We start from the raw sequence: 245,217 nt of genomic DNA, 5'->3' as shown, positions 1-245,217 counted from the left end.
AAACTAGTTACTAGCACCTTGTGCAACTTAAGGTGATCGTGCACAAAAATATTGTCTTTTGAGACTACAAGAGAAAAACGGTGTGTATAATAATAAAATCTACAACAAAACAAGACAGACGATAATCAAATTATAAGCTTATGATAAAAGTTTATTTTATTTATATAACTTTTAAAGTTGTACACTGACTCTGTGTATATGTGTACCAATAATATTTCAATAGTTACTGTAGGTGAAGCCAGATCAATTATTATATCCACTGCAAGTCCTTCTCCCACCAATGAATGTATAACACTTACGTCATATAATACTCAAGCAAAAAAAAAATGAAAAACATGGATGTATATATTTTCATATTTCAAATGACAAGCAACAATAAAATACTAAAGTCTACAAATTGCATTAAATAATATGAGTTTAACCATCGAAAAACTCCTGCAGATCCTACCTCACACTCCTGCAGTCCTGCATAATCATAACCCAGATAGATACGAAATTAAAATAAATAAAATATCTATGGACTATCAGACTATAGAAATAGAATAAAACGCTATACCTCCTTGAACCACACGTCCACACCTGTTAAAACTTAAAATCCTTGTAAGAATTTATTGAAATTTAATTTATGGAGTTTATTAAGAAATCTATTAAATTTGCGTATCCAATAATCGGTAGGTATATTCCTATCTATAAATGACTAATGACTATATATTGGTTTTAACTATTTTTTTACTATATTATTAAATTATGTTATTTTACACCAGTAATTCTCAACCGGGTTGACATGGACCCAGCTTAGGAATGACACGAAAAATCAACGAGAAAAGGAAAACAATTTAAAAGTAAATACATTTTTGCGAAAAAAATCATATTATTATATTAATATTAATAACAACGTTTTGAACGTTTTTTTATGTGTAGGTTCTGTATTTTTTTTTTAATATAGAATAATTTTAAAATGACGCAGTGTTTGATTTTAGTGGTTAAAGGTAACATGAATCAAAAAAGGTTGAAAACTACTGTTTTACACACATTACACATTTAAGTTTTTTTTTTCTTGACTCTTACTTTATTACTTAAAATATTATTAATATTGTATCAAATTCTAAACCAATAAACATTCATAATTTTATGCATGATCTTATACAACGAATATAAGTATGTAAGTAATAATAATTATGTTGTATTTATATATTATTAGTATAATACAGGCGCGGTTCCAAGGGGGTCAAGGGGTCATGCCCCCCCCCCCCTTAGACTCTGGTATACACTGTATGTATATCATATGTATGCATTGTTTTTCCGATAGCATGTTTAGCGAAATTTTATTCAAGATACCCCCCCCCCCTCCGTAAATGTGTTCTGGATCCGCGCCTGGTAACATATATGTTACTTAATTAAGTAGGAAGTAACTTTTTTTTCACACGTGAAATTACGCACATACCTAATATATTAATTGCTAATAAATTTAAACTAATGATAGATTGATATGTATGATTACTTGTCATATTATTAAACTCTCGGGTCTGGAGTATTTAAAGTAACCAAATCATAAGAAAATCACAACAAGCTGTAGGTAAAACTTTTAAAACCCTCCAATATAAATAAGGTTTCCTTATTTAGTTTAGTGGTTAATGGTAATAACACTTTATTTGGTCATGGTCACTTGAGTAACATATTAATTATTAACATACTAAAGACTAAAGTTGTCTTTTGTCTATAATCTATACATTCTGTTGTGTAGACCATAATATTTATAATATCCCTGTGATTTCATTGGCTGTGGTTACCTTTTTAATATACCTACCATGTATCCATATTACCAGGTGTTATCTTCGACATGCGGTAACGGGTAACGATGATAAATTATGGTTATCAATTACACCACTGTTTACTAATATAAGGTTTCCATAATTTCCAATATCTCAATAAACAGAAAAAAGTGTTTCGGACAACCAATTATCTCGAAATTTAACTTCAATAATATACCTATGTTAACATTTTGTCTATAACTAAACATTTCTAGTAGAAAAATAATCAAATAAATAAATAATGTTAAAAAACACACATTTGTTGAGTTAACTATCATTTAATTACAGATTCAAGTCTCCTGAATAACTCTTATAAGCTAAAGAGACAACTCAAACAATTAAAAATTATTTATTAAACTCAATTTTGACAATCTAAAAGTATATTCATGAGATTCAATTCAATATTACTGCTCTAACGTAACTAATGAACGATACTAATGTACAAAATAACTACCTACATAGTTAACGTACATTCGTATATATATTGTACACTTTACCTGTACCTACTTACTCAAAATTAAAATTCAAACGAGTAATTTTTGAATTATTTAACTATGTATTAAGGTTAATAGGTTCATGAAAATGGGTTTGAAGGCTATAACGTTTTTAAGGCTTTAGTAATTAATATTAATCAGTAATTTATAAACATTTATGATTTGTAAAATAGTCTAAGTATAATAAATACTAGATCCAATATTATATCTATATTATAAATATATTTTTTAAAACCATTTTTAAAGACTTTAACCTTAGTATAAAAAATTATGACTGAAAAACAGCTCATTCCAATTTTGATATAGGTAGATCATCATTTTCATAGAAATTACATACGAGTACTATGATATGTTATGATATAATGTGCAGTAAAAATAGGGTTTCTCCTTTGAAATGTATTAGTTTATATCACCACACTCTTTAAGTAGTACAACAAATACCAAAAATTTTAAATTATAATCTTTAAGTACATAAAAAAAAATAATAAAAATCATAATTTGAATAAATACATTAAAAGAAAAATTAGAAGTAAAATCACATATAGGTAATAGGAACCTATTTATTATTATTATTATTTGTGGACTAATATTTGTATTAGTACCATTTACAAACCTATAGGTACCCTATGGGTGGGTTTATCAGTATATCGTTATTAAAATAACTCAAAATAGTCGGAACCACGGTCTTAGAAGATCTTCTAACACAAATTCGGAGTACACGCAGTGCACACGACCAACTAGTAACTATACTACCAAAGTACCATAATAAAAATAACCAAGAAATAACTGGGATTAGTATCGTATACTACTCGTATATAACAGAGGTGTTTGGGGGTATATTACACTGTCCACTATTATACTACTTGTTATATGTATATTGTATATAGTATATAAATTATTGTGTAAAAATAAAATATTAATCTTATCCACCCAGAATAACTTTATTATTATACTCATACTTGCTAGCTGTTTTATCTTATAAGATTTCAATTTTATCATGGCTATAATATTTACGTTATGATTATTAACTACTAGATAATCCATTTCCTAATAAAATACCTACATATAAATGAATTGATTGGTCAATTGTTTTTATTAAATCAATTTTTTTTTTAATACATAAACTTAACTCTATTTTAATTTATAAATAGTAATATTATACATACTAATATACTATGAACTACATACCTCCTTAAAACAATCCTAGTTATTTCACTGCAGTGGGGTATGATCATATTCATATCAAATACTGCTTTACTGTATGTTATACGCACGATGGAAATAACACAGCCTTCTTTGTAAAGTGACGTCAGCAATGTAGCATTCAAATCAAAAAATGATTTGTTTACGTCAGCGCGTCATGTGTATCGGAGCTGCTTGATCATGCCTAGTTATGATTTTACAAAGGTATATTTTTATAATGAACATTGTTATGGATAGATTAAGTTAGATAGCTTTTATTCGTAAACTCTTTCTGCAGCCGTGACTAACACTATTTGACTTTAATACACTCGCGTACTGGAATAACGTTAAAACAAAATAGCTTTTGGCGTCCATACCAGATACCACAACATTGGTATAAATACACTATAAAATAATCGACTATGACTGCGGTACATGGAGTTTCAAAAATACCAGTTAAAATTAAAATTAGTTCTTAAAAAATATATACCTAGGTACATATTATAATACACTAAATTGGGTTCACGCTAATAAATTAATTCACACAATTACAGTTAATAGATAGGTATATCACCTGCAGAGACCCGGGCTAGATCGCAGTGCCGAACTGACGAATGTCATTATAAAGGCACCTGTTCCAAGGTCCAGGTCCTACCATTTTTAGAATCCATCGAACCCTAAAAAAGGAGTAACTGTAATATTTAGATCCTCAATCCTATCTAAGAAAAAAAATTGCATGGTTCTAAAATACAAAATGGTGGTTTTAAGAAACACTACAACTAGGTACCTACATCGTATACTGATCGTGATTGTTCAATACCTAATTGACTTTCGTAATGGCGCTAAGTAAGTAGTGGGATACACGCTAACGGCTATAACACAAACGTATAATCGTTATGGATTTTCGTGTAGGTATATTAATTGTACACCGGACACATCTAAACATTACCAAATGTGTGCATCTATTATCTCAGTTCTCGACGATTTGTTATGCCATTATAATCAACCAACAGGATATGATTTAGACATCTATTTAACCCCGAAATTCTCTTAAAATATAAATTTTTTCCTGCTTGATCCGAAATCCCATAGCAAAGTATATAATAAGTAGGTAGGTAACATTGTAAATTTTTAACATTCGTAAATGAATGATAGTAGTACATTAACACGTTAGTACGGTACTTACAAGTTAAAAATTGAATATATAGGTATTCAATCATTATTTCTACATGGCAATAACACACATGCGGTTAACCGGGGTTTATTTTTATAATATATACAGATAAACAGCGGTATTAACGTTGGAGAAGGGGAGGGGGACAAAATGTTGCCATGCTCTTTCTCATCGAATATGTCTGTATGTTGAATATGTAAGTCCAATACAAGATTAAAAACTCTTAAATTCTTTATTTTTAATTCTACAATTTGACTGACTGAAAGCGGAAGGCTATGTACCTATGAACTGCACGTTATAGTTCTTCACTTGAATTTCAAATGTTTTGGATGGCGATCGGTTTTCAGATTTGAATTTATAATTAAATGCGTTTAATTAACTATTCGTTCTCCAAACCACATAATTGTTCAAAACTGACTCGAGTGTGGTTTAAAAAATAGCATCATAGACCATAGTCAATAATCAATATGAACTTTATATTTCTTTTTTTTGTATTCTATATTTTTTTTAATTTTATTTATTTATTTAAAACGAGCTATTGTCAGTGCTTCAATCTTAAAATTTTTGTCCGCAGGCTTGACCAAGACCAAGATTAAATCTGCATCCAATCAATGTGATACTTGGGAATTTATTAATTGGAGTTTGAAGAATTTCTTATCAGTCAGAAACGGTATAGACTATAGGTATTGACCTATTGGCGGTATTGTAGCTTAAATATTAAAATAATTCCTAATTATTTACTTTTAAGCGTAGACATAACAGTCCTGCACGATAATTCCTTTTTATCTTTTAATAAGCTAAGTGCAATAGGAACATATTTGTTATTTTTAAAACCAATTACTACCTATAAACATCTACCTACCGAAAAAATGTCTTACAATAGTCAAAAGTACCATCTGCCAAAATAGTCTCAACATTACACTTTAATTTTAAATTACTTTTGCAAGAAAATATTATTACATTGCTTGATTTATCATTAATTAATACTACTAAATTTTCCCTTTTCTTATTTATCACTTCATCTATATTAAAATAATAGACGTGTACGTTATCCATGTATTTTGATAACTAACTTTAGTAATCGTTAAAATTTAACACAATTGGTATTTTCCCCTAAAAATGAATAGATAGGTAGTTTGACATTAAAACAGATATTTTAATATAGGTACCTATATCTAATTTTGTAACCTTTTTTTTATTTTATTTACATTATATATAGGTAGTAGGTATTATTACACAATTTAAAAATACTTAACAATTAATAAAGGTACCTACCTGCAGGCTACCTACAACCCACATCAATACATTATATTAAATAATTTATGATAAAATTCTAAACTCTATGAATAAAAAACATTTTTATTAATTTATCAATACTAATCATGTCTCTGTTTATAAAGTACCTAAAAAATTCTTATTCAAAGTACATATCAAAATATTTTTTAACCTCAGGATAAATTATTATATTTACCTAGTCTTTCAAACAATGATACCTAATTCATCAACATTTCTTTTTACTAAGTTATGATTTTGTCTATTTAATATTCAAATACTAAACCTGGTTTATGATTTGTATCATGATCATTTGGCGTTCTTAATAGCACATATTCTTCACTTATGTGGCTATGTACCTAACGTAGGTACCTATAGTTTTGTATTACAATTTTAGGTACTTACCTACCTAGTTAACAAAACTCCAGTACCTACATTTATCCCATTTTTAGACGATATTGTCTAAATTTAAAATTATTTAATAAAAGTACAGTTTTTCCTCATTCACTAAAAAATTTCAAAAGCAACATTTTGAAAATTAAAGTAAATATGTAACGTCTTACCATAAACTAAATTTTAAAAGATATAATGCTGGTCGCTTTAATTTGCGTTCCATTTCAAATGTTTTGTATAAAACTACTACCATATAATCGATAAATTTGTCTATTGCAAACGAAACTCGAACATAGGTAACGCGGAAATTATGTTTCTCTCGTAATGAATTTTTTAGTACATAATTTAAAATATCAGAAATATTAGTAGGACAAATAGACATCATTTGACATTTCTATCAGTAGGTATATAAATCCATGAACAATTTTTGATCTGATAGTAATTGCGGAAAATCAAAGAAACATAAATAAATAAAATGCCACTCCACCTATATATCAATACCTCTACCTATAATTGGTTTTATATAGCAATAGCACTATCATAATATACAACAAACTAATAAAAGATAAATATAAATTTACCCAAACAGAGTATGACTGAGTCATTTTTTAAAATTAAAACCGCCTTTTTTAGATAGATATTTCATAATATACCTAATATTATACTCAGATAAAACCAAATACCTTACTCAAAAACTCACCCAAGTCTAAAACACAGATGGCGTGGACTGGCGACTTCACTAACAATAAAAAAATTGTATACCCACCTACTCTTGTTTTCAATACATTGGATAGTTGGATGGATGGATAATGGATTCTATTCAATTTAAGCATTTTTAGCTTTCTGTGCATAAACAAATCTATTTCTCACATACCTACTTACTTTAATTGTAAAAATTAATATTAATAGGTTGTTCATTCCTTCTCCGATAAACATTGTGTGATGTGTATTCTATATTATTATGTCACAATAGATACCTACTGTTATTAACTAATATAGGTAACTTATAAGATAAAAGTCAATGCCAACGCACTATGAACGAGTAGGTACATTGTAAAAAAAGCTAGAATTTAAACTAAATATTTTGAAAAAGTCATTGTGTAAATAATAATATACATTATATAAAGACAAGAAGTTTCAAGTCTCTATGATTAGATAATATATTTATTAAAAATGGACGAATTAATAGTAACAAAATAATTTAAATCATTATTGTTAATGAAGTATCCAATTTTATCGAAATTTAAATTTCTAATACTTATCCAAAAAAAAAAAAGTACAAATGTATTTTTGATAATTTTAGTAGCTATATAAAATCAATCTTCAATTGTCAGCTCTTAGTCAAAAAAAAAAATTATATTTATTGTTATTTCCCAACCCAAAATGGAGTTAACTGGTGGTTAAGTTGCAACAGGAGAGGTACCTAAGTACCTTATACGTAGGTAGGTACTGTTAGTCTATAGTCTATACACTCAGTTTTTAAACCAGCAAATCTTATAAAATTAAACCTCCCTTACTATTTTTTATAGTACAATTTTACTTTGTTTTTTTTAATTTGATGTCTTATTCTTAACTATTTTTATACAATATTATACATATGAATATATTTTGATTTTAAAACATGAACAATCAACATATTTACTTATATATTAAATATATTTGTAATGTTCTGCTCTCATACTCTAAAACTAGAAAAGTGCAAAAACATTAAAAATGAGTTAAAAACAATACAATTATACAATTCTATTTGTGTTTTACGAATTAGCCATTAAGTCTGAAATATTATCAAAATTAATATATGTAATATTTAAACAGTTAGATATTAACAGCAATATAGTTGTTAATTAATTAATCTAACATTAATCCTTTTTAATCATTGTAGATGTAGATTTTGAACAAGGGTATCGAGATGCTAAATAGTAAATATATTTTGAGATAAACTCTTTAAAAACACTTTAATCAATTTTTTTTCAGAACAGTTTCTTTAAGATTGTCTAATCTTAAACAATAGTTTATAAAAATGATTTAAGTAATAATCACCAGTGACTAACCCCAATTGTATAGTTATATTATAACTTATCTTTTTATTCATAATTTTAATTAATTAAGTAAAAACACTAGAAAACAATGATTAATTCCATTTTATAAATATAATAAACAATACAATTTTATACATACAAAATATATGTGTATGTAAAAAGGTAAGCTAAAACTTTTATATTAAATATACATGCTTAATGTTAAATAAAATAATTTTCAAATATTTGCAAATTATTTATTTGATATATGTTCTTAAATTTATGACATTCACCAATCAATTGATTACAAAGTACTTATAATATTATAAGATCTACAATCTGGTTTACAATGTTTAATTGGGATCTACAATGCAATAAATACAATCACCAAAAATAATTTATGGTTTAAATAACAATAAACAACACTGTTTCACCAATGAATAACTAGAGTAACTTAAATATGATTGATGATTAAATGATGTATACCATTATACATTTATACAAGTCAAAAGACTACACACTAAAGGATGGATTAATTATAAATACATACAAAAAATAAATAAATAATGTATTGAGATCAAACATATCTACCATGGTATAAATATTAAATTGTAAAAAAATATATATTATATTATACTATTTTATGAATATTACCGAGTAAAAGATTACAGATAAACCTAATTATATGATAAAAATATCTAATTATTTCTTCCCATTAATTTAGTGGCAATGGGCTGAAACATATACAGTCTAAAATTTTAAAATATTGCTTAAATAATCTTTAGACATACTTAAAAATACAACTTATGTAAGTATGTAATATTATAGTAATATACTAGTATAGACTAAAATATTATAAACAAATGGAGAAACTGGAAGTAATAATTAAATAAGTAAAAATATAACTTAAATTAGAATCATACATTTCTGATTATTCACAAATTTTTAGGAGTTTAAGATTCTTATTATTTCATTATACCTATAGTAGCAAGCTCAGTGAATTATGATGAAAATTAATATGTGTACATTATAATTAAACTTATATTATTAACTTACTTTTCAAAGCTCTTTAAATATCTTTAAATAATCTAAATAAATTGTGTATATTGATTTAAACTCGCTAAAATGGAATTACCCCTTTAATTGAACAAATAATATTTAACCATTACTTAATAAATAACTAATTTTAAAGCACCGTTTTAGAATAATATAGATCTAATTTCTAACTAAAAATTATGATAATAAAACAAAATAATATGTATAAAAAAAAGTCTGTTTAACAAATTAAAATATTATTATTCATAAACTTAAAAAAAAAAATGTACAAAAAACAACAAAACAATATAAAAAAAAAAACAATAGTTCAATACATTCTTTGCTTAACTAAAATTTAAAAATTAAAAATTATTATTTCAAACGAATATAATGAAGATCAAAATTATAATAACAAATTAACTTTTACTACATAATAACCAAAGTATTAAAAAATTTGATGAATATATTTTAATAAATACAGTAAATGCCACTTATTGGACTTGATTTGGGACCAAAACAACATTAGATTCCATAAACCAAATAAATCAATAAAGTAAAAGGTATAAAATTAAAAGATATATTTGTTTAATAAATATAATTATGCAATAAAAAAAATTACAAGCAAAATAGAGAAATGTACTTATACATTTGTATTAAAATTTATTAATTAGCATTAAATTATATTCACTAAATTGTATATAATTATTAATGTATTAAATAATCATAGACAAATCAATAAAATTGTTCAAAAATGTAACTAGTTATTAATTATTTATTTGATTAATTGACCCTTTAAACCAGTATAATTATGTCCTAAAGACACATTTGACTCTAAGTCTTAGTATACTCCGTATGCCGAGAGAGCAATAGTCGAAGGTGACCAAAATATGTCTTAATCATCACCCCCATGATTAGTTATATCGCCAGGTGGGAAAAATTAGACCTAAAAATATTAATTAGATGTGCGGCAGGGAGTAACACTCCATGTGCAACAGTAAAAAGTTAGTATACATGCAAGCATACTGACCAGCCTGTTTAAGTCCAAAAGAAAAATAACTAATAAGCCAATAAATAACAAGTCCAATAAGCAACTACTGTAAAATAATTTATTGCCAATTAGCTTGGAAACAAAACACGTGAAATTAAAACATACAATTGTATAGGGTTTCAAAAAAATTAACCAAATATACATCCAATATATATATATAGATGCAACTGTTTTAATGTTTTAATTATGTTTTAAATATTTGATGATAAATATTTGCACAATTCTTTACTGTACATCCTATAAATAAATCAATCAAATACATACATAATTATGATACAAAGTCAATCAGCAAAAATACATAAATTAACAAAAAATTTTAAATTTAATAATACTTGTATGTTTCTGAAAAATTCACTTAACTTTTAAGTAATACCTATTGTTCTTGTTAATTTTGATATAAGACACTATAGTACCACACATAAAATAAATTACCCAAATTTAGTGAAATATTGAGTTAGTTAGTATAAGCTAATAATACATTTGTCAATATAAATATATTGTAAGTATGTGTCTACATACATGGCAGTTTTAACTAAAATAGTATTCCTTTAGTTAAAATACTCCCATAAATAGTTTAAGATCATCTTTTTCGACGACAATGCCTTTTATGTTCACTACTCCAATGAATTAGTTGACATTTAGGACTACAATATGCTGTATTCCAACAACAATGGTAAATAGCTTCACTTTCACAATTCACACACTAAAAATATAATTTTTATAAATATAAATTAGTAATCTTGATGTAGAGAGTACTGCAATCTCATTAGTCATTATATCATAAGTCATGGTTTATTCAATAGAAATAATTGAATCAAGAACCAACGAATATTGCATGATGATGTCAAATCTAATATATTTTTATTTTTTAATTAGACTGTTACTGAATGCATTGAACAATGTTATATTTACATAAATTAAAAATTGTACGTATATTAAAAATAAAGACTGAAATCTATTAAATATATTAAATAATAATCATCATGTTTTAATGTCAAAATTTTAAAAACACGACCATTTGTAACGTACAATAAATTATTATACATAAATTTTAAAAACAAACTGGAAATAAACGGCAAAATTTATTTTTCTATATATTCATTCTATTAAGTAGGTAATTTATTAATTTATAAATAATTATAGAAGGTTGATTGAATGATTGATTTTAAAAATGTTTCAACTTTAAAATAAAAATAGAATTACCCATTGTTTTTTTTTCACTTCAGACAGTGCAATATTGTGATTTTCATTCAATAAAGCAATCTCCTCTTTATGTTGTTCAATTAATTGTTCAATAGCTTTACGTTTTTCACTTTCCATTTCAGCTCGAATCTAAAATGAAAAATTTCATTCTAGAATTTAATAAAATACTTGGGTAGTAGATAGTATTATTTTTAGTACCTTTTTTTGGTAGGTAGTATTTTTATAGTAGGTAGCATACAACAAAAGTATCTATCTATAATAAATAATACATGAAATATATTTAATTACAGAACTAACCTTGTTTATATAGCTTTTAGGTGGTTTTTTACTAATTGGTTTTGTTTGCACTTTAACTGATCGTACTAAATCTTGACATGAAGAACTAACCGTTTCATCTTCAACGACATCAGGGTCTTTTAACCTTTCAGTTGTAGATGTTATATTTTCATCTACTTCATTTTCTTTAGCTGGAGATTTTGTTTTCAATGGCGATGCACTTTTAGATGTTTTAATTCCTTCTGATGCACTAATATTTTCTTTTGGGCTTTTAACTTTAGTTTTCAAATGTTTTATTGGAATATTATCTGCATTAATGGGTTCACTAACTTTTCTAGGTCTACCTCTAGGTCTTTTTTCTACAGTGTTTTCAGGACTGTTTTTTTTAATTAATAAAGGTTTCTTTACAATTTTTTTTGGTGGACTTGTTTTTTTTTCTAGAGATAATGGTCTACCTCGTTTTCTTTTTACAGGTTTTATTTCATCTTTTGATTCTGATTCCTCAGTATCTGTCTCAACTTTTACCTCGACTTTTATTGATGCTTTCTGTTCTTTAACTTTTCTCCTTTCATAACGTTTAAGAATGGGTGACGCTTCTACTTTAAGTGGTTCTTCTTCATCCTCTGAAGACGAACTAGACGAAGAGGATGATGATTGTGTAGCAAGACCAAATATAACTTTGTCCAGTTGAAGTTGATGGCGACGCAATTCTTCACATGCTTTGTTCCATTGAGAAGTACGTCCTTGAGACTAAAAAATTAAATGCTTATTTAATACAGTTAAAAATATGCAATCCACATTAGTCATAAATATAAATACATTTTTTTAGTTTATAGATTAGTAAATCATGTGGGTAATATTATTAAAAATTATAAATTTTAGATATTAACCTGCAATGTATGAATGTTTACTGATATAGGTCGTATTTGAGATTTGTCAATAACTCCGAGCTGATGTTCACTACCAAAAAACCGTACTTCATACATATCACCTTCAATTTTTAACACCTAAAATATTATTTTAAAATAAAATAACTAAAAAATGAAGTCTTAATTTTACTATAAATACTTTTGCTGGCCAGTATGGAAAATCTTCTTGTTTTGCATACACTAGTTCATGTGGGGGTTTGCAAGGTTTACAAAACCAAAATTTTGAATTTTTTTGTATAGAATATTTGTAACAATAACGGCACCTCATTATTTCATCCAAATCTCTATTACAATCTCTTAACATTAAACGGCCATAATCAGCTAAACTGCTATGAACTATAATATAAATAAATTATAAATTATACATAAAAAGAAAACTAAATTTTTTATATTAATGATTATACAGTTTAAATTAAATTTTTGATGTTCCTAGTTGTATGAAGGAAAAAATAGAATTTAAATTGTAATAATTTACCGCCATGAAAAATAATAATATTGTGAACAAAGGTTAATATATCCGCTCGAAACTCTTCAACATTTTTATACTCATCATCATCAGCTTTATCTTCAATCATTTGAAGATCTATAACTCTAAAATTTAATGGAAAAAATTAAAACTATTCATTTTCATTGGAGAGAGTAGAATATAAATTTACTTGAAAATAAGAAGATCTATCCTCCAAGGATCTTTATCCTTTAATGCAGATTTCATGTTAAAATGTAAATCACTACCTTTTAGTTGACTCTGAAACTGAAGTCTGTCTGAAACATATGTTGATGGAGCTGTGGTAGCAATTTTGCGTTCTGACCATGGTAAAGGTATCTAATTAAAAAAATATATGTATTTATTACTAATATCAAATTCCAAATAATTAGTTTAAATTTAGTGAGAATAATTACTTTTTCTCTTAATCTGCCAGTAGTATGATAAAGAAGCCTATTAAGCTGACTTTTTTTAATCTTTTTACAAGCTTCTTTAGTTGAAGCACAATTCTAAAAGAATACAGTTGATTAATATAATTTTAAATTATAATTATTGGACTAATAAATAAAATTTACTTTGCATATAATACAAATAAACTTGTGCTTAACATCATTTTCTGGCAAGTCCTTTTTTTCAATACATGAAAGATGAAAAACTCGATAACAAGATGTACAACTTATAACATCTCCAGCACTGTGACATTGAAAACAGTACCAATCATGACTGTCTTTTTCAGCCTAAAGAAAAACATTACAAATTAGTCAAATATGTTAATATATTCAAACAGAATAAGTCGCAAACTTTTTCTTCTGGAAGTTTGTATCCTTCAGTTTCAACTCCCGCTTTTGAACCTTTGTTACCAACTCTTTTAGTCAATATTAAAAGACCATCGCGTACGCAATAATTTAATTGTCTTCCAACTTCCTCTGTTGAACATAAAATAATTAAATTTGAAAATGTATTTTTAATAAAATTTATGTTATACCTGGTGACATATTGTGGACCTTAGTCATATATTTTGTGATGCGATCAATATCAGGTACCTGCCTTTGAAAACGTATCACTTTCACCGCATCCCACAGCTGTTGAACAGCCAATGGGCATGATATACGGCGGCGGCTCATGGCCATAAATAATCTATCACCCATGTCAATTAGTACACCAGTTATTGACAAAGAAAAAAATGTGTATACTTTTTATTCATTTTAAAATGATGCAAGTTAAGCAACACTTGTTAAATTTGTAATTATTGTTCTAATTACACAATGATTGTTCCTTAATACATATCCAATAAAACCCAATCTGAAAATAAAAATTCATTAATACATAGAGTAAATCAAGTATCAACTTTCCAATAAAATACATTTTTTTTATATTAAAAAGTAAAATAATTTTAGAAGAAATAGGTAATAACCTATTGCTAGTATTCTTTAAAAATGCATTTACAAATACTCCTTAAATTCTCTTAAAAGTGAAAAAAAATATGCAAAAATAATCACTTAAGATCAAAATATGTTTTTACTTACAATTTATTTTTTAAACTTGTAATTTGTAAAATATATAAGATGAAAACCCAATAATAATAATAATAATAAGGCATGGTCAAGTATGCTGTTTATTAGGTGTCTTGTGAATCACTATTATACATAGAAGTGTTAAATTTGAATCCAATAATAAGTATCATTCTATACGAAAAACTATTCTGAACGAAGATGATTTGTCAGCTTAGGATATAAATAAATTATATCATATTTAAATAAGATGAAAAAAGGTAGTTTATGTTTTAAATTCCTATGACTAGTAATTATTAAAAATTAAAAAAATCTAAAATAATTTGATAGGCAACTGTTACTTTACAAGTGAATTTTAGATTTGGTAAAAATTTAAACCAAGGATAACATTTTTTTAATTGGCCAATGCTCAATTTCTTTTATAATTACCTTTTGAAAGCCAAACTTATGGAAAATCTTGTATTACATTTTCAACTCTTAGTTACTTACTTAACTTAGTTACTTGTTAAGATAGAACTCAACAATAAAATATGTAACTAAATATTCAAAATGAAACATATATATCATATATTAAATACATTAGTATATAACTAAATTTGATTTTATAATTAAATAATATCTATAATATCTATAGTCATATTAATGCAATGACTGAAGTGGAGATGAAATAACTAAGAATAAAATATAAAATAAATGTATTTTAAATAATTGAATAATTATTAAAAAATAGCATGTAGATGTAGGTATAAATATAAATATTATATTGAGCTTGATGATATTAATGGTGATAACCATTCTACAAAAATGTGTAGTAACAAGCAAATTTTGTTTTTGTAAAAGATAGGTGTTTAGTTGTTCAAGATTATTTATGTCAATTTGAATTCAATATTAGGTACATTGATACTAACTTTATAGCATCTTTTTCTTTAACCTAATCTATAACTTGTATTATGAAATACCCAACATGTAGCTTGATTCAAAGATTCTTTGATTTTATTATGATTAATTCTTAAAAATATAAATGTTATAAATACTAGGATCAGGTTTAAATAAATCTTATAAGAACTTTTAATTTTATAATTCAATGAGATGGAGAAAAGGCAACCTCACTCACTTACACAACCAAATGTAGAGACATGGAATAAATAATAAATCAAATATGTTTGACAAAATGGTAAGCTTTGAAACCTTGGTAGAACAAGATCTAGTTGATCAAAATATAGATTATAGGTATATTTTGTTTGTTTGATACCGATACGTTTGAGTTTCTAAACGATTTCAGAAAAAATACAAATAACGACTTGAAAATAACTTTTGGTACCTATCGAACGCAACTGTCATGTGTGTAATTCGAAACTTGAGTTACGCTTGGAGATACACATAAATGTCATCATATGAGCTCTCACGAAAAAGATCGTATCATAAATTAACTACGATTTGGTACTTTTATCAAATAATATATCGTCAATGGGCAAGTGGGTATTGAAAAGATAGAAAAACCAGAAGTGAGTATATTACGTTTTTGGTTTCGTTGAGTCGACTGGCGTTGGCACCCATTGACCGTTGTCCAGTGATCGTCCGCTCACACGAAAATGGCGGCAAACACATTGCGGTGGTTGCGACGTTGGCGATCGGACGTCACAGGCGGGAAAGCATCGAACTCTAATAAAAACATCAATGGAAACGTTCGAATCACAAACCTCACGGATATAAAATATTATAGCGCAAAAACGAAAACAGTGATTAATATTGTTGTTTACAAACACAAAACGAAAATGAAAGGGATATGGAAGGGGCACGTCGAGTTTAGTTTTTGCCGTTTTTGGGTGGGATTCCGCTCTTCTCTTCCATCAAACAATCTACCCACCCGTCAAACAAATTGTCGAAGCACAAGCGCATCAGTGTGACCAATCGCTTTTCGTCGAAGCAGAACGTATTTTACGTATTTGCTATTTACTACTATATTTATATAGCTATTATATTTTACTACATTCTCAAATACCACAGCCAAGCCCTTAAAATAGTACCATCCTCTAAAACTAAATTCAGAATATTATTGAAATTTGTTAAATCTCAAAATTGTTTAAATTATTTTTCTGTTAAAAAATGATTTTCTTTTTATAGGTAACTAAGATTTTAAAATAGAACAAGACTTTTAGGTTTTTTAACCTATTTAAAAAAAAATTACTGAAAAATCAATTTAATTTCTTATGATCAAATTTTAAGTTATATTATTAATGAAATAAAAATGTACACCTACCTATTTAAAACGAAATAGGTATACAATTTATTCATAAATACTAATTATAGAGTATTGATATAAAATTTTTACTTAATGTCATGTTATTGATGACTATTAGACATTTACCAAAATATATTATTTTTATAAATTTTCAAGGCTAATAAAATTAATCTGAAAACTTAAAAATTTCAATACTTACAAATTCTAAGTCTTTATAGTGTTTTTGGTATTTGTTAGCATTGTCATGTACTTTTCATGTTCTAAAAATGTATTCATTAAATATAGTCTATATATATAAAACACATTTCGAATTTCGTATAAAATTGTATGCTGTTACTTAATAAAAAAATAACATTATTTAAAACAGAATTTAATTGGTTGAGTTCATTATTTTAACACAATAATAAATTTCTGAGATAACTAATAAATACACTGAACTAATTAATGAATAAGTTACCAATTTACTCATTATAGAATCAATATATCTAATTTAAAGTTTTTATTTAAAAATACAGCATAAGTAATTTTTAATTGAATCATGAACATTTAAATAATATAATGTAAGTTATGTATCAAATGTATTAACCTAATTACTTATTTTTTAAATTAATACTTCTGTTCAACAATAAATTTCAATTAATCATATAATCATAAAAAAATTGTTTATATTACTTACAAATAAAACTTAATAACAAAATTTCATGCAATTATATCATAAATACATCAATATTTAATTTAAGTGAATAATATGCCTAAATATAATTACTTATAACATATTAGTTATCAATATTAAATACATATTATACATAATGAAGTTTCTATATTTACTACAAATGTATAAAAATATGCATAATTTAATTTTGTTACAGTATTGTAGTATGTTACTTAAGTTTCTAAAACAGGTTTTCTTAATTTTTTCTTCTTAAGTTCAAATAGAATTTGTCTCCTAAATCTAGCCATATTTTTTTGTGAAAAATTTAATGGAGCATCTCTTGATAGATACTCGGCAAACATACAAACAAATACTCCACAATCCCAACTATTCAATTGTAGTGGGCAGTTCTTCACATTCATTAATAACCAACCACTAGGATGAAATTCTTCTCCTTTTTTATCGACATGTTCCATCATCAAATATTTCAATATTAATTTTAAGCATTTAAAATTACGTCCTTTCAGGCTATCATAGTATTGAATAGATTTATGTAATAAATCAACATAAACTAAACACCAGTGATCATCAATATGAACAGGGATGAATAATTTTCTTTTTGAGAATATATCAATTTTTTTTGTCCATCGACAAACGTGAGAGTATCCCTTGTCAGACAGAGCTAAGTAAAAGAATGTGTTAAATGCATACACTGTGTTGGGGGAACGTTCTGTGATTAGATCCATATATTTGTTTATAATTTCATCGTTAAAAAAAAGATGACGGTTTTCCGCTTCAATCCTTTCAAAATCAGAATCCATAGCTTTGTTTTCTACCTAAAATTATAAAAATAGTTAATCCAAAATATAAGTTGTTTCATACATCTTTAAACTAAAAGTATTATTAATACATAATTATTTTTCAAACAAAAGTTTTTCAATACAGCCTAAGAATGTACAAATTAAGGTAGACTACACTTTAGAAAAAAAAACATAATTTTTTAATAAAAATCAAGGGAAATCAGATATTTGTAATAGTTATTGATGTTAGGTAAAAAATAATATATTTGTCTAAAAAATATATCACTAGGACTTAACAAACATTATTAAAATATTATTGAAAAATAAACATCAGTCAGTTATCATGTTTCCATAGTAAATACATTCATTAATTTATTATAAGCAATATAATTTTTTTTTATTATTTAAATAATAAACCTAACTGAAAACTGAATAATATTAAGTACTTTCATATAGGTATTTATATTCTGTAGGTACATAGAAAAAAGAGAATATCCTAAATCCAGAACACTGCACATATTTTTGAATTTGGTTAGTGGAACATAAGACTAAACTACTAGGTAGACTATCAACTATTCTAACTTTTAATTATCTTAAATAATATATTAGTAAATACCTAACATATTTTTTTAAATTTTTTATAAGAAACCCTATTATTTATATTATTTTTGGATTAATAAAAAATATTAATAATTTTTATGCAAAACTTGTATTATAAATACCTATAAATTACAAAAATGAGAGCTAATCGAAGTTATTGTTATCATAAATTAATATAATAAATAAACCTTTGTATTATTAAAAATATTGTAAAAAAGGAATTATACTTCCATACAATAACAAAAAAATACATTTTTATAGATGTAGTTACACTATATAAATTTAATTAAAATAATAATTAATAAATTATTTATTTTATAATTATTGAAGTCAAATTGAAAAATTTCGGTTGTATAATATTGTTTAAAACTAATAAGTATATGAATTAAAATAATATATAATATATAAAGGTATATTTATTACAGATTAATATCTTTTTTAATTTAATTCTAAATACCTCTAATTTATGCAATTTGGGATTTAAAATACAAGTTATCATATCAAAATCATAAAATATCATCATAGCACAGTAATCTAGTTTCATGTTCTACAAACTGAATTAAAATATAGATGTATAAAAGGTATTCAGTCAGTGTTCCCTGTTTTTATAAATACATAGTATATGTATAATAAAATACATAAAAATACCATTTTTACCAAATTTTATTCAGACATATAGTAGATTTACTTTTAACTAGTCTAAATGAACATGAGGTTTATATATTTTTCTCTGAAATAAATTGAGAAAATAGGTATTCAAATAAAATGTACCAATAACAGAAGTCCAAAAATCAAATAACAAATGTTACATTGTTATGTTAGATGTATAATTATATACAATATTTGAAATGTATAATAGATAATAAAAAGCATTTGGCAATCATTACTAAACATTTAAAACTAAAAATCATTGTTATATTAATATTGAAAAACCACATTAAATAATAACTGTTAAGAACAATATTTATATGCAAAACTATTACAATAAGTCACGTGAGAAAAATAATAACATAAGTTGCCGCGAATTGTAAATACTAAAATCAAACAATACAATGCTATCGAAGTTATAAGTTCATGTAAGTAGTGGTGACGATCGCTAAATGTAGAAATGACAGAGACAATACCAAATTTATATGAGTGATGCCATGATGGTAGTCAATAAGATATAGATAATGTATTATCTATATGGATATAAGCACATAAAATTATTACTAGTTTAGTGCATCAAATTCACTGTGTACCTCATATCTTAGATTTTATGTGTATGCAATACCATTTTAACTATCATCAGAGCCACTGTATGTAAGCATTATACAAATACCAAAATGAAAATGTTTGAAAAATATTTTTTGCAGGGTAATTTACTACTAAAATATAATCTAAAATAATGACATTTACCTTTTAGGTCAATAAATTGTAATGTAAAGGTATTCTTCCCGAAATGAAATTAGCAATCTACAAAATGTATTTAAATTTATCTTACATAAAATAAATATAAGTCACAAAAACTTTAATTATTTTTTTTTATAAAAACATAACGTCGAGCAAACGGCATTTCAGTACTCAACTCCTGTCTAGGCAATAGTTTATTGTTGCTGTAGCCTGTAGCGTGTAGTGGCTACTGGCTAGTGAGGTTACTAAACACATGACCACAGACTAATTCTATACTAACAGTGGCCAATGATAAACACTTCGAAAAATGATAAGTGTCCAAAATCGTATAAGTACCAACCTGATGACGTGCCATGTGCATGTGTAACCATTAAACCATCTTAATTTTATTATTACAGATTTTTAGCCAGAGGTTAACGAATTGATTTTATTTATAAAATGATCTTTTTTTTTTTGAAATATTAATAATGAAAAAATATTTAAAACAAACTCTAATATGTTATCAGAAATTGTATTTAATAATATTAACAGGATTATTAATACAATTGGTAATCAATAGATACATTTAAGATTTAACCAAAAAATAAATAAATTAACATTTATGTGTAGTTCAACATACCTACATTTATAAATTTTCAATAATTATACAAACTTTTTAGTACCTAGATCTACTTTTTCATGATGACTACGATGTTTTGTGTCCATAGTATACGATCTAAGGTAGCCCCAACTCTTAAGTTACCTAGGTAAAATCACCAAGTAAATAAAAAAGAAGAAAAGATAAATCTATTTTGTGATATAATTCATATTATTATAATTTATAAGATACATGATTTATATTATTTTCTATTAATACAATTTGTATTAAAATTATACAATAATTTCGTGATTTTATTTGAAAACCAAAGCCGATTAAAAGATTAAATATTTTGGATTTATTTGTTTTTGACAATTTCTTTGACATAATTTCAATTTCAATTTTTTTTTATACTCAATAGATTAAATGTCACTTATTTTTGCTTTTTAACTATTGTTTGAAATGTATAGTAAATCCTATGATTATTGTAATTGATTAATTAGTCATCATTAATCTCTTATAAAATTTATTTTTATACATTTTACCAAATTACCTTATAAATGATTAATGAACTTTATTGAATATTTATGTATAATTTGCAAAATGAATTAACCAAATTGGCCATAACCAAACTTTTATCAGAAAACATTGGAAATTATGCTATCTATTATAACAAAATATGTTGAAGTTAAACTTTGACTAAAAGTAGATTAAGTTATTTCATAAGAAACAATAATTATTTTTTTTAATTTTAGTCATACATCTATTAAAACATACTAGGGAAGAAAAGCCTTAAGGAAAAAAATATTAACTAAACAATTTTAAGTAGAAAAATTAGGTATAGTTAAAACAAACATATTTTAGTATAATTAAAATACATATTTTATTAATATTATTAGTTATTCTAACTGAAATTTTTGATCAAATCGATTAACTTTTCAGTTACATTTACTATAAATTTAATAAAAGTATTTGGTTGATTCAACTATACAATATACCTAAACATTTTAGTTAGATTACAATTTAGTTAAATTGATTATACATATAATGTGTATAGTTAAAACAACTATAAACAAATAGTTCTTAATTCTTACAACTAGAAAAATTTAATATTCAACATTTTTTTTTTATGGAAAATATATATTTATAATAATTTAAAGTCATATTGATAATCAAAAAAAAAAAAATGATAAATCATATTTTTACACATTATTAGTTTTGTATTAATATATATCACAGATTATTTAAAATAGTTATTAATTATTTTAATCAAAAATTTCCAAGTTGAAACACTATTTGGAATTATTTTTGTGAATGTTGCTACTGAAAACCAATTATTAAAATATAGCACAATGGTCAACTTTGGAAAAGTGAACTTGGTAAGAAGTTATAAGCTCCAAGACTAATTATAGTTTATATGACTTAAATCAAAATATACATTAATAATTTTATAATAAATCTAAAACAAAATCTTTTATTTCATATAATTTTTACTTTTTAAAAGTTTATGTTGTACATAAAATATAATCTAATATTGTATAATAGAATCAGTTTGGTTAAAAAAAACTCATGACGGCATTATAGTTTCAATTACATCTTTAACCATGAATCGTATCCTAGGTGATATTTTAGATCTCATTTCATCAGATACCAAATATATTAAATGTTCAAATATATCTTCCAAACTTATCTGCAATTGTTGAAAAACAAAGTAATTATATATTCATTATAACTAATTATTTAAAATATTTTAATAGCATATAAAAAATAAGAATACTTTTTCATTTAACTCTTTGCCAGCAACTTTTAAAAGATTGCAGAGATACTCAAGAGACCTTTCTTTGGTTTCACATATTATCAACATTTTTATACAATAGTGAATAACATATGGAGATAATAATAACTGTTTGTAAATTTCACCAATAAATCTAAAAACAAAAATATAAAAAACAATTAATAATTTTGTTAAAAACATAAATAATCATTCCATTTTCTAATAATTATGTAGTAAAATTCATGGAAACCCAGTTAAATAAGTAAAAAAAAAAAAACATAAATCTTATACTACTAAGTATAAAAGGAAACAATCATTCAGAAAAATCTATCTACCAAAAGAAATAAATACTCAAAATTGTTTAACTTAGTTAAAATATAAAGTTTTATATATATAGTTGGGTAAAAAATGCAATTTATTGGAGGTTTATTCTTTAAAACTATTATTAGGTACAGTATTTAATCATAAATAATTATATTAGGTAGAGTATAGGTACACTTGGTAAAATAATTGTTTGACATTTAAGTTCTAAGACTTTGTTATTTTTACATAGTTAAGCATACTATATTGCATTTATAAAACAGTATGTTCTAGTACGGGAAAATTATTATATGTTAGTCTTGTGAGATTTCATCTTCATACCTATTTTTATCAAATCTTTATGACAGGATTTTAAATTTTACAAACAAATTACAATTTTAAAATGCTTATAATTGGCTTAAACATTGTAGTATCAAAAAAATATTGTGCAAAACTATTATTACTTTTAAATTTGAGTCAGTTACTTATGATATTAAAAATGACAGATTAAAAGTAGGTAATTAGTCTAAACATAAAATTGGTTAAGTTGTCTGTTTTTAAAATGGTAGCAACACATGGGAGTACACAAAATGTCTTTTTGTGAGCATTTAATTTAAGTAATGTACCTGATACAACCAATTGTTTGAATTTTAAGTCTTCTTTGATGTTGTTCATGTTCTATAGATGTAACTATTGTCTCTGTGTTTTCTAGACAATGTTTTTCAAAATAATTCTGACAAACTGTGATTATACATTTTTTAAATGTCATCTGGTTTGTTAAACCATTTTCATTCTGGCAACTTATGGTTATGTCAAGAACCCTGCATAGAGAGGCATATAAAGATCCAAATGAAGGTTCGTCAAAAGCCTGAAACAAAATTTGATTTAGTAATATTTTTATCAAAGGCTTTTATAAAAATATAACTATTTTATTTACTTTAAGAGCAACAATATTAGCAATGCTTTCAAGACATTCTACATTTTCTATAGGCAATTTTTGAAATTCTTCAACTAACTGATCAAATGTTGTCCATGTAAGTTTGTTTAATATAGATAACACACTTTTATACAACTTAAAATAATTAATAACAAATTAATTAAGTGTTCTAAAAATAAAATAATGTTTGCAACATACTGATAAGTAATTAGTTTCTTTCCAAACTTGAGTTTCATTGTTTGGCTATAATAAATATTATAAAAATATTACAAAAAAAAAAAAAAAACATTTAATAAACAATTATTTGTTTAAGCTGATCATTACTTGTATATCTGAATTATTTTCATAGAATGTAATTGGATTTAATTGAACAGTATACTGCCAAGAATGCTTTATAATATTTGTTTGTATCTAAAATTGTATAAATAATATTATTTTTAATGTATTTCAAGAAGTACAAATTAATTATTAAGACATTAAAAAGCTTTAATTTCATAATATAAGTATTAAGTATCACATACTTCATTGATACTCAGATTTTCCAAGCTTACGTCTTCTGAATCAACCTTAAAAAAAATAGTGACAAAATTATAAACATCAACAAATTAAATAAAAAGGTAATCAGAACCAATAATATATTGATACCTAACCTTAATACAAACAATGAAGAAATACTAAAGTTCAATATGGACCTATATAGCTATGTATATTTATGGCTTTATTCTTGGACCACAATTTTATTTAACTCGGGACTGAAAAAAATTATAAGTAAATCTCATAAAGACCAAAGAATGAAAGTAATTGGTGAAAAACTGTTTAAATGTATTCTGATAACATAATTATTTTAGGGAATACATAAAGAAGTTGTTCACTCACTTTCTAAAGTAATAAAAGCAAAAACATGGGGTTATATACCAACAAATAAAGATTAAATCTATATACTAAAAAGAAATGTATTTAGACCAGTTGAACCTGTAATTGGGAAGTATGAGTTTTGATTTGTAAGTAATAAAAAGAATAACAAATGGGAATAAATATTACTTTACCATAAGCAAGTTATGTAGTTCAAAATAATTATTAAGAAAATCAAAAAGTTTATTATAATTATTTTTATATACAATCTATCTTGATAGTAACCTATGCATGTGAGATTTGGTCCAGGACAAAAGAAGATAATAGAAAACTTGCAATATGGAAAAAGACAATCTGAAGAAATATATATGGATCAGGGTACAATGACAACCTAGAAATAGATGAAAAAGAGACAATGAATAACTATAAGACTATACCTATAGGTGTGAAAACCCATTATACATGTAAAAGATGTAAAATAACGAGAATATGGGTTGAGAACTGATGGAGATATATTGAGGAATAACCTAACAGAAAAACTAAAAAAAATGTTCATTTAGAAGACCAAAAACAAAATGGAAAGTCACAGTAAAAAAGTATATGAAACTAGTAAATGGAAGTGCAACATTAGATAAAAAATAGAGAGGTTTACTAGTAATAGTCCAAGTTCTTAATGGGCCGTTGAGCTGATAACAATATAAGAAAATATTACCTCATTTATTCTAAAATTATTCAACACATTCTTTTTATGTCTATTGTTAACCACCATTTTTGTAATGAAAGTTTAATTAAAATGCAAACAATAAATTTAATTAAATATAAAAAAAATGTTCAATGTTTCAATAAACAAAAAATAAAAATGTAATTATTTCACTCATCACATTCCAAAATTAACTACCTAGTGCCTAATGACTAATGTAAAATGTTAGGTAAATAGGTAAACTGTAAATATATTATTTAATATAAATAAAATTATATAAAAATTAATAAAAATTAAAATGTAATAATGTATGATAGGTACCTGTCCTATATAAATTGTAAAAATATTCTTATCAGTAGAAGATAAAACAAAATCAATTTTTGCTTTTAAAACGTCCAACAATGATTACACGGTACTGTGGATAGGCCACCAAATGTACAAACTATAAAAAGTCGTGTATGTTCGTTTTTTATAGTGATAGCAGTACCCCCCATCAACCCTCTTTATAAACCTCAAACCTCCCACTACTTACTAGGTTTTATTTTTTTTTTTCGTTAACAACTTTTTGACTAGAAGATTTAATACAATCAATAAATGTGTACTCATTTTCCAGTTAAAATTAATTATAATCTAATTAGACATTGGTAGATACTTTTAACTATTGAAGAAGTAATTTTTGAACATATTATGTATGAAAGACAAAAAAAAACTAGTTTAAAAACTTAGATTCTTATTATTTCTTCATAATTCCAAAATAAATTAAAGATATAAATAAATGGAAAATAATAATATATTTTTAACAGACTAAGCTTATAAATAATTTCTAACATTGTTAAAATCTAATAACGTACAAACCATAAAATGTAACTTTATATTTATTAACTTACAAGTTACATTTATATTTAAATGTATTCAAACTTAATAACCTATAATGTTGAAGCCTTAATCTAATGATAATAATTAAAAAACATAATACCTACAAATAATATACCTACAGAATCTATACATGGTTAAAACGCTTAATGTTACTTTCTCTTTTAAAAATACTTCATCTGCTTTCTTACATCATAGTATTTCTATTACCAAACTAACTCAAGTCAAATTAAAAATAAAAGAAATAATTTTTTTTAATAGATGTATACTTGTGTTCTAGCTCTTTAAGTTTAATCTAGTTCTTAAAATTTTAAATTCTTAACTACCGTCTGCCATTAATTTCAACGATTAAGCCGAAAGGTAACTTTGAATTAGGTTCTATCTTTGGACTTTAAGTAGTTATTTTCTCAATATTAGGTATACTCGTATTTATACATATATTCATGTGTTTCCGAAAATTTGATTATTGAAAATTACGTACAAATAGTCAATGTTATTTTATATTAAGAATAAATTCTAAATTTTAAAAAGTTTACGTATTCTTGACAATCGAGTAGCTGCCAGTAATCATTTAAGCTTTTAAAAGTACATAACTCGTATCGGTTAAAAAAGTTAAGAACTAGTTAAACGTTAGTGGCTAGTACTTTGTACATTTAACGTTGTACAGTTTATCGAAAGAATAAGTTTATTTTTCACTGGTATTTAATTCTTCATTGAGAATTGGCTATTTCCCATTTAACATCAGACAGTTTGCATTAAGAACATTCTTATGCAGACTGCATATTTGACACTAAATATCTATCAGTGGAGTTGAATTTTTTTTTAGCTCGGCAGAGTGACATTCGTTTCTTGATCGTTAACTTTTTACTGACTGGTGATAGACAGAATTCTAGTTACATTCTATCGATATAAATATATGTTATATATTGTGTGTGTGTGTATACTATATATATATATATATTATACAAGCATATGTATTTATACTTGTAAATAGGAGACAAGATAGTAATTTAATAGAACTCATTGACCTATAGCTGGGTAATGCATGAGTATCTATTGATAAATATTTGTCATGTTTGCCAACGACTGGGGATATAATTTTTTTTTTTTTTTTTTAGTATATAGATCTGTATTTTTTAATTTAAATATTATATTTCCTGACCACTTGGCTAATAGTTACGGAATCTTGAACGAAAAATTAAATTTTATAAAAGTCAGAACTTTATGCTTTAAATTATACTTATTCAACTCACAGCATTTAAATTTAAAATGGTTAATAAATAAAATAAAAAATAAAAATATGTGTATTTAATTTCTTTGTAGAATATTTTATTAGATTAATATTTCTTATACAGTTCTACCAGTTACAATTGTTGAGTATAAAAGTCAAAATACAAGTTTTGCATTTGACTAATATTTTTATGAATTGAATAGGTACTTAATTTTAATTTTCGGACTATTTTCCGACAAGAAGAATGTTCTTAGATTTTGTCCGGCACTAAAAATATGTGCCAATTTTTTTTTTTTTGTAATTGGGAAATTTGTTCATTTTTACTTAAACTTTTTTACCAAGTACTGTGTCTAATATACAACTGAAATAAATAAAGTCATTATAATTATCATAATTTAGAAATTTAAGTAGGTATAATTGAAAATTATCTCATATTACATACCTATAGGAACATTATATTACGTGCATAAATAATAATACCTAATTGGTAATTTTAGTAAATTAAGGCAGGTTAATCTTCACCTTGAAGATTCTGCAAATGGGTCTTAAATATTTATTTACCTTGGACATATTTTTAACAAAATAGATATTGAAGAAAAAAATATTGTATATTATAAATAAAAAATAATTGGTACCCAACAATTAATTTTCCATTACACATTTACACTATACTATAGACTATATAGAGTATAGTGATACCTCCTACTATAGTGACTAGTCGCTAACGATCTAAATATTCTAAATAATAAAAGTAGGCGATGTAGCTACTTGCTATAGGAATGATAGGAAATGAATCACCTTATTGTATAGTATTATAATTATACTATTACATACCTACTATATGCAATATACATTATATTTATAGTCACAAGTCACAGTAAACATAAATGCAATATATTTACATAAACGAATTCCGTTTGTATTACGAACTGACGAATAGTATATTTTTTTTAATTTGTTGGCTACAATTGTAGATATTATTATTGCTATACCTATTAAGTCTAGTAGGTACGTGCGATATCGTCAAATATTATAAATGTATAACATTAAATATATTATAGAATTGTAGAGTTATGTGTTATGAAAGATTATACAGTATACTTATAAATTACTATTTTTAATGTTAATATAGGTACCTATACGTACCTACTACCGAATTACTTACACGATTGTAATTTGTGACTGATGATCATTGTCAGTCTGTTTCACTAGGCGATTTCAATAGGTTATTGGATAGGTATTTTTCAATATTGGGGGCCAACAGGCAACAGCCAAATTAGAAAATGTATATTTAAATCTTTACCAGTCGTAAATGAGACATTTCAAATAAGTTTTTTAGTGCATAGTGCACAGTATTTAATTACTTACCGTTCTTATATTTCCATGTACACAAGTCAAGCGTGAACAAATATTTTCAAAACTAAACTTAAATCTTTGATAAGCAAACAATATTTAGATCTTTTTAAATTATCTGTTTGTTGAAAATGTAGTAACAAGTAACGACCATGTTTATAAACAAAAATGAAATTATAAATGGTACGTTAGCCATTTGGAATAGGTACTAGGTAGAAATCTACTAAGGTACCATATGTTTAATATAGGATCCACCATAAATAAATACTTATTTAGAAATTTAATAATAATCTATAATTTATTTAATTACTTAAGTACCTATGTTGTTTATGTTCAATGATTTATTTTTATAATAAGTTATGTTTTCTATTTTACGTATACAAGAAGTATAAAAAACATTGTTGACTATAAATTGTTTTTAACAATTGTATTACACTGTATTAAAAGACAGTTAATTTTAAAATAAAAATATTTATTTTTCATAATATCTAATTTCAAGCGGTTATAATAGGTACATTTTTGTTGACAAATTATGCTTTTATTATTATTATCATTGTTTAAGTATTTTACTCTTTTAGTCTTTTGAATGACAACATAAGTAGGTATTATGTTTACTTACATTGGCCATTGGTAAGTACTTCCCATAAAGCCCAAAAATCCATTTTTATACATGGATACACTTAAAATTGTTTCCTTTTAAATAAGAAATTAAAAAATTATAAGTACTATCATTGAAAATTAATAAACTATAGAAACTTTTGTTTTTTAAGAAAAATATTAATATTTTGTAAAATATTGTATCTATGTCTTGATTTAAATAGATAACTCATTACATACATTTGTATAGTTTATATTAAATAATTATAAAAATGTTTAAAAATATAAAAAGAATATAAAACCATGTAAATATTATGTCTATGGAAATAACACAAGTTATATGGCAATATGGCATAATAAATAATAATTTACTTAGCTCACAGTTTTTTTATTCATAGATATATTTTAATAATATTAACTATACATTTTTCAACTGAAATTAATCATTTAAAAATTATAATATGTGTTATTTAAGTTAGGTGTTACTATATATTTTATTGATTAGGCATGACACATACATTTTAAACATTCAGGATTTGTGTGGCAAGCCAACTAGGTCAATAATTTTAGATTTAAAGCTTAAATCATGCGGCATGTACTAAATCACCATAACCTGCAACATCTAATAACTCTTTATCTCATATTATATTTAATACCTATTTAAATCCACAAGATTATAATATACACATTTTATGAAGTATTATGAAAATTATTTAGTAGGTATCTAGAATATATGTGTTATGTTACTTGTATTGACTATACTGATAATTATAAATTACTCTTATAAAATGGTGTAGTATTAAACATGGTGTCTATACCTCTATAGAGTATAGGAGGTGAAACTCATCCGTAAACACAGAAATTAAATTTTAAATAATGATTTTAGAAAGCACCTGATACTAAAGAGTGATAAAAAAGATTTTAGTGATAATAATACAATTGTTAATACTATTGTTTTACTAATTATATATTTATTTAAAACAATAAAATAATATACTTAAAAATAAACTTTTCAAGCATTTGTTTGATTTAAAAAAAAATTATGGTCCTAATAATAGTATTGTGCCCCCCCCACCCTCATAATTTGGATATACCTTGAGCTCAGCTTAAATACACCATTGTATTTATAAACTTACAATCATTGGTATGATTGCTGAGTAATGGATCATGAGTAAAGGCTTTGTCATGACAATTCATTCTTATGTAGGGTTTTTCTTTCAAACATATTTTTTAAAGAAATAACCCATATAGTATCTTGAACATATAACAAATCATAAATAGAAATTGTAAATAACAAATTAGTGTTTTATTTATGTAGAATCAGTCTTGTCGTTAACAATTAAACACACCTATAGACAGATACTAATATGGCACTTAAAGTTACAATTATTTCAATTAGTCAAAAATATCTATGATAGCATAATTAAACATAAATTAGTAAACAATTGTGTTATGAGAAAATAAACAAAATCTTAACATAAAAAAAAAATATTAAATAGTAAACATAAGAAAAATTAGATTAACAGAGTTAACATTTTGTTAAAAACATCTAACTTAAACTAAAAAATAATATAAATACATACATATATGAATTTAAATTGTACATACTTAATAACATAAGTTACAAAATACGAAAAGTTTCTATACCCTTAGTTTATATAATAATTACTTGAATTTCTAGAAAAAAAATTTAATATACTAATAATTTAAATTTAAATTTATTAATTGGCAAAAGCTTGCATACAAAGTTATATAATTGTTACATTATTATCATAATAAATTATATTAATATATCATATTATAAGTTCAATAAGAACTACAAATAATAAGTCATGATAAGGTGATGTGGATTTTTTGGGAAAATTGTATTAAACATTAGTTGTATATATATATATAATTTATCACGAGGCTTGTCTAGAATTTAAGACACTTATTATAGTTTTTGAACTGTTCAATATGTTTTAAAATAAATAGATATTATAAAGTAATTCATGGAAAACAGTTTATTAATGTAATATTATATTAAATTTCTATTAAGAGAAGATACTAGCTTAACAGTCTAATATAAATTTTGGTTATATACCTAACAACATAATAAAATATTAAATTATTTTATTTTATTTTAATGACAGTGCGTAAAAAAAAAAACATTTTAACAAAAATCATAACAAAACAATTTTTATAATAATACAAGAAACCCTTCAATATAAAAATAGTTATATACAGGTATAAATGATAATCGTTAATAAACCTTTAAACCCAATTTGTTATTATACAACATTGGAGTACAAAAATAGGCATTACATATTATAAATAAAAAACTTATCTTTGTGACATAAAGCTTTCTTCCATTTTTGTGACTACACCATTTATGACACCAATACAATGTTTAAATTGACACATAAATTCATCAACTTCATTTGGGCATTGGCTTTCTTCGATTTTAGATTTCTATAATAAAATTGTTAAAAATATTAATATTTTGATAGGTACTATAAAAAATATAAAAAGTTATTTATATTATATATACAATTCAAAACAATAAAATTATGAATAGTTCAAACTAATAAACAATACTTTACTTATAATAGAATAAGTCATAATATAGTTACCGTTTTTTTATGTTTTTTTGATGATCGGCGTTTTTGTGGTTCATCATTTTGTTTATTTGATAAAGCTGTGTTTTTGTTTTTGGTTGAATATAAATTATGCCCAACATGTTTTATAGGTGTAGAAGAGTGTAGTTTTACCATTTCACAGGGGGAGCAAAGTTCATTGTTATCAACTAATATATTAATACCACTAACTAATGTATTTTCTTTAGATACTCTGGTTGAAGACATACCACAACCAGATGAATCACTACGGCATTCGTGTTTACTGGGATATTTATTATTCATCACTGGTGCAATTTCTAATGAACTCAACGACAAATCATTAGACGATATAGAATATGAATGTGGTGATGGAAATTCTACATCTTGATCAGTATCCATTTCAGATACATCAGTGCTTGCCAATGATTCTTGCCACAACTTTACCTATAACACATATTTGAAAACAATTTAACAAATAATTTCATAAAGAAAAAATGTTTTAAAAAAGTATATTAATTAGTACCAATAATAGTTGTGGAATAAGTTAAGATAATGCCACACCCCCATGTGTTGTTTTATCTTACTTACATACAACACAAAAAGTTATAGTTAGGTATATAAAATATGATAACTTTAAAATACTTGTATTAGTCATAACTGACTTAAAAATTAAAATACCAATAAAAGCCTATGAGGTGCTCTAGATAATATTATTACTTTTAAATTTGAAAATAGGTAAATTTACTCTATTATTAAAGCTAACAGAATAAAATTTATTCTGCTGAGCAAAAATGTGTTATTTTATATGCAAGTAAGAGGGAGACAACACAGCATGCAGTTGTGGCGTCCTCTTAAGAAGTGACATGAATTAATGAATAGTAGTAATAGGAATAAGTAATAACTAATGATTTCATTATAATTTAATTTTAACAATAATTGTAATAACATTTTAGGGCAGTTAAATTGATGAGAAATGTCGCAGATCACAGGAATATTATTTAACAGTGGTGCAACCAGGGGAGAGGTTAAGGGGTTGTAACCTCTCCGTAATTTCTCCGAGGCCACAGTACTCCATGTCGGTACACCTGACGATATATATTGTATTAATGTAATCCCCCCCCAAAGGTTAGGTTCTAGTTGTACCACTGCTAGTAAATGTGTAAACTAGAGAAGTTTAAGAAGAATTTAAAGAAATGAAAGAAGGGTAGGATGTGATCAAATTGGAAATAAGTAAAGGTTAAGTTATTTATGTTATGTAATCAATGGAGAATCAGGATAGTTGCAACATTTTTCATATCAATTTCTATAGATTATCTTAGTGGAGGTAGAAATAGGTCTACTAATACTAAGAGATAGTTTTTTTAATATAGGTACTTAATACTTCGACTTTGCTGAAATCAGATTGTTACAAGATAGTTATTGATATTTGGTGGGCAATGGGTATTTAGCATATGTTATAAAAACAATTATAGTTTACTATAGCTGTCCCCGTGCACTTTTTTGCTCATAAAAATTACGATTCTTCTAATAAATATCCCCGGGAAAAATAAGCCTAAAAAATTTAAAAAACAAAATCGGGAACTCATTTTGTTATAGGTATAGTAGTAGGTATCGAGTGGATCTAGTGATGACAAAGTAATACTTGTTACTTTTGACCCCCCCCCCCCCAAAAAAGGAAGTATCAAATAGCTTAAAAACCGCTCAAAAATTAATAAGAATATTATGTGAACGATTAAATACGAAAAAAAATTGAATAAGTAGAAACATTTTTGAAAAAAATATCTTTCAATAAAATAAAAAATATATTTTACTTATACAAAAATAAATTATGAAGTTTTTTTTTAGTATTACTTTGTAATTAAAACGATACAGAGTACAGATATCAATTTTGAATTCCCATATTTCCTTTTTTTTCAATTATTTTGAAAACTACTGGGCTTTTTACTTTTGACCAGTAATTACTAACTGTATTTCTAAAACTCACTTTAACATTTAAAATGTATATTTCTGGATTTTATACGCACACACAACATACATAATGAAACTATAAACTACAAATCGCTCAACTCGGAATATAAAATACCTATAGGATTGAAAATAAACCTCAAAAATTTAAATTCTAATTTACCTAATATAAATTATAAAACAAATATACAATTACAATATATTATATTTTAAAATGTATAAATAAAAACTTTCAAAGAAATAATTTATAATTGTATTAATTGGCAAATAGAAATTTATGAAATGTTGACAGACTACAATATGGTTCACTATACTAAAAAGGCGCTTGTTTAAAATGATTAATTTAAAAATAAACTTTTTTATTGATATTTACAAAACAGTACGAAAATTTTAAAACCAATTTGGAAAGACTTCAAATGACTTACAATTTTCATAGGAACAAATTACGAAATCTGAACTCAAATAATTGATAAATGTTGGTTTAGTTGTTTTAATAACACGGATGTCGGATATCTACTAATACTAAATTCACAAAGTACAATGCATAAAGTAAAGAAGTTTGTAAAGAAGTTTATATAGTACGTATGTATTTATTATTGTCTTGGTAGTTACTTGTCCTGAAAAATGAAATAATAGTTTACAGGATATACGCATGTGGCAGTTTTAAACAAAAATAAACTGATTTCATATGAGATTTTTATTCATGCGAGAATTAAAGGGGATGTAAAGACTTCATCCGTTTCCGGTTATTTACAGCCCGTAACCAGATGGCCTCAAAAACACGTACAATTTCAAGCACGTGTTATTCCTATTGTATAAAAAAGGTACGCAAGCAGGATTGATAGCCAACGTAACAATCTTAGCCGAGTGTATGCCTATTGTTAAATACAATATAAACTATCGAAATAAATTAATTGTTATTTTTATGTACATTAAATTTGCGAAACATAATTTAATACATAATAAAATGTATAATGGTTAATGATTGTTATACTAAACACTAATACAATGATAATTTGAAAACAACACTTAATTTTTTAATCAAGTATATCAAGGTTAGAAAATTTAAAATATCATTTAAATATTAAATGTTCATATTATATTAAAGGCTATATTGCTATAAACACAAATTTAAGATTTGTATTAGCTTAGGCACTATATTTTAATTTTCAAAAGTTATTTAAGTAAATATATATTTAATAATAAAGTAAAGTTTATACAGATGTAACACTTAATACTAAAAATGTTTTTATTGTACATATTTCAGAATATTTTTTTAGAAGTTGTGGCATTTCGAAAGCTGTGTTCAATGTATAAAAATAAACTCATTCTATGTTAAAGTCAGTAGACAGGGAGACCGCTGGGATACTGCCAAAAGGACACATAGCCAAATGTATTATGTTACAAGTATTTATATGAGATTAAAATGTGTAGGTATTAGGTAACTCCAATTAACTATATTAATTGATAATTCAATATTATAGATAATTATGCATATAGTACTTAAACAATAGACTTAGAACATATTCCAATAAGACATAGGTAGTATTTTGAACATATATTTTTGAATTTATATAAATATATATATTTTTTAAACATTTGTCAGTCCAATCTGTGTTTGATTCACATTGTACTAGAATAGTAGAATATATAATGATACTTATTAAATATTGTAAACTGAAGCATAATTAGGTATAACATATTTAACGAAAAAAATAGAATTGAAATTTTAATATTAAACTTTTAAAGGTTAATTATTTTAAATACTTTGAAATATACCTTAAGAGTTCTGTTAAAATATGTTTATGCAAAAAGTTAAAAAATATTATGTATAAGCATTATAAAATAGTAATTATTATTTATGAATATGTTTAAACATATAAACATTGCACGTTTATGCTTTTACGTGTATTAAACCAACAATAATAAATAATATTATAGCATATTAAAACCTGGGTACAAAACAAAATTTATCAAACTGCTTATACAAAAATTAAAATGAAAACATAAAAACATTGATATTATTTAGAATAATTATCAATATGAAAATATAAAAAAAAAATTAAGATTATAACAATATTTAATTAAACAAAATCTAATTTACAAGACTAAAAGTTACCAATATTTTTAAGTAATAAAAATTTAAAAATCTACTAGTTGGCAAAATTATTGAATTTTTATGGAGGTTTTTTAAAAAAAATCTATCTTTCAAGTTTCATGTCAATTAGAAGTTTTAACTGGTCGGTAGTTAGTACTTTAAACTTAGGAGAGGTATATTTCAATTTTTTCTATAGTTACAATGAATGAAGAATTATAAGCATGCATTATAGTTTGAATAAAGCTTTCCTCAGAATTGATTTCAGATACAATTAGTCATCAATTTAAATTTAAAATCAAATCATAAATATATAGATCTCCCACTTTTTCAGACCAAACTTATAATAGCTCTATTATTTACTAAATTTTCAATGACCATAACTAGAATTACCCATTATCAATATTTTAGATGAACTCCAATTGGATGGAACCTATTACCTATACATCTTAATATTATAATTTTTAACTTTTATCTTATTTATTCCAGGTAAGTATTTTAAATTTATAAACCAGTTAAAGTAAAACAACTATTCATTTTCTCCTAATTTAAAGCTATTAGTTATCTGACATAAATAACTCACCTTTTGGATAGCAGATCTTGAATCTCTTGGTGTCTTGTAGGCGTTAATATTGGAATAATTTATTAAATCACCTCCTGATTTCACTTTTCGAACTTTAAGACCATTTTCTTTCTCTAGATTTAAATTTTCTTTTCTTATAGCTGATAATGTATTAGATGATTTTAGTTTATAACCACAGCCCCATACTTCTTTAGGTGGTGGTATATTATAACCCGGGGATAATGGCTCTATTAATTCGTTTTCAGTAAATTTTAACACATCTCTACTAGGTTTAGCCAATTTTAAAATAATATTTGTTGCAGAGTTATACTTATTTTCCATTACTTTATAATTGTATTGAAGTTGTTCTATAAGTCTATTTTTCTCCAATAATTGAATTTCCAGTTTTTTCAAATTGCTTTTTAAATTTATAATTTCTTCACCTTCATTTTTAATCATTTCATCAACATATTTATTTACTTGCTGTTTTCTTGATGAAGGTTGTAAACTATATCTAGTAGCTTTACTTTTAGCTTCATTATCTTTGATATCCTTAATGTATTGTTTTACTTTACTTTCAACATGTGCATATTTTTTCTTATTTTTACCTAATGAGTTCAGACAACTATTAGAATTATGAATACCTGATTCTGTTCTGGAAGTCATGGCACTGGTTAATGTTTCTGTAGAATAAATAGCTGAATCTTCTCGTATAAGTGGTTTGAAAGACTTTATTTTCGTTAAATCAGCTAATGAATATGATTTTACTGGACCTTTATAAATACATTTATTTGTTTTTTGTTTGATAATAGGTACTCGAGTAGTTTCTGACTCTGATTCTGATGATGTAAATTCTACTGAACTGGTAGTAGATGTACTAAAACTTGTCAATAATGAAGGCAATGTGACATCTTCAATTAACACCGTAGGAGAGTCGAATTCCAAATCCATCATGGAACTATATTAAAAAAATAAAAGAACAAATAAATTATGAATAAAAGTATAAGACAATAAATCATAATAGGTATAAGAATATAATTGAATATTTTTATCAGCATTAAAAATAATCTGTGTATATTAATAATAAATAAATAATTTTATTTGAACAATATGAATTTTTACCCTGGGATATTTTCCAAGTTAAAACGTAACCTATCTCTATCTATTTGAATGCAGTTAAGATTTTAAAATATACTTAGATTAAACAACAATATTTTAACTGAAAATCAATGTATAGGTATCTAACCCCTATAAAATTATAAATGTATAAATAATGTTAAAATGTACAACCTGCCTACTTGATTAAAATAATCAACAAACAGGACTATAAGAAATTAAACTAAATTTTTAAATGTTATTACATAGCTTATTCACAAAATCCATAAAACAATATTATTAACCAAAAATTATAGCTTTTGAGCCCAATCTGGTTCATTTAATAGTAGGAACTAGTAAGCTACTAAAGCTATAGATATATCCAGAATATATCTATCTAATAATGATATGGATATTAAGCATCAAACATCACTGACATTATTAAATATAAAAATAATATGACAGGTAATCTATCTTGATATTACTTATATAAACAGACTATTTCTTGTCGATGCTTATAATACATTTTTTATGTATACGTTATTTAGAACATAATTGATCATAAAAAAAATAAATACATATTGCAGGGTAGTGTCATTTAGTTCATTGCCTAATTGCTATTTAACAAAATACCTCAACAATTTATATTAATAAACTGTACAACCAAGTAGTTATTTTCATTATTAGGTACTAAATTGAAAAATAGCATGTTTATTGTGTGACGTCTTATTTAACTGTGTATTCTTCTATTATTAACAGTAGCCAAAACTCAGAACTAAATTTGTTCAAGACCCTGAAACAATTTTATCCTATTGTAGTAATAGTAAAAATAAAACTTTGATAGTAAACAACATGATCATCTAGATACTTAATAAAAATGTTAATATGTTTTTATTTCATACTTCATATTTACATAATTTATAAAATGATATATATTATAACTGAGTCGATGTTCTCTTTCAAAACATGTTGTATCAAATTCATCAATTATTTGATTGAAATTAATGTAATGACTTGTAAACTATGTAAATCATGGTGGATAAGGTAATAGATAAGTAATTGATATATTGATATCATGGTCAGAAATTTTTTACCAAGTAGGTAATACTATTGAAGCAGGATTTGTAAAACAAATGTATACTTTTGAAAATAGAAATTATACGAACACACATTTTTATAATTTTTTGGTGATACAAGTGCTACATTTGCACCACCTAATTTATACCTGTATTAAGTATATCTATGTAATATGGATTCACATTTTTCTAGATCTTGGAAATTATAATATTAAATAAAAGTGAATATCTAGTAGGCGTTAGGTACACTATGTCACTATCTAATTCTTTAGACTAGCCTATTTTTAACAATTTTTGCCTATTTTTTTTTTACTTTTTTTAATGAACATATATTTTTAACTTAACAAGTATTACTAAGTAAAATATTTTTTAAAATATTTCAAGACATAATAATCTTAAAATAATTTTCAAATGAGAAGTTAATACTTTTTTAAAGTTAATTTAGAGTGGAATAGTGGTGCCTTGCAAAATATTGGTCCCTTACTCTGATTCATTAATCATAAAAAAATTTATAATTTTATAATTATAATTAATTAACTACAAGTTTGAAATTCTATTATTTATATGTACCAAAGTATTCAAAAAATATTCTTTTTGAGAATATTAAATTAAAAATTTGTTTTCATACAAAAAAAAAAAAAAATTAAAAATTAATAGGTGAAGCGCCTTCAATGTCTTTCACCGTGCTTTTTTCATAGTAAAACTATACATATTATTTATTGGGCTCCCTTATACAGATCTTAAAAAAACTTATTTCAATAAACAACTTAAAAGAAAAAAAAATAGGTAGGTAATTATAACATTTTCAAAAAAATTAAAACTTCCAAATAATGATTAAAAGTGTATTATATTATACTGAAAGTACACTGTACAGTGTAGGCAAAGATAACAGCTGTATAACAATATCGTTTAGAAAAAGGGTCAAAGCACAAAATTACATTTTGTTATAATAACAAACAATCAAATATCATATATTATTATAATAATAAATAAATATATATAACCTAACGTCGATGTCATTTAGTATGACGTAGTACCTACTACCTATTGCATATTTCCTAGGTAGGAAAAAGTACTTATCTTGTCACACTAGTCATTACCCACCATCTAGACCAAGACGTAACTACCTACCCGGCACCCACTACCCAATAATGATCGCGGACTTTGTCCAGAATCCCGATTAGAGGTACCTGTATTTTATTTCACTGAATGCTTCGTAAGCTGATGATGGAGAACGACGTGAATTCGGATCAAGATACCTGGTCCGAAATAATATAATATGACGCTGTAACGGAAACCAAATACGGAGGGCAATAAAACGGAAACCGAACGAAAATAGCTATAAAAAAAAAAAATAAAATACAACTAAGGAAAAAACTGTGTACGGCCAAGGAAACGAGTAAACGACGCGATTAAAAATTCGTACACTGTACTATACCAACGCAATATAATAATAATAATAATAATAATTTAATCTTGAGATCGCGAGAACCGCGCTCGACACCGCAAACCCGTGCAAACCTAGCGAGTAGGGAGTGACGACTGACGTCTGAAAACTCTGACGTGCCCGAGCCCGAATGTCTGACGTGCGTGGTCGTTCTAAATAACTATAATACTACAGACTGTAGTGTATTACAACTATCGTCGACGATTGCCAATAAACAGCCGTCCCTGATCACGTCGGCCTCTCCGTGAGTAGCGAGATTGCGCGCGCGCACTAAATGCAAAGACGATATCGCCTTTGTCACGACGTTCCGGGAAGGGGAAACGTTCAAACGCCGCAAAACCGTAGATAAAGCGATATCGTAAGTCGTATTATCTTCGTGCAGTTTGTTGTTTGCAAAACTCGGCCCTTTGTAGTTTGTACTCATTTGAGTCATTAGTCATTACGGCACGATTGCACGAGTGCGACTCGTAGAAAACGTTTCAAGTTTTAATTGTATTGGCCCTATTGCCCTTATTTGGCTTTAAGTCATATTGTCGTAACGACTAGCTATTTTAAATTATGAAATAAAAATATATATTACTATCCACTTGGTTAAGGATATCGCCATATCGGTTTCTATTTTAAGTAACAGATTATTATTTACTCTAATATTCGAGTAGATTGTAGGTATCGTACGAAAAAGACAATCAATACATCGAAATATGTGTAAGCGGTGCAACTATACATACAATAATATTATATAATATTATTATAAACGATACCTATACGGTTATTGTACTCATACATAATATTACTTGTATAAGTTGCATAGCTCATAAAAACGACTATCAAGTACTGATGATGAGTCATTACTCATTAATATTAGTCTGGATCACGATAAGGGATTTATTTTAGTGCCTATACAATATCATATATAGGACATAGGTATATATTATTTGTACACTTATACCTATCTACAGTAATAATATTCTTTACTCTATGAATAATAATATACTATTGTGCTAGATATTGCTTTTGGCATAGGTACTACAAAGAATATATGAATTCATGTCTTAATCGTTGACCGAACTTTGGAGTTTAGAGTGGTCTGTAAAACTACCCAACAATATAATACGTAGGATTTATCATTTATAATGGTTTACTGTTTACTGAATACCTACGTCATGGCGTGTAGTATAAATGTATAATTACCTATAGTATATCGTATAGGACATAGGTATGCTAGAATATGTATGTAGTATGTATAATATGTACTATTTAGGTATCAAAGTCTATAATAATGGTGATATTATAGGTACTACATTTAATATGACAAGAAAATAAATAATAAAATCATGTTATAGCTGCTAACAGCATGTTTTGTCGAATGTAAAAGAAAGAATTTTGATTTTATTTTATTTAACTATATAGGCTTATTAGTGTAGTTTTTTTTTTGTACAACACAGTTCCTGGTCTTGTGAATAATAATTCGTAAGAGAAAACAAAATATTATTTCGTTTTTATTATTATAATTATTTTTGTGTTATTTCGGAAATAACTTACTCCGCGTTCTCCCTACCGTAGTACCGTTCTACGTTCTATGACTACCGTCTGCAGATGCGCAATAGAAGAATTAATATATAATAATAATAATACTGTACACAAATAGGCCAACATGTTGCAGCTGCTGCACCCGCTGTGTTATTACTTCTCCAGTTCTCTACCAGAGATTATAATCGAACACAAAGTCACAAAAAGATCCAAAATTCCAATTCCAAATTTATTCAATGTATTGCATTATTATATGAATAACTGTAACTTGTAAGTCGAATTTTTAAATTGGAGGTAGTACATTTTTTCAAGAAAACCACTATAGTGGCATAACTTCAAGATTTGGGCCTAAGAGCAAAATTCTCAATACCTACTTCCTTTTCAATCAGACATTATATAGTGTGGTATGAGGAGAGGTGCATTTGCCTTACTTAAATAATTATATTATACATTTTTAAAAAACAATATTATTACATATTTTATTAATTTAATGTTGTATAATAATTTTGAAATATTAAAAAAAAAGATTGGTAAGTAAGTAACGCTCTGTTGTATGGTAAGAGTGTAAGACACTGATGTATAATGTATTACATTTGAATCTAATGATAGGTACCGCACTACCGCTATCATTGTATACGAAAAACCGGAAAAACGATTCTGAACGGAGATGATTTGACAGCTTAGAATATAATATACAAAATATATTATATTTAAATATTTTAAATAAGTTGAAGAAAAGGTGGTTTATGTTTCATGATTCTACGACTAGTAATTATTATCAATAACAAAAATCTAAAATTATTTGTTAGTAAATCGTTACCTATTTTACTAGTGAATTTTGGATTTTATAAAAATTTAAGCCAAGGATACAATTTTTTTATTAGCTAACGTTCAAGTTCTTTTATATAATTATTGTAAGCCAAACTTATGGAAAATCTAGTATTACATTTTCAACTCTTAGCTATTATACAATTTTTTTTATAAATTCATGATTTTGGCGAATTTTTGTAGATATTTGAACTTCAAATATTAATGAAAAAAAAATGTGCCTATGTATTCTTATAATTTTTGTATCACTATAAGACTAACTTATGAGGAACTTCGTATTAAATTTTTGAGTATTTCGACTCAGCCAAAATTTTTTTATCAATATTTATAAAAAAAAAAAAACTAAACAAAAACGAATCTTTCAAATACTTATATAAATAGACCTTAGCAAAATACTTTGAAAATGAAAACACGTAAAGAAAATACCAATCTAAATAACTGGTGAAATTTTTAATAGTATCTAGAACTTATACTTTTTGAATAATAACAAATATTTAAGATCGTTTGAGGATAAATAGGGGATAAATCGTTACGCAATTTCGTAAAAATTTAAAATTCAAACGCTTATAAGCAGGGGCGAATTTAGCACTTCCTCCAGGGGGGGGGGCGAAATTTGAACTTAAATCATAGGTACTTATAAAAATATATGTCTATAAACTACAGTGTACAAATCTATAAATAAATTGGCAGTTCAAAATTTGTCGATCGTTTGTTTGCTTAAAATTGTAATAATTGATTTCTACTCACTTTCATAATCCATATCAATTATTGTAAACAAAATCAACAATATAACAAATAAAATAACTTGACATACATATAAATATAAAAGATATAATAATAGTTTTATAATAAAGAATAATTTTAAGATAAATATACAATAATAACACAAGAATACAAATTACAATATTTAAATAACAAAATCCAATTTTCTGTTTGTCTTAGAAAATCTTTCTATTACTTTTATAGTGTCGATAGGTATATTTCTATAGTAACAACAAAAACTTTTATTCAATTTTAACAATTTCTTAACATCGATGTCACAGTCACACAGTCTGTCATAGAGTCTATCTTAATCCGTTATCGATGTTTTATTAATTGATAACAGGTTTTCGACAACTATTATCAATTTCCATTTTCCGCCCAAGAAGAATTAATATGCATTTTATTTTTAATTTTTGATTTATTGTTTAATATATAATTATTAATTATAATATAGTAAGAAAGCACCTATACATGAATCACATTCAACAATGTCTGGGGGGGGGGGGGCGATTGCCCCTATCACCCCCCTAAAATACGCCCATGCTTATAAGTCCATAACAAATAAAACTATTTTCCTGTAATGACGCTTCAAGTTTTTTCTATAGATATTTAAAGGAAAACTAAGTGTTGAATTATTTAACCGTAGATATGAATACAAAAAATTTTATGAATTTTCAACTATAAAATTACATGTAAATTTTTGCATTTTCGACGTATTTCGTAAAAATTTGAAATTTAAACGCTTTAAAAAAAAACTATGAATAACGATTTTGAATTTTTTTTTAACTACAATAAGAACAACTTATAAGAAACCTTGTACAGTGAAGTCTCGATAATTCGAATTTTAAGGGAGGCAAAAATTAATTCGACTTATGTATTTTTCGAGTTACAAATATCGCATTGAGCGCATAAGAATTCCATAGGGACGAAAACAAATTCGAGTTATGGAGGTTTTCAAGTTATCGAAACTCGACTGTATTACATTTTCAAGTTTCTTTTTTGGGCACCAAAAAAATACATAGAAAAATTGAAAATTTCAGCTGTCTATAAGTAAATCAAAAAGCCTAAATATTTTGAAAATTTAACTGTATAAAAATAACACTATGATATAAACATTTGGTGAAAATTTCAAGTATTTACAGTGATTTGAATTTGAGTTACAACTATACGAGTATATAAAAATATAAAATCAATTTTGTTAAAAATTTTTTTAATGCAGCAAGGATATTCACTTCGGAATATCGGAAACTATCAAACTGAAGTTTGAAATTGAAGCATTATTATTTATTATAAATTATGCTGTAGATATAGACACACACACAAAAAACACATCATTGTAAAATTAATAGGTACATTCATCACTTCGTTCAGAATTTAAGACAATGGTTTAATAATTTATTAAAAATTATTAAAAGAAAACAAAGTGTTACTTCTACCTAACCCTCCTTGGAGAACGGACAAGAGTGCACTTGTATCCTCTGATCACTCATAGTCGTCACATCACTGCAAATTACTATAGGTAACCTATCTTACTAAAATTGTCTAAAAAAAAAAACGATATTCGAAATTCTAAAATATTCGAGATTTTAACACTAAAAAAAAAAAAAATCAAAAATTATAAAAACTTGTGTTATTATTAATTTAACTAAATATTTTGATAAAAATTGAGACGGTATATAGGATAAAATGATATTTTTTTAACAGCACAATTAATTATGATACAAGTTTCTATTTTTTACAATTTATACTGTTTGAATCTACACATAATATTTATTTTTTAATATCTATATATTCAGCGTGTGGTTAACTGAACTCGTTACGTTATGATCAAGGTGTACGCCTTGGTTATGAATGTTATGATGATAATATTATTCTTATGGTAGGTATCATGTACATTCATACATGTGAGATGTGACGGCACTAGAGAGGAGGCACTCCGTGCGAATGCCAGGAGCCCAATGACTACCTTTTGTTTGTCGTAATTGTATGGCATGCAAAGAAAAAAAATATAAAATTGCCCATGGCCCCAAAATACGTAGTACCGTCACTATACGTGACACGTCTATTTTGCCCAATGTGTATTTATAAATACACCCAGAGGTGTTCCCAATAATTGTTTTGAGATTTACTAAATCATCAAATACCAAAATACAAACATTTAATACAATAAAAATATTTTTCTTATGAGTTATAAGAGTAAAGCCGGTAAAGAGCGTGTCAATAATATGGAAAAAAAATTTAAATCAGATATTTTACCTAAACCTCGTCAATCTTTACAAATACATATAAAAAAGTAAAAAGTATGACTCTTTCAGTCATAAATAATTGACGTAAATATGGGAAAATAACTTAATTGAATTAATTTTGTTTTTTACTTTGTATATGATTTAAGTATATGCAGTATACTTATGATATTGACATTTTGTAGAAATATCTTGAGAGTTAAAATCGCAAATCGATTGAGACTTGAAAGCATAGTAGCATACTCAGTATATCCAATACCCATATTATTGAAAAAAATCTTGGGAGTATACGGTGTATAATATGTAGTATACGAGTATACCCTATGGCCTATGGGAACAACACCCCTGAATACACTTTGATTTTTCGGTTTCACAATTCACTATTATTTAATTGAATAAATATAAATTAATTTCTATTTGTTTTATATTATAACCTCAAAGATTGTCCAATACATGATTATTGCAATAACGTATAATAAGTAGATTATACTTTATTTCTTATTGTTTTTAGTTTTAATTTTTAATTTAACAATTTAAAAAATTGTTTTTATGAATAAAGATTATTCATATGATATAGTGTGTTATATATTAAAGCCCAATTGCCATTAAAATGGTAATGTAAGTAATGCCATAATAATGAAGTCATTATAATTCAAGTTTAGATAGTCTGAAAATTTCAAAATTTGAATATGTTTCATGCAAAAAAAACATGAAATATATTTTTTTTATCAGATTATTATTCGGGAATGAAAGGGTTAAAATGTAAAATTAATTTTTTTTCTTCTAAATCGAAAGTGTCAAATACTTTATTGTAATTAACATTAGATTATCTTTTCTCTTGCCATTATACAACAGTGTATACCATAGATTTAAAAAAATAACAATAATAATTTATTAGATATTCTGTAAATTAATATAGGTCATTAAGGTAAGTACTGAATATGGATAAGAGAATGAATAAATAAAAACTAAAAATATTAGGGGGACTTAAATACAACAAGTAGGGGTTAAGCCAGACTAGCTCCTCTAAACTTTGTTTAAAAATTCTGTGATAAGGTAAATAACTCAAATGGTTTATCATATTTTATCTAGAAATTTACATTTTAAATAAGTTCATGAACTAGGGATTTGTTTCATTATATTATAATTAGTTCAATTAAAAAGAGTATTTGAATTTTAATGGTTTATTGTATGTCTTAAACATTTTAAATTTTTATTCACTTCATATGACATACAGTTTATACAACATATTTTTTATAAAAACTGTATGCAATAATGTAATAAGAATATAACATTATTCTTTACACATAACAAGTAACTTAATTTGGTGAAAAGGTGAGTAACTATAAACTAATTGTTTCAATGTATAATAATAAGTTATTGGAAGAATAACAAATTCACTTAATTTTATAATAAATTATTTACTAATTGTGAATTAAATATTATATCTAATTTACAGTTTTTATTTAAAAAATACAAACCAAGTTATCTTGTTATATTATATTAAAGTTACCTTATCTTATTATCTTATTACTTTAGATAATAAATTAAAATTTATTATACAATCCTACTAAAATTATATAAATAAAACTTAATAACTAAGCCTTAGATTAGGATAAATTATAAGTATAAAAACATTAAATATACAAAAAAAAAAAAAAAATATATTTATTAGGTATTAAAATTAAAACTAAAAAATGCATAATGATGTTTTAATATGAATAATACATGCCAAATATACAGAACATATTATGTTTACTTAGTATTTGTACTATTAGTAGTATAACTTGAGTTTAAGCATGTGATACTGTCACACGTCAAATCACATAATATTTGTTTATGGAATCTCCTCATGTCTTTAAGTGTAAAAAGTAATCGAGCATTTCTTGATAGATGTTCCGCAATAACACAAATAAACAATCCACAATCCAAAATGCCAACATCGGAATTAAATATTTTTATAGGAGATTCGGTAAACTGTGTTTTAAGAAACTCTCCTTTCCTCATAACATGTTCTAACTTCAAATACTTGACTATCAATCTTATGTGTTTGGGATCATATTTTCCTGATTTATCATAATATTTCAAGACATTTTTTGTCATATCAATCAACACTAAACACCAGCAATTTTCTTCTTTGATATAAATAGGAATCATCAATTTTTGTTTTGAGAATATATCAATATTTTTTGTCCAACGATGAACGCGTGAATATCCTTTCTCAGATAGGGCAGTGAAAAAAAATGTATCAAATACATACACATTATTACCGGAACGTATTGTGATTAAATTCATATATTTGTTAATATATTTATCATCTAGACATGCACAGTCATCAAAATCCGAGGGAGAAGCTGATTGAGAAATTGTTGATGTAGCCATACCTCTTTCTTCAACCTAAAATTATAAAAAATAGTTAAATTAACTTTTTTCATATTAATTTAAACTAATTACATAATCAAAACTTAAAAAATTGATTAATACCGGTTTCAATAGAAATCAGAAATGTTAGCAACTTAATTGACAAATACAAATTAATGTATAGTTAGCTATAAAAAAACTTTACAAAAACTATCATTTTGATGAAACCATGAATAATTGAATACCTAAAAATTAAACAGTTAAATGAAGTTGTAGTATTCATATTATACATTATATATACTTTTTAAATAAGCAATGTTAAAATGAATTTGGTGTATGAAAAATTTAGTTAATAAATCATACAGATTAAATGTTTAAATTTGGCCACTTCCTTTCACTAAATTTACCTACTGCTTTTGAGAATGTCAAACTCACATTTTTTGTTTCTAATTTGTATCTAGCAAATTTACAGTAAACAATTAATATTCAGCTTTAATAGAAAAGTTTAAAAATTAGAGTGAAATGATTTATTCTGAAACTTAATTGTAAGAACATTTTCAATGTTTAGATATTATATAATGTTTATAATGATGAGTTATTTATTTACTCGCTAATAGTAAATACTTATATATATATATAGTGGAACTGTATTACTGTAAATAAAACCAAACACAGATAATGATCTTACCATTAAATTTCATAACAGGATAGTAGTTTGGCTTACTTTCATTTTTAAAATAACAAAGCTAAAAGTGAACTGCAACAACTTAAAATTATTTTGAGTTGTCATTTACAAAAAAAATTAATATCTAATAAAGTATATCTACAGCAACTTGTATAATGATATATAGAATAATATAACATTATTTTATGTTTAAATAGAGGGCTAATAGCTTAGCAGATAACCTAAAAAGTAAAAGTTAACATATTTTGTATTATGTATTATTTATATTGCTATTAAAAGCTTCTAAAAATATTGTGACCATGTATTTTTGATATATTAAATTTTTGGTAAAAGAATAATTTATAAAGAACCTTGTATTAATTTTTCAACCTTTAAAAACAAAAACAATGCATTCATCTTTCTGTTCAGAATTAAAAGGTAATTATATTTTTGCTCTTTATCTAATTGGTGTATTAACATGAGGTATTTATTTAGATTCGTGTGTTCAGAGAGTTCTTTATTTTTGTCACTTTGCTACATCACTACATAACACACACACGCATATATTTATATAGAGTATATTTTATTGTGAATGGTAAGGTGCATGATATTAATATACTTTACCTCGAGAACCTACCAATGATCAGGAGAAAGGTAATAGCATAAATATAATATTTATACCTGATAGGCGATTATATTATCCAGCACTTTTAAGTGTAGAAAAGAGTCTGATTATTTATACTTAGTCTTATAGCATAGTATATGCCATATATTAATGGTTTACTTATTTTATTTCTTTATTTTTATTTTTATGCTATTACAGTTAATTGTGAACAATTAAAAAAAATATTTAGAATAAACAGTATTAAGCATTTGTACTACATCCCTTTTTGTTTTCTTCAACTTTTACTCACAACTATATGGGATTGGTCACCCTTGTCCATTGTCTCCATAAAATTCTGTTCCTCACCCCAACATTATTAAAATTAGCTTTTTTATATACTTATTATATACTCTTTTTTCAACTTTAATTTCCATAGCCACTCTCACTATCTCCTCTCCTCAGGATATAACTGAACCATCAAAACCTATAATTCCTCATTTTTGCTATAATCACCTCTTGTTCTGTTTTGTTACATATCGCATAATATTTTAATCCAAACAATCTCTGTATATAAAAATAGTTTCCAGTTTCCTTTGGTCATCGCATCACACGTTAAAATCTGGACCAATTTCACTAATTCCTTTTTTGTTGTGTTCGTAATTGTCAGGAGAAAGTTTTTATGTAATAAAATTTAAGGAAAATCCAACGTAAAAAGTACATTATCTGAATGTAAAAAACAAAAACAATGACATCACTGTCCAGTAAGAAAATAAATTATATTTTTGTTTATTGTAAGGTCGCTATTGGTTATGATTGAATATATTATTATGTAATATAATATAAATCGGTCTTCAAAAAAATGTCTATGTTAATCTCAAAATCACAGCAATATACTAACACATACGCGCATACACATTACTAACATAACAAATTATACCAAGTTATTGTTTTACCAACTATATAAAAACCACGAGATGGTACATAATTGTATCTTATCCACCGTAGTAAAAAATAAATTGATATAAATTTGAAACTTAAGAGTTAAAAATTATAAACTTACGCACACATCTCGTGGAGTCTGCAATCCACCACAGGAATATACTGCTCGCATAATCATAAGTTTCATGAGCAACACTAAGCAGAATGGCTATAATAGAACGGCGTTCGTGAAGAAGGGTATAAGTCAAATTTAACAAATTTTCAAGAGACAAATTAATTCTCGTTTTTGGAAGTATAATAATGGATGTATTTTTAATAAATCAAACTATTTTTATTATAATTTAAATTTGTATAGTTAATTTTATTAATTATAGATGGCTTATTCTATATTGCACTGAATATATTGAAACATAGTGACTTTGCCCTTTTCACAATTGACTTATTCTCCTTTTTCACGAACGCCATCCAATATAACATGACTAACTCACTAACTGATAAACATAGAGCCTAAACAATGATAGATCGAGGCTTGCAATATAACGGTACATTCGTACCACAAATTTAGTGTGTAATAAGAAAGCATTTTACAAAATTTGCATTTTAATGTGATGCTTGTACAAGTTTTTTGAGAATCAAAATAGTCAATGAAAATGTCTAAGTTTTGAACACCGTTAAATCGAATATCAAATAACAAATTAATCAAAAATCAAATTATATTATATAATTGGCATTTTTAACAGGCAAAAAAAGTGCATGGAGTCAGCTAATTGCTTTATAAAATCTATTTTTAGTTACATTGTCATCTTACCATTACAAAAATTACACCTTACTCCTATCTTTACTTCGTCCACATATCATATTTCTCAAAACTACCATTATTTAGTACGATTGATACAAGGTGCTTGAATCTATTCAAATCACACACATAATTTCTCATCTTGTCTTGTCTCATTAATTTACCAATTACTTTCTCTAAAATCATGAACAATTGTCTCAATTTTACTCAAATCTCAGTTCCTTCCATTCAAATGCTGTTTTTCTCTTTTCCAACATCTCGTTTACTTTTTTTGGCTGTCTTCTACTAAACATTACTTCATGCCTTCCCAAGGCATCTCAACATATTGTACATATTTCATAATTGCATCCTTAATTACAACAGGCAAGATGCATGAAACCCACCTATATTCTAAGTTAACTACCATTTATATCTGCATAACTAATTAATAATTATATTTAATATAATTAATTTATATGATATTACCATTATATGTCAAATGTCCATATATAGGAGCGAAATTATCACATAATAGGTATCAAATGAAAAATGGTAAAATATAATTATACAATATAACCTATCTAACATAGGCATTTGCAAGTATTTTATAGTCTCTAAAATTATCAAAATAAAAATGTTTAAAGCAATCATTTTTGCAAGGAAAAAAATATAATCTAATATATTATAATTTACCTTATAAATAAATAAACCAAAACATATAGGTAAGTACTTGGAATTTCTATCGATATAAAATTGTTAATCTACGTTAAATTAATTATTGAAATTAGTACATTAAGCAATAAAATATATTTGAAACACGTCAATCTTACTTAATAAAAGTTAAAACAATATCACAGTTATTGTCAATTAACATCGTGTCTGTTTACCTTAATTTTAAGAATTAAAATTAATATTGAATCACGGATAAGCTCAGTAAATACTAAATACATATTATCTCTATATAGATAATATCGAGGATAATATAGTGGAGCCGTGGAGGCCGGTGGGCAAAAACATCGATATATACAAATAAATCGATGTATTATCATCAATATATCGATTGCTTATGATCGATGTTTATTTTCGATATATCGTTTGAAACATCGATTTTTAAGTTCGATGTTGATAATAACATTTTGAATTTTCCCGTTAAAAGTTATTTTTATATTAATGATGTTAATGTTTTATTCATATTTGAATATTTCGTATTTTTGTACGTTTTGTGCACTTGTGCTGTACTGCAATCGTATTTGGTGTTGGTGAAAAATGTCAAAAAGAAGGTTGGTTTGGAAGTATTTTGAAAAAAATAAAGATGGAACTTCGACATGTACAATAATACAATATGCTTAAAAAATATCAAGACATCAGGTAATATTACAAATTTAAACAGTTAATTAAATAGAATGCATAAGTCAATTATAACTCGACAAAAAAATAACAGTTCTTGACAAGAAATTAATGATCTAGTTGCGAAGTTTATTGATGTTAATACTCAGGTAGAGTTGCCAGATTTTAAAATCACCTAACTGAGACATATTATTAAATAACTTTTTTTTTTTAGTTTAGTTAGTATAATTATATATGAATAATAAATATTCGTTAGGTTACAGCCAAAAATAGTTATAACCATACAAACACGAATGTAATGTCGTACACTCACGATCACGAACAAGACACTGACTGCAGGTCCTTCTACTTCTAACATTTTTAAAACGGAAAATTCCAATACATTTCTATCTCCCTATAATTATTTCTAACGTCAAAAAACAATTAAACAATCATTTGATTTCATATCATCAAATACTGAGGGAAGAATATTAAGGATAGCAAAATCATAAATTTAATTATGTATTGTATATTATGTATTATGTATTATATATTTAAAGATAATTAACTTGTTTGTATAGTTGAAGGTAAAGGTTTTAAATTAGTAATCAAAACATTAGACCCTCTTTATAATATTCCAAGTAAAAGAAGTATCTCAAGAAAAATCAACATAAAATATGAAAAATTATCAGTTATTTTTAAAGAAACCCTTGCAACTTCTACTAATTTCTCATTAACTACTGACATCAGTAACATCTACACTAATATTCAAACACAAAGTTATTTAGGCATCGCTGCTCAATTTGCTAATTCTACAACCTTTACATTGAAATCTGATATACTTGGTGTCAATGACCTAAGAGAAAGACATACATCAAAATATTTAGCAGAAAAATTTAAATAAGTTTGCTTGAATAGGGAATTTTAATGGATTAGGTCACAGTTGTAATTAAAGACGGAGCATCTAACATTACATAATTTGTAAAATTAGCATTTCGAAAAAATCAGCAGATTCCTTGTTTTCTCATACATTAAATTTAATAGTAGGAAGATTACTATTCAATGTAGTTGAATTGACAAATTTAACATTAAATATTAAATCTATTATCTATATGTTACCTGGTTTAAACATAGTGTTGTAGGTAGTGATGTTTTGAGGAAATTGTCAGGTGGGGATGGCAAATTAATCCAAGAAATTCCAACCCGTTGGAATAGTACATTTTACATACAACAATTTTTATCTTCACATCTATATGTAAATGAAATATTGAATAAAAATAGTACAGCAACAGAAATTTCATCCGTATTATGTGTACTTGATATTACAGAAGTGATAAAAGTTCTTAACCCTTTAGAAGCAGTCACAAGAGAGTTATGTGGTGATTTTTATGTCACTAGTAGTGTAATAATTCCAATGGTTCATATATTACAAAATAAAATAATAACAAATAAAACAACAATAATAAGTTCAAAACTAAAAGTTGGCTTAATAGAACAATGCCAAAACCGTTTTGGTAACATAGAAAGTGTTACAAGTGTAGGAATAGCAATTATCTTAGATTCAAGATTTAAGAAAATATACTTTCAATTATCTGTAGCATTATCCAAAGCTCTAAGAACAGTATCTGATAAATTGAAAAAGCCAGCAGACTAAGATATTCCAGTACCATCACCAAATTTAATAGGTATCTACTATATTTTAAATAATTTTTAAAGCTTATGTTGGTTATATTTATAATTTATTCATCTAATTCATTGTATACTTTTAAATTTACTTTTTTTAGACCATTTAAGTCTTTTAACTAAAAATACTTGTGAACAGTATTACAATTCACAGTAAATTAACCTGTTAAGTGTTAACAAGAAAACTAGATAATCTAACTTAACCAGTAACCACTAACCACCAGATAAATAAATTTTTTATATAGGTTTGTTCCAACACGGAATTTGGGATTAGTTTCTAACTAATCCATGATTGATTTATAGCACATGCGCTAATGTGGACTGATTATAGATTTTGACTCCCAGTCTGGCCAGAGTCTGCGGATCGTTTTGACTGTCAATAACCAATCATAAAACTGGTCTAATAACGTGTTGGAATAACTATCCGATAGTTAGAGTTTGGCGAGTTTGAGTTTCGGGTGATTTGGAACGGAAAAATTTTACTGCGCATGCTTCCGATAGTTCTATGATAGTTTGACCGAGTGTTGGAATAAACCTATTTATATCTATGCTTACAGATTATGGGTTGCATGTTATAGACACCAAGTTATGCTTAACACCAATATGGTTTTGGAAGCATTCCATAAAACACTGAAGTATGTTAATTCTAAGGGGGAAAAAAAATCAACAATTTGATGTATTACTCTGGCTTTGCTAAAATCAGTAAGAGACAAGAATTTGTAAAGCTGTGCTATGATGGAAAAGTTACACATTACGTTAACGCCATTAACAATTATCATTGTTCTGTTGCACAAATTCGTAATTACGATATATTAACAAAATGTCAACAAGTACTTGAACTGTGAAATCAGAATTATTTGAAGAGGAATATTGAGAAATGTGAACCATGTGCATGTAAGGTGATTTGTGTTGCATGTAAAACATGTGTACATTTATTCTCATGTACATGTTATGATTATACAATTAAAAATAATATGTGTAAACATACCCGTTCCGCAAAAATAATTTCACCTGATGACCATGAGGACCAAATATACGTCCAAACTTGTACCAATAACCCAATGAAAAATGATGCAATTTGCACGAAAATGTCAAGTATACAACACATTACTGCTTCATCTACAGAAAGTATGGCAAACAAAATAATAATGTTGAAAAGCAGTTATGATTTTTTTAACAGAGATTATAAAAGAAAAAATTTTATTATTATTATAATTTTTATAAGTTACACTTACCTAAATATATTTTAGATTCTAAACGAAGAGATGAATGTATTGATTTTTTTCAATTATTTGTATACGAATAATTATAAGACAACAATACCTATGTATATTATACTGAATAATGTATTCGCTAACAATTATTTTATTTTTAGCGTTTAGGATTAAGTTTACAATTATGAATTAAAAAATTAAGATTTACCACAGAAATATAAAAAATCACAGTTTTAGTTTTTATCGTTTTTAAATTCTAATAAACCCGAAAACTTTAATAAGGGGACCAAACAAAGTACCAAACTCCGCTTCTGATAACGCCTCGAAATGAGTCACATGATTACATGGCACAGGTGGCGCTGCGTATGCTAAGTTTGCTACTTTAACTTGCGTAGATGGGATTGTTCACGATTTTTGTAAAATAAATGCATTATTTCGAACTATGGCCATATATAGCTCGTAAAATTACAAAAAACGTGAATAATCCCTATATAGGTACGCTAATTAAAGTAGCTACCTTAGTATACACAGCGCCACTTGTGCCATTTAATCATGTGACTCATTTCGAGGCGTTATCAGAAGCGGAGTTAGGTACCAGGGCCGTCTTAAGTTTTGCAGTGGCCCATGGGCACCCGGAGCTTGAGGGGCCCTTTTAGTAGGCCTACGCAAATTGAATAAAATCATCAAAAGTTATTTAATATGATTACTTTATTAATTAAAAACTATTTTATAGAATTTAGAATTATTTTTTTATAAATGGTCGTATTAAATATTAATACGTTACAGCTTACAATTTAAAATTGTAATTTCGATTATTCGGGGCCCACTTTTGGCTGGAGGCCCTGGGCACGTGCCCCACGTGCCTATAGGGTAAAGACGGAACTGTTTGGTACTTTGTTTGGTCTCCTTATTAAAGTTTTAATAAAAGTTCCTTAAATTTAATCTATTCTGTGGTACTAGTTTGGTGGTTTAGTCTAATCTTCATAATAATAAATTGATGTCTGATGATGGTAGGTTTCATAGACCTTATAAAAAAATTACAATTATTATAATTTTTTAATGTAAGGTCTATGTGTAGTTTTATGACGATTATAAATTATGATAATTGATAAGATATTTGCTCTTGTGCTAGCCTGCTGTCTATAAGGGTAATCGGTCAAAAAGTCCGGTGACAAAAAGTCCATTTTGAAAAAAAATGAACAAAAAATCCGAGCACATTTTTACTGTCAAAAAGTCCGAAAGTACAATTAAAATATTTTATTAGATTTTCATTTATAATTATATTATATTATATATAGGTTTCATACTACACAAAACAAAGAATTTTACGTCAAAATTTATAAAAGGGAAAAATGGGAATTTGAAGCTTATTATTTCATTAAAATACGGGGAATTTTACATAATTTTAAATAATAAAAAAAAAATTATATAAATTATAAATATATATAATTTAAAATTTAATTATGGTAAGTCTAATATTGCAAATTTTTATTGTAAATTTTTAGTTATATTCATATAGTCTGTGGTACAACCGTGGTAATGCGTAAATAATTAGTGATATACTGCTGTTCTAAGAAAAAACGCCATAAATCAAAAAAAAAAAAAGCATCAGTATAATACATTTATACATCAGTATTATTGTATATTAATATAAAGCGCTGATTTGTATGTATTTATGTATTTATTTTGGTTGATCGTATGATATTGATATATAGGTAATATATATCATATTTTCATGACATACTGATTTAAAACATTACTTTTTTAATTCATATTTTTGCATGTTTCGGCATTTTTATATTTTAAGATTTTAATTGCATATTTCAATGTTTTTTGTTGTTTTTTTTTTTTAGACATTTTATAAATGTGTACTTTTGTCTATTATAATTTATAATATAAGAAAAAAATATGATATATTTATAGTTTCGATTAATAACAAAATTAATTATTAAGTATACTTGTAGGAATAAACGGGTTTTCCGTATAAGACTTATAGATCAATAAAATACGTAGGTAAACTAAAATAAGAAAATATCGGTCAAGATTATATAATTGAGCATTGACCTTATTTCACTACTGTTCAAAAAATATAGATAATATTTACTATCTACACTCAACAGTAATTTATATTAATTAATTATTATAAATGTATATAGGTATTGCCATGGCTAAATAACTATAGTTTTATAAGTTATTTAGCCATGGGTATAGCAATACCACCAGTAGCGGTGCTACACTGCTACTAGATTAGATTATATTGATTACAATATTTGTCATGGCAGTTATAGTTTTGAGATGTAACAATTATACCACCTACCTATATTAAATATGAAGCTATAATTGCTCCAAATTGTCCGACATCTCTCAACCACTTTTTTATTATAAGTTTTAAAAAGATTTAAAATTCAATACCTACATAGTACATACAAAAAAATATTATACCTAGCTATACCTTGCTACCTATATAATTATTTTTCAGAAATATTTAATTAAATTATAATATCTTACTGGTGTAATTTTTAACTTGTCGCCGTAAAAAAAATTAATAAATCCTAAGATCCTTTGAAAAAAAAACTAACAATAATTATAGCATAATAATATTGTATTATTTGTATGAAAAAGTCACTTACCTTTCATATATTTTATGATTTGTTTAAATTATTCCGTATGAAATGTTTCTTTTTATTGCGGTTTTCTTTGATAAAAATAAATTACAATATAAAACATTAACACGTATGAAAATATGTTTAAAAAACATTAAATACTGCGTATCGTGAATCTAGGAAAAAAAGGCATATAAGTAGATTTTGTAAAAAGCAATATACAGTAGTAGTGTAGGTAGTTAAATTTTTTCCTAATACCATAGGACATAGGTACATTTCAAATAATGTATTTCAAATAATTTAGAATACATTTTAAAATATACTTATAAGTCTATTATCAGTACAAATAACAATAAATCACAGTTATACATCCAAGCTTACTGTATCTAAAAAGGTAATATTACCTTTTGGTTATCCCGACTAATATGAATTTGATATATTACCTATATGGCTATTGGCTATATAACATATTATGTAGCTACATAGGTAATAGGCAATAGCATTGATTGTAGAATTATTATCCTATAATCAATGGTAGTATAGTTTTTTAAAAAAATTCATAAATCTTTATGAGAGAGAATAGGGGAAAGGGCTACAAAATAACTACGTACCTATATTTTACGTATTTCTCAGATAAAGTAAAATATTGTTAGTAGTTAGTATGGTATTTGGTATTTAATTTAATATCGAGTTACTTAAAGCATTGATTAAATATACAATGTATAATGTATTAATGCATATTTAATCAATGCTTAAAGTATTTGAAAAAAAAAACAAACAAAAATTGTCAATTGCTTTTTTTTCCTATTACCGTGTGGCGTGTGTAGTGTATCAAAATATGGAATAAAAATAATAATTTATATTTTATAAAATAGTAAAATAGTAAGTACCAACTTTATACTTCGTAAATCGTTGGTATATATAGTGAACAAAATTATTTGAGAATAAATTAAAAACTAATATTTGTTGTCTTCGTCTTACACACGTACGACATAGCAAACGTAAATACAGAATATTAATATTATTTTTAAAGATATATTTGTTCTGAATACGATGGTGTAATTGTAGTTTAAATAAGATTTTTAGTTTTTTAATTATAATATTTTAATCGTAATAAAATCAAATATGTCCATATCTAATGAAAAAAACCTAAAGTTCTCAAACCGATAACTTTCATTTAATTATTAACAATTATTGGTTACCGCTATCAAAAAAATTAAAACGCTACATCACAGGTAGAGTTCTTCTCATTGCGATTTAAAATTTTGGTAATTTTGATATAAATGTCGAGGGAGTAAAGTTGTCCCGCGCAAAACACTTAAACTATGTTACACGTGTATAAGACAGAGACAACACATGCGGACATCACGTCCTCTTAAATCTTAATTATACTCCAAGACGCAAAGATAATTCTTTTATTATCTATGCCAAGACGATACAGCCACGCAGTCTGGTGGAGAATTAGTGTGCTCTAAAATGTGATTACGCATTTCTGTATTTTTTTTATTGTTAATTTTGATAGTATTATCTATGGTTCTACCTGTAACCGTGGTTATCACTTGATTATCACTTATAATTACAATAAATAATAATATTCGTCTACCTATATAAAAGTTATGGAGTTTTTGACCTCTTGAGTCATGATTTTTTGTTATTACTTTCTTCAGTATTCTCAAAAGTTGGTTTATATTTCATAGTTTTACAAGGTTTTTAAAATCTTGATTCTTGACTAACGGGTTTTATCTAGTTTTTTCAACCTTCACTATGTACTTGTTTGTTTGTTAACAATTTTAACAACTATTATTAGTTAACATTATTTATTAATGTATAACATTATTAGTAATCATTATAAGATTTAAAAGTGTATATACGATTTAATATAAAATGTTTACCGATTATATATTTACACCTAAGCTATACAAAGTATATACAGGAATTCGAAGAAATGATGTAAGCATAAATTTGAATTTTCATTAAAATACATCTATTTACATAAGTTACTTATTTCAATTGAATATACTCTCATACCCCTTATTTTCAAAATCACATGCAATTTTTAATGGTAAAATCAATAAAAAAAAATTTGACCTAAGTATTTTCACTGTACAAATTATATTTGATAATTTATTGAGTTATATTAACATAATTAGCAGATATTATATTATTATAAACCGCTTTGTCATTAAAACTATTTAATTTATAATTATATTTAGTTAATAAATATTGTTGTAGTTATTTATTTTGAAATTTTATCAAAAATGTTTATATTAAGGTTTTAAATATGGAATACGTCATTAATAAATTTCTTTAAGGATTAATGAAAATAAATACTTAACAACAATGTTTTATAGTATATATATTATATTAATGTTTTATTTATTTCTTATATGAGTACTCATATAATGTTTAGTGTCACACTATACCTAAGTATAATGCATAATTATTAATTAGTTTATTATACAAGGTTCTCTATAAAGTATAAAAAACTTTTTAATGATCAGAAAATTTCTATGAATAATTTTTTTGTTTATTTTATGTATGGTTAGTTATTTATTAAAAATAAATTAATATCATTTAGATGAATGAATTAATAATTATTTTGTTATTGAAACATAATATATTTTACATTAATATGTTTAATATCTGTTAAAAGGTATACCTATGATCCAATATTTTGTATTAAATGCAAATTGTAATACATTTTTTTCAACTTGTTAATAGGGATAAGTATGTTAATAAATATTTAAGATATTTATTTATGTAGTTATTAGATAAACAAACATATAATTTTATATTGTGATTTGTGACCATACCTACCATATATTTAGGTAAATTCAATTTAATTATAAGAAATGTAGGTACCTCATATTAAATGATATTTTATTGTATTTTCTTTTATCATGGCAAATATAATTTTTTTCCTTGCTATTAAAATTTTCATTTTTTTTTTCAATTAATTTTTTAAAACTATAAAAATTAGTAAAAAAAATTAAAAGTACTATTTTGGCTTTACTAGTTATACTATGTTACATAATGTTCAGTCATTCAGTGTTCTGTGATTCTACATAATCTAATTTCTTAATCATCATAAATTAAATATAAGTAAAATAATGTGTTCTAAACTTACCGCCATTTTGTTATTAAAGTGAATACACAATAAAAAAATTTAACAATTAAGTTTTCAAACTAACACTCGTATGGTACTGAAATACTAGTGACCGAGGATAAAATTATCACAGTTAAAGTTATACAATACAGTATACATTTACTCTATTTACAGTATATTGTATATCACATATGTTTCTATTAATTTAAATATGGTATTTTTTTCTGTTCTATCAAATAATAAAATTCTACTAATACATTATAACTTATAAGTTATAACCATTGATTAATTATACTATTATACTTATTATTGTATTTTTTTATTAATCAATATTATGACCTTTGAAGTTACAAAAACCTATTATAGATTAGATAATGTGTCTTGTATAAATAAATACTAAGATAAAAACAAACCATTATGCATTATTTTAACATTTTTCCTTCTATATAATATTCTGTTATATACTTATACCTATATAACAAAGGTTATAAAGTTATTCGTACTATTTCATTTGGAAATTATGAGTCATGATTATTAAAATATATTTTTTTAGGTATTTATAATATGTCTTCATGTATAATAAAAACAGTTACCATTTCTTAATGCTATTATATAGGTAGCTTTTTTAGACTAATGAATTTTATTCTTTAGCTGTTTTATATTACTATTTTATTCTATATGTACTTGAGGATATTAATTGATAGTTGAAAAACATTAATCTATTTGGCAAAATTATAAAACTGGGAAATTGCTTGCTGTACAATATTGATATGTATACTGTGTACTTATCACTAATGGATGTATTAAATTTTGTTAGATTCAAACCGAAATTCAAACTATGTACTCACAATATTTTTTGATTGGGATATGAAAGCCTTAATAAGAGCCCTTTGAGGAACCTTATATTACATTTTTAAGTTTTTACATACAAATTAATAATTTTATTATACATAAGAAGAAAAAAAAAAGTTATTATTTTTTGAAAATTAAATGAAGTATAGAGAATGATAATATATTTAGCTCGATATTTAGTTTTCCCTTCTTAATTTGAAAAAATAATAGGAATTTTAACCCTCAAAAGTACTATATAAATTCAATTTCCTATAAAGAAGTAAAAACAGTAGGTACATCATTGCTCTACTCAGAATTTAAAAGTATTAAAATGAGTATAATAACTATATTGATTTTTAACATAGTTTATTATTATTATTATTCAGCAACTATGTGGCTATTAGATGTGAGATTTTTTGTTTACAGTAGGTACTGGCACCATAAGCTTTTTTGAAACACATGTTATCACCGAATCTCAACAAATTCAAGCCTAATCATATTTTAAACATTCCAAGCAATAATTTTTTGTGTTTTCCTTAATGATACTTTGTTGGCAATTATACTCTACATTTTGATTTCAATAATATCCACACTTACTTCCTATTACTATAATAAATTTCATAAAAATTCCTTAAAACATGTAAATCTTCTCATATCTAAACTCTTCTTGCATAATACCCAACAACCCTGTTGATTATCTCAAACCTAAGTGGCCATGTGATCTATTAAATAATCTATAACAATTTAATCCTCTTAAGTTAATAAATTAGAATTATTGTCAACTTATTTACTTATTCTATTATATATTGTGTACACAGATTGTAAATATATTTTATAAGTAAATAAATGAAAAAATTATTAGATCGACAGTTAAAGTTGTACATTTTTAAAGCTAAAAATTCAGTTAGTACATTCATTTTTAATCGAATTTGGCATACTTTAAAAACGTACATTTGACTTACTCATGGTTTCATTAATATAGATTTGGTCGATTTGGATGCCAAATTCAATGGAAATTATTAGTTCATTGAACGAATTTCTATTGATTGTTTCTGGCATTACTTTTTTAGAGTATTTTCATAGTTGCTTTGATACTGTAAGAAGGTATAAGTATAAATATTATTAGTTTCATGTTGAATTGTTAGGTAATAATACTTGTATTAGCATTTCTTTCAAGAGTCGTGCTCCTAATGGTTTTAGAATTTTGATTGTAAATGGTAGAAAATTACTTGATTTTTATAACAGAAAAAGTAGAGTTAGCTGGTGTTGATAAAATACGAGTTATACAGTTAAGTGATTAACTTGGTAGTAGTGAAATAGTTATTTTCCGGAATTTATAAATAAACTTGCTATTAGGTTACTTTTATAGAAATTTCCTTGAATGTACATATAAACCATCTGCAAATAATACATTTTAATGTTTATCATAATATAGTGTTTAATCAATCCTTATAAAATTATTTTCAAAACATTGATATTTAAATGTAGTATTTAGTGAATCATCGAGTCTGTACAATTGTTCATTGTATGTCTCTAAATTTATTTTTGGTTTTTTCTTATAAACATTTTTATTTTTAAAAAGAAAATAAAGCTTAAAAGTGGTCAACTTATTTGTATTTTTAAATTTTTTTCTATACATTTTATTAAATATATATTATTTATAATTATTAATTTTAAATGTGTTAATTATAAATTTTCCCATTGTCAGATTTGATCCCAAACCTCTGGGGCATTTAACCAACCTATGTTTTAATTAGTCGGAAACAATACACTCCATTTCACCCCTTGGCATATAGAAATATATCCTTAACCTAAGGTTAACTCTGGTATCATAATCCTAATCTGTCTAGGAAATGTAGGTATAATATCATTCTCCTATCTCTGACTAGGCTACCCTTTGCTTGCCTTCCATTCATTCAACTTTCACTGATTGAATCTCCTCTATACACTTCTGCAAACAACCCTAGGGTTGGTGACATTACCCACTTCATTTTCAACTGCTCTAAAATTTTACTGCAGTATAATGAACTTTTATCATTATATCCTATTTATTGAAACTAATTTTATAGCAAAGTTATTAATAATAAACAAAATAAATATTAAATTCTAAACTTTTGTTACAGGACTATGTTCAATTATGGCAAGAAAAAATAGCAGACAAAATATTAATGACTGTATGTATAAAATATGTGTATAATTTTATTTTTGTTTAACATCATCACAATTAGTGTTTTTTAAATTTGTAATAATTAATTGCTTGATATGTGTGACTTAAATTGTAATGAATTATAGTTATTTAATGTTAAAATTTAAGACATACTATACTATACTAAGCTAGACATTTGTCCCAGTTTTTGACTAGAACAGTACTGATTTTAACAGTATTTCCCAGTGTCTGAGTTTATAGAAACTGATTGTTGGCCTGTGAAATGAATTTTAATTTAACTTGTAATTAATTTTACAAATAAAATAAAGAAATAATTAACTTATGTGGTAGACGACCAATGTGAGGTAGACCGCGTTAGGTTAACCTAACCTAACCACGTATGGAAGGTAGAAACAGGCAGTAGACCACATACAACAAGAATACCAAAATTCATTGAAGTAAAAAGTATCTAACGTAAATAAATATAAAATTTATACTATTTAAACTACCTACTAAATTGATTAACTACAATGTTTATAAAATATTAATAATAATTAATAAATAATAATGTATTAATATATTTGAATTAGTTAATAAATATTTAAATAAAAAAAGGATATACACTTATTTCCATATAAGTAGAGCTCGAATTTATATGCTTTAAAATACTATACTATAATTATTTCTTTCTTTTTCAGACTTATATTGTTACACAAGTAGCCACTTATCTTTCTCCTGCATTATTATATATGTATGGTAAATGGCTGTTAAGTCCAGAATTTGTAAATAAACTATTTTTTCGAGGATCAATATTAGGTATAACTTTGATGACAACATTAATTTTAAGAAGTTATGGAAGAGCTATAAATCCAAAGTATCAAGCATTTTATAATGATCTTCTTAGTGCTAAATTGGATTATTCAACTGATAATAAGGTATAACTAGTATATTTGTTAAATATCATTTTATTTCAACTATTACTATTTTCTATCAACTTTTTTTTTTTCATTAGAAAAAATTGCACAGCTACGATTTTGATTTTTCAGCATGGCCTATAGACTTTTCATGGACTCCTGCTGAAGAGTATGTATTTAATTATTTTACTGAATTAAATATTTAAGATGTAATTGATGAATTATAATTTATTTATTTTTAGAAAAAGTTACAAATCAAATTTAATAAGCAATAATTTTAAGATGTCATTAAAACTTCTAAGTAGCCCTAGCCGTCTTATTGGTTTTATAGCATTGCATACTTTTGGGATATCATTAATTTATCCTGGTTCTACTTCACTTTTATTCTATTTAAGTAAAGTAATTTTATAATAATGGTATTGTTATATTATCTATTTAAATTTATTCTTTATAACCTTATTATTACAGTGGATCAGAACTTACAGAAAGGAAGACGTGCTTTAATTACTTCATTTGGAGGTGTACGATATAAATTAAAAACTATTGATGGAAATTTTGTTGACTCAATGTTTATAGACAAAAGGTTTATTATAATTAATATTTCTATAATATGAACGAACTCATTAACTATTATAAATTAAGATACTGTAGGATTGTAATTAGATAATCATGTACATTTGTTCTAGACATTCAAATATAAATTCTTTGAATCCAAAATTAATTATTTGTACTGAAGGAAATGCTGGGTTCTATGAAGCGGGAATTATGAGCTCAGCTATTGAAACTCATCATTCTGTTTTGGGATGGAATCATCCTGGATTTGGATACAGTACTGTAAATACATATTTATTTATTATTTATTAACAGAAGTGGAACTTATACTAGAGTTTAAAATATAATAAAATATACAGTTTAAATAATTAATACAGATAACTAGAGCTTGGAAGTTGTAGGAGCTGAAAAAAGCAAAATATGCACATAAAAATTGTAAAATATGCATGGAAAAATGTTAAATATGCAAACAAAATTAAGCAAGTTGATCAAGTTTGTGACAGAACAGACGAATGAGTGATGCAATAGTTGGAATATTCCTGCGCACTGATAGTCAACCCGTTCGACCCGGGCTTCCCCTTAGTTCCCAATTACAGTGTGTTTTCTGCAAGTAATTTTATTAGAAGTAACATCAATTTTTTTAAGAAAATATTAAACAAGTATAAAAATCTCATGGAAATTGAGAAGTATGCACTTTTTTTTTTATAAATTGACAAATATGCAAAAAAATGCATTTTTTTATTTTTGTATTTAAACTCATCAATGTATAGAATGGATTTCTAGCTTGGTCTGCTATAAATTGAGAGCATACAGAAAAATATGTACTCCTACAACTTCCGAGCCCTACAGATAACACACATAAATTTAAATAAGATAATAATTGGAGTAATAATGATAGTGTTTATATTGTAGGAGTAGTAATACCTAATTATGATTTTATTAGTTATGATAAATGGTACACTTATTGGCTGACCGCATTATGTGGTCGAACGGGTTATTTCTTCCATAATTAGTAATGTATGCTGTAACTAAGAAAGGAACATGGTGTCTAGTAGTGCTAAAAGGAACTTTAAAATTGACCAACAAGGGTTAGCTCACCAAACCCAGATTTATATAGGATCTTAATTAGGCAGTAATATTTAATAATTATTTGTCTATGTTAATAGTTTTTTTTATTTACTAATAGGGTGTACCATATATAGAACAAGAACAAAATGCTGCTGAAACTGTAATAGAATTCGCTATAAAGCATTTAAAATTTAGTCCGAAAAGTATTATATTATACGGTTGGAGTATAGGTGGTTTTGCTTCCACCTATTTAGCTAAAAAGTTTCCTGACGTACATGCTGTGGTAAATATTAATAGTATAAGTGCTTAAAAATATTTAATTTATTAATTAATATTTAGATACTGGATGCTACATTTGATGATCTGGCACCATTAGCAATTCCACGAATGCCTGGCTTTGCTGAGAAACTAGTAGATTTTACTGTAAAAGAATTTACAAACTTGAATGTGGCTGAAAATTTAGTTCAATATCCAGGGCCAGTTCTATTAATTCGACGATCCAGTGATGAAATCATTGCACTTGAGTAATGCATACAACTATTAATTTATACTTATATCTTAATTCTATTTTTATTTTTTTTTGAAGTCCTCAAAATGTAGCTACAAATCGAGCAAATTACCTTCTAGAACTTTTATTAGAAAGAAGATTTCCAAAACTCTTTTCTAATGAATCTCGGTCAGCTCTTTGGGTTTGGCTATCCACATCTGGTGAACAACAAAGTATGTAATAACAATTATCAAGTAGCATAGTTTAATACATTGTAAAATGTCTCATTTAAATATTTTATAAAACCAAAAGGAGAATTTTTTAATAAATTGAATATTCCAAATAACTATAAGTCCAAGACATAAAAACTAGCCATTGGATACCTCAACTCATATTATTTACCTCATCTGTTAGTCATGGGTTCTCAACTTATACCGTTTATTATACATTTTACTGCTGTTCCCAGTATCACACATAATGTATATCACAGAAATTCTAGTAGATCCAGTTTTTTATATGCATCCCTTTCGCAGTATGTTTTTAATAAAAATTGGTTTATTAAACATTTTATATTTTCAATAATGAAATTTTAATTCAAAAAAATTTAGCAATTAATTAAATTACACTGGATTCCTGAGGTGAAACGACAGTTAGGTTCTCGATGGTCAAGGGTCAGTCTCCATGGCGAGGACTGTTTATAAAATAATTTTTCGCCGAGTTATTTTAAGTTAGAACTGTTTTAATAGAAATTTAAAATACCAAAATGTTTATACTTTTTACAGAGCAAGTTCATTTACAATATGATGTTGATTTAAACAATCAATCAAAACTATTTCCATCATCCAATAAAAATTATCCATTAAATCTTGGTGATGGTTGGAAAGATCAAGAAAAAATAAAAATGTTACTATACTTAGTGAGTTATTATTTTCATGACTTTTTTTAAGAAATTCTAAAATATATATCCTGTGTTAATTAATTTATACATTTTTATTTTTAGGCTGATTATTACATGAAAGACTATAATTCCACACATTGCACTCCATTACCAACACGTTATTTGGGATTTATAATATAAATATGATACATGTATATGTTTTTTAAAGTATCTTATTTTAATTTAATAAGTTGGTTTAATATTTCAGTCATAATTTTTTAATATTAAAATAAAGTCTTATTAGTAATTTATTGTAAAATAAGGTTTTATTTCTGTATGTCTATTATTATGAAATGTTATTGGTGAGTTTAAATAATACAATTTTAATCGGTTCTTTGGTTGTATTTATTTTTAAGGGTGCTATCACAAGTATTTTCTCTTTTATCAATTCCCCCCCCCCCCCCCTATGAACCTGAGAGTATGGGACCTGTGCATTTGTCAGATATACTACACATAATTTTAAAAATAGTCCATTTAAAATTAGATTGCAGCTGATCACACGATCTTCCCAGGTGAAACACCTATAGCTTTTACTTCTAAGTTAAGTTCTTGTAATAATAATAATATCAATGTATTATTTTTCATGATTAACTAATAATATGTTTATTAAACAAGTAGATGAGATAAAATATAAAGATTAGTATAATGTACTATTATAGTTTACAATTTTATTTCATGTCTTCTTAACTTAAATTATTGGCCCTTTAGTATTTCAGTACAAATAATCATAAAATTATGGTTAAATATAAATTTAAAAATTAATGTCATTGTTTTTGTAATAATATTTAAGTTAAATAAAATTGTATATTAAATAATAATGATGATATAAGACTAGAATAATTTCTATCGGTTTATTAATTAAAAGTAATTAGATTATGTGAATTAATATATTATATAATAGATTAACAGACATTTATCCCATACAGCTACTACATGTTGACGGAGGAGCTGGAGCAGATGTACTAGGACCAAATCCACCAAAACGACGTTGAGGTCTCACCGTTCTATGAAAATATAAATTGTGCATATATTTTAGTAAACTATAGAAATGTTAATATTTTTTTTTTTAAATATTAATACATTGATATAAATAGAAATTTATTTTAAAGTTTTTTAATAAAAATCTAATTAAAACAAAACTTTTCTTACCCATTTGAAGATCCAGGTCGCCTATAAGTAACTGTATATTGATTACCCCATCTAGTTGAGTTAGGCCTTACTAAACTTTGAACACTGAAAAAAGGATTATTATTAGTGGTTTTTATAAATACTAAAATAAAAAAATCTATAAATTATAAAGGATGGATATGGATGACTAACAGGGCCGGATTATGGTCATAATTTAAGAGGGGGCTATTACTTTTATTGAGGCCTTTTCACCTAAAACAATTTCCTTTTTTTTTCTGATTTATTACTGTGGCCCTTTTCAACTTGCGGCCCGGGGCTATAGTCCCCCCCCCCCTTTGATCCAGCCCTAATAACTAATAACAGATAGGAAAAAAGGTCACAAACGAGTTTAATAAGATGTTTATGATAATGCAGAACCAACTAAGAAATAGTTGGAGACATTTGAGAGGGTATCAAAATTTAAATACCAAGGAGTAGACATTAACCAACGAAGCCACGAAGAAATTAGCAGTAGATAATGGCAGGAATTAAATACTATTGTGCACTTGGACCATTATTTAAGCCAAAGTTACTATCTAAAAATATGATTGTCAGATTGTATTAAATGCTTATTAGGCTTATTAGTTATTAGACATATATTTCTATACGCTTATGAGGTGTGTGTGTTAACACAGTTGAACTAAAAACTATTATTGTTAAGTTTTTAAAAGGAAAATCCTACGTAGAATCTAGGGGCCTAAAAGAGACGAAGAGAAGAATACATATGAACATAAAATAAATGCAGAGCTGAAAGCATTGAGCCAAACATAGAGGGAATTCTTAAAAGCAAATGGATAGCTGGTCTAGTTATGTATGGAGAGTGGAAGGCCAAACAATACATGAGGTCATAATATGGAAATGGACAGGAAACGACCGAGAGAACGTTCAAAACCGAGTTAGGGAAAACTTTAAACTCTTAGGAATAAGTGATGGAGAACAACTGGCCATGGACAGTGGATAGGGAGGTGGAAGTGGTAACGGATCTACAGGTCTGGAATAAGCCTAAATAAAAAAAAAATGTTAAGCTATTAAAACTTTATGTACTATAAGGTACAAAGAGTTTTTAATATCTCAATAGATGAATTACTTACAAAAATGAAACAAAGTTAATAACACCCCAAAATGTGTCAACAATTTTTTTCTTCATGGGAACAGTTTCTTGTAAATGTCCACCTAAAATGTAAAGAGAATTATTCAATAACTTATACTTCTATAAATATAAAATATGAATTAAGTGAAATAGGTATTCTAATTTAGGTACTCATAGAATAATAATTAGGTATAATAAACAATTTTAAAGTACCTTTATTGAAAATGGTTATACCATAAATGATAACTAAATAAAACTTTACAACTTCATTCATTTCATAATATTCAAGGTCTATTATTGACTATTCCACTGACCAATTTACAAAATATAACCTTTGTCATAATATTTACTTGTAGTCCATACTAGTATATTAGTAATTAGTATAGATTGTAAATTAATTTAAATAAAAATTAAGAATTATTTAAAAATATATATATTACAAGGTTTCAATTCCAAAATATATAACTCATCGATGTAATAAGATCAATTTCTAATTTACAAATATAATGAACATTTTATAAATATATATTAAATTGAAGGTGCTAAACTGTACATTAGACTGTGAGTAGACATAATTAGTAATACACATAAAATACACAATATAATTGTTGTGCTTGTTTAATTTTATAATAAGTTCATAAAAATGTTAGTAGGCATTATTCAAAACGTTAATATTTATACGTTAAATCAGTGTCCATAAATATTAAAAGAGTTTATGTGGGCGACGACGAGTTAGTCATCAAAAACAACTCACTTTGGGATATGTAAACCATTTTACTTTGATTTTAATTGTTTTCTTTCACTACAAAAACGAAGTTGTTCCTTGCCAAATTGTTTCAATTTAGTACTTGTATAAAATCAAAATTTCCATAACAACTAATAAAAGTAACAATTATCAGGAACACGAACACGTATAAAAAATAATTATCGCCTATTGTTAATTGTATATAGTATATTAATGTAGGTATTATATTAAAATTATTATGATTTTGATGATAATGCTTAATGTTTTTGTTATGGTCTTTAGTTATTTACTCTTTTAAAAATTCATTTACTTTTCCCTCGTTATCAATGCCACGTAAATAATGTTTATCATCAGTCGACGATAGATGACCTTGAATGAGCTAAACATCTGATCGACTTCGGTTGGATGCATTGTGTTTGTTATCACCGTTTAATATATTATTAATTATTAAATTTAACATATTATAGATATTATTTTTGTTATATATATAGGTATATTTAATTTATAGACTTGTAGTTTGCACTATGTTCTGGTGTACTAGTTAATTGCACCGAGCTAGTAAAAAACGATGAACGACCGTCCAGAGGAAACCATGAAAGCTTATTTCATTGTTTTTCTGTCATTTTTTATCTTAAACGTTTTCAGTTTCACGAGTGCAATCTAAGCACACGATATTTTCGTAAATTTTAATCCACTTCGAGGTACACAAGAAAACACCACCGAACCGATTATAATATTATTCTGCTAGTTCTACTCGTAGAATAAATATTTATACATGTTAACGTCTACTGCTAATTCGAATTAATATATGGTGAGTTATAAGGATAGACTAATAATAGATTACAAATACTTGCTTTTTGTCTTGTTCAGTTCAAATTGATCAGAAAATCATTTAACTATTCCTGTTATTAAAATTTTTACTATCATTGTTGTTTATTAAATAATCATCAATTAAATGAATACATAATTGTACCTATATGGTTATTGTTTGGTATGATGAATTGATTTGTTTTTATAATTAAGAGACATGTTTGAAAAACATGGAGTGTATGGTATTTGTTGTGCATTGGAAGTATTACCACGGACTAAGATCTTAGTCCGTGATATTACTAATAATAATAGGTACATATTTTATCATAGTTGTTATTATTATTTTTATATAAGCCTCATAAATAAATAAATCAGTTGTATTTTACATTTAATTTAAATGTGTTGCGAATTATTATTGATAAAATGTAGTAGTGGATTGATAAACTTGTTAAATGTTATATTTTTATTTTTCAGAACAAACGATTAATTGGTGACAATGCGTTAATGTATTATGGCATTAGATGACAGTAAGTAAACTGGATTGGCAATTGTATGTTTTTCTAAAATGTATGTATTTGTTATTATTTTTTTATAAATTTCAAGTCAAATTATAAGTTTAAATGTGACTTTAAATTGGAAATATTGTTCTAGAAGTTGGTTAACAGCTATAATGTATGTTTTTCAATAATTATTTTTAACTTGTTAGTTGAATTTGTACATTAATTTTGGGGTTTAATTGTATTTCAGTTAAATTATAATTAACATAGAATGTTCAGTTGGAAAAATGATTGCTATGGAGGTAATGGAACTGTTCACATCATTGGAGTCCAACATTCCACAAGAAGTAGAAGATGTAAAACACAAATTTCATGATCAATTTAATATTGGTGAACAATTTAAATTTATTTAAAACAGTTAAAGTATAAATTATAAATTATTAATAATTCTATAAACAGTTAAAGAACCATGGCTGTTAAATGGAATGTACGATTATTTTATGTCAACGGGATCACAGAGAGCTGTGGAAGTATTAGTGGCTGTTAGGGAACCACACGACAAGTATCTCTTTGATAGGTAAATATTTTCATAATTTATACATTTTGAAAAAAAAAATGATTTAAAATATATTTGGAATAATGTATTTAGGCTTGTTGATGGCTTACGAAGTACAAATCGTCTTCAAGCACTTACATTACTTGGTCATGTAGTAAAAAGACAACCAACATGGTTGATTAAAATTACCAACCATCATTTACTCAAGGAATTAATAAAACTTTTAAAGGTATGAACTATGAATTATACATTTAATATATTTTATTTGTTAATTAAATGTTTTTTTCAGTCCGAAAATGAAATTATTACTATTACTAGTGCTTTACTTGCTCTTAATGTTCTTTTGACTGTTATTCCTGCACTAATTTCTTCATTTTTACCTGATATTTTTGAAGGATTTAGGTATGTATCTTTATTTTATTTACTTACTTTTGTAAATAATAAAATATATATTTTTTAATTTTAGTCGTTTGGCGGCTTGGAATACTTCACAAAAAAACAAAGTTTCAGAAATACATTTATTCCATCTTCAGATATCGTTATATGTATTATTTGTTCAGCTATATAGTATGTATCCATGTTCATTTGTGTTATATTTAAAGCAACAATATAGTACATCTGATAACCATTTAGTTTTTACTCATACGATTAAAGTAAGATTTATTTATATTTTATGTTAGTTATTAAAATATTTATATAACTGTCATTCATTTTTTTTGAAATTTAGCCCATGGTAGAAACAATGCGTATGCATCCAAGTTTAATTGTGAGCAGCAAAGATGTAGAAACATCAGTTCAAAGGTATAAATATTTTACAATGTTATTAATAATGTAAATACTTGATAATTTTATATCATTATGGAATTCTTCTGTCTACTTAAATCACATTTCAATTGCAAATTATAATTAATAATAAAAAAAATAGTTAATTTTTGATTTTTGATTTTAGTTTTTTTTAAATATAATTATTTTACAGGTGGAAAAAAATGGAGCAACACGATGTTGTTATGGAATGTACAAAATATACTCTATTGGAAAATGGGGATAGAAATTATCAAAATCCTTCAACGTGGACAAATGCGGGGTCAAATTTTTCATCAGCTCTTGGTAATCCATAGATTAAATTATAATATTTAATAATCCAATGTATTTTTTAATTGTTGTTTAATTTATACTTTATTAAAATAATACATTATCAAATCATTGATAAATAAGAACTAGAAATAGAATTTGAAGTTAACAAAATGTTGATTTATTAAAAAATGTGTGATCAAAAAATGTAATCAATTTTTATAATAAACTAGTTAATTATTATATTTAGTTGGTTAATATATGAACCACAATAAAAGAAATTGGGAATAATTAAATAATTTGCTAATCAAGGATATTTTTGAATATTTATAAAATTAAAATCCATATATTATAATAATTCCTGCTTGTAATGAATATGCTAATAAAATTATTTTTAAATTTTCAACTTATGTAAAATCTGTTTAGAAGTTTTAAAATCAAGTATTGGAGCCACTGGAGATATTGTTAGTGTTAATAGTATCAGAGATAAAGAATTATGGAGTCCAATGTTATATTGTGGAGAATTTCATAAAGATACTGTTAAATCCATGCCCACTACTCCAAACATACAGGTAAAATTGATGTATATTAACTAATAAGTATCGATAGCAAATGTATAACTTTTGTTATAATAATTCAGAATTATTATAAACCATTGATTTTCAACCATAATGAACATTCACCTCCAGAAGCAGCTGTAGAAGCCACACCAGAAACAACTCCAATCAGGGTAAATATTAAAAATTATTTGTTATTGTATTAAGTTAAAATTATTGTATTTATATACCATATGCAATATGCATAGAAATGGTATTTTTATCATTATTACATTAACTGCAAAAATAGTTGACTACAAAATAATATATTACAATGTTATTAAATTTTTTAATTCAATTATAAATAAAACTAGAAAGTTGTAGAATTGTATTTATTTTTTCATGTCCTTAATTTATTGTTTACCTAACTAGAAATGTATTTTATTCAATGACAAGTTTAAAAACAAAAATTAAAAATGCATATTTTGTCAATATTTGATTGAATGTGCATGTTTCTCAATTCTCATACTATTTATATAATAAGTTTGTGTTTTCTTCTAACACTCATGATTTTATTATTTTATTTTCAATTTTTTTTACTGTTATTTATTTTTTTCATTGTTATAGACTAGTAATTTAACAATGATATAGAGTATATTTATTTTTTACACATTAATATTATAATAAATAATATTATCTCTTTTGTTTAAAATGCATACATGACAAAAATCTTGTATTATTAATTGTACTTTAATCGTTAAGTATTATTTGTTCTATACAGTAGAGTATTTTCCGTTATTGGTTGATAGTTTTATATAAAGCTTTATACATATTAAAAATTTGTTAATGCTCTATTAAATATTTAAATAAAAATTTAATATGCCAAAAATTTCATAAACTTAAATAATTACATATTATTATGACTTTAATGACAAACAATTTTGTAATCTACTATAACAAAAAATAAAATGTCAGAATATTTAAAGTATTTTATAATTTTTAAATATAAATTCATGATAGTTTAGTAATATCTTTTTATTAGCACAACACTTGAAAACTCAGAAAACTCATAAATTAATTTTAAGTTGTTTAGAAGTGTATATTTTGGAGATTTATGTTTGTGATAATCATGGTATACAAAATATTGTTGTAAATTTAAATGTTTATGATTAATAATATAAATTTTTGGTTCTCAAAACTACAAAGTTGTCACTCTCTGGTTTTGACTTTAAACTTTTAGCTGTCAAAATAAATTCTAATGTATAAAGAATTTGTATAAATACCAAATCCATTCAATTAATTTTTTTTTTTTATTTGGTTATTACTTTTAATTATTATTATAAAGAAATTTCTTATGAACATAATATAATTATTTTGTCTTAGTATCACCTATCCAGGAACAGCCTGGGATAAAAATTCTAGCCGGAAAAATGTATTAGACATCTTAATATATTTCTTTTTTGTATAAAGAAATTAAAACTATCTAATTATTTAAAAAAAATAATGTAATATAGCTGTCAGGCCAATGAAAAATTCCAATATATCAGACCAAGGGGAACCTCTTGGTGTCCATGTGGGGCAGGCTGTCTCTGCCCCTATTTAACCTTGAATTATTCTAAACTAAATTATTTTACTTACCTCTACTAATTTATGAAAGTCATTTACATAGCAGAGTTCTAGAAAATTTTTGTCGAGTGTAAGGGTTAAGAATGTCAATTAATTTTCTTTTAATTAATGTGGAGTAATTAACAAAATAATGTTTAATCACACATATAGACAAGTTATAGAGAAAGAACTGGACACTAATGTTGTTTGATTTTTAATTATTTTGGTTTTGGATTTGGCTATAAATGTTAGTCTATGTAAAAATACATCTTATATTCTATATGGTGGTTGTATATCTTCAAACAATTTTTTTCTTCTATCGCTTCATTTATGTTAAGAAGTATATATATTGTAACTTATTTCAATCAATTTTGAAAGGATGATATATATCAACAATCAAGGTTGCCATCTATAAACTCTACTGTAGTCAGAGCATTGAATTCATTTGGCATAGACAATTTATCTAGACGTAATTCATCAACACCAAATTCTCAGCCTAGTTCACCGTTGAAAAAAGAAGGTTTTATTTTTCCTTCCGAAGATATCCAATCACAGTCACTTGCTCGTAGAGTGGACAGAATGATAATGGAACGTAATCAGGTAGAATTAGGTCAAACTATCGAGAAAAGTGATTAAATATATATATATATATATTTATTTATTATATAAAGTCTTTTAAATTCTTTTTTAAACATTTTGATACATTTTTAAATTTTATTTTAGATAACAGATTCAATTAAAGATGAACACAATGTACGTTCTGAATCAAAACCTATTGCAGCTCAAACTCAACTACCAAATAATCCTGAAATAATACAAGTACTATACTAAATACTATATAAATATTATTAAATATTTGTTTATAATAACAAGTGATTAATATTTATAAGACTGGAGACGAAGATATCATTGAATGTGATCAACAAAGCAATGGATCACCATGTCAAACTTATGAGGGAGGATTACATATGCCTGATTCTGCTTCAATAAAAGAATTTGTAATGAGTGTTCGAACAAGAAGACGTTATTATAGTCAATGTACTCCAGAGAAAACTATAAATGTTTCTGGTATAATTAACAAAATACTAATATTTTCCTGATATTTTTAATAGATCTATATTACTTGATTTTACTTATTAAATAAAAAATAAAATTTTTATTTTAGGACAAAGTACTGATAGCAGTCCTAAAAAAGGACCCGAATTTTCATTACTTAGTGTTCGAAGAGCATATTCATGTCCTGAGATTAAAAAAACCAATGGGAGTAGTATTTCTTCTGGCACCTCGCCATTACAAGAAGAAACTGAAGAGGATCATCATGGAGGTGGTATAAATATTAGTAATGGCCATGTTACTTCACTACCAGTAAGCTCATAACTAATATCAATCATTTAAATTATTTATTATAATCAAACATTTTTTTACAGAAAAAGAAATCAAAAAATGATATTAATATAACTAAAGTTCACACGGTTTCCACTCAAACAGAACACATTTTACCTTATGAACATTTGTTTTGTAGCATATTTCCTGCATATAATAATGATCCACACAATAGTGAGTTTTAAAATTACTTTAATACATTTTGTTATATTATCTTATTAATTTGTTTAAGGTGCTAAAAATCAACAAAATATTTTTAATAACCAAGAAGATGAATCATTAAGTTTAATTGAAAAATATGTGCGCACATCGGCAATAGTTCTTAATCATCGCCATACAGCACAATCTAGTAATGATGTCAAATTATTACAAGACCAAATCGCTTTATTAACATTACAATTACAATTTGAACGTAACCGTAGAGAAGTTCATGCTGAACGAAATCGTAGACTTTTAGGTAAATCGAGAAGTAGTCGAGCCATTGATGAACACAATTCTGCTCTGGTGAGTCAAATACTAAATATTTGCAGAAAATATAAGAATTAATTAAAATGAAAACACGTCATAGTATTTTTTTTTTTTTTACAGAAAGATCAAGTCTTAACATTACAGGTTGAAATTGAAGATGCAGCTTCAGGGTTTGAAAAGTTAAGGCAAGATTCATTAAAACAAGTTAAAGACCTTAAAGAGAGAGTAACACATTTTCAAACTGAAGTTGGAACATTTTTATTTTTATTATTTATTATAGCACTTTAAATTAATCACTTGTTATAATTTAGTGTTTAAAATATCAAGAGGAAACTAAAGAAGCCAAAAAAAACTGTTTATTGTTAGAACAGCTTTATAATGGGGAGAGATTAAAGACTGCTGAGGTTACCAAAGTAAGCGTATTAAAAAAAACAATTTTTCATAGAAGATTTACTTTATTATTTTCAATTTAGCAATTGTCTGAGACTAAAGCAGAGCTGTTCAATACTTTAAGTGAATTAACTATTGTTCAAGCAACAGCAAACATTAGTAAAGAACTAAAAAGTACAGTGATAAATTTGCAACGCGAACTAGTCATGAGTGGTGAGATGCAATCCCAACAGCGTGATGTTGTTTCTCATTTAAATGCTCTTAGATGTGATGCCAGCAATGCTATGTTGAGTCAAGAATCTTACAAACATAATATAAACGGTATGTGTTATAAAGTATTTATTAATTATTAATGGGGCGAGGCTTGGATTTGTTAGCACTAAAACATATTTAAATAAGAACCTTATATGACTTAAAATCTTTAATATGTTCCATAATATGCTTTAAAATCATAACTTTTATGTTTGGATAAAATAATTGTCATTGGCACAACAAAAAGCTATAGACAACATAATATTATATTATGTACTATTTATTATATATATTAGGTATTTATGTTTAAAAGACCATTTATATTATCATCACCATTCACCAAGTGATTTTAATAAGTTTAATATGTTAATTCTTATACTGCAGTAATGTAACTTTTCAGGAAGTATGTCATGATCCTAGTAAAATATTTTTTGAAATCACAAAAATATGCTAAGAACTTTATACAATGCATATTGACTATAGTATTTATAATATTGTTAAAAAATGCATTAATATATTTTTTTTTTATAGTTCAAGTATAAGCTAGTATCAACTTTTAGTTTATGTAACTATAATCATTTATTTTATGTTTTTGACAATACCTACATTGAATTACATTTTTATAATGTACCTGAATTATGTTTTAAATTTGTATTTGCTATAAATTCATACACACTAGATATTTAAGGTTTAATTAATGATATTATTGATTTCTGGAAGAAAAAAAATGGATTAAAATCATTTTTGGATGTTGCATATGTTTAAAATAGTAGTGTAGACCCTAGGGATCCGTAAAACTTAAGTGCTCTTTTTCAAAATGTCCAAGAAAATAACTTTAAATCATTTAACTAAAGATTCATAATGACTAGCAGGGAAAACATTTTTACAGATTACATCTGTTAAATCAAAGTAGGGATTCTAATTGTCAAGTTGTAATAACTTATTGTTGAAAGCTAAATAAAAATACCCTATGAGAGTTTCCAAATAAAAGTGGACAAAAAAAAGGGATTATGGATAAAAAATATTTAAGAAACACTGGGCTAGACTATTCCTAATCCATTTTGAATTAAACACTTTTCAGGTATTGTAGACCCCCCCCTTTTTTATATATCTTATAAACATTTTAAAGGTTCATGCTCAATTAACTTAGAATTCATGAAAAAAATTCATTCTTCTTTACATGACCAATTATTTTAAAAACAAACCTATTATCTGTGCCATGAGACTTGCCAATAACAATTTAATTTAATTTATAATTCTTTGTTTAATTTAGCTTTTAATTTGTTTATACTTAAAATTGTATTATATATTTGTATTTTCTCTTATTGTTATTATTTTTACAGATATGTACTATAACTATAATATTATATATATTGCTATGTATTATAACATATTATATGCTATAATATATAGCATATTTATATACTACAACCTATTTTCTTTAATAAATAAATATTAATAAATATTTTGTTGTTATTTTATTAGAGCTTCAAAATATGTTAAGCCATAAATCTGCACTGTTAGAAGAATCAAATGCTCGTATTGCTGATTTAGAGTTGAAATTAAATACTAAAAATGCATGTATTCAAAATAATAAATATAATATAGAATTAATTAAAGAACAATTCAACAAACAATTATCTGAAGTAAAAGAAGAATGTAGAATTTTGAAAGAAATACAATGCCAGTATAAAGAAAATAAAGAAGAAGAAGAATCTAAGAAAAAATTTATTGAAGAGCTTCCTAAATTCAGTTCTGACTTAGTTATGGTGGACTCAAACACTTCAGTAAGTGATCAAGATGCAAACTTTAGGCTTAGTATGATGTTGGCGGATATTGATGACAGCCGTGATGACATCACCGTTATACCTACAACTCCAAAGTAATTACAGAATATTATTAGTGTTAATAGTTAATAAAAATGTATTATCGTGATATAAATCGGTTGTATAATATCATTAGCAGTTCCTGACATTTTTCATCTTAAATAAAGTTAAAGTTTTATAAATGAATTGATACATTGTTGTATTTCCTTTTTTTATTCTCTCAATGTTTGGTGTATGATAACAATTTGTATTGTATTAAATATGTTAAAATATTGGTAATATTAAATACTCAATTGTGAATCATACTATTTAAATAATTGTGATTTTTAAATGTTGTATTAATCATTTCAATTAGCAAAAATTGTTAGATATTCATTACTTCATTAGTAATTAATTATTACAAACTTTTATACAGGTTTATAATAAAAGGTTTCTTATTAATAGTTAGTTAAGATTTTATAATTTATTTCTTATATATTATTATACTGAAAATTGAAATAATTAATCTAAGTACAATTTTTAATAGTTTTTAAAAATAATTTTAGTGTACTTATTAAAATTATCAGAAAATTTGATGTAGGCCGTAGGGTATAGCTCTATTGCTCTAATTTTTTTTAATCTTTTCAGGTAAACATTATGATCTCAATGGTACTGGATACTTAACATCATTTATAAAAAGGATTTAACCATACTGTGTACAAGATTATTCAATCAAACAAAGCTAACATTTTTGTTGAATAATTATTTACATAAATTATACATATATTTTTCAACATTAATTGTTTAAAATGTTTTTATTTTATGTTTGTGGTATTAGTAAAGTTATTTCATATATTGTTTTTACTATACATACACACATAAATGCATGGTATTCAATTTGTGAATTTGTATTATATAACTATTATATATTATATGTGTCTGATTGATTATTGAATTATCGTGTCTAACCAATGAATTTAACTATGTCGTTGTAGGTTTTTTTTACATAAATTGTTCATTTTTATATTGATTTTTATTTCTATTAATATGAAAAATTATTTAAAATGAATAATCAATATACACTTATTGAAAATGTAATACTGTACATATCTTTGATAAGTTTGAATTTAAATGTAAATGAAGAGTTTATATTTTTTGGTCTATGTATAATATGTTTATGTGTTAAATGGCTAATAATGTCATTAGATGTAAAAATAACTGTGTTCATGTGTAGCACTGTTAATTAAAAATTTACGTCTTGTAACCGTTTTAAACATTTATTTTCGCAAGAAAAATTTTACTATCTTTTAATACATAGAAAAATGTCAATTAGACATTTTATTCAACAATTATTTTTTACAGTTCATAAATACATAATTGTTAATGTTGTTTTCAATAAATGCTATTTTTTTATGTAATATACTTCACAAGCTATCATTAAATCTTTATCTAAACTTCTTCCTTTATGGCTTTGTGTGATCTATAATAAGTAATATTCTCATATTATTCGGATAAAAATATTCTTTAATTTTATGTTAAATTTTAATTAATTAATTCAATGACAAATCATTACATACAAAAACTGATTCTGATTCTTTTATATTTATAATTTATTTATTTGCCAATTAGTAAAGTATTTTTGAATTAGTAGCATGGTATATTGAACGTTGAACTAATGTATGCAAAGACATTGCATATACATATAACATATTATATGGGTATTTTATATAAGGGTTTATCAGAAGTCCATACGAAAAGTTACAAATTTTATTTAAAACATTTTAAATGTTTTATTGAACTGGCGACAATATCTTGTTAGTTGTTTATAAACATACTGTACGTTACATAGCATTACAATTTCAGAACTTAGAATTTTAATAAGTAAACTTTTTTTTACAATATTTTTAAATTGAAAACCGGGGGACGGTACTTATCAACTGATGTTATTTCACCCCAAGGTCCACATCGTTGATTTACATAAACATTAAATTGAATACAATTGTGAACCTTGAATAAGAAAAAATGCAATACAATGCCTTGTTATAATTATGGATAAAACCTTTTGGAGGCATATAATCTCTCTGAAATCGGGGCAAACGGGCTACATCGAGTAAAACTTAACTAAGTTTTTTTATACTTTCTTTCTTGCTGCTTCTATCCATACGGCACACGACTGCTTCCTGGATAGTGGGCGTCATCCTGGCCCATTTCCTTGCAGAGGATAAAACGGGAGGAGGGGTGATTTTGCAAGACTTCGTCTGTTGTCCCTCCTCACCACAAGTCACAACTTGCTTTGGTCTCGATTCTTACACTTGCTTCGGAGGTGGCCGAAACCGTGATATCTGTAGCACCATTAGATAGGTGCTTTTAATCACACTCGTCATCTGACTAGTTCTACTAGCAGTCTGCTGGTTTTCAGTAAGATGGTGACTATTTTTTCGGGCACTCAGACTACCGCCGGATGAAGACACCATTCTTAATACATTTATCGACTCGTCGGCAGAGTTAGCGACCGTACATACCACTTCAATTAACTCTTCCGTAATAGCCTTCGAATCCACGTCTAGGATTTCTTGAGTCGGGCTGTTCGGACTGGTCTTAAGCATCGCGTCGTCTCCCAGTGCCCCTGATATGGTCTAGAGTTTTCGCCGCTTCCGCTTTGCGTTCGCCTTTGCTTAGTAGCTGGATCATGACTTCTCCTTTTCCCAACGTCCTTAACGATTTGATGTTCAGACCCAAGACTTGGAAGTCGATGCGTAAGTCTCCTCTAGGCACGCTGTCGACTTGCCGCTGGTTTTCAACCGTTTTATTTTTTATTTTCACCTTTTTCATCTTAGTTTCAGGTATCTAATCCTTAATTGCTCTTTTTTTTAGTTTCTCCTTCTGTATGATTTGGGATTTGGTTTTAGTTGTAGATGTGTTTTAATAAGCGCTTTTTCTAGTCACAAATCCCTCATCTGGATTTCTGTTCGCCCAAAAGTAGGACCAAAAGGGGTTCTCCTCCACGATTGAAAGACATCTCAGCGTGTCTCACTGCCAATCTGACATAGATGATGTACTTCTTCAGTCTTTTTTATGGTGAGCTAATTTAATTTATTAATTCCACCGTTTGCTTCCTTAGCCATGCTCTTTAACATATCATTGTTAAATTTGGCGGTTTATGTTTCTAGTTCCTTTTGCAAAATCGTGTATTTTGGAAATGTTTTAAGCATTGCGTTTACTTGTACCAAGTATTCAGCCCAATTATGAAATAGGATGCATGCCACATCTTAATTGTCTGCACCTTCGGTTCTCGTTTGCAGTACTAAATTTTTGTTTTGGGTGTCCAATTTAGGCACGACTTTCACATCAGTAGCTCTAAAAGAGACAGAGACTTGATTGGATACCTCTTCTATTCCTCTGCGGTGACTTAATGATAATCCCCAAGAAGCCCGCTTGCGCAGTCACTGCTGCCACTTCCTAGGCTTCCGAATTCCTTGAAAGAATGTGACTAAAATCCTCTTTCATTTTGGTTCAAAATTGGGTTTACAGTATTGTTCTGTAGACCAGGTTTACCATCCCCAAACCAACCAAGACCAGGGAAAGTGGAAACCTCTTAGCATAGGCCCAGTTAAGAGTCTATGATTCTCTCCCACGTACCTACGGTTAGTACTATCGGTCCGGTTGGGGAAGTTAAAAACTAAACTTAGATCGTTGATAAGTTAACAATATCTGGGTTCTTTATTTTATCTGTTTATTTAAAACAAGAAAAATATCATTCAATTTACAAACTAAAATTACATTATTAATTTAGGATATATTTAGTAATAGATTAAGAAAAACTACTATTTTAATAATAATTTATAATTTATTTAATTTATGTTTATTAGTATGTTAAAAGTGAAGTAGTAAACCGACATCTTGGTGGTAAAGATAGGTCAAATAGGGTGATTCAAAATACATTTTCACTATTTCGATGGTAAGATGCCTGAAACGCCTACATTATATTTACCTACCTATCATAATTATGATAATTGTTGTTTGTAAGAGCCAAGAGGTATGCTGAAAAATGTTATGTAAATGATCTTAATTTGATTTTTTAGGTTATTTTATGTACATCGTTTACATGGTTATTAGTTAATTACTTATTATAACATGCGTTAAATTCTTTGTATTCGATTATTAATATACCACTTATAACTATATTGGTATTTTTTGGCTACTATAGGTACCTAACTTTCACAATTGGCGCTAAATCGCTATAATATGAAGAATCTTGGGAATTGGGAGTTCAAAAATAATTAAATTATTTCACCCCATCTAGGGCTAAGTATAAAATGTACTTAAAACAAAAAAACAAAAAAGAACAATTTTCCTTTACCAATCATCACTATATTATCGATTATACAATTAAAATTTTCACCACGTAATTTTAAAGTGGAGTTTTGCGACCTATCGTTTAATAATACTACTTTTAACAGTACCTACTTTAATTATAGTACTTTTAACTTAAAAGGTTTGATGCAAGCGAAATTTAATAAATTGCTTTAATTGCTATTTTAAACGTTTAGCATGGGGTTAAATCGTATTATTATTTTTTTTCATACATTATACACTACCTATTTATAATAATATAATGTAGATTTTACATTATGATGTTTTATGGAGATTGGATGCGTTGATGTTTGGACGGGATCATATTATTATTATAGACAGTGGAAGTTTTCTGCATTACGCAGTTTGTTAGTAGTTAGTACGACAAATTGATATATAATTCAAACGTGTCGTAGCAGAGAATTCCCAGGAGGGCATGTTTTATGATAATTGATAGCAATTAACAATGATCTTGGCAAAAATAAAACATACATTTTAGTACCTACCTACAATATTTATATTTTTTAAAATTAATTTATATTCATTGATGAATGTAGCTATGTATTATCATACGATATATTATTATGTCTTACCTACCTTTCATTATTATATTTCATACCAACTACCAAGTACTAATAATAAATCAATATTGTCGTGGAGGAAGAAAATTTCCTGCGCGCTTAATAATATTCTATTTCGCTAAGTACCAATTATTATTATTATAAGTGCATGTGTACATACTGTGTAGATGGTACTCGCTAGATGTATTCAAAACTCGTAAATCGCCAATCGGCCAATCGGCAATCACCGACCACAATATACAGTTGACACTTTAGAACGTTTCGGACATCACAATATAAAAACTTATTTTCAACGTATTACTTATTTATACAATTTATTGTGTTTAAAAAAAATTATTTAAATTATAAAATCTAAGAATATAGGTAACTAGAACTGAAGTATTCAAAACAGATGATTGATTTGATTTGAAAGAAAATCTTCTCATAATATAAATCTCAATTATTCATATTGTTTTACAGTAAAAAAAAAAATGAACGCACGCATTACTCAGGTAGGTACCTACCAACATAAAATATTAATATATACATACTACATATAATTTATAATATTATGATCTTATAATAACTTAAAGTCCGTTTCTTTTTGAACTTATAATTGTATTAACTTTCCATTTTCCTGTTCGTATATAATTATTTAGATATATATTTTACTATATTAGGTATTTATTAGGTACCTACTATTATACCTATGTATTTATATCGCGCATGACAGTATTAGAAACTATAAATGTTAGGTAACTGTAATTGATGCGGTGAACCTGTGCCGTCACAATGTTTAATAGCGTAGGTATATATGTGATATTAGACTGAGATGGACAAAACTCCATTTTCAAAAATGAAAAAATGTGTTTTAAAACAACGCATTTTAAAATAGCAATGAAACATTCTATGGTCGCTGGTTCTTAAATCATTGTAAATATTTATAAATATTATTTTATATAGGTAGGTATTAGGTATACGTAACTGTAAATTGTAATCTGTATTATAACTTACTGATTGAGTTGATAAGAACACATTTTTTTTTATGTAAAACAAGACAAAAAAAAATTTACATTTTTCCAATTGGTTTTTAAAACATTCAGTTATGTAATAAATCAAATTTAAAAAGATTAATATGCGCATATAGTTGTTGTATCAGAAAAAATTAACTTTGACTTTATTATATAATTTAAGAGCTTAAAGGAGTATATTATAATTAATTAAATTATTTATACTTTTAACTTAAAAGGTATATTGTAATTTGATTTGTAAGCTTGTTCCACATTTTAGTGTTGCATTATTTTATCTTTATTTATAAAACTGAATTGTAAACTAATTGTTTGTTGTTTGTAGTTATTTAATTTTGTTATAATTATCAGAAAAAACGTAACACATCAGTAGTTATTATTTATTGAATAGTATCTATAAATTGGACTAATAAGATCATTCTCTAATAGATATAACATTTTTAAACTGCATTTTCAATGAATACCTATCTAATCAAACAAAAACTATAAAAATGTTATTATTGTAAAAATGTAAAACTTAAGATCTAACTTAAGTATCTATTTAACAAAAATTTTACTTTACCTATATACGGTCGTTTCTAGACTGTTTTAGTAACCATTATTAAAAAAAAAAAAAGATAGATTATTTATTTATACGTAATATAAGTATGTCTATTTTGCATATTTGTATAATTAAACGACCATTCCGTCAAAATCTTTGTCAGTATTTTTGTTTTTTTAAAAGAAATAAAATCTGTCAATTTGGTGTTTATTATACACAGTTAAATATAAGAACGTATATTGTTTTATGATATAAAAACGACTCGTTGCAATTTTAGTATAAAATGTATTATTATGTGTTCTGAGTAAATGTCAAAATATGTACCTAATACACTAGGTATATATATTATAATACATAAATAAATATAATATACATGCGATCAGATGGTATGAATACCTCTACGTATTATAAATTGTGTAATACGTTGTAATTATTATCATCATCATCGCAACGGTTACCGAATAAAAAGAAGGCCGTACCCGTATTGACCTTAGGTGTACGGAAACGGAGGAAAGTGTTTTTGTAGACGGAGAAATCTGCGCGTATGTTTGTATATATATAAATAGGTACTACCTGCACCTACCTATATATAATGTAATAGCAATATACACATTTATATACTGTACATATCATACTTGCATGCATTACACAAGCAGTGGCGGTTGTGGCGTAGGTACTTATAACAGCTGTCGGCGTATAACTATATACCTATATAATAATAATAATAATAATATTATACAGGAAGTTTTCAACATGACCGTTTTATAAGCCACCTGTGAATGCAGTTTTGTCGATAGTACTATCATAGTTATTGTTGTTATAATGATAACTGATAAGTTATTAGTTATCGTAGAAACAACTATAAAATATGTAACTAACTGTATAATAATATATTATTGATATAGGTAATTAAATATTTTTCAGTAATTTTTGTTTCATCCTATATGGTTAACGTTCGGCTATATTTGACATTTTTATAATCCGCTGCAGCTGACTCATTCTTATAACATGCCAACATGGTACTGCCGAATGATACTTTTAAAAAATTATGTGAGACACTCATTATTAATAAACTATTAAAATTTTTGAAATATTTGTTTTACATATGTAGATAATATTGAGTCACTTAAAAATACAATTTTACAAGAAAATTTAAATACGATTTTACACAAAACAAATTTGGGGAAAACGGGTATTTTTACATAAAACCATTCTCGACAAAATGAATAAATGTAAAAATTAGAAATTTTCACCAAATATTTATAGTAGCATTTTATAAACAGGTTAAAATTAGAAATTTATTTTGGTTCTTTGTGTAATATTTATATGCCTATATTTGAAACTTAACTTTTTTAGTATTTTTTTTTTTATTCAATATGATAACATTTTTATTTTTAAGTAAAAAAATAAAAAATATACTACAAGATTTTAAATATTACTAACTTAATAAACTTATAGTTGCAATTTAAAAATATCATAAAATATATATTCAAAATTTTTTATGAGTATTTAAAGTTAAAATAAATTATTATTTTCTTTCAAATTCACTTGTAGTGTTATGAAAATATGTACCTAAATTATTATTTTGATGTAAATATAATTGTATGCTAAAATGCAATGTTTTTGGCAAAAATTAATTCAACGATTCAATCTACTATTATTACTAATAGTAAAATAAATGACTATAATATAAATGTAATTACTAAAATAAATAGTCTAAATATATCATAAAAGTATATAAGTTGATTATAGATCATCTTCCATCATAATCATTTTTCGTAGACAATAATTTATTATTGAATTCAAATTTAACACATAGATACGTTATACCTAATGAATGACTCCTCAGTTTTATTAGTATTATTAATTATTAATTAATAATAATATTGTTATCTAATAAACATGACATTTATAAACTATTATAAAGTAAGTTATTTAATTGTTTTTAAATGAAACATTAATGAAAAAAGAATGGTAATACTAATTTATTTTTGTATAGAATTTATTGAATACTGATGTTGAAAGTTTAAAGTCAGAAATGATGATTCCACAAAATCTTAAAAAAACAATCTACCAATAATCAAATGTTGATACCTTTGGAAATGGTTGGAATTGTATAATCCAACACGTCCTTTCCAAACTTATATAAACTGCTGAACATAGCTTATACAATTCCTATTAATAGTGCTACTCGTGAAAGAGCATCCTCTGCAGCTATGCGGTGAGTAAAAAATTGGTTCTGTTTACAATCTCACAAAACTGTTTTTCAAATTTAGCTTTATTAAGCATAGAAAGAGATTTAACCAATACCAATAATACCATAGACAGTGATACTGTCTTGAAAATTTTTTTAACTAATAATAAAAATAGACGAATACATCATAATTTGTAAATTATAACTCATGTGATCATGTCATATTTTATGTACAACAAACAAGTACCTACATATTTGTTTAAGAATATGTTACGTTTGTTTTTATTTGATGTAAAAATTATTTTTTGGTGGGTGGTGACAAGAGTATGGTATAAGGGGCGATGCCAAAAAAAAATTAGGTATTGTCGTCAGGGAAATGGTTAGCTAATGTTTAAAAATGTTAATTAATCTTTGTTTATAATTTATTTTAGCATTGTTATAACGAACAAGTTATTGTAGTTTAAAAGTTATAATGTTTAAATCTATAGTTATAATAGTATTACCTAATATGGTATAAATGGTTTTTCAGTATTGTTTAATTCTTAATAAAAAACCCTAGTCATAGCGAGCTTTTGTAGAATCAAATATAATAAATTCTGAGTTGTGTGTCAGCCTTTATTTTTAGTATATTTCTGAAATAGGATTTATGTACCCTATTATCACATGTAGTTATTTGTAAATTATATTGTTCTATTCTATTTTACACTATAACTGAATCAGTAATAAAGATAAATTTTATTACATTTAATATGTAAAAATATTATCGAACTGTCATTACGCGTGGCGTTAACTATTAATTAATTGAATTTGAATTTAATTATTTTTATAAACATACGCTTAGTACAATAGTACATACAAGCACATTTATTGGTAAAGCATACAGAATGGTTAAATTTAACCTCTTAATAGTAAAATTATATTATGTTATGCTTTATGTTCCCAATGATAATTATTTTAATAAATATTTGATTAAAATAAAAAATTGCAGGTCTTACATCTACTTCACAAACATGTGGACTATTTTAGATGTTTAGTTTGCCAAGCGACAATCAGCTTATATAGAAAATCAGATAATTAAGTTGAAAGAGTTCTATAAATGAACATGGATTTATTATATCTCTTATCTTTGATAGATGCTAAACAATTCTAATGATTTAAAAAAAAAAAAAACGTCAACGATTAACGATCAAATTGTAAAAGCGTAACTACAACCTACATAACTACATAATATGCACTCGCATATTTCAAATTATTTTCATAAAATACCTTAATATTTCTACTATAGTTCGGAGCAGCAAAGAGGACATGCTGTAGGGTTTTCTCAACTGCGCTCTTTAAATACCACATGTTTCACTTGAAGACTAAATATTTACTGAAGTTAAGCTTATAATGTTTATTAGTATGTAAATTATTGTATTGTTTAGATTAAAAAAAAGAAATTGTTCATTTATTTATTAAGAATATAATATTATATGCACGTTTGACAAAATATATTAAAATATAAATCCATATCCTACAAAATAAGACAGTCTATGAAATCAGTTTGATTAAAAATTTCCATTTTCAAACCATCATGATCGTGCAAAACATTTAGAGTTATACTAATTTAATAGATAGCATTAGAATATAATATACAATCAATACTTCACTTACTCATAATTTATTAACCCATACTATCATAAGTAGGTATGTGAGTTAAGGTTTATAGTTTAATTGTGTTTTGTTAATATAATGTGCAATACTGTAATATTAAATTGTTAGTTCAGAATGAAAATATTAATTTTATAAGTAATTATTTATATAATTCCAAATGTTAAATTGGATTTGCATAAAAGTGCCTGTTTCCCTTAACTTTTTAATTAACCCTGGATCAAAATTAAAGTGCATTATTTGATTCACGAATAAAAATACTTATAGACATATAAATCATACAATAACATTCCCATGCATATTAATTGGTAATATTTTTAAGATCTGATGACTGTGATGAAAAACTATGGACAGAATTTTCATCTAGGTACTTCAGAATGCATTACAATATATTGTTGTAAATCAAATGACGGAAAACTGAATTTAGAACAATATTCTTCCCACCAAAATATTTTGTTTTACTTTTTATTAATTGAAAAAATTATCTAACAAGAAACTATATGTAAAATAGTGAAGCTAACTTAATGTAAAGAGCTAAATGAAAAGTTTACTAGTGAACAAAAATAAATGAAAAATTGAATTACTGTTGAATTTCAAATTAACAGTTCGTATAAATTGTATATTGTAAATGTATACCTACCACATTATTTATTTTAATTAACATTGAATTATTTGATATTAGGTTAAATCATTATTTTAAACCTATTTAATTATTATTAATATTGAATAATATGACGTGTATAGTTTATTGTTTTACCGTTTTGTATGTATACATTGGTTAGCAACACAAGCGGCAGGCGTGAAACTGCAATACAATAATAATAATTTATCATCTATATAGTTATACATTATAATGTATAGTATTTAAACAAGTTAATTTTAACTTAGTTTTATTATTAAAATGAAAGTTAGTCTAAAACGTAGCACTAACTTCAACTTTCGGGTATTTTTATGTTTTATTTACATTATTATCACACCAACTCCAATGTAGTTACTACATCAAATAATGTAAGTACTTATTTAATTTTTTGTTAATTATTTTCTTAACTGTGGACTGTGGTCTGTCACATTTGTATAGATTTTGATTGATAAATATATTGAATTTATAGATTTAAGCGTTTAGTTACATTGACACTGTAGTATAGGTCATTTGGTCTTCAGTTGTTTATTTATCCATACGTAGCAATCGTAATCGTAAACAATAATAGTATCTATATGTATTGTAATTTGTAACCTTAACGTTGCGTATTATGCATTATTATTTATTATGACCATGCGATACACCAATTCGTTCCTTAATATTTTTAATATAGGAAGTTTATCAACGATTATTTTGGGTAGATGCCTGTCTTATAAAACTCAAGGATAAACTTTCTAAAAGTATCTATTCATATACTCCAGTCTTTAATGCATTTAAATAGTTCTGTTTGTTTCAAGGACAACTGAATGGCTTAGAAGTTAGAACGGCTAAATATTTTTACACACATTTATGCGATATGAAAAAATGAATATTTTTCTTAACTCAATATTCTAAGACTTAGGTACAGGTAATATGAATATTGGATGTCTAGTCTAAAAAATTCAATGTATCTTATAAAAGTATAATCATTTCTATATGTTATTTATAGTCTTTAATATCTATGTGTGATCGTATTTTTAGATTAGTAGCTATATTATGTATATGTGTGTATCTATGTTAGTTTCATAATAACATGAGGTTTTATTATTTTAATACGTTAGTGTTCAGTGTAAAGTTAATGGGTAGTAATGCTTTAGGGGGTTCCTTACGGTTTTATATAGATTCAGCATTCAACATAAAAATATCTAACGTCCTAACATAACATTTTAAAGAGGTATTTTTTAAAAATTTTCACTAAATTTAAAGCCTTATAGATAAGTATTTTCAATTTTTGTCCATTATTATATTTTATATGCTTACCCTTATCATATTTAATGTTACTAAAATCAAATATCGTACCTTTGAATCTATATAATTGATTTTTTACTTGCTACATATTGATATAAATAAATATTATCTATTTTAAATTATATATTTTGATATAATATGTAAGTTGTAAAATTTTTCCTCTCCTGTTTAGTGGCTTTTGGTATTATCATTGGACATATATTATAATGTTTCTATTATTTCAATAATATTAAGATCATATGAAGTATAATTCCTTAATATTGAAATCTATGTCTTACAAATATTTAATATAATTTAAAAACTTTTTTAATTAAAAAAACCTCTTGTGTGTACATTATATGCATTACATTGTACAATGATAATAAATTATAATATGGGTATATCTGTGCGTGACTTTGTGTACCTAATAAAAATATAAACATTTAATTAATTCTCGTACTGGTATAATTATTATAATTTTAATAGACACAAATTATAATATTTCATTGATTATTTGTTATCTTACGAATAGAAATTTCAAACTACTTATCTAAAAACCTTTTAAACTTTGTTGCATGTGCAGTTACTATAGTTAGTATAGTATTTCAGCAGGTAAGGTACGGTGTTGTGTATTATGTGAATTTTGAATAGTTTCATATTTATCAATGTCAAAAGGAAATTATTTAAGCACCAACGAAAATTATAACATTATAAACCACCTAGAAACTGGTGAAAAACAATCAAATGAAGCTGATATTAATGTATAAATGAATATACAGTTGTAGGTATCGACCATATAATTTGTACTGAAATCATCAACATGACATTTTACATTATAAATCTTTAATTTTTAAAGTTTCTTAGAGTAGTTCTTCATAAATACGACAAAATAACAGTGAAGAAACGTATGTAATTCCTTTCAACATATCGACCATTTTTGGGTAACATATAATTACTATACTAGATTCAATGTTGATATTTGAATGCAATGTGACTAATCAACTATTGAGAGCTTTAAGTTTAAAAACACTTGTCAATCGCTATAATGCAGTGATTCATTGTTTTTATTTTAATTTATTATTATTTTTTTTTATTAATCAATGTATTTAACACATAGTTAAATGATAAAAATGTAATTACTGTATCACACTGGTATTTAAAAAAATTGCATAACTCTAAATGATTATAAATATATGATGTATAGTATTATAGATGATTGTCTATTGTTACTCATATAAGGTGGATATTTTATGATGTAAAACATAAGTTAATTTTTTTTTTTTTAATCTTTAGGTTTTTGTTATTATTTGGAGCTTGATGACCATTAATTTTATGAGTGCTGTTAAGTGATGATAAAGATTATTCTTTAGATGTGTAAATAGTAAGTAACGTGGAATTTTATACTAATACTAATAATAATAATAATTGAAACATACGCATTAGTTATGCCACCTACTGAATGATTGCACATACTTTATTTTTTAATAAACAAAATGATACACTAAGTATGTTCTTATGTTCATCTCCTTTTTCATCTTCAATAATGCAGTCATTCAAAATCTGATTTTTGAAATTTTAAAATATTGTTAAAGAATATTGTATGTATGCGGTGAATTACACTGTAGGGGGTAATAATGATGATATGTTGTCTTTTGTTTCTACCATAAGAACATATTTTATTAAATTTACATCTATTTTGTTTTATTGTAGTACAGTATTAAATTAAAATGTACGTATACTATTATAATATTCTTAAGTTTATTTTGATATTTAACAGTTAAATTATACTATAAAAATAAAATTTTTATCTAAGCTAGGAGAGAAAAACGACTTGTTTGCAGGAATGCCACTATATCAATAACACGTATACACTATACAGTTATATCTACATTACTACATTATACTTATGGTTTTTAAATTTGTTTGTAATTTGGTAAATCATCTTTAGTGAAATTAGGCTGTAAAAATATAGAAGACTTAAATTTGAATTGTTTTAAATAAAATTTATTTTATCGATTTACGGGACTGTAGAATCCCTCTATTTCTCAGAGATAGTTTTATGATTTATCATCGACTTCACCTTTTCCTCCCTCTATCATAAGCGTAATTTTAGTTTTAAATTTGAAGAACTGCAAATTTACCCGTGTTGGATTTTTTTTACTTAAAGTATACCTCCCATACACCCTTATTTAAATTATCCAAAAAAAAAAAAAAAAGCCATACAAATTTTAAAATGTAATTATAACGATTATTATATAATTAAAAAGAATCTGTAATTATGATAATAATATAACGTTATTATATAACGTCCAGTTGCCGGTCTGTTACGGAATACCTTTTATGGCTTTTCTAAACAACTAACTTTGTGTAATGTATGCGGACACATTTTGTATGAATATTATATAAATGGTAAGCAATTATTAGGGCTGTGGATAAAAACACCCTAAAAATCTTGCAATGCGTAGATAGTATAAAACACATTTTGAATTTCAAATCCGGAAAAATATACTAAAATATAATCACATATATATTTTAATAATTTCTTCAACAATATAAAATTAATTAACTAAAAATGACATAAAATATGAGGGAGTTAAATTCTAAACACATTTAAGCACTCCCCTTCATATGCCATTTATGCACACATAGATACACATTTTGTACTTGCATATAATATGTATTAATATATTGATTTTTATACTCATATTATAAATAATTAATATTTTTAAGATCTAAATAAAAAAATTCACATAAAAATAAATTAATTTAGCCTATTATGAAATTAACGAAAACAAAATAATTGCTTGGTATAATAATTTGATATAACTTATCTATTATATTATAACATAAATGAACTTAAGTTCATGGATTTAATCCGAACCTAACCGATAATTTATAATTATTATTCTGTATCATTATTATTCATTATGTTATCGTTTCATTTCTAATGTCCAGATTGTAAATACTGCATCTTTGGTGTTAAGACGAGCGATATTTCATACTATCTCCCTTCCTTATAATGTTTATAACAAAACTATCTTAAGAAGGACACGGTAAAAGGGTTACGTCATTATTCTGAGCTACCATCAACAATTGGTTATCCCGTCACATGTACCACAGTATACGTATTCTAGTCTTGTAAGACACACGTGTAATCCGTACGATCTTTCTTACTTGTTTCACTCTTTAATGGTACGTAAGTAATAATTTTAATTAATATTTAAAATGTCGAAATTGTAATTTAATAATATTGTGCAGGTTGTTTTTTATATTTTAAAATAATAAACATTAAGAAGCTATTCAATATTGTAATTATCTATGTCCTATTGCTTATAAAAGTCTTACAATAATTTTAACATCTAGTTTTGAGAAGTAAATAGTATAGTGTTTTTACTTTGAATAAATTAAATTCGTTTTTGGTACTTGGAAAATCTGTGAATAATTTAAAAAAAAACCAAACTTTTAATATTTTTCCAGTAATTTAAGTATAAATTTAATCAGTAATTATTATTTCGCAGATAAATTTACTTTATGTGTCAATAGATAATATACAATTATTTTATCCTAAAAGTATATAACAATTAATTTTGATGATTATTGTAAAAAAAACACGGATGGTGAGTACAAGTTTTTGTAGACAATAGGAATGTATAGGTACTGTATATATAAATTTATATAATCGTATATATTGTCTACTTACTAGATGTCACTATCCCGATTCAGATCTCTCCTACTCGTATTCTAAACCCTATAGTCACCCTAAACGGCCTAAACTGAAGTGAATATATATTGAACGATTAATGTCATGTGTCAAATTGGAGTATATATATATAATAAGATTGATAAATATTCCGAACGTTTACCATATCAATTGAGTATTCGTGTATTATGTTTACATGCATTCTGCAATAGGACTTCATTTAAATTTTAACCTTATGTTATGATATTCTACTAAATACATACATAAGACTATAATATTATATTATACATAATATAGCATATTATAGTGTGATCACATCGTTTAATATTTAATATATTATATAGGTACTATAATAATACTATAATATCAATATCGTGCATTATAATTATAATCAGATGACAGATACCGGAAATTATCATCTTTAAAAGTCGGAATTGTGTTCAATAACCTGATCGAGTTCGATAATATTAGGTCACTTGCTCTCTGGATATTTTGTACACAATTATGTAACGAACGTGGTTGTTATGAGCACCCAACTGGTTTCTTACGCGTTGACCACTTTCACTCAGAAATCATTCCGTATACCAGGATATATAATAATAATATAAAAAATATCATCGCATGTGTATATAATATACTCATAATATTAAAACTCGAAATAAAATATTAGTTTTTCTCAGTTCTCATTTTATTTGTATAACTATATAGATATAATATGTATAAATACATTTTTGTTATTTTAGTTTAATAGTTTTAAGTACATTAACATTCATCATCGCATTTGATTTAATAATGATACGAATAAATGTTGTATAAATGTATTATTATTCAATATTTAATAACTATTTGTGAATAGGTATATTATAATTTATAATCGTAAATAAAATTTTAAAATATTTTTTAATGTTTTGTACAATATATACAATATAATAATATATAATAAATTTTTTTTTTTAATTATAAATACACTGCAGTTACACTGATACTTAATGATTTATAACAAGTAACTACTAATATAACACTCAATTAAATCAAAATCGATCCATAGAAAATATGAATTTTATACTTACAAGTAGTTATTTGAAAATGTATATTTTAGTTTTGTTTATAAATATTTAAGTTTTACACGGTGTTGTGAAATTGTCCATCTATCGAAGACGATTTTATTTGCCAAAATTTTTATTCTAAGTATCAATTTAATATTGATAGGTGGTTCTGAGTGAGTATATTCGATTAATTGTATTTATTTTTCTTATTCGTGGATCATATTCAACTCGAATAAAATGAAAATGTAAAATAACTAAGTATCTAGATTTATATAGCAATGAATTTAGAATTCTTTCATAAAAGTCCTCGAAATGTATATATATTAAGAACTCCAATACAAGGCAAAAAAATATGGCATATAACATAGAACACTTATGTGAAATACATAACAAAATAATAATAATAATAATAATGTTTTTACATTCAAACTGACTTCGAGTTCGATTAACGAAATATGTATACAATGCTTTGTGACGTCATACACGTATTGTACATGTGACATGCATAAATATTATAAATATCAATGTAAAAATCGACAACCTATCCAACGAATATTATTTTTCACTTGGTAAAATCATAAAACCATGAGTTTTTGTTCTCGTTGCGCCTTAAAACGTAATAATCAATAAAATTAAGTATACAAAAATATTCATAAGTTAATTTAAAATCAATTTTTTGTTTACTTCACTGTCTAATTTACACGATATCAATTTTTAGTGATGAAAAATGTTTTCGGTACGTGTTCAAAATCGTTTTCATACAATTTTTTTTTAGAATTCACCTCGGTATCTGGACCATTGGCTCATAATTTTTATATTATAAGCGCTTACTACATAATAATTATTAAATGCTCAACTAATTAAAGATATTTAAATTATGTACTATTTTACTTTGCATTCAGTTAACGTCGTATGTAATGTTATTTATTATTATAATAATATTTGTTTATGTTTTAAGTACCAGTAAAAAAATTGTAAACCATCTCCATATAATACATGTGCAATAGGTATTTAAGATAGGTTGGTATCTTTATTATTGTTAAATTTATAACGTGGAAGGGAAAAGGCGATGTAAATTATTAATGCAACGGGTAATTTGGGATCCAGGAATCTGGAGGGAGTGGTCCTATGGGCTGTGGTAATGTGGTTTGAATGGTAACACATCACAGAACACGGAGAATGTAGTTTTTGGAAAACTTATATGATGTTCAATATAGATATTTAGTATGTATCTATTATACTATTGCTTAGTGTAAATTTTATAATTTGTTTAGAAAATGTTTACCTAAAAATAAATAATAAGTAAATAAAGATATTTATTTTTGTTAAAATTAATTCTATATTATGGTCTTGTCGGTCTTGGTAATAATAAACATTTTAGGAATTTAATATTTTAATATCTATAATTGAATATAAAAATTAATTATTTTCTTTATATAGGTATACATATTTATATTATAATATTTATATAGATCCTAATATCTTATTATTTATAATTAGCTAACAAAAAGTGAAACTGGTACAATTTAGTTGTATATAGGTAATTAGTTTGATTGCATTAGTACCTACTTAATGGACATAATAAGAGAGGATGAACAAACGGTTTTGTTTTTATTATTTGTTGTTGATCTTTAATTGTGCATTTGTATTTTATAAGCTCTGAGTAGATAAAATTGTATAGAGATAAACTTTTGATTATAATATATACAAATTTAGGCAACATAATAAATGTTTGTAATAATCGTAACATAATAAATTATCTAATACGGTAATATTTTATTATTTAAAAAATAATAGCATTTGGAATTCGATTTGGAAAATCGTAAATTATTTGATTAGTATAACGTTATAAAATATACACCATAGGTATTGTTTGTATTACGTACTTAACATTTTTATTCAGCTGCAATTTATTATTTTCCTGCAATTCAATATTATTTTTATTTCATAGTATAATTTTATCATTTAAATCTATTTAAAAAATGCCTATTTAATTCCAACGAAGCTTTTGAATAATTAAAAGATTTTTATTTTTTCCACAACGAAGCTGGGTTATTCAACTAGTTAGTAGGTACTTAGTATATATATAAATTAAAATCATTATAAGTATTAATAGTATTATTGTGTAAGTACTATGTATTTGCAGTTAGGCTAATTTATAACGAATTTATTTTTAAAAAAATAGGCTTAAGTTAACAAATATGAGTATGAGAATTTTTTATGTGGGTTGTTTTTGATTATACAGCCTTGGATATGTTTAAGAAATTTCAATTGAATTAATCTTAGTGATTACCTGTGCATAATGCGCACCTCCGGTGGAGTTTGCGTAACTATACTAACTATAGAAATCATTATGCTCACTTCATTTCTCAATTATTCGACTTGAAATGTCAAAGAAAATTTCAAGAATATTATAAATGTAATAGAATATTATGAAAATGTATAAAGGGAAACATATTAAAACCAAAAATTGTCCATTAAGAGTTTTGGACTCTATACAGAATACATGACATAGTATAATTTCATTGATAATTTGTAGGTACATAATTAAGATAACGGATAAAAACATAAATAAAACTTAAATTGGTTTAAAAAGTTAAATATAGTTATTCAATATCTATATAAAGGATTATAATGTAAAATAAAAATAAAATGTCTACTTCCTCATTAATACTTGCTATCTAATTCTTAAATAATATTAATTGATAAACAATTAGTGAACTAATAGAAAATGTTACGTACCCACCTAGGTAACATTAACGAAACTAAGACTTTGAATTAAGCATAATATAGCGACAATAATTTTAAATTAATAATAATAATAAAGACGAAAATATTAAGAATTAGGAAAATCACCAAAAGTATATTGTAATAATACTAAAATAGTATTATAATTTGTAATATTGTGTTTATTTGTTCGTATTAAAATAACTTAACCTAACCTTTACAAAAATGTATACCTTTATAATTCATTTTATTTCAGGTGATGAGATGATAGTATAGAATATTGTTTAAAAATGGAATCACCGGGAATGGCTCTTAGTGATAAGTATGGGGGTGATAATCCACCAGCCATTATGGTCAGAGGTGCATACAAGAGATACAACCCTTACAGTGTCGTTCTCAGAGGCCTCAACATGACTGTACCCGAAGGAACTATGTGAGCAAACTATTACTAAATATTATAAATTCTATTGGACAATAGTAGTTGATATTGTACCTATATAGTATAGATATTCAAATATTCAGCAGTTAAATACAAATTGAATCAAACTATGACAATTTGCACAATACATAAGTACATAACAATTCTACTTATATTAAATCTGAATTAATTTGAAAAATTCATAAATGCTATTTTACAAAATTATCTTGACTCTTACTTTTATAGTAATAATTAGTAGTTAAGACAGAATGGAACTAAATGATTTGGGAAAAATTATCTTTACCTATCGTAACATACAAGTACCTATGTTAATCATCAATGTGCATGTTGTATCGAACACATCTTTATCTATTATATCATAGCTGGAGAAAGGCGATTACTATTTAACGATACATCAGGGTCATTGATGTAATGGCACAGTACAAATTATGTTGTACATCATTATGTAAACTTTCTATATCAGTTGTATTTGATATACTATACAATAAACACTAAAAGATAGGTAAAGTTGGCACAAAGGGATTATTATTTTTAAAAAGTCGTAAATAATCATATATTATTCAATGATATAAATCAATGAACATGTTGAATAATACATAATCATAATTCATAGTTCTTTTTAAATGTAATAATTAAATTATAATGAATTATGAAAATATTGGGTAATATATGATTTCTGGTTTGTATGTAGACAATATTATAGGCCTACTTAATTTATTATAGGCTGGCTAGAAAAGCTGCCGCAATTTCGTATGCAAGACCAATCTCTAGTAAAATATTTAAAAAATAAATATAATTACAATTTAGAAAGTAAAAGATATCTAACTGTTTATGGAGAGCTATTAGACTTAAATCATTATACAATATACCTACAAAGTACAAACAATCAAGTTATAGGTAGTGTTTTATTAAATTTTGTATATAACTTTTACCTATAATGGCTTAAAAATATAATATATTAATTAGTATTATAAAGTACCTATTATACTCGTATAATTTATTGGATTATTTGGGTTTATAGATATGGCCTTCTCGGTCCTAGTGGTTGTGGTAAAACTACCTTACTCAGCTGCATGGTCGGACGGTGTCAGCTTGATGCTGGGGATATACAGGTCAAAGCTAGGACGAAGTCTAACATCGGATACATGCCTCAAGTAATTGTTGTTAAAATATTTTAGGCATAGATACATTGATAAATATAAATAAACCTTTATTTAAGTATTATGTACATTTTTTTTCAGGAACTCGCTCTGTACCAAGAATTTAGTATTAAAGAAACAATGACCTATTATGGCCGTTTATTTGGTATGAGTCATAAACAAATAGAAACCAGAACGTATGAACTGTTAAAATTTTTAGAACTTCCAAATGAAAATAATATTGTTAGTCGACTGAGGTAAATTTAAACGTATATTATTTATATATAATGCTATCACAACAAATTAAAATCGCTTATAATTTTAAATATTTAAAATTTACTATTAACGTGATACTATTTTAAAAATTCATCAAAAACAAAAATATAAACATGCATTTAAGCAGAAACGTATTTATGACTTAAGCACTTTAGTAATATTATTTTATAGTGGTGGTCAAGAAAGAAGAGTGTCTTTTGCTGTTGCATTGCTCCACGACCCTCAACTTCTGATTTTAGACGAACCTACCGTAGGGGTAGATCCCGTGTTAAGTGCTAGGTAAGTACATATATATAATTTCACTAAAAACGAATTATGTTTGGATTGTCTTATTTATATATATGTTAATAAATTACTGTATTTGTGTAGCATTTGGCAACATCTTCTAGACATGACTGCCAATGGAAATAAAACAGTTGTAATTACCACACATTATATTGAAGAAGCCCGGCAAGCACATACGGTTAGTGATTATTTATTTAATAATAAACATTTATATGAGTACTACAATCAATAGTATATTATACCATATTATATTATGAAATAATACTAGATGGTTATAAATTATAATTAATATCAAATGTTCAATTATTCAGTATTTTTATACCTATTACAATATAACTACATAATGAAGTATATTATTTTAATCATTTTTAAAAAGCTTTTTTGAAGAAACCGGTGTTATATTGTAAACAAATATAAACAAGTATTTATAGGTATTAATTTTTTTTAAATATTTTGATATATTTCTGGGTAAATTGAGTTCCATTCAATTCAATAATTATTTTTAATGAATTGATATATTATTATTACAATTTTTGGTTAGAGTTTAAATAAAGGACTTTATGGTAGCTCATTTATGTCATGTATATATTTAAGATTTACATAATAGTCAAATTTCACAGTTAAATCAATTATTTTACTTATTTTTTTTTTAATATACTATATGTCTATATTAGAATAGATATAACATGCAAACAAGTTATTGTTATGTTATTATACAATTAAGAGATAAATAATACGAACATTTAAATATGAATTTATAAGTAGCACATATAATAGGTATAAATATATTATATAGTATATACATACGAACATTGTATGATGTAATTAAATAAGATGCAAATATTTTAATGATAACCAAAATTGGATAAAAGTGTCTAATTAGATTGAAATACAATTTGATTCACTTACCGTAGTATTTTACTGTTGTGCGGATGAAATGATTGTAGCTGTAGGAAGTTAAATGTGGAGAAATGTAAAAATGAGCTTGATTGATGCGGGAGAGAAGGTCAGATGCGTCTATTGAATTATTGGGAAGGCTATAAATAAATTGAGAGTTAATATTACGACAGAATAAAAAAGAATAAATATTTAGTTAATAACTAATGTCAGAGCAACTATGTTAAGGTCGTGGTAATTTAAATCCAAAAAACTTCGGAGAAAAAATTATGCAGACCACGTTCAAGACGAAATTGATATTTAGCGAGATTGGAGTGAGTACCAAATGGCAACAATATAAACAAGAATAGATTGATCAAGAGCAGGTACAAAGATAAAAGTTAGTTACTTGAAGTGAAAAACATTGAATTGAATTCGATAAGAACCATAAGGCCACAACTTGTAGAGCTCTACTATAGTCATAATATCAATATGATGGCTAATAATGTATATAATGATACAAGTAATTAATGTTGAAAATCATTAAACACATAAGGATAATAAGGGTCTAAAGGGTAAAGGGATTCTGGATCTAGAAAAGAATAATAACACTACACTTGCTAAGGTTAAGATAACGAAGTTATAAATCTAACAACTGGGTATTATAAATTCACATTGAACAAAATAAATAGGTATTTATTTATATTTTTACATATTTACAATTTTTGTATAATGACGTATAATACTTTACAATAAGCAAATTGTATGATATATATTATATATATTTATTAAAATAACATGAAATCATACAAGTAGAGAAAATATTCATTGATATTACTCCATAGACAATTACATAGAAGCATTAATGATGATTTTTTTTATAATAACTATTTCCTAAAAATATTTTTTGTTTATGCTTATACATTTTTTAATTTGATAGTTAAGGTAGTTTGCATAATGTTTAATTTATTCTATTATATATTTACAGATTGGATTAATGCGAGATGGTACACTATTGGCTGAAGAATCTCCAAGCCAACTTCTTTTAAAACATAATTGCTCAACTTTAGAACAAGCTTTCCTGGAACTTAGCAAACGCCAAACTAGAAGAAGTGTTATGGATAAAGAAGATGAAAATTGTGTATGTCAGAATTATGTTTAGCTATGCTTGTTTATTTTATTTAAAACAATATTTATAATAATTATTATTTTCCACAGTATTAGTTGTATCTAAATCCTTAGGAAAGTTTTATTATACTTATATCTACTTCTGATTAAAACCATTTAAAATATTTTTTTAAATAAATAACTTTTAAAAATTCTAAAAACGTTGATAAAACTTATTTTAAGTAAAATTAATTTTTTTCAGAAGATTTTTTTATACTAATTACTTTATTTAAAATCATTGAATATTTTTAAATTAAAATGTATTGCAATTTTTCGGTAATTATTAAGTATAATATAATTATAGTTTTAGTTTATCTTTAAAAGTAAACTAATGTAATTGTATAGCTTACCTATTGTAAAATCCAATGAAAATAGTTCTAGATGAGATAAATATTTTTTTTCCAAATTAACTATAATTAAATTAACTCTAAAAAATTGTTAATAATTAATAAATATTTTTTTCAGAATATTGAAACATATCCCGTGCCAAATAAAAAACCACTGGCACCACTGAAACCAGACAATATTTGTTCAAAATCAAGAATTGTAGCACAGTTATTGAAAAACTTTTACTGGATGAAAAGAAATATACCGTAAGTACTAAATATTGAAATAAGTATATTTGCAGGTTATTATCTTTAGACACTCGCCACAAAATATAAATCATAGTTCAATAATTGACATTTTTACAATAAATAATAAAAAAAAATCTTTTTTTTAACCATTCATATTCATAAAGTAATATTTATACTAAAATACAGGCCATAACGTTCGGAATTTAAACTATACAATCTATTATTGCATTTAAAAGTCATTCAAAAATAATCAAAACATAATAATAGTAATGACATCGTATGTTAATTTTATAATTTTTTTTGTGTAGGATTATGTGTTTCCTAATGATCTTGCCTGTTGTACAATGCTACTTATTTTGCACTTGTATTGGTCGTGATCCTCAAGGGTTAAAATTAGGAGTGGTCAACGAAGAGCTTAAAAATGGTATGTCAAGTTGCAGTAGTTATCCATCGAGTGGATGTAATTTCAGTGTACCGCTAAGTTGTCGGTACTTACAAAACTTAAAGGACAAGAGTTACAAATTGGTTAGTATTAAAATATTATAGTTATTAGTAAACTTTTTCCAATGTCCATAAAACTAAATCACAACATCTAAAATTAAAAAACAGATAGAGTATGATTCTCTGGACGAAGCGAAGTTCGCTGTCAAGAAGAATAAGGTTTGGGGAGTGTTATATTTCGAAGAAGGTTATTCAGAATCTCTCGGCGAACGTATCAAAATGCCTGAAAATGCAACAGATAGGACTTTAAGCATTAGTGATGTCAATATATGGCAAGACATGTCCAGTAAGTACATATATTATTTAAAAAATATAATTTTTATTTCACGCAATTCGTTATTTGTTTTAATGTTGAAAATCTTTCTCCATCATTGTTACAGATCAATACGTGAGTAACCTATTACGAAGAGATATGCTTTCGAGGTATGTGATGTTTCTAGAAAGTGTATTTAGGGACTGTGGTTGGCCCGTTGCGTTAGCCGATATACCGATCAAGGTAATAATTTGGAAATAATTGTCCATCATTATAGTATAATAATATGTTTCTTTGTCGTACTTGTTTAGTTGGAAGACGCGATTTACGGAGACAACAACCCGAGTTTTGGACATTTCACAGCTCCAGCTATAATATCACTGTTGGTTTATTTTTATATTAAAAAATAATTAATTAAACAGCAACGTGCACTGAAAAATTTATTCTTACGATATAAACATAACGATAAAGATAGTAATATGCTTATATACACTAATATGTTATGCTATGTGTTATGTTCATCCCAATAATTAATAACGGTATGTATAATACAATTTTAAAGATGAAAAATATTTGATCCACAGATTTGAGTTTTATCTCCCGATGGTGTTCACGGTGGGAGCGATACTTATGGAAAAAATGGGAGGATTGTTGGAGAGGAGTCTCGTTGCCGGTATTAATTATTTAAAATACAATAATTATATTATATTTGAATTTTAAACGGTACGAACACCGGCTTGTGCATCTAATACGACTTATCGAATCTTTATTTTTGTCAAGGCGTCACGGTGACGGAAGTAATATTGTCTCACATCGTGGTTCAGTACATCGTTTTAAGCGTTCAAACGGCGTTGATGATGTTGGTGTTATTTGTATTCTTCGATAATCCCATGGTGGGCAGTCTGGTTTGGTCTCTGTCCTTACTGTTCTTGACAGGGACTAGTGGAATGTGTTATGGTGAGTGAATACTATATAGCTGTATAATAGGTATAAAAAAACAGCAGAGCACCAGCACGGACGGAATTTAGAAACTTATTTACGTATAGCCACATTCTATACGTTATAGTCTCGACGATTCGTGATTATAATAGGATATACTATATACTATATAGTTATAGTTATATATATTTTTTTTAAATAAAGGATTTATGGTCTCGGTGTTCTGCAACACGGACACATCTGCCACGTTCATGGGCTTGGGCAGTTTCTTCCCTCTAGCTATGCTCAGTGGGATGATTTGGCCATTGGAAGGTATGCATTGGATACTGAGATCGATCGGATGGATTTTGCCGATCACGTTGTCGACGGAATCGTTTAGGGCTCTGTCCGCCAGGGATTGGTCGATAACGCACCCAACGGTCTACAAAGGATTTTTGTCCGCATCTGGATGGATCGGTGTGTTTATGTTGGTTACCATAATTGTGGTGAAGAAAAACAACGGTTTGCGAAATGTTTCCAAATAATATTTATAAATAAAATGTAAATAAATGTATTATAAGCCATGTACAAGTTGAGATTACGTCCGTTATATTATATTGTGTCAAAATGATACATATTGTGTTTTATACTAAAAATTATTTTTATAAATTTTTTGGTTATTTGATAATAATTATAATAAATTTTAGCCTTTATGTATTATATATATATATTATATATCATAGAACTACCAATTACTATAATTTATAAGTTTTGAACAAATTATACTTTATTGATGAATAATTGCTATTATTTTAACTTGATTTGTGTACCATATAATGTCTAAAATTCCTACATCCATGGCTGCATGATAAAAAACAAACCTCGCGTGTGACAGCAAAGAAAACATTATTTATAAAATTATTATGTTGGAGTATTTTGGGAATAAAATTAATACGATCACACGACATCTAAGAAGGAAAATAGGAAAATACGTTTGCTGAGTAATCTGTTTTTTAGATATTTTATGAGTGTCGTTAAAATAGTGTAAGTGTATTAAAATAAATATTTTATAATATTTATACATATGTATATAATATATGATTACCCGGAGTAGTGGATAGACTTTTTAAGATACATAACTGTCATAATTTCTATTTATTGTCATACCAGGCGTATGACAAGAAAGTGATAGTATTAATATGTAATAATAAAATGCCAACAGTTTATTTATTGTATTTAAGAATTTTAAGGGCTTTCGTGGATCTATAAATTTTTTTGGCAACCTTTTATTTTTAAATGATTAGGTCGGATTTGTATTAAAAATATACCTATACAAAATTTGCTATGTAAAACAAGAAGAGCATTAAGAAGCACAGCTTTATTTGTTGCTGGTGTAAAAATTCCATTAACATTTTATTTTATGAAACTTAATTTAATAATATTGTTCATATTCTGAGTATTATGTAAAACGTTGTTATTGTATAAAGAACAAAAAACATTTGAGGAATTTTTCTTATTTGGATATGTTAAATATGGTTTTTCCATTCTCTATGATTACGTGGTACTAGATTTAACTTTATTCATATTATAACTTAGAAGTATAAAATTATCTTTATTCTTTGGTGTTAGCTGATAACTATTTTCTTTTATACTGATAATCGGGTTTGAACTGTTTAAACTGTTTAAAGTTATCAATATTTATGTAAATTTCATGAAACATTCACTTACCATATTGTCCTAGAACTTATTTTATAAATTCAATTAGGTATGGTACCAACGTTTTTGGGTTTAATGAATTTACGATTAATTTATGTATAAGTGTAGAATCTTTATTAAATTATTACTTTGCTGAGATTTTTGAGACTATTGAGATAATTACTAAATTGAGTCCAAAGTTATATGTTTTGTTTTAGTTAAATTAAAAAATCTAAATAATTTTAAAGTATATTTATTATAATATTATGTTTGAATTTATTATGCCACTAATGTTTTTTGATATTGATTTTTTTTTATGTTTAATCATTTAGTTGATTAACCATTTTAACATAAAATTATGAATATTTTATAGGTTATTTATGTTATTTTTATAATTTTTTTGTATCTTTATCTTTTATCACAAGTCATTCATTATAATGACCTTAATATAGTTAATGGGTTTAAAAATCAAATTAGACTGCTGTCACCATACTATTACATCATTTTATTTGACTTTTTTTTGCTTTTCAAACAAACTTGCTTGCGAGTGTCCAAGACCTATTTCCATTTTTATCCCTACCTTATAATATATTAAATATAATGTTCATTAATTATTTTTTTATTTTTATTAATTTTTTCATATACCCGTTGACAATATACCAATAAAAACAGGAAAATGTCTGAGGCAGACCTCTTCTCACTTTGAAATTGGGTTTAAATAACTTTTTAAAGTTAATTTAGCAATTAATATTATCGAAAAAGCCTTTAACGACTGTAAAAAATTGTATTTCAACGATAATCTCGTTTGTTATTAATGGAAAATTATTGTAATTTGAATTATAATAATACAATATTTATTATTGAAATAAATGATTGTATTTATAAAATAGTTTTATTAAAATGTTTGCAGTACTCCAGTATCTAATCTTTTATTTTTATTTTTTTTGTCTAAATATTATAATTAAATCATGTCCATAACGTAGTTACTATATAGTTATTACAAGTTCCACACCTCATTTGTTCATGCTCTAGTTTATTCTAAAATATAATTTGAACGATGAATTGGAGCTGTGTTCTATTTTACTCTGTAGTAGATTCAATATTAAAATGTTGTAAAGGACTTATAAACTAAGTGTGTGTAATGTAAATGTTTACATTAAACTAAACATAATGTTAGTTATTTAACACCACTTTAGTATAGGAATCGGAAAGTCAGTGTCACGAAAAAGTACTTAATAAAATATATTCACTAATGTTTGAAATCATTTATAAATACATTTTTATTTGAATATATAATCAGTATAAATATACAAAATAAATTTAAAACATGTTAGAAGGCGATTAAATATTATATTATTTCTAGTTAATTTTTCAAACGTCCTGCCCTAGCATCTGTTATGACTCCCCATAGTTCTATGATGAAATCGTCTGTAAATCCTAATTCATCTAAATCAGAGTTATCGATAGCCTCCGCAAAGTCCATACTGTTCAGCTTATCTTCTCCTTTCTCCCAAATTTGTGTGGCTATAGGTAAGAAAACAACGAGAACAATAAATAAATTCGTGTTTACTATAATAATATATATTATTATATTATACGATTAAAAATTACCAAGTTCGAAATCGCTGATTCCCAACAAGTTTTCCAGCAGTTGATTGATTTTATCAATACCCTTTTTGGACTCGTCAGTCTATATATACATAAAAAAATCTTATTTTATTAATAATCGAGTTTTGGTCTAAATAGACACGTGCGAAATATACCTCTTTTTGAATTTGAGCCGCACCGTTGGCTTTGAACCTTAACGTTTCTTTCCCATTTCCATACGAAGCACTCTTCCCTCGTTTGGAACTCCTCGGTTCGATATTCGCTGTTTACGTAAAAAATAAATAAGTAATAAATGTATAAATTATATATTTAATTTTGATAATCTTATTAAAACGAATCCTTAAAAGTTACGTACAAAATCCCGCTTTAATTGGCTCTATTAATCGCAACGTGAATACAGTTCCTTTTGGAATGTCTTTTAACATCTTGGCCACTTCGTAGTGTCTTCTGCCTACCATTGTTTCATTGTCTATTTTTTCAATATGATCACCTACCTGTAAAATAATATTTATTATGTTGGCATTCTTATACCAATAAAATTATATTTATAACTCCGTTTAAAGTAGTACCTGAATAATTATTAATATAATAATATATTTTTATCACAGTTATAATTTAGATTTAAGATTAAAATAAAAATGACAGTAATTTTTTTTTTTAATAATAAGTTTAAGAAGAATAGTAATTAAATTTAACCTATTTTAAATTATAGTACGTCCATCGTTAGAAAAGGACACCTCATATGCATTCACATGAAATACATAGTAAAAAAAATGTATATTTACACTATTTAAAATTTTAAAATATTTTTATCTAAAAAAAACTCACACTTATGTAGGAAATTTTATCAATGATACTATTTTCTTTAATACGTTTTATAAAACAATATCCTGATCCATTATCTGTGATTGTCAGACCAAGTGCCTCGTTTGTCTTAGCAATTTCGATTTCTTTTGGTCGTCCTTATGAACAAAAAAGCAATATAAATAGTAAATATTATATTAAATATCGTTAAAATTTTATATTTAATTATATAATATATAGGTATAACCATCAAATTCTAGTCAGTATAACGTGGTCAGTTTTTAAATTACCTTTACGATGTACAAAAATAAAATCATCCAGGCCAATTTGACTACCCAGAAGTTTTGTCATGTCCATTTTGTGAGTATTTAAAGTGCAAAACAGAATCTATAACAGAAGTTTAAATACCTTAAAATGTTGTGTTATACTAATACCTTTACGTTATTTGTATTAAATATTAAATAATAATTAATCAGTACAGTTTTTTTTTTTAAATCTTAATGAATTGATAACCATTGTTGTTGAATATTAGGTATATAACTCCAACCAATTACTAACTTCTGTGATATATATTAATACCTAATTATTAATTTAGTTGGTATATATAAAATATATTTTATAAAGCTTAACCTACAACTGATAATAATGCTTATTTTATTTCTTGAAATCTCGTATTTGATATGGTTTTTTTTACCATTATAAAACCATTATATAGGTACCTAATCTGTTATAATATTTATTCAAATTATGTGCTTATGAGTTATGCTTGTAGTTTCGAGCCATTTGCAATGGTTATAGTCAGTCACAGATGATTAAAAGTATTTCATTACACCACAGTGATAAATTGATCATTGACGGAAGAGTTCCGAAGAAAATACATAGTATTAGCAGTTAAATACTGTTCCGTTGGTTGAATCTTATAATAAAAATAATTGTCGATGACTTAACGCTACAACTGCTTATTAACAGTGTATACTACGTAATGAATAATGTTCGACCGCAAATCGACGGCCTCCAAAATAATGTTTACACTGCAGATTTTAATACTGTTATATAATGATGGATATCTATAATATAATATATAATAATAAACGGTCGATTATGATACTAAAATCTAATGGACCAGATTGAAACTGTAAAATATATTAATTTAATAACTATTATAAAGTTGTACAACTGTACAAGTACTTATTCATAAAAGTTATGACGATGTATAAACTACAATACATAAATAACTATCACCAGTGAACCCGGAAATTACTCAATGGTAAAATAATCGCGCAGTGTCGTTTACGTTTTAGTGACCGGACCAATATGTTATATAAATTAAATTACATACATTACACTCGCTGTCCGGTGCAGTTTGCTGTAGAGTACAAACTTATGTATTATTTCTTGTCTTCTTGACCAGTATATCTGATATTTTCATCATTTAATGCTACGCACATCTCGATATCCTGTTTGTGTTATAATTGTTCTACAAGAAACTACACGATATCTAATCGATATTTATATAATAGCGATGTACCGATAAAATATTTACCCAATACTTATGAATATTGTGATACCTTTATGGACTTAAGTATGCTACGTTTCGGCATATTATTATTGTTTTACTTAGATAGTTATGTATTTATTTATGTATACAGCAAAAATTGTATTTATTTAAATTTTTTCCTTGTATAAGTAGAATACCTATACTCGTAAACATGAAGGTTTTTTTTTGACGTGAAATATGTCATCAGTTACCTATTTAAAAATATTGTTTTGTTTCACCTTGAAAAAGTACTCTTTATATACTTTACAGTTTACTTTATATCTATATGTATTAATATTTCTAATTATTATAGCGTACTACTTGATATTAAAAAAAATTTTATTTTATTTTTTTTTAAACAATCAAAACATTTAAAATGAATTTAATTTTTTTACACTTAATTTTAGTATGAAAAAAATAAATACATTATTCTTACATATAAAATTAAACATTTATAAAAATGTTTGTAAACGATAAGATTATTTCATAATTAATAAATATGACTTAAGTCATATTATTCTTAATCAAAAGTTATTAACTGATAACTAATATACATTAATATTTATTTATTTAATGATAATAACGGGTAAAGCCCAATTTGCACTTAATACAAGGTATGTTTTGAATATTAATATATTTAAGTGAGTGATAGTACAATTATTATCATTATTAAATTTTTTTCTTCTGAAGAAATGCTAAAATATTTCCAACGATTTGTTTTTAAATTAGCATTCAATTCGTTTTTTCCATAACCTTGAAATCAATTACAGTGCCATAGGTATTAAAAATTATCATAAATATAAGATTTTATAGCGTAACTGATGTTTAGTAATTATTTAGTAATCTATAATATATTACCTTATATCCTCCTACTGAAATATGTCTATGTAAAGACAACATCATTTTTCATATGATATTGTTTGTATATACGAATGAACCATTTCGTCAAAAATATGTATTAACTATTAAGTAATAAAAAAAACATATTATAATCTATAGCGTACCTATTCTTGTCTACGATTTACACTTATATTTATAAGTGCATTATAATAATTACAAGCGCGTTAACCGTTAAGAATATTTACGTTTTTATAATTTGAAAATAAATTTAACGCATATAGTTTTTTTTATAGATTCAAAGAAACCGTATTTTATGTTGTTGATGTAAGTACTTATAATATTATATGCAAAACAATAATAATTATTTATATTACAAATGTTTACTGTGTGTTATTTGTTAAAAAATGAGAAGGAAAAGATAAGTTTTTCATGAGAAATATTTATAGCCTTGTAGATAATATAGACTATCGTGACGGTGTATAAGTTGATTGTATAATTTTATCTACAATAGTAATTTCATTAGTTATGAATATAATACCGAACGTTTTTTTTTTTTTATTACAAATGACTGTTATATTCTACAAAAGCATGCCCTACAGCATCGTTGAGATTTCCTTGAATCGTCTTTGAAGATGACGTGTACCTACCTACTTAGACATTCAGGATAATATTATAATTATAAAGTCTTGAAAAAAAATGATCTCAAATTTAAATAAATTGTATTTGTATTTAAAAAAAATATAAATATATAATATATATAGTTACGTAATTATAGAACTCAATATATTTATGATTTTTGTATACTATGTTATTTTTTAAGTCATTTTTAAACTGAAACTTGGATTTATTCCTTATTAGTGAGTTTATGAGCCATCTAAGTTTTAATAGTTTTAATATACAAATATAATATAATATGAGTAATGTGTATTGTGTATATTGTCTATGCGGGCGTTGAATATTATAATACTATTGAGCTTGTATGTAAATAGGCTTGGACTTGAACAATAATAATTATAATAATTCATAATTATTATTGTGGGATTATTTTTTATAGCTCATTATAGTAGATCTGCGTGTATTAATTAATTATTCGTGTCCATGGAAAAACGCTCAGATTTAATTTAAAAAATATTGTAATCAATTTCATATTTCTATATGCATGCCAATAAAAAATCTAAAAAAAATATTTAGAAGAATTTCTTTTAAATTTCACTTAACGTTGTTGATTTTGTAGATAATCGAAATTGACTTAAATTAGGCCATGCAAATTACCTTTGTAAATTAATAAGTATAGTAATATACATATTTTTTTAAATTTTACGAACATAGCACTATTGTACTGCCATACTTGTACTATATGATATAATAAACAGTTTTTCATACCCTTAATGAATACCCTTTTTCAAATTTATATTAATTTATCTACTTTAAATTGTGTTTGTTAATTCACATATCTATATTAGAAGCACCTATAGTATAAGTATGCTATTGAATTACTGTAAGTTGTTATGTCTAACTTATATGAATTTATAATGAAATTTCTGTACATAATATTCAATGTAATGTAACACAATTCATATATTATATCACACTTATATTGGATTCATCTGCTTGTAGGTTATGTTGGGCTAGGTCAGTTCTGCCTAATCTTCGAATTTTTTTTTCAAGTACATTTTACGATAGGTTTATATTTTTTCTTCAACGGTATCAAATTATAATGCTACACAACATATAATAATAATACAACTATAATATACTATACCAATTTAATTTGTAAGGTTGAACTAAATTTTGTTATTCATCATTTTCGGCCGATTTATAATAATAATGAATATCGTTTAACTATGTTTAACAAGATATTTTCATGAGATATTTGACTACACACACATACATAAAAAATTGTTAACTTACAAATGATATAAAAGAATATTTTAAAAAACTATATATTTCTCAAGATGTTTATGAGTGTTAACTTTTAAAAAAAATCAACCTGTTTATATATCTTTACAAATTTTGTAGAACGATGTTTTATTCTATATTGATTTGTTATGCACAGAATTATTGTTTGGTGCCTATTTGTTTATACTGTACAGTATAAGTACATTATTATTTATTAATTTATAATAGGTATCATGTACTAATAATTAGGTCACATTATAGGTATGTTTAGCTGTGTTGAATAAGAATGCATTTTAATTTCCATTGGGAATTGGCATCCTCTGATCCGTCCTGTTTCATGGTATAACGTCGAATTATTTTTGACATGAGAATTAATATACGTGGTAGCCGGTAATTAACTATTACTGGTTCTAACCAGACAAAAGTATCCGGCACATGTTGATAATGATCGGTCTAGTTCTAAAAATCACTAACCGTGCACCATGGTCTATAAAATTGTGTAGCTGTATTCAATATACGAATTCATTATACAAATTTATTTTTAATCTCATTTTTTTTTATGGGTAGCTTTATATATCCGATGTAGTCATAGTATATGCGATATGTTTTTACATTAAAGTATCTATAGTTGTGTATTTTTTGAAATTAAAACATTTTTTACTCCAATACAAATTAATATATATTATATGTAACCATAATTACAGATCAATATAATTATAAGACATGCTAAATAGTAAATAAAGATATTAAATTGTATCACGCCATGAATTTAAAACTCTCATAGACAGCTTTATAGAATAAAACAAGGTAGATCATCCGTAAAATTAATCTTATATACACAGTTTCGTAGGTAAATAATTAATATGAAAAAAAACTTTCGACAAAGGTGTAATTTATTACATTCATCTTTTAATTAAATTGTAATAGAAAAAATAATTATAATGATATCCCATGCATTAAATGTCGAAATAACCGTATAAAAAAAACTATAATGGATATAATTACACATATAGTATAATGATATAATAATATAATATTTATAATTGCGATTCATCATGCTCTCAGATTAATGTCTTAGTTGCTACGTTAGGACGTATATGGTATATGATGAGTACAGACACAATATATTATATCACAATATATATTATTTTTAATATGTGAGTATATATTTACATAATTTTTATCATTTTTTCTTAACACCTATTAGATAAATCGTATACTTAAATCATAATTGCTACTGTGTTTTATACTTAATAATTAATAATATTAATTCTATTAATTAATGTATTAAAATGATTTATTAATATATCGAATCCTTATGCAGAGCTTTTAAAAACTAACTTCTTTATCAAAGTGTTTTATCGATTGTAAATGTCAGTAGGTATATAGCATGGTATTATATTGTTTATATTATATATTTGAGTTTGCATACATTGTATAATTTAGGTACAGAGTGTACTCCGTTATGACGAGTGTCTAGTAGTAATATTTCCATAACTACATAAAATAAATTCCTTTTGAGAAACATTTCGTGCATACCAAGTGGCAAATGATAGATTTAACGAGCTACACTTATTCTGTTGGCTAATATAATAGTTGTGTTTATTTACTAAGCATTTGATTGTAGCTTTAACTTTTGAAGTATATTCTAATAGGTCCCAAACCCAATTACTCAATCTAGAAACGTATACTGTACTTATAATACTATTATTTTCTATGACATTTAATTTTTTTTTAAATATTTTTTAGGTGCAGATAGTACAATAATGAGTTTATAAAGAGTTTCAAACTACAATTTTTTTTTTGATATTTTGAAGAAGACATTTTTCTGAAAATATAAATGCACGAACATCAAACATATATTGTAATTTGTAAAAAATAGTTTAAATAAATATATAAAACTATTTACCAGAAATAAATAGCAAGCATCTACTGAGAAACCCCCATTTAATTGATCATTTTTCAATCTGTAAGTATATAATGTAATTTATTCTGCAAAGGTCTAAATTAAATAGATTCTAATTTGGATATAAAAAAACATCATAAACTACTAACTAGTGTAGTAGTTGCTTAACATTTTATTTAAACTTGAAACCTCGTAATCAAAATAATTAATAATAATGATGAGACATAATATTCATTAAACTGAATCTAATAAAATAATATTAATACATTATACTAAACAACATATTTTAGAGAAAGTTAAAAATTAAAATGTTTAGAAATTTTAATTAAAATTAAATTAGCACACTTTTTAGGGCATAATAATTAGGTATATTAGTTGTAATAGTATAAGGAAATGTATGGGCTTATTTATAAGCTCTTTTAATTTAAATATATTTTCTGTAATATAGTTTATACCTAACCGATTGTCATTATAATGTAATATTAATCATCTTACGAATAAATATAAAAAGGATTTTTAGTTTATTACTTTTATAGTTGAATAAACATTTTTGTTATAGTTTAGATTATAATAATATATAAAATATAGAAGTTTAACATAATATGTATAGTATTATTATGTTATTGACTGAACGGTTTAACTGCATTAATCATTTTACTTTAAATACCTGCCTTATTAAAAACTACTCTTTGGAATATAACAATATTCTTTCTTCACAGAAATGTGTTATTATGTTTTAACTCGAATAAAATGTTTGTTAACAAAGAAAACCTCCAAAACGTATATGCGTTAGCGTTTTATTATTACTAAATATTGTGTAATGTTTTCTTTTTATTTCTCCATTAAATATGATAAGAATAAAAAATATAATGCATAACATCTACTTTATTACCTAGTTATCTTTTTTTAGTCCTTTGTCTTTATGTTCATATCAAACGTAATTTCTCACACAATAATAATATTATACATTAATTGAAAAATAGTTTTAGTTTTTAAATGTTATCAAAAGTATATTCGAATCATAAAGTGAAGATTTTTTTAAATGATTTAAACTTTTCGAAAACCATATACATATAGATAAATTGGTTTTAAACTGTATCACAAATGTATTGGTACATATAACTAGAATAAATCAAACGTAGTTGCGTATTTAGACTTACAGACTTTAATTTTGGGGTAACACCATAAAATCATAGCTAAATAGAATTCCAACTTTCATAGCTCACACAAAATTTCTAATGCGCATCTCTGCGTATTATTCTTCGTAGTTATCTTAAATTTAAATCAGTGCATAAAGAAATAAAAATATTTTATAAAAAACTTAACAACAGTACACTAACAATTCTAGTAAATCCTCCAAAGTCCAATATAGTGCTGATCATACATTTTATAAAAGTTTAAAAACAATTTGTTGCATGAATTTTTAAATATTATTTAATATTTCGTCTTATATATCTATTTATTATATTTATAAATTATTACACTAGCTTATTCCCTAATACAATAATCATTAAAAAAACATTGAACATTAGACTGACCTCCACGTGAGGTATAAAAGATCAATAAGTTATTACACAAATCAATAAATCGGTTCTACGACGAAAAAATGTCCGCAAAAATCTAAAAAATAATTTATAAAGATCTTAGTTTTCATGTTTAATAATTGTTTTTTAAGCCATTATTATACTAGCTTTGTTATTTTTATATGAGTATGTAATTTCTTAGTAAAATTTCTAAATGTCCTATCAAAACCATCACACCTACAATTATTTTCCTATCATACAAATAATTAAAATGTATAGTTTTTACCCTGAAGGGGAAATTGAATAAGTAATCACATTTAATTTAAAAATAATAGTTAGGTATACTATCAATAATAAATAATAATATATGAATAATTAATATTTGTAAAAACACGCATTTATTATTATTATTATTATTTTAATGTATAGTACTATTGGTACTATTGGTGTATTGGTACTCTATTGGGAATAGACTTTAGGCTGTAAATGACAAATTATTTTAGTTTTTCAATTTTAATTTAATTGGTTGATTATTTAAAACCCAAGGTAGTGTAAGATCTGCAGAAACAGATATATTACAATACGTGTAGTTTACAAGCGTGATGTACGTCAGTTTACAGTGGTTTTATCTCTTGTTCAACGTACAGAAGAAAATTATTATTGCATCACTTGATTATCTCAAAGCACAACATAAAATCATTTCACTAAATGAGTATTATTAGGTATGTATTTAGATCCAGGGTAGTAAAATGAATTGTAGGGGTGGTAAATTTTTGACTGCTATAAACGTATTACAGATAATAGAAAAAACCAATAGATATCTATCAATGATCTATCTAAAAAAAATTATAATTATATCATAATATACTAATATTGATAATAATATTATATAATGGCAATAGAACCCTTGATTATAAGTTATGATGCAGAGTGATTTTTTTAATCTGAGGTAATTAAGACCCAAATGTGTCTCTGGACAGTTTTAAGTGTTTTTAAAAAACTCAACTATCAAATTGGTAGGTAGTGTATGGTTATCGATATATTGTATAATGTATATGAATTTGATATGTATAGGTATATATTGTATACCTACTGAATAATGAGTAAAACGATATATGTTAATTTGTTATTAAAATAATATTTTTATATTATTTAATTTAAACTAGATATTAATGATCTTATATAATATTATATAAAATAATATTTAGTTGATATATGTTTTAATAAAGTCAATTCATTGATTCGAAAATATAATCATATCTATATTACATACTTAAAGTAATTAAAAAATAAGTTTATAGTTGAAATTACAACATTAACAACCTGATTTTCAAACATTACATTCTACGATGTTAATTAAATATTAGTATAAAGTATTTATAAACAGTCATAATATATATGAGACTCATTTAAAGACAGAACCCATACAAATCAGTTAAGTAAATTAACTACGACTTATAAAAAGCCTTTGACAGAACAAATTTTAATTTATTCATTTTTAAACTCAATTATATATTTGGTCTTTTTCAATTATTGTCAAATTCTCGAACAACCGTTTTGTATGAACATTTTTTATTTTAAGTGTTATTAACGTTATGTGTCTGGTGGTTCCCAGGTGACATGCTTTTATTATTTTTAATTTTGATAAATAGTGTTTAATAAATCAGAATACAATAGATTTTATTATTAGCAAATCAATTTAAATTGTTTAAATAAAATCGTTGTCATTATTAAATTTTATTATGTATGTACTTAAGGCCGTATATGAGGGAGGTTTGGAAGATTCACCCCCCCCCCACCGCGCCACCGAAATATTTTATAGTTAATTTTTTTAATCTATATAAGTAACTTAATTATAATAATTTACATAATAATGAAAATACTATTTGATTTAACCCACACCCTCCCAAAAATTTGTTCCAAGCTACGGCCTTGTATGTACCTAAACATCATAATATTATTAACTTAAATCATACTGATTTTCAGTTAAAAACTAAATTTTAACTACAGCATTATTATATTAAAAATTCAAATGTATCTTTTGTATGTTTATTTTTTTTTACTGTGTGACCTTTTAAATTATAAAATATGTAGGTATGTTATATCGTTTTAAGTTGAATTCATATTTAAAAAATCAATGTTTTTTCTTTTTGGTTTAGATTTGAAAGGTCATTCCTACAACGGTAACGGTATTTACTAAAGTAGAGTAGTTTAAGAGTAATTTGTAGTTACTTATTTTTTATATTTATTTTTAAATATTCTTACTTAATAATTATTCTTTATTTATAAATATTTTACTACCTTTTTTCAAAATTGTCTTTGATTTATAATACTAAAAGTTTTTTTTTATTTTGCGTCGTATACAATACTAGTAGTATTATAGTAGGTATATATATATATATTATTGATAGGTATATCAGCAATATTTTAATTGAACTTTGAAATTCAATTCACTATTTAATTAGTTAGTAATTATACTGTATAGACTACATTTTATTAGCATTGCGTACTTTAGGTTTTATCCATTACAGTATGGAACTTTGATCAAGCTTCTTACTTTTTTACTTTTGTATATCTCATTAGTAATACCCACATTATTCATATTATTGTATTCAGATAAATAGAAAATTAATTAAAAATGTCCAAAAACACTTTCGTATTCTGTTGTTAGTTATGTTTTAATAATTAAGCACACCATATAAATATATAATATATATATGACTATAAGTCCGGTATACGAAAATTAAATTTTACAAACCTATTATGTCGAAAAGAATTAAAAAATATTGGACAACACATAAGATTCACAAACAGTGTAGTAAAAACAAGATAAACGCTATTTGTCTATTAAAAATTCACATTTCGTGTCCCATAATATCATTAACTAATTACTTATTTATGTAACGAACATATTCAAAGAATATTACATTTAATTAATTCAGATTCTAATAGGTATTGCTTATGTAAGCTACTTGTTTGCTTATTATGTATTTTAAGTTTTAAAATCTTTACTAAATTATTAAATTTATAAACATTTAAAGAAAAAGTAATATAAAAAATCCAATCAGATTTTATCATTAATTCATTATTATGATTAAGGTGAATTATTTAAAATACTTTAAGATAAAGTACTAAAAGTGATAATAAATTACATCTACATAGTCTAAAGTCTAAAAAAAAGTAATTGGGAGTCATAAAAAAGTAGAATATCTTAAACAAAATATCAGTTGTATAATTTACTTAGTTAGTTCATATAATCTTCCATACATTTATTATTTAATTAATTAACTGTGAAGTATAATTTTTGGGATTTTTTTTATATGACGTATTAACATTCCAAAATATGACACATCGATAAACGTCTAATGGACATTTTTAATTTTGTTATTGAACAATAATAAAATATTTGTCACTTAAAAATTGTTTTATTTTTATCCATGATTATTTATGCATTAGTAGCTTAATCTCGTAACAAGAATTGTCATACATATATCATTTATCATATTATAATCTATTTTATAGGCACCTATATTGTATAATATAATATTTATATTGACATATCAGTTATTAATTTTATTTCTTAATTCAAACTAAAATTATAAATAAATTATTTCTTTGTAGTAAATAAAATATTAAATTAAAGTTGATTACCAAATGCTTAATTTCAAACTTATGTTTATTAATTATTATAAGCACATCGGTATGTTTATAAGCGATAAATATAAAAAAAATATATTAACATTTACTATAAATGCTGTACAAATATAGTACCTACATAAGTGCGCTTAAAAACATATCTACAAATCTACTATATTATACTATATTCGTGTGGGTTAATGCCAAGATGAAGGATGATTAGTTATGACAACTCAAATGAAATGTTAAGAAAATTATGCGAAAAAAAATCACGTTATACCTACCTTGTAAGTAAGTAACTAAAAATATTTACGTTTAGTTTACATGAGTAATTTATGATAAACAAAATAATTCAAAACAGTTGTTCAGTCTCGTTTTAAAACTACAAAAATTCGTAAATATGAATGATTGATACTGCTATAAATTGTAATGTATTTTTTTATTGTACATAAAAAATATTTATTAAACATACCTACATCAATATAATCATAATTGTATACATTTTGACATTTTGTTCATATAGTAATATTTATACTGAAATACAATTTCTGTTTTTTTGTTCACATTTAAAAACGAATTTTCGCTTCATTAGTTAATTGTTATTGAGTGCTTTATGTTTCTAAGATTAAAACAAACAATTTATAGTTCGATGAATATTAAATGTATATTTAGAGCTACACATATAAATTAATTTTAATTACAGTCAATAAAATACTGTATTTATTAAAATGTTTTTCTTGATTTATTATGTCTTAATAAAGTCACTAGCTTTGTATTACGTAATTTTTAAACAATTATATTTATGCAGCAATAAATACTGCATAAACCAACATATATTCAATAAGAACACATTTTTTTACAACTTTCTACGCCTTGAAAATATCTACAAACTCGACCTAGAATTTAACAACACCTTATCTTGTTTGACAGTAACATCATTAACACGGGAAGAATGTATGTTTATAGTGAAGAGATCAAACAGCAGAGCAAAAAAATTACTGGTAGGTATAGCCACAGAAAGAAATGTGAAGATTTATATTGACTTTTACAAATAAGGTACGCAGTCACACAACTTTTAGAATATATTAGTATAAACTATCATTGTTAATTATTTTAAAACTCGATTTCTAGACAAGTATTATCAATTTTATTGGATACTTGTTTAGAAACGAAAAGGATAGTTTCTATGAAACCCGAACAATAGCTAAAATAAATAATAATAATAATAATAAGTAGAATCTGGACTTCAATACAAAGTGAATTACTTTTATTTGTTCTAAGTACATAATTCGTTTTTTTATAACAATTACTTCAAAAGTGAAACTTTTATTCTACATTTTTTATTTTTTATTTTTTCCATATTTTTCCATTGCAAAAATATATTTTATTATTTTATAAATTTTATATGCAAATACTAAAATATTTAAAATATTGCTCAAACTTTTGGTATAAATTAGAAAATTCAAACATTATGTAAAGATATATTGTTATCAAAATATATTTGCTAATAGATTTTAGATATTTTTTTATCTATACCAAATATCAATATCAGTTATTCTATATATCATATTATGAAAACGTCTTTATCTATCTCCAACCATTATTGGTTATGGTGTCTTCTCAAGACTTAAACAAATAATGAAAAACAACTAATTGGAAAGTCGAAGATGTATCTCAATCACATTTATTTACAGAATAACTGTCTACTGTTTTGTGTTTGGTTTTTTATTTATGTATTATTGTTGAGATAAAAAAAAGTGTTAAAAATACTGTAAATTAAACCGTTTAATTTTTTACGTAGTCACGTGCCTAAAAAACTTTTGGTCATATTTTAAATGTATTAGGAACCTATTGGTTAAAAAATAATTTTAAAACATTTTTTGATAGTTTCTGTCATTTAAATCTGGGCCTTAATTATAAGTTATAATACAGTTTATAATTTTAATGTTGATTTTTATTTATCGAGTTACATTAATTAAAATCATAACTCAAAGATACACAAGTAGATACAATGTCGTTCGATATTATAATACATTTTCAAGTTTTAAAATTGTAAAGAACTTAAGTGTCTTGTCAAATGTTATTGTTTATTTTTTAAATGTTTCAATTATAGAATATTAAAACTTAATGTTTCAAAAATCATAAAATTAATTAAAAACTGCCTTAATCTAATGTACAGGCATTACATATTCAATATTATTTAAAAAATAGTATTTAATATGTACTATTTGTACGACACTTACAAATATTATATTAAACTGAAGTACCTACCTACTATATACCAATATACCTACACGCTTATAACATATTACAATAATACGCCGTAACAGCTAATTTTGAAACAAAATTATGAAGACTACTTCGCTGTGCAGACGTAGGTACAAGTAAATTCATTCAGTGAGTCAGCCATTGTTTGTATACCTATATTATACTGCGCTGTTGATGACGCATAAAAGTGATAAAAGTGTGACGAAAAGCTATTTTAAATTCTTAAATCTCCCAACGTTTTCCAATCGGCGAAAATCGCGTTCACTGTATATTGTTTGTGTTTATACTGTGGTAGTGCATAGCTGGGGGATTACGCGTTATGGCCAATGATTCCGGTGTCCCTTTAACCGGAACGGTATTTGTTCTCTCCACCATCGCGTTGGAAGTATAGCGCATACAGCTGTCTTCCGGTCCGGAAACTCATAAACGCGAAATTTAAAAAAAAAAATTACATGTATGAACTACGTGTAAAGAGTTATATGCTGAATGTGCGCCAACGAGACGACAAAATCAAAAATAATAACAATGTATTCCTGACCGCGATGATTAAAAAATTACAATTTAATGATGATGCGCAATTATAATTAATTGACGGGGTGATTAGATAGGTTTGTATTGAGCTTACTTCGTCCGAAGGAAAGTCATAACAGTCGGCCACCCTCTGGTACAGTTCACGGACGTTTGAGAAGTTCGACACCAGTCCCGTGGGACTTCCATGGGCCTGTTGGCAGTGGAACACCAAGTTTTGTTTCACTTGATCGTCGTGTTCATTGTGCTTGTTCTGCACGGCGGCCTGATCGTCCTTGTTCTTTTGCACGGGTTTCCGGTTGAACAAAGGCATATTATATACAGAATACCTGAATATTATGATAATATTAAAACTTATAGAGGCGAGGCTGCAACTACACACACTCACGTCAAAAAAAAAAAAAAACAAAAACAAAAAACACACTCACGCGAATAGGCACTCTACATTCGCGTCTCAAGTCATAATAACTATGAATTTCGTATCGAACACGACGTATAATGTTTAACCGAAAATCATAATTACGACACAATTATTGATAATTTTTTCAAACGATATTATATTATATTACGACCGCGACGAAGGCGCAGTGACTGCGAACACGCGTACGCCGTACAGACGGTCTGCCGCGCGACTGCGACTGCAATAGCTAGGTATATTATTATTATTACTGCAGTCGGTTGTCCGTCGGGCGATCGCTACCTAGGTACCACCATACGCGTGGCAGGTGTTGAACAGAGTGGAACGTTCAGAACAATGTGTACATTGCATTTACCTAGGTTTAATAATCTATCTCCAGGTGCGTGCGCGTACTTATATTTTACCCGGTACCCATAACTATAATATACCTATTACCTTGTGTTATATACGTATAATATCTGTAATTTCGTGGCTTATACACGCAATATATAGGTAATATAATATAGGTTGCAATTATATAATACAGACAAATTAATTGAAAAAAAAAAAAAAATGAAAACAATTGTTTCAACACGAATACGCCGATACTACGTTATACATATAGATTCGAACGATTTTAAGTTTTTTTTAACCGTTTTAATTAAAAATACACGCATGTTTTATAATATTATAACGGTTTGCAACTTTTGAGGCTGAACGTCCATCCTAACAGACGCAGACTCCAACATGGTCATCACCACGAAGTCTTAAATTGTCTGTTATCGTAAGTATAATTTATTTTGTCTGATTGTATAATTATTATGAGTTACATAATTGTATAACGTTAAATTTGCTATATACCTACTTAAGTTTATATGATTAATGTTAAGAAAACTTTAAAAAAAACAACACGAAGAAGCCGTGTAACGGTAATATAGAAACCGCATTACTCCATCACACACGATATAATGCGACGTAAAGCGAGCATCGGAGAATGTCCTATATGAATAGAAATATAAGTACCTATATGATGTATAAAGGAACTAGGAAATAAAGTTTTCGCTTGTCATCCCTTTTAAGCTTATTTGCATAAGCATCGACTTTTGGTTTGTAATCAGTAATCGGTAACAGTAAAAATTACGTAACATATGTGTTTGTATGTATGTATAATACCTATTTATATATATTATAAAATAATATATATATACTTTAAATAGGTTCTAAAATAGGTATATATTGTAAACTTATTTTAAAAGTATTAAAAATTACATAATTTTTTAGTATAGCTGATATATAGAGAACATATATTATAGTCATTATTATACGTGATATTTTTTTATTTATAAATAATTTTTAACGATTTCATGATTAATATTTTGACGAGATTAGGTACGTTTTTATACAAACAGTGCACAGAAGCATACAATATATTTAATGTTTTGGAACATTGGCTGATTCACCCTACTATTTCATTCTATATACCTATATTATATACACTAAAATTACATACATTTTATACATTTATGATATGATACTATGTAGGCAACCTATGTAAAAAACAAGAGTGCAAACCTACGTCGTATACGTTATCTGTACCTACATATTGAACTCGCATGTTATTTTTATCTCTTATATCTGAATGTCCACATATATATTATTTATTACAAAGAAACAAAATATAGATGTATTCGCTGTGTTTACATTTTATATTAATATATTTATAATATATAAAATGATTCCAGGTTTAAATAATATTTAATTGTCATAGTAAAATGCAAATTAAAATAATGAAGAAGAATGAAAATAATAATATTAATAATAATAAATTTATCCAAAAATAATTAATAAATAATAAATTGTAAATAATTTTGCAATAGTCACTGACGACCGTTAGTTACTATTCCAGTGGAAGTTTCCAAAGAAAATTGTGAGAGAATTCAGCTTTCCATTAATAACATTTTGGTTTATACAATACTAATTATGAAAAAACTATAGTGATTACTCATTTGTATTTATTTAAGTAAAGATACCTCTACGTCTGCCAAAAAATTAAACAATATGTTGACTAAATATATAATATTACAATTGATCTTATTTGTCGTCATAGGTATTTGTAATATTATAAAATGGCATTTTACTTCGTTTCTATATTATATCACGTCTTTTAAAGATTTAATCATTACTAAATTTATTTTTTTTTTAACTTGGATTTTTTGTACACGGAGTTATAACGAAGTGTTTTTGGTGTGATAACGATAACCTTAACATAATAAAATAATAAAATAAAATAAACAGAATAAATTTCTACCACAGCAGATAACAAAATGGTCAATTAATACTTAAAAAGAGAACTAATTCCTTGTCTGCCAAAAAAAAATTAAAATAATATCACCCCAACCACACATTTTTTAATTGAATGTTATCTAAGATAAGAAAAACCTTGGCTTATAAAAATTTACACTTAATTCACAAAATATATTTATTTTATTTGTTCAATTTAATATCACTGAGTATAAACTCTTTATAATATGTATAACATAATAACATTTTTTTCTTCTTACATTATACTAAAATACACAATAAAAAATCAATACATTCATCACTTCCTTCAGAGTCTAAAATTAAAATCAGAAAAAATATATTATAAATTTGAACTGAAAAAATCAAAAATTAACTGAAAAAAAAAATTGTAAATTTCTTTTCTCCTTATATACTTAAATACTCAATAAAACATCAAAATCAGAAATAAAATATTATACATTTGAACAGCAAAAATAAATGAATAAATTATACAAAAAAAAAAAAATTTTAATTAAGTAATCATGCACGGTATTTATGGAGAATCTGACGGGCTTAATATAATATATGAAGAATTAAAAAATTTCAAAGACTTATTAAAAAACAAGACATGGACAATGAACATACAATTAAAACATAGTAATATAACTTCGTACATAATGAAATACACAATAAAAAATAAAAATCAGAAACAATGATAAAAAATTTGAACAAAAAAAATAAAAAAATAAATTATTAAACAAAAATTGTGAAAAAAAAAATCATGAAGTAACAATACTTAAACATAGAATTCTTGAAAAAGCCAACGGGCTTATAAATTATAATAACACATAAAAAAATTTCAAAATTTCAAAATTTCAAACACTTTTCTGAAAACGAAATATAAATTTACAGATATTATTAATATAAACTTTTCAATCAATATCCACTGTCAATTGTCAGTTACTATTCCAAAGGAAATTTCCAAAGAATGCTGTTTAGGAATTCAGCTTTCCATTAATTGCATTTTGTTGAATTTCAATTCTTCCGAAATCTTTTGCCAACAAAACACACTGAAAAATTATAATATAAAGACGTTTAGTTTATACTCAAATTTAACACTATATATTATGTATTTTACTTCTAATATATTGGTATTTTTCGGCATATGGAACGCTATGTTAGGGGCAATAGTTTTAACATTATTAAAAATGGTAAAACCTCCCCCAACATCATGGTCATTGCACATAGTCTTAATACTATAGCATTTACTACGAGAATACCCTGGTCCTACCCATGGCGGTGACATAAATACCACATCTGCTTTCAACGTTGGATAAATTAAAAATATATCACCAACTATAAATTCTATTTTTTCAGCAACACCATATATCTCAACATTGTGGCGTGCCATTCTAATTTTGTTCGGATCGCTGTCCACTGCTATTACTAAATAAATAATTTTCTATAGAAAATTATAAATTATTTTTTAGACATAGTAGTTTTTTCACATATTTCAGCTGGAAAAACCTAATGAATTTAAAATGCTTTTTAACGTATAGAAATGAATTTTTTTGTATTGTTTTTATTGTTGAAATTTCAATAAATACTTCAAATTTAAAACCATAATAACATAGATTACATACACATATATGCACTCGGGCCTGGCTCAAAATTCAAAATTTAAATGTAAATACGCAGGTATATGCATAACTATAAATTTAAACTTAATAATCAGTCGCTAATTAGAAAAATAAAAATATTCAATAATTTCATAAGAATCCATCGGTCATCATTATCAGTTAGCTAAAATAATTAGCACTTACAAAAAATTTAAACCTTTAATGTATAATTGTTGAAACAAAGATTTTATTGCTAGGCAACATTTTATGAATTAAATATGGTAGCTCAGCTCTATGCTTTTGAAATAAGATATTTCAAGTTAATAAACAAGTATATTAATCGAGATTAATATTTAGTAATAAAATAGGTTCTATATAAATATAATGAACCACAAAGAGATATTTGATTTCCCATCTTTTAATGGAGAACATCCATATATAGTATGATTAAATATAATATAAAATGAAGTCTTTATCATTTTTACATATTTAATATAATTAATTAACATGGTAATATTAGATAATTGTATTTTGTTTTATTTACAGGGTATTTTAATGGTTCCATGGAATTATAGTCCTTGTGTTTTAGTGGCAGCAAGTTGGTGTTTGACTCACTCTACACCGATTAGTACACAATAGTAATATGATATATATATTTAAAACTATCACTTTAATGTATACTTTTACTCTCTTTTTCCTTCTATTATATAATTATAATTGAATTACTTAGTTGAGTAGGTAAATAATTATATAATATAATACATTGAAATATTGGACCATAATACATTATGATTAAGAAATCAATTATTTTTCCATAATATGCACTATAAAGCTTTAGGAATATATCAATTCAAAATCCATACAAAGTGATTGCAGGATATACTAGCACAAGTCATCTACATGATTCGTCTAAACATCAAATAAGTTTAGGAATAGAAGCAGTGTTCCACCCAAATCCATTGGTTTTATTTGTGTTAATCAAAGTGAGTAACAATATCAATACTTATCATTTTGCATATATTAAAAAATATATTTCGTGTTATTTATGCCAATATCTATTTGCAACTCTTTAAGTATTCAAATGGTACGGATTTCCACAAAAATCTTTATTTTAAATTGACAAGATTTAATTGATATCGAAATAGCTCCATAAATTTTTAAGGTATGTGTTTCGGGGTGGACTGAGGCAAAATTTAGCTTTACCCCGAAAAACTATATTATGTATTATTATTGAAAATTATAAAATAATATTGATACATCGAACAATTTGTAATTTCATTTTTTAAGCTTATTTCGACAACAAAATATATTATGTTCGTATAATTGTTCAATATTGTTTTTTACTGAACATATTGTATATTATTGTAATGATATATTAGGTATAATATTAGGTATATCTATTGTTTTCAATTTTACAAATAATATTACAACACAGCTACACGATTGAACTGAAGTTGAATGAAGTGAAACGATATGATATATATATATATATATATATAGATATATTATATATTTTTTGTATTATGTACAGTTAATAATATTATACCCGTCCCTGAACGTTTACTGTAGTTCTACCCGAAACTGTGACCTAGCCCATATTGTGAGGAATGTCCATTTTTCAATTTTAATTCGTATTTTCCCGGGCAATGCAGGAGGGGCGAATAGAATGTAAAGTACCTGAAATATATAGGTAGATACTTACGTCACATAATATATAAACTTATAAACTATTTGACTAGAATCTACACATATTGATTAATAATTTATAATTGCACATTAATCGTATATGTTATGTTTATAGATATAATATTAGATATTAGTGTACTTATATAAGATTATTATTGTAGTTGTTGTATTGGTAGGTAATCCCCGAATTCCGTAATTCGATATTCATCGACTATAAACGGTTAAAATTCAACGCAACCGAGCCGATGAACGAAAATTGTGAGTCTTCGTATTGGCTTCAAACCAAACATTCAACGTATAAGGACAATTTTTTTTATGAGTATTTATTAATGAACCAGATCCCGTGTCCGTACGTGCTTTGTCATTATTCGAACTCAACGGCGTGTACGATTAATAAAGTTATAAAGGTTCGTACATTTGATACATTTTTATACATAATATTTAGGTAAATACGTATTGTAAATTACCTAAATGTTCGTTCTGTAACTTTAGGAGTATCATACCAACATATTCACAAATACATTGTACATGCTGTAGCTTAAAGCTACGGTACATAGGTAATACGAAATAAAAACGACTGTTGATTATCCAACTACTACACGCCTATACGGCTATACTTGGTATATGCACCAACCTTATACATAGAAATTTAGTATGGAAATATACGATAGTGTGTAAATAATAGTTCACTATATTATATATGTAAATAGTAAATATGACCATCATGTAGAGACTAAACTAAATAGTTATCTATACAGCCGATAGTGTGGTTGAAAAGGATATACCCTTTTTGAACAGACAATATAGGTATTATTATCAAAATTGTATGTTCGAGACGATAAAGACGTTTTTTTTTTTTTTGATTACTATTTACTAACATTGTAGGTACAGATAAAGTAGAATTGAAGACATTTTTGACATGTTTACGATTATTTTCCAAACATATGATAGGTAGAATTCATGGTTTAGTGAGATTATTCTGTTTGTTGACATTGTATTAAAGTTGCTTAAGATGTTAAGTAGGGTGTCGTCAGTAAATAAAGGATTTTTGAGTAGGTACTGAAGTGGCACGTCATTGATATAAAATATTTTGAAGTGTTATGGTGATGATAAACAAAGTTTTGAGGTAGCTACTACTTAGATATTCTAGAGAACTAAGTATATAAATCAGGAAAATATTTAACCGAAAAAAAATATTAGAATTGATTTTTATACGTAAAGTTTAATGTAAAGTTAATACAAAAAACTATTAACTTGAGGTAATATACCTGTACTTAACCACCCGAAGTAATATTGAATACCACTAAGGTTTAAAAAATCCAATGTTCGAATAACTATTCACAAATATTTTAAAGTTCTGTTGAATGATTGGCATCAGATCGAGTGTAATTGAAATATTTTTGTTTAGGGAAGAATGTAATGTAAAACATATTACACATTCAACCAAAGACATAACAATATATTATTATTAGGGTTCAGGACTTACAAGAGTTTGCATATTTTTAAATAATCATTCAAAACATACCTAAGTGGTATAGAAATTTGTTTCATAATATATAGCACTAGAAGTATAAAGCAACCATTTTAATTTTGTATATTTTGCATTGTCAGCTCTTTTTTCCATATAAATGCATATTTTGTTGTATAAATATTTTAAGTACATATTTCACATAATATGAATAAAGAATTCCTCCATTCACCACAACTGTAATAATAATGATTAAGTAAAACTAAGATAACTATACATTTTATTTTATTAATTTTTAAAAAAATATCGATTGTCCTGTACATTTTTATTTTGACAACAGTAATGACTGATAAGCAATAAGCAATTAAAAAAAGGGGGGTTAAGATTAATGGAATATATTAAGTAGATCACCTTGTGCCTAAAAAATATAAAGAATTGTTATTATTAATATTTTTTTTATTTAGAAAAATTGTATATCCGCAATGGTTGTGTGTAACTATCATTTTATGAGTTTTGCTGAGTTCGAACCAGAAGAGGGACGATCTGTGCTTTATCACAAAATCACTAACGAAGTTATTATATGGATAAAACAATATGTATTATAGTTAGCACTCTGTACTGTAATGTAAATACAGAAGTAGAAAACAATGAATGGTATTTGAATAATTAATATTCACTTAAACGTCACAGTTGAAGTCACTATTGTTGTATTTTTATTTTTTAGTAAAACAATATATAGTTTTATCCAAAATAATATATTTTTTATTTGAACTTTTATATTACTTTATACGTGTACTTACTCAATATTACTTAATATTTATATCATATTTGAACATATTTTAACATTTTTGAAGGTATATAGTTATTGAAATATTTTTAATTCGTCAGCCAATAAAATAAATAACAACAAATTTAAGTAACATTTATCAAATATTTGTTTTATAGTCTTCGCAATATGAAACTTTTTATTTAAGATACATGATATCAAAAATTAAAATTATATTTATCTATTACCATAGAGTATAGACGAATAATTATTTCGCAAAAAATCAAATGAAATCATATTATTCTGTTTTTTTAATGTTTTCTCTTTTTAAATTGTTATCTATTTTTAATGAATTTATTATTTTGAAAAAATAAAGCAGGTTTATAAGATATTAGCTGTCACCCGCGTACCTCAACATCGTGGATAGTTGTTTGCAAATTGTGGTGCTGTTTCTATATCTTATAGCTATTTTGATCATAAATGCTATAAAATTTACATACCTTATACCTACGTAAAATAAAATAATTTAAGGTATTTATAAATTCTCATAAATATACTTATAGATAATAAAGACAATTTTTTTCTCGCATTATTATCATTATTCTTACACCCGAAAAATATATTATATAATAATATTATAATGTCGTTAAATGAATAACAATAATTATTATTATTAAACAACAACATTGGGCATGGCATTCTGTGGGTTTTCGCATCATACAGCCAATCAGCGCGCTGAAGACTTACTATACCACATTTCTATTGGTTATTATTATTATTGGATGCGTTAACCCATCTTTACTACTCGAGTCTGAAGATTAAGTACATCAGTCGTAGTTAGAACGTAGTGATCTATACTTCAAACATCGCAAGACCGTTCAAAGCACCGAGTCGTTGTCACAACTCATATACTTCGATAACAATAATTGATTCATCGTCAATTCTATACACACGTTCTGAGGTGAGTCATTATTTTAGTATATTATAATATACAATACATATACGTTGAAATTCAAATTTTACAGGAGAGACACAAAACTTATTTTGTGTAACTTCTTATGTTTTTTTTTTCGAAATAAATGAGATAAAGTGAGACGTACTGTTGCTATAGGAACACGTAGATATGTTTCGTTATCAAACCAAATAGTGTGTTTAGTAAAAATCACATATTTCTGTAAAAACCTAAAAATGTCAAAATATTAGATAAATTCCCTAACGAAATTGGTACTAAAACCTCCAGCAAACTGTTAGATATAAGTATATAAGAGTAAAAAATGAATCGTTGATACGTTGAATGGTGTGGGATTGTATACGTGACAATAAATCGGGACTTGTTTTTTAGTATAGATTTATATAATTTTCATTTACCATAAAAATACTTACACAATAGTACAATACTACCTATTATTATCTAATTCTAATAATACATATTTAAAGATATAAGTCTTCAGAGTTTTAATTATGTGGTGTATAAAAAAAAAATAATAGCTGCCTACCTCGAAAAGATGTAGGTATAAATGGTCAATAGTACCTACCCTACGTTTCTACCTTTAAATAGCAGTTTATAATATGAGCTTAGATTACAATATAAAATATAAATATGTAATATGTATACTGTTCAAGAGACAAAGACAATAGCGCTTAAACTATATTTTTGTAATGATGTAGACATATAGTGTGTAAAAGTTTAAAATTTACTTTTTTGATAACGTACACAAATTCATCAATAAGAACATCAACAACCAATTTGATTTTGCTATTAAATAAGACTTTCTTACAATATTTTCTCTCTTTCTCTCTCTCTCTCTCTTTAAATATATATATATGTACTTCACATTTATGTCTACAATTCATAACTATACGAGTAATATTATTGCTGTCTGCCTATCATCGCACCTTGGCAGTTGGCACTTACTACAAAAACCAAATGTAGATAGGTAAGTATAACAATATTGTTACAATTTTGAATGTGTATACTTATAGGATGTATTCCACTATTTAGGTACCTATGCAAAATTTTGTTATTTTTTCTACATATTAGCCATTAATTTTGCAAATTTAAATAGGTACTTACTAAATAAGTAGTTGATGATGAGAATTAAAAATGTAGTTAGGTAGGTAGCAATAAATTTAAAAAATTAAGATGCAGGTCTTAAAGTAAGTAATGAAAGTCAAATAATAAAATAATATTGTTAAATAAATAAAATGATTTTTATATGATATCATTGAATTCTATTTTTAGATTAATTAATATAATATATATATAACTCATTGCTTATACTCGTATATTGACATATTGCGTCATTTTATAATTTTAATTTATTTTTCGGTTTTTTGGAGAGGAGACTTGCAGTAATCTTGTTTATTATTATTATTTTAATCTAATAAATATATATTATATAGGTACTATTTATCATAAATTATGTGCTATATAGGAAGATACTCGTAAAGATATACTTTTGGTGTACACTGGGATTGATCATCAATATACTCATGCCACAGTTACGTTCCCAAGTGGGGGAGGGGGGGGGTGTAAGATAAGGGTTATAGCCCTTCTGCCATTGAATATTTTGCCGACTCTTATAGAAAACAACTTGTTAGATATTAGAGCGATCTTTACTTTCGATACCTTAAAATACGTATGTACACATTTCTAAGCTATTTTTGTAGTCGGATCACCACAATTCATTGAAATGAATATTACTACCTATAACTCATATCCACCCCCTTTTGAAAATTTCTGGGCACACCACTGACTGATAATAATATTATATAAGTACACATTTCTCTCCAATAAATTACATTCTTTATAACGGGGATGGCGTAGAACAGCGAAAGAGGAAGGGTTGTAAACAGGTGGATGGATCAATAACAGCTGTTGTCGCACACACACAAGACATTTGTGCGAATAGTGTATTTACGCATAAAACCTGGACACATAGACACATAAAAACGCCCATGGAAAGAGTGATAGTGCGCATTTAACTTGTTGAAATCGAAAATCTACTCGGAATCGCCGGGTACAACTATTATAATATCATATTTTACCTATGTTGTGTACTAATAGTATTTGTATGTATTTTTTCGTCTAGTAATATAATTATTAATTAATAACACGTCACATTTTGAGAAATTTTTCATTAATAATGATGTTATATATTGTATTTTAATGTCATACACAGACTTAGCTGCAAATAGGTACTATACTAGGTATATTATGATTTCAAATTATGATCTTTGGGTGTATATTATATATTATTATTTTTAAGGTTTTGAATTTGAAGCAAGGCATAATTTTTTTTTCAGTTTATTTTAAAGCGTAGATCTTTAAACAGAAACTTTGAATGATTAAACATCGATTATAAGTACAGTTTCAATCTTGAAATTTTAATTTTGTATTTCTTTTTAATTTCTTAGTTCTAGAAATTATTTTTGTAGTTTTTCTTTTTAACATTTTTAGTGGTATTAAACGCGTTAAGGTTTTATAGTGCGTCAAATTCACAGCCATGATTTAATGTTATTTTTATTGTGAAAATAATTAGTAATATATAACAGGCCAGACTGTTCAAACATGAATCCAATGGAAAGCTCGGAGATCAGCAACCACTTGCCAACAGGTAGTTGCCAATATCTAGTATCTCAATTCAAAAACCTGTTCAGCAAATTCAATCGGTACATTTCTAAAGCCTACTATCACGATCGATGCGAACGGTAATTTAAAAATCGAAATACATATTATGTAAACTTTAAATACATATAAGTTATGATAAATATGTATAAGTATATAACAATGTTTATAATATGGCCAATATGGCCAATATGGGTATAATTAATACTGAAGAATATGTAATTAACATATTATCATAAGTCATAAGATATTATTATTCCTAAAATTATAGCTAAATAATGTTTTTACGTTTTCAGATCAGTGCACATGCGCTTATATTCAATGAACAAACGGGAATTCGTGATGGTTTTCATCGTCTTCTTGACGGCCATGGGACTAGTGTTACTCATCGGTTTGACGGGTTAGACGCCTTATTATATTTATGTACCTACCTATAACTAAATATTTATTATCATTAATAATAGTTAGAGTTTGGGTCTCAATAAAAACTTATAGGAAAATACACGTTTTATAATAAAAATGATTTAATAAGTAGGCATAATAACTGCACATTTATTTTATTTAAATTTAAATGTGCGTTTTACCTTTTCAAAAAAAAAAAAAAAAAATTTAATATTTTTACATAAATAATAATATAGTTTATCACAAAAATTGTACTTAAAACGCTTAGTTTCATTTTCATAAACTAACAAAATAATATTAAGTATAAATAAATAATATATAACTAAATGTTCTCGGTAAGACAAAATTCAAAATGTTAGGTAGGTATTTTTAGTAAACTAGGTAGATTTAGGATAGGGTTTCACGAATAAGTAGTTAAAATTGAAAACAATTTAAAATACTTTTAAGATAGTTATGCTATTATACATTTGTATTTAATATTCCATTTTGAATTCAATCTTACATACTCCCTACGATGTGTATACCATTCTAATCGACTACGTGCTGTACTATATACAGCCAACGAACCCTGCAAATTAATGATAATTATACTTACTTTGCTTCTTACCTATATTATTTAAAAATAAAATAAATATAAAAGATTTTTCTCAGCAGTCAAAAATTCGTTTTAGGACCTCCAATTACACTGACGAGTAAGATAAGCGGAGTAGAAGTATTGAAACACACGAACAGATCGTTGTCACACGGCCCATTTGTCATGAAAACTCCCAGTCTGTCGGTGTTCAACCAACGATTGTGGTTCATTGCAGTCGTACTGACGGACCACAAAGACGGTATCTACCAACTTATTATAATATCATAGCAAATAGGTACTTAAGGGCTAATATATATTAAACAATATTTAATAAACTTGGGTCCTACTGAGTGTTGACAAATTTTTTTTTACAAATTTTATTACCTACCTATATAATTATTATACAAGGATTGTATTATTACTTTTCTGCCCACAGTGTGCATAAATGATTAATTACTAAATAGTCATATGTCTGTAGACCGAAGGGCGAAGAGTAATGATAATCTTTTAAGTTTGCTCTTCATTCAATTTAAAGTCAACAAATTTCAAAATCTAACCGGATTTACTTTATTCACTTTGTATAATATTGAGTTCAATTAACAACTGTAGGTTAGATAATGGTTATATGTTTGATCATTTTTAAATGTATCTGCGTACTTATTTCAAACATCAAATTTATATAGGTGATACCTATTAAATCATACTTACGTTCTAGACTGGAGGTAATAAAAAAAATTAATTCTACCTACTTCTATAGGTAAATTAAAAACACTTTTTTAACTTCATTATATTCAATATTTTTCATAAATTTTAAATTATAACAAAGGTATTTAATCACTCCTATAGTCCTATTAATTTATGTTTTAATTTTAACAGACGAGACTTATGATAAAAGTTTCAAGATTAGCATGGCCATCAAGGGAATCACCCAACAGCATAAAACTACTGATTTAATAAAAGTATTTAAAAACAACAGGTGACAGAGAATATTAAAATAATATTTCTATATATACCAGTAAAACATGATATTAAATATTTTACAGGACAAGACATTTATTTTGTAAACAACAAATATGTAGTCAAGTGCCTATTGCTCATATTGGTTACATACACTATACTCATTATGTGTTTGAGGTAGATTTTTATAATTTAGAGACTTTTCATCAAAAATACAAAGTAAAAGAAGTAATGTTTTATGTGAGTGATATTTATTTGTATAAGCTTTTAAATTATAATATACTCGCCACAGATAGAATTTAAATCGGTTATAATTAATAATAATATTATTAAATGATGATAAATTGTTCTGCAGTATAAAACGTACAATCCAGACTACACCCATTTGGAAGTATGGTTCAGACTAATTTTTTTACTCCAAGCTTTTGCAGTGCTTGTAAGTATAGCTTTAATAATGACTTTATGAATATTTTCAATGAAATGTGTAACTTGCTTTTAGTGTACCTTTGCAAATTCATTAAGGAAATTTCCAGTGGTAGATTGGTCGTATGAACAAAAATGGACTGTTATCTTATTGCCACTGTTAATATTGTTTAATGGTATGTATAATTAAAAAGCATTCTAATGAAATCTGAGGAACACATTTAAATGTAAAATTTACATTAGTTATATGTTTTTACTTTTTAGATCCAATTTTTCCTTTGACGTTTCTCACAAGTAATCAACTAATTAGAATGTTAGATGATGTCTTCCAAATAACATTTATTTGTGCAATTTTATTTTTTTGGCTTTGCATTTATCATGGACTACGTCAAGTAAGACATTTTTTTTTACAAATTAGTAAATATATAATAATTGTTAAATTAATTTAATAGAACGAAAGAAACCCGATTTCATTTTATCTTCCAAAAGCAATTTTAGTTGGCCCATTTTGGATATGTGGTGTTATAATGGCAAATATCGCCGAATGAATGAATTCGATGATCCAGCATTCAATTTCGAAATTGATTCCAACGCGTACACTGTAAAAAATTAAAAATAATTATCGAAATTATGATTATGTATTAATTTATTTTATTTGTTATAGAATATCAAGACCTGTGTAGGCATTTTTGCAATTATTTATATAGTATATTTAGTATACTTGATTTTGAGAGCATATAGTGATTTGCGTTCAATGCCATATTTTGGTCAGTATTTAAATTTAACAGTTTGGAAATTATTGTACAGTCTAGATAATTTAACATAGTATTATTTTCATAGATGCTAGACTGAAATTTGTAACTATTTCAATGGTCATATCACTTGTAATATGTTCAACCATAACACAAATGCAATATGGATTTGGATTGATTGAAGACTTATTTGCTGCTGACCTGAATACGGAATATATGACGTCAGCATTGTTTATGACTTTTTATGGTACATGTAATTTCTATGTGTTTGCTCTGGTTGAAGTTTACTCTCCGATAAAAAAACCAGGATTTGGTAAATTTTATATTTTAATAATTTAATAATAAGTAGTAAATAAATGTATATACTAAAAACTAATTTATTTTGTATTTGACAATTTTTAGAGTTTTCGATTACAAATGATAAATCCTGCATAAACCGTCGATGAAATAATTACAAGTAATAAAATAAACTGATGATAATGTATAGAACTCGGATTTGAAAGGAAATATTTATAATTTTTTTGAAAATTCCAAACATATTTCATTTAATTTTAATTTTAATAGATATCTAAACATCATCTTAGATTCTTAGTAGAATGGTGAAGTTATTGATATTACAATAATCAATATGTAGATTATTTTCTGTCTGTCGTCGACTTTTAGGACAGAGAAAATGTTTTAATTTTTAACTTTGATAATTGAGTCTAATAGAAAAACGAATCCAGTTAGTACCTTGGGAGAAATGGTCGAAAAACTCCAAGCTTTTTTCTCAATATTCAATGTTCTAATAATACCTAAAATTTAATACAAGTGATAACATCTGAGCCGCTAGGGTGCGCTCACTGATGTGTACGATAGTTGTACTTGTGCAAAGTGCACCTACATTAAATTAAGTTGTTGCCCGTGTGTGCTGGCGTCGCCATCGGGTGTTCGTGTTATGTAGTAAGTTTATTTGATTTTTGATTTTTAATAAAGATTTTCCTGATAAGATTGCTTTCTGTTTAATTGATAGTTAACACGAGGTTAAATGTTTTTAATATTATATTTTTTGCTTCAAAAAATATTTATATTATTATTTTATATACTTATACGTGGTATCATATTTAAAATGGTTTGACTTTTTTTTGAACTATTTATAAGGATTTATATTCATATTCGTCGTCGATTCTATACACAATTTCGAAGTGAACCATGATTTTAATATATTATAATTTATAATATATACTGCATATACGTCGAAATTAATTTTACAGGAGAGACACAAATTAAACTTATTTTGTGTAACTTACAATGTTCTATTTTCGAAATAAATGAAATAAAGGTAGAAATACTGTTGTCTGTTACTATAATAGGAACACGTAGATATGTTTCGTTTTCACACCAAATAGTGTGTTTAATACAAATCACATATTTCTGTAAAAACCTAAAAATGTCAAAATATTGGATAATGTATATGTTCCCTAACAAAAGTGGTACTAAAATCTCCAGCAAACTGTTAGACATAACGTAAATTTAGCTTTGATACGTTGAACGGTGTGGATTTGTATGCGTGACAATAAATCGGGACTCGCTTTCATAGTATAGATTTATATAATATTTTCATTCACCATAAAAATACCTACACAATAGTACAATACTGCCTAATATTATCTTATTCTAATAATACATATTTAAAGTAATCAGTCTTCAGAATTTTAATTATGTAGCGTATAAAAAAAATAATAGCTGCCTACCTCAAGAGATGTAGGTATAAATGGTCAGTAGTACCTACCCTACGATTCTACCTTTAAATCTTCGGATCCCAAACGGCTCCCGTCAATTGTTTGCTTGTTTTCAAATGGCTCCCGTCAAAAAAGATCTAATAAACAGGTAAATACCTAAACGGCTCCCGTAGAAAAATAAATAAATAAAGGTTCTGTCATGTCAGTTCACCTAAATTTTTAAAAGAACTAGAGTTCATAAGGAGAAAAATTTTCATTTAGTGAAATAACATGGATTGTATAAAAAAAATATGCCTAAACAAATTGCCAAATGTATAATTTTTTTTTTATATTTCTACTGAAACATGCATTTTTTAAAATTTTTTACACTAAAATTTAATATTATTTTAATAAAAAATTCACAATATATGATTTTTCTGTATAAGTTTTATAGTTTACATAATTTGCTTAGTTTACACCAACAAAAGTTTAACCACGCCTCTTTTGAGATAATTTTAAGTCTGTATGAAATGAAAATGAACTTGTGTTGTAAAAAACCGGAGCCGTTTGGAAATTTACCTGTTCATAAAACATTTTTGACGAAAGCCGTTTTGAAATTGATCTTTGTGCAAAACAGGAGCCGTTTAGGAAAACGGTAGCCGAATGAACTACGACCCTTTGAATAACAATTTATAATATAAGCTTAGATTACAATATAAAATATAAATATGTAATGTATATACATACTACAATTATATACAAAATTACATATTTATATTTAGAGACATAGACAATGGCGCTTAAACTATAATATTTTTGTAATGATGTAAACATTATAGTATATCAAAGTTTAAAATTTACTTTTTTGATAACGTACACAAATTCATCAATAAGAACGTCAACAACCAATTTGATTTTGCTATTAAATAAGACTATACTTTCTTACAATATTTTCTCTCTTTCTCTCTCTCTAAATATATATTTATGTGTGTACATCATATTTATATCAATAATTCATTACTATACGAGTAATATTATTGCTGTCGGCCTATCATGGCAACTTTGCAGTGTGCACTTACTAAAAAAACCAAATGTAGATAGGTAAGGTAAGTATAACAATATTGTTACAATTTTGAATGTGTATATTTATAGGTTGTAGGTATACCACTGTTTAGGTATCTATGCAGAATTTTGTTATTTTTACTACTTATTGATCACTTATTTTGCAGATTTAAGTACCTACCTACTAAATAAGTACTGTAGTTGATGATGAGAATTAAAAATTTAGTTAGGTAGGAAGAAATAAATTAAAAAATTAAGATGGTTTTAAAGTAAGTAATGAAAGTCAAATAATAAAATAATATTGTTAAATAAATAAAATGATTTATTTTTATGATATCTTAGAATTCTATTATTACATTAATTCATATTTAACTCATTGCTTGTATATTGACATATTGTATCACTTAATAATTTAAATTTATTTTTCGGTTTTTTGGAGAGGGGAATTTCAGTAATCTTGTTTATTATATAGGTACTATTCATCATAAATTATAAATGCTATATAGGAAGATACTCGTAAAGATAAACTTTTGATGTACACCGGGATTGATCATCGATATAGGTACTCATGCCACAGTGGCGTGCCCAGGTAGTAGGGGTGTAAGTTAGGGGTTATAACCCCCCCTCCATCGACTATTATTGCCGACTTTTATAGAAAACAACTTGTTAGATATTAGAGCTGTCATTACTTTCGATAACTGAATAATGAATATAGACGTATGTACTTACACATTTCCAAGCTATTTTTGTCGTCGAATCACCACAATTCATTGAAATGTATATTACTACTAACAGCACATATCCCACCCCCATTGAACATTTTTGGGCACACCACTGGCTGATAATAATGTAATATAAGTACACATTTGTCCACAACAAATTACGTTCTCGATAACGGGGACGGCGCAGAACAGCGGAAAGAGGAAGGGTTGTAAACGGAGGGCTGGATCAATAACAGCTGTTGTCGCACACACACAAGACATTTGTGCGAATAGTGTATTTACGCATAAAACTCGGACGCATGTGCAATACGACGAACGTACTATAGAAGTAAACATATATAAATGCCCATGGAATCAAGATATACAACAGTGTAGATAAGTAAAATAGATCGAAAGAGTGATGGTGCGCGTTTAGCTTGTTGAAATCGGAAGTCTACTCGGAATCACCGGGTACAGCTATTATAATATTATATATTTTTACCTATGTTATGTACTAAGTATTTGTATGTATGTGTTCGTCTAGTAATATATAATTAATAACACATCACATTTGGAAAAATGTTTCTTTAATAATGACGTTATATGTTTTATTTTAATGACATACACACATTTAACTGCAAATAGGTACTATACTAGGTACCTATATATTAGGATTTCAATCTATAATCTTTGTCATTTGTGTGTATAATGTATATATAATATTATTATTTTTAAGGTTGTGAATTTGAAGCAAAACATACTTTTTTAATTTTATTATAAAACGTAGATCTCTGAACAGAAACTTTGAATGATTTAATATCGAATACAAGTGCAGTAAGTTTTAATCTATTGATACTTTTATTTTGTATTTCTTATTAACTTTTTAGTTCTAGAAAACTTTTTTTTAGTTTTCTTTATAACATTTTTTTTAAACGCATTAAGGTTTTGTTGTGCATCAAATTCACAGCCATGATCTAATGTTATTATTGTTGTTAATAATAATTAGTAATATATAACAGGCCAGACGGTTAAAACATGAATTCAATGGAAGGCTCTGAGACCAGCTACAACTTGCCGACTGGCAGTTGCTTGACAATGATCAGAAATCTAGTATCTCAATTCAACGACCTGTTCAGCGATTTTAATCGATATATCTCTCCAGCCTACCATCACGATCGATGCGAACGGTAATCCAAAAATCGTAATACATATGGTGTAAACTTAAGATACATATAAATTATGATAAATATATATAAAAGCATAATAATGTTTATAATATCGCCAATATGGGTATAATTAATATTAAAGTATAATTAACATATTACCATAAGTTATTATTATTGCTAATTTCCTATAACTAAATAATATTTTTACGTTTTCAGATCAGTGCACATGCGTTTGTATTCAATGAACAAACGGGAATTCGTGATGGTTTTCATCGTCCTGTTGACGGCCATGGGACTAGTGTTATTCATCGGTTTAACGGGTTAGACGCTTTATATTTATGTACCTACCTATAATTAAATATTTATTATTATTAATAATAGCCCGTGTTGGGACTCATATTGATAGAAAACATTAAAATATACGTTTTTTAATAATATATGATTTAATAATTAGGTAAAATACCTGCACACTTTTTAATATAAATTAAAATGTGCGTTTTCCCTTTCCAAAAAAAAAAAAAAAATTTAAATATTTTTACATAAATAATAATATAGTATAGGTATCATAAAAATGATACGCAAAACGTTTAGTTTCATTTTCATAAACTGACAAAATAATACTTAAGTAAAAATAAATAATATATAATTAAATGTTCTAGTAAGACGAAATTCAAAATGTTACGTATTTTTAGCAAGTTAGGATAGGGTTTCACGAGTAAATAATTGAAATTGAAAACAATTTAAAACACTTTTAAGATAGTAAGTTATGCAATTATAAATTTGTAATCAATATTAATCTTTGAATTCCATACAATTGAAGTATTGTTCCATACTATATGTATACCATTCTAATCGACTTCGTGCTGTACTATATACAGACAATGAATCTTGCAAATCAATGATAATTTATACTTACTTTGCTACTTAGGTACCTACCTATATTGTTTAAAAATTATACTTGAATTTTAACGTTAAACAAAAATTCGTTTTAGGACCTCCAATCACTGTTACGAGTAAGATAAGCGGAGTCGAAGTATTGAAGCACACGAACGGATCGTTGCCACAGGGGCCATTCGTCATGAAAACCCCCAGTCTGTCGGTGTACAACCAACGATTGTGGTTAATTGCAGTCGTACTGACAGACAACAAAGACGGTATCTACCTACTCATTATAATATATTAATATCATAGCATATATTATATAGATACCCAAGGGCTAATACATATTAAACAGTATTTAAAAAACTTGGGTCCTACTGAAGACTGAGTGTTGACATTTTATTTGCAAATTGTACTACCTACCTATACAATTATTATATAAGGATTGTTTTATTATTATCCTGCCCACAGTCTGCATAAACTATTAACTTCTATATATCTAGTCAAGATATGTCTGTAGACCCAAGAGTAATGAAAATCTTTTAAGTTTTTAAAATCTAACCAGTTTTACTTTGTGAACTTTGCATTATATCTATTTCAATTAACAACTGTAGGTAATTCCTTTGCTCACTTTTAAATGTATCTGCGTACTTATTTCAAACATCAACTTTTATATAGGTAATCATGGGCGCCCATAAGTAAAATTTTAGGGGGGGTCAAAATAAAAAATTTTTAAATGTAAAGATAATAATTATATTATGGTAATATTTATTGAGTTACAAGTTTTTAATATTTTTTATCCAGGGGGGGGGCAAGTGCCCCCCTTGCCCCTCCCAATGGGCGCCCATGTAGGTAATACCTATTAAATCATACTTACATTAAAGACTAAAGGTAATAAAAAAAATTAACTCTACCTACTCCTATAGGTAAATTAAAAACACTTTTTTAACTTCATTATATTCAATATTTTTCATAAATTTTAAATTATAACAAAGGTATTTAATCACTCCTATAGTCCTATTCATTTATGTTAATATTAATTTTAACAGACGAGACTTATGATAAAAGTTTCAAGATCAGCATGGCCATCAAGGGAATCACCCAACAGCATAAAACTACTGATATAGTAAAAGTATTTAAAAACAACAGGTGACAGAGAATATTAAAATAATATTTCTATATATACCAGTAAAACATGATATTAAATATTTTACAGGACAAGACATTTACTTTGTAAACAACAGATATGTAGTCAAGTGCCTATTGCTCATATTGGTTACATACATTATACTCATTATATGTTTGAGGTAGATTTTTATAATCTAGAGACTTTTCATCAAAAGTATCAAGTAAAAGAAGTAATGTTTTATGTGAGTGATATTTATTTGTATAAGCTTTTAAAATATAATATACTCGCAAAGATAAAATTTAAATTGGTAATAATTAATAATAATAATATTAAATGATGATAAATTGTTCTGCAGTATAAATCGTACAATCCAGGCTACACCCAGATGGAAATATGGTTCAGACTAATTTATTTACTCCAAGCTTTTGCAGTGCTTGTAAGTATAGTTTTAATAATAACTTAATGAATATGTTCTATAGAAAATGTTCCAATAAAATGTGTAACTTGCTTTTAGTGTTGCTTTGCGAATTCATTAAGGAAATTTCCAGTAGTAGATTGGTCGTATGAACAAAAATGGACTGTTATCTTATTGCCACTGTTAATATTGTTTAATGGTATATATAATTAAAAAGCATTCTAATGAAATCTGAGGAATACATCTAAATATAGAATTTACAGTAATAATATGTGTTTTTAGATCCAATTTTCCCTTTGACGCTTCTCACAAGTAATCAACTAATTGGAATGTTAGATGGTGTCTTCCAAATAACATTTATCTGTGCAATTTTATTTTTTTGGCTTTGCATTTATCATGGACTACGTCAAGTAAGCCATTTTTTTTACAAATTAGTAAATATATAATAATTGTTAAATTAATTTAATAGAATGAAAGAAAACCGATTTCATTTTATCTTCCAAAAGCAATTTTAGTTGGCCCATTTTGGATATGTGGTGTTATAATGGCCAAATATCGCCGAATGAATGAATTCGATGATCCAGCATTCAGTTACGAAATTGATTCTAACGCGTACACTGTAAAATATTAAAAATAATTATCGAAATTATGATTATGTATTAATTTATTTTATTTGGTTTAGAATATCAAGACCTGTGTAGGCATTTTTGCAATCATTTATATAGTATATTTAGTATGCTTGATTTTGAGAGCATACAGTGATTTGCGTTCAATGCCATACTTTGGTTAGTACCTATTTAACAGTTTAGAAATTATTGTACAGTCTAGGTAATTTAACATAGTATTATTTTCATAGATGCTAGACTGAAATTTGTAACTATTTCAATGGTCATATCACTTGTAATATGTTCAACCATAACACATATGCAATATGGACTTGGATTGATTGAAGACTCATTTGCTGCTGACTTGAACACGGAATATATGACGTCAGCATTGTTTATGACCTTTTATGGTATATGTAATTTCTATGTGTTTACTCTGGCTGCAGTTTACTCTCCAACAAAAAAACCAGGATTTGGTAAATGTTATATTTTAATAATTTAATAATAAGTAGTAAATAAAAATATATATACTTAAAACTAATTTATTTTTAATTTGACAATTTTTAGAGTCTTCGATAACAAAGGATAATCCTGCATTCTCAATGGTCAATGACTCTGAAGAAGATATACCATATGGTTCAGATGAAGAAAGCCACAAGCCACTAAATCCTCCTAATGATGACAGTGATTAATTGTTTTCTAGTAGTTTATTTGTATATAAACTTTATTTGATCTTAAAATAAACTTTTTCGTGTTCAATTAAATTAAAAAGGTAATTTTTCAAAATAATTATAATTTAAAATATTTGTTTAAAAAACTATGTTGTAATTTATTTATTCTAACAACTCCAAATTAAGCAGTTAGTCAAAATAAATATTAAACATATATATATATATGTATAATATATATATATTTATTTTATATCATATTAATTAACCATTTTTTTTTTAAATTTTCAATTAACTATTTAATGACTGATTAAAAAATAAGGATAACAAATACCAGTTTAGACTAGTTATTGAGTAAAGTATTTTTCCATGACTTCACCAAATACATTTATTAAGAACATTCATATAATATTATATAATTATATAAATGTTTTTAATATTATCACGCAATCTTTGATATAATGATATATATGTTATATTAAGAAGTTAAATCATTTATAGATTAAATTATATTTTTTATCTATATATAATTTAAATACTTCGATTGTAAAATATTTCAATTTATTTTTAATTATAATGAATAACATATTTTATTAATTAATTTTGTATCATTATAAATAAAAATTATTAAAAATATATAAAACTTAATTTGGAATTTGAACGTATTTATAGAAGCATTAATAAATAAATATATATACATACAATTTTTCACCAATCTAAATAAAATTTAAAAAAAAAGTAAATACAATTTTTTTTTTTTAATTAATAATATTTTGATTGGAAATTTCTTTCAGTGACTATGACTATAGTATCTCAGTTGACTTATAGCTCAGTCATAATAACAAATAAAACTCTCCAGTTTGTTCTTGTAAAATAATTAAATATTTGATATCCACTTTTTTGATCTAGCAAACCATTAGAATTTTTCATTTTTCTTCGGAGTCTTTAAATTTGAATTCATTTAATAGCCTTAAAATAAATATTTTAAGTAGCATAAATACATAATCTATTATTATTGCAAGCAAATCAGCACATCAGGTAAATTTTATATTAATAATAAGAAAAGTCATAGTTACATTAAAGTACTCTTGTAGGACCCGTTATTATAACCATCTTTGAACCCATCTTTGTACCCATTATCAAATCCCATTTGAAACATAACATCAGATTCAATTTTTGTAGACGTGGCTCCTTCTCTAAATGCTGTCTATAAAATCAGGTCTGTTAGTAAATAATTTTATATAAAATATTTTTATTAATGTAGGTACCTTTTCAATTGCAGAGATATTTTTTTTCCAATTTCTTTTCATTATTTCTTGTTCATCATCACTACTAACATCTGCATTATCATACTGGCAAGTAGACATGTCAAGAAGAATAAGAATATTAATTTTTAATTGTTTTAAAATTACCAGGCTAGGATTTCCGATTTAAATGTTTCAATAGTTTTGTTTAAGTAATCAGTAAAACTAAGTTTAAAACATATGTAATAAATAATAATAGATTATTGATACGAATTATTAATGGTGAACTATTGCATAATCCACTTGTAATTCTCTTAGATGACTTCACGAACAAACAAAAACTTTCAAACATACAAAATTCAAACGGTAAAACTCTGAAGACCTAAGTGTAAGTGTTACTTTAGACAATATTTTTTAACTTATGAAATATGAGATAACTTTATTATGTTTATGTGTAAGCATTTCTATCCACTTTGGATTTCATGATTATAATCTTAGATAACCGCGATAAAATTATAAATATTTGAATTGATAAGTAGATAATGATAATACTTATCATTTTGTTTTTCTTTTGTATTTATTTTGTATCGTCGAAGTATAATATTCAAGTAGCATTCAGTATTTAAAATATTATGATTTATGATTTATAAACTATAATATTATATTGTTATTATTAATCGTCTGACTAAAAAAAAGTTGTTTTTATTTAATCATTAACATTTTTTTTGTCTTAATTATTTCAATATATTATATTAATATTACGTGGCAATTATTTTAGAACTATGAATTTTAAATTTAAATGTCAGAAAAAATAATAACTACACTATGTTTGAAAAATATGAAGACGTGGCTTTTAAAAAGCTAAAATGCTTTCATCGTTTTATTATAAAAAATGTATGATCCATACATATTAATGACATGCATTCTATCGATTAACTGTTACTGCTTTTAGACATAAACCATGTCTTCCAAAATGAGTCACACTCATATTGTGGTATTATGTTCTATTGCAAATTTCATAAATGCAGCCGATCGTGTTATTATGCCAATTGCCTTAATTCCAATGACTAATTATTTCAAATGGACAATGCATTGGCAAGGATGGATATTATCAGCATTTGCTTTCGGCTATCTAAGTAGTCAAGTAACTAAATTATATATAATTAAAAAATAAACCTCATAAACCAAATGACAACTAAGTATTTACTATAAGCAATACTTTTTTTCTTTTAATTTATTCAGGTTATTGGAGCTTGTGCTGCTAAAAAATTTGGTGGTAAATTAATTTTATTACTGTCAGTTTTTTTATGGTCAATATCAACTGTCGCAACACCATGGGTATCTCACAACACATTTGCCTTGATTGTATGTAGAGTAATGTCAGGATTTGGTGAAGGATTAGGTAAATACATTTTAAATAAGCTTATTTGTGACTTGATACAAAATTCCTGAATTCATTTTTTAATCAAATTTAGGATTACCAACAATATTTCATATTTTTGCTAATAATATAGCAATAAATGAACGTTCTAGTGCATTTGGTTACTTAGTGGCCGCAGGTTCTGTTGGCCAGACAGTTGCAACTGTGGTAAGTTTATTGTTAAGTAGTTAATAATATTTACTTTTATAAATCAATGTATTAAATATAAGCTTTTTATGAATATTCAAATATTTTTATATTATTGGTTGTATTCAAATTGTTTGGATAATGTATAAATTATTCATTTTTAGCACATTATCTAATTAAAATTCCTTAATTGTATAATATTCAGGAGTGGATTGGTAAAAAAAGATATGGAATGTTAAATAATTTTAGAGCAAATAACAAAATAATTTAAATATATTTATAATGAGTAATGTGTACATTATACTTACAAAGCTATAGTAAATATTAATTCAATAAGGTGATAATAATAGGTATTTAACAAATCATTTTTTCTAATAAATTTGATAGGTAAATGGTTAACATAATATTTTATGTATATTAGGTTTAATTTTGTAGATTTTAAATTAAAATATTAATTTATTTTTTTATTTTAATACTAAACATATAATATTTATTTGACAAGTATTTAATTAATAATAATGAAAATAAGGAAATAATATAAACTAAAAATTTTAATTGATACATTTTGAAGACTAAATATTATGTTTAACAAATTAATGAAAATGTATATGTAAAACAAATAGCACTCTAATAAATTATAACTTATAATGTCTAAAATAATATAATATCTTATTGAATTGTATTATCAAAGAAAATAATTTACTATTGTTATTTTATAGTAAATTATAATTATAAGTATTTTATCTACTCACCAATAAATAATATATTAATTACTAGGGCACCTATTGTAAAAAATAAACGTTTTATAAATTTAATTAATTCCAAATGTATCTGTAGATTTTATTCTTTACTCGTCAGTCACTATATATTCTCTCTCTTTATATATATATATAATATTAATTGTTACTTATATTTATTAATAAAAATAACTTTTCTTATTTAGATATGCCCACATTTGATGTGGCAAACTAGTTTTTATTTATTTGGTTCAATTGGTATTGTTTGGTCACTTATATGGATGTCATTATATTCAGAAAAAGATTATGGAAAAAATGATGAGCTTCCATTAATTATTATTCCTCAAGTATGATATACACTTACCTACTATCTTATAATATACTCATAAATATACCCATATTATAGTGCAAAAATTAAGCAATGACCTATTTGATGTAATAAACTAGTTTTATCCCACATTAACTGGTCATCATCTTAATTTGGTCTCACTATAGATATCAATATTTGTTGTCTGTCTTTCACAGTTGCAACTTATAAAAAAGATTTTAATTAAATGTATTCAAAGTATAGATAAGATCAAATAGGTTATTTTTTATTTCCATAAATTTGATTTAGAAGTTTGAACATTTTTAAAAAATTAATTAGTTATTGATCTAATGAACTTTCAACACTGAATTCAAATCTGCTTTTATAATATATATAGCTTCTGTTCATATATAGTACTTATGAATGAAAAATGGGTAATTTTTTGCTATATTGCACTTGGAAGGGTAAGACAACAAATATGTGTACCCAATTTCCTTAACAATACTATTTAGTATTATTTATATTATAATATAATTAACATTTATAATACATTTTATTCTTATATTAAAATAATAAATCCTGTTATTTTTTATATAGTATTCTAGTATACATTGGAGGAAATTTTTTATATATTGGCCCTTATGGGCGATATATATAGCTCACTTTACAATGAATTGGTCCAACTATATAATAATGCATTGGCTACCAACTTATTTGTGTTATCTTGGTGCTAATTCACAAAGTATTAGTTTAACAGCAGTTCCATATATATTCAATTCAGTATTTGGTATTGGTAAGTTTTAATTGTTTTTAAAAAAATATACGATCAATGAAAATAGAATAAACTTTAATTTTAAAGATTTCAATGTTTATACTTAATGCATATTTTACAAATTAGTAATTAGACGGGTATAAAATACCAAAACAGTCTAAAATCTAAATTAGTACTTATCCTAATTTTAAATCTTAAATTCTAGATAATATTAAGTTATATGTATAATTTTCAAATATAGTGGCAGGAAATTATGCGGACAAACTAATTGACCGTAGATGGTCAGTATTAACTGTTCGACGACTTATGACTACTATAGGTCTAGTGGGACCAGCAATATTTCTACTTCTATTTTGTACAGTAAATAGTTTAGCAGCAGCCATAATGTAAAGCATACTTATTATTTATACATATTATATATTCAATTGTTTGCTTCAAAATTTAATTATTTTATGTGATAGATTTATTTCTATATCAATGGGACTATGTGCTTGTAATTCAGCTGGACATTTAAGTAATCATTCTGAAGTGGCTCCTAATCATGCTGGTATTACTTTTTCAGTATCCAATACACTGGTAAATATGATTAATAATATATATTAATAAATGCAGTAGCACCGATGTCAGTTTTAAATGGTATTGCATAAAATAAAATCTGGAATAGGAGATATCAATAAATGGAAAATTTTTTTCACTAAAATACAAGACAAATTTCATGTACTTATATTCAAATATCTATAACTTGTATATTTATATCCTATAGACTTATATTGTCCGGCTAGCACCACAAACTTAAATTAGGTATTAATTTGCAATACTTATACATACTGATCGTTGCTACTGTATAAACGATTTATTTTATGATTTAGAATTCTTTTTAAAAACTCATAGTAATTAGTTAATTTTTTAATGTTTATCATTAACTTTTGAATATAGTTGTTTTTAAATCCACGTAATAAAACAAATATTTTCACTTATATGTATTTCAAAATAAATTTATTTAACTGTTTTGAAAATATCTTAGGCTACCATACCAGGAATACTATCTGGTCCTCTAACAGCAGAACTTGTGACTGCATCTCATGGCCGTTGGTTTCCAGTTTTCATTTTAGCGGCTGCTTTAAATTTTACTGGCTCAATTATTTATTGTAGTCAAAGTTCAACATCTCAAGTATTGTAATTAACAAATTTGTAAAAAAAAAACTACATATACAGAGTAATTATTTTTGTTAATTCGTTTTAGAGTTACCACAATCAAATAAACTATATTTATTGTTTACATATTATTATTAATATTATTTAAGATTGTAAATGTTTATTTTTATTAATATAATGTTATGATTACATTACAAATATTAATTATTACTACACTTATTACTTTTGATACATGACATATAAACTGGAATGGTGACTTAATAGTCCATAAATGAATTTAACTTTGTTTTTGGTGCCTAATATGGGAATGAATGATATGGCTCTTCTCACTCAGCCCTCAGCTGTCAAAGTGTCTGTGAACAGTATTAAATATGAAGTGTTTTATAATATACATTGTTATTATAATATGTTTTTTCTATTATTATATTATCTGCTGATTTTTCTTTAAAAATCTTTGAATTTGAATTCATAACATAGGTATAATGTATTCGACCTTTGAGTAAAATATCATAAATCTGAAAAAAAAGCAAATGTCGCACAATCTGTACTGGTAACGATTACTGGTAGTGTGATAGTGTTTCATGAGACCATTGCACTTGTGTCCAGTGGTACTCTTCTAGAAAAACTTAAAATAATTAAAACTATATCAAAATAGGTCACAATTTGGCAATTGATACCTTGCAGCAATATCTGATTTATTAAGGGACAGTTAATGTTTAAATAAAGTTGTATGTTTCTATACTAATATAGTAATATATTATATTTCAATTTAATTTCTAAGTATTAATGTAGTAATCAGAAGAATTAATATTTTAACAAATATTTTTTTATGAAAATAAAATAGTATTACTGGTTTTTTAATTTTCAAAAATTTTCAAAAATTTATGGATGACAAAATAACAAAAGCTATAATTATTATTCAAATATATGAGGTATACAAACATAAGTAATTTTATTATTTTTTGATATTTATAAATAACAAAACCATCTAAACAAAGTATATTATTGTTGTATAATTGTTAATTAGGTGTATAGGGACAAAGCCCCTTTGGGTCTTTTTTATTAAGTTTAGGTGATTGGTGGTCGGCGCCGTGGAAGTAATACGCAAATGGTTCTCACGGCATCGTCAATCCCAAACAAAAAAAAAAAAGGTGATTGGTGGTCAACCTCTAGTAGGTATATTTGCCTCATGAAATAAAATAGTAAAATAGCTTTTGGTAACTATTCTACTATGTTGTTTTTAAATTGTTTATTTTGTCATGTGTGCTATAAGAACCATTGTAAGTTTTAACTTATTTTTAATTAAATACAGATTTAAAAATTGGAATAAACATTCAATCTCCTAGATATTTACTCTTTTAAGATCTCAAAAGGTAAGTGATAAGTTATTATATAATTACTGTTGTTGCTAAGGGAACAAACAAGTAATATACTAGTATTATAGTAGAACCTATCTATAAATCATTGTTTCTATATTGTAGACTTGTGTAAATGTTTGATTCATTTCACTAGAAAATAATGTTTGTCAATTTAAACTTTATAATATTAAGTACTAAACGTTAAGTTCATTTTTTAAAGTATTAATATGGTCTTTAAGGTAAATATAATATGAGAGAACAAAGAGAAGCTCCCAAAAACATAAATTTACAATAATGTCTATATAATATACCTACATATATGTAGATAAATATTTACACTTTGACTTATGAATAAATATGTAATTTAATCACTTTTTACTGTTGTTAAAATATCTATGACTAATTAACTACTTGTTAAATTTGATTTGCGTGTATTAAAATTCTTAGAAAAATATTTTTTGAAATATTCTATATATCTAATGTAGTAATATATATATAACAATTATTTATTTAACGATTTATATACCTTCCTCTGGTTGCTTACTTAAACATAAAATACAAAATGTCCTAACAATTTACATGGGTATACAGGGAATATTATTATTTTGATAGATGAGTGTATTTTTGAATAAACTAGGGACTAAAATTAAGGAATATTATAAATTGTAAACCCTATATAATCTATAACAGACTATATATGTAATTGATTTTTACAATTTATATTATACTAACATATCTAAATTTTTGTAGACTATATACATGATTTACCTTAATTTGTTTTTGAAAATTCTGATAAGGTTTGTATATTACTTTTAGCTATTAGTTCCATTAATTTTGAGTTTTACTAAAAAAAATAGATATATTTTCACTCGTGTTAATTATATGTATTCTGATTGATGGGTTTATTATTATACCCATATGAGAAATTATTTTAGTAGGCATATCTGTTGGTGTACTTATTATTATGAAATATTTTTTAGTTAAGTTTGAAGTTGTTAAATGTCGATCGTCGATCTGTCCATTTAGAATGGAACAAACCACAAGATATTCCAAAGCCCCTATTCAAATTGGTTATGAATGAAAACAATCAAAATTCTGTGGTTATATACAGGTAAAAATTATTATTTAATTAAAAAAATTTAGCATCTATTTGGTGATAGAAGAATAAATGTTTTTTTAGAGGATTTCATAATTATTTTTTTGTTAACAATTTGTCCGGTGGGCACCAATATACATTTAAGCTGCAGATGGAGTCACATAATGCTGATTCGAAAAATTCAGTATTTGAGATAGCTACAGTCAGTTGTACTACAAAAAGTAGGATATAATTTCATTTTGGTTTTATAATAATATGTAAATACACTGATGTTGATGTAGGCTATCTTTTCACAAACACAATAATTATTAAATCATCTATAAATTATAATTAAATCAAATATATAATATAAACAATTCATTACTTGTCACTTCGAGGAATAGGTATAAATTACAGGTATTATTTAAGGCCAGTTAAGTCTCTTAAAATTAAATTTGTGTTTTAGACATTAATTCCATGTAATTATATCATCTTATTTAGATGACTGTCCGAGTATCACCGCATTCCATCATAGTGCCTATCAAAATTTACCATTGCTCTTTCAAGAATTCTTGGATACAAGAGCTCGTGATATAAACATATTCAATGAGTTGGGCGAGTGTGGCTTGTCCAAAGCCTGTGCAGCTGGACATAACGATATGGTACTTACTATGTTGCAATACGGAGCAGATGTGAATTTACCGAATTTGTTTACCAGAATTACACCGTTAATGACTGCTGCTTACCATGGACACGGTGATATAATAAGAATATTAGCTCGCAATGACGCTGACTCCACTTTAAAAGATATGTTAGTATGATTTAATCATCAATGCCAATAAATTTTTTATTTATATTTTGTTAAATTATCCTATACTATATTTAATTATAATTAGAAATTCAAAAACAGCACTTCATTATGCAGTAGATGGATCTCATAATGATGCAGTTAAGATGCTTCTGGAAGGGAATTGGGGTGATGTAAATTCAGTAGATTCTAAAGGCTGGACTCCATTAATGAGAGCAGGTAAGTATACTTATTATAAAAATATTAATTGAAAATTTAAATTTATAAAAAATATTTTAAGCTGATTATCTATATCAGGGGTCACCAAATGGCGGCCTGCGGGCCGCAACCAGCCCGTGGATGAATTTTAACCGGCCCGCAGACAAGGAGAGAAAAAGTCAATAATTTAATATGTAACCTAACTTAATCAGCATACTATAATAAATATTATGTACTTCGAATTTTTATGGCCCTCAAACATTTTCTGAATTCTTAATGTGGCCCACGGAAAGTATTAATTGGTGACCCCTGATCTATATTAATTGTGACATTTTAAATAAAATAAATTTTTTTTTTTTTTTTAGTGTTGATGTTTGCCGATTTAGATGTGATCAAAACCCTTATTTCATATGGATCAGATTTAAGTATTAAAGATAAAAATGGTCAAAATATTTGGCAGTTGGCTCATTTATCAAATAATTGGAAAGCCTTAGAAATATTACCAGATTAAATTATTAGATTTTCTCATAATTTACTATAAGAATGAAAAAATATATTACTTTTACTAATAATTTTTTAACACCCAATGTATTAACAATTATTATTAGAGTATTATTAATGAATAAATATCAACGTAAATAATTCAAAGGGAAACTTACTATTAAATATACATTCATAGAGTATAATATTATAAATAAATTAAATAACCAAATTTTAAAATTAATTAATTTAATTATGTTACATACTATTTAAATACTTCAAAGTTATATTTTAATTAAAAGAATCTTAATATACATATTACAGAAATTGCTTAAAATATTGAAAGAAAATGTATTTATTTATGTATATATACATTCAGAATAATTTTACAATCAAATAAGGAAATATAAAATTAAATTAAATATGGAAAAAATCTTGAAGCATAGTTGCCCTTCTTTTCTCAGCAATATCCATCTGATTTTCTAAATCACCTCTGTCAGTAGTTTCTGCTCTTTCTATCTTCCATGATAAATTTTCAATTTCAGCTTCCAGTTTAGCTTGTTGATACTCAAACAGTTCTTTCTTTGGTCCATTATCCATATAATACGCATATGGGTAAGTATACTGAAGAGTATACCGACATTTGGCTAATAAAGTAGCAGAATCTAATAAATACTGCCAGTCAATCCATGTACCTTTACTTGTCATAACTTTACTATTTATTCTTTCTTTGATTTTATCAAGCGTTTGTTTTTCCAATTGCAAACTTTTAGAATGATTTTCCCAACGTTCATAATAATGGAGATATTTTTTCAATGCTTCGCGAGCTCTAGCAGATTCTGACCCATTCTGAGGGTTTTCCCTATACTTGGAACAATCATAATATTCAGTGCCGTGTGCTTTCCAATCTCCCATACACATCCAGCAAAAATCATATTTACAACTTAAACACTGCATATGATTGCAGCCACCATTTTTTTCAATAAAAATATTACATTTAGGGCAGTCTTTGGTGTTTGCTGCAATGTAATTTGATGTTTCACTATCATCTGCACATTTGGTAATCCATTTTTTAATAGTGGCACAATCTGTAGGGGCATGATAGTCATTTCCGCATTTAAAACAAAATGAAGTTTCACACTGAGTACATATAGCTTTTTTGGCAAGAGACTCTTTAGATTTTATGACTGCAGTGCAGTTAGCTCCTGGACAAAAACGTAATAATGGATGAGATTTAATATACTCACGGAATGCAAAATGTTGGTATTTTTTCCTTAAATTTGGTTTATTAACTGTTGATAAAACTATTTCTTCTGGTACTAGTAATTCACAGTTTAATGCCATACAAGAGAGTTCTGTACTTACGCCTTGTTTTATTTTATTTTCAAAATGACAACGCCAACAGTTATCGCAATAACAATGGCCACAAGCTAAACTAGTAACTCCTAATTCTTCAGCTACTGGCCCTACACAAACTGGACATACAAATTTATCTCTTTTAGTTTTAACCGATACTGGCTGTAATGTTTTCATTCTAGATGCGACAAAAAGCTTATCAGGATCTTCATTATACTTCCATAAAACTTCTTGAACAGCCCATTTGTTTTCATAAAGTAAAACTTTTGACATTGATGGTGTTACATGTATACTAGTACATAATTGTTCAACAAGTTCATTCAAGAATTTTTCAACCTCGTCAACTGAGAGACATTGAACAGGAAAATATTCAGCATCAGGATTGTGTGGTGGACTCATTACATCACGATCAGCATTGTAATAATCTTCATAGTCATCCTGATCTGAGTATTCCATGTCCTCATCGTCATATTCAGACATGGTTTCCTCTAAAAACGGTTGTATCAAATATTTATAGCACTTGATACCTATAAAACAATAAAAAACAAATCTGTAATACAATAGTACCGTATTAAATACTGATTTGATCAGCTATTATTTAATACCTAATTATCATTATGCATGATAATGTTCACTTTAATTTATGTTATTGTTATGAGATAGAATATTATGAGCTTAAAATAATTCATTAAATGTTGAAATGTTGTGTTCTTATTTTAAATAATTTAATTGAGAAATCCTTTCAAAATGCAATTAAATGGCTACAGTTTTTAAATTTCCTTTGAATAATATATATATATATATATATATATATATATATATATATATATATATATATATATAAATAAATACAATTCTGAAATATTAATTATCATAATACCTAAATAATATTTACTATAAATTATCATAATTTTCCATTTATTACTGAATAGTACAATATTATGGTAATAAATAATAATTTATAACACTTACAATGATTTTGGCATATATAATTAAGTAATTATATGGTGTTGGAATAATGATTAAGATAAGTAGGTAGTACGATAATCAAAATTGTAAATTCATAGTTTCAATTTGTACTTACCTGAAAGCTGACGGTGTTTTCTGATACACAACTTTTCATAATAGCAAATCAGTAATATAAATTATGACAAAATTAAAATACTTAAAAGCACTAAATAAAAACAAAGTTTGGGATACTATTGAGTTTCAACTTTCAACATTGAAATTCTATTGTATTACTTCTGTAGTGTAGTGTGTACAATATTACTAAACACAATAAGTGATAAGATGAACTTCAGGGTTTGAAAAAATAAAACATAACAAAAAATAACCCATGTATATATATAGGTCATTCACCAGCGCTAAAAGTGATAAGAATATAGTGTCAACTTTTTTTTATTTTCCATGATAATATCTGAAAATATGACCACGGTTTAAGATATAGATAGGTATATTATATTAAAATTAAACCTTGAATATTATGATCGACGTCCACCGACGGAGTATTCGGAGTAGTTATACGACAGTTAAACCTATAATAATCTTAAAGTATTATGATACGATTGAAGTATAATGAAACGACGTAAGAAAACAGGTATTACTTCGGAACAATAATTGCAGTTTAGCTACCAAGCGATTTTTTAAATTGTTTTTGAAACATGTATTCGAACGAGTTAAGAACGATGGTGTGCCAAAAAAAAATTGCGCAAATAATTATTTTGGAAGTTATATCCTTTCAAAGTTTTCGTTTTTAAGTTTTTACGCGATATGACGTGTATGTACAATGCTGTACTTTCATACCGCGCCCCGCGTCTTTAACGAATTTTTCAATATGATGAGTTGGTAATAACATTAGTATAACAACAATATTATAATGATTATATTAAATTAGGTTATCGGGTAGACAAGTATAAATGAAAGTTATAATTGCAGTTTAGCTACCACGCGATTTTTTGACCTTCCAAAGTTTGCAATTTTACGTATGCGCAGAATACTACTTAAATACCACGCAAAGGACCTCAAGCCTGGTAACCGAAGGAAACTACTATAATATACAGTGGTGTATTTAGGATTTTGCTGTACTGGGTACACATTTTTTTATATTATATTATATTATTATAAAAATGAAAACGTGTGGTAACGCTCTGCTATATGGTAAGTCAATGTAATGGATGTATTAAATTTGAATTCAATGTATATTTGTATACAAAAAACGATTCTGAACGGAGATGATTTGTCAGCCTAGAATATAATACATAAAATACATCACATTTTAAATTGGGTGGTGAATAAGGAGGTTTATGTTTTAATGATCCGAATATCTCAAAATTAAATCATGTAGGGAAAATGGCAATTTAAACAACTGCTGGTGTATGTTTCAAGTTTCTATGACTTATAATCTAAAATTATTTGATAATAAGTAAATCGTTATTTTACAAGTGAATTTTTGATTTCGTAAAAATTTAAATTACTGATCAAATTTTTTTAATTGGCCAACGTTAAAGTTCTTTTATAATTATTGTAAGCTAAACTTATGGACAATCTAGTATTACATTTTCAACTCTTAGATACTTTTTTTTGTGATGGTATCACGGCGATACAGGGGGGGAGCATTACACCCGAGGTGGGCCGTCCTTCCCCAAATCTCAGATACTTACACACATTTTTTTTATAAATTTTAATTACAAAATAATTCTCAAATATTCATGATTTAGACGAATTTTTGTTGATATCTAAACTTCAAATAACACTATAAAAAAAATGTGCCCATGTATTCTTATAATTTTTTAATCACTGGAAGACTAACTAACTATAAATACTGAGGAACTTTGTATTAAATTTTCAATGCAAGTTTCCTCACCACCTTAGCACATTATGAAAATCGATATTATATTATCAATTTAAATGTTGCATGAGGTATTGCATGTGGCGCGTTTTTTTTAATGTGGTTTCCCCGAGTAAAAACTTTAGGCCTAATCCACACAGAAGATAATGGTAAACTTCCGGGCAGCTATAGTATATTAAATTGTCACGATTTATCGTGTTATACATATTTTAGCCAAAATGATAATGTTTAAAATAAATTTTAGATTTAATGATATAATATTTTTTATATGACCGGAAATCTGCCATTACCCTCATTAGCAGTGCTGAATTCAAGACATATATCATATTAATGATGATCTAATAAACAATAATCGTCGTTGTTCAATCTGATTAAACATTATAAATTTATAAAAACGCACTCTATAATTAAAAAATTATAATATATTAACATTGTTACATAATTTAGTTCATATTGATATATTTTTGTCTGCTGAATTCAATACTGGTATAATATGTGTACACTGTACACAATATATAGCTAAAATAAATATAAAAAAAATAAATTAATATTATAATACTAGTTATTCTATTAAAACTGGTAGTATTTTAACTTAAATAAGATAATTGAAATGATTTCTAATATAACACAGATAAATTAAACTTACCTGTATATTATCAATTATATTTTAATAACTCTGTATAGAAAAGTAACATATTTTTCACGTATCATTATTAATAACCCATTGTACATCTAAAATCTTGCTTGTCTTTCTTGAATATCATTATGCCAGTGATAAAAAAAATCAAATAAAACAAATCAAATGATTCTATACATAGAATGATATGGATAATAATATAAAACGCAGATACTTATATAGTCATCTGATCGCAAAGTATTCTTGAAAAATTAAAACTATAAATTAGAATAAAAACATTTAAAATTGAAGATAACTTTTGTGAAACAGAACTACTTAAAAAAAGACTAATATAGTGTACTTAGAATGAAAACAATTAACAGATAAATTATTTAAATATAAATTATAAACCATGAAATTGTATTCAAATAACTTATTGACTGACGATAAAAATTATAAAAAAACAATAGGCGTAAATATTATAAAAATATACGTTATTCTTATTAGCCAGCACAGCATTATGATTTAACTAACCAATACCTTTTACTTTCTAGTCAACATACTCGTAATATTATAATATAACTATCATCCGATGAATACCTATAAAAACAAAAAAATATATAGTATTGTGTTATTATATGTAGTATGTACCTACCACGAATTTATTAAGATATACGATATACCTATCTTAATCCATGGTACCTACAGTACTACAGGTATTATGTTTATTGAACTTATTTATGGTAATATAAGTAATATAAGTATTATGTAAAAAAAAATGCAAAATTATGTTTTATAAATGTATATATTTTTATAATGATGTATAAAATGACACTATACCATTATCAAAAAAACAAATAACACACATTCACTTAAGATTAAGTGCAATTATTACTTTTAATAACTTTTATAATAAAGGTTAAAATGTTGAGTTATTATTTAAACGGTATATTTTATCATAGGATATTTAACCGGTATACTTTTATGATAAATTCATAGAGCTTATAATTGTATATTCATCTACAAAGGTACAAGGGGTGGGGTTCAAAGCCCCTACATAAAATAAAAATATTTGTAATACTGAATTATTTTGAAATTTAGTTTATGACTTTCTCTTCCGTTTTTTGTGTACGTGAATGAGTATAAACTTAGATAATGGATTGAAATCCAAACGTAGATGAGTTTAATTGTTTAATTTATAAATAAGATATAATTTAAGCAATAATAATTATTGAAATAACTAAATTAGTAAGTATAAATTATAGTATAAACGATAAATAATCAAAAATATATTTTGTAAAATATTTAATACCAAAATTTACCTTTATTTAAGATTCTAAGATTTAGACTATGCAAAAAAACCAAGAAAATATTGATTTAAGTGAGGTGCATACTGTATATAAAATATAAATAATATATTTTTTTTAAATATACTTCATGCAAACATATAAAGAGTTGTCCGGCGTACAGTATAGACAAAATAGGTACATTACTGCGTAGTGTATTAGACGCCGAGGGATAAGTCTGTAAAAAATGTTTAAATTTAAAATATAAATAATACAATGTATAAATATTTTACCTGACTCGCAGCTGTCTACAGACTATAATATGCTGTAGTAGTTTTAATGCAGACAGGAAGCGATCACGAAACGGGTTGCTTCCGACCTACACATCTTGACATGGGGGACAAGAAGCGAACGCTACAATATACCACAATACACTTTACAACTATATATTGTTGATGACAGACATCGAGATAGATAAGAAAACTGGAGCTCGTACTAGACACCAAAAAACGGTCAGCCGATTGAAATGTTATCCCCGCACCACATTACCGTACGGAAAAAAGATAAAAAATAATATAATACCTAAGGCTTATGTAGTACACTACGTTTAATTTTTATACTAATTACTAGTGATGGTAAAATGCTATTTTTTTTATCTATTTATTTATTTATTATGTAATTGTAAAATAGCAGTGATAAATAACAGCTAGTACGATAATAATAATGGTAATAGAATATGCTGGCTAAATAATATTTATTATTAATTTTGTTTAATAAATATAAAGATCAAATAAATTGTTTATTTCTAAACTAATGTTTTTATCGTTACAATTTCGTTAAAAAAACAAAAAAAAAACATTCAAATAACTAATATCAGTTTTTATATTCATAAATAATATTTATGTGTCTATCATCGATTATTATTTTTATTCATAATTTTTATTTTTGTCAACTCTTTTTGAATCTATCATATTGATCAAGTATAATTTTTTCTTTTTATATTCTATACAAATCATTACACCATTTTAGAATACAACAATGAATATAATTTTAAATTAAAGACTGTTGCTATTCTTCAGAACATGGATCCAAAATAGTTATATGTATCTTAATGTTACACAACAGCTAATTAAACGTACATCTTAAAAAAGGTATCGCGAGTCCACCTGATGGTAAGAAATTACTTTTATGTAAATCTTGTCAACACGATCAACTCAAACTAGTTACCTCACCCAAGTAAGACAATTTTATAAATATATGAGTTTATAGATATATAGACTTATTAAATTATTTTTAGTTCATGGTTGTGGAACGAGCTAAGTAATAATAATAAAAAAATTATAATAATTGCACGACGGTATTTCCATACTATATCGAAGCAGGAGATGCCCATTTAAACTGTATAAAATACAGACAAATTTGTTAAACGACACAACTAATTTTCTAGTACATCAATTCACTCCTAATAGTCTCCTAGTAAACTCCAAAACATCAGAAATATTGTGTATAATGAGCTTTTGTAAAAGTCATCAAAATCGTACGTTAAGAAATGAAGTTATAAATGAAAATGTGTGAACTTTTTAATGGAAATTTATATTAAATTCAGAATCATAAAAATCACAGCATTCGTTTCAAGCGCCGTCGTTTCCATAGATAATAATAATAATTTATTATTATAATTATTTGCATTGATGATAAAAATTAGTGATATCACAATAAAAACCCTTCGTAAACTACATGTAAAAATGGCTAAGTAAAAAAAAATATAAGAGTTAGAAATAGAATATTATTGATAGTTAATTTGATTTTTTATAAGATAAAAGCGCATAAATTTACATTTATTAATATTCAATAATAAATAATTCATTCTACACCACGAAAGTAAGTTATTAATAATAATCATTAACACATGTTTTTTTTTTTAATCTGGCCACAAAATCAAGTAACTACGAAACGATAAACAGCATATGTTAACATTATATTGGGTATAATATAAGTACCGGTCCGTTTACTGAAACTCATCAGTCTTGTTCGAACACTCAAGCCTTCAACATCTAAAAGAAAATAAACGAATAGTTACCACGACGATCAGACCAGTGACAAGTATCGGCGCCTGTAGCAATATTGATAGGTATATAAATAAATTTACAATATTATTTTTATATTAATATATGTTTTATTATTATATTAATTTACGATAGATAACCAGCTGCCACCACGCCGTTTCCACCGACGACGCATTGTGGGTTATCTATTTCACATAAGTCGAACTGACGGCATACACCAGGCGAGCACCTCTCAGGAGGGTAAGTAAATCGACTACGGTTCGATCCTGGTTAGACGTCCGTGGTTCGACGAACACCCTCGATGTGCCAAACTCGTCGAACGGTGCCTCAGTCGCAGTGAAATGGGCATCAAGCCGACTTTAGAATAGTAAGTAATAGTATAAGTATAGTATGTAATATCTCTGCAGTGAAGCCGATTTTAGAATAGTAAGTAATAGTATAAGTATAATAAGTAACATCTCTGTAGTGAAGCCAACTTTAGAATAGTAAGTAATAGTATAAGTATAGTAAATAATAGTATAAGTATAGTATATAATATCTCTGCAGTGAAACCGATTTTAGAATAGTAAGTAATAGTATAAGCATAGTAACTAATAGTATAAGTATAGAGAGTAATAGACCAACGACACAGACCTGATTCCGGAGACAAAATAAGTATAAGTGGAATATGGCTCCTGGCGACACCACTATAAAAAAAGCGCGCCTATGCTAATACCTCTAGGGTGGTGTGGAAATTTAGCAGTTCTAAATCATCTGTCATCAAAAAATACTGAATGAGGATTATAATGTGGATTGACAAAAAATAATACGAGTACACCACATTTGGTTATAATAATAATAATAAGTAATATATTTTCACTATATAACCAAAACACATAACTAAGTATTTCTAAGTAAATTGTCTTCAATCAATATTTACGTAAGTGCTATATGTTTGTTATTTAATAAGTTTTTGTAATTTTTTAATTCTTTATATATTATATATTATAAGCCCGTTGGCTTCTCCGTGAATACCATACATGATTAATTAATTACATTTTTTTTTTTGTATAATTTATTCATTTATTTTTTCTGTTCAAATTTATAATATTTTATTTCTGATTTTTATTTTTTATTGTGTATTTAAGTATCTTAAGGAGAAAAGAAATTTAAAATTTTTTATATCATTAATTTTTTTTATTTTTGCCGTTCAAATTTATAATATTTTATTTCTGATTTTAATTTTAGACTCTGAACGAAGTGATGAATGTATTGATTTTTTATTGTATATTTTAGTATATAAGGAGAAAAAAATGTTAACATATTAAATATATTATAACGAGTTTATATACTTAGTGATATTAAATTGAATAAATTATAATAAATATATTTTGTGAATTTAGTGTAAATTTGTTTTAGCCAAGGTTTACCTGGTCTTAGATAACATTCGTATCTAAATAATAACATATCGTTATTTAGCTAAATTATTAATCGAGTGTTATATTTTAGTTATTGTCACTTAATATTAATATAAAATCAAACGCCAATGATAAAAAGTTGTATTATTTACTATGTTAATTTGTTACAGAATTATAATTATATTAATTAATATATTTTATTGGTTACTTTTTACTCACATAACTTATAATTCAAAACATTTACCCCAAGTCCTGACTATTAATACATTGAGCAACGTGAAAAACAAGAATGCACACCAAGTGTGCAACTGTAGAAGTGTTACATAGTAATTCCAAATAGAAAGACATTAAATAAAAGTACCTGCGCGCTTACGGAAAATGTATATGCATGCTGTATTGCTGTGATCTGAGTAACACAACATAGGTATTGCATTAATTATATGCACTAGTCAATGAAATTTCGTGTAAGGCAAAAGCACCAGATTCATAGGTTCTAACCACTAATATGGTTAGACACTATAATTACATAGCCTATTATTAGCAGAGTATAGTTATAAAGTTTTAACGACTCTGTAGTGCATTATTATTATTAAAACAAAGTAAAATTTTAATATTAAACTAAAAATCATAAACGTCGTATTTACTAAGAGAATATTATAAACTTAAATTTAATCATTTAAAACAGTGTTTCCCAATTTTTTTTACTCTATGCCCATTAAGGTTTAAAAGTCTAAAAAACGAAACATATCTACGTATTTCTACAGTAGCAGTATCTTTATCTTATTTATGTTTAAAAGGGAACATAATAAGAAGGACTGGGATTTTAATGCCCTAAAAAATCTCAAAAAATGCATTATACAAATGCATTTAAATTATATTTACAATAACTTAAAAATTAGAAAAAAACTTAATATTTTATTTTTATGGCATTGTTGCTATAGTATTTGTTACTTGTTTAGTTCTGGACGAACTAACTGATTACTACTGAATTCAGTAATACTTATTGAGGTCTAGCTATATGATATAATTATTATCGACGATACCTTGTCATGCTATTAAATAATTTATTATTCGAACCTTTTTCGATTTATCGAAATCTCTTATTAATCACAAGAATTTTGGTTCATTTGTAAGAACAAATTGTGAAAAATGCTCTAAGAACTAAAAAAAAATGCACTAAAATCGTCAAAAAATGCATTTAATGTTAATTTTGTCAAAAATGCAAAAAAAAAAATACTTTAAATAATCAAAACACCAAAAAAAAAGATGCCTTTGCATCAAAATTCCAGCCCTAATAATAAGTTACACAAAATAAGTTTTGAATATCCTGTAAAACTTAAATTTCGATGTATATGTAAGGGCGTAGCCCGTTTCGCCCGAGTACTCGTTTCGTGCAAATTCCAAAAAAAAAATTTGAATTATGAATAAATAATTATATACATATTACATATGGGCTGCAGGACCCGTTTCGCCCAAAAATGACCCTCACCGTTTTTCCTGGGTACCCGTTTCACCAAAATTTTGTTTTTATATGATTCCCGTTTCGCTCAGAATAGCTTAGATCAATTTGAAATTAAGTTGGCAATAGTTCAGTCAAATATTATGTTTTACTATTTTAGGGAACGTTATAAAACCTATAGTAATAAAATTACGGGTAATTGATTTAAAAAAATTAAGTCAAAATAAATATCGTTTATAAATAATATGTAAAATCGATAGCAGATAACACATAAGAAATCCAGTCGTTATCGAATTGAAATCGATCAACATCTATAAAGGGAAATTTTGAGAAATTTAGTCCAAACAGATATATACATAAAGGCGTTGAAATACCAGACATCAAAAGATGCAAGTATAATTTAAAGGCTAGTACACGCAATCAGAAATAAATAACGAGATATCGCAGTAATTATTCGCTATGAATTCATTAAAAGCATGTGTTATTTATTTCTTTATTTGGTGTAAACGCCCAGGTGGGACAAAAATATATAATAATAACATTGTTATAATTAAAAAAATAAACTATAAAGTGTAGGTATTAATAAATATGTTTTAAACGATTGAAATCGATTATTATATATGTATACATTTTTATAATAAGGTAAATTTGATTTTTTAATGAATATTAAAATATTAAATAAATATTGTGGACTAAATTTTAAATTTGTTAAATGTACCACTTTTGTGAAAAAAAAATTTTGGAAAACAAAGAGTATCGCCTCTTCGTGGTGTTTTTTTGGATAACGCTAAATGCTACTCAAATATTATAATAATTACCAACTTAATTTTAAATCGATCTAAACTACTCTGGGCGAAACGGGATCATATAAAAACAAAATTTTGGTGAAACGGGTACCCAGGCGAAACGGTGAGGGTCATTTTTGGGCGAAACGGGTCCTGCCCATATGTAATATGTACCTATATATATTATATATATATAATATGTATGTGTATATAATTATTTATTCAAAATTCAAATTTGTTAGTGTGTTAGATATTTCTGTAAAAATTTGAAAATGTCAAAATATTGGACATGTTCTTTAACAAAAGTGGTACTAAAACCTCCAGTAAACTGTCAGGTATTATACGTATAACAGTAAAAAATTTGGAGACGATGCGTTGAATGGGTGTGGATTTGTATGCGTGACAAAAAATCGGGACTTGCTTTTATATAAAAGATATTATAAATTTTTTATAAATTAAAATAATTGTTTAAAGGGTACCTTAGTGAAGCAATCGTCCACGGCCCATCTCAGAATTATGTGTAAACAGAATAGACGTCCGACGATGAATCAATTATTATTGTCGACGTCTATGAGATGTGACAACGGTTCAGTGCTTTGACCGGTCCTGCGGGGTTTGAAGTAGAGATCACTGCGTTCTAACTACGACAGTACGACTGGCGTACTTAATCTTGAGACTCGAGTAGTTAAGATGGGTCAACGTATCCAATAATAATAATAATAACCAATAGAAATGCAGTATAATAAGTCTTCAGCGCGCTGATTGGCTGTATGATGCGAAAACCCACAGAATGCCATGCCCAATGTTGTTGTTTAATAATAATTATTATTGTTATTCATTTAACGACATTATAATATTATTATATAATATATTTTCCGGGTGTAAGAATAATGATAATAATGCGAGAAAAAAATTGTTTTTATCATCTATAAGCAGTGGCGTAACAAAAAAATTTGGGCCCCCCGCAAAAATGAAAAATAGGTCCCTAAGATATTGTTATACCAAATACGACCCTTTAACCAAATGCCCCAAACTACTAGGTAATTACTATCATTTAAAGCTTAGAACTTAACTTTAAAGTATCGTGTGATCATATCTAAATTAATTTTATTTTAACACCTTTTAATTGTCATTATATTTGATGTTTGAAATTTGAAATTTGTTTGATCATAATTGTGTCTATAAAAAAAAAAAATCATTATGCAACTACCTATTATGAAATTGAATTAGTCGTAAAACGTCATCACATTATTATTTCTACATTTTTAATTTCTATACGTTATATTGCCTGTCGCTTAGATCAGTCTTCTTCAAACATTTTTGGACTCGTGACCCACTTTTTTAGGCCTATATTTTCCGTGACCCACGTAAGCATCGTACAAAACCTAAAATTACTAAAATTTAATTTTTATTTAAAAAAAAAAAACTTATTGTGACTCAAAAAATGGATTTGCGACACACTTGGTTGAAGGCCACTGGCTTAGATCATATACTTGGTTAGGTTAGGTTCTAAGGCCTGTCGGCACGACTATAGATACTATAATCTATATTATTATATTAATGATAATAAATAATAATGATTTTGAGTTATGAATATTACATTTATTTCAAATTTTAATCCTTTTCATTCACCTACTGTTTAATTAGGTAGTTCGGTACATTGGTACGATTAATATTATAAAGTTACTACGATTTCCAAATCCGGCGTGTTTAAGAAATCCATCTACCAACGTTTGATAAATCTATTGTTTTGTTTTAAATTATTTCAAAAAATGTGCCGTTGTCTGTTGTCCAAGCGTCGGTTAGTGGATGCCGTCGGCCGCACATATGATTTTTTTTACAACCATCATCGTATCCAGCGATTCTACTCAAACAGGAACGTGTTAAAATTATATGAACGACAAATCTTACAAAACATGTTTCCTGAGAATTCTAGGTAAAAATCAAATGAAACATGTAATCATTTATATTGAATTTTGTCTTAGCAGAACTATTGTATTCTTATTGTTATATTCTAGCAATGAAATAATCGATTTATTGACAAAGAGAAACCAATGTGTTTATGCCGGATTTGACCCGACAGCGGACAGTTTACATATAGGAAATTTACTTGTCATTATAAACCTATTGCATTGGCAGCGAGCCAATCATAAAGTTATCGCATTGGTCAGTCATAAATTATTTTGTTTGTAAGTGGTCTTTTAAATTGTTCACAGTCGTATTTTAATTTGTAGATTGGTGGTGCTACAGCCCAAATAGGTGATCCAAGTGGTAAATCAAAAGATCGAGAAAAACAGTCTTCACAAATGTTATCACATAACGTTAAAGGCATTTCCCGTAGTTTACAATCCATATTTGACAACCATGCCAAATACTTTTGGAAACAAAAAGATCCTCTACCAGAACCAATGTGAGCATTTTGAGGTATTCTTATTGATTTGGCTTGATTATTCGATAATACAAAAATTTTAAATTAATAGTTTTATGTGTGCATAATTTAAGTGATATAATATATTAGATATTTTATTGAAAACAATCATGAAATAATAAAAATGTTTACATTTAAAATAATTTAATAACTAATAATTTGGTGTTTTTAGAATAGTTAATAACATGGAATGGTATGAAGGGATTGGTGTCATTGACTTCATGAACAATATTGGTCGACATTTCAGAATGGGTACAATGTTGTCCAGGGATAGTGTTAAGACTCGTTTATCTGGTAGTGGGATGAGTTTTACAGAGTTCACTTACCAGGCTTTTCAAGCTTATGATTGGCTACATTTGTTTAATGAACACAAATGTTTATTTCAAGTAAGTGTGACGATATAAACATTTTAAAATTGTATGAAATGTTTTTATTTAATTTTAGATAGGAGGAAATGATCAAATGGGTAACATTATGTCTGGTCAAGAACTAATTAGTCGACAGAAAAATGCCAAAGTTTATGGTATAGTATAATTTATTGTTTTTAATTAGTTATAAATTATATCCATTGTTGTGTTTTTTTTTTTTGATTTATTATCTAACCATTAAATAATCAATTTTTATACTGTTGTATTTAAGTGTTTTTTAAAATGTTTTTGTTTTCTTAAGTAAAAATAAAATATTAATATTAATATGTCGTCTAACATTTAATGATTTAATGCACGGTGAAAATATACATACAAGTTACCAATCTTCTAGCTCTGAACCAACCTAAAGCTAAACTATGTAATGCGTTAATATAAATATATTTTATTTGCAGGGCTTACAGTACCCCTAATAACTACTGACTCTGGGGACAAGTATGGTAAATCAGCTCATAATGCTGTATGGCTAAACTCAGATCGAACTTCACCTTTTGAACTATACCAGTTTATGATACGCACAGTAGATGCCGATGTAGAGAAACTGTTAAAAATGTTTACATTCCTTTCATTACCTGAAATAGCTGAACTGATGAGAAAACATAAAGTAAATAATAATAAAATATCAAAAACAATTATCACTTTTTAAAAATTGTATTACAGGCAACTCCCGATAAACGAATTCCTCATGAAACATTGGCACGTCAAGTTACCACATTAGTGCATGGAGGTAAAAATTATACTTTACGCATTATTAACTTTTGTTGATTGATGTCTGTGTGTTTTAGAAACGGGTCTTCAAGAAGCATTGGTAGCAACTTCAGCATTATATGATAAGAGCATTGAAACCCTTAGTACATTAAGTGTTAATGATGTCTTAAAAATATTTAATGGTGCAACCGTGGTTGAATTAATGCTTGAACCTGGCATAACTGTACTGAATATGGCAATGAAGGCAAAATGCTTTTTAACCGAGAGTAATATTCTAAATTAATAGAAAATAAATGATTATAATTTATTATGTTTTTTATTTTTCAGGGGATGCATATCGAATAATTGCAGCCGGTGGATTTTATATTAACCATCAGAGAATAACCAATATAGATGAAATTGTTACTTTGTCTATACACATTTTACCTAATAATATTTCTTTAGTAAGAGTTGGTTAGTAAAAATATTTATAAAATATGATCTTAAATTTGTCATGATTTATGTTTTAGAAATCAAGTGGTAAAACAGTAATATATAATACAAAATACAAAAAAAAAAATTTTTCTATGATTAAGATTTTAGTATATTATGTTCAAAATCTATAATTTCTCATCAAAAAAATTAAATTTTTAACTTATTTAGTATTTAACAATATCATGTTTTACCTTATTGATTTTTTACATTATCAAAAAAATTATTTCAGAATTAATGAATTAATGTTTAATCTATTTTACTAATTTTAGGTAAAAGAAACTATTGGATTGTGAAGTGGATAATGTAAAATAATAGAATAATATGATTACTGAAAAAAAAAACACAGAATTTATGTACTAGATAATAAAATACAATTTTGAAAAACATAAATAAATTGTTTATTTCAAAGTCCTTTCTCATAATATTAAGATCTTAAGTCTTGCGGTATAAATAAATATATTAATAAATAAAAAAATTATTATCAAGTTGTAAAAACATTTTAGTTACTTGGAAAATAACTTAAACCGCATATTAGACATAATCTGTATCCATACATTGGAACACAGTAGATACAGTCTTGTTCCAAGCAATAGTAAGTAAATAACAATATTTCACAATAATTACAATTTAAAACAATTTGTTTGGAAATAAATATAATTATAAACATTTTCGTATCCCACAGTAAATTGATAATGAAATCAGCTTTGCTTTTAGTTGATTTTTTTTTTAACTTAGTATTTTCTTTACATAATATGACATTAACACTGCAATTGGAAACACAAAGTATTCTAATATGTCATGTTTTAATGTCAAAAAGGTAAAAGATTTATTAATTTTAAATTTCAGCACGTGAATGTGTGAATGAAAAAAATTAAATCTTGTGGTATGTTTAATTCATAATGAGAAAAAAATTTCATATAAGGGTACACAATTGATAAGTAATATTATCATGTTTTACCAAGTATATGATTCTTTTTAAAATTATTAAAAGTTGAAAATAAAATCAACAGCTATTGATTTGAAAATATTAATTCATTAGATTTTAGAATGATAAATATTTTTCTTTAACTGGTAATGTTTTGGTCATTCAATAAGTGATTTATATAAACGAAAATTACATTTTCAATAACATAAATAATTTGGCTTTGGATGAAAAGTATGCTGCATTTGATTTATGACATTAGATGGCTGTTATTTCTTGTTGGTGTAAATCTTGTGGAGAGCCAACTTTATCTACACACTTCCATAAGCCATATGTCTTTCCAATGGTTGTTTGCCACAGACGTAGAGTTCCATCTTCAGAACCAGAAGCATATAACTCACCATCAGGTGAGAAACGGACACAGTGTACAGGTCCAAAATGACCTTTGAAAGATTCTGAAAATAAAAATAATTATACATATGTTTACATACTCAGTTAGCATTCAAAATTATCACCCTTACCAATTTCTTTTCCGGTGGTATAATCAAATTTATACATCTTAAGGTCTTCCCCCCCGCATACAAACATAGTCTTGTCCCTGTGCAATGATGCTGTGTTCACGAGTGTTGGTACAGTGACTTCATTGACTTTTGATAAACTATCAATGATCACAAATATTTAATAAGCTTAATAAAACTCAACTATATTTAAACTATAAATACTGGAATAATATTATTACCTTTCAGCATTCCAAAAACTGACGCAATTTCCATGGGCAATTGTCACAATAGATTCGTCTCTGGACACTTCCAAACTCGTTGGTATAGCACTGAATTCCATCTTGTGAATTTCCTAAATAAAATAACAAATAGATATTTTAACAAAAAAAACAAATAAATAAGTAAAGCACCTTAAAAGCTTTTTAACATACTTGTCCAGACAAGGGGTCCCAAATTCTAACTGTCTTGTCATCAGCACATGAAATTATTCTTCTATCATTTTGAAAGAACATGACGTGTTTTATACCAGATGTATGTCCGTTGAATGTAGTAACAGCCTCTGTATGAAACAATTAAATAATACAGTCAACTAAATAATTTGTGTTGCAATACAATATATCATATACAAAAATTTATAAAAATTATATATCTATGGGATGTTATTACTTATTTAAATATGTATAGTTGTTAGAAAATTAAATTTATTATAAAACCTTAAAAATGATTATAAAATCTAAGAAAATGCATTTAAAATTTAAAATATTAGACTTAATTGCATAAATTTATTACATTTACCTCCTTACTATGGTACTACAAAGCTTATATCCCACAGTACTATTATTTCTATTTCATTATATTTTATTATTATAATAATGGAATGTACTGAATTAGATTATGGTATTCTTTCCTATAAATTTTAATTGGCCTTTTATTTGTATTATAAAAATATAGATTATTTTAAAATTATTTTATTATTATTGTATTTAGGAACTATTATGAATATTCTCATTTATGTATGCTATAATCTTTAAGTGTTGAACTATAATTAACTATTTGTTAAATGTTGATAAAAAAAAAAATATATATATATATATATAAAGTATTGAGTAAAATTTTTATGCCCAAGTTAGTTAAAACAAATTTAATTTATTTCATTTTTAATAATGTGCCAAATTAACAATTTATCACAAATACAACAAAAATAAAATAGTTATTAAGGTGTAAAATAATCTTAATTGGATAATTAATTGTTATACGAAATAAAAAAGGAAGAGTCAGAATTGGTTATAGATAAACAACAATGAAGTTGTTCATTTAAACTATACTCAGTCAAGGAAGTTCGTAGATTAAAAACAACATGATGTCAGGTAAAGTGTGAAGAAACGTTGAAAGGAATTCAAGTCAGTACATAAGGTGAATTAATTTATCCATTTAATAATTTTGTCAAAAATTTAAGGTCTACGATCTGCTAATGTATCTAGGTTGAGATAATAATTATTATATTTCAAAATTATAAAAAAGGTTTAAATTAATTATAATTAATAAATAAAAAATAAAAATATTAATATAAAAAATAAATAATTGTTAAAGGAATCAGCTATTTATTTATATTATTTATTAAAGGGTGAAAATTCAATCTATTTCTATTTTCTAGTACCTAACATTGTCAAAATTTGTATAATTATAGACATTTACATTTTACACTATTTGAGAAATAGCGTTACACGGTAAAATAAATGGCTTTTATTGAATACAAGATTTTTCATAATTTTTTTGTATAACTTATAGTATATTATCATAATACAACTTAAAACTGTACCATTTTGTCCACACCCACATTTTAAAACTGAATACAAAAATGTCATACTCCAATAATATTTAAAAATGCAAGTCAATAGTTAAAAACCAAATATATAATAGAAAATATTATTCTGTACAGAATGGAGCATCAAAATTGTTAACAATAACTTTCAAATGTAACATGATATGACTGCCTAATCTATGTAAAAAAAAATTTTTTTTTTATAAACAAATGTGTATTGGAATAAAAAATAATTTATTTTTCAAAATGTAATAAATAAAAGCCTTAGGGGAAAAAAATACAACAATTACTTCCCTCCAACCCTGTCTAATTACTTATATTCTCATAATACTATTATACTATTATATTTAGGTTGGGGTGGGATATGAAAACAGTTCGCTGTTATAAAATAATCCAAGGCCAATAGGCCAGTGACAGATCGACCATGTAAAGTTTATTGGCTTGAGCTACTGTTACAAACATTAGAAGTGGAGGGCCTTGAATAAAAATCACGTTTACAGATAATAGTGTTGTTTAAATGCATGAGAAAACAGTTCCTGATAAGACTGGATAGTACTATATTGGAAAAAAAATAACAAAGGTATAATATTGTCACTAAAACTCATATGCCCATATATAATTAATTTCGCTCTAATAAATAATGTCCATTAAAACATATAACATTTCCTATATAGAATACTAACCAGCTGATTTGTTGAGATCAAATATTCTGAGCAATTTTTCATTGGAGCCAGTTGCAAGAAAAACACTGTCTCTTGAGAAATTTACACTTTTTACAATGTGTTTATGTTGAAAAGATTGTACTTCACCACCAGTTTTTGCATCCCAAATCTGAAAATGTAAAATACCTATATTAATTAATAAATAAACAAATTATATTAAACAATTTCTTTTTTTGAACAAAACAAATTTAATAACCAATGTGAGCATACTTAATTTTTATAGCATGTATTTAAAAGTTATTAGTTATAACTTATAACTTGGGAATAACTTACACAATTGTATAATTAAAATTGTTGGTTACTTTTAATAAATTATAATATATATTAGTAATATTATACTATTTTAAGAATATAGATATGAAATTAATGATTAAAAAATTATATATAAATGATAATAGATTGCAATAATTATTCATGGATATAAAAAAAAAAATAATATTTTTCAAGTAATTTTCATGAATGTAGTTTATATAGTACATAAGTTTAAAAGAGAATAATTTTGTACTTGAATTAGTTATGTTTGGTTACTGGACATATCACTGATTTTCAAACAAAATATGTAATTTAAATAATATTAAAATTTACTACCTAATAATATTTATAACTTATTTTTATATATTTTGTAGATAAATTTTTTTAAATTATATTTTAAAAATGTTGTTTTTAAGATTCATTTAGATTTAGGTTTTTAACATTTAATATTAATGTTTAAATGCTATATTATTTTAATTGTATGATTATTATATTAATATTAAGAAACTGAAAAACATTTATTAAATAAGTCTTCACGAGCTCCCACAAGAGTATACTCAGTGGGGCTCATTATTCTGTCGTTATAAATAAATAATCTAATGTGTTTTTATTGCAATAACTTAATCCGTCTTGTATAACATACTATACTTTAGATATTTGCATTTTAAGTTTATAACTGAAGATTATGCATCAAAGATATAGACAATAATGTATACATTTCTTTTGTAAACCCTAACTATAAAAATATAAAAGATAAATTGATATTATTTTCAATTCATTTGGAAATCAGATGTAAATAGTATACCAGAATATGATTATCAAATAAAAATTTCCATTTTTAATGCATTAAATTGAATAAAAAAATTACAAATTTATAAAAAAATAATTTGAATGAATACAAATTTCTACACTTTTTATCCATGTAATAAACTGAATAATTTGAAAGTCTAAAAACAGACAATATAATAATAATCTTACCCTAAGGAAAGCAATTATTTTTCTTTTCTTTGATTTCTGTATAGTTTTGTTAGGCCTAGTTATAATTTTAAAACTAGATAAACTGTTCTTTTAAAGTGTAAATTTAGATTTTTAAAATTGAATTTGATCAAAAAAGAAAAAAAATAGTTGATTTAGATCAGGTTTCAATCACATTTAATTCACAACTCTCAAAACCCTTCCATCATCCAAAAGATATGTGCAGTAAATATTGACTCTATAAAACAATGCCAATTAACTCATAAGTTATCTAAATTCCAAATTCTAAATATATCAAAGTAACCTTTTAATCAACGTCATTATATATTTATATATGTAATATATTCTAGTATATTGAATAATATGATTGTAATAAAATAAAATATGAATAATATTTTTTTTCTTTTGGTGGCCTTTAGTGCTAACTGCTTATATATAAATATAAATGTGTAAATTGAACTATCAGTAACAAAAGGTTGAACCACCCTGGTATAAAGATAATTTTTTCCTTACGGCATTTAAATATTATTTCAAAATATTTTTTTAGTTCATGTATGCATTTAGTGCAAATATAAACATTATATCAAGTAATCTATTTAAAAATTATTAAATAATTTATTCTTTCATTGTAAAAATTATGTAATTTCATAATAAAATAAAATCAAGGTTTAAAATTTATTTATTATAAACCTGAATTTATTATTAGTTGTTTACTGTTATATAAATTATTTAAGTCATAAAATAATAAAAGTATTGTATCTATGTTATTAAAATAAACAAAATTATATCCTGTTCTACAGACATTTATCCTTGATGAATATGAAATTCTTTGCATGAACAGACTACTAATATAAAATCATAATGATGTAAAGCAAAACTAATATTATTTATGCTTTAATTTTTAGATAATATATTATAATCACATCTAAGATTATTATTATAATTTTCATTTATAGGCATATATATTATATTATATTATATATTATATTTAATTTACTGTTGATTAGGTACCTATGTATAATTGTTAATTATAATTAAAATTTAATATATAAGTACTTATAATCAATGATAATACCTATAAAAAACTATTTATTACTACTTTTTTAAAAACAAAAACTTATTTAATTTAGTGGCTATTAAAGAATTTATTATAAATATTTTTTTTTCTAATCAAACAATAAAATTAATATTTAGCAATATAAATCAAAAAATGTAAGCATATTTTTTTAAATGCATTACCAACATATTTTTATGATGTATTAACACATAATGTTTGTGTATAAAACATTATAAAACAACAACATGGGTTAGATGATATATAAAATGTAAATATATAACAAAATAGGTACTTACAATAAATTTATTAATTATGATATTTAAGATTAGAAGATTAAAACATGGAAAACATGCAATTCAACATTTTTACATCGGGGAAACTTTATCCATAATACTAGTTTAGGTAGGAATTTAATAACAATTTATTTAAATATATGGTTAAAAATTGTAGTTTTTTATATTTTTAAATTATTTCAACTCAAATGTTTTTAATAAGTTTTAATGTAAGTAATAAAAAACACGACAAAATACTATATTTTAATCGATTTTAATATAGATAGTAAACGAAATACTGTAAAAACATTATTTTAACTAAATTATGACTTCATATCAAAAAATCCATATTTTATTCAAAAGTGTTAAAATAAAAATAACAATGAATTGGAATAAATATGATACTAACTAAACCACAAGTACAAAATTATTCAAGTTAAGAATTTTTATACTTTAAAATTAAATTTATATCCTCCCTCCCCCATTCACAAAAATAAAAACGAAACATAAAATCTAGATATCAGCATGAACTGAAATTCAATAAGAAAAATACATTAATAACTACAAAATATTTATTTCTGCTTAAAAAAATAAAATTAATACTGTCAATTAGTAAGCTATAAAGAACATAATCCTTTTTACTGAAGATCTGGAAATCAAGATATACAAAATTTTCAACCAGTACAGCACTGAATCAATAATATTAGGTAGGTAATTTAAATATTTCTTATTATTTATAATTATAATTATAAACTGATGTTCTCTGGAAATATATAACCAATGTTCAAATGATTATTTCACAAAAACCGAATTTTCAAATTAGATTTTGTTGTTTTTAATTAATAATTTAATTGTTAAAAATAATGCAAAATGTATGTAGTTTAGTATTAATCCGTTATTATTAGAGCTATAAGCTTGAAAATTTGCATGTTTTTTAAATTTTGTACACAAGTTAGGTAATGGTAGGTATAGGTTGTAGTCACGTTTCAAACTTCAATAAGATATATTTTAAGTACACCAACTATAGGAAAAAGAGAACTATATACATTTTCGGATGGTTTAAGTAAATTCCAAAATTTATTTAAAATTCTAGTATTTAGTTTTTAACTTCCTGTAATAAATATACAAAAAATATACTATATAATATATATAAGGTATTATGTATGTATGTATGTATGTATGTATGTATGTATGTGATACAAGAATGAAAATTGTAGTAACAATTCATATAAGCAATTAAGGTTTCATTAATCCTAGATTCTAATTTTTTTTTTAAATTTTAACACTTTAAAGAAATACATTTTTTTATTTTATAAATAGGTTGATAGGTTTTTTGTCAAAACTAATATCATAAATATAAAGTTAACAAATACTCTACTATCTATTAATTAAAAAATAAATAAATAATTGCAAAATTTATTTGAAAAAAAAAATTCAAAAATTTCACGTTAATTGAAAATGTACAGCTTTAGTTATTATTATTACTAGAACTACAATTTATATTATCTAATAAAAAATAGTAAAATACACAATAAAAATAAAATAAAATTTACATAAAATTTAGCAATATTTATAAAATTATCACTAGGTGTTTTATAATTTAGAAACAAATGGAATAGTCACTATTTTAGAAGCTAAATCAATTTTGTTAGTGTTACTTTTAAATAGATGATTGCATTTTCAATATATTTTTTAAATTTTTTTTTCCAAACTTAAAATCACTGATGAAATTAGAGCATAATATATCTTAGTATATTGACTAGTCTTCTTTCATATTACTTTTTTTTTTAATTAATCATAATATAAAATATGGCAACACTATAATAATGCTGGATAATGGAAAAACAAATTTTAATTGATTCCTAGTATACTGCTGGTTTTGATCAGTAACATACAACATTTTTATTTTATTTTTTAGAAAATTTAGAAAGTAAGGTCAAAAATTCTTAGTTTTTATAAAGATACATGTTTTTTTTTTTAAGTATTTAACAGTTAAACAGAAAAAGATGTTTTCTAAAAAAAATTAATAGGGTTCTTTTTCATTGAATTTTTTATTTGTTCAGCACAGACATAAATGCCTAGTAGTGGTTCTACTTTACACTTAATATTTTATAAAATTTTCTCGGAACATAGCCATAAAATAAAACAGTTTGCATATATGTTAGTAAAATAAACCAACAAAACCTAAAATTATTTTATGGGTACAGTATACACAGGTGACTTAATTTATAGTTATTTACAGTTATTGTTATACACAACTTTATCATTATATTTTGGAAATCTGCAAGTCAAAATGTTAAAAAAATGAAAATAACAATTTTTTTTCATTGATTTTAAAATTTTGTTGGAATACTTATACTAAGTTCATGTAGAAGAACGTCTGTAAAGAATCACTGGCCTAGTATTTTATAATATAAAAAGAGTAAAAACATGATCTTTAAGTGCTTTAAAAACCAGATTTAGGTACCTAACTATTTTAAGATGAAAGAATAAAGTAGGTACCTCGGTAGGTACTAATAAAATAATAGTAACTTGTGGTAATAATATAAAAAAATTTAAACTACTTATTGCAAATACAGCAATAACTAAAGAAAAATTATAAAATAAAGCGAAATAATCTCAAAATAATTGTATATTTAAAAAATATAATTGTTCAGTTTTTGAATCCATTAGGGATTAAATAAATTCTGCACTGGGAAAGTTAAATTAATCTACATCAGAGTACTCATTTTGAATATAAATAAACATAATATATTAGGTAGATAAATAAAGAAGTTTCATAAATCCAAAATATAAATACCTAATACTTATAATTTAAAAGCGATAGATTTTTTTTTTTTTAATTTATTTATTATCAAGTTTATTATGAAATAAAATTTTTATTATACTATGTAAATTTTAAAATAATGTCACTATTTTCAAGGTAAAAATAAGTTATATAAAATTATAATAATTTTTAGGAGATTTACTCAAAAGTTAGGACCATGCTTTGTAATAGAATATTGAAAATAAAGTTTTAAATATAAATACCTAATAAAAATTTTTTTTGTTCATACTCTTTTTGATGTATCATTAAAAATATTTAAAATATCTAATTTTTAATTTCATTATAACATTTATTATAATATATATTTTATCTATACTTAAGCCATATGCTGTCACCTACTTTTTATTTTATCGTTCCTCATTATCAGTTTAGAAAAATACTAAAATATTATAAAACTTGAAATAAAAAATTATAATTAAAATTATATTATATGAAAAATAGAAAACTGATTTATATTTTCAATTATTTTAAAACATTTTATAAACTCTTTGATAAGCTATGAAGTTTTTATAAGTTTTGTCATTACAGCCCATATAAATTTCAATATCAATGTTTTTTGCTTTATTTTATAGGATAAAATAATATAAAATCATAGGTTGATTACCTAGTAATTTCTATTTGAGTCTAGAATCTAAAAATAACAAATAATTAAGGTACAGACAAAAAAATTGTATTGTCAAATCTTTAAAATAAATTAAATCAACAATTTAATTGAGATAATTTGATGGATCAGTTTTCTGTCATTCGCAGTCCGGATTCCAGCCAACGGCCAACTGTTGTTATAAATCTTTACCTATAGGCTATATTTATTTATACTAATTCAAGAGATGTATTTTATAAGTTATTGATAAAAATAGTGATAATGATAAAGGATATCATTTGAAAATTATAATTGTGTTTATACATTTTTAATTCATTTTCTGAAGAACATCTATGTTTTTTTTAATTAACTCCTCTGACAATTCTAAAGAATATTAAATTAAAGTAGGTAATAAGTATTATAAATTATGATAAAAATTTTAAGTACTTAATCATATTAATGAAAAACTTTTTGAATTTTTGCTTTTCTATGTATTTTTATATTTTAATCCTGTCTATTGTTATTATCTAGTAGATAATGTTTTGTAGGGTAATAATTAACAACACTACATACTAAATTAGTTCTGGGCGATGAGTGATTAAACTGTATATTTAAGACACAGTTATTAATTATTATCTATAACTATCAACATATTAATATGTACTAATGTACTATCTGTGTGTACATAATTGTAGGGATTAGGTAAATAAGCTTTAGAAATACTTTTATAAGTCAACTTAAGTTAGTTTTCTTAAAAATTAATATAGGTACATTTTTATTCAATAATTAACTGAGAAGTTAAAATTAAAATAAAAAGAAACGGTAGATATTGAAAAAAATGTATTCTGTACAATGTATAGTCTATATTAACTTTTGGTCCAAGTAAACCATATCAAATATGTTATTTAATACTAAAATGATATTTATAGTATTTAAGTACAAATATAATTATTGTTAATATCTGAATAATTACTCATATTTTAATAAAAAATGAATTGATTTTTGTTTAGAACTATCATTATAATTTAAATGAATAGTGAAACAATGTCCATATACAAACATGTACAATAATCTAGGAAGCAAATAAACAATAACACACAAGGAAGTTAAACTCAAGGCTGAAACTAGTTATTTATTTCATTAAAAAAATAGTATTCATACCTTAGCTTCAAAATCTGCAGCACCACTTGCAGCTACTGTCGCTTCTTTGTTCAAGGCTACCCCCCAAACGGCACCTTTGTGGCCTTCAAATGTACCAATCCAATCACCAGTATCTCCTTGTCTCAACATGGGTTTTCCATCTGAATCAACAACATACAAATTAATAAGCAAATTATACATACACAGCGTCAAAGGGGAATTTATATACTACATACCTTTGCACGCAGATATTAAGAAATATCCATAGTCGGTGTTGTCGCTGAAATCCAAGTGTACGACAGGCCTGGTGTGCCCGCTGCAGGTTAATGGCGTTTGCTTAAAACTCGACATTTTTCACATAAAATATAAACAGTTAAATACAATAATAATTTCCGATGTGTATATGTGTATAGGACTTTCAATTAAATCGAAAGAACTTTATAAATTAAAAAAAAACTTTACTGGAGGATACATTAATGGCAACACGTTACACGAACGCTACGCTAAGTCGCAAACGAGTTACTGAAGTTGTAAATAAATGTAAAAAACAGGTTGATAAAAGATTGTAACGCGCAGTGTGACCAAATCGGTACAACGGAATTCCCCTATCGTCACCTTCAAAAACAGTATGACGTATAATATTATTGAAAACAAATAATTAATAATAAAGAAAAACATTTTAAATTAAAATTAATAAATTAATTGCAAAAAGTTATAACTATGTATTTACAATATTTTTTTTACAAATGAACCATAAGGTGTGAACGATATTATAATGGGTCAAGACATTAGACGATTGACAAATTAATTTTTTGTGAAATATATACATTTTATATTTGCTTTTTTTAGCGAGGCATTAGAATTATCTTCAAGATTTAGGAATTTTTTATGCTTGTACACATATCTATATAATATCTTTATTTCACAAATGCTATTTGTATAATTTTAACCAGATGTTTGTAATTTTTACTTTTATTTTTAACTTTAGACAACTCAACGATTAAATTCTACTTATATAATATTATGAATGCTTGAGAAAATACATATCATCAGCTATAATTATTTTGTCATAATAATTATATTAACACAGAAGCTATGTTATTTTACAATTAGGAAACTTTTAATATTTAAAACAAAAGCACCCATATCGACCACAACCCTTAATTCCACATTTATAATATTTATTATAATAATTTACATAACTTTATTTATAATATTATAATAGCCTATAGGTCAGAGAAAGGAAAATATTAAATAAGTTACCAAATAGAAGACACAGTAGTTGATATTGGTTTCACCAGCTATAAATCAAGAAAATATTTTCTTCTTAAATTATTAAGGTTTTTTTTTAGGTTGAATAATATTTATAGTTCAACAACAAAACTTATTAATTTTTTCAAACTTTATTTCATAAATAATTTAATAGTATGCATTTAAACATAATAAATAATAATATAATATATATTTGACTAGAGCAAAGGATTAATCTTATTTTGCATTTAATTACAAACAAAATATTGTATGTATACAGCAAATGTTACAAAAAAAAAATATCACAATAATGATTGAAGAAATAATAAAAATAGTATTATTTGATCATTTATGCTTTTAACTTTGTATCGGTATAAAAAAATAAGAGATAAGAAAGACCGATAATTATACAGTATTGAATAGACTATTTCACAACCTTTGTTTTAAAATTTTAAATGTATTAAACCTTTTTTTAAAAGCAATCATACGTGTTTGGCAGCATAATAAAATAAAGCGCAACAATTCAATGGCACATTACTAAATGGTATATCGTAAAACAACAGTGCTGGTATTTAAATGTGATTAAATTTAACATTTAAGGACATACACAAACAAATATACACATAGGTATAATAAAAAGTATGCATAAACTTTTGATATTTTCTTTTAATGTGTGTCAATTGGATTGGACACAAATGCAGGCTTTTGATTTTGTCCATTTGGCATTATTTGCCGTGATGTTTTAGACCTAAAAAACATTTGAGTAAACGTTACAATATTGTGCATAAAACTATTAATAATACCTACTAATAACATACCGAATTTGACCGGCTAAAAGAGGGTTTATGGCATACAGCCATTCATATACTTCTTTGTCTAATAGTGTTTGCATTAAATAGCCCCTATGCTTGGTGACAACACTAAATGTAAAATAAAATATTCATGTTAACATTTTTTTTTAACAAAAAAAATTATAATTTACTTATTTAATTTTTAACCTTAATGTCTTCTATATTAAACTTGAATAATTAAATATTCAGAACATGTATAAATAACATGTATGATGTATGTATTAGTAATAATTATTAGAGATTACCATTATAAATTTAGAATTTCAATATTATTATAAATTTGAAACTAGAATTTTTGTATTTCCTTTTTTTTTCCATTAATATAAAATACATATATTATGTACTGTCATTTTGTTATTAGACTTTACTAACTTAAGATAGTTGAAAATTTTTAAATAAAAAAAATTTTGTATTCATAGCACTATTTTTAATTTCAGATAAATAAATATTATATATTAAATTAACTAAAATGTAAATACATTACCTGAATGAATTTGGTACTTTGACCATAGCTAATTGATCTTCAGAATATTCAACTTGAGCTGTAGTTAAGTTGATCAATGCCCTTTCTACGGGATCTTTTTCATCTCTAAATATAAATACATACGGACGTCTCACAGTCTGAAAATTAATAAACATTAAAATTATGCAACAAAATCATAACAACAATTGATTATTTTTACTATAAAATATGTTTTTTTTATATTCAAATATATTCAATTATTAGAAAAAATATTTACCACCCATCGTTTTTTCCATCCATTAGTTTTATGTTCTAATATGTTCAAATAACCTTTCCTCGAAACTACTGGGCTAATTCTTATCTCTTCAACTTCTGGCACATAAAGCACGAGTTGTGGTTCAGATGTTGATGAATGAGAAGAAATCATAACATCTTGATTGAGGTAAATGGAGTCACTCATATTTATACCACGTTGAAAACTGCGGTCCGGGGAGAATAATCTAAAATCAAAAATTTAAAAAAAAATGTTTATAGTAATAAATAAAATACAATTTAATAAAAATAATATAGTTTTTATACTCATGATTTGAAATGGTAACACAGCTTGATGAATGACTGATATTTGAATCAGTTTTATCATCAGTTGGAGTAAGTACATTAATGTAAGATGGTAATAAATTTTCCTACAAAAAAGAGGAAAGTTTATTATATTTTAATATTACTTAATTCATTTAAAATAGAATAGTATTTAATTATATAAGTATACTTTAGATGGTATTCTTCCTTGAATAAGCTTGATACATTTAGTAGCCAAGAATCTTTCTCTCTCATTCATCTGCCAAGGCTCATAAACACTGGGGTCGATATTGCGCAATGCCACAGGGCTAGGTGGTCTCATTATATCTTTAGTGGAACTTGATGCTTTGGCTATTATGTTACAAACCTCCTATGATACATATGATTTATAATACAAAATATAAGCTAATATGGACAGGTATAGATGAAATACCTTTTCAGATTTGGTGATTGGTACTTTGTCAAGACCTAGCCGTTCTCTAAGAAGAATCATGTGTCGAGTGCGGCCAACTTCTTCAAGTCTGGTGAGTTTCTCTAGTTCCCATTGGTGATCAAATATTAAACTGTCACCACGTGGTTTCCAACCTTCAAGATTTTCTTCACCTCGGACATATGTAGAACTTGTATCCAAAACACGTCTTTGGCGTCTTTGGACACCTATACAAAATATTACAAACAACATCTACCATAAAAAATTTCTAAAATGGAAGAAACTTTAACTACAAAATCTACAAGCCAACAACTCTTGTGGTTTCTAGTGTTTCTACTGCATTTTTCTTTTGTCACGAAAACTACCTGGACTACCTGCTTCTGAAGCTCTTTTCAGCACAAGTTCGTAAATTCCAGATAACCGATTTGCTTCACTGTTTTTGTAATTGCCACTGAATAGATGTTTTAAAGATCTAGGTCCTGTACGTGCATCTCTACCATAGATAACCATGCTTAAGTCCTTGGTAATTATTGCTGGACATCCACAGTTTTCCAACTAAAATGTATTATCAATTAATTCATTTAAATTCAATTCTCAATTTATTTAATTATTAATTATTGCCTCTAAATAAGCTGATATAGTCATAAAAATATGTTCTCCTCCAGTAGATATTCTATTAAGAAGTATGGAATTGTGTAATGAACTATCCCATGCTGCTTCAAAACGAAACATACAACGATCTTCACCAGGTATTTCAAGGTATTCTCCAGGGAATAGACCAAGCGAGAGTACTGAATTGTCTGTATCATCATCTTCTGATTGAGGTATATTGCGAATACGACCCACAACTAGTTCCCGTATTTCTTTCCAACGTAATTCTGGAGCAGTTTCATGTACTATTGTAATACGTATGCGACGTTGTAAACCTTGATGTAGCATAAACAATCCACGGCATGGTAGATCTTCACTATGATCAACCACACACGGTACATAATCCCCATCAGGACCTAATACATATATTTTATTTTATTAAAACGATTCATTAATTATTTAAGTAACTTACCAAGTTCACATATTTCAAACCAAACCAATAAATCATACTTGGCATGTATGTGTGATGTGCACAATGAAGGCAATACTCCAAATTTTGGGGATCGTACTGGTAAACTAATTGGTATTGATGGAGGTAACATTCTTCTTGGAGGCTGTCGAACACTAGAATATGATAAAATAATATATTATAATTTTATTTCATATTCTCAATTCTAACTAAACATTTAATTAAACATACAAAGTACTATCTTGCTTAGCATCATTGTGAAGAGGGTGTTTTTGATAATGTCCAAAAACTTCAAACACAATTGGCTGTGTCTTTATATATTCTACAAATGATTTAGTAACAGGAACAGTAATCTATAATAAAAATAACATATTATTTTATGAAACATTTTATAAATTAAATACTTACATTTTGTACATGGTAAAACCCAACAGGAGTGCCTTTACCACAATTTTTCACAGGCTCGGTAGAAAATGCATCATCATGTCTATGCAAGAAACTAAAAATAAAAAAATATAAGTTATGATTAATTAAATAATTTTTAAAATATTGGATAGCTATTTAAACTTTAAATTACTTGAATTGACAAAAAATATCAGCATATTCGTCGGGAACACCGACAGCTTGTAATAAAGTAACTCTAAACGTAAAATCTTTACTAATCAACAAGTGACTTGGAAGTTCTTCATCTTTAATTTCAGAGGATACCGAACTATCTCCATGACCACTATCTCCATCAGCTTCAATTTCTAAAATGATTTCTCAACAATTATAATTTTAAGTAGACAATATAAAAATTATATTTAGTACCATCGCTTTTGTTGCTGCTACTTTTCCCCGTGACAATCCTTTCAATAATATCAGTATTTTTTTTTCCAGACAATCGACCTAACAGATCTTTGTCATTAAAAGAAATCTTTGCAAATTGTCTTACTCCACAAGAGTTATCAGAAGTCTCATCTTCTATAATTTTATATATTTTATAAATTATTATTTGAATGTAACTAAAAATTATTATATTATAATACTTAATATTATATACCTGAAACTGCTTGTATAGCAACACGTAGGTAACCTTTAACATCACCTTTTTCATTAACGATAGATACTTTATGTATTAAGGGCACAGGATACATAAGATTGCTCAAATAGATAAACGCTCTACCAATAAGTCTAAACCATGGAAATCTATCATAAAATGGATCTCCACCTGTAATTGCTTCTATATTAAAGTCAGGTGATGTAGGTGATATTTCAGCTTCGTTTTGATACATTTCTCGCATAAGTTCTAATCTTTGTCTATAAATAAACAAAATAAATAAATAAAAATGTTTAGTATTGTAGCAATATCTCAATAATTTTGATATCATAAAATATTTATAGAAAATTGACAATTTATGCAGGGATAATTAGCCGATAATTAGCCTAATATTTTCTCGAAAGAAGCATGTCTGACAAACCACTTAAACCTTATGCATAGGACTTATATAGGGAACACTAACCTTGAGGGTATCAAATAGGAGAAAGACTTGTTAGGGGTGCAGGCAGTCAGACATTGGAAAAAATCATCCTTGAACTCACAAGGTGATTTCTGGGGACTTTCAATATCCCCATTATATATTTGGCGCATAAGATCCAACCTTGTTCTAACACAAAGATAAGCGTTAGAATTACCCCACCTTATAACCTAATAAATATGAGTAACTCGCAAATACTCACTTCAATTTATCTAAAGTCCAATAATGAGTGGCACCGTTCTTTGTATCAAGTACTTCTATTGCAACATATGTACGAGGAAACGGTCTATCTATATCATCATCATCGGTCAAGAAGTCCAGAGGTAATGGAGAATATAGAGTATCTGTTAATAACGTAAATTGAAATTGAACCTGAAAAATAAAACAAATAAATTATACTAATTATATTATTAAATTTATCAAAATTTTATACCTTTTTCTTTAATTCGACTGATATAGCATTGGCTTCTTTCAAAAAGACAGCATTTCCCCATAAATCATCCCGTAATGATGTAAATTGATGATATTTCCATTTACGACAGGTTGTCAAAACTAATTGATATTCTTTGTCAGTCCAATTGCATTCAGCATCAAACAATGGATTAACTAAAATTGTAATTTAAAATAATTTATCATACTAAAACATTTATATTAAACTGTATTGTGTACCAAAAATATCTTCTTCTTGAACAAAATCATCTGGAGTATAAGAACTGTACATTGACATGGTCATACTTTGTTCTTCAACTTGTTTCTGAAGTGCATCTATTCTAGCCTCATAATTCTATAATTAGGAATATAAAAATGAAAATATTAGAATTTTTATTAACTATTTTTTTAATTTCATATTTTTATCACTTTGCGTTGTTCTTCAAATATTTGATCTGCCGTTTCTTTATCTTTCTTGAACTGTTCTTCAAGAGCATTTAGCTTAAGTTTCATATCTTGTTTCAGATCTATTCCTTGTTTTTCTAGTAATTCAATTTGTGCAAAGTTCCAATCAACATACTCACTATTAATTGGAGTTTCAGCAGGAGAACTTTTTTCTGGTTTAGATGCGACTAAAATATAATTGTATATAATATAATCCAGAAACACCTTAATTACAAATTAATATTTCAATTACTTTCTTTAATGTTTTCGGCTGTTACTTCTATCTTGTTCTTATGTTCTCTTCGTTCTCTAACTAAACATAATAAATTTTAAAAAAATTCTGCTACATGAATGATATATTTATCAGTTTACCTTGTTCTGGATGATTAAATCTGAAAACATGATTTTTTCCGAGAATTACTCTTGAACCTGTTTTCAATACAATAGGATCTGTGAGTTCTCGTCCATTTACATAACATAAGGCACCTTTTATCGGTATTAAAGTAACAACACCATTAGAATTTTCAAATCGACAATGTTCACGTTGTATATATGAACCACACAATCGAATATCTTGAGTGATTTTAGATTCTGCAGATCCAACACGTGTTACACCCTCTTTGATGTAATATATAAGACATTCAGACATAAATGGATCTTCGTTTAGGTTGACTAAATGTGGAGTCTTAATAAACAACAAGCAATATTAATTGATTACCAAATAAAAATTGAGCCAATTTTACTTTTTGTGGAGAAAATACTCCAACTGTATCACCATCTTCTTTAACCGCTACTCCCATTTCAGCAAATACAGCTTCCCTTTGAATTCGTATTTCTTCAGTACGTTTTAATTTTTCTTCCCATGTTTCATTAAGTTCTTTTATACAAAAAAAATAAAACAGTTAAATTATATACAATATTGAATAATGAAAATATTTTTATACCAGCAATCAATTTTTCACTAGCTTGAAGTTGGTCAACAGCCTCTTCAGCAATCATAGATGAAGGAATATTCGGTTTTTCATCACCGTCCTTCAGCATTTTGACTCCATCATCTCCTAAAAATAAATAAAAAATCATTATAAATGTACAATTAAATGTATGTTTAAAATGATGCAGATAATGGTAGCTAAGCGCAATTATTATTATTTTAGTTTTTTATTATAGAGAATTTAAGTATGAGTAATTATACAATGTATAATATATGTCAAAGCCAAGCGAGCTTTATAGAAATAGGTCACTGAAAGCATGAGAGGCGACCCCTACTTACGGTTTTCTTTAAGTTTCCCATAAACCATTTTACCACCTGATTTTCATAAAAATAAAAACCACTATCACCAAACTAATTAAGTTAAATACTTAATTTGGTACTTCTAATAACAAATATTAAAAAATATACCTTCTTGTACTACAATTCCTTCAGCTTTTAATAAGTCTCGAAGTCTTTGAATTTCTTCTTTGAGTTCACGGATAAGTTTAGCATTAGCATCTTCATTAACAATAGCTTTGCATACTATTTGTTTTGCTCGATCAGCATACCTACAATAAAATATAACATAGATCAATAAAAACTATTACAAATTAATATTATTAATAGCTTGCCGTAGAGTAGATAATGTTTCGTCATAATTAATATCTGCAGGACTAATAGCAGCAATCATTGCAGTCTTAGAGTTTCCCCCAAGATTCTCTCTTAAAAGCCAAGTTAGAACAGAATCACGATATGGAATAAAATCTCCTTTTTTCTTTTTTTTAGAAGCCTAGTTTAATGAAATAAAAATGTACAAATAATTTCGAGTAAACATGAACAAAAATACTTACTGACTATTAGCCATTTGAAAGTGAAAAATATGAAAAATCAAATATAATGATTAATTATAATTATAATTTTAGAAAAATTAAAATAATACAATCCTAATATTTTTAAATACATTTTAATGTACTACAAGTAGTTTGACTTAAAAAATAAATTACTTCTTTATATTGGTAAAATTATTGCAAAATAATAATATAATATACATAAATATGATGTTCATTAATGTACACAATGTATTGTAGTCATTAAAATATATTTAGTTACATATATATAAATCATTCGCATACATACCATTTCAGCTAATCCAGATATAACCTTTCCTAGAGTAGTTAAACTTTTGTTAATATTAGCACCTTCTTTAAGTCTAGTTCCTTTTGCACCAGTTGAATCTGCTCTTTCTGAACCAGCCAAATCAACCAATGATATTTTACTAACTTTTTCAGTAGTTAACTGAGTCATTTCATCTAATCGTTTTTGAGTAAAAAATATGGTAAAAACTGCATGGGAACGACTAGATGTTTCATTCATATTTGTTGCTGCAACTGTTCTGATAGAAATAAATAAAAAAAAAAAGAAATACATACAAAATTATTGTTAAGCATTAATAAAAGAAAAAAGACATAAATTAAATTATTTAATACTTTATACCTTTTAAAGATTTTAAACATGTCAAAATGTTTACCTGGCTTTGTTGCCTTCGTCTATGAGATCATGGATGTTTTGGTAAGTAGTAACAGCAAGTTTTGATAAATCTTCTACATAAGGTCCTAATAAAGGATGTTCACGAACTCGAAGATTACCTTTATTTTTAGGATTTAACAGATCGCGAACACGTTCACAGTATATTTCCATGTAACTAACCTGAAATTAAAATAAATATTTGAAGCTATAAATACAACTTTTTAAATTTAACATGTTTAACCTCAACAGAGTATTGTAATTCATCACTGGTAGTTGATCTAATCCTGTGAAATAAATCTTTGCAAATTAATGGTATTATGCCTTCTTGACCTTCTTCTTCTTGTCGTCCCATCATAGTATATGATTTTCCAGCTCCTGTTTGGCCATATGCAAATATGCAAACATTGTACCCTTAAATAATTCAAACAACTATAGATTAGCAAAAGATATAATAATAGTAAAAATAATAGTTAGAAGTAAAACAATATTAAATATACCTTCAAAAGCATGCTGTAACATTTCTTCACCGATGTCTCTATACACCATAGTCTGGGATGCAAAATTTGGATCTGAAGGCTAAAATAAAGGAATATTGAATTTTATTTAATCAATAATAGAAATAATTTTATGACTTACATTTTGAGACCAATAAGAATAGTCAAAATTAAAGCTTTTTGTTGCATCTTTAACATTAGGTGGGAGTTTCGGATTCGTTATAGCTGCAATAATAAAAACGTACAAATAAACATTAATTGGATCTTTGCTACACAATTAACTATTTAAATTATTATTATTATTATTATTATTTGAAATTCTTATTATTGAAGATAAACATTTTAAATATGATGGTTTTAGAAAGCTTATTTATAAATTTTTAAAAAGATATTGTAAGATACCTGAAATGAATCCTTTTTTTCAAAACTATGTCTTAAATTAATGGATCTCATAAGTTTACACAAATAATATACATATTGTATTTAAATGAATATCAAAAATAAAAGGTTGCATAGAAATACATATTTTATATTTTTAACTAAAATAACTTTTTATGTTATTTAATAATAATTAAATATACTACCGCAAAAATATTAGATCAATTTAAAATTCATTGCTTACTAATAAAATATTAATTTGATTTACGTAGATATCTATTTATTAATAGACACATATATATAATATATATAATGGTGTGTTTGCCCCTCCCTTCATTACAAAAATATATTTTACTTATATATTAAAAGTTTAAATTTGTAATTTACATTAGTTATGATTTTTACCTCACCCTCCCTCTAAAAAATGTTTTCTGTAAACGATGTATCTAGGTACCTATTTATTTATACTATTATAATATTTTTATTACTCGATAAATAAAAGCATGAAGTTCTTAGATTTTTTTTTTTTTAATGTTTAATTGATAACAATATTTATGATTGAAATTTAATATAAATTATTTATAGATATAACAAATCGCTTCTCAATACATACAGGGAGGAGCTAATTATTTTTTATCTTTAAATTTTGAAAGTTTTAAAACTTACATGTAGTGTATCCAGCCATTTCTATAATGCATTTACAATCCCTTGATGTCTCTCGATTGTTAAAAGGCCGTACTCGAACGGCTACTTTTACTGAAGACATGTTTGACGCCTTTTATAATCGTACCTATAAAATGTGATATTATTTAAATAATATTTTTCCTACCCTATAAGGCTATAAAATAGATAGGTGTACATTGTATAAAAAATAAAAATTTTTTTTAATTAAAACAAGTTTGACTAGGTAGGTACATGAATAATAAATTACCTTTAATTTAAATATCACAACATAGGTAGTGAAAATTTCCGACCTACAAACACGAACTCATCAGCATCCACCAGTAAACTACTTGTGTATATCCCTTAAGTTGCGCCTGTGCATGGCCGAAGAAAGCAAGGGTGAAAATCAATAATAGGGATGTCGGGCGGAGGTTGAAGGGTGACGTCATTTCTAGGCTTCCGCCCACTCAGTATGTAGCTGCAGGACTAGGGCAATGGATTAATGTCAAAACTCTATAATAAAAACATAGACGTAAAAATATATTAAAAAATATTGAGTATTTTAAGTGCATTAAAAAGTAACTTTGATACACAAATTATTTTTGTTTTGATAACATTATTAGGTATTGGAGAATATTTATTTTATAAAACCTTTTGCTAAATATCAAGGACAGAGGTGTAAAAATAAAGTCGGGGAGGCAATCGTATTAAAGGGAGGTCGATACCAGTCTGTGTGGCGCCTAGGAAATGGCTTGCTGCTTGTTCGTAAGACCTACCCACCGCATAAAATGTTATCATGAAACAGACATGCATATGCACCGGAGACTGTTAAATTTGATAAATATTTAAGTTTAAGTAGTTGTTGTATACCTAAGAGTACATCCGATATTGTATGTAATATTATTAATTAATGATTTATGAATTATAATATTAATTCATGTACCGGGTGATTCTTTTACCAAATAATAATTTTCATTTTAAAAATCTATAAAGTTTTTAAAGATATTTCTTTTATATAATTTCCAGTTAAAATAAAACAACATTAAAAAACTTCTATATTTTCTAATATTATTCATCTTCTTACTATTTTGAACGACAACATACATGTTTAATTTCATTTTTAAATACTATAGCGTTCTACCAAAAAATCAAAATTCGAAGAGTATAGTTTTTGAGTTATAACAGTATACATACTATATAAATCAGAGTATTAGATAGATATAAACATTTCGTTGGGTATTCCCGTAACACTTCAATCCATTCACCAAGACATCAGAGCTTTATATATACTTATAACTTAAAAAATACTCGACAAAATTGTAATTTTTATGTAAAGAAATATTTTAAAAAATATTCTGCTCCCGAAAATGAAATTAAAAAACGTACGTTGTTATTCAAAATAGTAAGAAACTTAAAAATGTTGTTTTATTTCAACTGGATATTATCTAAAAAATAATAATTTTAAAAACGTTGGGTGATAGATTTTGAAATAATGAGTGTTATTCGATAAAAGAATCACTTCGTATAATATAATAGGTACAATTAAACACAAATTATTACAAATCAATAATAAAAAAAAATATTAAATTTATGAGATGTTTTTTTCATTTTTTTTTTATTACAATAATATTTAAAATTTAAATAAAACAAGTACATTTTATTTTGACTTTATTTAGTGATTGTATTTTTTATTTATGTTAAAAATGTATTTTTCGCGCTTTGAGTAGAAAATCTGCTATGACATCATCGAATTTTATTGTTGAAACCAATGCATTCTCTGTAGATTAATGAGTAAGCGAGTTTAATTTTTATTTTATTTCGTTGTTGATATTTATACCATGTTATCTTCAATGAATTTCTCGACTTACTGAAGACATTTTTTTCATTTTAAAATATAATCTACTAGCTGTATAAATCTTATCATTTTAATTAAAATAATAACAATCCATTGTACAAGCAATAAAGGTGTCCTATATACATGGCATAAATTATTATTATTATTAGATAATCAATGGTTAACCTGACGCTTAAAACATCAAAATGGCAGTATAAATCAGGTGATTATATTTAATTATGGACCACTTATTACTTCAAAAACTATTAATATTTTTTAAATATTTCTTTCATAATTTTTTTTTTCTTTTAAACGAATATTAGTCTTTATAAAAAATACAATAGGTAATAAGTAATAAATGTAATACAATAAATTACGGATTAAGTGGAGGGAGAGTTCAGTAATGCTAATTCAACATGAAAGATTTTTATTATGTTTTTTCCTCCAATTATATGAATAGGTAGGAGAACGCGTGACCAATTATACGCTTTAAACGACGGGGAGGATTACCCGGGAGTCTGAGAAGAGAGATTTGATATTAGGATATTTAGGATATTAACGGCTAAAATGTATTGGAGTGAAATTTTTTATAGCGAGTGGAAGCAAGAAGAGAAAAAGCAGGAATTTTGAGATCTTTAAAAGCGTTTTGTAGCTAGCTTACTCCGATGCTTTAGTTAATAAACGTAAGTTTATAGACTGGAAGGATTGAAATCATTTTTGATTTGAGACTAGTCAATCACCGGATTTTAATGTCATAAATCATTGCAAGACGAATAGATGTTTGTAGAGAAGAATAATTGTATATATTATGAGTTTAATCAGTTTAATGATAAATATATTTTAACACATATTATATATTTATTAGATATTTTATTTATTTATGTAAATTGTTTACATCAGATTTTTTCCTTCCCAATAATTTTTATCTTACGAGCATTCATACAACATAATACATAAAATTGAATTGTATAATGATTCCTTGGCGCAACAATGGGTGCTTTGAGGTGCTATAGTATAACACTAGGTTAATGTAGCATCTCAGATTGGAAAATTCCAAATTCCAAATTTTAAAAATAAAATTTTTTTATTTATTTTATAATTATCATTATATTTGCGTCAGATTTACAGTTGAACCGTCAACAATTACGAGAGTTTTAAAACTAAATAAATATAAACGGGTTGTCACGTCATATCTTAATATCTTATGTTTATCAGGACAATAGGTGAGAAATAAAAATATAATTGATGTAGTGGATGGCTACAAGTTAAATTTTAGAATAGATTGTACAGTAGGAGTAGTTATTTATTTACCTATTCATTTAATAACAATAAAATATAAGCCAGATAAAAAACATTCATGAAAATTAAAAGTTACATAGAAAACAATTTTATAATTTGAGAAAAATAAATTTTTTTTTTTATAGTTCTCAAAATTAGACACATTTTTGTAACTATTATGTAACAAAAGTTAGAATATATCCAGTATAGCAGAATCATCAGAATTATTACCCGATGAAAATTATAAATAGTGTGTGGAAACTTAAATAGTAATCAGTAACACAGAGGGAAATACAATTAAGTCAAGAATAGAATATCAAATGTTATTCTAAGTGTAACAGCTTGTAACTGTAGATACCTATTGAGTAAACCTAGAATATAGAGTAGGTAAGTCACAATAATTACTTTTATAATTATAGTAAGCAGAAATTATAGAATCTTGTATTAAATTTTCAATCCTTAGCTACTTAGACAAAATTTTAAATCTTTTTAACTACAAAATTATTTGCAAATATTCATGATTTTGGCTATAATTTTATCAATATTTGAATATAAAATGCTAATAAAAAAAAATTGTTCCTAGGTATTCTTATAATTTTTAAATCACTATACGACTTACTCATGAGGAATTTTATGTTAAATTTCCAAGTATTTTAACTAAGCAAAAAATTTTATCGAAATTTATAAAAAAAAACAAAAAACGAGTAGGTACCTATTTCAAATGATTATAAATAGCCTTAAAATAAGCAAAATATTTTGAAAATCAAATTATGTAAAAAAAAAATGCAAATATAAATAACTGGTAAAATGTTCAAGTATCTACGGACTACGACATGTAAGTACTGTCTTTTTGAATAATAAGAAATATTTAAAATTGTTATCGTTACGCGATTTCGTATAAACTTTTATAAAATATGTAGACGATCATAATATTTTTTCCTATAATGACGCTTTTTTTTTTACTTGAGTTTTCTCTATAGCGTTTGAATGAAAACTTATGGAAAACTTTGTGTTGAATTTTTTAACCTTCGAAATATACACTAAAAATGTTATGCATTTTCAACCACAAAATTATTTGCAATTTTTCTCGATTTTGACATATTTCGTAAACATTTGAACTTTAAACGCTAATAAAAAAAAAATTGTGATACGATTTTTGAATTTTTTTTTTTTAAGCTACAATATGAACAACTTATAAGAAACTTTGAAATAAGTTTTCAAGTTTTTTTATGAGCATTCAAATTTTTTTTTATCGACATTTAAAAAAAAATGTTGTGGTTTTTCCCGATTTTTTTGAAAACTATAGGAAACTGTTTACTTTTGATCTGTATAATGCACTAAGGATATTCAATTTTTCATCGGAAATCACCCCTGAAGTTTTTAATTGAAGCATTATTTCGACAAGTTATAGTGTACACAGATTACTAAATACTGATACAAAACAAAAAAAAAAACATACATCATTGTAAAATCGATAGGTACATTCATCACTCCGTGTATAGTTAAAAATATAAGAAATAGTAGGATACAGTGAAGTACTAATAGAGGAATGTACGATGATAGGTAACTCAACATAATACAAATAAGTAATAACTGGTTTCTTAAAATATTAATGGAAAGTTCCAAAGAATGGAAGAAGTACTTTGATAGGTAGTCCATAACCATATTTGAAGACAGGATGTACAAAAGTGTGAATATTATGAAATTAAAATTGACGATGGAAATGATATTTAGTAAGAAAGTACCGAAAGGAGTATGAAAGTTATAAAAGATATGAAAAGTAAATTATGAGTGTTATTTAATATAAGCGTGTACCAAAGTCAGGCGTTGAGCACTTATCAATTCTTTTTTTTATATCAGTTATTATATTAGTTATACCTACATAATAATATACGCACGGTAACCAAAGCTTTAACTTGTAGATATAATTTATATCTTTTATTTTTAATTACCTAGTTGGAACATATGATCAAATTACCAGTCGTTTAATATTATTTTGCAATCATCATCAATAATCTAAGTTGAATAACTTATTATTTACATTTGAACAAACAAGTTTTTAAATTTATATTTTTATCTATAGTAAAAAGTAACTTTTAATTAAAGTTACTATTTTAAACAAACTAACTTTCAACTACCTAAATTAAAAATTTGGAAAATTTTAGAAACTAACTTATATTCTAACTTAATCTATTTTTTTTTTAATGTATATAAGTAACTCAACTTGAACTTGTTGAAAAAAAAGACTAACTCACTAACTTGCCTATCTTTGGAATAGGTTCAAGTACTTATTAACGGTGGTACAAAGAATGGTGATTTTAAGAATGATGTTAAAAATTGGATTATTATGAATGGAGTATCAGGTATATTAACTGACGAAATTTTGTTGAGTTTAAAAAGTAGTTTTTATAAAACAATTATGGAGCCAATTATATTATATGGATTGGACATATTATGCCGAGTATTAGGCAGTGGACTATAAAACAAAAGAGGGTTAAAATCTTAAGGTAAATGGAATGACTATGGGGGATAAAACATTAAAATCATTCTAACTAGTCTTGACATGATTTACCTTACAAATTAACCATTTACAAAATATATATTTTCTGATATAACTCTTAGAGATTGAAATGATGTTTGGTTAAAGGTTGCATAGTAGTATTGCATATAACGTGGAAAATATGGAGGTCAAAGGCCTCACTTTAGTTTATGGTCCAATATAAATATTACAAAACAAACATTTGATCAAAGTTTTTTTTATAACAGATTAGATGTTACTCTACAACTATCATATTCATATTATTTAATAAATAATAATAAAAATATTGATATATATTTCTATTATTGAACTTCATAAACCTCCAAGTTCTTGATTATTCCGAACTGGATTTAAAACTATTATGATAACATTATTAATAACTAATATAAGTAGATAACTAACATTTTATACAGAAATAAAGTAAGAAATAAGCGAAAAAGTCATCTTGGAAAATATAGAAAATCAATGACAATAAATAAACATCAATCCTTGCCTTTTTTAAATTCTCTCTATTACAAAAACTTTGTATAATGAAGGAATTCTTTTAATCCCTTTAAATTGGTTAAAAAGAGTTTTCACTGTATGTTAATTATTAGATTTTTCCAACTCATTGTACTGTTTAACAAATAAAAAAAAAATGTTTGAAATTTCTTGTGAAATATGTATTTAATTAGTTCTAAGAACCTACTAAAGAACTACTAGTTGGATTGCATATTCTCATACTAAAGAAACAAAAGTTAATATTATAATTATAAGATAATGATTACATTTTATTAATTTAGCTAAAATTATAGTTACTAGTTCTAACGTTTAATATTGTATTTTCTTACATCTAGTTGACTTGCTTTTATGGCACATTTTCTAGCACATCAGTATTCACAGAAATCTTTATCTATTAGAGTAACAGTATCAATGCTACTCATAATTTCTGTAAAAGAAAGTATTACAAGAAAATATTTATGTAATCTAATAATTTATTTAATAAAATCTAATGGGTGAGTTCTTAAAATAATAAAAAAATATTTATTAATTTTAATATCCATTGTTTGTATTATAAAATTTTACCTTTTGTAAAAATAAAAAATGATTTTGAACTGCAATTATAATTGTTTGTCTAATAATCAAGGATTTGTTGTAATTACTTGCATAAGATTTACTAGACAAAAAAAATGTATGATTTGTCATTGTTCATTACTGATGATGCTCCCACAACTTAAATGTTTTATGATTTTGAACTTTTGTAAATCTATTTCCAGCTAAAATAATAAATAATATGTATGTACTATAACCATATAAGACATAAGCAGAACATAAAATTTTTTTCTAATAGGTGTCATACTCTATGAAAATCATAATTAAATGATCTTCACAAAATTATATGAATCATGGTATTTTAGATTTTGCAAAATCATTACGTCTGTCGTCTAACTTACTGCTTGAAACCACATTTGTCTAGATTATTATAGATGGATGAGTATCATAGCGGCTATTACCTGTTATTTAGTGGATGAGATCGTACTATTCATATATCATATTATATTATCTTATAAAAATCTTGAATATGATTTCATTTGTCATGCGCCGGACAAAGTATTTGTTATTGTGAATAAAAAATTAATACTATATTTTTTAACATAATCAGTAGTCACTAATCACTAAAAACTGTGATAAAGTCACAAAATCGGAATCGATGTTATTATATCTAAATAGTAAATATCTTTAACCATGGTTTGTATTTTATTAACATCGACGTCAACAAAACTGTTGTACCTGAAACTGTAAACATCATCAAAAATATTTTGTGATAACACTGATGCAATATTATGCTTATGTGTAACTCTGGGTGTCTGTGTACGGTTACGTCTGTACTCTCTACACGAGTTACAACTCACCGAATCACAACTATGATTAGCATAATTTAAGATATTATTATACATATTTTTATACTACTCACTAATAAAATAATTTCGTATTCGAGTATGACACTATGTCAATAAACCGGACGTATTTGTTGGTTTTACGTTACATCTGAAATCGAGTTTATTTTCAAATACACGAAAAAATGATTACCACCATCCATACGAAAATACAATAGCCGAGCACAACAAATACAATTGAAGAACAAATCATTTTAAGCAGATAACGAATTTTAAGGTAAAATGTATTTTTAATATATGTTATTCATTGTTTATCATTCAACTGTTTAAGAGCTTATGACATGGTTGACCGTCTGTTGACACTTGACACCCTTTATGCCGTAAGCTTCATGCATTTTTAATCATTATAAATGGTCAGTCATCTCTAAAGTTAATAGGGCTCTGGTCATCTTAAATACATATGGCTATGATTCACCTGTTAGGTTAGTTAATCAAAACTATCATTTAGGTTTTTTAATACAAATTATATATATATATTTTAATTAAACTGTGTATGTATATTTATAATATTTTATAGGTACTATGATACTCTAATATATAGGTTAGGTTTTAATTATTATCTTGATATTATTTTCTTGTTCTACCTTAAAATTCACTTAATGCAGATATTGTATGTCTCACTTAAAATACCATTTGTACCTATTTATTTATTGTTTAATTAACATTTTATTTATCTTTTAAACTAATGAATCCCACTAAGCCAGTATTTATTTAAAAGTTCTTACGAAAAATATTTCTAACAATGACCGAGAAAAGGCTCAATTGACTGTCCTCAGTAAATGTAAACAAATATGAAAAATATCCGAAAACATCTTAGAAATCTTTTATATCTAATCTATTGAGCAAATAATCAATGACCATGTAGGTATTTTCAATTATTTCAAATTGCTTATAAGATAAATTTATATTGATTAAGACCGTATCCAGACATTTTTTTCGAGGAGTGTCTTAAGGGTCTAGACCCCTTGGACCCCCTTATATACAGCCGCCTTGATAAGGAATCTCATATTACAGTCTCAAGATGTTTGATTGATAGAAAAAATTCCCAATCAAAATTCAGAATCCTGACTACTCTATGATTACAGACACCAAAGATAGTTTAGATTTAAATTTATATAGATTATATCTTTATAAATAGTTAAAGCTTTATACATTCTTTTAATTATAATTATAATATTATTTTGTTATGAATCTGTTTAAATATATTATTTCTATAAAATTGCAAAATTCTATCATCCTGTACATATTACATAATTATTATTTTGGTTTTTACAGAGTTCAATAATAAAATCAAGTGGTTCTATTCATCTATAAATATGGATGTTAAATTGAGTTTAATCCTAATGCTATCATTTCCATTTGTTACACCAATCCGTTGGCTTATGCATCCAAATACACAAAAATGTTTACGTGAAGAACTCAGACAAAATGTATTGGTAAAAGGTGATTATGAGATTGCACCAATTGAAGGTCAGTTTATGGATTATATAGTTAGAGATTCTAAAGGACACATCTTGGCAAATAAACAAGACATTACTAAAGGGAAGTTTACGTTTAGTACTGAAAATTATGATATGTTTGAAATTTGCTTTAATTCCCGTGTACCTGGATATCAAAGAGGAACTTTGCAGGAGGTTTCATTAAACATTAAAACTGGCGTTGAGGCTAAAACATATGAGGGACTTGGAGAGGTGGCTAAATTGAAACCTTTGGAATTAGATTTGAAAATGTTGGAAGATTTATCGTCATCTATTGTCCAAGATTTTTCTGATATGAAGCACCGTGCCGAAGAAATGCGAAATACAAATGAATCAACAAGCAGAAGAGTCATTGGTTCAGTATGTTCAGCATTCTTTGTTTATTCGGATTAAGTGTATGGCAGATCTTATACTTAAGGAGATATTTTAAAGCTAAGAAACTCATTGAGTAGTATTAATGGATGTCTATTAAAATTTTGTTTTTCTTTTACAGTCTTACATTAAAATATATAATATCAATTGTAATTGGAAGTTAAATTGTCTTACCTAATTTATTTTATTTTCTATGAAATTATATATTTACACATTTTAATAAAAAAATCAATACATTATGTTTTATTATTTTTATAGAAGTTGTATAAATAAATAATTATTTCATTTTTGGAGGTTAAATAGTAGATTCCCAATGAATAGCTTAACATTATATCTGCAGTGGCAAATGCTGACCACAATGAATGAACACGCTCATTTATAAACATTATAACTTATTATACATTTATACATGATATAGCCAAATATTAATAGTACACTTTATTGAAAAACATAACTGATTGAGCATTGAGGATGCCCTGGAAAGTTAAGACAAACAGTCCCTTGTCAGCTAGTAGTACAGTTTTATGAATAGCTGGTAACCAGTCAATTCATTCTATTTTTTAAAAATAACAGAATAAAATAGATTATTTTTAACATACAATAGTAAATCTATGTAATATTGTAACAGTAATACCAAGTCAATACATGCCGATAAAACCATAATATAAATAAAATTGTAATATCTGTTGGCTATCTAAGTCCTAAGCCCAAGTTTTGATGTAATAGATATTTAAATATTTTTAACAATTAATATTGTTTGATTTTGATTAAGTACGTACTTCAGAATTTAACATAATACTTTAATACTACTAAAATATTAGGTACTTACTAAATAAATTAGTATTTATTTGATATTTATTTACTTACATAAAGCATGTTTATAAGTAATCTAAAGTACTTTTCAAATTTCTGTTATTGATCATAATTAATAATTATGTTAAAATGTATGATAAATAAATTTATTTATCATTATTAATTACCAATTTCACTCAGTGATCAGGATCAATGATACATTTAACTATTTATGTGTAACATCAAATAGAGGATCAATATAGTATGTTTTATTATTTTTCTTTATGCTAAATATATTTATTCAACAAACAACACTCAAAAAAAATATTTGTAAGTGTTTAAATAAACAACAATTCAAATTTTTATTATTTAAAGATATCAAGTTGTAAACTAATATGCAGTCTATTGCCTTTTTTTATGTACTATCTTACTATAATTGTGAGTATAGTATACATCATACAAATCTTTTTTGTTCTACAATATAGCAGGTATATCAGAAACCATTAATATTATTGTATTGTGTATTATTTCAAACTACTATATTTAACAATTAATATATATTTTAGTTTTCATAAATAAATAAATATATCTCCTGATATAAAATCAATGACATGATAAATGACAAAAGATTTTTTTTTTTTTGATTTATTAGTGATGTATTAGATTAAATTACTTTAACTAGCATGTAAAGTGTAGAAGATAATTAGCAATGTCATAAAATGCTTGCAAAAGCGTATTATATCATATTATTAACTAAAAAATCATCCATTAAATTATATAGCTATAAATAATAATTAATAAATTTATGATTATTATATATTATAATATAATACTTATTTTATCTATAAACTGATTATTAATATTTTACTTCATTACTATTAATAAAATAATTACCGAAAATTTGTATGTATAAGTAGTAAAGAAATAGGCGCATTTAACCTAACCTCGCATAGATGACTTCATGGATTTAAGAAAATAAATTTCAAACCGTAAAAAACTTAACTACTTCATATTTTAATTCCTGATACAACCTTATAACATGACAACGATACACATATAACAATGTTAAATAAATAAAAAGTTTTAATTATCTGTGATTTTCGTACATGTTTGTGTGACTCCTCTGGTCCTCCCCACCAATACTTTCAAGGTTCTACTGAACATACAATAAAATATATTTTTCAAACATCTATAAGTGAATGTTTTCAAAAAAAAAATTTTAGAATAAAATTAAAATAGAAGTCAGATATTAGTAAAAATATCTTATATTACAAATTACATTTAATAAGTATAAGTATTTTTATAAGAAAATATAAGAAATATAAAGCATCAAAACATTCCTTTTTGTTGTTTATATCTTGCAGCGTTTCTTCTATTATGATTCCCACGGAATGCTTTGTTCTCATTTTTTCTCTGCCTGTCCAACTCAACATTTGATCCAGATGGGGTAGCTGACGAAGAAGCAGCTGCTTGTGGTTTACCTTACATAATAAGACATGTTTACAAAAAATGTTGAGTTTTTTGTTTTTACTGGCAAATACTTACTTCGATTGGATCTATTAGATTGCTTTGCAGCATATCTTCTAGCTTGTCGTTCTCTAACTTCTTCAGGGTTTTCACAGAATGGTTGAAAATTTAATGGTTGTTGCGGTTCATCATCTGAAGATTCTTCTTCTACCAATTCAGTTACAGATTTTTTCTCCATTAAAACCCTTGGTACAACATCTGGTCTTCTCTTTTCATTTTCATCTGCTGGTTCTGGTATGACATATTCAACTTCATCATATGTGTCATCATATTCATCGTTATAATATGACTCTAATTCAGCACATGTTATTTCAGTGAAATTATAATTTTCATAAAATGTTCGCATTTCATTCCGGAAAGATTTATCATCTAAGACCGCCTTAAGTTTTTTAAGTTTCTTATTTCTTAATAAAAATAAAAATAAAACATAATATTATTATATATTAATTATTGTCTATCAATAAATATCAGGTTATATTTTATTCCTTGAAAGAATAAAGCCTACCCAGCTTACCCTTTAACTGAAGGATCAAAACCAGTAGCATTATCCTCATACTCTGAGATCAAAGGAAGATTTAAGTCGTATTGAGTAAGTTCCGCAGGAAGACAATTTTCCAAGACCATATTTATAACTTTTTCAGAATCCATTTCATAATATTCTAAACATTTCTACACAACAATAAAACATTAATCATAAGTAAATATTATAATTAAAAATATAAATTAACTAACCTGAATAAATCCATCTCCTAAATGGGGTAATAAATCTTTAACATTATTTATAAGGGACTGTAATTTTGCATTTTCTATATTTGAACTACTGGATTGTAACTTGAAATATAAATTTATAATTATTATCTTGATTAATATAAAATAAAAAAAAAAACTTGATAAAATAATTACCTCTAACTGTTGCTCTTCTAATTCTTTTTGTTCTAATTCAGTATATGGTTTATTAATTAATTCTAATGATTTTAATAAATAATCAAATCTTGTCGAGTCTCTAAAAATGTATTTATTTTTTTTTTTTTTTGTTAAAATATTTTCAAATAAAATATGAACCATTCAAAAATCTTACATTTCTTTGTTAAATTGTTGACATTTCTTTATATCTTTAATTAAATTATACACAACATTATAATCATTGATAAATTCATTGTATGCTAATAGTTCACTAATAACTTCTAAATATTCTTCTACTGCATTTTCCGATCTTAAAAAAAATAATTACCTAATATAAAACTTTTGGTTTTTAGAAACATAAATTATTTAAGATATATATTTACTTTTTTGTAGTTTGGATAGATATATGATTTAAACATTGTCGAACACACTTCACAAGTAATAATCTTGATGCATGTAGCTTTTCTTGGAATTTTTCCAATTTATTCATAGCAATCACTTTCTTATAAATTAGAGGTTTTATACTATGATAGAAAGAAGCTATTCTAAACAAATATTATAAAAAAACATATAACTTAGAAGTTGATTATAAATATTTAATTAGGTTTTATATTTTTCATACATACTTAAGATGTAATTTCTCTTGATAGAAAAAACTAGAGGCTATTGGATAAATTTCCAAAAAATTTGAAATACTATATGATGTGTCTAATAAAAAATTAATTATGTCTTCAATCATACAAAGATTTGCTTCTTCTATGTTAGTAGAAGTTTCATTACTTTGATATCTGTGATTACCATACTCAATGTCTAATTCGATTTTATCTTGAAATTGACTTAAACACTAGCAATTGTATTATTTAAAATGTTTAATACCAATATTGCATTTAATTTGTTATTTCATGTAACTCACTTTAATTGTAAATTGAATAGAGCTTTTTAAATTTTCTTTGTATAACCTTTGACAAGTAAATAGTTCCTTGAATATTATTTCTAATTCCTTTTTATATAATTGACCATAAATTGAACAAATATCAAACAGCATGGGAATAGTTATAATATTATTATTACATAATAAGCCCCACATATAATGAGGTGACATATAATTCTCCTAATAAAATAAAATAAAAATAATTATAAATTGTCTAAAATACACTGTGAAAAATTACTTCATTTTCAGAGGATGTAGTTAGACGCTTAAATAATTTATATGCAAAATAATCAATTTCATTATAAATTTTTAAAATATCACTATCTTCTGGAAGTTGATCCATTAAGTGAGGAGGAGCAGCTTCTTGAAAAAATGTACATAATCCCATAGTAGCTTGTTTATTAAAAACAACTGTAGACCAAAATCTAAAATATTAAATTAATATTAATAATGAATTTGAATATGTATTAATTATAAAAATATTTACTCTTTGAATGATAAATTTAGAAGAATTTTAAAGTCTTTAACTAAATACTTCATCTGTTCTATCCAACATTCTTTTTGATCCGAAGTATTGGTAATAGATTTTAATGGATGAATATATCTCAAAAATTGTCTTTTTATAGCCAACTTTTTATCCTAAATATTTTAATTCAAAACATATAAAATTATTATGGTATTTAATGTTTCATTATTGTAACAAAATATTTAGTTTTATTCTTAATTAATTTTAAAATTACTATCGATGATTTTTAATATGCTTGTATATTCCTTAATTATTTTACACACACTGTAAAAAATTCCAGTATTTTAATTATTGTTATTATTTCTATTTTATTTACCTAAAAGTACTAAGAAGACATTATACCTATACATATTTTACAACATAAACAATTTATGTTGATAACTCTATTTTTATTTTCACAGATAACATGTGATGGCACAATATTTAATACTTGTTTAAAAAAAAAAAATAGGCATTAGCTAACGTTTGATATTGGAAAAAATAAATAACAATAATTAAATTTCAAAAATTGGTAAAGTAAAATTGAAAAAAATCAATAACATAAATACCTAAAATACAATTTTAAGGTAAGAATATTAACTAGAGTATCATATAGGGTATTTCATACATACATTTTAAAATTAATTTATAATATCAGATTACCTATATGATATTAATAAAAGCCTATAAGATGCAAAATCACTATATTATTGAAAATTTAAACAAAAAATGGATTTTTATGAATGCATATTTGCTATGTATAATCTATACAAGTATTATTAAACATTAGTAGGAATAGTGTGTAATACAAATTAAAACTATATAGTATATACTATACAAATCTTTAAATATTAGGTATATGAAAAATAATACTAATAACTAAAAATACTTGTACACTCAAGTCAAAAACAATAATTATAATAGTAACTATAAACTTTCATAAAGCTCTTAATATTTTAAGATTAAATTAGATAAAGTTATGATAATTGGGTAAGATGATAACTAAAAAACTAATATAAAATTAGTTATACTACATATTCCAACATAAATAAAATATTAATTAAATAATAAACTTAAAATTGAGTTAAATTTCATAATAAAAACTGAAATTAGCAATATATTAGTCTCTAATAGATGCATATAAAAATTAAAAGTTTATATAAGTACATGTAAAAACCATTCAATTACAAAGACAACATTATAAGGTTATAATATTTATAATGATATTAATATTAAATAATAGTATTTCAAAATTTTACTTCGACAGCCATATTGAGGTGTAAGTATTGCTTTGACAACTGTGATGAAATGCAATTTTTAATACTTTATAATATAGTAATTTATTTCACAGTCTAATATTTTAGATCTTTATAACTAGTATTTATTATAGAATAAAGAAACTTAGTAAGAAACATGAAATTACTGAACGTAAACTAAAAAAAATTTAAAATAAATCTCACGATTAAAATTTAAACACTTATTATCAATTATTATATACTCATGCCACATTCTGTGCTCATGCTATCAAAGGTGTTATCATAGCCATCATAGTATCATTAGTTATAGAATACATGATTTAAGTTTAAGTAGGTACCTAGTAATTTTAGTATACCCTCGAAAAATCCTTAGCTGTAGAATGGACAATTCTAACCTGCCTCTGATCATATACTATTATACTAATATGAGTATGATATTTAATCTGGGGCCAAGCTAAACCATCAACATTTGAGGGTTATAAGCATAGACATAATAATAATAATATTATTATGTCTATGGTTATAATTAATGGAGTCCCTTGATTTTTATGTATATAAAAAATACACATTTTTAAGTGTTTCAATTCTATACATAACGATTTACTAATCCTAATAGTTAACAAAGTAGCAATTCGTCATTAAGAAAAATGTTTTTGACAATTCAACTAAAATTAAAAATATCTCTCACATCATCACTCATCGATTAGATACCATTCTCAACAACCCACGTAGAAGACTTGAAAGAAAATGGCTAAGAAACGCCTTTTTATAAATACTAAAAAAAAAAAAACGGCTCCCCTCTGTGCTCATTTTAATTAAGATATACTATTGTTAAACAGTAATTCGCATCCGGGCCACCTAAGAGAGGCGGCCTCCCTCAAATCATTTAAACTAACCTATTACACCTTTATACCATTTACTTAGTAATTAGTATGCTATATTTGCTATATTTTGTATATAAGTATTGTAATTTAAGCTTTTTCATAAAAAAAAATATATATAAGTACACATATGCATTTGAATTTTGAAATTCAAATTTTTACAAAATTACATACTTATTTTAAAGATGTACCTATGTTAACTAATTTGCTATGCATCAAAAACTTAAGACATTATTCGTGAGGACTTTTAATATTAAATACTAATATTGAATTATTATACATTTTATTAAATGCAATAATATTTAATATTTATTTTAAGATTATATAGTATTATGTCTATATAGTATAATATAGGATATATTTATACTATAATACTATATGAATATGAATCTATTTTTACTGTTTTACTATCTCGGCTGTACTTTTTTTATAGTATTTAGTAAGTAAATCCCAAAAAATAAGCCAACTATTTTTTATAGGATTTAGTAATTTTTTTATTCGTATGGCAACAATAACACAGTAACATACCTATAAATAAAACAAGATAAAATAAATAAAAAGTATACAATGTATACATGATATTAATAACAGTACATTATAATAATATAGTATTCAGTCAAATCTAGATTTCTATGTCCAAGTCCCTTATCCATTCAAATGCTTCTTTCGTAACTTCATTAATGCCATTAATGCCCAACTCAAACCTTCTATTCGGGCATTCGTCTGTAATATGTCTCATATTATTCTGGCTGCCATTTCCACAATCACACTCTGGGCTGTCCTTTAATTTCCATTTGAACATCATATGTCCACACCAGCTTCCGTGTCCAGTTCTTAATCGGTTAAGAATTACCCGTTCTCGCCGTGTGCCCGTGTGTAGCATTGTGTAACGGCGGCGGCTTCACGCTTGTGGGTGAATATTATACGGCACGGTACAACACGCCGGAGGACCACAACAGGCGATTCTTTGCGGAGGACGCGATATACCGTCACGTAGACGGGCCGAGAAACATGGCCACTGTTCCGGCCGCGGATTTGCGGGCTGTTGGAGAACGCGGCGGCACCGGAGACCGACCGGCCACGACGAGTTTCCAGTCCGTAGAAACGGTCCGGTGCCCGTCTGACCGGTCACTGGTCATGGCGACGACCATAGACAAGAATACCAACGACGGAGAGGTTCACAATCTTTTGTGGTTGAGTCCACCGTGGTCGCTTCCGTGGTAATCGCGAAACGTGCTGTCGCCGAGCCGCAGACGAAAGGTTGGGCGTGGAAGACCAGACCTCGAACGAAAATCACCTGTATGTCGGCTTTTTGACGGCCTCGGTAAGTAATAGGAACACCTTCGAAAAACATTCACCCGTTACGGTACAAGTTTTGAGGGTGCTGATCAAACGAGGAGTCGACCGGAATCGAAAGCCGACCTAGTACGGGTTTGTCGTATTTGAGAACGCAGAGTCCGTCGATGGGGCGCTTAGCCGATCAGCCGATTGTATTGTGCAAAGGCGACCGAGTGAACGTGAGCCGTTCTAAAAAATGCCGACGATGACGTGACGTGTCAAGAACGTGCCAAATGCGATAGATTTTTTTGTTACAAAAATTATACGTGATGTGCTCTGTACGCTAATAAAAACTCGACTGAATGTTCCATCGTTGTTATTTATTGAAACTATGGTGAAATACCTAATTATTATAAAACAATATTATACCACAGATTAAATAAAACCATACTAGCCAACAATGATCGCTCAAAACATTCAAAACGTTATTATCTTCCTTTGACGACCAACGGAACTTATGAATCCTCTGTGTATTTTATCAATTTAAACATAGCTAAATTAAATTAAGTACTGACTTGAATCATGAACTAAGATTTATGATTAGTTCATGTTTGAATTAAATCTGACCGTAGTGACTTGTAAGTTACACCATTTTTAATAGATAATATTCCCGAAAATCATCTGTGAAATCATTGGAGGGCGTTAAATATATCAGTATATGACTACACAATAAAATATAGTTTAGGCCATAAAATAAATGTCGATATTTATATAAATAGCCACAACACGAACCATTAAAGATAAGCATTGGATTTTGTCATTATTATTTTCGTTATAATCCCAAGAAACAGAACGTACTATTGGTACTATTGAATACCATTATAATTGTGTACAAAATATAAATATGTGTTTAATGAATAATGTTTATTGGCAATAATCACGACGGACTTTGAACTTTGAAGGCCCTACTCCCTATGGTTTATTGCGACATTTTTATTTTGTTTAGTTTTGACTTTTGACGAATATTCTTATTTCTCATAGTCATGCACTCATGCGACTTACACTCGCACTCCAAGTTTATTATTTTTACTATAGTTTTGGGGTATTATTGATATCATTTTTGTAAATTCATTTGTAATTAATAAAAAACTTAATGACACAAAATTGAGTGTTCTACAATTTTGAAGAGCAGTAGTCCAAGGATAAATTACACAAGGTTTATGAATGACAAATTTATAATATTGAACTTAGTAACCACTCCATGTTCTAACTAGATTCTAGAGTCTTACTCTATTAAGTCTACAATGTAAAAAAATCGACCATTTAGTTATTGATGCTATAACTATTTTCTTTAAGATTATATTGTTGTTAATTTAAAACGTTATATTCATATTTTACATGGTCATTATACTTTTAATTAATTAAATTTAAACTGATTATTACCAATTAATCATTGGATACAAGAAAATAGCAGTGCCGTAATAGACCATAGGGATTTAATTGTCCTACTCCTAAAAAATATTAAAATATTAAAAAACCTCCAACTTGAAAGTTCATAATTTTTAAAATTCATCAAAAAAAAAAAATCATATTTCTATCACCATTTATTATTGGTCTACAAAGAGTTATTCGGGCATGTATGTAGTACATAAAGGCAGTCATAAAGTAATATAATATTATATACTATATTACTATAATAATACTCTAGTATGCCGCCACTTCTTCATCAGCACGATATTTAAAGATCGCGGTTAGGTCGGTCGCCGCCCGCCGGTCGCCTGATAACTAAAAAAATAAAAATGATAAAGATTGATAAATGTAATCGCCATTTTACCGCCAGCATGGCTCTGTACAATGTTTTCCTGTATTCTACCGTTGACCATTTTACTGACACTGTGGTCCGGTGCTACCAATAACCATTTCCACCTGATTTTTTAATAGAAACCTGCCGCTGAGGCTGCTGATTACGATTTCAACTGTTCAATATGTATTTTTTTCAATTTATTGTACACGACACACGTCTTGTGACTTGTATCGAGATAGTTTTAGGTTTAAAAATATTGCTTTAAAACTATCTTGGCTTGGCTGGTGCCATGTGCATAATACGCTTTGAGTGTACAACGTTTTCTGTACCTTATATTTAAGTGTACAGGCGGTAGAAAATTATTATTATTATGTATGTCTACGGTGTCTTAACGTGAACGTGTGGGTTTGGAATTTTGTTGTTCAGTATTTGACGAAAAATCGTACGACTTCGTTGAAGCCCCAACGCTGATATCGGATTTCGTGGACTGCGGAGTCGGAAAAAAAGCCGCAAAACGGCGCACCGTATTAAATTTCTGGTACCATTGGCCGACGGGTTAGACGGGGGAGGGAAACGGTCGCTTTTTACCAACGACTACCCGGTATGGTTGGTTGGTAACATTGATACTATGAGGGAAAAAAAAAGGAGAGAGTAAAATATAGTACGGCGATCGGTTGTATTTGCTCCGTTTGTCACCGCTAACGCGTTTTGATGATAAATTTTGCGCGTCCGCCGATCGAACCGACGAAACGAAACATCGTGAATTAGTACACTCTCGTCCGCAACTCCAACGTCTGTCCATCCATTCGACGACCGATTCCATTCAGTACGTTGTCCGTCGTACGGTATTTTTTTAATTCGTATCGCGCACACTACCGTCTCGTTCAATCATGTCTTCGGCGTGAATTAATCATTATCAGGCGGTAAAGATTATTGAAAACACGTTATTCTATCTATTTAATATATATAATATATATATATATATTTACATGTTATTAATTAATTTATATATATATATATATGAAATTTAGTAGAAGTATATATATTATAATATTTATGTGTGTGGATGCTTATGTATAAATAGAAAAAAAATTAATAGTACATAATATTACATATTTTATTTGTATTAAAAATACTTGAAAATTCGATACATCTATATCTAATTTTAATTTCACGGGACAACCGAAAAGAGTAAGTTTCATAATTGATTTAATGGCTAAGCAATATGTATGTGCCACATTTTCTAAATTTATGTTGTTCCTTTGAAAGTTTGTCTCACTCCCTCTTAACAGATCTATCACACTCCTAGTCGGTGGCGTGTGACTTTTTATCAAACAAAACATTCTTGCTCGTTACATCCTCCCTGCCTAGAACCACTAATCTGTTAGACTTGATTTTGTTTGCTTTGTTTTTATTATACCCTCTATATTTTGCATGTTACATGTTAATTTATAATTTGACCGTGATCATAATATTATATGCTACTTCTCACTACTAACTTGTGTTCCTTTTGATTAATGCATTGGTTAAAATTGAGATATCATTTTGCATCGACACACATTAACGAGTATTATTAAGTATAAAAATCTATATTTTCATAGTTAGTGTTCAGTTAATTTTATTTTGCAATTTAATTTATTTTACCCTAGGTAGTACTTTGTTAATTAAGAATTTGCTATGAATAATTAGGGAACCCTATTATATGATAAAATTAATTTTATTCTAAGTGTTTACATTTATTTTATTAGTTTATTAGCCTAGTGTTATTTCCCGAATTTTGCTAAGAAATATATTACCTACTTATGATATATTACCTATGTGTATCTATAAACAAGTATGTTCAATGAAAAAATAGAACTTTTCAATTGTTTTTCAATTTATAATTGTATTACCTATGTAAACAAAGTTTTCAATTGGTTGATATACTGTTTATAAAGGTGTGTGCTTAAAAAGATTTAGAATACATTTAAAATTTGATCAACAAGACATACCAAAGATGGTAAAAGTGTCTATTCTCTTAGTTAAAACAGAATTCTGAAACCTTAATGAATTTTAAAGGTAAGCATGGATACTTAAATTCCTCAACAAATTTATTCAATATTTTTAAAATTTACCTATATAACCCTAAGTACCTATAATTTTTTTTCTTATGTAATTTAGTAATAGTTTATAAATTTTAGATCATCTGTTGATTTTTTTATTTAATACATGAAATATAATTGTATAAATATTACAGTCTATAAAATATTCTGAATTAAGTTTTTTCCCATTAAACCAAATAAAAAAAAATATTAGTGCTGGCTGTCAGGTATAATAATCAAATGTGTTTATCTTACATATTATAGAATAGATAAAATATTTAATTAAAATTAACCTTTCAATATTATCACTTCACATGTTGAATATTATGTTTATTTTCAATAATTAAAAATAATAAAGTTTAAATTTGGTTTGATTAAAATAATTAGCAATTAATATTCTTCAAATTAATGTACCATTCCCTTTGTTTTTTCTCTTGTTGATCCAAGAAGAATTAGCATTATTACTAATTCAATTAAATTATGGGTACATTTTGTCTTATTCCTTAGCAATTAGTAAAAATATAGTTAAAAATAGTTTGCTATAAACGTATGTATCTATATCATACCATGACTTATCTTTAAACTGATACATGATATACAAATTAAGTTGAGTCTTATCAATCAGAAATTTATCTTGAGATTAATTAAAACAATTGACCTTTTTTACTTAAAATAATTATTTGAAAATTTAAATATATATATATAGGAATTGCATCAATGATGAATTTCAAATAAAACAATTATGTAATAGAATATTTAAATTTAGTATTTATGTTAAATAGAATAGTCTATAATTTAATCAGTTAGTTATTCTTTACATTTGATATATTCTTGAGCTTGATATTATACCGTCCTCCTGCAGATTGAATAAAAATAAAAGTTTGTCGCTCTTACCTTGACCGGTCATTCAGTTAATGTTATTGAAATAAACGCATGAATCCGCAATCTGGTACATGGCCACAAAAATCGATGAGAACCCGATTAAACGGTACAAACCTTCCAGTCCGTCACCTCAGTTAAGATAGTAAGTTGTAAATAACCTAAATTCATAATTACAATTTTACAAAATCATTAGGTACAGTAGGTATACTTATGGTTTTGGGCTTATATGCTTTTTATGAACACTTCCTTTATAGTTTAACTTGTCTGTATATGGTAATGTTTGTATTTACTATATTACAAAAAATATATAATATAATTTGCTTGTTGCGTTTTTGTTCACCAAAATTTATATATTTTAATTATTCTTAATATTTAATAATTAAATTTTTTTAATATGCAAAGTGATTTTTTATTTGATATTTAATTGTTTAATACCTTGAAAAACAAAAACATAATTATGAACTTTTACTTTATATAAGTGTATAATCTAGCTAAAAGAAATCTAGATATGTAACACATTTTGATTTTCAATTAACAAATCATAACTGCCTATCCTATAATTTGTGCTGTGTATTTTGTAACTTTTTATTCTTTTATTTTATATATATATATATATATATATTATATATTTAGAGACATTAGACGATTGCTTGAAAGTAAACGCTTTGTATATTACAGGTACTTACAGCCTACAGGTTTATTCTAAAATATTCTAATCAATTATTTTTTTATATTTATTATCTCTTTTACATTTATAATTATTTCTATTTATTTAATAATGTTAATTAATTATATTTAGTCAAGAAAACGGAAACAGTATAATGGATCCAATGGATATATCTATTGAAAACAACATAGCTACTGAAAAAATTGCCATCTTAGATGCAGGTGCTCAATATGGCAAGGTAATTGATCGCAAAGTCAGGGAATTAAATGTTGAAAGTGATATGTTGCCATTAAATACTTCTGCAATAACATTAAAAGAAAAAGGATATAAGTAAGTTTCTTATTTTTGGATTCATAGTTCTCAAAAAATATACATTTTAATTTTTCTTTTAGAGCTATAATAATTTCCGGAGGTCCTAATTCAGTTAATGCCGTAGATGCACCAATTTATGACGCAGACATATTTAGAATAGGATTACCAATCTTAGGTAAGACTATTTAAAAAAAAAAAAAAATATGGAATTAAATTAATTAGTTTTTTTTTTTTAATTTAGGAATTTGTTATGGCATGCAAATGTTAAATAAAGAATTTGGTGGCCAAGTTGCTGCAACTGTTGGTCGTGAAGATGGTATTTATAATATTGATGTAGACTGTCAATGTTTATTATTTAAGTAAGTTCAGAGTAAAAATAACATAGCCCATATCTTAATTTAATTTAATATTGTAGATCATTGAGCAAGACCCAAAGTGTTCTACTTACTCATGGGGATCACGTTGTCAAAGTTGCAGATACTTTTAAAGTAATAGCTACATCCAACGATATGGTTGCTGCTATTGGTAATGATATTAAAAAGATGTATGGTCTTCAATTTCATCCTGAGGTTAGTTATAGTTAAGTTATAGATACTTAATTTATATAATTAAATTTAATTAACTTTTTTTTTTTTATACATATATAAGGTGAATTTAACAGAACAAGGTACTCAAATGCTAAGGTCATTTCTTTATGATGTGGCCGGATTTACGGGAAGCTATACAGTCAAAAGTCGTGAAGAGGAATGTATTAAATATATAAGAGATCAAGTTGGTCAGAGTAAAGTTTTAGTACTATTAAGTGGTGGTGTTGATTCTACAGTATGTGCTGCACTTTTACACCGTGCATTAAATCGAGAACAAGTAATTGCTGTGCACATAGATAATGGCTTTATGCGTTTGGGTGAGAGTGAACAAGTAATGAAGTCCTTAAATGCTTTAGGATTAGATGTTAAAGGTACGTCAATAAAATATAGTAGAATTATTCTTTTTACTGTAAATGTCATAAACATTTGATTTTTAGCTGTAAATGCCACATTTGATTTTAAATATGGTACAACTATACTACCTGACTTGCATGTATCCAAACGTACAAGAATATCTCCTCCCCTATGTCAAACTAGTAATCCAGAAGAAAAGAGAAAAATAATTGGTGATGTTTTTGTCAAGGTATTTATTCATATAATTTCATGATGATTCAAATTAATATTTATTTTTATTTAGACTGCTGATAAGTTCCTTAAAACATTAAATTTGTCATCTGAAGATGTATTCTTGGCTCAAGGAACTTTAAGACCAGACTTAATTGAGTCTGCCTCAAGGTTAGCTAGTAGTAATGCAGATACCATAAAGACACATCATAATGATAGCAAGTTAATACGTGAATTACGAGATAAAGGACGTGTCATTGAACCTTTGCAAGAATTTCATAAAGATGAGGTAATTTAAAATTTGTTTTAAAAAATGTTTTTTTTTTAAGATAAAAATTGAAGGAATTCATTTTTATTTATTTTAGGTTAGAAGGTTAGGAATGGATTTAGGATTGAGCGAAAGTATTGTATACAGACATCCATTCCCTGGACCTGGGCTTGCCATAAGAATATTATGTGGAGAAGAACCTTTTATTGATAAAGAATTTTCTGAAACACAAGTTGTAGTTAAAATTGTTGTAGAATACAATGACATGGTTCAAAAGGTATACTATAATATGTGTGTATGATGTGTGATTGGATTAATGTAAAAAAGACTACTTTAACTTTTAATTTTTTATTTGAATATGTATTTTACTAAAATAATTATAAAACTTATAAAAGATACGTTTTATTTGACATTGATTCAATATCTCTGATATATATTACATTTTTAAAATATAATAATAATTCCAATACTAAATTTTCTTCAATATTAATTAATATAATATTCTTTTATTAATTTTTAGAGCCATGCGCTTTTAAATAGAATAGAAAATGCAACTTCTGAAAATGAACGAAAATTGTTGCGAGAAATATCATCCAAACAGAAAATGGCTGCCACATTATTACCAATAAAAAGTGTAGGAGTTCAAGTATGTTAATAATTTAATATATATGTATGATATATAGCATGATCATTTTAATATGAATTGTTTATTATCTTTTAGGGTGATAAACGTTCTTACAGTTATGTAGTAGGCATTTCTTGCACAGATCCTGAACCTATATGGGAAGACCTTTCTTACTTGGCCCGAATAATTCCTAGGGTATGTCACAATGTCAATAGGGTATGTTATATCGCTGGTCCACCTGTGGTTTACCAAGTATTGGATATAACACATACATATCTAAATGTTCAAGTGATAGATTTGCTTAAAGAAGCTGATCATGTTATTAATAAAGTAAGAAGTTACGAGCTAAACATTTTTATTTATTATTAACATTTTTGTGGGATTAAGGTTTTAACAGAATGTCCAATTAGTATGCGTAAAGTAAGTCAGATGCCAGTAGTACTTATACCTTTACACTTTGATCGAGATATTGCTTATCGTCATCCATCTTGTCAACGTTCTGTTGTCATCAGGCCATTTATTACAGAAGATTTTATGACCGGTATTCCTGCGCTACCCGGCAAGCATATATCCGCTGCAGTTAGTAGATAAAAATTATATTTTGGTGCTTTTAAAAATATATGTATCTTTAATAATTAAATTATTTTTAGCTTGTACATAAAATGATGGACGCTGCTCAACAAATACCTGGTATATCTCGAGTATTATATGACCTCACACCAAAACCACCTGGAACTACTGAATGGGAATAAAAATTTGTTTCAATAAAAAAATGAGATTTTGAAAACATACTTGAGGAATGTAAATTTCATTACCTTAAAATGAAATAATGAAATAAAATTGCTCATTGGTGATTATCAGCAGTAAGTTAAAAACATAAAGTACAGAGTTATTTTTTTAATTAGTTTTCAAAAAAACAAATTGCCTTACAATATTAATGATTTCATTACATTGAGCTATGTTTATTTTTGAAAAGACAGTTATGGTCTTGATTGTTGTTTATATACTAAGTTTTTATTAACACAAAATTGATCATTTGATTATTATTTAATTTTGCCAACGATAACCCAATTGTACTGTTAATTAATAAGTAAACTTAAATGGAAATAGTAAGAGCCTTTTGTATAAAATCAATTCTCCATTTTAAAACTGTACTACCAACATTTAATTAGTTTAATATGTTATCCTAAATATATTTAGTTTAATGTATTGATATATATATACATACATATGTATAATATATATATTTTTATTTACCAATGAAGGATTTAATTCAGTTTTATCTCTCTTTGTTAATGTTTTTAAATTGTGTAATTATTGAATAAAAATATAAAATATAAATCATATGCTTTCATTTTTTACCATTCTGTTATTGTACATAAATCTATTATTTTCTGTGAAGTGTATTAGTTATTTACATAATAAAATATGTATAAAACCATAGCATGTATTTGATATTGAAACCTAAGCAAGTTATTAAAGAATGTAAAAACTATTGTATATTTTACAGATTTATATGATAGAGATTGAGTGTTATGCATTTTTTTTTGTTTTAATTTTAAAAATAAATATTTATACATAGTTTTATAATAATAACAAAAACATATATATATTATATATATTAGCTATGAGCAGCTGTATAAATAAATTCTTATAAGTAAGAATTCGTTTATAAATAAAAACAAAATAATAACAGTTCCTTAAATAAATTAACAAGCATTAATTTGCTTCATTATTAATTTTAATTGTATGGTTCTTTATTCTTTGAAATAAGGAATATATTAGTTTTATTACCTTTTTTTTCTATGAACTTAAATATTAGTATCTTGTAATTTGAAAAATCCATCAAATTTACTCTTTCACAAGGAAAATGGGATAGTTTTTAGCAGGTTGACTGAACTCTTGATAGATTGTTCGAACTGTGAAATCCTTTTCATACAATTGACTATTAATTTGAAACAAGACCACATTGCAGACAGCAAATTATGAGCCAACATTAGAGCCCATGTTGATAATATATTTATTATTATGATTGAAATATAATAGACAGACAGGTATCGACAGCTGTACAATTATTATTTCACAATACCTACTAATTTCCAAATTATAACAAACATTTGGGTTTTAAAACTAAATTTTTAGACCTACCTCTTTGTTCGAAAATGTATTAACGTTAATGTATCAAGGATATATATAGTAATAAACAACCTCGTGGCCCCTGTCACTGTACGTTGATAAGTTACTTGTTAATCAAATGTATGGTTTAAGAAGTAATCGTGGTATTTATAGTATTTGAATTTTGAGTTAAATATTATTTTTAAATTAAAACTTAATATTTAAGTTTGACAGTCAAATATTTAGTTGAGATAAGTTGCGCTAATGTGTAAAAAATGTACAATTTAATTATATTTATCGGAACCTCTATCAATCAAGGTCCTGGGCTTGTGGTTTATGTGATCTTAAGGTGAAGGCAGCATTGGCATAAGTCCTGTTCTCGTGAAAAAAAAGTGTAGGTGGTATTTAATAAAATGTATTATTTAATCAATCAACTGATAATGATCAAAAAATTTTTAAGAAAATTAAGTAATTCCAAAGAAATGTCAGCGTTTCACAATTTTAATTCTATTCCGCTCATAATTAATATTGAAGTATGATGACTAATTATCACTTTCAAATTTGATTTTATAACGTACAATCTAATATGTTGTAGAATGATGATTTTTATGTTATAATATACTAATCTGTACAGAATATATTATGTTAATTACCTATTATATACCTATTTTAATAAGGTTAAAATAAAAATTAATTTAAATTAGTTAAAAGATAAAGTTGATAATAGAAATTTTTTTAATAAATAAATTTTGATATACTTTCTCAATAAGCTTAACTTTGGACTTATTTGTCATGAAATCACAAAAAGCCATATAAATTTAATAATTCCTGAACTTAAGTTATAAAATTGAAATTTTGTTTTTTAAATTTTAAAATAAATTTAATATTTGTTTTTAAAATTATTGTAGTATAAAAATGTAATAAACCATTGATATAATTAAAATTATAGGTTATGACCACATATTTAAAGAGAATCAAATCAAAATTATGTATAAAATAAAATTATTTAAATGTAGTTTCCACTTTCATTTTAGCGTTATACAAATTCATCATTATTTCTTGAACATTTTTCAATATATCAAAGTAACTTTGTTTCCAAGCCAAATCATCCTTATTTTTTATTAATCTATAAAATAACAACACAGTTTATTAATTAATTATGTAGGTTAAATTAATGTTATAATTTACCGGTAAAGTTTTCTTATGATTTCATAAGCATCTTCGGTCTTGGCATCACTAATTAAATTACACAGGTATTTTGAAACCATTATATTGTCACACATTTTTGGTTCATTCTCAGTGACTACCCATTCCTCAATAAATTCTTTCATTTTATCAATCTGTACATGTTGATATAACTTGGAGCTTTCTTCTGTCATTGTGACTTCCATTATGGGTGAATTTTGATTTTCAATAAATGTAGAATTAAGATTTTCATGAGATTTCAATTCATTTTCTAGTTCTAAACGCAAATCTGCAGGCAATGCATCTAGAAATGATGGATCTACTTGAGACATTTTTATATTAACAAGTGATTGACATGGAACAATAGATTTGGAGTTTGAACTTTTTAGTTGGTTTTTAGAATTTAAATCTTCTTTGGGCTTAAAAAAATCCATAACAGACTTTGACTTATTAATATTTTCTGTAGAAGAACTCTGGTGACTTTTGGGTTTGGACACTTTTGTTAATATTATTTTATCATTATCAGTGTTTTCATTAACTAATGTATGATTTATTTTTGGTTCAGATTTCATGTTGGATATAAAATTTTCTATACGTCCAGGCCCTGTTACTATACGACTTTCTAATTTATTCATCTGTATTCCAATTCCACGTAATTCAGTTGGATCAATATCTAATTGATTCATTATTTTATTGACAACTCTAAAAAAAAAATGAATACAAAATGAGCATACATACTATATTCTATTTGGGATAAAAACCATACTACGTAGTGACCAGTTTTTTCAGTAATGGACAGCAAATATATACAATTTATTATCTATATGTGTAGTGCACCACATTCTAGCACACAAGTCAGTTACTAAGTATGATTTTTATTCTGAATAGAGTATGTAATTGACGTATTAAGTTATTAAGTTTTAGTACTTACTGGAAAATTATTCTAGAATTTGATGTTGATTTAGTTAAAGAACTTGATTTAGTAATATTATCACAAAATCCATGGCCTAAAAATTTTGCAGATTCTTTTGGTGCTTCTGCATTTCGAATCTGATAAATTAATACATTATTATTTTTTATCAGAAATATTTAAATAATTTTATTAAAAATACCATTAACTTTAAGGTAACTGTTTTGCCATTCATTTCTATATCATCAAGTCGTTTTTCAACCTCATTACATAATTGTCTCACAAAATTATCTGACTCTTCTTTATTTTGAAACCTGATACCATAATTAACATCAGCAGACACTGACTTTGGTTTATAGTCATAATTAAGTTTTCGATCATCCTCTCCACGACAATGCCTAAAAATTATTTAGTATTTTTATTTATTTGAAATAAAAAACAATATCCTAATTAACATACTTACTAATAAAAACTATTTTTATACAAACATTGAATATATTTTGAGTAATTATACCTATATTTATATGTAAAGACTAATAAAAAAAATTATTCTATGTTATATTTTCAATTCTTTATAATAATTTATTTTAATATCAAGACACAGTATATTATATTAGCACATTAGCAATAGTGTATTCTTAAACACTACATTAATTCAACCAATCTAAAATAATACTCAAAATAACTGGAATTTATAAACGGAAGTCTGATATTTATATACCAATGACCTTATGTTGAGCAATCATGAGATTTTAACATTTTAATTTTCTTACATACACAAGTAGTAAAATATTCCTTTCTGTGGATTAGTGATAATTAGAAATACATAAACAATTTACTTATACAACGAAAGTCCAGTCTTGTTTCCAAATTCACTTTGAAGTGTTTGCAGTGATAGTGCGCTTAGTTCACCACATGTACTGATACCGAGTGTTGATAATTTATGCCCCAAGGTTCTTCCAACACCTTTATTAAGTCCAGTATTTAATATTTATACTTAAAAACAATTCATAATAGTCATTATTTATTAGATCACAGATTTTTATATAACAAAAAGCCAAAATATATATTTATATATGTAGTTGTTATTAATAAAATATTTTTTGATAAAAATAAAATATATTCATCAAAAAGTAGAAATAAATCATTTTTTCAAGTATATGTTTAAGCCTAACCAAACCAAACCAAAAATTAAAATTCAATACCATCATGTAACTATAACACATAATTATAATAGTATGGATAATGAATAAATTTATATTAAGCTAAAATATATTTGGTTTGAATCAAAATTTAAATATTATCTAATATTAAAAAAATTTATATCCTAATTAACAATAAAAATCTATGCTTTAGTAATTATCCAAGTTTTGAATTACCTGGAACATCTAATATATCTATATTCTTCATAAAATCCATAACAATGCCAGGTTCCAGATAAAATTGACCATCTGGTTTGGCTTTCTTTGTGGCTAACCTGGCAAGCAGATAATTTGAGCCAATACCGGTAGAACATGGACACTGAGTTTTTTCCTATAAAATAAAAATTAATAATGTAATAGAATATACATCAACTATAAGTGTTTATTTTTAAAATAATTTATACTTTTATTTCATTTCGTAGAAACATAGCTAATTCAATAGGTGATGCTTTTGTCGTTTCTAGAATATGCGAACAATCTAAATACAATTCATCACAACTAACAGCTTCCACATCTAATGTATAACTATAAGTAAAATAATAAAATATATGTACCTATTTTACGAGTAAAATCAATAGAAATGTATGTGATATTAATAATTATTTTAAAAATTTCAGTTTAAATAATTTAAGCATGGAAAGTTTTTGTTCTTTAAATTAATAGCCTTTAGTATACTACCTATATAAAATTAGAAATTCAAATAAACATGAACTTAATTATTATTTTAGTTCTACAAAATTTGGTATTAAATGTAAATATCATATATATTTTTAAATATAAACTCTTCTTTAAACAATGGTATGCCATAAAAACTGTAAAAATTACTTCTTTACTGATATATTTATTGCATTTTTATAAAAATAAAAATTGTAAAGGTGATTTTAAACATTTAGGTCTGAAGTTTTTAATTTTTTATATCACACTTGAGTAAAATATTTTGGAGAACCTAGCTTATAGTCAATAAGACATAATTAAATCTGGAAGAACACTTATAAGTTATAAATAATACATTATAATGATACTGTGAGATACTTAGTTGTATATATGAACAGGCACGTAACAGGGGGTTTGAGGGTTCAACCCCCCCTCGAAAATTAATGATTGTGTAGTTTATTTATATCATTATTCATCGATAAAAATTGATTATTGTACATTTTATGAACTCCACCCCGAAAATTTTTTTTGTGTACGTGCCTGTATATCAAAATTACCTAACTGCTATCTAGGATGTAATACATATATATTACATTTAAAATCTATAATTTTAATAGCTTAGAAGAAAATTCATAATTTTGAATTTTGTTAAATAATTGATATTACTTACTCATTCAGAATGTGAGTGTATAAAGTATGAGCTACTTTTTTATATTGTTCAAAATTATATGGTATTAATTTTAATGTAGGACACATTTTTAATGCTCGACCAACCAGCATACCGTTTTTAATTCCAACTTTTCTAGCTTCATAACTACAACAAGCAATTTCTGCCATTGAATCTGTTTCATTAATACCATCTCTTTTAGTTGATCGAGGTCTAATTTCATGTGCTTCTTCTTCTTCGTCGTTTTCATCATCATCACCTCTCCAGCGTTTGACATACAAATTAAACTCTGTTCCACGATCTACCCCTTCTCTTTGCTTAGACAAGTTTCCTTTGGCATGTGTAACAGCTACAGGCAATCCTCTAAGCTCAGGTCTTTCAACCAAACCAGCAGATACAAAAAAACAATCCATGTCAATGTGCATGATTATTTTGTCATTGTCAAGCTCAGAGTCATTAAATAACATATTTTTAACTCTGTTTTGTTCAATCCAATTTTTCAATCGTTGTCGCCCTGGATAATCTGTTTGATTTTGTTTCCTTGTATCATTTACTAAACGTTTAAACGTTGTTGCCATAGTTGATATTAAGTGCAGTCTGGAATTGTTGTAAAATTCTGAGAGAAATGTTGGTTCTGAGGCATTTTTAGCACGGACTGGGAAATCAATCTTTGGCTGATTTGGTTTATCAATAAAAAGTAGATAATTTTCATAGTTTAAAAGTTTTCCATCTTTTAGACTATCAGATATCCATTCAGGTTTTACAATTTTAAACTGTTTAAGTAGTTTTAATTTAGCAGTGGGTAAATTGCTTGCTATTATATGTGTAGTTATATTAGGTCTATGGTAATGATGGTAAACCCCTCCATTCTCCATCATTATACGTTTTAATTCATTAGCTGAAGGTACTAAAATACATATAAAATACATATTAGTTAGGTACAATCATTTTAGTATATTGTGTTTAATATTAAAAACGGCAATGATATAATATCATACAAACATACCTATTAATAAATAAATAAACTGATATTAGACGATAAGAACTTTTGAGTGAAATTATTGATTTAAAATATTGTAATTCAATAATTACATAGAAAAAATTCCAGGATGTATAGTTCACAAATTTATAATAATAATTACATTTTATTAAATAAAAAATATAAATAAATATGCTAAATTATATAATTAATTATGGTTATCTATAAAAAAATATTTTATTTTGAATCCAAGTGCTAAGGAGTAAGAATTATATACCTATGATAGGATAATGTTGAAATATACGCGTGATACACAATAATTTGAGGATAAAATACCATATTTATGTAACTAACAACACATACAAAATAGAAAATGTTATTCAAACGTTTATATTGTTAAGTTTATGAGAAAACTGACAGTAAAAGAGAACTATAGACAGAATAATGTTTTATTTTTATCTAAAAGACTAGATTTAAAAACGGATTACCGTATTTAGTAACTATAGTTATTAATTATACATACGGGTATAGCCATTGACAAAGATTGAAATGCCTTTAAAAATTTGACTTTTCACATGGTTACTATCATCAGTAGCTTTTTCTGTAAATTGTTGTTCAAGTTTGGTCTTCTTGGCTTCCATGTAGCCACCCTAAAAACCCAATTTATTAGTAAATTTTCATTACTGCTGTACTTATTTTTTGTTGTCTAGTACATACCCACTTTTCAAATCCATTGGTGTTCTTTCGATTTCGTTTCATAATAGCATTAAGTCCAAAATTTGAAAGGTTTAACCTGTTCGAATGCTTAATTGACGATTACTTAAATATACATCATGTTTTCACTTATTTCACTGTTCATATCGTTATCATACAACACATTATGTACATAATATATTATTATACTTCATAGCATTGTATTTACTATTTGCTCATAGTCATAGTTTTTATCAGTTTCAAACCCGAAATAAGATTCCTCTTAATTCGTAGTTTCAAATCTTCCTAAAAGGAATTACAAATTATATTCATGCATTTATGGATTTCATACTATTGTGGTACTGTATATTATTATCATTTTTCTGCAGCTATCACGTGCGTTGTGGTCACTAGATATAATAATAAAGCAATACGTTTTCATCTTATTTGTGTGTACTACCATATACCATGTACCATGTGCCGTGTGGTGATCATTTTATCAAATTTATAGTAGGTAATTATATTATCACTAATAACTATTAAGCACTAAACAATATTAAGCAGTTTCTACTTTTTTTTTACTTGTTAAATGTTAGAGCACAACGCAATTCTTATGTCTCATACTCATTTTTATTAACTTTTATGCTTATGAATAGTAAAAATCAATATTTAAGTTATCTTTAATTTTTAGGTATTTTGTTTCAGTTAATTTTGTCTGACTTGTATCAATTGTTAGTAGTTTTAATTTATTTATTTTTTAACTTCGTACCATCTTACCAAACCAATGGAATTTAATTAAAATCATTTCACAGGTACCTATACTAATATATTTTATTTATTTGATATGCTAAATGTCAACACACATTAGTAACTGATGTGAAAATTAATTCAGTTGAATAGAATTATCTATGTAACTGTTGATTTTATCTATGTTATCCTTAGCACTTAGAATTTAGAAATATAATATGTTTTTACATATTATTTACTATAAAGCTACTAACAGTAGTGCGATGAACAATTGTTGACCTGATGTTTGCTACTATTTGACCACTTATGATGCATCCATTGCTTTTAATTTATATTTATTTTCCAGTTAATAGTATAGGTATTTAATATTATTATTATTAAAAACTTTTTACCATAATTAAATCCATTGCCTGGTACCCACCCATTTTGGCTACAAGGAAATAACCTCAAAAAAGCCTTCTTCTGAACGTTATTGGTTATTAAGTACAATATTCACTGGCTATTATGTTGATTACACAATTTTAATTAAATTAATCTGAGTTATCTTTATAATTGTGAATGTTTATATTTATTAAATTGTTCATTCATTATTGTGCTAAAAAGCCATGCAAGATTTGAGTTATATGATTATGAAACTATGCATAAATATAATAAGTAATAATTAATACAAACCGGTTGTTAAAAATAGATTATCTGCTTAGATAATCAAATCTTACATGGCTTTTTAGCATAAAATATAAAAATGAATAAACAATTTAATAAATAATAAATATTTATAATTACAAAGGTAACTTAGATTAATTTAATTAAAATTGTATAATCAACATAATAGCTGGTAAATTTTTTAATACCTATTGTACTTATAACCAATAACTTCAGAAGAAGGCTTTTTTGAGATAATTTTCTTATGTCCAAAATGGGTGGATACCGGACAATAGATTTGATTATGGTAGAAAGTTTTTAATAAGCAAAATATGCAATTATAGATACAGATTATTTTATATTCTTTAATTTTAATAATATAATATCAATTCGTTTTAATATTAAAATTGTGTTACCCAAGATTGGTTCTGCCTTCTGCTGAACCCAAATTTGCTATGTGCACGTGGTTCAAAGAGTGAAAACAAGTGCGCTTATATAATCTTAGTTAATTTTATACATTACGAATGACTAATTTTAATAGAATAGTGAATTATGAATATAAACGATAACCCATAATTGTTAAGTTTGCTGCAGCTGTGTTTGCAGTTGGTTAGTGTTCAGTGATGTCGATACAAAAACGCATGTTTTAAATTATATTTTAAAAATTATTTATAGGATTATTCTTCTAATCCCCTCAAATTAAACATATTTACATATAATACTTACTGCGATCAACATATTAGCTAATTATCTATAAAATGTATTTTCTTGTGTTTACCGTTCGATAATTGAGGGCAGACCACAAAATACTGGATGTTCTATGTGATTACTGTGGTTTTTTTGAAAATATTAAAAATAATTCAATGTTTCGTGATTTCACGTAGAAATATTACGTAGTAACCAATAACATATTAACGTATTAGCAACAAAAAAGAACTAAAAGTCACGATGGTAAAATTTCTAGGCCTGTGAAAACCGCAATCAAACCGGACAGTGTTTGGAGAAAATGATTTTCCTAGAAGAGTTAGAGCAGGCGGAGGTAGAGATGGACGAGTACTATGCACACGACAAGGAGTTTTGCAAGATGTTCGTTCTAAAGCCCGGTTGGCCATTTCCGGACGCTAACGTCATGTATACCGAGCCGGAGTGGAAGTTAGACGAGTTCCAAGAACTGAAAGCATCGTTGAACCGCACTAAACAGAAGTTGAACGATTTCAATCTGGACGAGTGGCACGTGCACACGGGCAAAATGAACCCGGCCGGCCAAGTGGTGAATCATGTCAAGAGGCATGTGCGCCCTGACTTTGCGACGCAGGCCTGGTGTAAGTTTTACGAGATAGCGAGCAGTTCGGACCTGGTGTCCCTGGACGAGATCCACGAGGAAGGCAGCACGTCGTTCACCAGCGTTCATTTGTGTGAGGCGCCGGGCGCTTTCATCGCGGCGCTCAATCATTTCCTGGCAATCAACCACGAAGAGCTGCGGCTCGAATGGCTGGCGATGACGTTAAATCCGTATCACGAGTCCAACGGACACCCGGACATCGTGACCGACGACCGGCTGATATTGCACACGCTCTCCAACTGGGAATTCGGTCCCGACTACACGGGCGACATATTTCAACCGGGGTACGCGGAACACCTGTACCGGACGGTGTTGGATCGGTTCGGCGGCAAGGGTGCGTGGCTGGTGACCGCCGACGGGAGCATCGACTGTTCGGAAGATCCCGGCGAACAGGAGACGGTCGTGTCGCGGCTGCACGACCACGAGACGATGGTGGCGCTCAGCGTGCTCCGGGACAGCGGGTCGCTGGTGCTGAAGTCGTTCACCATGTTCGAGTGCAACACCATTTGCAGAATGTATCTGCTGTGTTGCCTGTTCCGGTCGGTGGTGCTCCGGAAACCGATGACCAGTAAGCCCGGCAACTCGGAAGTGTACGTGGTGTGCAAGGGCTACAGGGGCCGGTCGATGGCCATGCCGTACGTGCGAGCGTACTACGCGGACGACCAGCTCCGGCAACAGAACCATCACCCGGCTGGCGCGGGTGCCAGCTGCATGTTCCCGTTGTCGGCGGTGCCGGTCGAGTTCAGACAGCGGTTGTACAAGTGCGCCGAGCACTTTGCGCAAATGCAGATGCGCACCATCGACTACAACGTGGCCGCTCTGCCGGTCCGGGAGGCGCTCTACCGCGATATGAAACCGGTGCAAGCGTCCGTGAGCCGGGAGTTCCTGGCCCGGCTCGAACTGCGGCCGATCCGGTACAAACAGGAGCTGACGGGCATGCCGATAAACAACTTCGGCCAAAAGTCCTGGATCGACCCGGTGCGGATCAGCCGGAAGCCGCTTAGCCTGTCGTACGCGGAGACGGTGCGGATCCGGAACATGGATCCGGGACTGGTAGCGACCACGCTGTACCTGGAAGTGCTCCGGTGCCACGATCGGAGGGAGTCGCAACGGAAGATGGACGACGTGGTGTGGCACAAGCGCGTGCAACTCTCGTACCGGTTACCGGACGTGGCGTTCCGGATGGGCAAACCGGTGATCGCGGTCAAGGGTTCCAAATTTTGTTGCGAAGCGATGATGTACTACAGGCAGCGCGTGCTGTCCACGTTCCCGCGGGTCCGGCTCCGCGACCGAGGTACCGCGGTGGACGCCGAGTGCCGCATGTCGTACTACCGCGCAAAGGTCGACCGCCCGGGCGCGGCCGTTTGCGATCTGACGGACGTTTGCGATGAACACGCTTCCGACCACACCGCGTTACAGCACCGGTGCCTGGTGACCATCGTGGACGCGTTGCGGGCCCTATCCGACGGCGACGACCTGCTCATCGTCGGATATCCGCTTTACACGCAGCTGTCCGTCGCCACCTTTTACGCCGTGGCCAAGATGTTCGACGCGTTCGGCCTGGTCAAGCCCGACCAGGCGTACGGTCACGCACTCGCGTTCCTCAAGTTCAGCAGCGCCCATCACGGCGGCTGGCTGGCCGTGTTGACGAGAGCCGTCGGATGCCTGGTGCCCGGCGACAACGGCGGCATGGCGCTCGTCTCGTGGATGCCCGTCAAGGTGTTGGTCGAGCAAAAGGTCTACGCGGACGTCGTGACCGCCAACAACACGTGCGTCCTACACGAGGTCCAACCCATTTTGATATCGGCTTCCAGCGATAACGTTCGCCAAGTTCATCAGCTAAACGAACGGCGATGACGGGCGTAATGTGGTTGTATATGTACCGTATCATAAAGCTCCGTGCCGGGGTGACGCATTTCTATTGATATTTACAAATATATTTTTTTAATTTTTAAATTGTGACGTAAAATAAGGGTATAGATAAGATTTTCCTGCAGTATCCAGACCAGTCCGGTCCGGTACGCTGCAGAGAAAACGTATCTTTATCAATTTTAATTTATGTATATAGTAATTATAATAGTTAACTACTCGAGGTAATTTATTATGTTATATCCGAGATTTTAGCAAACCGTAAATAGTTTTTTTTATTTTATTATTATTATTAAATATTAAATTTTAAAGCAGTACTTTTCGACTGAAATGACACAATCGTGTACACAATTTTTAATTTTTATATCAATTCTTTGGTCGGAACTATGGCCGTATGGCCTGTGAGTTTGATTACAAAAATACAAATTGCAATTGATCCAAATGTTTTTCAGTGTTTTATAATTTTACTACCATGATTTTGTAGTGCTCCGATTTTATTTTATTCACCATTCGTAAGTTCACCTAACCCGTATGGGCCATCATATCGATTGTTTTGTTATTAATAATTATTGTTATATAGATAATGGCAATTGGTATATACATCGTTGATATAAAATACCAAATATCTGATACAATTTCTCATTTAAGTTTACTAATAATTTAATCTCACTAATAAGTGATAATATGAAATATCTCAAAATTTTTTACTGCTATTTATCGCTACGATCTTTTTTTCAATATTTACATCACCTTTATATTTTAAGACTTTAAGTACCTAATATTATTATCGTCATTAAAAATAATTGTATTTTTATTTATATTTTAAAAGTTGTCCTATACTGTGTGATAATGAAACGTACCTACCCAACATATTTTTTACTTATTTAATATTATTTATACTTGTCTTAATTATACTTCTATTCATAACTAAGATGTGTGCCATTATAATATATACATTTTATTCTAAAATAATTAAAAAAACAATGATTAGATATACTTAGAATTATTTTTTGTTAAAAAGTAAACAAATAATAATATATTTGTTAATGCAAATATTTATAAATAATATTTCTTTTAAAAAACTGTTATAAGTCTTGAAAAATTCCAAAATTAAAACTTTTACTTTAATGTTCTATTAGTTATTTATCATTAATAAATTCAAATTGTAATTTTTTTTGTTTATTTTGATTTTTAATAAGTTTAAATTATAAATTACCGGTGTCGGTTTGGTATCCAACACATTTTTGTGTTTAATAATTTAATCTTAAAATCTTATATTTTATTTTATTTAAAACAAATAATAATTTAATACTTAAATTATGAACAGCTCTTGTGACGCTTATAATTATTAAAAATATAATTATTATGAACATCTTATTCTTATTACAATTTGTTTTTCTGTTTTTATGTTGTCTTTTAAATACCTATTTCAGTAGGCGAACTTGTACTTTGTTTTACGATATGTTTAATTTTGGTTGTGAACTTTTGAAGGGTAGATTGTTTGAAATATATTTTATAATATGATTTCAGATAACCCAACCCGTTATTTTTGGTTGGGCTTGTGTTATTATACTAATATTTAATACACCTGGTATCTCTTCAAGTCTTCCAATAATGACAGCAAAGCTTAGTAGGTATTTATTTGTTAGAAAATAAAATAAAATTCAATTTTTGAGACTAGTTTATTCCAAGCAAATAAATCGAATTTAGAACATTATTATTTAATACCTTTTTTTGATTAAATGTAAACATAGGAAAAATATCGCACCTAGTTGTTTGTACCTAACGAATTTTGTTCGACACGTCCAAAAATAATGCTATTTCGGATAAAGTAGAAACACTGTTTTGAGCACATACTTAATTCATTTATTTGTATGGAAACGAACACTTATACTGCATAATTAGACTTAGTTTTTTATTACCTTAATTTTCGCCCATATCAGGAATTAGACAGGTCGTAGAGTTACATTTATATTGATAGAACTTAATCAAAATTCAATTTACCAAAAATGTTGAATATTGGCACATTATATTGAAATCTATTATGAACATGAATTTTTAATTTTGCATTATGATTTATCTACATAAATTAATGGGTTCATATTATTACAAAATTAGTATAGTACCTATTTTACCGCAACCTGTTCTACACTATCCGAATTTCTATTAGTTTTTGATGGTTGCACATTTATATGGGGCCATAGGGATGTGGTCCAGACCTCTTGCAATTCATTCAATATTTTACAAATGTTTAAAATAACTGTTTTTGGTTCCAGCATAAATATTTTCAGCTTTAAACTCCAATTGAATTAACTTTTGATTGTTTTCTATCATAATTATAATATATTAAAATATATTATTATAGCGCCTAATAATAGATTGTTTGTTATTGATGGACCTAAATTTAATAAAATAATAATATACGTCATGTATTATAGACTCCCCCGAAAAAAATTTCTAGATACGGCCTTGAATTCTAAAGGACGAATCAGTATAACAATAATTATGATGTATTGTACCTACCTACTTATATTTATTTATGTGTACCTTTTCAGGTATTACGTAAGTTTCAAAAATTATTAGCTTAGACGCCGTAGAGTCGCCTATTATTTGGTAGGAAATTATGAAAATACTGTTTTATGATTTTCTATTAGTTATTTTTTTAAACATTAAGAATGACTTGGGAAACAGATTATTTGCCTTATCAACTTAAAATATATAGAAAGTTATTTTGTCTATGATAGTCAAATTTTAAAATTTTAATAAGTTTTTTTTTGAATCGTTGAAGTTGATGTGCAATAATATTTGCATGTGTATCTCCACGTGTGATTCAGTTTTACCGTTAATATACTTACAATATACTATCTAGTAAATATGCATATAACATTATTAATTTAGTGTTAGTCTAAGGTTCAATATTATAGTGAGACTGATCGATGCACAATGCTTATATTTTTACCTTTAAATTTGGTAATAGGTGAATTTATTCTATATATATAATTATTTAAACAGCGGAGACTAAGAGAAGGGTATAAGAACTAAATATATGTGGCTGCTTGCAGAAAAAGTGACAATTAAATGGCCATGTGCTGTGGTACATATAAAATCTATATAGCGAATACGGCACTAAATATCTACATCAATTTGACCGGTACAAATAGTTTTACAATTAAGTATCTATAAAGTTAAAAATCAAACTATGTTTAGGTATTGCTCTAAAAGGTGATTAAAAACACATTAAAAAAAAAAAAAACATTTATTGTTGTAAAATTAACGCTAAAAGATTGTTACTCGATTTTCTATTTTTTTAAATTAATAATATATTATCTTTTTTAAACTATTATACAAATGTATTTTGATTATATACTATGTTAAATATTAAAGTTATATGTACCTATTATACCTAAAAAAGAGAAGTTATTTCCAAAAATTTAAACCTCTATTACTTGTGATTGTCATGTAATTTATGATGTTAAATCAAATTTATTTCTTACCATTTTAAAAAAAAAATAACCATGTAAATAAATAGTTGATGAAATCGGTGAAGATTGGATAGGTAGATAGTTTTGTGAAAAGTACACCTAATTTAATAAAATAAAAAATAATGATTCTGCTTATTATAATCTAAATAAGGATATTAAGTGGTTACAATTATTAAGTAAATTATACCATCTGACTATATAGAAATATAGAGTGGTAGAATAGTTTTTGATTGTATAGGTCACATTTAAAATACAATAAAACAGAAAGAACCTTTTATCAATGTAACTTACCTACTACATTATTATGCGAATGCTTAGAAATTGCATCCAGATGCGCCTTGAAATGTGAGTTAAGTGATTAACAAGATATTTTATGTAGATTCTTAATAATACAAATATATTAAAGTAGTAATATGATATTTTAATTTAAATTTTTGTAGAGAAATTGTTTAATATTAATGATATTTGTGAAATACTAAGTATATAATATTGAGAGAAAGGAGCATTTTTTAAAGTGTATCTCTATAATAGATACCTATATTAATATAATCTGTATATTATACAAAACAATTATGTGTTAAAATATCTCTATACTTAAAGGTATTATTATAAAACTAGTAGGTAAATGTAAGAATACAATTTTTATTTTAACAGTCTGTGAATAGTATATTCTGTTGCCTACTGTCGAAAATATCATTTTTTTTAGTTGTAGACTTAATAATATTAAATATTAAACTTCTATTTAGGAAAATTGAGATTTTTATTAATTTGTTTTTGTAGTTTTTAGCAGTCAACTGTGAACTTGTAATTATAATATTATTGTGTTGAACACTAGTTATTATTTATCTACGTTGAATTTTATGCTATTATGCCATCAGTATGAATTCTGACTTTACTTTTTTTTAAATTAATTTTAACGATTACATATCTATACATATTTTTTATAATTTAAATTGGCGAATAAATTTTAATAAAACGAATACTGTTAAAAAACTTAATTTTAAGTTGTTGAACCGATCATTTTTTTTTTTTTTTTAATATACGAATCCATGTTCATTTATGGGTAGTCCGATATCTATACGATCTCGAGTATACCATGTACAAATTTGAAATGCAAATAGTGGAGAGAAATGAATAACTAAAAAAAATAAATCGTTGATATGCGATTTGATGTATTGTTAGTTATTAAACTTGTATATGAATTATGGTAAATTTAGGTATCTCCATTAATTTTTTTTTTTCATTCACCAACCTTCTTTAAATATTTATTTATCGGTAACACTTACTTAGTTACGAATTGAATTGTTTATCACTGAATTATCCGACCAGGTACTTACCAAATATTCGTTGGTATTTGGTAATGCGATATAAAGATACATACGATATTTGAATAATAGGTTATATTATTTAATACAGACGACGCATTGCGCACATGATAATACTCCCGGCGGGCCGCGTGTGTCGTATATCTTTACCATCGACAAATATTATATAATATTATATTTTTATAGGTAGGTATCATACATGGGTATTTGGTTATCAGACGTACAGACGTAACTAGGGTCAAAATCCTGGAGGGAGGAGCTACAGCTTAAAACGTATTTGAATAAAAATATAATAATACATATGATTATAGCAAAAAAATATTTAGTAAACAAACCGTTAAAAAATGTACCAATACAGCAATATCTATACAGCTTCATATATTATAGGTATTGTTAATATTTTCAAGCAATACAATTTCACGAATTTTTTCATTTTATTAGAATTTCCTTATGACATTGCATATTTTTTTAAATAATATATACTAAATTAGTTTTATACATTTTTTCGGTATGAATCATTTTCAAAGTTGTAGAAAATTTTTCTTGCGATATTGGATGGCGTATTATAGTAATGTTTTAAACTCTTTTAATTGTAAAAATACGTTTTACAGACAATGTTACCCATACACTTGTAGCATGCATTGTAAATGCATTATGCAACACCGAAGAGTTCATAATAGTCTGAAAACGTATCTACCTATATATTATATAACTTGGTATTATAAAGAGATTTGTGAATGATCTGGATACTTGGACGTAGACACATTTATCTTGCTACTAGAATTTCTGATTTTAGGTAATATATACTTGCATCCGTTACAGATCTTAAAAATTTCGGAGCTAAGACCCCGCTTGAACCTCTACCCTAGTTACGTCACTAATCAGAAGATAACTATATTAATTACCTGTATTATGGGTAGTTCCAACTTACATCGTGTTCTATCGATACGATCAGTGTTTTAATTACGTACGTCTTACTCAATTATTGTTTCCACAAAAATGTGCAGAAAAGAATATTTAAATTTTTTACTGCAGGCGCTTATATCACTGCTGTTCTTTTTCCCATTTAGTATTACACAGTATCAAAGTTCAAGGGTCAGGATACTTTGTTGCTTTTTCCTTTTATTTCCATTAAATAATAATTATACGTTGCCACCCAGAGAAATAACAGTCCCTTGGTCATGATCACGACACAGGACACAATCATTTTGCATCCCGTTATTGATACGTTGTTTACACTGCTTGCAGTGCTTATTATAGGTGGCTAGGTACAAGTCAAACATTGAAACATATAATATTGTACCCCAACAAAGTCGTTACACGTTAAAGAGATCAGGAGACGTTATAGGGGTGTAACTAAATTATAATAGTAGTAGCCAGTATTGAGTAGGTATAAATGTAGTACATATTGGCATATAAATGATATTTATGTTGAACGTATTATACACCCGCTATTATTGTGTATTATATTATATATTATTCTAAATACTAAATACCGGAGTCTGGAAACTGATGAAATACTTAAACATTAAATAGTTTAAATTATATATTGTATAATAATACACGCAATATAAATCTATAGATCTATAGTCTATAGAGCTTTTTTTAACCTTATGTTTATTTATAGTCGATAAAAAAAGTTATTGCATGTACTTACTATAGTTACTATGGTTAATGTATAACGATGTAAATAATATTGGTGCATTACCGTAAAGATGAGATAATAAATTAATAAGTAGGTATTAATTAATGAACAGGGTTTGGGAATCATAACACTAAAAACACTAAAATATGCACTAAAAATGAAAAAAAGCACTTAAAAATAATTTATAAAATATGAAAAAAAATGTTCTTTATTAAATTGCATTAGTAATGAATTTATCGATTGTTAGATTATTAATAACTTATTTATTTTAAATGATCGATATATTTTTATCCGGTAAAATTGTACTATTGTCTAACAGTAAAAAAAAGAGTATTTTTAGTTCTATACTCTAAGTCTATAATACTAGACAAGTTAGTCATTTATACAATATACATAGCTTATAGGTAGGTACATTAAAAAAAAAAATATATATATATATATGTATTTCATTTAATCTATACAACCTTGCCATGGTATGTTCAATGACCGATAATAATGTAACATTATACAATGTGTCCTAGGGGAAGTGACCGCCCGGCATTACATGATATTATGTTATATTTCAAGTTGTGAAGAAAAAACCTTTAAATGGATGGAGGAGATAACTTTTTTATTTTTATAGTTATACCTAGACAATTTAACTTTTTTTTAAATAAAACTAAACCCATCACAAATTTGCTGACCTATCCTTACTTTTTATCGTATTTTTTTTTTATTGTACTATCAACTTACAAAAATTAACCAGAACTGTACGAATTATTTTTAATTAATTAAAAAAAAGTTGTTAAAAACCAGCTCGAAAGTAAATCGCGTACTTATAATTTAAAAAAAAAAACACTTTATTTACTACAGTTATTTTAATTTTATTATTCTACTGAATATATATCGATATAAATACTATTAAATACTATATACTATTCAAACTTCGAAAGTTTTGTTTTCATATTTATTATAATTTCCTAAAAATAAGCTGCTAAGCGTAATTAACTAATAGGGTTCTCGGAATCGTTAATCTATATCTATGTATGGGATTAAACAATGTTAGCAAAATGTTTTCATCCCGTGGCTAATTGTGATGTATTAATAGCGTGATTGGTTAATTTTGTGTTTTATATTCGTTAAAGTTTGGTTGATCATATTTAAACAGCAGATATGAGTTAGGTTTGGTTTTAAATAAAAATAAGTTTAATTGTCCATAGCTAAAAAAATAAAAAAAGCTAGAGGTTTTTTTTTCCATAATTTAAGGAAATATTATACTATCATAATAATATATGATGTCAGACGGTCACTTCCCTCGGGATACATTGTATACGTCATAGGTTATAGGTATAAAGCATGAAGGTAATTTAATTGTATAATATAATATGTGACTTTTATTTAATCTCCAAAATGTTGTATTATAATTTATAGAAGTTTGCTCAAAATGTTTTTTACCCCGTAATTCTTCACAAACTTGTCAACTTGAGAAGAACTGTGTATAATATGCTTATATATTTTTCAATTGAATTAGAGTTAATAAAACAATAAACAGTTACTTAATATTAAATATTACATTGTCATCACGGCTAATGATTATTATATCTATTATAATAAACATTTACATGTATCAGGCAAATATAGAGAACGTAAGGGTTACGTATAAATCATCAAGGTTTCTTATCAAAAACATAACTTTTAACTACAACAAAAGTGAAGTTTTTATTCATTTGACATTTCATTTTCGGGTTCTTATTTAGAGGTATAATTCAATATGTTATAACGGTATACACAAAAGGTATTTGGCAATTGTACGCCATGTGTTATATCGTTGCTAATATCACATTATATGGTTGGGACTTAATTTACGTTAAACTGTTAAAGTCATGTTTGAAGGGCTGTAAAATTTTATTGGACGCTTGCAGGTTCTATGTTATGATGTAGTATGTACCTATATACCTCATATGTAAAAAGTATTAACGTACGCTTAAAATATTATTGGAAAGGATCAAGCAGATATATATTCGGATAGCAAAATAAATAATCTAAGCGGAATAATAAAGACAGTTTACTAAATACGAGTGTATTTGTAATTCAAATCGGAACAAAGCGAAAAAAAATGTTCGAAAATTACATGGATGGATAGGAGCTCAAATCCGGTTCGTTTATGTTGGTCCATTGTGTTACACGCCTTGCAAAGGCATATTGGAAATTTTTATTTCGGCACAAATTATGTAATGTATTAACAATCTGGATATACACAGTCATTGTCTGCAAAATACCATCGATCAGCTACGGTTTTTTTTTCTTTCGACACTCGATTTATGCGGACCCTTTGTGTGTACAGCAAAACAAAACAAGTACCTACTTATATTGAAAATAAAAAACAAATTTGCTTGTGTATAATTTATGTAGCAACAATTTTTTTTTTTGCACTTAACCGATCGAGGACAACCTTCGAACTTGACATTTATATAGGTACGTATAATTCAACGTTAGATTTTCATCTCTGTGCGCTCAGTGTACATTTAGTGTTTTATGTTTTTTCCACGTGTCTGTACTGTTCATTTCATCAATTGTACATTTATTATTATTATTTCTTTTGCTATTGAATGACATTGTTACTGGGTAACATCGTATCTTTTAGGGTCATTGTAACCAACGGCAGTGGTTATGGATCGAAAGAATTTTGGTTCATTTTGTCTCATTCAACAACCAGTAATTTAGAATACTATTGTCCGTACAGCTATAATTTACGCTAATACCTATCTATAACTATATTGATAGCATTGTCATATTTTTATTTTCAGCTGTAAATAGCTTTGAGTACACCTTATTTGGTTTTTATATGTATTGATAAACATATACAATTTACAATTAATGTATAATATTAATACGTTAATTTGTAATACATACAACTTTATAAAATAACTAGCATACAGATTCATAAAGCGGAGACAGTCTATCAGCCTATAGTTTTATAGATATACATTATATTGTTTTATACATTTTTATTAATTATTATAATAGTTTATTTGGCTATAAGTAGTTTGTTATTACTTATATTACATGTAATAAGTAGATAATATAATGTCTATCTAGATGTTTTGAAATTACCGTTGTGTAAATCAATAAAAATAATATACCTATGTATAATCGCCATTAAACTAAGTTTAAATATCGAAAATACTTGGAATTTTCAATTGACCACTCCAAAATACTAATTAAATCAAATTTTCTGTCGAAGCGCAGTCTCAAAATTAAACTTTAAAACATTTTTTATCATAAATAACATATAGATTGACATGGAAAAAGATTACACAAATCATTGGAAAACCAATACATTTATTTCTCAAAATCTAATATTTCAGGAATAATAGTACCTAATAAGTTGAAAAAAAATATTTGTGAAAAATATGTTATGATTTCTTAAACAACAAATATACGATCAGTACCTACATAAATTAAATAAATATGTGTATGCAGCTATATGTCAGTTTTTGTCTCGTAGTCACCATAATTCCATATTTCTACAATTATCCCAACTAAAATACATTTTTAATATCGTTTTGTTACATGTTTATAAACAAAAATAATATTTTTCTTTGCCAAGACATAACAAAATTATGAACTAAAGCCATAATAATTTTTAAGCTAAGTTTACAGTTAAGGTATCTGGAACATACAGGAACTATTCGAATTTCACCATGTCATTAAGAGATGTTTTGGATACCCTCCCCCCTCAAAAAATTAACCGAAAAACATCACTAGTTGCTTTTCGCTTAGGTACCTACGCGACGTATGTCACGTTTAGTTTGAAATTCGTTTTTTGTGGCTATTTGAATATTACTGGTGTTTATCGAAAAATCTTACACGGTATTCACTCGTCAGCAAGTGTTTGCGTAGATTTGGACATTTATATATTAGGAGAAATAATGTTAAACGATCTAAAGGATCAAGAGTATTCCGGGTGTATTTAATTCCATGATGAATTCTAAATAGTATGCATTCTACAAATATTTTTTTAAAACATAGGTAAGGAATTCAATGATAACTTACCAAAATCTACTTTGATGAATGTGGTATTTTTTGGATAGGAGGACGACTTTAACACTAAAATCTAAGTTGACAAAGTTTCACGTGCCAAAAATGTGCTCTCCTTACAATATTATCTCGAATGTTACTTGCAAACAGAACTACGCGTACTAGGATAGTAAAATTTATAGTTTCTCATATGTTTTGAATTACGTCCTTTAGAAAAATTAATGCATACAATTTTAAAATTAGTGTTACACATTATCTTAGGGTTAGTTTAGAGTTAAGACCTTAGGTGGACATTCACATTTCATTATACCCCATGCACCATTAACTGTATGTTTCAATCGCACTTTAATCCGTGTAGTATTATTGTAGTTTACATATTATGTATTCAGACAAAGAACATGTCGTCCACGTAGTAAATCTGAAGGCTACAAAAGAGTTCTTAAACATCTGGTCGTTTAATTGGTCTAACTTACACTTACTTAGTTATGTATAAATATATAATGTCTTCTTTATATTTTATATCATATTGTGATAATGTTCTTTGGTTTTAGATAGACAAAGTGAAAATGAAGATGTTTACTTAAAAATGAATGGACCGATATGGAACAATATGGAAAA

General features: G+C 26.1%; 23 protein-coding genes, 2 long non-coding RNA genes and 1 pseudogene across 61 annotated transcripts; 12 read left to right on the top strand and 14 right to left on the bottom strand.

Annotated features, from left to right (window-relative positions):
• Positions 1–8,587: 8,587 nt before the first annotated feature.
• LOC114124908 (zinc finger MYND domain-containing protein 11-like) lies at positions 8,588–16,670 on the bottom strand. Of its 2 annotated transcripts, XM_027988352.2 has the most exons (13): positions 16,349–16,670; positions 14,513–14,621; positions 14,305–14,456; positions 14,121–14,245; positions 13,895–14,056; positions 13,736–13,828; positions 13,492–13,658; positions 13,311–13,426; positions 12,975–13,171; positions 12,797–12,913; positions 11,928–12,656; positions 11,631–11,759; positions 8,588–11,130 (listed from the first exon to the last, which is right to left on the bottom strand). In XM_027988352.2, the coding sequence occupies exons 2-13, from the start codon at positions 14,521–14,523 to the stop codon at positions 11,008–11,010; spliced, it is 2,121 nt and encodes a 706-aa protein (XP_027844153.1). In that variant the 5' UTR covers positions 14,524–14,621; positions 16,349–16,670; the 3' UTR covers positions 8,588–11,007. The 2 variants fall into 2 exon arrangements, with proteins under 2 accessions (XP_027844153.1, XP_050052946.1); XM_050196989.1 differs by having other exon boundaries at positions 14,305–14,621.
• A 1,047-nt stretch (positions 16,671–17,717) lies between these two features.
• Positions 17,718–20,789, bottom strand: LOC114124915 (sentrin-specific protease 1-like). 2 transcript variants are annotated; one of them, XM_027988360.2, is made up of 2 exons: positions 20,523–20,789; positions 17,718–18,560 (listed from the first exon to the last, which is right to left on the bottom strand). In XM_027988360.2, exon 2 carries the CDS (start codon positions 18,543–18,545, stop codon positions 17,958–17,960), a length of 588 nt encoding a protein of 195 aa, XP_027844161.1. In that variant the 5' UTR covers positions 18,546–18,560; positions 20,523–20,789; the 3' UTR covers positions 17,718–17,957. The 2 variants fall into 2 exon arrangements, with proteins under 2 accessions (XP_027844161.1, XP_050052958.1); XM_050197001.1 differs by lacking the exon at positions 20,523–20,789 and adding an exon at positions 18,635–18,793.
• A 1,747-nt stretch (positions 20,790–22,536) lies between these two features.
• Positions 22,537–25,962, bottom strand: LOC114124912 (eukaryotic translation initiation factor 4 gamma 3-like). Its single transcript, XM_027988357.2, has 8 exons — positions 25,669–25,962; positions 24,626–24,670; positions 24,429–24,515; positions 24,303–24,347; positions 24,105–24,239; positions 23,794–24,035; positions 22,871–23,021; positions 22,537–22,783 (listed from the first exon to the last, which is right to left on the bottom strand). The coding sequence occupies exons 1-8, from the start codon at positions 25,723–25,725 to the stop codon at positions 22,661–22,663; spliced, it is 885 nt and encodes a 294-aa protein (XP_027844158.1). The 5' UTR covers positions 25,726–25,962; the 3' UTR covers positions 22,537–22,660.
• A 5,032-nt stretch (positions 25,963–30,994) lies between these two features.
• On the bottom strand, positions 30,995–43,760 carry LOC114124911 (uncharacterized). Of its 2 annotated transcripts, none has more exons than XM_050196991.1 (4): positions 43,653–43,760; positions 36,951–37,887; positions 32,323–32,751; positions 30,995–32,161 (listed from the first exon to the last, which is right to left on the bottom strand). In XM_050196991.1, exons 2-4 carry the CDS (start codon positions 37,881–37,883, stop codon positions 32,033–32,035), a joined length of 1,491 nt encoding a protein of 496 aa, XP_050052948.1. In that variant the 5' UTR covers positions 37,884–37,887; positions 43,653–43,760; the 3' UTR covers positions 30,995–32,032. The 2 variants fall into 2 exon arrangements, with proteins under 2 accessions (XP_050052948.1, XP_027844157.2); XM_027988356.2 differs by lacking the exon at positions 43,653–43,760 and adding an exon at positions 40,291–40,767.
• Positions 43,761–47,311: 3,551 nt separating this feature from the next.
• LOC114124913 (sentrin-specific protease 1-like) lies at positions 47,312–61,425 on the bottom strand. Of its 10 annotated transcripts, none has more exons than XM_027988358.2 (3): positions 55,498–55,799; positions 55,251–55,381; positions 47,312–48,307 (listed from the first exon to the last, which is right to left on the bottom strand). In XM_027988358.2, the coding sequence occupies exons 2-3, from the start codon at positions 55,368–55,370 to the stop codon at positions 47,666–47,668; spliced, it is 762 nt and encodes a 253-aa protein (XP_027844159.1). In that variant the 5' UTR covers positions 55,371–55,381; positions 55,498–55,799; the 3' UTR covers positions 47,312–47,665. The 10 variants fall into 10 exon arrangements, 9 of the variants coding, with proteins under 9 accessions (XP_027844159.1, XP_050052954.1, XP_050052951.1 ...); XM_050196997.1 differs by lacking the exons at positions 55,251–55,381; positions 55,498–55,799 and adding exons at positions 51,947–52,014; positions 52,084–52,201; XR_007603033.1 differs by lacking the exon at positions 55,498–55,799 and adding an exon at positions 53,699–53,828 and having other exon boundaries at positions 48,221–48,307; positions 55,251–55,376.
• LOC114132827 (phosphatidylserine lipase ABHD16A) lies at positions 59,708–69,353 on the top strand. Its single transcript, XM_050196990.1, has 12 exons — positions 59,708–60,029; positions 64,140–64,190; positions 64,861–65,097; positions 65,175–65,245; positions 65,319–65,470; positions 65,545–65,659; positions 65,763–65,910; positions 66,815–66,979; positions 67,036–67,220; positions 67,283–67,416; positions 67,966–68,099; positions 68,184–69,353. The coding sequence occupies exons 1-12, from the start codon at positions 59,964–59,966 to the stop codon at positions 68,259–68,261; spliced, it is 1,536 nt and encodes a 511-aa protein (XP_050052947.1). The 5' UTR covers positions 59,708–59,963; the 3' UTR covers positions 68,262–69,353.
• On the bottom strand, positions 68,947–71,391 carry LOC114132829 (selenoprotein K-like). 2 transcript variants are annotated; one of them, XM_027998413.2, is made up of 4 exons: positions 71,132–71,391; positions 70,379–70,460; positions 69,270–69,353; positions 68,947–69,124 (listed from the first exon to the last, which is right to left on the bottom strand). In XM_027998413.2, the coding sequence occupies exons 1-4, from the start codon at positions 71,148–71,150 to the stop codon at positions 69,034–69,036; spliced, it is 276 nt and encodes a 91-aa protein (XP_027854214.1). In that variant the 5' UTR covers positions 71,151–71,391; the 3' UTR covers positions 68,947–69,033. The 2 variants fall into 2 exon arrangements, with proteins under 2 accessions (XP_027854214.1, XP_027854213.1); XM_027998412.2 differs by lacking the exon at positions 71,132–71,391 and adding an exon at positions 70,591–70,708.
• Positions 71,392–71,599: 208 nt separating this feature from the next.
• On the top strand, positions 71,600–81,295 carry LOC114132822 (hamartin). Of its 2 annotated transcripts, XM_027998405.2 has the most exons (23): positions 71,600–71,933; positions 72,407–72,459; positions 72,536–72,604; positions 72,680–72,819; positions 72,889–73,006; positions 73,079–73,214; positions 73,275–73,387; positions 73,452–73,638; positions 73,713–73,786; positions 73,962–74,092; positions 74,483–74,628; positions 74,697–74,786; positions 76,576–76,797; positions 76,921–77,016; positions 77,088–77,265; positions 77,363–77,562; positions 77,625–77,754; positions 77,813–78,084; positions 78,169–78,294; positions 78,360–78,461; positions 78,522–78,759; positions 80,176–80,572; positions 81,144–81,295. In XM_027998405.2, exons 4-23 carry the CDS (start codon positions 72,717–72,719, stop codon positions 81,145–81,147), a joined length of 3,063 nt encoding a protein of 1,020 aa, XP_027854206.1. In that variant the 5' UTR covers positions 71,600–71,933; positions 72,407–72,459; positions 72,536–72,604; positions 72,680–72,716; the 3' UTR covers positions 81,148–81,295. The 2 variants fall into 2 exon arrangements, with proteins under 2 accessions (XP_027854206.1, XP_050052945.1); XM_050196988.1 differs by lacking the exons at positions 72,536–72,604; positions 81,144–81,295 and having other exon boundaries at positions 80,176–80,576.
• Positions 81,296–94,031: 12,736 nt separating this feature from the next.
• LOC114132830 (ABC transporter G family member 23-like) lies at positions 94,032–107,450 on the top strand. 3 transcript variants are annotated; one of them, XM_050204385.1, is made up of 15 exons: positions 94,032–94,108; positions 100,457–100,633; positions 101,661–101,793; positions 101,881–102,035; positions 102,226–102,333; positions 102,424–102,517; positions 104,204–104,356; positions 104,848–104,975; positions 105,266–105,482; positions 105,567–105,744; positions 105,839–105,954; positions 106,023–106,093; positions 106,296–106,384; positions 106,492–106,668; positions 106,855–107,450. In XM_050204385.1, the coding sequence occupies exons 2-15, from the start codon at positions 100,491–100,493 to the stop codon at positions 107,172–107,174; spliced, it is 2,082 nt and encodes a 693-aa protein (XP_050060342.1). In that variant the 5' UTR covers positions 94,032–94,108; positions 100,457–100,490; the 3' UTR covers positions 107,175–107,450. The 3 variants fall into 3 exon arrangements, with proteins under 3 accessions (XP_050060342.1, XP_027854215.2, XP_027854216.2); XM_027998414.2 differs by lacking the exon at positions 94,032–94,108 and adding an exon at positions 95,763–95,919; XM_027998415.2 differs by lacking the exon at positions 94,032–94,108 and adding an exon at positions 95,792–95,923.
• A 2,127-nt stretch (positions 107,451–109,577) lies between these two features.
• LOC114132845 (PDZ domain-containing protein GIPC1) lies at positions 109,578–125,502 on the bottom strand. Its single transcript, XM_027998432.2, has 8 exons — positions 125,302–125,502; positions 124,971–125,202; positions 111,027–111,123; positions 110,761–110,894; positions 110,288–110,426; positions 110,088–110,194; positions 109,936–110,014; positions 109,578–109,848 (listed from the first exon to the last, which is right to left on the bottom strand). The coding sequence occupies exons 2-8, from the start codon at positions 125,184–125,186 to the stop codon at positions 109,688–109,690; spliced, it is 933 nt and encodes a 310-aa protein (XP_027854233.1). The 5' UTR covers positions 125,187–125,202; positions 125,302–125,502; the 3' UTR covers positions 109,578–109,687.
• LOC114132846 (uncharacterized) lies at positions 123,014–133,032 on the top strand. Of its 4 annotated transcripts, none has more exons than XM_050204409.1 (6): positions 123,014–123,133; positions 125,983–126,054; positions 129,716–129,807; positions 130,002–130,152; positions 131,032–131,262; positions 132,788–133,032. In XM_050204409.1, the coding sequence occupies exons 3-6, from the start codon at positions 129,725–129,727 to the stop codon at positions 132,926–132,928; spliced, it is 606 nt and encodes a 201-aa protein (XP_050060366.1). In that variant the 5' UTR covers positions 123,014–123,133; positions 125,983–126,054; positions 129,716–129,724; the 3' UTR covers positions 132,929–133,032. The 4 variants fall into 4 exon arrangements, with proteins under 4 accessions (XP_050060366.1, XP_027854234.1, XP_050060372.1 ...); XM_027998433.2 differs by lacking the exon at positions 123,014–123,133 and adding an exon at positions 125,594–125,670; XM_050204415.1 differs by lacking the exons at positions 123,014–123,133; positions 125,983–126,054 and adding an exon at positions 129,409–129,500.
• Positions 133,033–136,010: 2,978 nt separating this feature from the next.
• LOC114132819 (transmembrane protein 181-like) lies at positions 136,011–140,282 on the top strand (annotated as a pseudogene).
• On the bottom strand, positions 139,006–143,478 carry LOC126550131 (uncharacterized). The gene is made up of 2 exons (XR_007604178.1): positions 143,317–143,478; positions 139,006–139,672 (listed from the first exon to the last, which is right to left on the bottom strand). It is a non-coding gene; the product is annotated as an uncharacterized LOC126550131 (long non-coding RNA).
• On the top strand, positions 140,305–148,195 carry LOC114132818 (transmembrane protein 181-like). Of its 7 annotated transcripts, XM_050201076.1 has the most exons (14): positions 143,514–143,759; positions 144,025–144,122; positions 144,308–144,475; positions 144,671–144,774; positions 145,447–145,608; positions 146,383–146,482; positions 146,550–146,703; positions 146,818–146,898; positions 146,977–147,076; positions 147,160–147,287; positions 147,347–147,496; positions 147,560–147,662; positions 147,734–147,958; positions 148,050–148,195. In XM_050201076.1, exons 3-14 carry the CDS (start codon positions 144,324–144,326, stop codon positions 148,172–148,174), a joined length of 1,584 nt encoding a protein of 527 aa, XP_050057033.1. In that variant the 5' UTR covers positions 143,514–143,759; positions 144,025–144,122; positions 144,308–144,323; the 3' UTR covers positions 148,175–148,195. The 7 variants fall into 7 exon arrangements, with proteins under 7 accessions (XP_050057038.1, XP_050057033.1, XP_027854197.1 ...); XM_050201081.1 differs by lacking the exons at positions 143,514–143,759; positions 144,025–144,122 and adding an exon at positions 140,305–140,767; XM_027998396.2 differs by lacking the exon at positions 144,025–144,122.
• Positions 148,196–149,660: 1,465 nt separating this feature from the next.
• Positions 149,661–154,060, top strand: LOC114132820 (uncharacterized). Of its 3 annotated transcripts, none has more exons than XM_027998402.2 (9): positions 149,661–149,782; positions 150,347–150,538; positions 150,637–150,796; positions 150,870–150,982; positions 151,905–152,045; positions 152,603–152,798; positions 153,019–153,163; positions 153,239–153,353; positions 153,802–154,060. In XM_027998402.2, exons 2-9 carry the CDS (start codon positions 150,356–150,358, stop codon positions 153,955–153,957), a joined length of 1,209 nt encoding a protein of 402 aa, XP_027854203.1. In that variant the 5' UTR covers positions 149,661–149,782; positions 150,347–150,355; the 3' UTR covers positions 153,958–154,060. The 3 variants fall into 3 exon arrangements, with proteins under 3 accessions (XP_027854203.1, XP_027854202.1, XP_027854201.1); XM_027998401.2 differs by lacking the exon at positions 149,661–149,782 and adding an exon at positions 150,006–150,288; XM_027998400.2 differs by lacking the exon at positions 149,661–149,782 and having other exon boundaries at positions 150,006–150,538.
• Positions 154,061–154,273: 213 nt separating this feature from the next.
• Positions 154,274–158,070, top strand: LOC114132833 (fibronectin type 3 and ankyrin repeat domains protein 1-like). Its single transcript, XM_027998419.2, has 6 exons — positions 154,274–155,529; positions 156,271–156,401; positions 156,471–156,607; positions 156,867–157,176; positions 157,262–157,392; positions 157,737–158,070. The coding sequence occupies exons 1-6, from the start codon at positions 155,518–155,520 to the stop codon at positions 157,880–157,882; spliced, it is 867 nt and encodes a 288-aa protein (XP_027854220.2). The 5' UTR covers positions 154,274–155,517; the 3' UTR covers positions 157,883–158,070.
• Positions 158,071–158,182: 112 nt separating this feature from the next.
• On the bottom strand, positions 158,183–160,488 carry LOC114132834 (potential E3 ubiquitin-protein ligase ariadne-2). The gene is made up of 2 exons (XM_027998420.2): positions 160,292–160,488; positions 158,183–159,734 (listed from the first exon to the last, which is right to left on the bottom strand). Exon 2 carries the CDS (start codon positions 159,685–159,687, stop codon positions 158,269–158,271), a length of 1,419 nt encoding a protein of 472 aa, XP_027854221.1. The 5' UTR covers positions 159,688–159,734; positions 160,292–160,488; the 3' UTR covers positions 158,183–158,268.
• A 10,734-nt stretch (positions 160,489–171,222) lies between these two features.
• Positions 171,223–174,484, top strand: LOC114132823 (tyrosine--tRNA ligase, mitochondrial). Its single transcript, XM_027998407.2, has 10 exons — positions 171,223–171,600; positions 171,683–171,830; positions 171,899–172,074; positions 172,265–172,478; positions 172,537–172,615; positions 172,913–173,121; positions 173,178–173,244; positions 173,303–173,491; positions 173,553–173,678; positions 173,969–174,484. The coding sequence occupies exons 1-10, from the start codon at positions 171,437–171,439 to the stop codon at positions 174,004–174,006; spliced, it is 1,410 nt and encodes a 469-aa protein (XP_027854208.2). The 5' UTR covers positions 171,223–171,436; the 3' UTR covers positions 174,007–174,484.
• On the bottom strand, positions 174,074–185,303 carry LOC114132824 (serine-threonine kinase receptor-associated protein). The gene is made up of 7 exons (XM_027998408.2): positions 185,005–185,303; positions 184,790–184,929; positions 177,627–177,774; positions 175,553–175,680; positions 175,361–175,473; positions 175,143–175,279; positions 174,074–175,076 (listed from the first exon to the last, which is right to left on the bottom strand). The coding sequence occupies exons 1-7, from the start codon at positions 185,117–185,119 to the stop codon at positions 174,880–174,882; spliced, it is 978 nt and encodes a 325-aa protein (XP_027854209.1). The 5' UTR covers positions 185,120–185,303; the 3' UTR covers positions 174,074–174,879.
• A 1,285-nt stretch (positions 185,304–186,588) lies between these two features.
• On the bottom strand, positions 186,589–203,120 carry LOC114132835 (kinesin-like protein unc-104). 10 transcript variants are annotated; one of them, XM_050198692.1, is made up of 37 exons: positions 202,966–203,120; positions 202,538–202,728; positions 202,303–202,400; positions 196,090–196,334; positions 195,825–195,948; positions 194,923–195,005; positions 194,784–194,862; positions 194,528–194,697; positions 194,288–194,466; positions 193,897–194,152; positions 193,392–193,549; positions 193,189–193,328; positions 193,060–193,095; positions 192,734–192,847; positions 192,533–192,666; positions 192,162–192,474; positions 192,043–192,102; positions 191,775–191,977; positions 191,586–191,700; positions 191,350–191,522; positions 191,119–191,288; positions 190,902–191,045; positions 190,442–190,698; positions 190,210–190,362; positions 189,977–190,148; positions 189,808–189,898; positions 189,631–189,752; positions 189,403–189,554; positions 188,961–189,346; positions 188,705–188,894; positions 188,343–188,566; positions 188,100–188,279; positions 187,913–188,016; positions 187,611–187,833; positions 187,355–187,491; positions 186,827–186,939; positions 186,589–186,767 (listed from the first exon to the last, which is right to left on the bottom strand). In XM_050198692.1, the coding sequence occupies exons 5-37, from the start codon at positions 195,922–195,924 to the stop codon at positions 186,745–186,747; spliced, it is 5,154 nt and encodes a 1,717-aa protein (XP_050054649.1). In that variant the 5' UTR covers positions 195,925–195,948; positions 196,090–196,334; positions 202,303–202,400; positions 202,538–202,728; positions 202,966–203,120; the 3' UTR covers positions 186,589–186,744. The 10 variants fall into 10 exon arrangements, with proteins under 10 accessions (XP_050054649.1, XP_050054644.1, XP_050054647.1 ...); XM_050198687.1 differs by having other exon boundaries at positions 186,838–186,939; XM_050198690.1 differs by having other exon boundaries at positions 186,838–186,939; positions 188,714–188,894.
• Positions 203,121–203,271: 151 nt separating this feature from the next.
• LOC114132836 (transmembrane emp24 domain-containing protein bai-like) lies at positions 203,272–205,498 on the top strand. Its single transcript, XM_027998424.2, has 2 exons — positions 203,272–203,626; positions 204,685–205,498. Exon 2 carries the CDS (start codon positions 204,726–204,728, stop codon positions 205,278–205,280), a length of 555 nt encoding a protein of 184 aa, XP_027854225.2. The 5' UTR covers positions 203,272–203,626; positions 204,685–204,725; the 3' UTR covers positions 205,281–205,498.
• Positions 205,499–207,045: 1,547 nt separating this feature from the next.
• LOC114132848 (activating signal cointegrator 1 complex subunit 2) lies at positions 207,046–211,396 on the bottom strand. Its single transcript, XM_027998435.2, has 12 exons — positions 211,177–211,396; positions 209,900–210,051; positions 209,651–209,837; positions 209,395–209,592; positions 209,108–209,325; positions 208,865–209,026; positions 208,657–208,791; positions 208,482–208,581; positions 208,311–208,409; positions 208,093–208,247; positions 207,597–207,982; positions 207,046–207,532 (listed from the first exon to the last, which is right to left on the bottom strand). Exons 1-12 carry the CDS (start codon positions 211,186–211,188, stop codon positions 207,381–207,383), a joined length of 1,956 nt encoding a protein of 651 aa, XP_027854236.1. The 5' UTR covers positions 211,189–211,396; the 3' UTR covers positions 207,046–207,380.
• Positions 211,397–212,523: 1,127 nt separating this feature from the next.
• Positions 212,524–213,931, bottom strand: LOC126549462 (uncharacterized). Its single transcript, XR_007603577.1, has 2 exons — positions 212,649–213,931; positions 212,524–212,582 (listed from the first exon to the last, which is right to left on the bottom strand). It is a non-coding gene; the product is annotated as an uncharacterized LOC126549462 (long non-coding RNA).
• Positions 213,932–215,799: 1,868 nt separating this feature from the next.
• LOC114132825 (GMP synthase [glutamine-hydrolyzing]) lies at positions 215,800–222,152 on the top strand. The gene is made up of 14 exons (XM_027998409.1): positions 215,800–216,059; positions 218,080–218,241; positions 218,899–219,096; positions 219,159–219,253; positions 219,320–219,437; positions 219,494–219,647; positions 219,727–220,036; positions 220,103–220,248; positions 220,303–220,518; positions 220,595–220,774; positions 221,018–221,143; positions 221,219–221,452; positions 221,510–221,701; positions 221,773–222,152. Exons 2-14 carry the CDS (start codon positions 218,171–218,173, stop codon positions 221,872–221,874), a joined length of 2,142 nt encoding a protein of 713 aa, XP_027854210.1. The 5' UTR covers positions 215,800–216,059; positions 218,080–218,170; the 3' UTR covers positions 221,875–222,152.
• A 944-nt stretch (positions 222,153–223,096) lies between these two features.
• Positions 223,097–229,896, bottom strand: LOC114132844 (DNA repair protein Rev1). Its single transcript, XM_027998431.2, has 10 exons — positions 229,552–229,896; positions 229,358–229,484; positions 227,859–228,762; positions 226,939–227,059; positions 226,712–226,865; positions 226,172–226,298; positions 225,535–225,730; positions 225,354–225,472; positions 224,426–225,124; positions 223,097–224,363 (listed from the first exon to the last, which is right to left on the bottom strand). The coding sequence occupies exons 1-10, from the start codon at positions 229,591–229,593 to the stop codon at positions 224,240–224,242; spliced, it is 2,613 nt and encodes an 870-aa protein (XP_027854232.2). The 5' UTR covers positions 229,594–229,896; the 3' UTR covers positions 223,097–224,239.
• A 172-nt stretch (positions 229,897–230,068) lies between these two features.
• Positions 230,069–235,262, top strand: LOC114132831 (cap-specific mRNA (nucleoside-2'-O-)-methyltransferase 2-like). Its single transcript, XM_027998417.2, has 2 exons — positions 230,069–230,339; positions 231,881–235,262. Exon 2 carries the CDS (start codon positions 231,923–231,925, stop codon positions 234,113–234,115), a length of 2,193 nt encoding a protein of 730 aa, XP_027854218.2. The 5' UTR covers positions 230,069–230,339; positions 231,881–231,922; the 3' UTR covers positions 234,116–235,262.
• Positions 235,263–245,217: the final 9,955 nt, after the last annotated feature.

Source organism: Aphis gossypii, chromosome 1 (genome assembly GCF_020184175.1).
Source record: "Aphis gossypii isolate Hap1 chromosome 1, ASM2018417v2, whole genome shotgun sequence".
Taxonomy (NCBI): Eukaryota; Metazoa; Arthropoda; class Insecta; order Hemiptera; family Aphididae; genus Aphis; species Aphis gossypii.
The sequence above is the reverse complement of the archived record's forward strand: the minus strand, read 5'-3'. Positions and strand labels throughout refer to the sequence as shown.

What these genes read in the sequence shown, in the direction of transcription:
- LOC114132831 (XM_027998417.2), top strand. Translation starts at nt 231,923, where the DNA reads ATGATTTTCCTAGAAGAGTTAGAGCAGGCGGAGGTAGAGATGGACGAG.
- LOC114132825 (XM_027998409.1), top strand. Translation starts at nt 218,171, where the DNA reads ATGGCCACAAAAATCGATGAGAACCCGATTAAACGGTACAAACCTTCC. An exon ending in TTTAGGATTAGATGTTAAAG is followed by an intron (nt 220,037 to 220,102) that starts GTACGTCAATAA and finishes TTTGATTTTTAG; the next exon opens with CTGTAAATGCCACATTTGAT. An exon ending in ACAATGACATGGTTCAAAAG is followed by an intron (nt 220,775 to 221,017) that starts GTATACTATAAT and finishes ATTAATTTTTAG; the next exon opens with AGCCATGCGCTTTTAAATAG.
- LOC114124911 (XM_050196991.1), bottom strand. Translation starts at nt 37,883, where the DNA reads ATGATGGATTTGGAATTCGACTCTCCTACGGTGTTAATTGAAGATGTC. An exon ending in CAAGATCTGCTATCCAAAAG is followed by an intron (nt 32,752 to 36,950) that starts GTGAGTTATTTA and finishes TATGTGTTATAG; the next exon opens with GTAAAGTTGTGGCAAGAATC. An exon ending in CAAAAAAACATAAAAAAACG is followed by an intron (nt 32,162 to 32,322) that starts GTAACTATATTA and finishes ATTTTATTATAG; the next exon opens with AAATCTAAAATCGAAGAAAG.
- LOC114132829 (XM_027998412.2), bottom strand. Translation starts at nt 70,651, where the DNA reads ATGAATGAAGTTGTAAAGTTTTATTTAGTTATCATTTATGGTATAACC. An exon ending in ATTAACTTTGTTTCATTTTT is followed by an intron (nt 69,354 to 70,378) that starts GTAAGTAATTCA and finishes TCCTTTTTTCAG; the next exon opens with TGTTCAAAGTTTAGTAAGGC. An exon ending in CGACCTGGATCTTCAAATGG is followed by an intron (nt 69,125 to 69,269) that starts GTAAGAAAAGTT and finishes ATATTTTCATAG; the next exon opens with AACGGTGAGACCTCAACGTC.
- LOC114132824 (XM_027998408.2), bottom strand. Translation starts at nt 185,119, where the DNA reads ATGTCGAGTTTTAAGCAAACGCCATTAACCTGCAGCGGGCACACCAGG. An exon ending in TGATCTCAACAAATCAGCTG is followed by an intron (nt 175,681 to 177,626) that starts GTTAGTATTCTA and finishes TGTTTCATACAG; the next exon opens with AGGCTGTTACTACATTCAAC. An exon ending in AGTTTTTGGAATGCTGAAAG is followed by an intron (nt 175,280 to 175,360) that starts GTAATAATATTA and finishes GATCATTGATAG; the next exon opens with TTTATCAAAAGTCAATGAAG.
- LOC114132830 (XM_050204385.1), top strand. Translation starts at nt 100,491, where the DNA reads ATGGAATCACCGGGAATGGCTCTTAGTGATAAGTATGGGGGTGATAAT. An exon ending in AATATTGTTAGTCGACTGAG is followed by an intron (nt 102,036 to 102,225) that starts GTAAATTTAAAC and finishes ATTATTTTATAG; the next exon opens with TGGTGGTCAAGAAAGAAGAG. An exon ending in GACTAGTGGAATGTGTTATG is followed by an intron (nt 106,669 to 106,854) that starts GTGAGTGAATAC and finishes TTTTAAATAAAG; the next exon opens with GATTTATGGTCTCGGTGTTC.
- LOC114132836 (XM_027998424.2), top strand. Translation starts at nt 204,726, where the DNA reads ATGGATGTTAAATTGAGTTTAATCCTAATGCTATCATTTCCATTTGTT.
- LOC114124912 (XM_027988357.2), bottom strand. Translation starts at nt 25,725, where the DNA reads ATGGTGGTTAACAATAGACATAAAAAGAATGTGTTGAATAATTTTAGA. An exon ending in AAAATAATTCAGATATACAA is followed by an intron (nt 24,348 to 24,428) that starts GTAATGATCAGC and finishes TATTTATTATAG; the next exon opens with CCAAACAATGAAACTCAAGT. An exon ending in CTAATATTGTTGCTCTTAAA is followed by an intron (nt 24,036 to 24,104) that starts GTAAATAAAATA and finishes ATTTTGTTTCAG; the next exon opens with GCTTTTGACGAACCTTCATT.
- LOC114124915 (XM_027988360.2), bottom strand. Translation starts at nt 18,545, where the DNA reads ATGGATTCTGATTTTGAAAGGATTGAAGCGGAAAACCGTCATCTTTTT.
- LOC114132822 (XM_027998405.2), top strand. Translation starts at nt 72,717, where the DNA reads ATGATTGCTATGGAGGTAATGGAACTGTTCACATCATTGGAGTCCAAC. An exon ending in TCATGATCAATTTAATATTG is followed by an intron (nt 72,820 to 72,888) that starts GTGAACAATTTA and finishes TTCTATAAACAG; the next exon opens with TTAAAGAACCATGGCTGTTA. An exon ending in TAATAATGATCCACACAATA is followed by an intron (nt 77,755 to 77,812) that starts GTGAGTTTTAAA and finishes AATTTGTTTAAG; the next exon opens with GTGCTAAAAATCAACAAAAT.
- LOC114132844 (XM_027998431.2), bottom strand. Translation starts at nt 229,593, where the DNA reads ATGAAACGAAATCGAAAGAACACCAATGGATTTGAAAAGTGG. An exon ending in CTTTGTCAATGGCTATACCC is followed by an intron (nt 228,763 to 229,357) that starts GTATGTATAATT and finishes TATGTATTTTAG; the next exon opens with TACCTTCAGCTAATGAATTA. An exon ending in ACTGGACTTTCGTTGTATAA is followed by an intron (nt 225,731 to 226,171) that starts GTAAATTGTTTA and finishes AATAATTTTTAG; the next exon opens with GCATTGTCGTGGAGAGGATG.
- LOC114132835 (XM_050198687.1), bottom strand. Translation starts at nt 195,924, where the DNA reads ATGTCTTCAGTAAAAGTAGCCGTTCGAGTACGGCCTTTTAACAATCGA. An exon ending in TGGGAAACTTAAAGAAAACC is followed by an intron (nt 192,848 to 193,059) that starts GTAAGTAGGGGT and finishes ATTTATTTTTAG; the next exon opens with GAGATGATGGAGTCAAAATG. An exon ending in ATTTAATCATCCAGAACAAG is followed by an intron (nt 192,103 to 192,161) that starts GTAAACTGATAA and finishes TATTATGTTTAG; the next exon opens with TTAGAGAACGAAGAGAACAT.
- LOC114132823 (XM_027998407.2), top strand. Translation starts at nt 171,437, where the DNA reads ATGTGCCGTTGTCTGTTGTCCAAGCGTCGGTTAGTGGATGCCGTCGGC. An exon ending in GAAAAATGCCAAAGTTTATG is followed by an intron (nt 172,616 to 172,912) that starts GTATAGTATAAT and finishes TTTTATTTGCAG; the next exon opens with GGCTTACAGTACCCCTAATA. An exon ending in TATTTCTTTAGTAAGAGTTG is followed by an intron (nt 173,679 to 173,968) that starts GTTAGTAAAAAT and finishes TACTAATTTTAG; the next exon opens with GTAAAAGAAACTATTGGATT.
- LOC114132827 (XM_050196990.1), top strand. Translation starts at nt 59,964, where the DNA reads ATGTTTACCGATTATATATTTACACCTAAGCTATACAAAGTATATACA. An exon ending in TTCCTGACGTACATGCTGTG is followed by an intron (nt 66,980 to 67,035) that starts GTAAATATTAAT and finishes ATTAATATTTAG; the next exon opens with ATACTGGATGCTACATTTGA. An exon ending in CACATCTGGTGAACAACAAA is followed by an intron (nt 67,417 to 67,965) that starts GTATGTAATAAC and finishes TACTTTTTACAG; the next exon opens with AGCAAGTTCATTTACAATAT.
- LOC114132834 (XM_027998420.2), bottom strand. Translation starts at nt 159,687, where the DNA reads ATGTCTGAATATGACGATGAGGACATGGAATACTCAGATCAGGATGAC.
- LOC114132848 (XM_027998435.2), bottom strand. An exon ending in TCTATCCAAACTACAAAAAA is followed by an intron (nt 208,792 to 208,864) that starts GTAAATATATAT and finishes ATTTTTTTTAAG; the next exon opens with ATCGGAAAATGCAGTAGAAG. An exon ending in TAGAAGAGCAACAGTTAGAG is followed by an intron (nt 208,410 to 208,481) that starts GTAATTATTTTA and finishes TTATATTTCAAG; the next exon opens with TTACAATCCAGTAGTTCAAA.
- LOC114124908 (XM_050196989.1), bottom strand. Translation starts at nt 14,467, where the DNA reads ATGGGTGATAGATTATTTATGGCCATGAGCCGCCGCCGTATATCATGC. An exon ending in TTATTTGTATTATATGCAAA is followed by an intron (nt 13,829 to 13,894) that starts GTAAATTTTATT and finishes GTATTCTTTTAG; the next exon opens with AATTGTGCTTCAACTAAAGA. An exon ending in AAGTGAAAAAAAAACAATGG is followed by an intron (nt 11,131 to 11,630) that starts GTAATTCTATTT and finishes TTATATTTTTAG; the next exon opens with TGTGTGAATTGTGAAAGTGA.
- LOC114124913 (XM_027988358.2), bottom strand. Translation starts at nt 55,370, where the DNA reads ATGTGTTGTATACTTGACATTTTCGTGCAAATTGCATCATTTTTCATT. An exon ending in AAATTATTTTTGCGGAACGG is followed by an intron (nt 48,308 to 55,250) that starts GTATGTTTACAC and finishes TTATAATTTTAG; the next exon opens with GTTGAAGAAAGAGGTATGGC.
- LOC114132818 (XM_050201081.1), top strand. Translation starts at nt 144,324, where the DNA reads ATGAATTCAATGGAAGGCTCTGAGACCAGCTACAACTTGCCGACTGGC. An exon ending in TAAAAGAAGTAATGTTTTAT is followed by an intron (nt 146,704 to 146,817) that starts GTGAGTGATATT and finishes ATTGTTCTGCAG; the next exon opens with TATAAATCGTACAATCCAGG. An exon ending in TTTATCATGGACTACGTCAA is followed by an intron (nt 147,288 to 147,346) that starts GTAAGCCATTTT and finishes TTAATTTAATAG; the next exon opens with AATGAAAGAAAACCGATTTC.
- LOC114132820 (XM_027998402.2), top strand. Translation starts at nt 150,356, where the DNA reads ATGTCTTCCAAAATGAGTCACACTCATATTGTGGTATTATGTTCTATT. An exon ending in TCGGCTATCTAAGTAGTCAA is followed by an intron (nt 150,539 to 150,636) that starts GTAACTAAATTA and finishes TAATTTATTCAG; the next exon opens with GTTATTGGAGCTTGTGCTGC. An exon ending in CATTAATTATTATTCCTCAA is followed by an intron (nt 152,046 to 152,602) that starts GTATGATATACA and finishes TTTTTTATATAG; the next exon opens with TATTCTAGTATACATTGGAG.
- LOC114132833 (XM_027998419.2), top strand. An exon ending in AGTCAGTTGTACTACAAAAA is followed by an intron (nt 156,608 to 156,866) that starts GTAGGATATAAT and finishes CATCTTATTTAG; the next exon opens with ATGACTGTCCGAGTATCACC. An exon ending in GACTCCATTAATGAGAGCAG is followed by an intron (nt 157,393 to 157,736) that starts GTAAGTATACTT and finishes TTTTTTTTTTAG; the next exon opens with TGTTGATGTTTGCCGATTTA.
- LOC114132846 (XM_050204404.1), top strand. Translation starts at nt 129,554, where the DNA reads ATGAACCACAAAGAGATATTTGATTTCCCATCTTTTAATGGAGAACAT. An exon ending in ATGGAGAACATCCATATATA is followed by an intron (nt 129,611 to 129,715) that starts GTATGATTAAAT and finishes TTTTATTTACAG; the next exon opens with GGTATTTTAATGGTTCCATG. An exon ending in TTTTATTTGTGTTAATCAAA is followed by an intron (nt 130,153 to 131,031) that starts GTGAGTAACAAT and finishes TTGTATTGGTAG; the next exon opens with GTAATCCCCGAATTCCGTAA.
- LOC114132845 (XM_027998432.2), bottom strand. Translation starts at nt 125,186, where the DNA reads ATGCCTTTGTTCAACCGGAAACCCGTGCAAAAGAACAAGGACGATCAG. An exon ending in ATGACTTTCCTTCGGACGAA is followed by an intron (nt 111,124 to 124,970) that starts GTAAGCTCAATA and finishes CTTCTGTTATAG; the next exon opens with ATTCTGTTTTGCACTTTAAA. An exon ending in AATCAGCGATTTCGAACTTG is followed by an intron (nt 109,849 to 109,935) that starts GTAATTTTTAAT and finishes TCTTACCTATAG; the next exon opens with CCACACAAATTTGGGAGAAA.